Below are 230,183 nucleotides of genomic sequence, written 5' to 3' on the forward strand. Positions count from 1 at the left end.
TGGGCCTCCAGGCCTTTGCCTGAGCTGGGCTCTCTGCCTTCCTCCTCTCAACCTTCTTCCCTTTAACTACCCCAGACCAGCTCAAACATCTCTACCCCAGTGTTCCCTGGCTTCTCGCCAGGCCTCCACAATGCCTGCCCCTTCCCTGCCCCAGCTTCTCCCTGCCCCTCAGCTCAGCATCCCCCGGGGCTGATGTGTGTCAATGACAGCGGACAAGAGGGCTGTTGAGTGGCTGTGTGAAGTCTGGGCAGGTATCCCCTGCAGGGCCGACCTACCTCCCTTAGAGTCTCAGAAAACGGGTTAGGCCACCTCCCTCCATGCCAAGTGTGTTCACCTGCGATGTCCTGGGTTACTTCTGACTGCCTGCAGCAGGGGGATGGGGGGCAGACAGGTGCCATGCAGTCCTTGGCTCCTGCCTGAGGTTCTAGCCCCGCCCCCATCACTCCCGGGCTGAAGGTGGTATTTGGGTGGCACCTTAGAGGGGAAGATTCCTTCAAGCTGAGGACATTCTAAGCAGAGGGAGCAAACAGGGCAAAGGTGGCCCGTGTGGGAGAACAGAGAGACCCTGTGAGGAAAGGGGGACTCGGCCGTCTGCCTCCATCCCCACTGCTGAAGGAACGCCACCATTTTTGCTGTGTCAGGGCCTGGGCCCCCACAGGCCTCGCTGGAAGCTGGCACATTCTGGGGCCCCGCTGGCCCTGCCCCTCCGCCCCTGGCACCCAGGCACTGGGAAAGGAAAGCTTTTCTAGGCCCAGGATGAGGACGATCTTGGGTGGGGTGGGAGCGGGGGTGGCTTTGGCCAGTCGTGTGCTTCCGGGGGCCCCGGTGTCTCTTCTATAAAATGGGGATGGGGCAGTCTCCCAAAAAGGCCCTCCGGGCTCCAAGTTGGCCAGTTCCTCCCACAGCGGCTGCCAAGGGGGGTGGCGAGGGCCTTCGGGGCGCCACCGCAGGCAGCCCCGCCTCCCCCCTGCCCTGGCGCACACTCTCCCAGGCCCCGGGGGCCCTGCGCGGCGGGCCGCCCCCACCTCGGCGTCGCCCCCGGGGAGCCCGCGGGGAGCAGCCCGCCAGCGTGGAGCCGGGAGGAGGGGGGAGAGGCCGACCAGCCTGGAGGCCGGGCGGCGGGAGACAGCGCGGAGACTGGGCGCGATAAGGCGGCGGCCCGCGGGCTGCCCCTCCCCGGCCGGCGGGATGACAAAAGCCGCCCTCAAACATCCGGCGGCGCGGGGAGGGCGGCGGGCGGGGGTACGGGGCTCCCTCCTGCCCCGGGGCTGGGGCTGGGGCCGCGCTGCTGCCCCCCTGCTCGGGCAGGGCTGGACGAGGGTTCCCCGTGCCCCCCACCCCCGCCCGGGTCTCACGCTTGGGGGCCGTGGGGCCCGGGAACTGGGGCGCTCAGAGCTCCTAGGCCCCACTGCCCGCAGGCTCTCCTCAGCTGGGGGTGCTGGGTCCCAGGGAGCAGTCCCACGGTGGAGGGGGTGGGGGGGGGGCTCCTCCTGTCCTGGGGGATTGTCATCCCCAGGTGACAGTGCCCGCCTCGTTACCCACCGCATACTGTGTGTGCCCAACAGCTAGGATCATTACTGCCCTTTAAAAATGGAAAGACCGAGAGACTGCCCCGGCTTGGCCCAGGCCCCCCCTCCTCCCCCCCCCCCCCCCCGCCGCCCCTCCAAGGATCTCAGTCCCTCCTACAACTTCTCCAACTGAAGTTGTTCAATCTACTTCCTTTTATCCTTTTGTACTTGTGTTTTCCTTTAATCCTTCTGTATCCGTGTTTTCATTCATTAATACTCATTCATTCAAATCTACCAGGCACTTAACTGCCGGCCAGGCACCCAGCCCGCTGTTGCAATGTGTGGAGGGCACAGCAGAACCGGCCCCTGCCCCTCACAGCACCTCACATTCTAAAGAGAAAGACGGCAAGCAGCACAGTTAAAAACTTAATTACAGCCTGAGGAGTATTTCACAAGGGGTACAGTGTGTACAAAACAGAAGGCCTTACTTTGGAGTGGTGGTGGGGGGCGGGGGGTGGCGGTTCAGCGATGCTTCCTTTAGAAGGAAGGCAGAGATCTGACTGCTGGGTAGACCCAGGGGAAGGGGAGCAAGGGTGTGGGCCTTGGGGGTCCCCTGTGTGGAGGTGCTGACGCCGGTGGGGAGTCCTGCAGGGTGAAGCTGGAAGCAGGCCCCTTGTTCAGAGAGGAACTCCAAAAGACAAATGGGGAAGAGGCAGAGGCAGAAAGCTTCCAGACTGGTCAGGGCGGTCCACGGTAAGAATGGTGGTGGGAAGGCAGAGAGCATTAGGAACTCGGGAGCACCTTGACCTGGGGATAACTTTAGGAGTCCTCTGGCCACTGTGTGGTGAATGGACTCCAGGGGTGAGGACAGAGCAGAGAGACAGGCAGGAGGCTGTGGCGGGTGCCCAAGAAAGAGATAGCAGGGGCTTAGCCTCAGTCGGACCATCTGGCTTCTGCCTCACCCCTCCACCGGACAGCTTTTGACAGGTGCACTGGTGACTTCTGCGTGCAGCCACATCCACGTGACCCCTCTGTGCTTTGGGGACCTGCTGGCTGCGCTCTCCCAGAACCGCCCCTGTCTGTGGCATTCTAGGGCCGGTGCCCTCCACTCCCCTGCCCCCTCCCCTTCTAACTGCTTCTGCTCAGGCTCCTGAAGGGGATCCTGTCCCTCCACCCCACCCCTAATGTTGGGACACGCCAGCTTCAGGCTCACCTCCCCTCTCCCTACTCTCTCAAGAGAGCCTCACCCATGCTTACAGATTCAACTACCACCTGGACACAGATGACTCTCAAACACCTGCTCCGCCCCCGACTCAAGATGCCTTTGTCCAACCGGACACCCCACCTGGCTTTCCTGGGGATCCCTCAAAGCATCCTGCTCCAAAGGACATTTAGGTTCCTTTGCATTTCCCCAGCCAGAAACCTTGAGTCCTCCTTGACCCCTCCCACTCTCTCTCTCACCCACATCTGACTCTCCCTGACCCCCCCACACCACCCCCTTCCCCCGTTTTCCCTCATATCTCAGACTCCTCAGCTGCTCTCCCTCCCCTCAGAAACCGCTCTTCTAAAACATAGATCCGTCCCCAGTGCCCCTCTCCATGCTGGTTCTCTGGTTCCACATCAGCCTCAGAACCGAAGCCCAGGTTCCATGGCACAGCGTCCGTGGCCTCCCACAGTCCAAGATTTCCACTCTCATCACCTGCCATTCTCTGGACACAATTTCCCACCAGCTATTTCTCCTGCCTGGTGATCTGCAGACTCTGCCCAGAGACACCTTGCTTGCTCCAGGAAGCCTCCCCAGACTCCTGGCTCTGCCTGCTCCCTGTATTTCTCTGAAGGTGCTGGTAACGGATGGGGAAGTCAGGACTACCACGGGGATGGGGTCTGGCCAAACGGACCCGGCTCCAGGGAGTCATGGCCACAGACAGATGGGGCATCAGGGATGGACAGAGAGTAAGTAGCAAGGCTCCAGGTTGGACCAGAAGGATGATTGCAGCGGGAGCCTGTTTAAAAACGGGGACATCCCCGCTGGCCCAGAGCCATTCATGCCAGCTGGACCGGCTTACATGGAGGTGCTGCCGGAGGCCTCCGGAAGACCTCTCACACTGCCCATCTCCCATCCCAAAAATCTTAGATGCCTACTCCTTTCTGATAAGCACTGTCTCCCCATCTTCCCTGATCAGTTGCAAACTCTCCAAGAAAGGATATAGATGTTGAACAGCCACTTCGTGCTAGACTCCCCCTTAGGCATCAACCCCCAACACGTAGCACCCAAGCCCGATAAGCCGACCGGCAGTCTAGGGCTGTATTGCAGGGGGCTATTTACATTTCAATATTCTGCGTACACAGAGCAGGAACCCATGAACTCTGTGTTCACAAACACACATTGGAGGGATTACCCAGAGGGCTGTTAACCAGAGAGGGTGGCCTGCTTTGCCCTGCTGATAGCTTGGTGGGTAAAGTTATTTGCAATTCAGACTATCATAGAGACCTGAGATAATCCGAGGCACCTTCACGCTACCACAGCCCTGCAGTTGACAGAATACTCCACAAGCAGGGCCATGAGGGCAGGACAGCTCCTCAGAACTCACCCAGTGCAACCTTCATTGGCAGATGGGGAAACTGAGGCCTAGATTTGGGGCAGGGGTGTGCACCGGGCTAGAGAGCAGGGCACCAGGCCAGAACTCAGGCTCCCAGATTCCCAGGCCAGTGTGGTCTCCCTGTTGCCTTGGCATCTGGGCATGGAAATATTGCAAATTAAGTGGGGGGCTGTGTTTTCAAAAGCCACCAGTGACTTTGCAGCTGGTTAAGTTGTGGGGAGGTTAGATTGAGGGGCCTCTCTTTAATAATTTGGTTGGGGGGGAGGCTGCTGTTTAAAGAATGACATGGCTGGGGCACCTGGGTGGCTCAGTCGGGTAAGCATCCAACTTTGGCTCAGGTCATGATCTCACTGTTTGTGAATTCGAGCCCCGCCTCCGGCTCTGTGCTGACAGCTCAGAGCCTGGAGCCTGCTTGGGATTCTGTGTGTCCCTCTCTCTCTGCCCCTCCCCTGCTCACGCTCTGCCTGTCTGTCTGTCTCTCTTGTTCTCTCAAAAATAAATAAACATTAAAAAATAATTAAAAAAAAAAAAAAAAAAGAATGACACAGCTCAGAGGTGGGAGTACAGAGATGCCTAGAGACACTTAGAGCTTCAGAGATTCCCCCCATCCTAGTTTAAAATCACTAAAACAGACACTTACACACACAGACTCATATACAACGGCTGTTTCCATTTAGCTGATTTTATAATACAAGTAAGTATTCCATGGTCATTGGCGAAAAATGAGAGAATACAGATAAACAAAAACCAAGCAATCTGATCCATCTGCAGTCCCCCACAACTGACAAAGGGGCATTACTACCAGGGGGTCAGGAGTGCAAGCCCAAGTATCTGCTGAGACCTGAGCTCAGTCTTGCCTGTATCACTTAGCAGCTGTGTGACCTTCAGCAGCTTGCTTAACTTCTCTGAGCCAGTTCTCTCCTTTATAAATGGACACTATTCTAGAAGTGGAGCACGTAGCTTCATGTCTGACATGCAACAGCCACAAGACAAAAGGCAGTTCTGGTGACATTTACCAAATGGGGTGTGGCCTTTCAGACACCATCCCCCATTTTTCAAGAAAAATGTAGAGAAGAAGAATTCATAGAATTGGACCAAGTAACCGTTAGTTTCCACCCCACTCAGTTTCTATGATTCTAGCACATTGATGATATAGCACATTGATGATGGGTTCTGGAGCAGCAAACTTCTTGCCTGCAGGCCTCAGTTTCCCTGACTATTCCTGGCCCAGACTTGCAGCAGTTGCTCTCAGGAGTCATTTCTGGCTGTTGACCAGGCCTGGTGGGCTCCAGAACCAGCCAAACCATTTCTGCACCCTGACCCCTGGAGATGTGCCAGATGGCCAGGAGGCTGGCCCGAGGGCCTGGTGACCTGGGCAGCTGGGTGCCGACAGAATCTCTAGACCATCGCAAGCCTTTCCCCTCCACTTCCCCAGGGCCCCTGTGAGCCCCTCCAGACTAAGGTGGCCTTGTCCACCATGGCAGGCCGGCCAAGACAAATAAACGGGTACATGCACCTTACCCAGCTTTCCCAGCTGAGCCACATGAAATACCAACTGTAGGCCAATGACACCAAAATGCTGAGACATAGGCCATAAGGAGGTTTTCCAGGCCACTGACCCTTAGGGGCTGGGACAGGAGGTGCATAGAGATTCATCCCCTCGTTGACGCACTCACTCAACCCATTCATTGGTTCATTCATTCAATAAACTCATCGAGCATTGTCTACACGTCAGGCATTGTGCTCTGGTGCTGGGGAATCAGACTGAACAAAACAGCCTCAGCTTTCAGGTTGTTCCCGGGCTGGCAATGACATAATTCCCAGAGGTCCCGTCAAGCTACAAGCACTGTGAGGTGAGATCCAGAATAAAGCAAGAGCCACTTCCTGTTTGCAAAATTAGGGAAGACTTCCCAGAGGCAGTGGCCTTTGAAGAGGCGTTGAAGAGTGGGTAGGAGCAGGTCAGACAGAAAAGAGAGGTAAGACATCCCTGGCAGAGAGTACAGCACGAACAAAGGCTGTGACTGGTGACCGATCATTGAAATCACGGAGTGAGTACTGGAAAAGCCAGTAGATCAAGCTGTCCCCCCTCCTCGTGTTACAGATGGGGAGATGGGGGCCTGGGCAGAACCCACGTGCAGTTGGCAGACGGACCTGAAAACTTTGCTACAGACAACGTGAGTCACCAGGCTCAGCCGTCTAAAGGAGTCAGGTGGGGGGTGTTGCAGATGTGGGTGTGTATTTATTGCCCACCTTTATTTGGTTATTTATCTTTACTAGTATAAGCACGCAGGAACTTGGGGCTTTTTCTACTCCCTGGAGGTATTCCTACTTTTAGGTAGCACAAACGGCAGGATTAAGTCTGCTTTAGCTTCTAGGGTAGAGCACTAGGGTAGATGTGAGGAAGAACTTTCTGAGGGTGGACCAAGCCAGGCATAGGAACTAAGGCCAAAAAAGAGACCCCACAGGACCTAGTTCTCTCTCTGCTCTGAGTTCTGTCTCCCATCCCACAGTGGTTCCCACCCAGTAACCCCAAAGGACTTGTGTGTCTTTGATTCTCGTGAGAAGGGCCCTAAGCTCTGGGGGCGAAACCCACAGCGGTTCTGGTCTGGGACAGGGAGCCATCTGGGAGTCTCATAAAGACTTGAACCTGCCCCCAGAAGAACTCTCCACCTGTCTAGATTCCATGCACAGCTTCGGCGGTTCCTGGAGCCCCCGAGGCCGTCTATGGACCCTGGTGTGGTGATGAGAGGCTCAGAGGACTGCCAGGCCTAAGTTCTGATGCAGGTCCTACCATTCACCAGCTGCGTGACCTCGAGTTGCTCTGGGCCCCAGTTTCCCCAGTGTGGAAAGGAGGGAAAGGCCACTCTTCCCACAGGGTGCGGCAGGAAATTGATTAATGCATGTAAAGCACCAGTGCTGGGCAGAGAGAGGCAGAGGATATGTGTGTGTATCCTTCCCTCCCCCTAAAAAGCAGGTTCATCAGAGATAGTGAAAAGACACATAGAAAAAAGACAGAAACTCCTGGGGCAACTGGGTGGCTCAGTCGCTTAAGTGTCCCACTCTTGACTTCGACTCAGGTCATGATGTCATGCTTTGTGAGTTCGAGCCCCACATTGGGCTCCGTGCTGTCAGCACAGAGCCTGCTCGGGATTCTGTCTCCCACTTTCTCTGTTCCTCCCCCGCTTGCTCTCTATCTCTCTCTCAAAAATAAATAAAAATAAACTTAAAAAAATAAAATTAAAAAGAAAAAAGACAGAAACTCCTACAAAACTTGCCTCCAAAAGATTGGAGCTTCCGCTCATCCCTCAAGGCTTTCCAACATTTCTACAAAGGACACACATTTGCTGTATATAAAAAGGATGTGAAATAATATGGGAGAAAGAGGACGAAAGAGGATTTATGAACAAGGCTGCCCCCTGGAGTCTAACTAGGTGCAGTGGTTCCCCACGCCCACCCCCACCTCCTGTCCCACTCATGACCCCCAAGCATGCCTTTGTATCTTTCCTCGGGTTCTTTCCCCTGCCCGGCACTTCCTTCTGCTCTTTTCCACCTGAGAAACTCCTACCCCTCCATCAAAGCCCATCCCAAATGTCCCCTCTTCTCTGAGCTGGACAAACTTGCCAGCACACCAAGCCTGCCCACAGGGCTTTGGTCTCATCCCCGGTACAGACTTATCACCTTTCTCCACCATCTGTCCTGGCTATTTATGAGAGAGCTGGGACCAGGGCTGTCTTTGCCCACCTTGCACAGTAGGTTTGTGACCTTGGGCAAATGTCAAATGGAAGAATGAACAAATGGGTGAGTTTTTCAATGTCCCCCTGCCCATTCTCATGAGTTTTAAAAATTTTTTTTTAATGTTTTTATTTATTTTTGAAGGAGAGAGAGACAGAGCATGAGTGGGGGAGGAGCAGAGAGAGAGGGAGACATAGAATTTGAAGCAGGCTCCAGGCTCTGAGCCGCCAGCACAGAGCCCGACGCGGGGCTCAAACTCACAAACTGTGAGGTCATGACCTGAACTGAAGTTGGACATTTAACCGACGGAGCCAATCAGGTGTCCCCATGAGTTTTTGAAAAGATGAGCGTAACCTGGTTCCTGATCTTACTGTAAAGGCTGTGCTGGGTGGGACCAGCCAGAGCAGAGAGAAGGCTGTGCAGACAGAAGAACTGAGCTCTGACTCAACAGCAGTGATTTTCAACCCTTCTCTCATCCCCTCTGCCAAAGAGACTTTAGAGACACTTTTTTTTAATCGTTCCTCACTACGACATTCTAATACCCCAGCTATACTGTATACCTGTTTAAGCACCATATGTTTATCCATGATTGAAGACCTTCTAGATTTTCTCCTACCTCCTCTCAGAACCAATTTCTGCCTCCTGTGGAGGAGGGGGGAGGCAATATTGCCCCCCACCCTGAGAATGCTTGCTCCAGCGTGGACAGCCATGCACATCATCTCCTCTAGCCTTCCACCCAGCTTGTGAGGCAGGCACCAATGTCCCCATCGTTCAGACTTGGATACTGAGGCACGGGGTTAACTTGCCCAGCTGGTGGGTGACGGGGCTAGGGTGCATAGGAGGGACTTTCAGAACACAGATCCCTTGACTTGCCAGTCACCTTGAGGGAGACAACAGGCAGCTGCATGCTGTTAGGGCAGGAGCCCTAAGCTGAGAGTCCAACCCTTCCAGGCAATTCCCGCTTCTGGGCCTCAGTTTCTCTTCTCCCAAAGTGAGGAAAAGGGCCTCGGTGAATCGTAAGCATCCCCTAGGCTTTGAGGCTCTGAAAGGAGGCTTTGGGTCCCAGGGACACTGGGTGGCCTCCCCCATGCTGGGAGAGAACCCTGTCGCCAGGCTGGAGCTGCCGGGGTCAGGTGGAGGGAGGGGATGCTAAGCCTCTGGCCCCAGAGATGCAGACGTCTGCTCCCGGCTGGCGGCCTCCCAGGGGTGCTCGGCTGGGAGTCTGGCTGGCCCTCTCGCTTTCCCCAGGGCCTGATAAACCAGAAAAAAGAAAGCACGCTGAGAAGGGAAGGAAGCACCAGCAGACAAAGGAGGGAAGGGCACGCTGATTCCATCGGCTCCAAGCCCTCAGCCACCCTGGCGGGCTGGGCAGGGCAGGACGTGCAGACGGCGGCCTGGGGAGCTGGCGGCAGGAGGCTGGGAGCCGGCTGCCCGTGATCACGGTGCCTGCCTGTCCTAATGCCCAAGCTGGCTGGGGTGGGGACTGGGACCAGGCCAGCCGGGACAGGCCCCAGCACACCAGCGCTCCGTCTCAGTGGAGCCTCCTCGCGATTACCCTCATTGTACAAGCGGTGTCTTGGACCCTCTGGGCCAAAGGCTCCCAGCAAGTCACTGGCACAGCCAGGCTAGGACCTCGTTCTCCGGCCCCAAATTCCAGCTCTCGCCCACCCCATACCTCACCACGTCTGCAAAGCCTGAGGAGCCTGATGGAAGTTGGGGGAGGTGGGGGGGGGGGGCCTCTGGGGCCCCTGTCCCTGAACTATGGGGCCTTCCCTGAGGGCTCAAAGGGGAAGGGCCAAAGGATGGGGAAAAACAGTTAGACTATTTTTCTAATATCAGTAACCAGCAGAGACATTCTAAAACCTACGGGGGCGGGGGAGAGGGGGGAGAGTGAAGCCTGGTTGGGGTCTGGCCCTTCCCTGGGGTCCCCGTGGGACAAATGGCACCTGTGTGGACTGGGAATCGGCAGGTGACCGTTCAGTGCCCAGGTCTACCACTTCTGTCCAGGTGTTCCATCCACAAGACAGGGCAAAGCATCCCCAACTCACCGGGCCTGAGAGAGGAGCAGGGAGGATCTAGGCAGAGGCTGTCCACAGGGTTGGGCTCCATCTTGAGCCTCCAGCCTCTCCATGGGCTCAGCCTGGAGGGGTTCAGGCACAAGGATGCAGCTCACACACTGACCTCAATCCCTGGGGACCCTCCACTTCGGATGCCCCCCAAAGTCAGAAGTGAGGGGCTGGGATGAGTGAAATAGGGGAGGAAGGAGAGCCAGTCTGAGGGGTGTGAGTGGGCTGGTCACCGCTGTGGGCAACTGGGAGTGCATCCCGCTGGGACCCTCGGAGGAACTGCATAGAATGGGCTCAGAGTCAGTGCCCTGCAGGTTGGAAGGGGACATAACCCACTGGTTCTGATCGCCTGGGGCAGGAAGTAAGCATGAGCCGGGTCGTGAGGCAAGGGGCCATCACTCTACACCCGTGCAGAGCTAGCTGCCTTGACAAGAGCTGGGGTACAAAGGTGAGCCATGAGGGTATGAGGTGGGGGTCCAGAGGTGCCCGACACTGTGTCCCACTGAGGCGTCCGCCCCTTCTCAATCAACGTTCCCTGGGCCAGCGGTGCCCAAAGATGGGCCAGACCCAACACCTGCCCTTTAGCAAGTGAGGAGCCCTCACAGAAGTTCTCCCACCAGGAGATAATGACAACCAGAACCACATGCGCTCAGCACCTCCTGTCGTGAGGTGCCGTCAGCAGCCCTGTAAGATGGATGTTACCTCCATCTGATGGTGGAGCACACTGAGGCTCAGAAAAGCTTAAGAACTTTGCCAAAGTCTCCCTTCAAGCCTGTGGCCTTCCCGGTGTTCGTTATGGGGGCGGGAAGCATGGAGGGCCAGAGAGAAGGGAGGCTAGGTCTGCCTCTCAGAGGCCACGTGCAACTCCCCCCCTCGCCCCTGCCTGCTCTGTGCCCTGTGTCTTCCCACAGTCACCCTACCTGGAGTCCCCAAGAGCATCTCGTGAAAGACCTTTAGGTCATTTTAAACGACAGCTCCTCAGGCTAGAAGGCCCTCAGGAGGCGGCTGGTTCAACTCCTCAGCCACCTTCCGGTGACAGAGCGGAGGCCTAGAGACGGGTGTGATGTGCCCAAGCTCACACAGCACAGGGTGGAAAGTCAAGCTGGGAGCCCAGGTCTCCTGGCTTCGGGTCTAGTGCTCTCCCATGCAGGGAGCCCTAGCTAGGTTCTCTAGGGCCCCGTCTCCACTCTCAAGAGTAGAGCTCACCAGAGGACTCATCCCAAACCATTTTTTCTTGCTCTATGGCTGAATCTCCTTCCTGGAGTGTTCTGGGCTCAAAGCAGAGTGCTCCCGGGAGCCTAGAGACCCTCAGCTTGGGCTGGGGGAGGGGAGGGGCCGGGGGTGACAAGGAGGCAGCAGGGCAGGGCTAACAGAGCCTGGACATTACACCAGGGACGAAGCGACGGACTCGTCCCTGCTCTCCCGCTACCAAAGTGCCCCCAGGCAGGGATGGGGCAGCGGGCCCCTCACTCACGGGGGCACTGAGGTACTAAACACAGGGTTAGTGCTGAGCCTGAGGGGCCTAAATGCCAGAGACAGGGGCTGTGGTGGGGGCCTTGGGGGTGGAGGATCCAAAACACAAAACAAACACATAACTGCCTCCAAAGGAAAAGTCTAGAGTCTGAATTTTAAACAGGAAGAACTAGGCGTCAGACTCAGCGGAAGATAACAGGGCCCGGCTGAGCAAAGAAACAACAGAAAAAGAGCTGAAGAAGCCTGGGGGAGGGCGCTCCTGCCCAGAGCCTCGGATTCCCCTTAGCCCCAGGATGCTGGAGTGCCACGGCTCCCTCTGCTACACGGCAACAGGGCCCAGGCCCACTGGGGCACTCTGGGAGGCCTTCTTCTTGGAGGGCACCAGGGTATGAAGGAAAGGGCACAGGTGAGGGCCAGGCAGACCAAGGCTTGATGGAATCCTTGGCCAGGTGACTTTCTGAGCCTTGTTTCTGCCTTTGAAAAACATGACTAAGAATCCCTACCTCAACCTGTATCGATGACTAAGGGGGACAGGAATGGCTGGGGCCGGGTATGTTGTAGGGCTAATTTTTATCATCCTAGAGACCCCAGGGTCCACAAGCCCAATGATGAAGGACTCTTTCCTCTTCTGGAAGCATCAGGCCACACCGGTTCTTTGTCCTCAACGGGTTCTGGCAGCCTGGTAAACCAAACACAGTCCTTATGGGACAAGACAACCTCTGACCTGTTCGTTTACGAGGCTCCCATAACAAAGAACCACAGACTAAGTGACTTAAAGAACAGAAATATATGTTCTCACAATTCTGGAGTCTAGGAGTCCAGAACCAAGGGGCCAGTAGGGTTGGTTGCTTCTGAGGCTTCTCTCCTTGGCCTGCAGATGGCCCTTTCCTCTGTCTTCACCTAGTTTTCCCTCCATGTGAGTCTGTCCTGATGTCCTCTCCTCATAAGGACACCAGTCATACTGGATTAGGGCCCACCCTAATGCCCTCATTTTAACCTAAGTACCTCTTTATTTTTTAAAAAGGTCTATTTATTCTTGAGAGAGAGAGAGAGAGAGAGAGAGAGAGAGAGAGAGACAGAGAGACAGAGAGACAGAATCCAAAGCAGGTTCCAGGCTCCGAACTGTCAGCATAGAGTCCTATGTGCGGCTTGAACTCACAAACTGTGACATCATGACCTGAGCCGAAGTCGGATGCTTAACCGACTGAGCCCCCCAGGTGTCCCCCTAAGGACCCCTTTAAAGACCTTATCTCCAAATCCAGTCACATCCTGAGGTACTGAGGGTTAGGGCTTCAACCTATACATTCTGGAGGGACACAATTAAGCCCATGGCACCCACCAAGTCCCCATCTGCCAAGCAGCCCCGTTTGGGGCTCCAACCCAGAATCCTCCTCTTTGGCACTGGAAGGAGCTAGAACCATCCTGAAGTCCAATTCCTGGTTTTCAAGAGAGGGCGGGTGATTATCCCAGATGACACAACAAAGAAAAAGATCCATTGACTCCAGGCTCCCGGAATCCAGAGTGCAGACGGTACAAAGAGGACCATCTTGAGCCCCTCAGCTGAGGCCTCATGTCTGTGTTCTGCCAGCTCAGAAAACTTTGGGATTGAAGACCCCAGTGAGGGCAGCGAGGGGGACTCAAGTCAGCTTACACTGTTTTCTGAGCGCCAGCCAGAAAACAGCTAGCGTTACTGAGCACTTACCACGTGGGGGCCCTGTTCAAAAACACTGTGCCTGTATTAACCTACTTAAGCCTCACAGCAATCCTATGATGTATGTGACAATTCTTGTTTTAAGTTTTCTCTATTTGTTTTGTGAGAAGCAGAGACGGTGCAAGCAAGGGAGGGGCAGAGAGAGGGGGAGAGAGAGAATCCCAAGCAGGCTCCCCACTGTCAGCACAGAGCCTGACGCGGGGCTCGAACCCATGAGTTGTGACATCATGACCCAAACCGAAACCGAGCGTCGGACACTTAACCGACTGAGCCACCCGGTGCCCCTGTGACAATTCTTACAACCACTTTAGGAAAGGGGAAACGGGCACAGAGGAGTTAAGTGACTTGCCCGTTGTCACTCATCTGACGACAGGAGTGTGCGTGGAGGTGCCAGGATTCAATCCCAGAGACACTGGCTCCAAGGACCGTGATCTCGTCAGCAATGCTTTACTGCACATGAGCTGCCATGGACCAAGCCCAGACTGGCCAGGCTTTGTCCATCACTTGCTGTGGGGGCCTTGGACCTCAGTGTCTCCACCTGCCATAGGACAGGTGAGATCAGATGACCTTCGAGTCCAGTCCGAGCTCCCCCTGTCCCTTGCCTTTGCAAAGCCTTCCACGGGTCCAAAAGAACAGTCTCTGGCCTCAGTGCCATGGAACAGAGTCGCCTCCCGGGGAGCCAGGGTCTGGAGGGCGGAGCAGGGAAGGAAGCAAGCCCTGGGCCACATGTGCCTCCGTGCCCCGCTGCTGCCCTGCCCACACTGGGGTGGCGCTGGCTGGAGGGGCCGCACTTGCTAGCTAAGCAAAAGTAGTAAAGTCTATTTTGGGGAAGCCATCCCAGCTCTATAGGAGGCCCCACAAGCAGGCAGAGGCGGGCATGGGTGCGGGCAGATCTGTGCCTGTCTCCTGGGAACGTGACCCTTCTCCCTCCCAAGCCACTGCCCTAGTCCCCTCCCTGCCAGAGCCCCCAGGGGACAGACCTCCCCTCTGGAAGGCCTCCTCCACCTCCTCCACTCCCAGCCTCACCCCCCACCCCCACCCCAGGGCAGAGGCCTGGAGGGAGGAAGCTCGGGATGTTACAGGGTCTGTCACTTAAACCACTTGGACCCGTAGTGGCTGGCTCACCAAACCGCAGTTACCCAGCCACGAATGTCCACAGCTGTAGGGTGCTGTAGCTAGGCATTTGCTGACAAGGTGAAATGTTACTGAAATATTGGTAAGTGAAAAAATGTAACAGTATGTAGAATATTATTCTATAGTCTTCAATGTACATATACATAAAGATATTTTAATACACAGGCATAAAAAAAAAAAAAAGGAGCTCAGCCAAAATATTAACAGTGGCTTCCCTGGAAGTTGACACCGTGGAGTCCCTTCCTTCCTTCCTTCCTTCCTTGCTTCCTTCCTTCCTTCCTCCTTTCTTCCTTCTTTCTCTCCTTCCTTCCTTCTCTCTTCCTTCCTTCCTCCCTCCCTTCCTTCCTTCCATCTTTCCTTCCTTCTTTCCTTCCTTCCTTCCTTCCTTCCTTCCTTCCTTCCTTCCTTCCTTCCTCCCTTCCTTCCTTCTTTCCTTTTTTTTCTGCTTCTGTTTCCTTACACTTGAGGTATAGTCTGTTTTGAGAGCCATAAAAAGACTAATCATAAGCAAATATGAAAAATGGAGTCATGTTAAACACATACAGAGTTTGGATACCTCCCCTAATAGCCTCTCTCCTGGGGCGACTGTAACATGCCCCCCAAGTCTAGCCTTCTACCGTTTCTGACTTCTCTTCATAAACCTCACACATGCCCTTCGCTCTGTAATTTTCCAAGAAACATCGGATCCATTATATCAGTCCTCAGGGGATGAGGGAGGCCAGTGGCTGCCTTTAATGCCTTGTGCAGGAGGAAATGAGGCCCAGAGAAGGGCTACGACCTGTTTGGGTCATCTTGCAAGTGCGAGGCAGGGTGGGCTTCTCCTCTGCCTCTAGATCTCTTGGGTCTGGGGGTGCCCTCACGGACTTAGGGTACCTGCACCAGAGCTTTGGAAGTCAAGGGCTGAGAGCAGAAGCCTTTGGTTTGGACTCTTCTGGACCCAAATGAATCACTATCTTGCCCTGAAGCTCTCTGCCTCAGTTTCCCCAACTGCACAAGAACAAGCAGTTCCTCAAATGCAGGAGGAACAAGGCTGGCCTTTACCCCTCCACCCCTCCATCCCCAGGTGAACGGACAGATGGAGGGACTCCCTCCTGGAAAGCGGTCTGGGCCTGAGCCACATCCTATTCTGTGCCCTATGCCTCAGGCCTGGCCCTGCGTGCCATCCTCCCTTGCCCTCTTTTGGTCCCACACACTCCCCTCTGGCTCCTGGCTGCTTCGTGGAGGCCTCAGCAAGGGCACTGACTGGGAGGACTGGTGGAAGAGGAGTGGGCACAGCGTGGGCCCAGGCACCAGGAGGCTTGGGCTCCGGGCCCCACGTCCTGGCGCCCCGTGTGGCCCAGAGCACCCCAGGAAGCTCTCCGGGCCTCAGCTTCCTCCTCTGCATAACAAGAGGGTAGAGGATGTGTCCCTATGGTCCTTGAAGAACAAGCATGAAGTGAGCACAGAACTATGCTAAGAGACACCCAGGAGAGTCCCAGCAGCAGTGAGGCTGTCCTGTAGACACGGGCGCCGGTCTCGGGCTGATCGCTGCCCAGTGTCCGGAAAAGATCTCGTGGTCTGCACTTGGAGGCACAGCTTGCTACTTAACAGGAGGGGATGGTATTTACTTCTCTGGGCCTTGGGTTTCCTCCGTGTACGATGGCAGGGCAGCTGAGAGGACTCCACACAGCCTGTTTTTATAAAAACATCCACTATAAGCACAACAGTTCCTCGGGCTCTACTTCTGGCCTGGGGGATGGGTGGGTGGAAAGCCAGCAGCAGCCAAGGACAACAGCGGGCTGATATGGGCCCAAGACTTGACAGACGATACCGTATTCCCAAATACCCAATGTGATCACCGCTTCTCAAGATCTTGCTCAAGAGTAGGTGCTTCCGGTGAACCGGATCCAAAGAGGGCAAGTTTCAAGGACGGAGGGCCAGGCCGGTTCGGCTCCCGTGGAGCTGACCTGTGGCTCCACAGACTGAGCATTGTGGCCGCTGAAAAATAACGATGGCATCAGTAACAACCAGCATTTACGAAGGACTCACCTCGTGCCGGGATCGGTCAGTGCTTTATTTGAATTAACTCATTTAAACTTCAGGCAAGTCTGGGAGGGAGGTTCTATTACTATCCCCTGGCTTGCAGATGAGGGAACCGAGGCACAGGGAGATCAAGTAACACACCCAAGGCGAGGGAGCTAGCAAGTGGCAGAGTGGGGACTTGACCCCAGGCAGCCTGGCACCAGCATTGACTCTCCTTAACCACCACTGGGTTGCACTGCCTCCCAGAAGCGTCCACAATACGTGAGACCTGCCATCCCTGTCTCAGCTGCGAGGCTTCCTGCCGCTCCTTCCCTCCCTGCACACGTTGACGGGAACACAACAGACGGGGTAGCGGGATGGGGAGGAGTCGTGTTAGGAACACGAGAGCAGCACCCCACTGTTGACCCCCGCAATGGTCCCCTGATGCAGCGATGCTGTCTCCACTTGACCGTTCTACAGGTGGCTTTGCAAGGCTGAATTAGGCCAGTGACACACGGTTCACACGACATCCATCATTTGGATGCCCACATCTGTCCACCCAGAGACACGATGGAAGGATGCTCCCTAGAGTTAACCACGGCCGCCTCTGGGTAGTTTCATCCTTATACTTTCCTTTATATTTTTTAAATGTTTTAAAAAAATCTATTTATTGATTTTGGAGAGAGAGCCCAGGAGGGGCAGAGAGAGAGGGAGAGAGAATCCCAAGGGGGCTCTACACTGTCAGTACAGAGCCCAATATGAGGCTCGATCTCATGAACTGTGAGAGCATGACTTGAGCCGAAATCAAGAATCAGACACACACAAAAAAGTCAGACGCTTTTTTTGTGCCACCCAGGAGCCTCCTTTCCTACCAAACCAAGGGTCAGTCACCCCCCAAGGCTGCCCTCCTTTGGGCATTCAGCCTAAGCAGAATAATTTGAGACACTCTGAATATTAGGCCATCAGCCCACCTCCTATGCCCTAAATCCCACCATTGACACTTAATAATTAATAATAAATAAAATAACACATGATAATTGGTGAAGATATTACCAATGGCTTTCTTTTCCTTACCTCTAACAGATCTTCCTCATTTGTGATGGAGTTTATTTTATATATATATACATATATATATATATATGTATATATATATAATATAATTATAAATCAATATATATAAATCAATATATAATAATCAATCAATATATATAATCAATCAATATATAAATCAATCAATCAATATATATAAATCAATATATAATTATATATATTATATATATTATATTTACATATTATATATATATATATATATATATATATATATATATATATATATATATAATAAACGCCTGATAAACTCATCATGAGGTAAAAAATATCCCAAGTCGAGGAGCACCTGGGTGGCTCAGTTGGTTAACCAGCCGATTCTTGGTTTTGGCTCAGGTCATGTTCTCGCAGTTTGTGGGTTCGAGCCCCACATGGGGCTCTGTGCTGGCGTTGCAGAGCATGCTTGGGATTCTCACTCTCTCCCTCTCTCTGCTCCTCTCCTGTTTGCGCTCTCTCTCAAAATAAATAAATAAACATTTTAAAAACGTTTTGAAAAGAGTCGTACTTTTATATATATATACACACATATACATATACATATATGTATATATATACATATATGTATATACATATACACATTTTCAACTTATTATATATATGTGTATATGTATATATACATACATATACATATGTATATATATGTATATATGTATGTATATACATATATGTATATATACATATACGTATATACATATGTATATATGTGTGTGTATATGTGTATATATATATATGTGTGTGTATATATATATATATATATATATGTATATAATAAGTTGAAAATGCATTCAATATACCTAACCTATCGGACATCAGAGCTCAGCCTAGCCTGCCTTACACTTGCTCAGAACACTTACATTAGCCTATATACTTAGGCGGAATCCTCTAACACAAAGCCTATTTTACAAGAAAGTGCTGAGTACCTCATGTAACTTGTTGAATCCTGTCCTGAAAGTGAAAGGTCTAGAATGGATGTCCGAGTATGGGATGGTTGTAAATGCACTGGTGGTTTACCCTCATGATGGCGTGGCTGCCTGGGAGCTGCGGGCCCTGCCCCTGCCCGGTGTCACCAGAAAGGATCGCACCACACATCGCTACCCCAGGAAAAGATCCAAATTCATAATTCGAAGTACAGTTTCTATTGACCGTGTACCCCTCTCATGCCATTATAAAGTCGAAAAACCCTAAGTCCAACCATGGTAAGTCGGGGACCATCTACATACTAATAATTTGACAATGATCATATATATTTCTTCACGGCACGAAAAATAATTTTCAAAATTATAAACTTCACAGAAGTCCAAGCTTTGATTCTTACCCCCAAGGCACAAAGGTTTTCTTTCATTACACCCCCCGTGTAAAGGCTCTATGCCAAACACTTTTACGCACATCATCTATGGCCTTCACAATATCCCTGCAAGAAAGAGACCATCATCTTAGTTCTGAAGATGAGGCTGAGAAGCTGCAAGGCTAAGGGACCTGCCCAAGTTCATGCAGCTGAGAAGTCACCTGCCTCCCACAGCAGGGCTCTCCCCGAGGTGGCTCCCTCCCCTCCTGTCCTCCACATCACATCACCCCACATCACATCACCACCTTGTGTCTCTCACCATCCTCTCCCGGACTGATCTCCCAGTGTGGCCCTGACCAACCCCCACGGGAGAAACTGGTTAGTGTTCTTTGCACTACGACCCTGTAAAATGCTTGGGTCCAGCCGGCCACATGCACACTGTAATTAGAAGCACATTTCCATGGCTCGGGGGTGCCCACACCAGACCTAGGGCTAGACTCACGCTCCCATGTGCCTGCCAGGAATACCCACTGTGTAATTTCTGCCCTATTGACAAAAGGCGTTCTTTGTCCTTCCCAAACCACACAGAAAAATCCCTCCAGAGGGCAGAGCCCAAGCCCCAGTGTTCAAGACCAGCCTCCTACAAGTGGGAGGGATGGGCCCATTCAAAGGGCTGGGCTCAGAACCTGGAACACAGTATGTGGGAGCAGAACCACAACCCAGACCCTTCCTCACCTGGAAGCCAGAGAAAAGAGAGGTCAAGGCCACGTACTCTTTAGGGCTAGATGGGGGGCCCGGTTCTCCTGACTCGCAGGATAGGCCCTCTCCCCACCCCACTCTGGGGGAAGAACAGACCCTCTTTCCCTTCTTTTCAGTCTTTAAAAAGGTCCCTCAGCAAATAGAACCCCCTCCCCCACCTCTATGGATTGAGCCCCTTTTCTGTGCAGAGCTGTGTGTGGAGTGCCATTGGGAGTTCAGGGGTATCTCACATTTGGGGAACAAACTCTTCCATCAGTCTGACCTTCCCCCGCCCACTGGTATTCACACGGGCCTGTGGAGGGGGCAGGACAGACAGGGCGATGCCGGTTTTCAGAGGACCGGGTGGAGCTCCCCAAACTGCCACAGCTGGGCAGTGGCCCCAGAGCTGGAACCTGAAGTCAGTTGACTTAGACCCTAAGTCCAGTGCCCTTTCTGCTGTGCCCACCTGCCTAGAAGGACTTTGCAGTCAAGACTTACCATCCTAGGGGCACGCCTGGGTGGCTCAGTCAAGCGTTTGACTCTTGATTTCAGCTCAGGTCATGATCTCATGGTTTGTGAGTTCGAGCCCCAAGCTAGGCTCTGTGCTGACAGTGTGGAGGCTTCTCGGGATTCTCTCTCTCCCTCTCTCTCTCTGTCCCTCCCCTGCTCACACGTTCTCTCTAAATAAATAAATAAATAAATAAATAAATAAATAAATAAACAAACAAACAAACAAACAAACTAAAAAAAAAAAAAAAGACTTACTGTCCCAGGAAGAGGTAGAACAGAGGAGAGACGGCCAAGGACAAGGGCTCTAAAGCCAGTGGCCTGGACTGGGGCTCCCACTGCCAGCTATCGGTTCCCTTGGGGAATTCACTTCATGTCTCAAAGTCTCAGGCTCCTTTTCTGTAAAATGGGATAATGGGCTTATTCTGTGGTTTTTAGGATTGTACCTAGCACACAGAAAATGTTCACTCTCTTAGTTCCTATCAGCAAGCTATGGGAGGGGGAGAAGGCTTCCTGGGTAGGAATCAGGGAGGCTCCCTAGAGGAGGCAGAAGGTTTGATGGATGGGGCAGAACCAGACCCACAGAGGGCAAGCAGGGGACGGTCACAAATGGTGGTCACAGAGAAAGGCACCAGAATGAGAGTCAGAAGATTTGAGCTCTTGACCCGGCTGTGTCACCAAGTTGCCACGTGTTCTTGGGCAAGAAAATTCCCCGCAAAAAAAACAGGGTCAGCTCGGATGATCGCCCGGCCTGATCCTTTGACTCATTTCCTCAGCAAAGTTTTGGGTGCTGGACTAAGTCAGGCGATTCAGGCAAAAGGGGAGGCTGGCCAGGGAGGGCGGAGCAGACCGGGATGCGGGGTCAAGGGTATCCTGGAGGACAGGGGGAGGACAGGCCAAGGGATACAGTTTGCTAGAATTCAGCTTTGCCGTCCCAGCACAGAGAGCTTCGTCAGAGCAGTAGAGGTTCATGGGGCGCCTTGGTGGCTCAGTTGATTGAGCGTCCCTCTCTTGATATCGGGTCAGGTCATGATCCTAGGGTCGTGGGATCGAGCCCCGCGTGAGTCTCCAGACTGGGCATGGAGCCTGCTTGGGTTTTCTCTCTCTTTCCCTCTTTGCTGCTCGCACAAACACTCTATAAATGAATGAATGAATGAATGAATGAATGAATGAATGAATGAATAAATGTATAGGCTCAGTCCTTTGGCTGTAAGGAAACCCCAGTAAAATGTTCATGGTGGCTTGGTAGCTGTGGAGGACAGCCAGTGTTGGGTGTGGTGGGTTTTTTGTTTCGCTTCTCTACATGCTACCATTGTGACGACGACTTGGCTGTATATTGCTGTGTGGCAAAAAATAATACTACTGAGTTTTCAAAGGTCTAAAATCAATGGAAGTGCTCACTAGCTTTGATTCTTACTCCAGGGCACAGAGTTCTCTCTCACCGTGAATGGCCCCACTGCGACATGGCCAGGTCTCTCCTGGGCCAGTGCGGACGTCACGTCCTCAGTGAGGCCCCCCTGATGACCCACAGAGCTGAGAGCTCACAGAGAAAGGAGACAGGGGGCCGTGCCACCAGCAGCCGCGGAGCAAGTCTGAGCCAGGGTGCGCCCTCTGAACAGGGTAGGGAGTTCAGCCAGAGAGCTCCAAAGGCAGGGGCCGCCCCGCTCCTCCCTGTGCCTCATCCAAAGGCAGCCACGCTCCCCACCCCCGACTCCTGTTCAGTCTTTTCTGTCTTCAGTGATAGTAACTAGCTTTACCTGCACATGTGGTCTTCCCGGAAGCAGGCAGGAACCATTTCCTTTGGCCCCTCCAACTCTCTTCCAGGTGTCCAGGCCCCCCTAACACTTGCAGCGCCCCAGGCTCACTCACCCTATGTCTAAATATTTAAGTTATAAGTCAAATCAATAATCAGTTAAATGTCCCATCCACCAGGCTTGACACGTTAGCAAAGCTACCTTCAGAATCCCTGGGAAGGACAGGCTCATGTTCAGATTTTTTTTTTTTTAAGTTTACTTATTTATTTTGAGAGAGTGCATGGAAGGGGCAGAGAGAGGGAGGGAGGGAGGGAGGGAGGGAGGGAGAGAGAGAGAGAGAGAGAGAGAGAGAGAGAGAGAGAGAGAGAATCACAAGCAGGTTCCACACTGTCAGCACAGAGCCTGATACGGGGCTTGAACTCATGAACCGTGAGATCATGACCTGAGCCGAAATCAAGAGTCAGCCACTTAACCAACTGAGCCACCCAGGCGCCCCACACACTTAGATTTCTCCATGCCTCAGAGTCCCTCCCTGGAACTGGGGGCCCCCACCCCAGCCTTCCCCATAGTCGAGAAGAAAGGGGGTGTGTAGGCTCCAGGTGGACACTTCCTTCTGGCCTTTTGGGCTACTCACTCAAGAGGGACTTGTCCAGAGCAAGTGCCAGATCCAAGGAACTACCGTAGTTGGATTCAGCCATTATCTCCAGAAGGGGGAATCAAAGCTCAGAGAGTCCAAGGTGGTTGTCCAAGGCCTAACAGCCAGGAGGGAGTGGGTCACATTCAGACTCAGCGCTGACCAACTCTGAGCCTGGGAGGGGACGACGGGCTTCTGCAGCAGTGATGGGGATACCACCTGGGTAGAGTGGGGCTATGTCCCCAGTCTACAGAAAAAGCAGAGAAAGTTCAGGTGCCAAGATTGGGGTCAAGGAGTTTCTTCCAGGCTCACGGAGACATGAGACCAGAAAAAATAACTCCAATATCAGACAGAGGAAGATAAGAGCTGTGGTCAGCAAGCAAAGGGGTCCGGGAAGTGGCCCTGAGGAGGTTACATTTGGGACCTGTATGGGGGCAAGGCTTGGAAGGTGAAGGAGGAGGAGGAGTGGGGAGAAACCTCAGGCAGAGCTTATAGGACAAACCAAGGCTGGGAAGAAGCAGGGTGCTCCCGGAGAGCAGCTAAGTCCTTTTCTGTGGGTTGGTGGTCGGAGTCCGGGCTGTGAGCCGAGGAGTAGAGGAAGCCAGGGCTGAGACAGGGGCTTGGGAGGCCTGGGGGGCTGGCCACAGCGAGCGACCTCCTGCTGTAGACTGCAAAATGCCGGGGAGGGACAAGCCAGGGGGGCACCCCGTGGGAGTAACTGGGAACAGCTTCAGGAAGGTGATGCCACCCAGGGACAGGCGATAGAGGCCAGGATTGCTGCCTGGTAGAGAAGGTCCTGGCTGGGCCCGTCCTGAGAGGTGTTCTGGGCTGGGGTTTGCCGAGGCCTCTCTAGGAACATATTCCTGCCTTCTCTACCAGAACAGATGCTCCCGGACCCAGACCACTGGGAGCTCCCTGAAGAGAGGACCCCCGTGCCCCCACCTTCCCTGTCCTCAGCACCTGGCTCTGTCTGTCCATCCTCGCTCTTGTCCACCCATTCCACAGACATTTACTGAGCTCCTGGCTCTTGCCCAAGCATGAGCTGGATGCTGGGAATAGAAGGCGAGAGACCTGGGCCTGCCCTCAAGGAACACCCAGCCCCGTGGTGGAGACAGACATTTTCGTTTCGGTCAGAGCCCTCCTCGATGCCTGGTGACATAAGCGTGTGTCAGAGCCACAGGGGAGCAACCAATGCCTGGGAGGGAGACAAGGGGGGGAAAGGAGGGGCCCCAGGGGAGGGGACGGCAGGGGCAAAGGCGAGGGCTCTGAGGGGGCACCCTGAGGTCAGAGAGCAGGGCTGGGAGCGGGGTGGACAGGGGCATCTCAAAGCCATGCTAAAACATTTAGACCATCTCTCCAGGCACTGGGGAGCCATTAAAGGGTTATAAGCAGGATTGTAAAGGGGTCAGATTTGCATTTTGGAGCTGGAACTTGGGGAGTTCTGGAGAGAAGTAGACTGTGTGTCTAAGTGAGAGAGACTCTGTATGTAGGGATGGTGGACATGGGCAACGCTGAGGCACAGGAGGTCTATTGGGGAACCAGAGTCAAGGTCCTGATAGGAGGAAAAGAGGCCTGAGCCCCACAGGGGTGGGATGAGCGGGCCCAGGCTAGGGAGATACTGAGGAAGCCAGTGCCCTAGAACTCGGTAACTGGCAGTCCCTGGGGAGTTAAGGAGCCAGCAGGACACCCAGATTCTAGCCTGAGTCCCGGTAGATGGTACACCCTCCAGTCCCCACAAGCTGGGGCAGGTTGGGGGAGCGGTGGTGAGTCAGGTGTGTGACCCCCTGCAGTATTGGGGCCCAGCCCCAGCGCTCGCCCCTGCCCCGTCTCTATCCCCCACCTCCTACCTCCAGCCCCCATCAGTCTGTCCAAACTGTCCCACAGCCACAGGGGCTTTGAAGCTCCCTCCTCCCTCTCTCCTTCCTTCCCCCTCCCAGCTCTGCTCCTTACCCCCAGAGATGCAGGTTTGGCCCAGGCAGGCTAGACGGCCATAGTCAGGTCTCCCTGAGCAAGAAGGCAGGGAGCAGTCAGGGGACGCCAGGTGTGTTGTGTCTGGGGACCAGACTCGGGGGGGTCGACAGGCCTTGTGTGACAAAGGCAGTGGTTGGAAGCAACGCCCCCATCACCCCCGGCTAGGACCCCTGGGATACAGAGAACAGAGGTGGACCTGGGAGGAACTCCTTGCCCCTTTATCCCTGAGCACGCAGGCACACACAGTGCCTGGCCCACCCTCACGCCCACCCTGAAAGCAGGGCTGAAATCTCTGATCCATCGCTGAGATGAGAACACTGAGGCCCAGAGAGGCCAGATGACGCTTTTCTGATCATGCTCCCCTCTGACATCACTGTTGCCACCTCTCAGGGAGGAGCAGCTGAGGGGCTCCTGGAAGAAAGGAGGAAGGTGTCTCAGAGACACCTCTGCTGCCCCCCCTGCCCTGGGGTCTAGGACAACCTCCACCCCAGTCGGGCTCGGTGTCTGCCTCCCCGTGGGCTGCGAGGACTGAACGAGAGCGAGTATGTCACCAAGTACAGCACCCAACAGGCCTGTTTCCAGAGAGAGGGAATTGATTCACATGCCGAAGGATCACCTATTTTATAAGGAGGATACGTTCGGGGATCACTTGTAGAATTTTCAAATAATATCCCAGAGCCATTCTTTAAACCCCCACGAGCCAATCTGCCGCAGACCAACTCCCAGGCTCCAGGCCTGGCTCATACACACTCACCAGACACCCCTTCCCCAGACTGACCCCTGGGACAACAGCCCCACTGGTCCCCCACCCTGGGCCAGTGCTGTCCCTGGCAAAAGGCTGGGGGCTGCTTTCCCAGCAGCGAGCCCAGCTCAGCTGGGTGGGACACACAGTGGCAACAGCTGATAAGCCGGCCTGTTTAGTTCTGTCTGCTTCAGGCCTGGGGGGAGGCCCCGGAGGCAGACAGTATGGCTGCGGCCTCTTCCCCTTCCTGGGCCAGCTTGGTCCCTCAAGGCTGAGAAGGCCCTTGCCAGGGAGGTCTTGCAGCTACTGCCTCCAGGCCCCTGGCTGGAATGAGCTGGGCGTAGGTGAGCAGCCGCACGTTTGCACGGCTGTTGGTTTAAATTATTTTATCTTTGGTGTAGGTATTATATTCTCTCAGTTCAAAAGCTCCATAGGGTTTCTATCCTTATCTACAGCATCTGCTCCCCCAGGACTGTCCCCAGAGGCAGCCACTATTGTAAGATGTGCGGGCTTACAAACTGCCCTGGGCGCCCTTCCCCCAGCACCCGGGTGCGGGGGGTGCGGGGGTTTCCTGGGTGCGTGTGCCTGCATTTCTGGGCACACCTTCGTCTGCATGTGCCACATTCCCACCAGGCCCCCCAGCTGTGCCCACAGGCCATTCCCTTCGCCCCCCCTCCCCCCCACACACACACCCTCCTTTCCTTGTTTGCGCATTCTTCTTCATTCTCCAGGCCTCAGTTTAAGCGCCCTCCCTCTGGAAGCCCTCCCTGATCTCCAGGCTTCAGCCCTCCCCTGCCCAGTGTCCAAACTTCTTTACCAGGACTATCTGGGATGACCTGTGTCATGATCTGTGCACCCACTAGACTGTCCGGTGACCAACCGGTCCCAGTTTGCCACAGATGTTCCCAGTTTGGGCACTGATAAGCCCAGGTCCCGGGAAAGCCCTCACCCCAGGCAAATCAGAACAGCTGGTCACCCTAGCAGACACTGAGCCCTGTGAGGGCCTGGAGGGTTCTGCCCCATCCATCCCAGTCTCTGAGCCCAGTGCCTGGCCCTCAGTGGCTCCCTAATTGCTGAATCATGAAAATAAAAGCACCACTTACGTAGTTATCGCTCTGTGCCAGGCGGTATTCTGGGCCTCCCACACGCAGAAACTCCTCTGAGTTTCACAGCAACCCACTGAAAGCCCCAGGATGTTAAGACACTTGCCCAAGGTCACACAGAGAAGGTGGGTGGAGCCAGGATTCAAGGGTCTTTATCCAGGACATTCTGGGTGCATGGCTGTTCCTGGGTCTCCAGAGGCAGAGCGGGGCAGGAAGAAGCCCCCGGGCCCCCACAGCCCTGCAGGACAGCCAGGGACACAGGGCTGGCGGGGGCCCGAGGAGAGACCCGCTTTAGCCCCAGCACTGCTGGAGGGGGAGCCCTTTTGGGAACAGGGCCCCGGGGCCCCAGAGTTTTGCTGCAAAGTTGAGAATTCTCTCTCCTGTTGGCAGAGCGGGCTTGGAAAGGGAAATGCGAGGAGTGATAATCCTGGTCCCATTACACAGGGGCGCTTACAGAAGATTAATGACCTAGCTTCTGTAGGCCTAAGCACTCTACGTAGCTGTCCCTTCAACAGAGGAGAGCCCCCTCCCACCCCCACCCAGCTTTGGCTTTGAAAATTAAAAAAAGCCTTTCCTAAACACACAGCTTCCCTCCAACATGCCATCTTGGGACCTCAGCCCTGGCTCAGCCCCTCCTCACTCTAGCTGTGTGTCCCGAGGCTCTCTGAGCCTCTTTCCTCGTCTGTGAGTGGACATAATAGTACCCACCTCAAAGTCTATTTGTGCATTCAGTGAATTAACAGAAGAGTCGCGATGCAGAGCAATCGTTAGGCAAGGGTTGGCTGATGTTGTTCCATCTTCCTACAGTGCCCTTCCCCACAAATCTGACACCCATCAAGGCTTTCCTGCCCCTGGGACTCACACCTGTCTGAGATCAGGGGACACTCTGAACCTTGGAAGCTATCGCCTCCATCTATCATTTGTAAGAGGATGACAAGTAACACTATCAAAACGTAACCTGATCAGTTACAATAAAAAGGCCATTGGGAGACCGGAGTGGTTTCTGACCGGAGGTTTGTTGGGGACGGGGCTGACCAGGGCCGGGGGCAGTGTGTGGCGATTAGGGGCAGAAGCTCCAAGCCTGATGGTCTGGGTTTGGACCCCAGCTCCTTTATTAGCTAACTGTGTGACCCAGGGCTCGGAGCCTCCCGTTCCTTATCTGGAAAATGGGGGAACAGTCACTGTCCTCAGAGTGCTGCTGGGAAGAGACATTTAGAGAATCCATGTGAGACACTTCCCTAGGACTTTGCAGCAGGTGTAATCTCAGCCCTCGACCTAGCTGCTAAGCATCAGTTTCCTCATCTGTAGACCTATAGATAAGGAAGTGGAGGCAGAAAACCTAAATTTAGAGCAACGTCCTTAGCCTGGAGCCTGGACAATGGCGGGCAAGAGACATGTCACTTCCCTATGTCCCTTCCTCTCTTCCCTGAGGAGAGGGACGAAGGTCTGGAGGACTGGGCCTTGCATCACTCCTAGGTTGCTTCAGGCAGGTCACCCAGTGCAGCTAGGCTAGAAGGGGAAAGGGAGGAGAGAGGGAAAGAAAGAAGGAAGGAAGAAGAAAGAGAGAAGGAAGGATGGGAGTGGGGAGCGGGGAGGGAGACGGGAAGAAAAGGAGGAAGCGAAAGAAGAAACAGAGAAAGTAACATCACCACCGCCAGCCAGCCAACGTGGGACTGTTGCAGGCTGAGCAGACCAAGAGAGAGAATGGCGGAGGGCTGGGTGGGCACCCAAAGTCATGCGCTAACAGCCGGCACAAACAGTAGCTTCCCCAGGTGGGAATCCAATTCTCTGGATCTTCTTAGCCTTCTCAGGGATAACAGTTCAAAATTTACTTGATCAAACAAACATCAGCCACACTAAAATATAGGGGAGAAGGTTGAACAAATTTGGAAGCCTCACACTTCCTGATCTTAAAACATATTACAAAGCTATGATACTCAAACAATATGGCACTGGCATAAAAAACAGACATACAGACCAATGGAGCCAAATAGAGAGCCCAGAAACAAACCCTCCTGTATATGGTCAAATGATCTCCAACAAGAATGTCAAGGCTATATAATGGGGAAAGGCTAATCTCTTCAACAAATGGTCCTGGGAAAGCTGGACATCCACGTGCAAAAAAAAAAAAAAAAAAAAAAAACTAAGTTAGATCCTTATCTTACTCTATATATAAAAATCAACTCAGGGCGCCTGGGTGGCTCAGTCTGTTGAGCTTCCAACTTCGGCTCAGGTCATGATCTCACAGTCATGGGTCTGAGGCATCTGTTGGGCTCTGTGCTGACAGCTCAGAGCCTGGAGCCTGCTTCAGATTCTGTGTCTCCCTCTCTCTCTGCTCCCACCGCCAGCTTATGCTCGCTCACTCACTCTCTCTCTCTCAAAAATTAATTTTTACTTTTTTTTTTTTACATTTATTTATTTTTGAGAGACAGAGAGAGACAGAGTGAGCAGGGGAGGGGCAGAGAGAGAGAGAGAGAGAGAGAGACAGAATCAGAAGCAGGCTCCAGGCTCTGAGCTGTCAGCACAGAGCCCGACGCGGGGCTCGAACCCACAACCTGTGAGATCATGACCTGAGCCGAAGTCGGACACCCAACCACCTGAGCCACCCAGGTGCCCCACCTCAAAAATTAATTAAAAAAAAATTTTTTTAAATCAACTCAAAGTGGATCAAAGACCTAAATGTAAGACCTGAAACTACAAAATTGCCAGGAGAAAACATGGGGCAGGAGCTTTATAACACTGGAGTTGGCAGTGTTTCTTAGGGCACAAAAGCACAGGCCACAAAACAAAAACAGACCCATGGGAATACACCAAACTAGAGTGGAAACAATCGACACAGCAAAAAGGCCACCTATCGAAGGCAAGAAAATATTTGCAAATCATATACATGATAAGAGGTTAATATCCAGAATATATAAATAACTCCTGTAACTCCATAGCAAAACAAACAAACAAACAAACAAACAAAAAACAACCCAAATAACCCAATTTAAAAATGGGCAAAGGAGGGGCACCTGGGTGGCTCAGGTCATGATCTCACGGTCCGTGAGTTCGAGCCCCGCGTCAGGCTCTGTGCTGACAGCTCAGAGCCTGGAGCCTGCTTCGGATTCTGTGTCTCCCTCTCTCTCTGCCCCTCCCCTGCTTGTGCTCTGTCTCTGTCTCTCTCAAAAATGAATAAACATACAAATTCAAAAATAAATACATAAATAAATAAAAATAAAAATGGGCAAAGCGTTTGAATAGACATTTCTCAAAAAAAAAAAAAAAAGACATACAAATGGCCAGCAAGCACATGAAAAGATGCTCAACATCATTCATCATCAGAGAAACGCAAAGCAAGTATCACTTCACACTCATTAGGATGGTCACTATCCTACACACACACACACACACACACACACACACACACCAAAATAACCCCAGCAAATAACAAGAGCTGGCAAGGATGTGGAGAAGTTGGAACTTTGTTGGCAGAACTATAAAATGATACACCACTTGGAAAACAATATGGCAATTCCTCAAAAATGTAAAAATTGATTTACTATAATGTTCCAGCAACTCTTGGTATATATCTTAGTCCATTTGGGCTGCTATAACAAAATACCATAGATTACGTGTCTTATAAACAACAGAGATTTATTCCTCACAATTCTGGAGTCTGGGGTTCAAGATTAGGGTGCCAGTCTGTTGGTCGGAACGCAACTGGTGCAGTTGCTCTGGAAAACAGGGTGGAGGTTCCTCAAAAAGTTAAAAATGGATCTACCCTATGACCCAGCAACAGCACTGCTAGGAATTTACCCAAGGGATACAGGAGTACTGATGCATAGGGGCACTTGTACCCCAATGTTTATAGCAGCACTCTCAACAATAGCCAAATTGTGGAAAGAGGCTACATGTCCATCAACTGACGAATGGTTAAAGAAATTGTGGTTTATATACACAACGGAATACTACGTGGCAATGAGAAAGAATGCAATCTGGCCATTCGCAGCAACATGGATGGAACTGGAGGGTATGATGCTACGTGAAATAAGTCAGGCAGAGAAAGACACATATCATATGTTTTCACTCCTATGCGGAACTTGAGAAACGTAACAGAAGACCATGGGGGAGGGGAAGAGGGAAAAAACAGTTACAAACAGAGAGGAGGGAAGCAAACCTAAGAGACTCTGAAATACAGAGAACAGACTGAGGGATGGATGATGAGGGGAGAAGGGAAAATGGGTGATGGGCATCGAGGAGGGCACTTGTTGGGATGAGCACTGGGTGTTGTACATAAGCAGTGAATCCCTGGAATCCACCTCCAAAACCAAGAGCACACTGTATATGCTGTATGTGAGCCAAGTTGACAATAAATTATAAATAAATAAATAAATAAATAAATAAATAAATAAATAAGGGGGGGAAAAAAGATCAGGGTGCCAGCACGGTCAGGTTCTGTTGAGGCCCCTCTTCTGGGTTACACACTGCCAACTTCTCATATGGTCACACAGCAAAGAGGGGAGAGTTAGCTAGGGTTCTGCCCTCTTCTTATAAGGACAGGAATCCCAATCCACTGTCATGGCCTAATCACCACCCGAAGGCCCCATCTCCAAATACCATCACGTTAGGATTAGGGTTTCAACATATGAATTTGGGAGAGCACGAACCTTCAGCCCGTAGCAGTATATATCCAAAAGAATTGAAAATAGTATCTCAAAGAAACATTTGCATATTCATGTTCTTTTTTAATTTAAATATTTTCTTAAATTTATGATGAGAGAGAGAGAGAGAGCAAGTGGGGGCGTGGCAGAGAGAGAGAGAGGGAGAAAGAGAATCGTAAGCAGGCTCGATGCTGTGAGCGCAAAGGCCGATCTGGGGCTTGAACTCACAGACTGTGAGATCATGACTGAGCGGAAGTCAAGAGTCAGACGCTTAACCGACTGGGCTACCCAGGCGCCCCGCGTATTGATGTTTACTGCAGCATTATTCACAGTAGTCAAAAAATGGAAGCAGCCTAGGTGTCTATAGAAGGACAAAACAAAATGCAGTCTGTACATACAACAGAATGTTATTCAGCCTCAGAAAACAGAAGGCAATCTTGTCATACATTACACCATGGATAAACCCTTAGGACATTATGCAAAGTGAAGTAAGTCCCTAGCAAAAAGACAAATCCTGCATTATTCTACCTTTTTAAAATTTTTAATTTTCTTATTTATTTTGAGAGAGAGAGAGAGAGAGAATGAGTGGGGGAGGTATAGAGAGAGAGGAAGACACAGAATCCGAAGCAGGCTCCAGCCTCTAAGCTGTCAGCACAGAGCCCAATGCGGGGCTCCAACTCAGACCGCGAGATCATGACCTGAGCCAAAGTCAGACACTCAACCGACTGAGCCACCCAGGTGCCCCCCAATTTCTGGTTCTTGTTCACATTTCCTACTTGCCATCACAATACACAAATACCACTCGATACTTCAGGGGGGGAAACACACTATTGTTTTATTACTGCAAAAGTAACAACACTCATGGCATAGATGTGCAAAACTAAAAAAAACCCTTCTGTACACCCCACTGCTCAGAAGTGATCTTCAACAGTCAGCCATGTCACTTTCCAGCCCTTCTGCTACATAGTTACAAGCACAGGCTGGTCCTTTTCACAAAAACTGAACCACAGGGTACACGCTGCCTTGCCACCTCTTTAGTTGTATGTGATCAAATGTGTTTAACTGCAAATTTTCCAAACTACGATAGCACATGCTGCTGCCACAAGCCTAAAGTCGCAGACAGAGACCAAGGAAATGCCACATCTTTACAGAACAATCCAGAATAGGCTAGCAGGAATCTTTCCTCAGACTCATATACAGGAGAGGAAGGGTTCATATCCCTCATATGCAGAATTCCTACAAATGAAATGGAAATGGCAAACCATAGAAAAACGGGCAAACAGACCGGTAGTTACCAGAGGCAGGTGGGGGAGAAGAGTGATGGGGGTCAAAAGGCACAAACTTCCAGCTATAAGATAAGTCCTGGGGATCCAATGTACAGCATGGTGACTCTATGCTGTGACTCTAAGCATGGTGACTCTAAGCAACACTGTATTGTATACTTCAAAGTTGCTACGAGAGTAGATCTTAAAAGTTCTGGCAAGAAAAAAAAATTGTAACTATGTGAAGTGACAGCTGTTCAACTGTCTGTTAACTTATTGTGGTTAAAGTTATAGTGGTGATCATATATACGTGTGTGTATACATATATGTATATGTATATGTATATATACATACACACACACACACACACACACACCAATTCACTATGTTGTACACCTGAAACATACAATATGTCAATTATATCTCAACAAAACTGGGGAAAAAAAGAAAAATGGGCAAAACCACTTACTGCTTTCTTTCACATTTTTCCTTAGGCTCAAACATAACCAAATATTTACCCTGGTCAAGGCTTGGAAGCTTGCTCCTATCTCACACATGCACACACACACACTTTTTTTTTTAAGTTTATTTATTTTTGAGAGAGACAGAGCACAAGCAGCGGAGGGGCAGAGAGAGAGGCAGACACAGAATCCTAAACAGGCTTCAAGCTGTGAGCTGTCAGATAGAGCCCAACACGGGGCTCGAACTCGCAAACTGTGAGATCATGACCTGAAGTTGGACGCTTCACCGACTGAGCCACCCAGGCGCCCCCCCCACACACTTTTTTTTAAAACACAAAATGGGATCATACTTTACATACTACTGCACAATTGCCCTTTCTTGCCTAACAGTATCACAGACAACCCCGCAAGTCACTGCCTATGGATTCAACAAACGTATTCCTTTTTTAAAAATTCCAGTATATTTCACATGGTGTTCTATTAGCTTCAGGTGTACAATATTGTGATTCACCAGTTCTCTACATGACTCACTGCTCATCATGTTAAGTGTCCTCTTAATCCCCTTCACCTTTTTCACCCATCCCTCCACCTGCCTCCTCTCTGGTAACCATCAGTGTGTTCTCTAGAGTTAAGAGTCTGTTTTGGGGCTTGTCTCTTTTTTCCTTTGTTCATTTGTTTTGTTTCTTAGATTCCACATGAGTGAAATCACATGGTAATTGTCTTCCTCTGACTAATTTCACTTAGCATCACACTCTCTAGATCTTTCCATGTTGTTGCAAATGGCTAGATTACATTTTTTATGGCTGTGTACTAGTCCACTGTGTGTGTGTGTGTGTGTGTGTGTGTGTGTGTGTGTGTGTATACCGCATCTTCTTTATCCATTCATCTATCAGTGGACACTTGGGTTGTCGCCATATTTTAGCTATTGTAAATAATGCTGCCATAAACATAGGGGTGCATTTATCTTTTTGGATTAGAGTTTTTGTATTCTTTTTTTTACAAAAACTTTACAAATATTTATTTATTTTTTTACAAAATATGTTTTACAAAAATATTTACAAATATTTATTTATTTTGAGTGAGAGAGAGAGAGAGCATGAGCGGGGGAAAGAGAGAGGGAGGGAGAGAGAGAGAGAAGGAGAGAGAGGGAATCCCAAGCAGGCTCCGCACTGTCAGCACAGAGCCCGATGTGGGGTTCAAACCCACGAACAGTGAGATCATGACCTACACGGATATCAAGAATCAGATGCTTGGGGTGCCCAGGTGGCTCAGTCAGTTAAGCGTCCAACTTTGGCCCCAACTCATGATCTCACGGCTCATGAGTTGGAGCCCTGCATCGGGCTCTGTACTGACAGCTCAGAGCTCGGATCCTGCTTCAGATTCCATGTCTCCCTCTCTCTCTCTGCCCCTCCTCTCTCTCTCTTTCTCTCTCTCAAAAATAAATAAACATTTAAAAAAGAGAGAGACAGAGATGCTTAACCAATTGAGGTGCCCCAGGGTTGTTGTGTTTGGGGGTAAATACCCAGTAGCGGAATTACTGGATCATATGGTAATTCTATTTTTAATTGTTTGAAGAACCTCCATACTGTCTCCCACAGTGGCTGCACCAGTTTGCATTCCCATCAACCGTGCACGAGAGCGCCTTTTCCTCCACATCCTCGACAACACTTGTTTCTTCAACGAGCTGGTTCCCAGTCCACAGTGTTCCCCCATTTGGATATAACCAAATTCATCCCCCGATGCCCTAGAGGCAGACACTGAGACTATCGCTATAAACAACACTATAGTAAAAATATTTTATTTATGGATAGATAACATGGGTAACGTTCTGAAAGTGGGATTGGTGGGGCAAAAGGCATGCCCACTTGTACTTCAACAGTTAGTGCTTGGTGAAAAGTGGTATTTAGTTTATATTTTTATTTGCATTTCCCCGGCAACTGGGAGGGTTGTCTGCCTTTCTCATGTTTGCGTTTCCTCTTCTGGGAAGTGATGTTGTACACTTTTCTATTGTTTGACTTCTTCCAATTAATTTGTAGGGATTCCATATGAGGAATCAAAAGGGATACGAAGGACACGAACCCTTTATCCATTTTATACACACCAAATATTTCTCCACATCTACTACTGTCTCTAGACTTGTTTGTGGAGTCTCTTACCATGTAGACATTTAAACATCTTGGGGCGCCTGGGTGGCTCAGTCGGTTAAGCGGCCGACTTCGGCTCAGGTCATGATCTCGCGGTCCATGAGTTCGAGCCCCGCGTCGGCCTCTGTGCTGACAGCTCATAGCCTGGAGCCTGTTTCAGATTCTGTGTCTCCCTCTCTCTGACCCTCCCCTGTTCATGCTCTGTCTCTCTCTGTCTCAAAAATAAAAAATAAACGTTAAAAAAAAATTTTTTTTTAAATAAACATCTTATCTGGTCTAATCTGTCTTTTCCTACATGCTCATGGGCTGCCGGCTTCTTGAGAAGATTCTCCCTACCCCCCAGATTATACAAGACTTTTCCTAGAACATTCATCTCATAGTTTTACTTCTGATTTTTCATATTTAGGTCATTTATCCATAAGGATGCAAAGTTCTTTCTGCATTTTCCTGTGCATCCTTCCTCATTAGTTTATACTGATTATTTTACTCTTTTTATTATTGTTTAATTTTTTTAATGTTTATTTATTCTGAGGGACAGAGAGACAGAGTGCGAGCAGGGGAGGGGCAGAGAGAGAGAGAGAAAGAGAGAGACAGAATCGGAAGCAGGCTCCAGGCTCTGGGCTGTCAGCACAGAGCCCGACGTGGGGCTTGAACTCACGAACCGTGAGATCATGACCTGAGCCAAAGTCGGACGCTTAACCAACTGAGCCACCCAGGCACCCCTATCTTACTCTTTTTAAATAAACTGCATCATATTCCACTGAATGATTCACTGGCTTATTTAACTTGTGGTATTTAGGGTATTGAAGTTATTTCCAGTTTTAAAGACTATTTAATAATAATAATAATAATAGCAGCTATCAGTTATTGAGTGCTTATTACATGCCAGGCTCAGACATAAACAAGTTGATATATTACGTCCTTTAACTCTCACAACAGTTATGGGGTAGGACTGTTTTGTTGTATCTTTCATTCTCTTATCAAGATCACACAGCTAGGAAATAAGTGGGGAAGCTAGGATTCTGATCTAATCCAATACCAAAGGACTCAAAAATCCCAAACTCTTAACCACCAGATGCCTGTTCTTCAGTATTTACAAATGTGACTTGAAATATCCCCGACCTTCACTTCTGTTAAGGATGGAGAAAGGAGGAAAATAAACATGTTTTCTTTTCTTCCTCTACCCAGACCCTGAACTAGATGTTTCACAGGTTGTCTCCTGGAATTCTTACAAAAGTCCTCTGAGTGGTGGGATTATCCACTTTCTGGGCACAAAAACGGAACTGCAGTGAGGTTAGGACATTCGCTTAAGGTTTGTGGGTGACCATGGTGGGTTCCAACCCAGTTCCAAGCGACTTGTATTTTCACTTAGGAAGATATGCTTACCAGCTTTACAAATAACACATTGATGAACCCATAGCTTTTTTTTTTCTTTTGCTGCTGCTGAACTGTTTCCTTGGGATACGTTCCCAGAAAGAGATTACTGAGTCAAAGGGTATGAATACTTTTATGGCTTTCCATCTCTACTGCCAAATTGTTATTACAAAGGTCTGCACCCACATTCTCTGCACCGGCACCATGGGGAGCTTCATGTGCTACAGTATCAAACATTCCGGTGGGCAAACTAAGCTTCCAAGGGGTGCCCCGTTTAACACAATGAGCCCTGAGCGAAAGCATTTTAGAAAGATCTGGTAGATAAGCACTCCCCTTTCCCAGGACAGCCCTCGTGTCTAGTGGGTTTAGAAGTTGGGTGCTTCTGTGTTTTTTGCTCTGCATAACTTTGTCTCTTTTGTGAAATCCTTTAAAACGTGACTAACATGGGATTAAGCACAGTTAGGCTTGACTTTTAAGGGAAGGCCACATTTGACAAAAATCAAAAAACAAAAAACCAGAAACCTTTTCTGATGCAGCGCCCCTTGGGGAAAGGACTCCCAGCAGCTTGGCCTAGAGGAGGCACCTTGGGAAGAGAGGCTTGTTAGAGAGGGGGCAAAGCAGGCAGGGAAGAGGCATGTCTGGGAGGGGGTACCTCGCCGCCGAGTAGGATTGTTGGGAAGGGGGCATGTCTGGAAGAGGACAACTTGGGGAGGAGGCGAGGCAAGTCAAGTCGGGGAGGGGAAATCTTGGGGAGGAGGCTGGTCGGGGAGGGGGCCTGGGAAGCGAATGTCTGGGAGGGGGCATTCCGCCAGAGGCCCAGAGGACGAGTCGCAGAAGGAGCACCTTGGGGAGCGCGCATATCGGGGAGGGCACTTGTCAAGGAGGGGGCGTCCCGGGGAGGGGGCGCGTCGGGCAGGGGCGGCCTGGGGAGGGGCGGGCTGGGTGAGGGCGGGGGGAGCCCCCACCCTCCTACCCCCGGCTCTGCGCATCCCCGGCGCCCGCGGGCCCCTGCTCGCTCGCGGGGGCGGCCGATAAGGCGGGAGCGGCGCGGCGGGAAGGCGGGAAGGGGCCCGGCCGGGCGAGAGCAGATAACGCCCGGCGCTCGGGCGGCCGAGACTCGGAGACGCCGCGGCCGCGGGAGATAGAGGCGCCCCGGCCGGGCGCGGCTCCCGGCTCCCGGCTCTGGCGCCCGCAGCGGATCGGCCCGGGGGCGGCGGGGCGGCGGGGCGGCCCCGAGGGGCCCGGGGCGGCGCGGGGTTCGGGGCCGCCCCCCACCCCCAGCCGCGCTGGGCTCCTGGCCCCGGCCCAGGTCTGCCCCCGTGGCCCCAGACAGAACTCTTCCCTTGGACTTCGTTCCCTCCCCGGTGAGCCGAGGGCACCGAGGAATCCTTAGCAACCTGCCATGCGGGGCGTGTGACAGGCTCTTAGGGCGCAAGGCCGGCTCTCCGTTCCGAGCCTGGCTCTCCGACAGCTCGAGAGCGGTGGTGACGCGGCCCCCCTTTCGCAGATGGGGGCCTGCGGAACTTGCCCCGGCCACCTGCGCTTGGGGCACGCAGGGCCCGGGACCCAGAGCTGCGCACTTGTCTTCCACTGCCCCCCCCCCAACAGGGGCTTTTCCCCCTTGGAGGCTGACGAGGAAATCCCCACCAGTGGCATTTGCATTCTGCCTTTTCAAATTCCACAAATTCCCCACAGAAAATTCAGCTGGCTGCCAGACAGCCAGGGAGGAGGAGGCTGGGGGAGGCCGCACACGGGGCAGCCAGGAGCCATAACCGGGCGGCTCTCCGACAGAGAAACAACTTTGGGAGTGGATGGAAATTCACTCACGCACACACGCACACCCTCCCTTTAATCACCCCGTTGGCCCAAATCAAACATCTCCAGACCACAGCAAGCCGCCCGACTTCTTCACCGGGCGTTCAAGGCCATGCCCATCCTGACACTACCCTCCTGGACCCCCCAGGCCTCCAGAACACCCCTTCCACTGGATACATTTCGCCTGCCACAATGCCTCCCTCACCCTCCCGGCTCCTGGGCAACCCTAAAGCCTTCCTCTTTCTCCCCTACCTAACCCTCCAAAAGAATTTAAGTCTTCATGGTACCTTTGCAAAGGATTTTCAAGGAGATTGATTGATTGATTGATTGATGCATTAAGCTGCCCTAAAAACTGTTCATTGCAGCCTGCTGTGTGCTAGGCCCTTTCATACCGTATCAAATCCCGTCAACAACAGCGGGAGATAGGAGATAACACTCCCATTTTATGGATGTGGAAAACTGAGCTTGGAGAGGTTCATTAACTTGTCCAGGATCACAGAGCCAGAAATCGGTTCGGCCTAACTCCATATTCAGGCCGAATGTGAGTAAAAAGCAACTGAGTAGGACACCTTGATTTTCTTCTAAGGCGTGCTGACACTAACTCGATGTCACCACTATTGGGCAAATCCCTCTCTTTCTCTGGGCCTCCGCCTACTGGGAGAGAAGTGGAGATGACAGTTCCTGCTTCCCAGGCCAGTTGGGGGGTGTGGGGGGGTGGAGTGTTCTGCAGAGAGATGGATAAGGTCGCATCTATTGGCCAATCCCTCCTGACCGGGAAATTCTAGGTCACAGGTTTTCTCCCCCAGGTTACAAACTCTGACTCCTAAATTATCTGTGCCTTCTGCAACCCAGGCAAGCCTCCCCTGAAAACAGATCTCCCATTTCCTTCTGATATGTGGGTAGTACTGGCAATGTCTGGGGCCCTCTGCTTCTGTTCTCTGCCCATACCCCCAACCCTCTGGCCTGCTCCTCCCCGTCCCACTCCTGGGCTCTCAGGGTCCTGCTCTCTCTCTCCTCCCCCATCCAAACTTGTTCAAGGAAAAGCTGCTCCATCAGTCAGTTACAATTAAGTATGAATGAGTTCAAGTTACTAGCATGTTCTTCCCCAAATAGGCATGTTATCGGCCTGGGGTTCTGGACAGTTACTAATTTGGGGTAATGTGCCCCTCCCTCTCCCCAGGCAGGAAGGCTGGTCCCGCCCAGTGCATCTGGAATTCCATATTTTTATATTTTTATTGGTTTTCCCCCTGTGCCCCACATCCTGAGCTAGAGGAGAGGGTCTGCATGAGCCCGCTAATTAACAGAGAACAGAAGCCTTATTTCATAAATAAAATCATAGATACACTGTATGAACAGAAATGTAGCATGTTCCTGGAGAGTGTTTAAACTTTAAAAACTCTCCCCACCCCCACCCCCCGGGGTCTGGACAGGTGAGCCCCAAGGGGGTTTTCCATGGAAGACTTTGGGGTAAGGGAGGGCTCTGAGCTGAGCCCTTTTGCAGCCTGGCCTCCGGGTGGCCCCCTAAATGCCCATTCCTGCCCCAGCTGTACCAGCCCTCCCCGACATGGACTTCTTTGCTGGGTCTCTCTCTAGGCAGAGAGAAGAGTTAATAACAGCTGTCCCCAGGGTTAGTGGATCTGCGTTGTGGCGTGGTCAGGAGGGCCTATGAGACCTTGAGCAAATCACTGGCCCCCTCTGGACGTTCCTCAAACTGCGGGATGGAAGGTACCCACAACACGAGCCCCAGGGCGCCCTCACACTCTAAAGTCCTGTACTGCCGTTTATAAATGAGGTTGCTCTGGGAGCGAGCTGAAGGCAGGTGCAGATCTCACCTGTAGGTGGCTAGACTCTGGCCTGCAGGCTTAAAGCCTCAGAGCACTTCAGATGTGGGCAGCTATTCAGACCCACTGCGACCCCTAACAGCCTCTACCATTATACCAGTTTCACAGACAAGGAAACTGAGGCTCGGTGTTTGACCTGACATCCAGGACCCTTGAAGAAAGCCAGGCAGAAATGACTCCTACTTGTCTGCACATGTGGAAACTGAGGTCCAGAGAAATCCAGCAGCTCTGTCAGAGTCCCTGGGGCCTTGCTCAACCAAGGTGACGACCCCTGGGAAGCACAACGTGTGAGCCAAGTAAGCCAGGTCACTGCCCCTTGTGGCCTCAGTTTCCTTGGCTGCACCAGGGGCTAACAGGATGGCAGTGTGAACATACCTGGAGGAGAGCGGCCGCTCTAAGACACTGGAAGAGGACAGTCTCCTCTTCCTCAAGAGCTCTGTGGCCTGTGTAGGGCCATCTGGTGGCCAGCCGTCATCACTGCAGGACCTCTGCAGAGGCCGGAAGGCTCAGGGTCTTCTGGTCAGATTTCCCAGAGTTTCCAGAGACAATCTGCAAGAGAGTTTTGAGCCCCGATCACAAGGAGGCCAGAAGAATCCAGAGGAAGCTTCCACTCTGGCCCCGACACAGGAAGGGCTCCTTCCTACCTGGTCTCCAGGGGCCGGGAGTGCTAGGTTGCTGCAGAAGCATCTCACATCCTACCCCAGAGATCCCTGTGTCCATAGCACAACAGGGAGACTGAGGCACTAGAAACCCAGGCCTTGGTTGCAATAAATCGCGTATAGATAGATAGATAGGCCCAGGATTCAGTGTTCATGGCAGAAAAGCCTAGCTGGCTGTGTGACAAATTATACACCATCTCTGAGGCTCTTTCTTCATTAGAAAAGGAGGGATATTGTGTGGGCCGAATGACATAATATGTGCAAGTTGCTTTGCACATGATAATGAGCTGTGCTTATTATTATTATTTCAGCAGATGTTTCCAGTGACTTCTCATGCTCTCCACAGTGAGGGGCCCTCATAGCACCACTTCACAGAGGGGGATGTGGGACTTGAACAGCTTGCCCTGGACTATACTTACTAAGTGGTCAGCCAGGAATTCGAGCCCTGGCTGTTTCAAGAAAAGCACACTGAAGGCATAGGGGCCATAGAGGCGCGATGCTGGAAGCCTACTTCCAGGTGGTTCTGGAGAGAAAGAAGATGAAGGAGGAACATAGGACAGACTGTAAACAATTGATGCATCTGGTTACAGGCTATGCAGGGGTTCTCTGTTCTATGTTTTTTGCAACTTTTTCCATCAATTTGAAATTATATCCAAAATACATCTAAAATCTGGCTATTTCAAAACTCTACCTGGTTTCATCCACCACATTCCAGGGAAGCAGATGAAAACCCAGGCCTTGCAGAGTTCCTTGCCCCAGACCAGCGGCCTAATTTCCAAGTCCTCTAGTGGAAAACGGGACGGCTGGCTAACGGCCCTACAACGCCTGAGCCGAGCCAGAGGGGCCCCTGCCCCAGCAGCCAACCACCCCCAGGTGCCCCAAGCCTTCTCAGGGCCTCTCCTCAGCCTCCCTGTTTCCCAGGCCCCCCCCCCCCCCCCGCCCCAGGCCCAGGCCAGGCTGTGGTGTGAGGCCGAGGTGGGGTTTATTTATAAGTTCCTGCTGATTATGAATCATTGGAGGAACTGCCCGCAGACTGGAGACAAAAGTCTGGGGCTGCCTGGCCGGGAGGAAACACTCTTTACATTTGACTTTCCCCTTGGCACAGGCCTCCCGCGCCGGGCCTGGCCGGGCTCTGTCAGCCTCTTCTGTTCTCAGAGGCAGAAGCACTTTTGCCGCCAAGTCCTGTCGGCCCGTCCGCCTTGCGGTGTAAACAGGACCCGGGGCTGGCGGTCCGGCCCCGCACTGGAAATGAGCCTGCCTTCCTCAGCCTGGCCACTTCCTCCTCACATCCGGAGACTCCTCAGAGTTCAGATGAGGGCTGGGGGCAGGAGTGCGGAGAAGCTGGGGTTTTGCCCTACTACGGTCTTCGTCAGTCTGGACGAAGAATCCGCGGACAAATGGAAGAGCAGAGGGCTCGTAAGCAGCCGTCAAAGCCCTCTATAAATGACCCACCCCGGGTCTGCCTGTTATTCCTGTTCGTAGGTGACGTTCAGTCAAAATATACTGAGCACCTATTATGTACCGGGTTCTGTGCTAAGTGCCTTTGAGGCAGGGGTGCATAGGGAGATCCTATTCATGTTATCATTAATTCTTTTCACTCAACTCTAAGCTTCTTAAGGGCAGAGTTAATGTCTGATCCACAATTCACCTGATCCTACAAAGCGCCTGGCATGGTACCCGCACATAGTAAAAGCTCGAAAAGTGTCTGTTGCATTAGCCTGGATTCAACTGCAGCAGGCCAACAGAAGGAGCCCGGGGTCCGGCCTACTCCCACTCAGGGCCTCTGTCTCCATCCTGGGTATTCTGTCTCCCAGGAGCTATGTCCCTTCCTGGATCAACTTGGTTTGCCTTTAGGAGTAACTGAGCCAGGTTTTTATCTGAGTAACTAATAATGTAGGTGATTTGATTTTTAGGAGGTGCTGGAAACCCTCCCCACAACTTCGCCCTGAAGCCTTCTCCCCACTGCCCTGAGATGTCACCAACGTTAAGGCATTCCTCTGGGTTGAACATTACCCTCTCCATACTGACCGTGAATCTCCCCTCTGGGGGGGGGGGTGGGTAGCTAGCGTCTGAAGCTGAATGGAGGCAGTCCATTCTGGGGGTGGGCATTCGTTTTATAAATGAGAAAAACGCAGGTCAGGGAAGTGACAGATTTGATCAAGGCTGGTACGAGAGAGAGTTGGATTTTGAGCTCAGCTCTCTGCAGCCCATGCCCAAAATTCTTCACACAGAGTTGAATGGCCTCCCCTTTCTCTGGTACCGTCTGCAAACAGGCAGGGGGAGAGCTTGGAAGAGGGAAGAGTAGAAGTCAGCTTGAAAACTTGCTGGGCCAACCGTTCCAGGCTGTGCCCCATACAAGCTTCTCGTCACTCCGTTTACCAATATCCCCACTGAACAGATGGCAAAACTGAAGCTTGAAGACGTTGCCATGGCAGCCAGAACCCCTACCAGGTCCCCAGCACCATCTAGACAGCCTGAGGTTGGTGTAGTCCCATGGGAAAGGCAGCCTGTCAGCCCAGGCAAGCCTGTGGAAACTGCAGCCATAGGGTTTTAGGGTAAACGTGATACAGAACTTTCTTATAATGGAGGGCGCAGGAGAGAGGAAACTTCTGAAGAGTGTTTTATTGCAATGACTTCCATTTCACCCGCCTTCAAGCTTTTGCAAGACTTCTGCACAGCTGTCAAAAGCGAGGCCTTTTCTCCTTTTCTCTAGTGGGAACCTGCCCCCTCCACTGCCTGGTTCTGGAAGCCTCCCCGGGGGAGCCAAAGACTTAAATCCCACACGCTCATTAGCTCAGGGGCCTCAGGTAGATCTGTCCAAGGGTTATTTTCCTCATCTGCTCATCTGCAAAATAAGGATAATGTTAGCAATTCACAGAGCTGTCTTTGGGATGAAATGAGCTAAGGCAGATAGTATCTTTGTGAAGCAAAGTGTGAATCAAAGAGGTGGTCATTATGGCGGTCTGCCTTGGTCTTCTTATTTCGCATGGGATGGGCCTTACTCACGCCAAACATTGTCCAGTACCTGAAGGAGGAGCGGAAGGGTGACAGGGTACGGAGTCTTGCTCTTAAGGTGTACCTTCCTCTCCCCTCATTTCTTCATCTGGCCCTGCCCAGATGCCTAGCAAGATGGCGTATACTCTGCCAAATCTTGCCAATAACCTGGTTAGACCCAGAGGTGGAGAGACAGGCTCAGGACTTCTCCAGGTCCCGTGTGGCCAGAGAATTCTGGGAGGTGGAAACCTCTGAACGAGGTCTCCTGAGGCCTCTTGCCTCAGCCAGTGGCCAGGCGGTTTTTTTAATCCATTTTACACCCACTCAACCTTCACAGCAATCCTATGGATGAGAAACCACGAGCCCCAGTTGACAGATGAGAAAACTGAGTCTAGTAGGTGGGGGGGCCAGGGGCTCGGTTGTACTGGTTTCAGTATCTGAGGTCTTCGTGGTCGGGAAAGACCCAGGTCCGTGTCCCGGCACAGACTCGCACAAACCGTGTGACCCGGAGCAAGGTCGCTCACCTGAGACTGTGTCTGTATAAATGAGGATGATGATGCCCTATTGGTTGTTGGGGACTTAAATGAGCCAAGAGATGCAGACCCCCAACGCAGCACTTGGCACGAATGGGGCCAAATCCATGTTCGCTGGCCATCCCTAAACCCGCCTCTCTGGGCTTACCCGTTCTAGGGAATCTTCCCCAACAGTGATGACCTCACTGTCCCAACCACAAGAGCACACAGGAGATTCTCGCCAGTTCCAGGTGCAGGGGACTGGCTGGAAGAAGGTAGATCCATCAGCCCCCGAGCTCCAAAGTTTCCTTCTGCGAGCTGGTGCCTGGCATGGTGCCCGCGCAAAGTGGGTGCTGGGTAAACAGTGCTGGATGAATGGGTGTTGTTTAAATGCTGAAAGGTCCGCACTGCCACCCCTTTGTGGTCCCAGGGGACAACGGGACAGCCTATTTGGAATGGGGGGCTGTCCCGGAATGTCTGAGGGGTGAGGTCACCGGGCTCGCGTGCCCTGCTTACAGGAAGCATGCGAGCTCACGAATGCCTGACGCCAGCCAGCAGACATTTCCTGGCTGGCAACAGTCTCCTGCCTCCTCCTCTTCGTCCTCCCCTCTGGCCCCAGGCCTGGCCCCCCAGGCCGACTTCTGTCCTAGAGTCAGGTCCCACCCTGCGATTGGAACGCCGGTGGGTCCCCTGGCATCCTCACCTCCCTCCTCGCCTCCTCAGGACTCAGGACCACCTTGTGCACCGCAGAATCAGAGGAGACAAAGCCATTATCCTCTCCAAGGCCATCTTCTCCCTTACAAGTTCCTAGGACCCCACCAGGAGGGGCTCCCCAACTTGACCCCTTCTTTGGTGGTCTGATTCAGTCTAAGCCTGGTTCTGGGGGGCCACCTTGATGGACCCTTGGGTCATTCATTCCGGGAGATGTACTCGTGCCTCAGAAACACGTCTGGCAGGTCCCTGTGTGACCGACAGAAGGAGAAACTGAGGCTCAGAGAGGTTAAAGCAGCTTCCCAGATTGTACAGGAGTCCTGCAGAGAGCCAGGGAGGTTCCTGCTTCTCCACTCTTTGGGCAGAACCCCGCTCTGGTCTTCTTTATCCTCCTCTGAAAAATCAGCAGGAGAGGCAAGACAACCAGCCTTCTGACTAGAAGTACATCCTCCCTGTCCCATCCCATGTTGGCTCCTGTGTGAGTCGCCAAAGCCCCTCTCGAACTCTCTCCTGTGCTTTTAATGCTTCAGTGACAGAGACTTGGATTTTAGCTGGGAGTGTTAATAATGCCTCACTGGCATAAGCCAAGTGCAATTTTAAAAATCACTTTCACGCACAATACTTTATTTAACTTTCCCTACATCCCGTTTGACAGATGGGGAAACTGAGGTCCAGAGGAACTGTCCCTGTAGCCAGCCAGAGGCAGAGCTGGGATTTGAACCCATGCCCGTGCAGAGGCTATGTCTGATTCATCCTCCCTGCTCCCTTGGCATGGGTGCAGGGCCAGATGCCGGGGACACCTGTGCGGGCATGTGTTAGCCCTTCTGGGGTCTGATGTGCCCATTTAAATCACGGGCTTCCGGAGACAAAGTGCCTTCCAGAGAATGCTTTGGACTTTCAGACTCACGGCAAATCAGGAGGCACTTTTGCCTTCCTGTGTGCCTTGGTGGTCCCCAGAGCGGGGGAGCAATCCTCCCAGTTTCCTCGTCTATAAAATGGGAATAACAACCATGCCCATGTCTTAGGGATGGTATGAGGAACTGCTGTGCCAAGTCACCTCCCTCCACCGGCCCAAGGCAGCGGGGCCGTGCCAGGCTCTGGGGGTTAAGAGCAGGAGCTGGCCCTGAGCTACCGAGGCAGGCCGGGAGCCCCGCACCTCCACCTCCCAGCTTCAACACGGCTCACATCAAAGCCGAGCCACTCGCCCTGCCCGCCAACCCAAACCTGGCTGGCCGGAGGGGCTGCAGCCAAGGAAAAGGTGGGGCGAGGATATTTGCTCTCCAGCGCTCGGTGATTGTGCAGGAATGACCGCGGTGGCCAGCAGAGTCAAAGGGGACTCTGTTCTCTGAAGCCAGGCCTCCCCCCAGGGTAGACAGAGCTGCTGGCTCTGGGCCTGGCGCTGGCCTCCACACTTCACACACGTGGCCCCATTTAATCCTTATGATAACGCTGCCAAAGTGGTTGGACTCTCCGCGTTGAACACACAAGCCGGCTGAGGTGCACGGGGATGAAATGATCGCTGGCGAGGGGAAGCCAGGTCTGTCTGACCTCACCAGGCACAACGCGTGTCCCCAGCACCAAGATCCGGCCATAACCTGTTTCACGGTAAGCCCCCACCGAAGGCTGGACTGGACTGATTTGAGCACCTACGATGTGCTAGGTTAGCTGCTTTGCTTGAATGTTATTCAACCCAAAACTGAATAGCTTAGAGGAGGAGGCATCACTAGCCCCACTGTACAGATGAGGAAACTGAGGCTCACCCAAGATCCATTTCAAATATGCATAAGCCCAGGGAACTCTTTGGTAGCTGAGCTGGATCCCTTCACTCCCTTCTCCCTTCTGTGTTAGAGATAGAACAAAAAAGCACGCACCGTCATCATCCCCCAGACTCCCAAACACCGCCCCTGTGTGCCTGGCCTGTACCACAAAGTGCACTTGAATCAGGACTCCCCATCCTTTCTGGGGTCTAGGGTAACCTGACCCTTTCTCCCTGGCAAGATCATCAGTGCACGACTTGACGGATTGTCAGAAAGCAAATACAACAGTGTAATTTCCAAAGCCCTGCATCTGAAGGTAAGTATGTTTACCCAAGCAGCACAGAAGCACGGTGGAAGCCAGACTGGGGGGTCGACGTGAGACGACGTTTCTCAGGAGCTGCCCAGGGATGCTGGTGTTGCCAACCTCCTACTGTAAGTGCGGTCCTGAACCTGCAGCATCGGCATCAGGGTCTCCTGGAGCTTGCTGGTCAGGCTCACCCCAGACACGGGGAGCATCAGTGAGCTGAGAGCATTAAGGCCTACTGACAGCCAACCTCCAGAGGCTCCAATCTAATTGTTCTGGAAGGGGGGGGGGGGCGGGGGGAGACCAGGTATTGGTATTCTTCACTGCTCCCCGGGCGCCTCTGAGACAGGAATGCTGGGAAACTCAGCTGTGGAGTCATATCAGAGCTGGAAAGGACCTGACCTTCACCCGGTTCTACGTCCACCTTTTATGGAGGACAAGAAATAATGCCCAAGATGGGAAGCAACCTGTGCGAGGGCACACCCTGTGTGAACAGACTCATTGAATGCTAACACAGGAAGTGAGCTTGGAGCTCAATCCTCTTATCCCCGTCACTTTGCATTTGGAAAAACTAGCACCAAAGGGGGACAGGGCAGTCGGGAGGAACACTAAGGTCTAGACTTTCCTCCACCACACCATGCGGTCTCTTGGCTGCCCCAGATACCTGCAGGCCCTCTGCACCGCTCGCTTTTCAGCTGCAAATGGCAAAACGCTTCCTCCCCTCAATCTCAGTGTGTGGATTGAGGACCATCCCAGTCACAGGGGGTGGTAGTATTAAAAATGCAACTCAGCGAAACCTGGCTTTACTATGGCGGTTGGAGGGACGGCAGTGGTCACACGTCGGCTGCTGGAAAGAACTGGATTCTCGTTTCAGGCCATCATCAGAAAAGCTAAGTTTGCTGTATAATAAGGATCAGAAGATCTGATCCTGGTTGCAGAATCATCCCTGATTACAGAATCTGGACTATCCCAGGAGATCTAGGAGGTTCCATCTAGGAAAACATTAGGAGTTCTTGGAAAGGAAAGAAGGAAGAGGATTATTGGTTGGAATAAAAACAGGGTTGAATGAGTTCCAGAAAGCAGGGTTCTCAAACTCGTGGACAACAATCTGCAGAAGACAACTTCAAAAAACCAAGTAGAAGCAATATGCAGAGAAGTAAGATGAGAGGGGCCTCTTCAGGAAAGAAGACTGCTGGTTCACAGCAGAAGAATGTGGAACCAGCTCTCCCAGGCAGATGGGGGGGTCGCTCTGCAGAGAACCCCCCTTCAGGATCAGTGAGGAAGACAAGAAAGAACAAACAGAAGATTCCTGGAAATGGAGATGGTGGCAGTACCAGCGAAGCACCTCAGCCACCTCGGAAGAAAAGGGCCCGGGCAGACCCCACTGTCGAAAGTGAGGAGGCATTTAAGAATAGAATGGAAGTTAAAGTGAAGATTCCTGAAGAATTAAAACCATGGCTTGTTGAGGACTGGGACTTAGTTACCAGGCAGAAGCAGCTGTTTCAACTCCCTGCTAAGAAAAATGTAGATGCTATTCTGGAGGAGTACGCAAATTGTAAGAAGTCGCAGGGAAATGTTGATAATAAGGAATATGCAGTTAATGAAGTTGTGGCAGGAATAAAAGAATATTTCAATGTGATGTTGGGCACTCAGCTGCTCTACAAATTTGAGAGGCCCCAGTATGCCGAAATCCTCTTGGCTCACCCTGATGCGCCAATGTCCCAGGTTTATGGAGCCCCACATCTACTGAGATTATTTGTAAGAATCGGAGCAATGTTGGCGTATACGCCCCTTGATGAGAAGAGCCTTGCATTATTGTTGGGCTATTTGCATGATTTCCTAAAATATCTGGCAAAGAATGCTGCGTCTCTGTTTACTGCCAGTGATTACAAAGTGGCTTCGGCTGAGTACCACCGCAAAGCCCTGTGAGGGTCTAGTGACCACTCACTGTTATGTCTGGTATCTGTAAACACTCTTTGTTCTTAGTCTTTTTCTTGTATAATTGATGTTCTTTAAAATTGTTAATGTATAACAGGGCTATGTTTCAGTTTTGTTTTCTGTTTTGTTTTAAACAGAAAATAAAAGGAGTGCAAACTCCTTTTCTCATTTCAAAGTTGCTACCAGTGTACGCAGTAATTAGACAAAGAAGAAACATTCAATAGAATATTTTATTGCCTAGTTGACAACATTGCTTGAATGCTGGTGGTTCTATCCCTTTGACACTACACAATTTTCTAATATGCGTTAATGCTCCATGACAAAATGCCCTGATTCCTAGTGCCAAAGGTTCAACTTAATGTATATACCCGAAAACCCATGCATTTGTGCTCTTTTTTTTTTTTTTTATGGTGCTTGAAGTAAAACAGCCCATCCTCTGCAAGTCCATCTATGTTGTTCCTTAGGCATTCTCTCTCTGCTCAAATTGTTGAAGGATGGTGGTTTGTTTCATGGTTTTTGTATTTGAGTCTAATGCACGTTCTAACATGATAGAGGCAATGCATTATTGTGTAGCCACGGTTTTCTGGAGAAGTTGATATTTTAGGAATTGTATTTCAGATCTTAAATAAAATTTGTTTCTAAATTTCAAAAAAAAAAAAAAATGCAACTCAGCAAAGAAGCCAGGACTTCGTAAAGAAAATTCTGATAGCCGTTACTACATAGATTTGGGGAATGAAACATAAATCAATAAAACAAATTCAGAAAAAATATTTGCCGGTAATTATGACAAGCCAAAGATTAATTTGACAATGTCCTTCATATGTAATGTGCTTTTATAATCAATAAGAAACAGACCACTTGAAAGTGGGGCAACAGATATCAGGAAAATTATAAATATAAGAAGTGTTCCATTTTACTTTCAGTTAAAGACATGCAAATTAAAACACTGGGATACAACCTTCACCCATCAGATGAAGATCGGAAAGATGGCCTGGTCATGATGTGGTGAATTGGACAACGGCACGCTATCCACATATAAATAAACAAAACTTTGATTTTGGCAGTTTGGTGAGAGCTATGAATTTTTTTTTTTTTTAAGATTTTATTTTTAAGTAATCTCCACACTCAGCGTGGGCCTCAAACTCACAACCCTGAGATCAAGAGTCATACGGTCCACTGACTGAGCCAGCTAGGCGCCCCTCTATGAAGATTTGAAATTGATACATTCTTGGACTCAGTAATTCCTCTTCTAGAAAGTTGTCTCGCAGATAAATTCATACAAGTGCCCGAAGGTTAGGTACAAAGGGTCATGTCAGCACCTTTTGCAATAACGGAAAGCTGGAAACAACCCAAATGTCCATTAATGAGGTCATGCAAACAACAGGGGAGATTCGCATGTTCAGACTTGAACGGTATATACACCGTAGAAGAATACGTAACTTGCGATTTTGTTTGTACAAAATTACGTAAGTGTGTGCATAGTTCATGTGTGCGTGGAAACTTCTGGCATGATGCACTAAACTGTTCATATTAGATGGAGGGGAAGGGAGAGTTTTCATTTTTCTAAAAATCTCGTCTAATTCTGCCACGTTCACCCCAAAGCACCTACTACTTTTGCTATAAGTAATTTTGAATGCAATTGGCTTGTATTTACCACTATTTCAGTGGTTTGTAGAGACAGTGCTGGTTGGGGTGGGGAGTGGGTCACATGCTAGAACTTTCTCAGAAGGACTGATGGAAATCTCATTTTAATAGCCGTGGGTCACTGGTAACTATGAAATACATGCTCTATTGCTGATGAAATCTATTGTTTAAATTAAACAGCAAAACAGGTCTAATTATATTCCCAGATAGGCTTTTAAAAAAATGTTTTATGTTTATTTATATTCGAGAGAGAGAGAGAGAGAGAGAGAGAGAGAGAGAGAGAGAAGAGAATCTGAAGCAGTCTCCAGGCTCCGAACTGTCAGCACAGAGCCCACACAGGGCTCAAACTCACGAACCACGAGATCATGACCTGAGCCAAAATCGAATGCTTAACACACTGAGCCACCCAAGCTCCCCTCCCAGATGGGCTTTTATAGCAGCTTGTAGGATGCAAGTGTTTGTCTGCTCAGTCCCAGAAGTAACTCAGAAGAGGACAGAGAAAGGAGAGCAGCGGGGCTTAAAAAATAGCACAAAGTGAACGGAAGCTTCTACCACGTTAACGCCGTCTCCCCGGGGTCCGGGGAGCTGTGAAGGCCATTTCAACCCAGGTCCGAGGGTGGAGCAGGGTCCCAGGTAGAGACAGGACCTCCTTTCCTCGGGGCTTCCAGCGGGACAGATGTTGGCATTTGCTTGATTTGCAAAGTGCAAATGCAGGAGCTTGGACCTGGTAGCGCCCTCTGCTGAGCAGGTGAAGGGCAGGGGGCCAGGGAGGGAACACTTCTGTGGGTGGCAGCAGAAAGCTGCCGCAGTCCCTGGCTGCCAAGGTCGGGGTCTGGGTCTCACCACAGTGTTCCCACCTGCCCTGTCCCCTCAGACCACCTGGACCTCTCATGCCCTCCCCTCTTCCCTCTATCAAATCATGCTCTCAAGACAGTGTGGCTGTGTTTCCCACCAACGCTCAGGGCCTGGATAGAGCCTGGAGACCCTCTGGGACAATCCCTTCATTTTATAGACCGGAAAACAGGCCCGGAGAGGAGAAGGATGCCCACGGTCACCCAGAAACCTAGGCCTTTGGACACAAAAATGTCACAGCCCCTCCCCGCCCCCCCCCCTACTTTTCTGGCTAGGTCTGGCTACCCCTCCCCCATGGCCCCATCCGTTACTCAACAAATACTTGTTGAGCACCCCTCTCTGTGTTGGGTAATGTTCTAGGCCCAGAGGACAGAGCAGAGAACAAAACAGACTGACTGCTACCTAGGGGGAGCTTACATTCTAGCTTAAAGACACCATCTGCCTGTTAAGAGGGGTGCATGCTACGCGTGTTTCCTGTTGCCACCGAGAAGGCCTGGCCAGCAAAAAATCGCTCTGCTCATGTCTCTGCTCTTCAGGACAGAGGGCCTGGACTCTGGAAAAGGAGCATCAGCCAAGAATGGTCTAGAAGTTCCCCAATACCCAGCTCTGCAGGGGTAACGGACCCCAGCCCGTGAGAATTAGCTTTGACTCTGAGAACACCCTACGAAGCAGGTATTCATTTCCCCATTTTACACGGGTGGAAACTAAGGCCCAGACGGTGAACCCACGAGGCTTCCTCCTGCCCTCAGGCGCGCGGCTCAAGCTGGGGCAGGATGGGTAGGGAGTTTTCTGCAAGGGTCCCCCTTTTGGAGAGGACAGTTGGTGGGGGGGGCCTCTGTCGGTTTTTTCTCTGGGTGCTTAGAGAAGTTAACACTGCCTGCCCTGCCGGGGTGATGCCAAAGTGACCAGCCATGGTTAGCACCCCTGTCCTGGGCTGCTGGGACACAGAGCAGAGTTCCCCACCATGGGTATATCAGCCTTTCGTGAAATGAAAACCTCAGATTCCCTCCCGAGAAAGACCCCATGGGTCCCCTTCACATCATTTTGCCCACAGATTCCCTGAAGCCCATCATTGCCCCTCTCTGGGGGAGCCCCTCCTAATGAGGAGAGGAGCCATACCATGGAGCTGAAAGTTTGCTGCCCTACTTCTGCAGAGAATCTCCTGACCCTCCGGAGAATCTCTACTCGAGGAGGCTGCACGCGTCGGGAGGATCTCCGGCCAGACCGGCCGCCCAGACGGGGCGTGAGTGCCCCCTGGAGGCAGCCCAGCCAAGTGTTCCAGGAACGTGGGGTCCTGCCAGAGCTGAGGGTCTGAGTGCCTCAGGTTTAGGAGACTGAGGCATGGGTGTGCCTGCAGGAGGGGACGCTCCGTGGGGGGCATGCTTCTTAATATTAGCGGTCCTGAGAAGGGGCCAAGGCAGCCCTGGGGAGGAGCCAGGAGACCGGGCATCTAGCGCCTACTTGATGACCCGCTTGCTGTGTTTCTTTGGGCAATTCGGTTTCCCTCTCTGGACCTCAGTTTGCTTCCAGCAGGGAGGAGGGCTGGGCTCACTGGATGAGTCAAAGTCCTAGGGGGCCCTAGCTCTAACCACTGGCCTCTTGGCGCAGGACTAATTTACTTCCTTTGTCCAGACCCCCAGGACTTCGTCCTTGGCCTGGTCTTCCCAAAGCCTAACAGCACAAGCTGTTGGCCTCCTGCTAGATTTTTCCAGGGCTAAATAGGGGGAGCAGAGTCAGGGTTCTCCTCTGTGTGGCCTCAAAACAACACTACAGGGGGCTCAACAGACCTTCTAAATCCAACCCTCCATTTCACAGCTAGGGAGACCTGCCCAAGGTCACAGAGTGAGGCAGGATGGGCCCAGGGGCTCTGCTTCCCGGCCCTATGGATCCATAAGTCCCTAGGACCACCTTCAACAGGAGGACAGAGAGCACCAGAAACAAACCTTACTCCTTTATTGGGACTGGGGCCAGTGGGGAGGGCTGGGGCCAGACTCAACAAGGAGTCCTATTCCCCGCCCCCCCCCCCCACCCGTCTGCCTGGAAACCTGTCCCAAGCATAGAATACAGAAATGAAGGTCCCTGGACCCTGCCCAGTCCAGTCCACCCCTCCCCAGTCCAGCCACACTTGGCTGAAGGAGGGAGAACAAGAGAGGGAGGGAAAAAGGCAGGGTGTCGGCTCATCTTGGTTTGCCTGGGACTAGCCTACTTTTAGAACTGAAAGTCTTGGGGCGCCTGGGTGGCGCAGTCGGTTAAGTGTCCGACTTCAGCCAGGTCACAATCTCGCGGTCCGTGAGTTCGAGCCCCGCGTCAGGCTCTGGGCTGATGGCTCGGAGCCTGGAGTCTGTTTCCGATTCTGTGTCTCCCTCTCTCTGCCCCTCCCCCATTCATGCTCTGTCTCTCTCTGTCCCAAAAACTAAATAAAAAACGTTGAAAAAAAAATTTAAAAAAAAAAAGAACTGAAAGTCTTTCGTCCTGGGGACACCCCCTCCCCAATTCTTGGCAAACCAAGACCACCCCTCTCCTTCGGGGAAGCTAGCCTGCCCCTGGTCCTTGGGCTTGATCAAGGAAACCAAAACCCAGCTGGGCCATGATAGCCCCCACCGCCCCGGGGACTCACGGTTGAATAATGATGTGACACGCTCCGGAGAAAGAGAGTGGAAGGCCACCTCCACCCTAAGGGATCTTCAGAACACATTACCTGGCTGCCATCAGCCAAGCAGCACGCCCTAGTGGTCAGTCCCCAGGAGTGCAGAGGACAACATCTCCACATCCCTCACTGCCCACCAAGCCCCTGGGCTGCAGGGAAGAGAGATGATGGAACCCATTGATGAAATCTGAGCTATCCCAGGAAGCCCTGGGCCACATCTGAGGTCCCTGGCATGAAGGGGAGCCCCCCCCTTAGAAGAGGAATTCCTGGGGGCGCCTGGGTGGCTCTGTTGGTTAAGCATCCAACTCTTGATTTTGGCTCTCTCGGTTCATGAGCTCAAGCCCCATGTCAGGCTCTGCACTGATAGAGCAGAGCCTGCTTGGGATTCTCTCTCTCCCCCCTCTCTGTACCCCCCGCCCCCCCTGGCACATGCTTGCTCTCTCTCTCTGTCTCCCTCAAAATAAATAAATAAACTAAAAAACAATTTTTTTTAAAGAAGGGGAATTTCTAGGGGAGCATGTCTAGACAGAAAGTTCTGTCAGCACCTCTCAGAGGCTTCTGGGTCCCAGCAAGGCCTCAGAACCACAGAATGATTCTCAGGCCCCCGACGGTGGCCCTGAAGTCAGACGCAAGCTGCCTGCTGGTCAAGTTGAAACCACCCCTTGGGGAAGAACCCACACTGCCTGAGGTTACGTTTACACCACGACCCCCTTCTGCTCTCCCACTCCCCAAAGGGGGCTTGAAATGGACAGTGAAGAGAACAGAAAAACAAATGTTTATTTCTTGCTCATCTCAATTGCTGGTCTGAGACACACCTGCTACACTGCTCAGTTCGCTCCCTGAAATCCCCCTCCCTGTCCCAAAACTCAGGCAAAGCCCCCAACGGAAGGCTAGAGAAGCCGAGGGAAAGAGAATCCCCGACAAAAGGCGCAGTTGTGTCACTGTGCTGGGGTTGGAACGCGTGCTCTGCCACTTACCTGCCATGAGCCTCTTCCAGGCTCATAGAGCTTCCGAACCTTGATTTTTCCATCTGTAAAATAGGGATATAAGCCCCATGGGCGTGCATCGGTATTCATTCCTTCGTTGCACCTGGGACCTCAGTTTGTCCATCTGTACCATGAGCAGGCTGCACCAGCTGGTCACCCAGGTGACCCGGCTCTTCGGTCAGTTGGCTCAGGCGGGCTTTCCGCTCCCCACATAGGGTTCCGGCATGAAACAATGACCTTCTGCCAGAGCCTGACTCCAGGTCTCAGGAAGGAGGGGCTCATCTCAGCCCTGATTACATCCTGCTGAAAGCTCCGGGTGGCCCTGGCCAGGCCTAGGCCCAGCACACACCTGTCAGGAATGAATGTCCCTTTATACCAGACCAGTGCCTGAAACCCCGGCCGCCCACCCTGCGCCCGGACAGCCCTACCCCTTCCTCAGCCCCGAGTCTCCTTCGGATACTCACACGTAACTTATGAGGGAGTCTGAGCGGAAGGGGCTAGTGTTTGAAGCCACAGACAGCTGGGCCGGGCGTAGGTGGGGGAGGGGCCGCCTGCTGGTGTGATCAGGCCTCCAGGTGGCCAGGATCCGGCATCTGCTGGCCACCTCTCCCAGAATGCTCCCCTGGAGTCGACTGGAGCCTGGGCGTTCAAGGGAGAAACCGGTAGATTTCTGTTCAGTGGGGGCCTGTTCAGTGGGGGCGCTCAGCTCATTAGCTCTAGGGCAGGGAGAGGAAGGGGGCATGAGAGAGAAAGATGGACCGAGATACCAAAAGAAGAGGGGCTCAGACACAGCCCTCCTCTGGCAACATTCCCTGCTGCCCGTAACAGGAAGTGGCTGCCCCCAGCCGGGACTCCGCGCGCGGTTGCAGACCTTGGTTCAAAGCTTGCCTCGGACCAGAGCCCACTGCCCTGTCCTCCTGAGGATCGACGCCCACGGCAACCGCCCCGCACCCTCAGGGCACCCACCCGCTTTCCTCCAGGCACCCGCATCACAGCGTCTCCTTTTTGTTTTGTTTTTTTGTTTTTTAATTTTTTTTTAAATGTTTATTTTTGAGACAGAGAGAGACAGAGCATGAACGGGGGAAGGTCAGAGAGAGGGAGACACAGAATCGGAAACAGGCTCCAGGCTCCGAGCTGTCAGCACAGAGCCCGACGCGGGGCTCGAACTCACGGACCGCGAGATCATGCCCTGAGCCGAAGTCAGCTGCCCAACCCACTGAGCCACCCAGGCGCCCCCAGCGTCTCCTTTTTGACTCACACAAAAGGGGCAGCCCATTTCCTGCTTCCTGGGCCAGACTCCGACGTCCCCTATGGAGTTTCCAACAGGTGTGATGTCCCTTGGCCAAGGCCCCACTTACCTTTTCCTGAGAAGTCAAAACAAAAAGAAAACTCCAAGTGTAATCTCCAGCGGGGCCTTGTACTTACGTGGTAGTTACTCATGCAGTTTTTAGGGGGTGAGGCTAGGTTAGACCTGAGCTGTCCAATCTGGGAACCACCTGCCGCATGTGGCCACAGAGAACCTGAAATGTGACCAGTCTGAGCTGGGAGGCACTGTTAGCATAAAGTGCGCACGAACACTCAAAGATTCGGTAGACAAAAAAGAATATGAAGTATCTTGGGGCACCTGGGTAGTTCAGTCGATTAAGCATCCAACTCTTGATTTTAGCTCAGGTCATGATCTCACAGTTCGCGGGTTCAAGCCCCGCACCAGGATCTGCACAGAGCATGCTTGGGATTCTCTCTCCCCCCTGCTCTCTGCCCCTCTCCTGCTCACATACTCTCTCTCTCTCTCTCCCAAATAAACATTTAAAACAATAGAGCATCTCAATACTTATTATATTGATTACATGTTGAAATGATAACATTTTATTTTTTTTAATTTTTTTTTTGATGTTTATTTATTTTTTGACAGAGAGAGAGACAGAGCATGAGCAGGGGAAGGGCAGAGAGAGAGGGAGACACAGAATCTGAAACAGGCTCCAGGCTCTGAGCTGTCAGCACAGAGCCCGACTCGGGGCTCGAACTCACAGACCTCGAGATCATGACCTGAGCCGAAGTCGGATGCTCAACCAACTGAGCCGCCCAGGCGCCCCGAAATGATAACGTTTTAGATGTGATGGGTTAAATAAAACATATTATTAATTACACCCGTTTCTTTTTACTTTTTTTTTAATGTTTATTTATTTTTGAGAGAGAGACAACAGACAGAATGAAAGCAGGGGATGAGCAGAGAGAGGGGGAGACACAGAATCCAAAGCAGGCTCCAGGCTCTAAGCTGTCAGCACAGAGCCCGATGCAGGACTCGAACCCACGAACAGTGAGATCGTGACCTGAGCCGAAGTCGGACTGAGCCACCCAGGCACCCCTCTTTTTACTCTTTTTTTTTTTTTTTTAATTTTTTTTTCAACGTTTTTTATTTATTTTTGGGACAGAGAGAGACAGAGCATGAACGGGGGAGGGGCAGAGAGAGAGGGAGACACAGAATCGGAAACAGGCTCCAGGCTCCGAGCCATCAGCCCAGAGCCCGACGTGGGGCTCAAACTCACGGACCGCGAGATCATGACCTGGCTGAAGTCGGACGCTTAGCCGACTGAGCCACCCAGGCGCCCCTCTTTTTACTCTTTTAATGTGACTACTAAAACAATTAAAATTACACTTGTGGCTCACATTGTATTTCTATTGCACGGCAATGGGTTAGTATATTCCCTCTTCTATCAGGCTGTAAGGGCAGTGGGGGTGGGAGCAAAGCCTGAGACAAACCATGAAAGGCCTCGCACGTCAAGCGGGGGTGTCTGGAGTTGCCCTCTGAACACTGGGAGCATTGAACCTGGGCTGTGGCTCCCGGATGGCCAACCGTCACCCAGGATGATATGTTCCCAGCCGCACAGCTGACATCTATCTGAAAGGAAAGTACCTCCCGGTGGGAGAGGGGGACTCCCAGGAGGAAGGAGCTGTCTGGCCACAGGCTCAGCAGCAGTCCTCAGGCCACGTTGGGAGGGGCCAGGGCGAAGGAAACAAAGAGGGGTCAAGAGTGAAGAGGAAGAAGAGGGCTGGGAAGAGGGGACCAGGCAAAATTTGGGAACAGAGAGGAGAAAAGAGTAGCTATCATTGAAGGAAGTTCCTTTGATTTTTTTTTTTTAACATTTATTTATTTTTGAGACAGAGAGAGACAGAGCATGAATGGGGGAGGGGCAGAGAGAGAGGGAGACACAGAATCGGAAGCAGGCTCCAGGCTCTGAGCCATCAGCCCAGAGCCTGACGCGGGGCTCGAACTCACGGACCGAGAGATCGTGACCTGAGCTGAAGTCGGACGCTCAACCGACTGACTTGGAAAGGTCAGGCCCTTCAGAAGGCCTGTTTCTCATTCAAAAACAAACCAGGTCTTCAGAGGGCCAGGACTGATCAGAGAAGGGCCCAGGCCCTGCCTCTTCCTCCTCTATTCTGGAGACAAGCATCCAGACAGTGAAGGGCAGATATTTGGGCTCTACACAGACAGTGCGGAGCCTGCTTGGGATTCTGTCTCCCTCTCTCTCTGCCCCTCCCCTGCTGGTGTGCCCGCTCTCGCTCTCTCTCTCTCTCAAAATAAATAAATAAACTTAAAAAAAAATCTGCCAACCCCAAAGTTACTGATTTCGAGGACCTGCTATAGATCTGGGTCCCAGGTTTTGATCCGACCTGGGTTGGAATCCAGCCCCCCATTTCATAACTGCGTTACTTTGGAGAGAACAACAGCATTCACCTTGAAGCATCACTAAGAGATTTAAGTGAGCTGGTGCTCATACGTGTCCGATACATGTTAGCAATTATTGTTCTTATAATTATTATTCCCTTTAAGTGGAAGGGTTTGAAGACACTCAAATCCCTATTGCCAGCCCAGATGTCGAGCTCTACCAGAATATGCCGCCCTCGGCCTGACCAGAACTGGACTCACGCTTTGCACCCCCAAACCTGCTCCTTCTCCTGAGCCCCCCATCTTGGTTGATTGGGGATTCAAAGGAAGAGTTGCCAACCATAGCTCACCCTGATTCCCAAACACTGCTAGGCCTGGGGTGGCTCATACCTGGCAGTAGGTTGAGCCAACAAGGCTTAGCAACTGGATGGTGAAGGGTGAAGGATGAAGGAGGGAGGGGTGTGTGTGGCATTGCCCTTTTGCCAGGCGACCCTGATGATCCTTACAAGGCCGATGGTGTTATCAACATTTTACAGAAGAGAAAACCAGGGCTCAGAGAAGCCAGGCGACTTGCCTAAAGTCACACAGCGATCAAACGGCAGGGCTGGGATATATATAACACATTCACATAATTTGAAATTCCAAACATGCAAAAGAGTGCAGTAAAAAGTCTGCCTGCTAACCGCGCCTCCCAGCCACTTAGTTCTCTGTCCTGAAAGCAACTGACTTTGTGTGCCCCTTCCAAAGATATGCCATGTATATACAAGCAAATAATTAAAAAAATACACGGACATCCCTCCCCACTTTTTTCTTTACCCAGATGGTAGTGAACTATACACACTAATCTGTGCCTTGCTTTTTTAAACGTGTTTATTTATTTTGAGAGACAGAGAGCACACAAACAGGGGAGGGGCAGAAAGAGGGAGATAGAGAATCCCAAGCAGGCTCTGCCCTGTCAGCTCGGAGCCCAATGTGAGGCTCGATTTCATGAACTGTGAGATCATGACCTGAGCCAAAATCAAGAGCCAGATGTTCAACCCACTGAGCCACCCAGGTGCCCCTGTCCCTTGTTTTTATCACTCGCGATGTACCTTAGAGAACTTTCCCTATTAGTGCATAGAGAGTAACTTCAGTCTTTTTCACAGAATATTCCAGGGCATAAATAGATAATTTATGTACCCAATCCTATATTGATGGGCATTTGGGTTATTTCTAATCTTATTGCAATCACAAAAATAATGCTACAATAAATAGCTTTGTATATATGTGTTGCTTCACACACGCTTGGGTTTTAGCTGGAGGATAAATTCCTGGGGGGCTAGATTCCAACCCAGGTCTGACCCAGATCTACAGCAGGTCCTCACAATCAGTAACTTTGGGGTTGGCAGATGGTTTTTTAAGTTTATTTCTTTATTTTGAGAGAGAGGGAGAGGTAGATTGCTAGGCTGAGAGATATGTGTGTTCGCAGTTTCTGTAGATAATGGCAAACAGTCTACAATAGGGATCAATCCAGTTTATCATTCCACCAGCAACACGTGAGCACAGAGGCAGGATTTGAATTCGCGTCCATTATGGTTCCAAAACCAGGGCTCAATTCTGCACCATGGTGATTGCTACCATCACTAGAAAGTTCTTTTCTGATCATCTGGGCTACTTCCAAGTCTTGGGTCCTCCTACTTACTCTGGAATGCCTGCCTCTTCTCTAGGAGAGCTCAGTCCCACCGAATACCCCTAACGCCTTCAGGTAAATTCTGCTTCCCCTGAAATCCTGTTCACCCCCTGTCCATCCTGACTGGTTTCCAAGCATCTGACAGCTTCCCCCACTGTTTCCAGGGGGTTATTCTCTCTCCTCCAACGCCCCATGAGGACAGACATAATGCCACTCATCTCCAAGCATGGTATCTGCCATGTGGGATTGAGTCCATAAGTGTTTGCTGAATACATGTGCTCAAGTTTCATGCCAGACACACAGAAATTGTCCCTGACCCCTGCTACTCCTTCACCCTCAATGTTTAATTAATACCAAATGCTGTTGCTTCTGCCTCCTAACTATTTCTCGAATCCTTCCACGTGTCTTACCCCAGCTGCCACCTGCCAGTCCAGGCCACCATAACTTCTCAGATTACTACGATAGCCTCTGACCTGGTCTCCCTGCCTCCACACTCTCCATATCTCTTGCTTTGGGGACAAAATGCTAACTGTTCTCCAATACCTGTCCCTGTCTTCTTCCTTTAATAGCACAACCCCTTCCTTTAATAGCATTGTAGCCGGACACCGTCGCCAGCCTGCTTGTGGCTAGGTGGGGGCCTGTGACTGCGCTCTGGCTTCCTGGGCACGAGCCCTGGTGACAGGCCCAGTTTCTGTCTGCCCTTGAATCAGAGCACACCTTCCACCCCCCGTCTACCCTTCCGACCGCTGGGACACGGCAAACACTCAGTGTAGACCTCGGGATGGAGCTGGGCATTGAAGATGGCAGAACCACAGAGCAGTAGGAGCCTCGGGAGGCCTCTGGGCAGAGAACGGGACACCTGGCAGGGACACCTCAAACAGGAGCCCTGGCTGGGCACACCAGCAGCACTGCCCGCCTAGCGTCGGCCCCTGAGAGCCAGCCAGCCATTCCTGAGGGCACTGGGCACACAGCAGGAAGCAAGACCAAGAAGTGTCTTTTAATTTGAAATTTTCCTGGGAGCTGGCTTGGAGCTCAGCCGTTGAAATGGCATTCTCCGGGGTTCCTGTTACACACACACACACACACACACACACACACACACACACACGTGTGCTCACGCCTGGCAGATCTCTGCTAGGAAAGAATGCAGACTTCTCCCTTCTGTCCATCATCACCATGCTTCAGACAGCCTGCATTCCTCCCCCCTGAGGTCAGCAGCCTCTCGCTCTGGGCCATCACAGGGAACCCGCACCTTCTCAATGGTCCATTCCACTGAGCCCAGCTCTCTGCTACCTGGACTGAAGGAAAAGCAGCAGAGAGTCTCCAGAAAGACGACTAGCACTCACCTGCCGTACATCATGTACATCTATGTATCTATGACCGTGTGTGTCCTCTACGGGCTAGACGCAGCCCCCGCTCTCGGGAAAGGAGGCCTGCGCCATGTCATTCAGAGCTCGGATCTGTGCACAACCAGCCCAGCCGTGTTTCCCAGGCTGTGGTCCCCACCTGCCAAGACCACCTGTAAAATCCCCTGCCAAGTTCTCCTACGTTTTAAAGCTCCCAAAGCATAGCTCATGATCTCACAGGAAAGAATAGGTAATAAGCAGGAGTTTTCCGCCCTTCTAAAAAATGTTCTTCCTCCATGGCCCCTCTTGGTCAGAACCAAGAAATCCCCTTCCCCAGGGACAACCCAACACAACCCCGTTGTGCCTAGGTGACCCCCCACCCCCTGAGAGCCAAGTTTGTCCTAGGCCACGTCCCTCAGCCTGACTGCTGTCCAGGAGCCTTCTCTGTTCTCTGACGCCTACGCCAGTAACCCCCGGTGCCCCCCACCCAGCTCTCCACTCCAGAGTGTCTGAGCCACAATACAGCACCAGATCACTCGGGGGGCACCCACCATGATGAACAGAGCCTTCCCCAACAAATCCCTGAGGAAGAGCCAAGATTGAAGGCGGCCCTCTTCCCACTCTGCTCATCAGCCACCATCAATTATTCACTCATCAAACATCTGTAGGCAGGGTGGAGGGAGGACTTTTTAGGACCGGGGAAATGGTGAGTGTCTTCGAGTTTGGGTGACAGCCGGCAGTGAGACAGGATTGGAATTGAAGATTCAGGCAAGAAGGAGACCTGAGGGAAGGGAGGCAGATGTACAGGAAGGAGTCCTTTAACTGGGACTTGTAAGGAGAGGAAGGTAAGAGCTTAGGCCTTTAGAGCCGCCACTCAAAAGCAAGAGCCTCTATTTGGGCCTCTGTTTTCTCTAGAGCTGGGGGTACAGAAGCCCAGGCTGGAATTTACAGGACTTCAGTCAGTTGCCTCCTCAGACAACTTTCTTTGGCAGCCCTCCAGCCAGAGACCAGGAATGGAGGTAAGATATGGACCCCCAGTGGAGTGGGACAATGGCTCACAGTACCGCAGGAGAGGAGCAGGCTGGACTACGGTCGCCCAAGAGGGAACATGCCCTGCTATGGGGAGTCCAGGAGGGCAGCCTGGAGGAAGCAGTCATTAGGTATTTGTCTTAATCGTTTTATTTTTTTTTTAATGTGTATTTATTTATTTTGAGACAGAGAGAGAGCATACGAGTGGGGGAGGGACAGAGAGGGAGAATCCCAAGTAGGCTCTGCACTGTCAGCACAGAGCCCAATGTGGGGCTCGAACCCAAGAACCGCGAGATCATGACCTGAGCCAAAATCAAGAGTCAGACACTCAACGGACTGAGCCACCCAGGCGCCCTATCTTAGTCACCTCAAATGTCCCAGGAGACGTTTGGACAAATTCTCTGGATACTTGGGTGGAGCTGATGGACAGAGATGTTGCCGAGGCCACCGCTCTACATGCCTGAGCTCAGGGGAGGTGGTTTGTCCTCCCAGAGACAGGGACATGTCTGTTCCTGGGCCTGGGGAGGGCACAAGGAGTTCCAGGCTGCAGGGGGAGAGGGATGGGGGAGGCCAGGAGACCAAGGGAGACGAAGGCCTGAAATGTCAGCCCACAGCCAGCGACTCTGGGACCGCCACCCAAGCACAGGCTGAGTGGCAGTGGTCCTGCTGACCCTCCATGCACCTCACCTTGGCCTATCACATTTGCAGCTGTAGCCCTGGTGCCCGGAGCTGCCCCCAGCACAGAGAAGGTGCTTGGCAAACGTTTGCTAATGTATATGGATTAATAACTTTAATTCCCACGTGATGAAATGATCTGTACTTTGTAGAGGAGGGAACTAGGATCAAAGTCACCCAGCCCCAGCCCTTGTGGGAGGCAGAATTCTAAGAATGATCCCCACTGACCCTTGGCCTTGTAGGATCCCCTCCCCTCGAGTGTGCGTGGTACTTACAAACCCGGTGAAATCTCACTCCTGTGGTTGTGGTATGAGACAAAGGGGAGATTATCTGGGTGGGCTTAGTCTACTCACATGAGCCCTTTAAAAGCCGAGTTTTCTTCAGCTGGTGGCAAAAGGGGACATCAGAGAGCTCTGATTCGACACATCGCTGCAGGCTTTGCAAGTGGAGGGGCCACACGCATGGACCAGGAAGTGGTTTCTAGAGCTGAGAGCAACCCCCAGCCGACGGCCAGCAAGGAAACAGGCACTCAGTCCTACAATTGCAAGGAACTGAATTCTGCCAACAACTTCAGTGAGCACACCCTCCGTGGAGCCTCCAGATACGAGCCCAGCCCAGCCACACCTCAATTTGGGCCTTGAGGCCTCTAAGGAAAGAACCCAACCATCCCCACCTGGACTTGTAGTTAATCAACGCACGTTGCTCTAAGCTGCTAAATGCGTGATCGTTTGTTGCGCAGCAACAGAAAACTAAAATACAGTAAAACCTCGGTCTGCGAGCATAATTCATTCTGGAAACATGCTTCTAATCCAAAGCACTGTGTATCAAAGCGAATTTCCCCATCAAAAATAATGGAAACTCAGATGATTTGTTCCCCAACCCAAAAATAATCATATAAAAATGACTATGATATTGTAATATAATAAAAATAATAAAGAAAATACAAAATACAAAAAAAAAAAAACAAATTGATCTGCACTTGCCTTTGAAAACCTTCGTGGGTGGTGTGAGGGAGACGAGAGGAGGGTTATTGTGTAGGACGACTTTCACTATCCCTAATGGAATCACTGCTCTCTATTGGCTCGACGGAATCTTCTTCTGCACGGGGGCCATTGTATACGCTCTCATGGATGTTGACTATGGTACAGGGCACACTAAGGCCCTCATAGAGCCACAAGGTAGAGAGCCTTGGTCACCATGAAGAAGAGTCACCTGTCAACCAGGAACACCTGCATTAGGGTGTTATGAGGGTGAACACAGTATTGGGTAAAGACACTGAAACATGTGTGCGTGTGTTGGGAGTACAGGTGTTCTATGTTCCATTAGCTAGTGTTACCATAATATACCAGCCCCTGTTCTCCTGGCCCTCCCCCTCAGGCCAACCCATCACGTCTGATGGGTCCCCAGCAGACCCCAGACAGGGGAGATCTCACCTCTTCCCCAGACTGAGGAAAGCTATAGAGTCCCCTGCAGCCACCCACATCTGCCCAGTGACCATCCTTCACATGCTCAGCTCTGGGCTGGGGCCGGCCTGGTGGCCATCCTTCACCCCTCACTCAGCCACCTCCTACGTGCATCCCCACGGCCACTGCTCTGGGCAGGACCCGCGGGATCTCACTCAGACCTCAGCAAAAGCCTCAAACTCTCCATGCAACGTGCGTTTGTACCACAGAGACCTTTCTGAAAATGCCGATCCTCCAGCGACCCTCCCTGTTCTGAAGCTACCCTTTGCCTTCCAGATAAAGCCTACGTTCCCATTCAATCCAGCCTTCTCTCCCATCAGAGCCCCTCAGAGCCTCAGAGGTGCCCCATGCCTCACCATTCCTCCCCACAGGCCTCCCTGTTTCTGTGGAATGTGTTCCCACCACAAGGGCCACATCATCAGCTATGATGTTGAGAGTGATCCACTGAAATGCCCTTCTTGTCTTCCAATCTCAGATTCTTTTTTTTTTTTTAAGTTTATTTATTTTGAGAGAGAGGACGTGTAAGTGAGGGGCAAGGCAGAGAGAGAGAGAGAAAGAGAGAATCTCAAACAGGCCCCACACTGTCGGTACAGAGCCCGAGGTGGGGCTCAAACTCATGACCCGTGAGATCATGACCTGAGCCAAAGTCAGACACTTAACCGACTGAGCCAGCCGGGTGCCCCCCAATCTCAGATTCTTAGAGTCCTACCTGTCCTTCAAAATGGCTCAAATCCCACCTCCTCCAGGAGGGGTGAGATGGTTAATTTTATGCATGGACTTGATTGAGCTAAAAGGTGTCCAGATAGCTGGGGAAACAGTATTTCAGGGTGTGATTATGAGGGCGTTTCCAGAAGAGATTGGCATTTGAATCCGTAGGTGGAGTGAAGAAGATCGCCCTCACCACTGTGGGTGGGCGTCCTCCAGTCCGAGGGTCTGAATAGAACAAAATGGCAGAGGGAAGGCGAATGTGCTCTCTGCTCGAGCTGGGACATCCATCTGCTCCTGTCCTTGGACGTCAGCACGCCTGGCTCTTGGGCCTTCAGACTCAAGCCAGCGCTGATGCTACTGCGCTCCTGCTTCTCGGACCCTTGGCTGCAGACTGGAGCTCTGCCACCGGCTTTCCTGGGCCTGCAGCTTGCCGACAGCAGACCATGGGACTGTATGGTCTCCACAAGCGCATGAACCAGGCCCTCATACTGAATCTCTCTCTTTTTGTTTAATGTTTTATTTTTTGAGAGAGAGACAGAGCACGAGCGGGGGAGGGGCAGAGAGAAAGGGAAACAGAATCCGAAGCAGGCTCCAGGCTCCGAGCTGTCAGCACAGAGCCCGACACGGGGCTCAAACTCACGGACCGAGAGATCGTGACCTGAGCTGAAGTCAGACATTCAACCGACTGAGCCACCCAGGCGCCCCAGAACATGCAATTCTTGATCTCGGGGTTGTGAGTTTGAGCTCTATGTTGGGTGTAGAGATTACTTAAAAATAAATAAATAGGGGCACCAGGGTGGCTCAGTCGGTTGAGCATCCTACTTGTTTTCAGTTCAGGTCATGATCCCGGGATCGTGGGCTCAAGCCCCAAGTTGGGCTCAGCACTGAGCATGGAGCCTGCTTGGGATTCTCTCTCTTTCTTTCTGCCCCTCTCCCTGGCGCGTGCACGCTCTCTCTCTCTCTCTCTCAAATAAAAAAATTAATTAAATACATAAACTTTTTTAAAAAAAAGAAATATTCCCTTTTCAGAAAATCACGGCAGGTATTTGACCCACCAGAACAACTGCCCTGTAAGTACCTACATTTTACTGTCACATTCAGGGCTTCTGTTTACAGCTAAAAGCCAGAGGTAATTAAACATTGAAGTCCTCCCTAGTGTAGTGATGCTTAAACATTTACAGACCGAAATACATTTTATTTGATTCTCAATTGCTTTCTATTTCTCCTTTCTATTACAATCAAAGCTGTACATTTGGGGGCGCCTGGGTGGCGCAGTCAGTTAAGCGTCCGACTTCAGCCAGGTCACGATCTCGCGGTCTGTGAGTTCAAGCCCCGCGTCAGGCTCTGGGCTGATGGCTCGGAGCCTGGAGCCTGTTTCCGATTCTGTGTCTCCCTCTCTCTCTGCCCCTCCCCGTTCATGCTCTGTCTCTCTCTGTCCCAAAAATAAATTTAAAAAATTGGAAAAAAAAAATTAAAAAAAAAAAAAAGCTGTACATTTGTTGTTCATTTGTGTCTCTGGATTGGCTATAATATCTGTGAATTTCATTGCAGGATGGTGAAAATGGCGTCCTCAATATTTTATATAGGAAGTGGGGGCTCTGACAGATTAGGAACCTCTGACCTGGGTGAGTTCCCTCCTCATCGGTCTGACCTGTCTCCCAAACTCCTCTCGTCACTCTCCACCACCGCCAGCACCAAGGGGAAGATGGGGACCTGTGGGACCTGTGGGGGAAGGCGCCCTCTGTAAGCCATCAGCCCCTCTCCCCAGGAAACAGGCCCAAAGGAAGCCCCGAATTAGATGATCCAGTCAAAGACAGAGCCATCTGGAGGGATCCTTATCTTGCCACGTCTGTTTCCAGAACTCCATCTAGATTCATCGCCACTCATTCTGAGCCCTCCCACCATCCTGGGCACCTGGGTAGAGGGGTAGGGAAGTGGCGGGGGGGGGGGCAGGGGTGGAACGTACCCTCTCCCCCTTCCTTGGGCGCCTAAAGGGAGTCAGAGCCTAGAAGCAAACCTCTCACAGCCTGGTCCCCTTTATGGGGACACCTTCCAGGCTTCATTTGACCAGTTGATCCTCAAGGCAGTCACCTCTTGCAAGACTTCCCTGATTACTTCAGCCAGCGATGCCGGGCCCAGGTGGGAAATCTCCTGGGCAGAGGCGGAGAAGCCCAATTCAAAGAGCTTACAGCATCAGCGTATCCACCGGGGGCATGAGTATGTCTGAACAACTAGGAAGATGCCTCAGGCCTAGACGGCAGGGTTATCAGGTGACCTATAGGATGCCTGGGTCATTTAGACTTCAGAATAACGACAAGTAATGTGTTTAGTATAAGTATGTCCCATGCACATCTTTGAACATACTTTTACCAAAAAAAAGTATAAGTTGCTCGTCTGGAATTAAAATTTAACTGGGCATTCTGCACAAACCCCAAAGACACCGTGGGAAGGTGGACCTAGGGAATGTCACTATAATATAAGCATGCCAGGCCTGAGGCGTGAGCCTGTCAGTGAAAGGGGGTGGGTCAGGGGCAGTCCGTGTAGACCCAGACTTTAGTCCTGAGCCTGGACCCAGCAGTTCTAAATTCAAGTGACACTCCAGGGTCCCCCGGTGATCAGATTCCCAGAACTGCAACCCCCACCCCCTCTAGATTCTGGTGCATTTGGTGTAGTCTGGAGTCTCACACACCCCTTACTGGGTCTGTTGCCAATTTTATCATCGGTGCAAGTGAAGGCCTGGGCATGGGCTTGGCGGAGCGGGGAGCAGGCAAGGGATTCCTTCCAAGGTGGGTGGGCTCAGATTCCCAGTGGCTGCACCGGCTGGAGCCAGACTTATCTTCTTGGATGGAAGCTTCCTGGACTTATCTTCCTGCCTGCCCTCCTAGTGGCCTCCTGCCTCCCTGTGGAGAGGAAGGTTCTAGCATGAATAACACTGTTCAGATGAAGAAACTGAGGGACAAGACAGGGCTGGGACTAAAACCAAGCTGACGGAAGGACTAGGCTCCAGAGGGATCCCTCCCAGCTCCAGCCTGGGTCTCCTCACTTCCCCACCAAGGGCCCCCAGGCATGGCAACCCTTCGTTCATATTTCCCATCCTGGCTGGGTGCAGTTTCAGTCTGTGTGCTGCCCCTTCTCGGCCCATGTGTCCCAGATCGCCCTGACCGCCCCCTCCCGCTCTCTCTCCCTCCTCTATGATGGAAAGATGTTCTACACAGCTGGCTGTCCCTGTACTTACCACACCACATCATGATTGCTCTCTGTGGCTGCCACTACCAGTGTTCTGGGGACCTGTCTCCTAAAGTTGCTGATAGAACTGACTTCTACAACTGCCCTCGGGTGCCTGAAAAGCATGAGAAACTCAGTAGCTGAGGAAACCACATTCCAAGAACGGAGGACGGTCCGCTGTAGAATGTGAACCCTGTCTGATCAGAAACAAACCCAAACAATCACATTCAGTAAGGGTGGGTTCTAAGGAGGAGCAGAACTTCACCTCTTCAGTGGGGTATGCTGGGCAAACACAATTGTGTAAAAAAAAAAAATAACTTGAGCTTCCATTTTTTTAGTAATTTTATTGCTGCGATCATTTAAAAGTCCTTAAAATTCAATAGAACGTATATTTATGTATCTTAGGGTCATACTGAATTCAGACATCTTGGGGTTACATGAAAAATTATACTTATATAGTGTATTACTTTCCTATTGCTGCTGTAACAAATTACCATAAACTTGGTTTAAAACAAGGGGCACCTGGGTGGCTCAGTCAGTTAAGCGTCTGACTCTTGATTTCAGCTCAGGTCATGACCTCATGGTTCATGGGACTGAGCCCCATGTCGGGCTCTGCACGGATGGCATGGAGCCTGCTTGGGACTCTCTCTCTCTCTCTCTCTCTCTCTCTCTCTGGCCCTGCCCCGCTTGCACACGTGCACTCTCTCTGTCTCTCTCTCAAAAGAAATAAATCATTTATTTATTATCTATTTATAATAAATATTAATTATTATAAATTTTAATATATTTTATTATTATAAAATACTATATTTTATTATATAATACTATATTTTATTATAATATAGTATATAATACATTATATAATAATATAATATAATATATATTATATATATAATATTTTATTATATTTTATTATAATATATTATATAATAATATAATATATAATATAGATTATATTATATAGATATTTTATTATAATATATATACTATTTTATATATTTTATATTATAATATTTTATATAATAATATAATGTATTTAATTTATAAATAAATAAATAAATAAATAAATAATTTCTTTCTTTTGAGAGAGAGACAGAGAGAATATATATATATTCTCTTACAGCTCTGGACATCGGAAGTCTCCCTGGGCTAAAGTCAGGTGTTGGCAGCACTGTATTCCTGCCAGAGGCTCTAGAAGAGAATCTGCTCCCTCACCTTTATTCAGCTTCTCGAATTGGCTCTCATTTCTTGGCTTCTGGCTCCCTTTCAGCCGGAAATCGCCTCACTCCAACCTCTCCTTTGGTTATCACCTGTCTGTCTGATTCTCCTGCCTCCTCTTCCCTTATAAGGACCCTTGTGATTACATTGGGCCTGCCTGGATAATGTAGGCTAATCTCCCATCTCAGGATCCTTAACACAATCACATCTGCGAAGTCCTTTGGGCCGTGTAAGGTACCATATTCGCAGGTTTGGGGGATAAGGCTGTGGCTACCTTGGGGAGGAGGGATCTTATTCTGCCTATCACACCTAGTTTAAGGGTCAAATGCAAAATCCAATCGGTCTGGGAGGAAATTACACCAGAAGATCTGGGAAGTCTGTAGAACGTTTGACTCTACGGATGTGAGCTACTTGACCATGACATTGATATTTTTGTGTTGAGGTCAACAGTGTGTATTTGTTACTCTAATGTTTGTAATGTGTAAGGTAATGTGGTCTTTTAGAGAAACAGCCTTATAACTATTAATTGAATGTATATAACTGAATAATTTTTTAAATTTATTCTCTTGTTTCTCTCATGCGTTTGTCTTGTTTTTTTTTTTATTTTTTAATGTTTATTTATTTTTGAGAGAGAGAAAGACAGAGTGTGAGCAGGGAAGGAGCAGAGAGAGAGGGAGACACAGAATCTGAAGCAGGCTCCAGGCTGCGAGCTGTCAACACGGAGCCCATTGCGGGGCTCGAACCCATGAACCGTGACATCATAACCTGAACCGAAGTCGGACATTTAACTGACTGAGACCCAGGTGCCCCAGATATTTGATTAACTAAGTTTATAAACTGGGCCAAACATTATTCAAAGACTTCTCAAAGGAGATTGTTAAAAGTTGATTTTCATAAATAGAATAATAGGATTTGCAAGCTGAATTTAAAGTCCAGAAGGGTATCCCCAGTTTTATTTCTCCTGGAAGCAATAGCCTAGATAGGGAGAATGTAGCCTAGGGCAGCCCCAGCAGCCTGAGGAACAGCTGGAGTAAGATCCCAAAGAACTGCATAGACTGGAGACAAATCTCTCACTGCATGTTTTTATTCGTATTGGTATTATTACCTTGAACATGTTTTCATATTGTCAGAAATAGCAAATAAGTATATTTAATTGGCTATCAATCTTCTCGATTTAAAAGACAAAGAGGTACAATTATAGGATTAAAAAATTAAGTAGGAACCCTCTCACTGTAGAATCACATTGGAGAGGACCATTATTTTCAGCAAAGGCAGATTTAGATGTCTGGACCAACCTTGCTACTAAAGACAACTTAGAAAAACTGGCTGCAATAGTTGAAATAATCTTTTTTATTTTTATTTTTTTAACATTTCTTTGTTTTTGAGAGAGCGTGCGTATGCATGAACTGGAGAGAGGCGGAGAGAGAGGGAGACAGAGGATCTGAAGCGGGCTCTGCACTGACAGCAGAGAGCCCGATGCAGCGCTCAAACTCACAGACCGTGAGATCATGACCTGGGCTGAAGTCAGACACTCAACTGATTAAGCCACTCAGGTGACCCTAAGTTTCAATAATCTTAAAAGCATCAAAGAGCTAGCAAGGTATCAGAAATCGCCTGGCCAGCGAGCCCAGCATCGGGAGACATTTCTGCCACAGTGGAGTCTGCCGATCTGGAAGAGGCAGCCAGGAAGTGGGGTAAAGCCCCTGAGAGCCAGGAGGGGGTCAAGGAACAGAACTTAGGGCAGAGAACTGGGAACTAGACCCCATGTAGGACTGGGAAATCCAAAGGATTGCACTCTTAAAGGCGACCCAGAAGGAAACTGGCCCTTGCAAGTTCTATACGCTGGCTTTGAATTCCCCCGGGGGAACCCGCAAAGTCTTAAGCCTGAACACCCAACTACCATGATCTAAGATTGCTAGTGCCCCAGATGCCTGAAGGAATCCCAGCTGAAGGCAGATGACATCACTTTAGGCTTCAAGTAATTTCCAAAGGTAATGTTCTAAAGAAATGTTCAACCTATAATCAAAGATAACCAGGCACAAAAACTTGGGGAAATTTATAAATAAACGATAGATAGATAACAGATAGATAGATAGATAGATAGGTAACCAGGCACACAGGTGACAACATAGTCACAGACCAGCTGAAACAAAAGACATCAAAAACAAATCCTTGAAATATGGAGTGATGAGATCCCAGTGTAAAACAAATGTGCATGTTTTGTTCATACATGGAGTCCCACAGTATATACTTGTATGTTCCCAAGGGGGAAGAGCTGGCCTCCTGCCTGTCCTGTCCCCTCCATGCTCACTCTGACCCCCAGGCGGCCATGGGAAGTCTTGAATGCACTTTCCCTCCTACCTTTCTGCCTTTGTTCCTGCTTTTCAGGAACTCAGTCTGGAGTTCCCAGACCCTACTGGAGCCCCCTGGGGTAGATGGCATCTCCTACAGGAAGCCTTCCTTACTCCCTCCAGTGAGAACACATCTCATTCTCCGCTTTTACCTTCCTCTCTTGGAACCCTTTTATCCCTCTGCCTTGTATTTTGGGCCATTGCATTCCTGCTTTTCTCCTCCACTGGACCAAGAACTCATTAGGGCCCGGGCCAGGAGAGATACCTGCTGTTTTCCCCTTAAATTTCCTCCGCTCAGGTGATTGGCACTTGGGAGCACGATCACAGAGGGACAGGAGACAGGGTTGCTTATGTTCTTTAGCACACTTGTCAATGTCCTGACGCTGTCATCTCGACCTGGGTTCTAAAGGCCAAGGGAACCCTCGGGGTACCCCACCTCTGCCTAAGCCCTCCCACAGGCAGACACATGAAGACTTATCACACCAGTGTTTACATTTTCCATGTGCCCGAACGCACCCGGGAGATCTTGCTCCTCGGCAGCTGTGGAAAGTCGGCATCATTAGCCCTGATGGGCGAGAAACTGAGGCTTAGGGAGCGGTTCCCAAGCCTGGCTGCACTTTGGAATCATCGGGGGAGCTTTTAAAAATTAAACCCGAATCTCTGGGGGTGGAACCCAGGGGACGGTAGTTTTTAAAGCACTCCAGGTGATTTTAATAAATAATCAAGACTGAGAACCACTGGACAAGCCCAAGGGCCCAGGGCCAGTGGGGAGCAGAGCCAACTCTAAAATTCCAGATCTTGAGGTAATGCTCTTTCTTTATCCCAAGAGAACTGGGGAGGATCCAGGCACACTTGCTATTTAGGGTCCCCCAAGCTGGAAGGCAGTGCTGGAAACGTGGGCTCTACAAGACAGCAGGCTTCCGTGAAGCCAGCTTCTTCCCTCCTTGTCCTTCCCTGACTCCAGAACTCGGGCCCAGATAACCAAAGCCCAGGGGACAACGGGTGACTCAGACGCTTCCTGTTTTCTTGGCCACAACGAGAGGGGGATGGAAACAACCGGGCTGGGGTTCATGGCCTAAGAGAGGGGCCTGGAGAGAGGAGGAGGCTAGAGCTGAGGGGCCAGTCTGCCTTGAGAGGCAGGAGAAGTGAGCCGGGCAGAGCCACAAGGGGCAGTTACTGGACTCAGTGGGTGCAAATGAGGGTGGTTTGTTCGATAACCAGGTCAGTAAAGGGAGGAAGGATTTGGGGCCAGCTTTTCTCGAAATGTATGGATTTTCGGGGTCCTGAGGGGCTGCAGGAGAGACCTATGGTTCCATGTGCATGTTTGGTTCCGTGTGCATGTTGGACAGTAACCCTGAGAGGTAGGCAGGGAAGGTACCATCGTTATCTGATTGCTGTTGGAAACATTGATCAACAGGAAGACTAAGAAAGGTGCTGGCCAGGGCCATGTGGAAATGGCGACGTGGACGCTCCTGATGACCCAACTTGGTCCCCCTTTCCTTGGAGGACAGCAATTTGGGGATGTTGATGAAAATTTTTACATGTCTTAATCTGGACCTTCATCATCTCCCTGATGGAGTCGCCCTCTGGAAATAATCTTACATTCAGAACAGGCTTGTTGGACGGGAAAATATTCACTAAAGTGAATTTTATATTAATAAATTTCATATTAATGAGAAGTTAAACAGTCCAGACATCCAGCAATAGGAAAATGTAGACCGTAGAATGGGTACTAGTTACCTATTTCTGAGTAACAAATTACCCTCAAACTTAGTGGCTTAACTAACAGACATTTATTATCTCTGAGTTTCTTTGGCTCAAGAATCCAGGCATGGCTTGGCTGGGAGCCTCTGGGTCAAGGTGTCTCAGGAGGAGGTAGTCATCTCAAAGCTTGACTAGAAGAGGATCCACTTCCAAGTTCACTCACATGGCTGTTGGCACTCAGGTCCTTGTTGGCTCTTAAGACATCAGCCCCTCCATAGGACAGCTCACAATATGGCGGCTGGCTTCCCTTAGAGCAAGTGAGCGACCCAGAAGGCAAGGTCCTCTGTAACGTGATCTTGGAAGTGAACTCCTGTCATTTTTGCTGTATTCTATTTATTAGAAATGAGTCTCAGGGCACCTGGGTGGCTCAGTCGGTTAAGTGTCCAACTCTTGGTTTCAGCTCAGGTCACGATCTCACAGTTCATGGGTTCAAGTCCTGCTTCAGGCTCTGTGCTGACAGTGTGGAGTCTGCTTGGGATTCTCCCTCTCCCCACCCCTCCCATGTCTCTAAACAAACAAACAAACAAACAAACAAACTTAAAAAAAAAAGAATGAATCTCTAGGTCTAGTCCAATTTCAAGGAGAGAAGGTTACACTGGCATGTGAATTCCGGGAGATAGGGACTGTAGGGAAGGGAAAAGTTTCCTCGACCCTCAGGGTCCTTGACTGGGTCTGAATATTAAACCGACAAAGATTAACAGAAGAAAAGCATATAAATTTATTTAATATAAGTTTTGCGTGACACGGGAGCCTTCCCAAGAAAATAAAAACCAGGAAAAACAGACCTGAGTATTTCTATGCTAAGTTTGATGAAGAGTGGGCAATCGTGTGAAAATACGACAGGTCCGAGAATGTGAGGTAGGTGTAGGAAACGGGGGGAAACATAGCAAGGCCTGTTTGTTCAGATTCTTCTTGGTGTCCCTCTTCAGGGATAGTTGGTAGTCCTTTCTGCCAGGACAGGAAAAGTACCTCTCTCATGAGGGTTTATGACTTGTTTCAGGAGAGAAAGGCAGAGGAAAGGTCAGAGTGACCTTCCTGCTTCTCCTATTTCCTCAGACTCTTTCAGCTTAAAATATTCAATATGCCAAGGTGCCATATTTTGGGCCATCATGTTCAGAACCCCATCAAGATCACTGGGTGCCATCTTGGAAGCTGCCTACCACAGAGCCTACGTGACATGTTTATGATCTTAAGTGAAATGAAGACAACAGAATTCGAAACCGGATACATGACGCCAACACATCTGAGTGGGAATACAACAGGGAAAAAGGATGGGAAGAAATTTGTTAAAAACACATTTATAGCTGACCCTTGAACAACATGGGTTTGAACTGCGTGGGTGCACTTTTACACAGCTTTTTTTTCAATTAAATATGTTGGCAAGTTTTTGGATGTTTGTGGCAATTTGAGAAAAACCCAGATGAACCGGGTAGCCTAGAAATAACAAAAAAATTAAGAAAAATTAGGTATGTCCTGCATGCATAAAGCAGATGTGGGTGCTAGTCCACGATGTTATGAAGTTATGATTTATTAAAACTTACACACAAACATAGAGCATACATTATCTTTGCATTTTTTCTTAATTAAAAAAAAATTTTTTAACGTTTATTTGTTTTTGAGAGAAAGAGACAGAGCATGAACAGGAGAAAGGCAGAGAGAGAGGGAGACACAGAATCTGAAGCAGGCTCCAGGCATTGAGCGGTCAGCACAGAGCCCAACGTGGGGTTTGAACTCACAAAAGTTGAGATTGTGACCTGAGCTAAAGTCGGACGCTTCACCAACTAAGCCACTCAGCCCCTATCTTTTCACTTTTAATGCCTAGTGTTATTAACACGTGGAACATCTACAGTGCTTTGTATCATGTAAGACAGTGTTGATGTGGCTACTGATTCATCTTGTAAACAAATGACATTAATTTACAGTATCAGTAAGTACAGTACAGCACTGAAATGTATTTTCTCTTCCGTATGATTTTCCTAATAACTTTTTTCCCTCTAGCTTATTTTATTGTAAGCATGGAGTATATATAATACATGTAACATACAAGATACGGGTTGATTGACTATTTATGTTATTGGTAAGGCTTCCAGTCAACAGTAGGCTATTAAGTTTTGGTTGAGTCAAAAGTTATACATGGATATTCAACTGTTGGGGAGGGAGGGTCAGTGTCCCTAACCCTCACGCTGTTCATGGGTCAGCTGTATGCACCAAAAAAACAAATGGGGTCTGCTTGATAAAGTACCTTTAGAAGTTAGGTCTCTTATGAAGAACCTGGGTGGCTCAGTTGGTTTATTGTCGGACTTTGGCTAAGGTCATGATCTCACAGATCATGGGTTCGAGTCCCACATTGGGCTCTGTGCTGACAGCTCAGAGGCTGGAGCCTGCTTTGGATTCTGTCTCTCCCTCTATCTTTGCCCCTCCCCCACTCACGCTGTCTCTTTCTCACAAGTAAATAAACATTTAAAATTTTTTTTAAATGAACAAATTAGGTCTTTTGCTTGAGGCGCCTGTTGGCTCAGTCTATTAAGCATCCGACTCTTGGTTTTGGCTCAGGTCACGATCTCATAGTTTTGTGAGTTCGAGCCCCACATCAGGCTCTGCACTGACCATACAGAGCCTGCTTAGGATTCCCTCTCTCTCTCTCTCTCTCTCTGCCCCTCCTCTGCTTGAGCTCTCTCAGTCTCTCTCAAAATTAAGAAATAAACTTAGAAAAATTATTTAAAAAATAAATTGGGTTTTTTGCTTTTCTACACATGTGTTAATTTATGCACCTCCCCCCCCCCACCCCAATTATTTATTCTTCAAACTTAAGTAACAACATTTCTGGCACTGGGGGTGAAGGGGCTGGGTAGAAGGAGTCTTGTTTCTACCATCTGTCCTTGAGCCTGTCCCAGCAATAAGAATCTATAAATTCCCACACTGGGACAGCCTCAGGGCGGGGGGTATTTCAGGCAAATCCTGACCACCTCTAATCTCATGACATATTCCTGGGTTTACTGCGGCCTGAGGAGCTGGCTTGGGGGGTCATCCTAAGAGCAGATTATTTAGGGAGGATTTGGTGTGGAGGGGGTGGGGAGGAGTGGAGAGACACAGAAAGTGACCCAGAGAGAAAGGGGAGAGTAGCTGGACACAGTGGGAAAATATCCGCAAGTTGGAGTCTCAGGCCCTGAGCATGTTGGTCATTTGAGTGCGATTCTTTCAAGCCTCAGTTTCCTCATCCACAGAGTGGTATGAATATAGGTAATACTGCCCTTCCTCACTCCATAGGCTTACGAGAGACTGATCACACACAGAAATACACTCTATAAACCGTAAAGCCCTGGAGCAGTGATGGTTTCTTCAAGGATGAGAGCAAATACACCTCTGTCTTGCCTCTGAGCTCCCCACAGGGGCCAAGCCCTTCCCCAGCCTCCAGCCTCAGGCCTCGTTGGCTCCCTCTTTCTTATCTCTCTCCAGTTGCAATGGTTAAATGTTGACACCGAATGTGCTTTGGTTAAAAAGAATGAGGTTACCTCTCACGAAGGATGATTTGGTAACATCCATCAAAATCACAACGGACTCAGCAACTCCACTTTTAGGAACAGATGTGCACACACAGGGATGAAGTTACACGTACGGGCATCTTCGCTGCGGCGTTCTGCATGAGAGCAAAGCACTGTGGGAAAAAACGCCCAACCACAGCGGACTGGTTAGATCAGTTATGGAACATCCATCCAATGGAACGCTGTGAAGGCATTAAAACAAATGAGGTGGCTTTGGGTGCATTGATCTCCAACATATGCTAGAAAAAGAAAAAAAGCAAGTTGCCTAACAATATTACCTATCTACCTCCACTGACATAAAAAATCAAAACTACTTATATGTACCTAATTTTTATGAAAACACAGAGGAAATGCAGGGAGGGATGTGGGTCGTTGTCCAAAGTGGTCACCTCAGGGAGGGAAGGTGGGAGAAGGGGACAAAGAGAAGGGAACTTACCCCTTTTTGTTTCATTTACTTCAGGGATGGTTACCGTTGCTTTATATACCGTTGTATATTATTATACATGGAATATATCCATGTATTTTCTGTGTAATTTTTTTAAGTTTATTTGTTTTGAGAAAGAGAGAGCATGCGCAGGGGCAGAGAGAGAGGGAGAGAGAGACTCCCAAGCAGGCTCCACACTGTCAGCACAGAGTTCAATGCGGGGCTTGAACCCAGGAACTGTGAGATCATGACATGAGCCGAGATCAAGAGTCGGACGCTAAACTGAGCCATTCAGGTGCCCCTGTGTAATTTTTTAAACTTAAAATTTACATATATATATTTTTTTACATACAATTTTTATACTATATATACACCTATAAACACACACACATATGACTTAGAATCTTTCACTATCTTTAAAATTTTGGATCCCTGGCTATCGTTTCCGAGACTTTCTGAGATCATCATTGGGCCTCATGGCCCCTTAGGAGGGAGTCATCAGCATGGTTCCTTGAAATCCTCTCTGCAGAAGGACCCAGGCTCCCTCTTCCAAGGTGGCACCTCTTCCCAGTAATGAGACACTCTATGCAGCCCTGAGGTCGGTCTGACGAGGACACCAGCCCCCACCCCGGGCCTAGCCCCAGCCCAGGGTTGATCCCTTGAGCTTGTTCTCACACCCTCTGTGCAGGGAGGAAGGCAAAAACCAAACGAAACCTTCTTGCATTTACTCCTTAAACAAACAGTATTCAGTCATAATAAAAAAAGATGAGATTGGAGTCCAGTGAAGAGAGACTCTAATCAAATAGCCTCCTAAGTAAACATGAGATGGGACCTGTCACGGATGCTCTGGAAGACAGACCCAGACAACGTTCAGAAGAAAGAAAAGTTAGGGAGGCTTTTCTCCCATTTTCGCCGAGAGCCTTCGCCTCTCCCCACCCCAGTCCTCGCCTTTTCCACCCTCCATGGACTGGAACCTGCTTGGCTGGGGTCTTCAGCGGCTGACCTGGGAGTGCTTCTCACCAGCGGAGATGAAGGAGAAAATGCAAGGCAGGACCCTGGAAGTGACCAGCAGATGAGCTCGGACCAAAGAGCTCCAGTGGGGAAGCGCTGGCCACTGGGGCAGGCTGATTCCAGGACAGTCGCCATCATCGGTGCTGGTCGCGGGTGCTGGCCACCAGCTATCCAAGGCCATCCCCTCCCCAACTTCTGTCCGGCAAGGGGCCTGGGCTGCAAGGTCGCTGCTGAGTGGGCTCTTTGGGTTTAGCATTGATGGGTTCACAGCTCGTGCCAGTGTCTGGACCAAGAAAAGCATTCTTGTGTATGTGTGTGTGTGTGTGTGTGTACAGATGCACACCATACACATAGGTCTGTGCTCTGTGGATAAGGTGTCAACTCATTCCAGATGTACTGGAACAGCCCCAATTTCACATATTTGGACACCACAAACCATTGAAATATCCTGAAGACTCCAACATGATTATTTATGCAGCACTCCTTTGGTCTTGTTCCAAAAAAAGGATTTGAGAACCAGCTTGTAGAGCTGTATATACTTCAGGATCGAAAAATAACAGGCAGGTCGGGACGCCTGGGTGACTCTGTTGGTTAAGCATCCGACTCTTGATTTCAGCTCAGGTCACGATCTCACGGTTTGTGAGACTGATCCCCGTTTGTGAGACTGATCAGCTGGAACCTGCTGGAACCAGCTGGAACCTGACAGCTCAGAACCTGCTTGGGATTCTCTCTCTCCCTCTCCCTCTGCCCCTCCCTGTGCTCGCTCTCTCTCTCTCTCTCAAAAGTAAAAAAAAAAAAAAAAAAAAAAAATGAAAAAGTAAAAGAAAGAAAACAAGAGGCAGGGCAATCAGGGGGGACGGAAAGTGAGAAGTCAAGTCCTGGCCACACGCTGGAGAGGGGCCACAGATGGAGCCACCATTTCCAAGCGGTTAGAGCCCCCCCCAGAAACGAGACATGGATTCCTGCTCTTCAGACCTGCAGGAATTTGCCCCCAAAGCTCTCAGAAGGATGCAGTGTGACCCAGAGTCAGGAAAGAACAAGCTCATATTCTATATCTATGTGCTGGTTTGCTTCTACGTGACTTCTTTTGTCAAATCTCGCAGAAGAGGGCACTTGAGATGTGTGCATTTCGCTGTCAGCCAATCTCACCTCGAAAAGAAAAGAACCGTCAACAGATCTAGTTACTGATACGCCTGCGAAGTGTTTAGGGGTGCAGGGGACCGCCACTGGCATGAAACGCATGGAAAAAGATGAACAGCTGGCTGGCGAGAGGAGGGTCATTGATGCGTAATAAAGCAGGTCCAGGAAAATACAGTCTCAGCGGACATACGGTGGACGCATGGTCCGGACTATGCGACTCTTTCAACTTTCCTGTGTGTTTGACCATTCTTTTTATTTTCTTGTTTCATTTTTTTAAGTTTATTTATTTGTTTATTTGGAGAGAGATACAGAAAAGGCGATTGGGGGAGGGGCAGGGAGAGAGGGAGACAGAGAATCCCAGGCAGGCTCCGCACCGTCAGCACAGAGCCCAGTGCAGGGCTCAAAGTCACCAACCGCAAGATCATGACCTGAGCCCAAACCAAAAGCCAGACACTTAACCGACTGAGCCACCCAGGTGCCCTATTTTTATAAGAAGAGGTGGGGCACTCTGAGAAACCAAGCGGACTATGGAAGTTACCATCCACACCCGGAAGGCTAAGACCCTACGTTTGTGCACACGGCCAGAGCCGGCAGCACCCCTCCAAATCCACTGAACCCCTGGGCGCCTTGCCCACAGGCAGTGACAGGGGGTCTAGGACGCAGAGCTCCGCTTCAGCAGGGACAGAGAGGCCTGGCTCCTGGGGGCAGAGCCCACAGCGTGGCGGGATTTGGGCATCCCCCAAACAAATCTCTCAGATCATGGAAACCCCTCATCAGACCATGAGGGAGCACCTACCCTCGCAGGCCCTGTGCCTCACCCAGAGCACCCTGAGAAGTGGGTTTCAGCCGTGACAATATGATGGCATTGATGACAGGGATCATTTACTGGGGACTTTCTCTCTGCCGGGCACTGCAGTAAGCGTTTATACCTATCGTGTCATTTAATGTTTACATGACCCCAGGGAGTGGGTATATGATTGTCAGCCCCATTTATTAAAAAACCTTTAATGTTTATTTATTTTTGAGAGAGAGAGAGAGAGAGAGCACAAGCAGGAGAGGGGCAGAGAGAGAGGGAGACACAGAATCTGAAGCAGGTTTCAGGCTCTGAGCTGTCAGCACAGAGCCCGACACGGGGCTCGAACTCACGAACCTCGAGATCATGACCTGAGCCAAAGTCGGATGCTGAACCGACCGAGCCACTCAGGTGCCTCTTGTCAGCCCCATCTATGCATGAGAAACGGTTCAGAGAAGTTCAGGAACTTGGATGTAACACTCAGCTGGCAGATGCTGAGCTGGGATGCAAAGTTATATTTGACTCCAGACCCTTCGATCCTAACCACTGTCCCTTCCTGCTCCACCTGCCACCCACCCCATCCCTTCCACCCCACCCCCACCCCCTCTGCCAAAGGCCTGTCACAGACAACTTGTCTCTGCTCCATCCTCAGAAGAAAGTCTGACTCAGGGGGCGCCTGGGTGGCTCAATCGGTTGAGCGCCCGACTCTTGATTTCGGCTCAGGTCATGATCTCATGGTTTGTGAGATCGAGCCCCACGTTGGGCTCTGTGATGACAGTGCAGAGCCTGCTTGGGATTCTTTCTCTCCCTCTCTCTCTGCCCCTCCCTTGCCCGCTTGCTTGCTCCCTCTCTTTCAAATTAAATAAATTAACTGAAAGGAAGGAAGGAAGGAAGGAAGGAAGGAAGGAAGGAAGGAAGGAAGGAAGGAAGGAAGGAAGTCTAACTTGGGCCCAGAGTGCTCCTTATAAACCAAGCACCCCACTCCTGTCCTTGTGTTCCTGCTCCCCAGGACGACTCTGCACCCCGGAATGGGCTCCTTTCCCCAACACTCCCTGGAGACACACACACACACACACACACACACACACACACCACAACCTCCTGACCAGCTCCTGTGATGCAGCCCCACTGTCACCCCAGCAAACCCCCTACCTTCCCCCCAGCATCTTCAGTGCTGCTCAAAACCACAACAACCTGAAAACAGCCTATTGCCTCTTTCATGGAACCCCAGAGCTCAGGAAGACCAGACAGCTGGTAGCCAGCCTCCTATTTTTTTTACAGAGGAGGAAACAAAGGCCCAGAGGGGGGCAATGGGTAGCCCAATGTCACACAGCATGCCAAGATTAAACTTTGTCTCCTGGGACTTGTCCCCTTAGCTCAGGTCTGGACAAGGCCGAGTTGGGTTGCAGGGCTGGGGATAGCGGTGGATGGAGCCTAGAGAACCCTCTGGAGCAAAAGAGACTAGCGCCTAGGGCTAGAGAATCACTGGGCCCCGGGACCCAGAGAGAGCCGCTTTCATTTTACAGATAGGGAGTCTCAGTCCCACAGAGAGAAAGCCACCGTCACTGGATCCCACAGCTACCTGGCTACATGGAGGCAGGAATCTGTTTTCCTGAATCCTAAGTGGCTTTCCCACTCCAGCCCTTCAGGTGGTTCTGAAGGGTCCTGAGCCACAGAGCAGGCAGAGCTCAGCCCCTCCCATATCCATACCCAAATACCTGGCACCCACCAGCGCTCCCCGGACTTCTGCCTTTACCAAGTCACTTCCTAAAAGTCACAGGGCTTGGGTTATGTGCTGGGTCCAGCAGGGGCTACTGGAAGAGGGGTCCCCAACTCTGAGGCCCCTTGCAGGGAGGGGAGAGGAGGAGCTACAAGGGCCCAAAACTCCGGTCCCTCAACACACCTGCTCTTCAGCCAGGCCTGGCCCCCCAGGGACTTCAGAGCCACCCCCTCCTCAAAGGAAGGGTCTGTCCTCGTTGCGGCAGGCCTCAGGCTGGACCCAAGCAGCCCCTGGACTGAGGGGGAGAAGTAGTAGAAGGGTCAGTCACCCTGCCATGAGACCCAGGTCCTTCCAGCCAGAGCCAGGCTTGGAGCTCGTGGAAAGGAGAACAGGAATGGGACAGTGGAGACAGACGGCCCCAAGCAGCTCCGGCCATGCCAAGTTGACCATCCCCTCCAACACAAACACTGGGCCCCTGGCTCTGCAGGAAGGGGGCATTTTTCAGAGATGACATCAGCTCTTAACGTTTCACGTTTCTTACCTACCTCAGCCCAGAGAGCAGAGTCCCCAGAGCCCCCAGCTTGCTGAGGCAGGCACCAGCCCTGGTGCAAACAGCAGAGCACTGACCTCAGACACCACAGCAGTCCACGCCCAGCAGAGATGGCCGCTCCGGTGGCTGTCCACGCGGCCTGCTCACCCTGAGGACATGGCCCTACCTGGGCACTGCACGACAGATGCAAGAGAAGATATCAAACTCCCAGTTCCCCAAACACACCTCGGGGCCTTCGCTCAGGCTGTTCTCTCTGTCCGTTCCCGTGCCTACCCTGTTCCATGCCACCTAGCCAACACCTCTGCAGCCTTCAAGTGTCATGTCCAATGTCCCCTCTCCTGTGAAGCCAGCCCCACCTCCGTGAGCCTCCACAGTGTCCTATCCTTCCATCAGAGCCCTGAGCCCTCAGTACAGTATTTAGAACCACCTCAGTTTCCCTCTCCTTCTCGGCCTTTCTCCCCAGACATGGAGCCCGTGGAGGGCACAGGCCAAGTCCTGTGCCACTCAGCCAGAAAGAGGTTCATCAACCACAGAGGGCTACGAGGCAGCCAGCTGAGAGAGCCCCACAGAGGCTCAGTTAAAGTCGGGGGAGCTGGAAGTGAATGAGATGAAGGAAATCACACTGGGGGACCTGGGCAGCCGGGATGGGAAGCCACAGGGGCTGGGCCTCCAGGGTTTTCCAGCAACAGTTCTGGTTGAGTGAGCGAGGGAGTGAAGGTTCCAGACAGAGGAGGCGAGGTAGAAAAACCAACTTCACCTTCTGCCATGAATTCTCTCTGGCAGCAGGGAGAGGTGGACACAGATGCCTGCAAATGCTGATTCCCACCACGCCACCCCCACTGGGAGCTTCGCAGGCGAAAGGTGTGTGGAACGTGGCGCATCAGGCCCAGAAGGGGCCAGAGGGCACAGGTCTCTGCCTCTCTGCCCTGAGAGGGGGCTGACTCACTGCCCCAGGGCCAAGCTGCCCCTGCTGCTGACTCAGGCCCCACTGGCCAGCTCAGCATTCCTGCCCTCCCCACTGAATGGGGCTATTGAAGCTCTTTGTAGAGGGAGGTGAGGCCACAGACCACACCCCCAACCAGAGCCTTCGCTATGCTCTGGGCTCTGCTCTCAGGGGCAACACAGGCCCTGGGTTCAGTCCGAGAGCACTCTGGCTGCCGCTGCTACTCTGGGGGTGTCTGGCACCCACGACGATCCCAGGTAACCTGGCCGGGCTGCACCAGAGCGGGGATCCCAGTGGGAGGGCATCGTCCTGATCCTCAGGACTGGAGGCCCTGGGACGGCAACCCTGCTCATGATCCCCAGCTTGGGGTGAGGTCTGTGCCTCTGCACACGCCACGGTATATAGGTGGGGGTGCTGCAGGGGCTCTGGGGCTGTCTCGCCTCCCCCACCGAGTGGAGCTTCCCTAAGGCAGCAGTGGTCTTCCCATGCAATCAGGGCCTCTCACAGGGTATGGGCTGGGTATCCCCCGTCAGACAGGGAGCAGGGGTGGTTTGGAGCCTTGCGCATCACACCCGGAGCCCCCCAAGCCCAGTGTCCATCTCCTCCTTTATCAGACCTGGTGTTCAGCCTCAGCCTCTGCTGGTGGCCCAGCAGGGCAAGGGCCCAGCTCTCTAGAGAGAGCCAACGCCTCTCTAGATAGAGCAGCCCTGCCTCGTCCCATCTTCCTCCCCTCCTGACCTTTGCCCCCCCAAGCTGGGACCTGCCCCCCCCCCAGCCCTGGCTGCTTTTTCAGGAATGGGGGAGGGCCGGGTGCCATGAAGCCAGTGCGGGCTGTCCCACTTTGGTGGGTGCTACTGCTGGTGTCCAGGCTGGGGGCCACCAGGAAGGGATCCCCAGAAGAGGCCTCCTTCTACTATGGAACCTTCCCACTTGGTATGTCCAATCCTCTGTTGGTCTGTCCGTCTGTCTGTCAGCTTGCCCACCTTGGGCTGGCTTGCCAGAGAGTTTGGTGTTTTCGTTTCCCGACAGGTAGGATGGGAAAAGTAACTCCGTATTGTTGTTCTAAAATAAATGAATCTCCGAACAGAATTCTTTAAGCTTACTATACAGGCAGTTAACGTTAATCACAGCTAAAACTGTGCAAATTAAGTGTTTTAAATGTATTATGTCTGCCCTCGCCCGGACCCATAGGTTCCCACTTGTAGGGAGCCGGGGGCAGGCGGCTGGGGAGGGGGCCTGCCCCGTGGCTGAGGACAAACAGCCCAGAGTCCAGGTGCTGGGTGGGGAGTGGGAAGGGGCCCAGGGCCCAGTGTGAGGTCTCTACTTGCAGGCTTCTCGTGGGGTGCGGGCAGTTCTGCCTTCCAGACAGAGGGAGCCTGGGACCAGGATGGGAAAGGGCCCAGCATTTGGGATGCCTTCACTCACAGTGGGAAGGGAAAGGTGCTTGGGGATGAGACAGCAGATGTGGCTTGTGATGGTTACTACAAAGCGCAGGTGAGTGATGAGTGTGTGTGCAGGTGAGTACGCACCTGAGAGGTGGACAGTGACACATTGGGGAGCCCGGAGGACAATGTCAATCTAGTGTTCTGCTAAACACCCCCTAGTCCACTGCAGGAAAAAGAGGTGGGGCTGTTGGTGGCTGGGGATTGGGGGGCAGGGGATGTGCAAGAGGTGGGAGGGTAGACGTTGGAGGAAAGGATAGCAGGGCCCCACCTGAGCCAGGGCCTTAGTCCAAGTGATGGACAGCTGAAAGGCTGGTGCCATGACCCTGGGGTCTACAGGCCACAGTAGCCTGAGCCCTTGGTCTCTGCTTGTGAAGTGGCCCCGTGGAGGGGGTCCCTCTGCTCAGGACCCACTTTTCCTCTCTGGGCCGACTTCTTGGGGGGGCTCATCACCCAAGTTTATTAGGAACACCCCAATTGACATCTCACAGCATCCCCATATCCTGCATTTAGTTGACTCTTGGCATATCCCCAGGAGAAAGGGGGCAGGTGCTTTCACACCCATTGTATGAATGAGGAGGAGTGAGCATGGGGGGAGGGGGGCAGCGTGAGCCCCGCCCCAGAGTCCTAGGTGACCACTCCCCACCTGGCACCCCTGTCTGCACAGGAGGACGTCGTTCTGCTGAGGGAGCTGCATGTGAACCACTATCGATTCTCCCTGTCTTGGCCTCGGCTCCTGCCCACAGGCAACCGAGGTGAGACAGGGCAGCCCCTCCCAAGCCCAAGTGCGGGTCCTTTTGGCCATGTCGGCTTTGAGGGGATGCTATAGAGTGCTGGGGAGGGAGAGCAGCCTGGAACATGGCTTCTCTGGCAGCAGCCAATACAGGTTCTGCAGGCAGCTGGGCCCCCGTGTCGTATCAGACCCGGAATCGGGCCGGCTGGGGGTGATTTTGGGCCCAAGAAAGGCCACAGGGCCCAGGAGCACTGTGCTTCAGAAGCCCAACGCCCCCTTATTTCACCTTCAGCTGACAAGGTGAACAAGAGGGGAATCAAGTTTTACAGCGACTTCATCGACGCCCTCCTCAAGAGCAACATCACCCCCGTCGTGACCTTGCACCACTGGGATCTCCCGCAGGTGAGGCTAAAGCAGCCCAGACGGAGGCCCGGGGGGCTCCGCTCAGCACGGGGAGCCTGATTCGGGGACTGGGGTTGGCAAGGCGGGGGCAGAGGCTGGGGTCTGGACTGGGAGATGGGAAGGTGTGAAGAAGTCTGACCCGCCCATGGAGGACGTCGGGCTGGTTTAACTGATGTTTGTAACAGGCGATGAGGGCAGATTTCGATGTTTTCCAAAAACATTTGGCCTAGAAACAACAAACCAAACTAAAAAGAAACCTCTTTTGAGTAAGATTTGATGATGTGGCATAATTAATGTACTTGTCTGAGCTGGTATCATAGGAGTACAGCCCCCCAAGCCATTTCTGTTAAGTCTCAACCTCACTGCCAGACCTCACTCTTCAAGCAATTCTTTCCTTCATTCCACAAGGCCCCCTGGGAGAGGAGCCATGTGTGTCACTCTCTGTGACACAGGTCATAGGAGGTCAGAGAACAGAGATGTGGCCTCAGGGTCACATCTTGGATGTTGGAAAGAGGCGGGGGTCCCATCACTGCTTCAAAGTGCTGGGTGTGGGGTGGAAGGGGTGCTCTGGTTTGAGGGGGCTTGGCAAGTGATGGGGTTAAGAGTTTGGGGAGCAAGCAGGAGGAGGAGGGATGGAGGTTTGGAGGCGTAGCTTGGGACCAGGCCCCAGAGGCCTTGACTGCCAAGCTAAGGCGACTGGGATCATTCTGCAGGAAGGGGAGCCACCGGAGACCTCTATGCTGGGACTGGGGCCATGGAGCAGACTTCAGGGAGACAAACCGGAAGCCTCATGCCAGCTTCTTCCCCCGCTTTCACTAACCTAGCCCTTTAGCATCCCCTCAAACCCACCAGGCAATCTCAGTGGAATGATGCATCTTGGGAAAATCCCACCTTCACAAGCAGATGCCTTTGGTTGGAAGAGAGTCCTCCACTGAAGAAGGCAGAGCCCCCCCCCCCCCCAATAGAGCTTCTGAGGTTCCTGACGTCCGCACGGCCCTCAAAATCCTAATCAGAGGTTCCGTGTCCTGCATCATCTCTTATTTCTTCTGAATTTGTATTCGAGGTTCTTTTCCCAGGATCAGACCTCTCCCCCTCGGCCAGTTTCCTTAAATATTCAATCTATCACGTTCCTTCCAAGCGGGAGAGTCTCACAGCTTCTCTGTCCCTTCCCTCTTGTTTGTATAAGGTGTGACATGTCCCCACACTGATGTTGCCTCATGGTTCATTGCTGGCCACCATCGTCAAGTTGTCACATCCAAGGCTCCCCATCTTTGCTCTCCGTTGCTCTAAATAGCCTCTGTGGTTGTCATCACCCTTGTTTCTCCCACGAGCGTGGCCTATCGACTCCCAAAGTCTTTTCTGGAGACAGATCCTTGGGGCACCTGCTTCTCTCTCCACCAGCTGCTCCAGGTCAAGTACGGCGGGTGGCAGAATGTGAGCATGGCCAACTACTTCCGTGATTATGCCGATCTGTGCTTTGAGGCCTTTGGGGACCGGGTGAAGCACTGGATCACTTTCAGTGACCCTCGGGTAAGCAGGACCCTTCTCCAGGGGGGAAGCCCCCCTTCCTGGACCACGGCGCTCCTGCTCCTTCTCACAGGCCCTGTGGGCCCCGCTTGCCGCCCCTGTAGACGATGGCAGAAAAAGGCTATGAGACAGGCCACCACGCTCCCGGCTTGCAACTCCACGGCACGGGCCTGTACAAGGCGGCACACCATATCATTAAGGTGAGGTGGGTCCTTGTGGGAGAGAAGGTGGGGTTCAAGGCAGAGGAACAACCCTCAGTGTCGGCTCAGCCTGCCCCAGGGGTCTGAGCCTGAGCTCCGTCATCTGCGGTTCCAGCATATTCCACCACACCTTTGCACCACTCACTTGCATCCCACGAGGATTTATGGAGGGAGTGCCCGGTCATCCAGTGCTGGGCACTTGCCGAGACAATAGAGTGGCTGCTCCCTAGAGCTTACAATCCAGTCAAGGGGATGGAGCGCATGCATGTGAAAACTTGTCACCTGCATGTCTAAACAGCCTTGTGAGGACTGGTGACAGGAAGAAGGGGCGGGACGCCAGTGAACCAGGGGCTAAAGTCTTCAATGAATGAGCGGCAGTAACTGGAGGTTGGAGAAGGACAACGGTAAGGAGTTAGGAGTGTTTGTCTCAGAGCATGGACTTCAAAGGACCTGGGATTTTGGAAGGAGAAATAGTTTGGAAGCAGCAGGAAGGAGCAAGGCAGACACTACCCTAAGGTATGCGAGGTGTGAGGGGAAAGCTGGCGTCTTCTTGGAAGAGCTGCGTTGGGGATGTTCTTTGGGGCAGCCAAGCTCAGTAAGGGCACGGGAGTGAAGGAGACAGAGGAGACGCTGGGGTGACTCAGGTATTACAAGGCTGCTGGAGAGGCTTTAGAAGGGGGAGGGACTGGGTCACACTGCAGGACACATAGGAGGGTACAGGCGATGTCGCCTAGGAAACAGGGATGTGAGGCATGACAGGATGGTCCCAGTGGACTCTCAGTGGAAGGGGACAATCTGATCAAGCAGGAAGCCAAGGGGCCCCTCAGTGACATACTAGACTCTCAAATTCCTGTCAGGGAGAGAACTTTCTCATTCCTTCTACGCTTGGCATATGAGTCCTTAAACTGTGGATACTCGAAGGGCAGAGCTCTGAAGGCATCAGTGGGTCACCGGCAAGAGAGTATGGAGAGAAGGCATGTCAGCACATTTTCAATTCTAGTCTTAAGACTGTTCCAGATGCTTGGTATTTTCCTAACTTCCTGAGCAACTCTGGGAAAGGTATTGCCGAGTTAACCACCTAGAGAACGAGTAGGAACAACACAAGGAGCCTTAGCAAAAATCTTAGAAACAAGAAATATCACAAAGAGGTGGTTTGTGTGTTTGTGCCAGAGTGAGACCGAGTTTCTCTACAGAACACAGGAAACACGTGTGTCTGGAGGTCGGAAGAAGGGAGACAAGGGATTGGGATAATCAAGGCTGGACCCAGGGAAAACCTGGGACTCTCAGTCAAATCAGATCCCTGGTCAGGACAGAGGGAGACGTGCGCCAGCCAGGCACCTCTGATGCACCCCTCTGTTTTCAGGCCCATGCCCAAGCCTGGCATTCCTACAACAGCACGTGGCGTGGCAAGCAGCAAGGTGAGCCTCACCACCCACATGCTAGGAACATACCCCCCGCGGGGCGATACCCTTCACCCCTGCCACCACCTGCCCTTTTTTTTTTTTGAGAGAGCGAGAGAGTGAGGGAGAGGGGCATAGGGAGAGAGAGAGAGAGAGAGAAAGAGAGAGAGAGAGAGTGTCTTAAACAGGCTCCATGTTCCCAGTGCGGAACCCAACATGAGGCTCGATCCCACAACCCTGGGACAATGACCTGAGCCAAAATCGAAGGGTCGGAAGCTCAACAAACTGAGCCGCCCAGGCGCCCCTCCCCTGTCTTTTCTTTTAAGGTCTAGTGGGGATCTCATTAAACTGCGATTGGGGGGAGCCCATGGACATCAGTAGCCCCAAGGACATAGAAGCTGCCGAGAGATACCTACAGTTCTGCCTGGGCTGGTTTGCCAACCCCATCTATGCCGGCGACTACCCCCAAGTCATGAAGGACCGGATCGGTGAGCCACGTCACACTTTAGTTCCAGGCACCACAGCAACAGTACTGAGCCCAGGTGAAGGGGTGGAGAGGCGGGAGACAGGGGTGGAGGAACACGCTGGGCTTGGGTGAGGCACTCAAGGGATAGCCCAGCCCCCAAGGAACTGAGAACTGGTTTTTTGAGTTGGGGCGAAGGGAGGAAGGACACATCCCCAGACGTGGAGATTGGGAGTTTCAGAACCCAGGGGGAAACACAGCAATTTTCTGGACTGCTTTCTTTTGCATTCTGCCGTCCTGCCTCTTTCTCCCCACTCCACTCCATCTCATTTTAAGTGAAGTAAGAGAGAGAGGTCAAAGATGCAGTCATGGGCGTGTCAGTTCTATCGTTGGTTCTATTACTTGAGGGATGCTTTCCAAGCTCTGGTTTCCAGTGTCCGAGAAGAGAATAAAGACACATAGAGCTCCCAAGGCTGAATCAAGTTGGTTGCTTTTAAGTGCCATATAACAGAAAATGCCAACTAAAATGGCTTGAAAAGTAGGGGATTTATCATCCCAGGTACTGAGTCCAGAAGAGGTGATCCAGGGCCGGGTAATCCAGCCTTCAGGGATGTCTTTGTGGACCAAGGCTCATTCCATCTTTGACTCTGGCACCTTAGCCAGCCCATCAACGCTCCTATCAGCCACAAAATGGCTGCAGAAGCTCCAGGCATCATGTCTTCCCACATCACATCTTTCCAGAAAAACAGAAAGAGCTCCAGCATACCCATTTTTTAAGAACAAGGAAAATCTCCCCAGAAAACAACCTGCACTCACAACCAACTTCCCTACAAGGGATGTCCTCAAGGGATGGAACTGTCACATGCCCCAGAAAATGCCTTAGACCACCAGGACCTCAGAGGCTGGGGAAGCCAGGACTCTCATCAAGGATATGGCCCCTTGGAAGAGGATGTGGAAGAGGATAAGAAAGAAGACAGGCCTGGCGCTATTGACTTGGGGGGCAGCCAATCGTGTCTGGCCACACGAATCTAAAAGTATTATCTCTGTTTATTTAGAGGTATCGGTCTGCGTGCCCCTAAAAAAAGAGACAAGGTTAAGATTGTAAATAGGTTACAATCTCACACGGCAAGGCTATTTTGGATGTTTGACTAAGAGAGAACTGTCGACATTTCAAAATTGTCTCTTTCTAAGGCACCACTTATCAGACTTACCTGGAATCTTCTGACTCTGCCGCTAACCAGTGAGCGGTTCTGGGCACGGTGTCTCACCTCTTCGGCTGTCATTTTTATCATCTGAAAAGGAAGGATTACACAAATAATCTCTAAAAATCCCTTGGCAATAACTAGGTCCGTGACACATCTATCTATGCACATGTGTTCAAAATCCCGAGAAAGATTTCCTCAAGGTGCACAAGGAAAAGCCCTCAGGACGGGGCCGGCACCCCGCTCTGCAGGCACAGCCCATCATTCACACGGCACATTCACTCTCGGGACCCTCGGAGGCCGTAGCAGGAGCCACAGCAGGATGGCACTAAAGGAGCTGAATTATTGCTCATAGGACAGTTCTTGGGCTTAAGGCCAGTAATTCCAGACTCCGTCCGCTCCAATTTTGTGGCAACTCTAATGGAAACCGGGCTGAGTTTTTCCTTGTATGATGTGTACGGAAGGATTCTCTGAGCAGTTCGTGTTTTCTTTAGTGAAAGCATTCTGCCAGAAATCTTGTACACAAATTACTTCCAGGCATCTCATAAGCGCAATAAATATGTGAACAAAAGTACTTCTAGGCCCGTGCTGTCCAACAGAACTTCCAGTGATGATGGAGACAAGTTCTGTATCTGTGACTTCTGATATGAGAGTCTGGAGTCATTTGTGTCTATTTAAATTTAAATTTTTTAAAAATTAAAAACGTGGTCCTTCAGTGTGACTGACCCAGAGATACAGTCACACTGGCCATAGTCCAATGGCCACATGTAGCCGGTGGCTACTGTATTAGATGGTCCAGAGACAATGCCTGGTGGTTTTTCTCAAGTTACTGAATGTAACTGAAAAAAACACGCTAAGATCATAAAGGTATTTGATAATACAAGCTTTTCACCCATTTAAAAACCAATAGCCTCTTTGGAAACATTTTTATGGTTCTATTTTACAACTCATACCAATGTTAGTCTTCTTTATTCATTTAAAACCCCCCCCTTTTTTTTTTTTGCATACGTTCTACAAAGACACGCAGGTTTCAAATTTTTTTAAGTACAAGAGAGTACAGGCAGACAGCCTCTCCTCTGCTGTCCTGCCCGCCACTCCCTTCCAGTGTATTCGATAAACTTCTATCACCTAAAAAAAAAAAGAGAGAGAGACAGAGAGTAAAAAGTGAGAAGTCAAGCTGCCCTCCCTCCCTCTCCTCATTGCTTCCAGCCCCCGGGAGGAAGCATACTTCCAGAGATGGATTGTGCCCATGTGGGCAAAAACACTGCTGCTGCTTGTGTGTAGTTGTTAAACGCAATTCTTTGCATCTTCCACTTAAAACATGTGTCCTGGCATTCTTTCCATGTTGGCAATAGTGCCGGTATATAGTCATCATTCTGATGACTTCACAGAGCTGTATGGACATACAGATTTATTTAAACAGTCTCTTGAGAGACATTTGTTTGCAATCTCTTGCTACTCAATCTACAATGAAGATCCCTGTATACATCCTTTTACACGTGCAAGTAAAAGGTAGGCTGAACAGATATGGAAATGATCAGGGAAAGGACCTATCTTTCTCCAATTAAAAAAAAATTTTTTTTTTTAACACTTATTCATTTTTTGAGAGGTGGAGAGACAGGGAGACAGAGAATCCGAAGCAGGCTCCAGGCTCTGAGCTGTCAGCACAAGGCCCAATGCAGGGCTTGAACTCATGAACTGCGAGATCATGACCTGAACCAAAGTCAGACGCTTAACCGACTGAGCCACCCAGGCGCCCCTCCTTTTACAGTTTTAAATGCTAGGACAAAATTTCCCGACACAGAGGTCGTACCAGCCTACACTACAACAGTACGTGAATGTGACCGTATGTCCCCACCCATGGCCCGCACCACCAATGACCTTCCACATCTCTTCCCAGAGGCAAGCAAAATTACCAATTTTGTATTTAAGAATATAGGCATCTAAGGCCACATTTTTCCATATAGCCACAATGTTGTCTGCATACCACTTACTGAGTAATCTATGGAACATATCACTTTAAATTTTTTTAAATTTATTTCGAGAGAGAGAGAAAGAGAAACCATGAATGAGGGAGGGGCAGAGGGAGAGAATTCCAAGCGAGCTCTGTGCTGACACAGTGCAGACGCGGGGCTCTAACCCACAAACTGAGATCATGAGCCAAAATCAAGAGTCAGACGCTTAACCAACTGAGCCACCCAGGCGCCCCTGAAAATATAGCTTTTGCGCAATATAACCTTTAAAATTTTTGAATAGTATTCAAATGTTAAAATTCCAGCTTAAAAGGCTAAGGTTATATTTTCCATACAAACGCATCCCAAAGGCCGGGATCTGGACGGCAGCTTTTATGTCAACGTGCCACTATGATCGCGGTAGGAACAGCAAAAGAATCGTAAGAAAGTAAAACTTGGTGAAATTCTATTTTTCTCTCTCAATAGGGAAAAAGAGTGCAGAGCAAGGCCTGGACATGTCAAGGCTACCGGTGTTCTCGCTCCAGGAGAAGAGCTACATCAAAGGCACATCTGATTTCTTGGGATTAGGTCACTTTACCACTCGGTACATCACAGAAAGGAACTACCCCTCCCGCCAGGGGCCCAGCTACCACAATGACCGTGACTTAGTAGAGCTGGTTGACCTGAACTGGCCTGACTTGGGGTCGACGTGGCCACAGTCTGTGCCATGGGGGTTTAGGAGGCTTCTCCACTTCGCTCAGGTGATTATCACATTCGGCTATTTCACAGGCACTTTTTACCCCAATTCATGATCTTACAGTTTAGGCCCAGGGGCCTACATTTCAGTTTAAGTTTTTATTTTAATTCCAATTAGTCAGAGTGCCTACGTCTTCAAGTTAATAAAACAAGCTCAGTTAGTTGTTCTTCAGAGGCCACCAGTTACTGGGCTTTACAGGCCAACGCTGACTATGAGGAACCGCTTCAACGTATGTACCTGTGTCTACAAATTCTCATCCCACGTTTATTTTGCTGCCCCTTCTCACTTGAAATATGTGAGAAAGAACACAGCCTGAGGTAGATTTTCTCTACAATGATGCTGATTGAGAAATGTAGTCTTTCATATGAACTTTGTCCTGTCTACACTCACCTCCAAGTAAATGTGTAAACTGGCATCCACTAAATGCTAAACACACTCGATTAAAATAGAGCAGGCTTGACTAAGTGCTCGCATGTGCCTCAGACTCGGAAACCCAATTGGAGGTCGGAATTTTTAAGATATTCCTTACTATGACTCACTTTCAGACTCAATACGGCAACCCTCCCATCTATGTGACAGAAAATGGAGCATCTCAAAAACTACACTGTACTCAATTATGTGACGAGTGGAGAATTCAGTACCTTAAAGGCTACATAAACGAAATGCTAAAAGGTGAGCTATAGACCAACACTGTCTTCACAAATTTTGTTTAACTTGGACAGAATTTGATAACACACGTGACCGGCTGAAGCTTGTTTCTGAATCTCATAAATGAATGCATTTAAAATTATCTTCACAGTATTATGTTTCCAAGTAAATGAAACATATTAAAAATGGAACAAAATGTCTTTGCAGCTATAAAAGATGGTGTTAATATCAAAGGGTATACTTCCTGGTCTTTGTTGGATAAGTTTGAATGGGAGAAAGGATATTCAGACAGATACGGATTCTACTATGTCGAATTTAACAACAGAAATAAGCCACGCTATCCAAAGGCGTCAGTTCAATATTACAAGAAGATTATCACCGCCAATGGGTTTCCCAATCGAAGAGAGGTAGGACAAATTATTGAGGTTGCTTGTTCTAGACTGCATTTTTAAATAATCTCTACACCCAGGGTGGGGTTCAAACTCACAACCCCAAGATCATGAGTCGGAGGCTCTTCCGACTGAGCCAGCCAGGTGCCCCTCACTTGTTGTAGATTTTGAAAGAGCTAAGCAGCTTGGGTGAGGAGGGTGGTGAGACTCCCTCCTCCCTTCTCCATGGAGAACAGGGTTTTGTGGGCCTTTGTCTCTTCCCCTAACCTGTGCCACCTCTTTGCTCATTTGCTTAGAATGGAGTAAACCTGCCTTAAAATTAAATCCTAACTTTAAAATTTGTTTTTGTAACATTTATTCATTTTTGTGAGAGAGACAGAGCATGAGCGGGGAAGGGGCAGAGACAGAGAGGGAGACAACGGAATCCGCAGCAGGCTCCAGGCTCTGAGCCCCATGCGGGGCTTGAACTCACAGAGTACGAGATCATGACCTGAGCTGAAGTCGGACACCCAACTGACTGAGCCACCCGGACACCCCAAATCCTAACTTTTAAAATTCAGTCCTAACTCGCAGAGCGTGAAGGGCAAACTAGTTATGTACGAATCCTGAATGTTTTAGGTTATGACAGTCAGTAGAGACTTCTAGTTAAATGTTCTAAATGTTATATTTTAATGCAAATAAATACTACCTATTTACTCTTCAACATATGTGAAAACAGTTACAGTAAATAACAGTAAAATAAATGTATAATGACCACACAACTTTCAATTCTTTTCCCACTAGTTCCAAAGTGAGATTAAAAATAATTCATCTTAATATTAATAATCCTTTAAAACCTACCAAACATTTTCAGTAACCTACAAATGTTTCTACCAGCTAAGTTGCTATCGATGACAGGCAATTAAAATTGTAATTTAGAGTGTCTTCATAAAGAAAATTTCTAAAAAGAAATGTCACTTGTTTACCAACATTCTTTTAGGGTGAGCCCCCTGGCACCATAAAGAAGCAGTGACTGATAGGCATTCACTAGTCTGGCGTTTCTAGAAAAGCGCTAGATTGTAAGCTCCTCAAGAATAAAGACTTCTTTTTTTTTTTTTTTTTAAACTCCCTCACAAAGATGCACATAGGTATTCAATAAATATTAACTAAACTTCAGGCAGATTTAAATTTGTCTTAATCCTACATTATTTTAAAACTGATTTCAGGGGCATACGGGTAGCCCAGTCAGTTAAGTGTCTGACTCTTAATTTCAGCTCAGGTCAAGATCTCATGGTCTTGAGATGGAGCCCACGTTGGGATCTTCGGCTGGGCACGAAGCCTGCTTAAGATTCTCTCCCTCTCCCTCTGCTCCTCCCTCATTCATGGGCTCTCTCTCAAAAACAAAACAAAAACAAAAACAAGATTTCAAACTGCAAAAAATTAGTCTAAGATGACATTACTTATCTAGTGGATTTTTATTAGGTGGAAAGTTGGTATCTCAAAGCCTTGGAAACTTGTGCAATCAACAATCAGATGCTTGCTGCAGGTGAGTATATTTTAATTCTTCCCTTTGACAACTAAGGCACATAATTATACATATAATGATGTTACCAAAACCTCAAAATGTGGATCTACGTGAAGTCAATCTTTCCAAAACACACAATTAAAAATGAATTTTTTCCTTCACTTTGAAGCAATGTCAAATTTCTATTTTATAAGAATTTCAAATATTTTAAAAATCTACCAGAAAAGAGAAATATTGTATCCACTCTAGTTTTATTTTTCTGAATCATACTGTCAACTTATAAACTTATTTTTGTTATAGTGGGCTTTGTGGAAGGAGAGAAAAATGGAACCATATTCAAATAGAATAAACATCGAAAAGTCAAAGAACACTCCAGATTTTATATTCACTCATTCAGCAAGTAATTAGTAAGCACTCACTATTAGCTAGGGGGTGCTGTAACTAGAATACAGCAATAAATAAAACAAGGTCCCTGACTTCATGGAAGGCACGGTTCCCAAGGTTCAGAGATGTGGAATAACAAAGACGCATCTACACATCAACAAGGCCAGCACAGATCATTTGTTTCTTTGAATTCGGTCTTTCTCTATGAGGGCAATCAGAGAAATATACTTCCTGTTTTAACAAACCCATCTTTAATGTGGTATCGGAGGTGGAAAGTGCTAGACCAAACAAATCCTACCAATTCAGCTATTTTCATAGCTGTTTTATACCACTGTGCCCTGCTCCTATCTGAATAACCAGGTAATATTAAGGATGTATATTCCTTTATACCAAAATAAACTTATTTAATCACCTAGACATATGATGTAGAATTTACTGCTGAGCCTATGAAATCTGTGGGAGCAGGGTCTGTGCCTTATTTATCTCTGTAGCCAGGGTGCCTGGCACAAAACCTGCAGTAGGAATTACATACATGTTCATTAATATAATCACGTATGTGAAATACACTTACTATTCAACTCTTCAAGATACTTACGTAACAGTGCAAGAATTCCCACAAAAATATGGCAACTCCTCCACCTCTTAAGATACATCTTTGAATAACATCTTTGAAAGGTTGGGAGACGTTTGCCAAGGATTTTCCTTTCATAAATCCCCCCCGTGAAAATTACAGAAACCAGGGAACATGGCTGTCAATATGCTCACAATAATTTATGGTAAGTGCAAGTATAACACGCATTTAGACTTTATTCCAGTACCTATGGAAGAACCAAATGTAGGCAATCTTTATTCCATATTTTCTGAAGGATATTACAAAGCCCTCACGTCATTGTTTTTAAATAACATTTTATAATGTTAAGAGAACCATGTTCTCTTTTATAGCACGTGAGATTAATTACAAAGCTGGATGATGCCATTTTCCAAGTTTTCCCCAATGCAGGGGAATCTTTCCAGATGAAGCTATATTCGCTAAAATGACGACACTCTCATTTGTGGTGTTCTCTCTCCCGTTTCAGAGCCGTTGCTAAGTCACATGCAGATGGTGACAGAGATCGTGGTACCTACGGTCTGCGCGCTTTGCATACTAATCTCCGCGGTTCTCCTGATGCTCCTCCTTCAGAGCCAGAGCTGAGACAGGGTTACCCATTTTATAGATCCATCTTTCGTAAAGAATCCTCTGGACATTCCTCCTTTTTCTGCCTTGAAGGTTTATATACATTTCTGGTTTCAGGCTCTGTGATAATGGGGTTTTTTGGTTGTTGTTTTGTTTGTTTTGGCTTGTGCTAGGATTTAAAAATTAGAAAATAAAAATAAGCATGAATGAAGTAAAAATCACCTGTCAGAGTCAATGTTAATATTTTGCTGTCTATTATGCATCTACTTTCACTTTACAAAAAAGGAATCACGGTGCACAAATTATTTTGTTACTTTCTTTCCTTTTAAAAATCTGTCCAGTAATATTACTTTCGTGTGGAAATAACCGCCATCTTAGCACTGTCCTACACAGGATGGACAGTCAATCATCTGCACATAATAACAATCCCTTCAGGTTCTAAATTCTATCAAGCAGCCAGGGAAACGCATTAGGTGGGTACCAAGTAAATGAGCACGTACACTTCTCTGAGATAAACTTTCTTCCACTAAACGTAATTAACTTCATTGAAGTACCTTAAAGAAGTATGTCTAATATCTTCTCTGTGCCTATTCTGTTTTGTTTTGTTTTTTTAATAAAGGTCCATTTTACTCTTAACTATGCTAAATTGATAGAATTAAGCAAGATCTATTTATTTGGAGACAAAACATGACTTAAGAAAGAATAAGAGACATTTTATTCATTACCTGATTCTATTGTTTCTAAAACACAAAAACAGTAAGACAGCAGAAACTGCTATTGCATTAATTTTCTTGGTTAATATTATCTTAAACATTTTAAAAGGGTGTTTACATCTGGGGCTTAGTCCTACAACTGGGCTGGGGTAGATTTGTTTTTAATAGAACTCTGCTTTCAACATCAATCGATAGGCTCCTTCGGGGTTTTTCTCTCACATCAATGTTTTTGAAATCAAACTCTCTACTATACATAGAGATTTAAAATGCAAAGACATTACCACTCAAAAATATGTTTTCGTTTCTCTGGCTTCAAGATTAATCTGGCTTACTGACTACAGAAGGTAAAAAGGAAATTAAAGACGTGCATTGCTCAATGACATCTGATAAGGCTTTTACATGATTACTGAAAAATTATCCATATTCCAAATGTATTAAATCAATACTTCTGTTGTAGAAAACACTAGAACATAAGATACTTAATACACTACAAAGTATCTGGAGAACAAAAAGCGGACATACTACCTTACAGAGGACTCCATCGGCACACTTCACTTGAAATGCACCTGGCTGCAGGTGACCATGTTAGTATAGAACATCCTTTCTTCCAGGCTACCGTTTAACGTTAATTCAGAAACATCTGTAACCAGATAGAGATCAGAATTGCTTACCAGCCTGCTGGCTTTTCTACCACATACACTGCTGACTTTTATAATAGTCAAGAGGTAATATGAATGGCATGTGTCTTCTATTTTGAATTTAGGGGACAAAAACCAGCGTGGACAATTCTTTTAAATGGTAAACTCTGATGCATTGAAAACATGACTAAAGAAAATACAAAGCAGATTTGTTTTAATTCTATATTTTTCAATTAGCAATAATAGTGCCTCAGATAAATCTCACTGGCTACGATACTGCCACTTCACAAAGCTTAATTCTCTTTTTAATTGGGGAACATACTGCTCTATTTTTGTGCCTCATCCACTATAGTTCAACTCTTTTTTCCAATCTTAACATATATTTTGGAAAACAATTTCTACTTGAGATTTCTAGTCTTAGGGCTAGGCAAATAAACACTTTTTTTCTCTGCTGAAGACTGCTGTATTTCAAAAACAAATGCAATTAACATTTAGATGAGCTTATGTTCACTTTCTTGTGGGTCAACATTTTGGTTTCCATATTCCCACCATGATCAACAATCACCTGCAGAGTACCCACAGGGCGAGCAGCACTCTCCCAGACGCTGTTGTTCGCTCCCGTTCACCCCAAATCATTATTTTCTTCCCGACATTTCTTCTCTCTTAGGTCTTCCTGATTTTGATCTCAATGTTTTACAACAGTATCACAATATTAGATATCTTGAAAAGCTAGTATTGGACCTAAGTGCTCAGTTCAGTCCAATGAAGCAGAAAGCGTAACCTCTCAAATGCATATAATCTTTGGCAAAAAATAAATCATGACTGAGCTTTAACATTTACAACTGGGGCTTGTTAGGAATAGCCCATGACTTACAAATGAGGGCGTCCTTCACCAGTGGGTCTTGCTTTGGGCTGGAGGTGACAGAATAATTTCTAGACAAACACATCAGGAATATACGATGGGTAGAAGAGGTTATAAAATTCTAGCCAAAATGGAGTATGTGAGTGGTTTTCCAAGCATGCAAATATAGGATTTCATAAGAATTCTTTATTTTCATAGGAGTCACCGGACCAAGTATTTATTCATAAATTGTTTTAACTCAAACATTCAAAATAACTTTCACTCCTTTTTGAAGTAATCTGCATCAAAAAGACTCTAGAAGATACGTTCACTCTACTGCACTTATCCAGCATCATTGAACAAAGGTGTTTAATCTTGCATGAATTTCCTCATAAAACACGTTTAATCTTTATGTAATAAAATTTATTTAAAACAGCATTTTCCAAAACGTATCACATATGTTCACAGCTTTAAAACTTTCTTTTTAATCATAAAATATAGATCTTTTTAAACAACATTTGCAGTTAAAACAAAATGCTTCCATTGGTGGTTCTCAAACTAGTTGCACAATGGAATCACCCGGAGAATTTTTTAACAAGTCACTGCTGTCCAGGCGGTAGCTCCAAAGATTCTGACTTACTTGGTCTTGTTATTAAGACTTTAAAAGCTCCTTAAGTGATTTTAATGTTCACCTAAAGCTGGGAACCACCCCTGCCCTCACCATGCCACACCTCAGGGTTAAAATTTTATTGTATCCTTCCAGACCTTTTCTTATGCCTCTGTCTCCATATTTTTTCCAGGCTTTTAATACTGTAAACAATACCACACTTAATAAGCTTGTGCCTAGGTCTTCTTGCACATGTCTGGTTTTATGTATGGAATAAATCCCTACTAAAAAAACTGCTGGGCCAAAAATTGTATTTTAAAATATCGGTGGATATCACCCTCCACAGAAGCTATGCAAACTTATACTTCAATCGGTAACGTGTGAGGTTGACCGCCTGCCTGTTCACATCCTCGCCAGTACCGTGATAACAAATTTTTTGATCTTTGCTTATCTGACAAGCAAAAGATGGTATCTCTATAAAATAAATATGCATTTCTCTTATCATAAGTGGGCCTGGGCAGCTTTCATTCTCAAGATGACATCGGAATTTCCTCTTTGGCAAACTGTTCATCTTACTTGCATTTTTCTATTGAGTTATTAACGTATTTTTCTTACTGATTTGCAAGTTCTTTATGTAGTAGGCAATGTAGCCTCTTTTCCGAACATGAGCTGCAAATTACTCTTCCTTGTTTATCATTTGTTTTGCCTCTGGTATTTTTTTGTCATGCTGCAACTTTTCTAATTTTATATGGTTGATTTTTCAAGCTTTATACCCTCCAGGTTTCATATCACACTTAGAAAAGACAGGATGGTTTTAACTGATGGTTCTCAGGAAAATTTTTCCATTTCTTTAGGGCTTTTACTATTCAGCCATATGAATAGAGAAGTTTCCATCATGCTTGAATCAAAAAATATTTGGGGGAGAATAAACTCCCATGGAGTTTCATGGAATTGTTTCATGGAAACAATTTTGCAAGGTATCAATCTAGAACTATTTGTAGAGTTCTGTAGTTCAATAACCAGCACTGGTTGACTACAGGCTTCTGAAATCTTTTCAGATGGTCTTAAAACTATGAGATATGAGGGGCGCCTGGGTGGCTCAGTCGGTTAAGCGTCCGACTTCAGCTCAGGTCATGATCTCACAGTCTGTGAGTTCGAGCCCCGCGTCGGGCTCTGTGCTGACAGCTCAGAGCCTGGAGCCTATTTCAGATTCTGTGTCTCCCTCTCTCTCTGCCCCTCCCCTGCTCATTCTCTCTCTGTCTCAAAAATAAATAAACATTTAAAAAATTTAAAAAAAAACAACGATTAGATATGATTTTAGATAATCACTGCAATATCTGAATGAAGCCTTTTAAATCTACACAAAGAGAGGACAGAATCTTGCAATCCACTTTGCAAAATACTTGAAAATAAAAGTTTTATAGGTGCTTACTAAAGGAGGAATACTTGGAGCTGGCTTATTACACCAAGGGCTCAAACGCATTCTCTGACTGATGTGGACCATCTATGACAGAACATTAGAAAGCTCGGGGCGCCTAGGAACCTAGGTGGCTCAGTCAGTTAAGTATCCGACTCTGGATTTCGGCACAGGTCATGATCTCACAGCTCATGAGATGGAGCCCTGCATCTGGCTCTGCGCTGACCTCACGGAGCCTGCTTGAGATTCTCTCTCTCTCTCTCTCTCTCTCTCTCTCTGTCTCTGCCCCTCCCATGCTCACACGTGCTCGCCCCCTCTCAAAAATAAATACACATTAAAAAAAAAAAAAATCTCAGGGCACCTGGGTAGCTCAGTCAGTTAAACGTTCAACTCTTGGTTTTGACTGAGATCTGATCTCATGGTTTCACGAGTTCGAGCCTCGCGCTGGGGCTCTGTCTGCACTGGCAGCACAGAGCCTGCTTGGGATTCTCTCTCTCTGCCCCTCCCCTGCTTGTGCTCTCTCTCAAAAATAAATAAATAAACAAAAAAATCTCAACCTTTTCCCAGCACTCCCGGAAAAGACATCAGGGTAGAAATATCATCACTGAAAGAGTGCACAGAAGTGTGAAGTATGAGCTAGCATTTCAACCTTCTAATCTATTTTTGCTCCTTGTATCCCTATTGCTTGACCTCTTTTAATAAAAGTTCCTCTATCCAGGATGAGAAAAAGCACTCTCCCGTGATTTTTTCCCCCAGAAAAAATACGTTTTACACCTAGAGTTCAGGAAAATTATTTAAAACTGGGCACAAGAGCTACCATAATGTGCCAGTAAAAATTCAGTTTATTTTCTACTGGAATTTATCTGAATAGATTACAAACCATCTTTACCAGGTTTGTGGAAACTCAGATGGTCTACAGGTGCACTGTCACTCAGCTGCCAAACCGTTTTCACCTTCTTCTGACCACCACTGATTTCCACTTTCCATTTCTGTGGCTTCTCACTAAGGAAAGAAGAAACATCAAAGGGAAAAAAAAAGCCCCAGTTATTTCCTTCCTTCCTTTTATACTCATAATTAGCGAAGTCCTCACGTGAGAGGCACGGAGAAAGAAGAGATGAACAGGTCGCAACTCTAAATTTCGGGGTGTGAGTCTGAACTACCTACAGGACACTGAAGTTGGGGATTTACACCTAATTTAGAAACATGAATCTGAAGCTCAGGAGAAGCTAGCGATGGGAGTTATGAATTCTCATTAGCCCAGAGGAATTGAGGCTTTGAGTGTGAGTCCAATCACCCAGGGAAGACGAAAAGCAAAGAAGAAAAGAAGGCAGAAGGTGGAGTTCTGGTGAAAAGCCACACAAGAAGCAGGCAGAGGAAGACCCTGAAGAGAGAACTCCTCTCGGTCTTGGAGGGGGACCAGAGAGGCGGAATTAACATGAACACAGAACGCTGTGTCACAGAAATGAAGAAAAGGGACAGAGATCCAAGAAAGGAATAGTGTTAAATGCCAAAGAGCCTTCTAAGTGCCTACTCATCAGGAGAAAGAATTGGGGGGCCAGCTGATTACACCAGGGGCTAAAGCACACTCTTTTACTGGCAAGTTGTCCACTGGATTTGGTAATTAGAAGGCCACCAGTGATCTCGGCCGGAGCAATTTCAAGGAATGACAGGGTTTGGCTACGAGGGAACAAAATAGAGGGAGGGTAAAAACAGAGTGGCTTCGGTATGAGAGAAATTTCAAGCACATTACCTGTTGAGGGAAGAGCCGAGGAACCTATCATTTGACACAGCCTGAGTCCATGTGGATGGCCAATCTGTCACCTTAGCCTCATAGTCCCATACCTCCCCAATCCCAAACCCTCTCATTCCCCACAGGCATATCCTCGACTTGTCGTCATTACCCCGATCACTTTCTTCCCAATCTGTCATTTCCCTTCTGCCTACACTTTCTGCCCTATACTGTGAAGGAATTACAAGTTGAGAGAACAATGAAAGACTAGAGGCCCAATAGAAAAAGAGAAGACAAAAGGTCTGGGAGAGGAGAGAGGGTGAACTCTACCAGATGGCAGTCAAAGAGCAGGACAGAGATGATTAAGGTTTCAGAGGTGGAGCACAGCTCTTGGTCACGAGACCCCCAGGGAAAGGACAGAGGAGTTGCCCAGGAATTATGGCCAGACTTAAAGTATAATTTAATTATTAAGTTGCCGACCTTTGATATAAGCTTTTTACAGCAGTTGGTCTGACTGGCAGCTGAAAAATGTGTTGCTCATCAAGAGGATTTTGTTTGTAGTATTTTATGCAGGATCTAAAACAAACAGAAAACAACAAAAAAAGAACTTCTTCTGGAAAAAAAAAATGTCCCTTGGAGATAAAGGCTTTCTGGTAATCTAAAGCTCATAAGAGAAACATTTCACCCAGTACCACTAACCAAAACAACAGCAGAAGAATAATTTCAGGGCCACAACAGTAAACAAAAAAACAATGCCTCCTCCCCCCACAACAAAAAAGTTAGGTTGTTTTTTATTTTGAAAGGATATCTCAATTTTTTTTTCAATTTGTAAAAATTAATAGAAGGTCTATTAAGTTAAGCCAAAGTAAAGGCCTAACTAAGTGGGGGAGGAAGTGATATCAGAAAAAGAAAACCAGTAAGAATCAAAAGAGAGACAAAGATACAGCCTCCATGGTTTTCAGATTCTGGGGAATTAAAGAGTTAACTCATTTATACTATTCATCTTTAATGAAAATAAATGTTAGATTCTGTAAACAATAATAATTTCAAATATTTCCCTTTACAACTGAGGCAAATTCTAAATTCGGGAAAGGCAATGGTACATTTCCTTCCGCAGGGAAAAAGAAACCCAGTCCTTCCACTGGATGGCTCGCTCATTTCGACCGTGAGGCTTCAAATACACATCAGACACCGGCAACCCATGTAGGAGGCTCATTCCAAACTGTTTCTAGCCAAACTGATGGGCAGAATCTCTAAAATTACAGCAGTGCTATTGGCAGAAGTCGGATAATAATATTTGGTTTCGTTCAATTACCACTGGAGGTCTAGCAATGATTACTTTGGCCCAAATGTATAAGGCTATAAAGAAAAGAAGAAGGAAATATTCATGAAGCACCCGTTAGGTGTCAGGTACTTTAGACACATTACATCATTTCATCCTGACGACAAACACTTCAAGTTATTAGTTCCTGTTTACAGATAAGAAAATAAGATGCAGCGAAAGGAAACTTCCTCAGAAAGTCCCAAAATGCTAGAGCCAAGTGTCAAACCTGAGTCCTTCTGAATCCAAAGCCTTTCCTTCCTCTGACAGGGGCTCAGAACCATTCTGCTACTGTGAAGACAGATTCTACCCAAACTGATAATAAAAACTGCACACATTTTGGCCCCGCCTATTTCATAAGAGACTACATTTCTATGTGGAAGGAACAAGAGCAATACTTACTGTGTTAAAGCAAAGAGGAGCTCATGTTGGGGTTTAATGAAAAGCATGCAACTGACTAATATTTCTAGAATATGATGGAGTTTTTGAACACGACACACCTGTTCTTGTATATCTACTGATGGAGTTATAAAATATTCCTGGAACAGAAAACGGCAAAATAAGGAGTTAAAGAGCACGAGCAATCTTGGGGCGCTTGGGTGGCTCAGTCAGTTAAGTGTCCAACTCTTGGTTTCTCCTGTCATTGTCTCACGACTCCTGGGTTCTAGCCCCGCAGTGACAGTACGGAGCCTGCTTGGGATTCTGTCTCCCTCCCTCTCTGCCCCTCCCCTGCTCACACTCTCTGTCTTAAAAATAAATAAACATTAAAAAAAAAAAGAAGAAGAAGAAAAGCAATCTTTAGGAAGAATATGGCTATGCTTGCTAAGCCTAAACTATGCTTAATTAATAGGGGGGTAAAAAATGGAGGCAGCCAGACAGAATTTACCACCTTTCAATACTACTCTCCAAACTAAACTATAAGCAAAATTGTCACTGAGAACATGCTCAGCAAACTGTTACATTATCTGGTTAACACAAATTCGAGAACTGCCTCACCAAGGAGGCCCAAGTGGGTAACTAATACTACCCACCAAGCTCTCCAGATGGAATGACTGGCAAATCCACAAGATAATTCTTAACTTCAATACCCTTGCCAGGTTGATGGGAGTGTCCACCTCTAAAAACAGGTAACAAGTACCAAGAAATTAATCAAGTGTATTGATAAGCTTCCAGTCACATGTGAAACTGGTAAATAGGTACCACCCTTTGAAAAAAGAAATTTGGCAATGTATGTCAAGCATCATAAAATACTCAGACCTCATCCTATTTCTGAGAAAACATCCTAAGGAAATAATCCACGGTAAATAACGGTAGGCAGAATTCTATGATGGCCCCCAAGATTCCCACCACCTGAAATACACATCTTGTAATAATCCCTTCTCCTTCATAGGCCAGAACTTGACAGATGGTGCTTCCATGATTAGGTTACTAAGTGACTGACTTTGAATTGATCAAAAGGGAGACTGTCACTATGACCTACCTAATCAGGTGAGCCTTTTAAAAGAAGGTGAAGCATTAGAGATGCTCTCCTGCTGACTCTGAAAAAACAAACTGCCCGCGCTGTGGAGAAGGCCACATGGCAAGGACCCAAAAACAATCCCTAAGATCTGAGACCGGCCCTGGACCAAAAAACTAGCAAGGAAATGGGAACGTTGGTCATAAGGCCACAAGGAAATGAATTCTGCCAACAACAAATGGGGGAATTTAGAAGTAGTCTTTCCCTAGTCAAGCAGATGGCAGACACCTTGATTTCAGCCTTGTGAAACTCTTAGCAGACTACCCAGCTAAAATGTGCCCAACTCCCAACCCCAGGAAACTGTGACGCAGTAAGTCTGTGTTCATTTAAGCTTTTAAGTTTGTAGTACGGTGGTCCCCCCTTTATCCAAGGTTTCACCTTCCATGGTTTCAGACCTCTTGGAAGGTCAACAGTAGCCAAACGCTAGGTCACAACACTTACATCTTTCACCTCACTTGATCTCACTGGCATTTTATCATCTTGTAATATCACAAGGGTGAGTACGTATACAGTAAGATTTTAAGACAGAGACCACATCCACATAACTTTTATTATAGTTTATTACAATTGTTCTATTTTTAGTTACTGCTGTTAATCTCTGTGCCTAACTTATAATCTCTGTGCATAACTTTATGATAGGTAAGTGTGTATAGGGAAAGACATAGTATACACAGGATTCAGTACTAAAATACTTTCAAGCGTCTACTGGGGGTCTTGGAATATACCCCCCCGAGATGGGAACTACTATAATTTGTTATGTTGTAACAGGAAACTAACACTAAGGGAAAAGCATTTGAATTATTTGAAGTAGGAGATGACTTGTTTTAAAAGACATCTTCCTGTGCCTTAGGCCTACAGAGTCACTGGGGCCCAGGAATTAGCAATTCAACTAGCCTTCTAGGAGGTTCTCCAAATTTAAGGACTATTGTGTCAAAAGCCTGGAGTCAAACCATATTAAAAGAAAAAAACAGGCATATGAAATGACTGGGGCGGGGGTGGGGGGGTGGAGGGGGGTGGGGAATGCATGAAAATAAAGAATACCCTTTCTCTGTTATATATTTGTCTGTCTGTCTGTCTATCTATGTTTCCTAGGTCCTAAGACAAGGGCTGGCACAGAACAGGTATTTAGTATCTGCAGGTAGGATGACTGAATTAAAAGAAAAGCCAACTTGACAATAAAAGAACAGGGGCATTCAACAGTCAGTCAGTCAAGTGTCCAACTTCGGCTCAGGTCATGATATAGTGGTTCGTGGGTTGGAGACTCACATCAGGTTCGCTGCTGTCAGCACAGAGCTGGCTTCGGATCCCTGTCCCCCTCTGTATGCCCCTCCCCTGCTTGCACACACTCTCTCTCTCTCAAAACTAAATACGCATTTAAAAAAAAAAACAATAAAACAAAACAGGGGCACCTGGGTGGATCAGTTGGTTGAGTTACCTCCACCTTACTCAGCTTCAACCTAAGACTTTGGCTCAGGTCATGATCTTGCCATTCCCGAGTTCGAGCCCCTCATCAGGCTCTGTGCTGACAGCTCAGAGCCTGGAGCCTGTTTTAGATTCTGTGTCTCCCTCTCTCTCTATGCCTCTTCCCCACTTGCGCTCGGTCTCTCTCTCTCTCTCAAAAATAAACATTAAAAAAAAAAAAAAAGAATAAAAGGACAAACTCACCAAATGATTCAAAGATGCAAGTTCCTGACCTAGTAAGAAAACACACAGATATACAAATAAGCTTTAGGTATCGCCTATTACTTGTTAAGGAACCTTAGTAAAATTTTGCAGAGCTCCTATATAAAAGAGATGCTCCAGCCAAATAGTTCCCCAGAAATAGCCAAATTTTCTGGCACATTACACCATGAATATATATTAATACTATTCTAAAAGTGATCACAGCTTGCCTCTAATAAAAACAACCAAGTGTTGGGTATTAAAACAGCATCTCACAGAAAGGTTTCTTTTTATTTAATACACTAACCTCACAGAATCTCAAAATGTTTGAACTAAAAACACAAACCAAAACTAGAGTTAAATTTAATCTCTTTATCAAGGAGGAAAGTAAGTCCCAGCGAAGAGAAGTGCTGGTCTCACAGAGAACCAGGGGTGAAGCCAGGGCTATAAATGACTAGGGCCAAGTAGAAAGATAAAATCTGAGAATACTTATGGCTGATGATTGTGACACGCTTTTTCATTTTTTGAGCAGGGAAAGGGACTCACCTATGAAAAAACTGATATAATCTTTTTTTAGTTTGTCCAGACCAATTTCCAAAAGCATCTTAACTGGAACAGTCCCACTGAGAGAAATTGTATCCATGGTTCCGTGATAAGACTGATGAATAAGCTTACTTAGTAAACTGTTACTCCCACTATGGAGCTAGAAATCAAAACAAATTTATAAAACCATAAATAAAAATATAAACATATCAATAAACAAAAGAAAAACAAACTGCACGAGCTACGAGCTAAAAATATATAAGCTTGTATTTTTAGTCTCCTGATACTATAAATAGTGTGAATAAAAAACCCTGATTTACAAACGTGTCAGCTCCTGAAGGGTCATTCCTATACAATTCGCTTGAGTCCAAAGCAACTATGAAGAGTTTCAACTTATCACCCCCAGATACGGTTCCACCAAAGAGAAGACAGAGTTGGTTCTCTGAAGCTCTGCAACCAGCAATTCTTTTCTCCTAGATGATTAAGTGCTCCTGGGTGTCTTTCCTAAACTGAACATCTTCATCTGCATGGAAAACCTGCTGCGGTGGGAAAACTCCCTCCCTCGGTGGTCTATTCACTGGTCAGGAGGAACTCCCTGGCTACAGATTCTGACATCCTAACTAGATCATTTGCAAATTAAGATGTGTGAACTTACAGACCTAACAGATGTTCCAAATGTTAAGCACTTTGTTTTAGAGATACCTGAAATATTGGCCATTTTGTCACTAATATCTATTATCTCTAATCTTCATCATCACCTTTTGCATTTCCCTTTGTTTAATAAAAACGATTTTCGTGTTGTTTGCACTCACTGCACAGGGCAGGGATATACCTGCAAACGCCTCACACACAGACTCAGATGAGAGAAACTCTATGGCCATGGTTAAAACACCTACAGCCACCACTGCCCAGTTAGGGGCAGAGCTCACATGCCTTTGCTTTGCAGTTGATCTTTGTTCCCACCCATGGAAGTTTCTAAGTTTTAGAGTCGTGAACTGGCAGATACACTATTTCAAAGAATTCCTACAAAATGAGGAATGTTTCTAGTTTTTTTCTTAGCTTTCTCTTGATTGTAAAAGCACGAGTTCATTGTGGAAAATCCATAAAGTATAGAAATGTATAATGCAGTTGGAAAACCTCATTTGTAACCCTAGCACCAGAGGTGACTGCTGTTAACATTTTGATTTATTTGTATCCAGGTTTTTCCCTTCAAAATTTACTTTTTTAATGCAATAGTGTATAATCCTTTCTTTTTACTGCAGATTGTAAGCGTTTCTCAACCGATCATCTGTCAGCACCATTTTTAGCAAAGATGTGGCTGTATCATTCTTTACTTATGGTCCATTAATGAGAAGTTTATGTCATTTATAATTTTTTGCTACCAGAAATGAGGTTGTGATAACTATTCTAATACATAAAATCTTAATACATATTCCTGTGTAGAGCTCAGGGTGGATCCGAAGAAAAAAATTAATGATTTAAAGGGTGTGCATGATACATTTGGAGAATATTTAACCCTAAAACAACACCACGAGGTAGATACTCTTCCTCCTCCTACTTTACAGATGAGGAAACTGGGGCACAGAGACCTAAAGACACCTGCCCAAGTTTACACAGCTAAGAAAGCAGCAGGGCTAGAATTAAACTCAGGCAGTCTGTTCCCAAGCCTATGCCTTAACCTTCATGCTCAGCTGCCGAAAAAGGGTTCTAACGCACACTACTAAACCTACCCATGGTTGTATATCACCACGTTGTAGACTCTGGATGATCAGCGTGAAACATTTCACCAAGTCTTGATAAGAAATCACACCTTGGAAAACAAGTCAGTCCAACGTTACTTTCATGGTATTTCTGCAGATCAAATATATCATTAATCTTAAGGATACGCAAGTAAGTAGAGGACAAGTATCTGTACTTTATGGATGGGGGAAAGGGAAAGAAAATAAAGACGAACAGAAAGATTTAACACATTTCTAAAGTAAACTCAGTGTCACAAAATAACACAGTGAAACATTAAGGAACATCTTTTCCTTTTTCTAATAATTATAATTCCACTAAGGTGTATGTTTTGGTTCATATAAACATAACATTAAAACCACCTACGTCTTATGCTCAAGGCAGGAGAAAAATGGACTCTATAAATTGCCTTGTCTTAGTACAATTCTTGAGTAGAATGTGCCAATACATTATTAGAAATGAATCTGATAAAATAAGAACCAGACTTCCACACAAGACTAATAGTACACATTGTATGATTTTCAAAGACTTAAAAAGTAAGCCTAACAAATAACAGGAAACATTTTATTTTACAATCATGGTAGACACGTACTACTGCTCATTTTGAACCACAGCTGCTCAGCAAAATCGAGATCGCCCCGCACTGTGAAAAGACACTCGATGGTACGGTCAACTGCAGCACTGTCATGCTTCACTGTCTGAGAAAGAAGCGTTAGAGAAGAACTCAGTTTATTAAAAAAGAAAAGAGGGGCGCCTGGGTGGTTCAGTTGGTTAAGCGTCCAAGTCTTGATGTCAGCTCAGGTCATGATCTCATGGTCTGTGGGATCAAAGCCCGAGTCGGGACCTGTGCTGACAGCACGGAGCCTGCTTGAAATTCTCTCTATCCCCCAACTCAAAATAAATAAATACACTTAAAAAAAAAAAAAGAAACAAAAAGAAAAATAGTTTAAGGACAGCGAGCTTTTAAATCATGCTCTGAGAAAATGTGGATCCACAGATGTGAGTGAATTTTCTAGAACTTCATTCACTAATGAGGAGATACAAATCAACTGACCGTGAAAAACTGGACCCTTAAATTGTTTTAAAAGTGTGATGCCTAAAGCAAGCATTCAACTTTCCTTCTATGCAAAAATACTTAATTAAATGAATTTGTCTCCATTTTCCTGTTCATCAAATGACAACCTATTTAACTTAACTTAATGATACCAAGAAAGGCATTACCATCTTATAGCATATTAACATAGTCATTTCTGCTTCTCTGCAGTTGATCAACTAATAAGATGTACTTATTAGTTCTCATCAAAAGCACTTATTAGTTCTTAAGGAAAACAATCACCAGTGCTGACTTTAAAGACCAAGAAAAAAACTGTCAAAACACTGCCTTTGCTGTACCAGATCCATGTGAAATGGTAGGACATGAAGGGTAACAGTACAGCCAAATCGTAAAGGCTGTTTCAGTGTATGTTGCTAACTGATAAGGATTGCTTACCTCTGTGTCTTTTTTTGTAGAATCACCAAATCCATCCAGCTTATTTAAGTCTAGAAAAGTGGCAAAAGCTTATTAACTCTAGATTTTATCTTTCTGCTTTCTGAATTATTTCCATCCTAATCCTACTTTCAAATGGTAAATGAGGACAGCAGAAATACAACCAGGGATTTTAGCAAATTACTTAACTCTCTAATGGAGGTTATGATAGATACCCAACTGGTAGGGGTGTGGGGATGTTCTGAGATACAGTGAAAGCCCCTGACACACATTGCTGGGCACATGGTAGGTGCTCAAAGGTTTCTCTTCCATCCCTCTTTTCCTACAATCTCGAATACAGCTGCGATATATAAAATTTCAATTCAATATTACTTCTTAAAATTACTTAGACCTCTATTACTAGTAATTCAGAACAAATCTGTCCATCTGACCATGACAGACCTCACAGCTTACATATATATCCCAACCAAAAGGAATACCATGCCTAAAAAGACAACTTATTTTTGAATTTAGAAAGTATAAATTCGTAACTAAGAAAAATAAACAGTATAAAGAGAGCATGAGTTAGGAAAACAAAGACCATTCAGAAATTCCTGCACAAGATCAACAGCAGACTTTACTTCCACAGGCTCAGGCCATTCGCTTACACCCGTCCTCAAACCATCAGCCAAGACCTACAGGAGATTAAAAAAAAAAAAAGAAACCCAAAATTTTTTAGCAAAAAACATAATTTAATCAGTATGAATATATTTCATAATATTGGTCATCATAAAATTTTTTGAATGACTAACCACAAGCCAGGAATAGTTCTAAGTGTTTTATATGTAGTATGGTACGTAATCCTCACAAAAACCCCATCAGGCAGATATTACCATCATCCCTTTTCCTGAGACCAGAGGTGAAGTAACTTGCTCAAGGTCACACATTACTGACAGTGCAAGGACATACACCCAGTAATCCGATACCAAACACGATGTTCTAACAATGATGCCATGTGCATAGGTGCTGAGGATTCCAGAGTAATGAGCCTACCCTGAAGATGCTTTTAACTTTGGTTAAAAAGGACCAATAGGGCGCCTGGGTGGCTCAGTCGGTTAAGCGTCCGACTTCGGCTCAGGTCGTGATTTCACAGTTGGTGAATTCGAGCCCCGCGTCAGGCTCTGTGCTGACAGCTCAGGGGCTGGAGCCTGCCTCGGATTCTGGGTCTTCCTCTCTCTCTGCCCCTCCCTCGCTTGCTCTCTGTCTCAAAAATAAACATTAAAAAAAAAAAAAAAAAAAAGGACCAATAATCCCGGTGCAATAATCAGGGAACAACAAATGTGAAACTAAATGGAAGTTTATATAAAAATAATATAAATGTATATGCCTATACATACATTATCTAAACCAAAGGAAAGGGGGTCAACATAGGCTGGAATCACCACGGGAACAATGTGAAACATCAGCTGAACTCAAATGTGGGAACTGTGAGCTGTAGAGAAGGGAAGGAGCACGGAAGAAGATGAAGAGGGTGGGGTGGAGTCCGGTTGGGGTGGAGAAAACATGCAGGGAACGGTGGGAAATGAGATCAGAAGGAACAGGGGCTACACAGAAATACAGATCTTAAAACCTGGAAAGATTTTGGGGGGCACCTGTCTGGCTCAGTCAGAAGAACATGTGACCCTTGATCTCAGGGTCTTGAGTTCAAGCCCCACATTGGTTACAGAGATTACTTAAAAATAAAATCTTTAAAAAAAGGAAACAAAAACATGAAAAGATTTATTTCATATGAAAGACAACAGCCATTGGTGATTGTTTGGTAGGAAAATGACATGACCAAGTAGTTAAGAATTCATGTCAGAAATACCCAAGATGGATTCTAAAGAAAAAAGGAAGTACAAGGTTTCTCAATAGAAGTGATATCATTTTCCACCCCCAGGGGATCTTTGGAAAATTTTGCAGATAATTTTTGGTGTCACAGTGACTGGAGGTACCGGGGCACTTTGAGCATTTAGTCTGGTAGGGGCCAAGGTTGTTAGCATCCTTGTGTTCCCAAACCACGAAGAATGATTCGGCCTAAAACACCACCAGTGTCCCTGTTGAGAAACAATGAATGACCTTTAGACTGGTCCAGGAAGGAGGTGATAAGGGCCTTAACTAAGATGGGCAGTGACAAAAAGCTTAAAGGCGAAAAAAGAACAGTTTATTAGAGAGGGAGGGAGGGAGAGAGGGAAGAAGATGAGGAAAAAATAAAAGAAAAAATCCTATCTATTTACAAAAATACAAGGCATTGAACTTGGAGAGACTGCGGTCATGTGCACATCTAAGATCCTGCGAAGTTATAAGGGAGGTTATAACAAAACATGGACTTGCAAGTCAGACAGACAGACAGACAGACATGTCTTTGAATCAGGTCTTCCACAAACCAACTACTGATGTCTCAAGCAAAGTAACTGAACCCTCTAGCACCACCTGGATGGCACACAGTGGCAGCTTCTAGTTGTGGTAGTTAAGCGGTAGCGGTAAAAATAGCTCTCACTAAACTAAAATATAAGGTTTCTAGCCTGGAAAATTGAAGGAATGGTAGAACCACAGCCAGAAATGGGGGGTTCTCTGAGGGAGATCTAATCTGGAGAAGATCTCAAGTTTCCTTTTGGAAATACTGAGTTTGAGAGCAACAGCAGCAGACCAGTATCAGCTTAAAGAAAAGAAGAGAGTCTAGGGGCATCTGGGTGGCTCAGTCAGTTAAGCGTCCGACTTCAGCTCAGGTCATGATCTCACGGCTTATGGGTTCGAGCCCTGCGTCGGGCTCTGTGCTGACAGCCTGCTTCGAATTCTCGGGCTCCCTCTCCCTCTGCTCCTCCCCCGCTTGTGCTCTCTTTGCCTCTCAAAAATAAATAAACGTTAAAAAAAATAATTGAAAAAGAAAAAGAGAGTCTGGAGTTCCCTCATAAAGGTATTATCAAACCAGTGAATGGATGAGCTCTCTGCCAGTGTGTGGGGAGAGGAGGGCAGAGACATGTGGAGAGAAATATGATGGAAGGTCACAGGAAGGATCCTGAGAAAGGATTCTTTCCAGAAAGAAAGGTACCAAGTTTTGTACAAAAAGGGAAATAATAATCAGAGGTAAAGGTATTAGAAATGCTTGGTACCACGCCAGATGTCGAGGACACAGAGTACCTGGCACTCAAGTGTAGGAGGGGAGACAGAGAAGTAAACAGACTACCGGGGTTGATAAACACCCGACAAGCGGTGTGTGTGAAGTGCTCTGGCAGCACAAAGCAGAGGCAACACACACCATTCTGAGGGAGCAGTGCGATCATCCTGGTGACGATGTCACAGACAGCTCGCCCGGCACACGGGTGGGAGAAGGGCACACTACACAGGTCAAGACACGCTCACCTCAAAGTGACAGAGTGACAGGACCAAGGTACTGTAAACGGGCCAGGGTTGGGGGTGGGGGGGGGGGGTGGTCAGTGGGAAAAGTAGAGTGTGAGGTTAAACTTAAACTAAAAAAGAGCCAAAAAGAACAGGAAAAGATTCTTCAAAGCCAGTAGCCATCAGGGAAATGCAAATCAAAACCATAATGAGATACCATTTCATCCCCACTAGGATGGCTCTGATAATGATAAGACCACACGAAGCATTGGCAAGGATACGGAAAAACTGGAACGGACGCTGCCGATAAGAATGTAACACTGTACAGCCACTTTGGAAAACGGTTATGGTTTAACAGCTCCTCCAAAGCTTAAACATAGTTACCACAATGACCCGGCAACTCCATTCAGAAGATATGAAAACATATGTCCCATAAAACTTGCTCTAGACTGCTCATGGCAGTATCCGTAATAGTCAAAAAGTAACGACAATCGAAATGCCTATCAGCTGATGAATGGATTAACAAAATGTGGTATATCTATATAATAGAATGCTATTTGGCAATGAAAAGAACAGAGTACTACAAAGGAGTTGATTACTGGCTGCTAGGGGCTGGTGAGGGTGGGAGGTGACTGCTAATCAGCAAAGGGTTTCTTTTTAGGGTAATAAAAATGCTCTAAAATTATAAATGGCCACGGTTGTACAACTCTGTAAGTACACTAAAAACCACTGAATTGTATACTTAAAACAAGTGGATTTTATGGGATATAACTTATATCTCAATAAAGCTTAAAAAGAAAAGAAGTAGGCAGGACACCTTCTTGAGATTCAATTTGTAGAATGGAGTAAAACTCAACAAAACATCAAGTTCTTGAAACACAATGCTCGTTAATCTTTAGCATGAATCAAAATCCCAGTTATTAACAAGCAGATTATACGTGCATTTGGCATAAATTGGCAGCTGATCCACCTAAAAGAGGGGAATCCATTGTAAGAATAGAAACCAAATACTCTCGTAAAAAGGTGGAAGAAGAGCAGCTATAAACTAACAAAGGATACCGGTAAAGGACAACTACCACACAGTAAAATCAGACAGCCCAAATTGCCGAGCATATCTAATGAATACATAACAACTGCAACAAATTTTGAACACAAACTAAATAATAATGATACTAGCAAACACTTTTATGAAAATGTAAAATTTAATGCAAGTCACGAATTCCAGTAGGATACTCACAAGGAGAAATTTCACTTCTCTCTGGAGATGATTCAAAGGACCTCTGGGCTCTCCCGATTCCACTTTAATATTCTAAAAAGTTCCCAAAGTCAGTTTTCACTGGAAATCCCATCTTTTCTATATAAGGGTCACAGTTACTTGCGTTTCAAATTCCCCACACATTAAAACATGTATTTCCTAAAGCACTAATGAACGTAAGTAGGGTAATACTGCACTTAGAGCATCATACCCAGAGACACCATAGATCCTGTCCATCCCGATACAGTAACCTAAACTCGTGCCACCACCCACTCTCGACTCCGCCATCCTACCTATGTGGAACATCTGCTCTCCTGCCCTTTCCCACTGAATTTCCAAAAGACACGTGGGAGAAATGTAAACAAATACATCTTAAGACCCAATGACAAACTTAGCATTCATTTCCACGTACCAAAAGTAACGGCCCCCTAATAAATATGTTCAGTAGACTCCTAACTAAACCAACAGTGTGCCGTCTTAGCCAGAAGAGAAAAGCATTAAGAACATAATTATCCATAATCCCGCCACCCTGGGGGAATAACAATTAACCCCATCCAGGCTTCCGTGTACACAGTTTTTTAAAACATAGTCGAGATCCTACTGTATACACTGTTTTGTACATCTTCCTTTTTTCTGCTTAATAAGAATTTCCTGTTATTATTAAAGACATTTTACATCATGGTTTTTAAAGAATATACAATATTTCATTAGGGAAATCTACTTTAATCATTTCCCTATTGAACATTCAGGTTTGTTTTTAATATTTTAGAAACACGGTTATTATCACGATATGAAACTATCTTTGTACATAAATTTTTTGCCAGCAATTCCGATTCACTTCTTAAGTCAGATGCCTGGAAATATAAATACAAAGCGAAAAGGCCTAACAGCCCAAATTGCTAAGCGTATCTAACGGATACATAACAACTGGAACAAATTTTGAACACAAACTACATAATAATGATACTAGCAAACACTTTTATGAAAATACAAAATTTAATGCAAGTTACTGTATTGCCAGTATCTGCAATCTTTTAAGAACAGGAGAGATAAGTCATTTTGATCATTTCACTTGGGTCCCAACTCAAGAGACTTTATTAATCACTAGAAAATTCTTAAGTTACATAACTGCAGCACTGTGGGCAACTGACAGATCAGATCGCCCGGCAAAACCTCCACCCACTGCCCTGGTGAGACCTCAGGGGTGAGCTGGGCCTCAGAGCTGTCCGGCGAGGGCTAGGGCTGGCGCTGGCAGCATGCAGCACCAGCAACAAGCAAGCGAAGAGTAAATCCACACTGAATAAACTCAACATAAAATAAAGTTTGCTCCTACCAGGGTTGAGGTTGAGGAAAGCGGAGGGGTTTGAAGAATCTCATCCACGGGACTCCAGGAAATATCCAAAGTGATCGTAGTCTGTGATGCGGCAAGTGTGTCGTCCAAGGCCGTGGACTTAAACAGCTCATACTGGGCAAAGCCCCTGGCTGTTACCTGAAAAAAGCATATCCAGCCAACCCAACCCACTGTTAGCCACGCTTTCACATGGCCAGAGGCCCATTATCAAAACTACCTTGGTTCTTTTCCCAGCAAAAGAAAAAGCACTACAATTTTATCCCAAATGGAAAAATAAAACCATTCTTTTTCATCACAGAGACTGGCTAAAAAGCAAGAAGGCATCTACTTTTAGTCACTAGCCAATATGAAAATAAACACAGACATTTTGATACTATGAAAAAAAACACATCTAGTCCTATTTGGAGTGAAAAAAGCATTAAACAAGGGAGGCACATCCATAACAGTTTGAAGAAAATAACGTGAGCAGAAGAGAAATACTTACAGTAGACAAGTGATGTCTTTTCTTATGTGAACTTTTTAGGTCTTCAAGATTTACAGAATAATTTTTATCAGCTATAAGACATAAAAGGAAACATCATTTTATTTTTTTTTAAATTTTTTTTTTTTTTTTTTAACGTTTATTTATTTTTGAGACAGAGAGAGACAGAGCATGAACAGGGGAGGGGCAGAGAGAGAGGGAGACACAGAATCTGAAACAGGCTCCAGGTTCTGAGCTGTCAGCACAGAGCCTGACGCGGGGCTCGAACTCACAGACCGTGAGATCATGACCTGAGCCGAAGTCGGACGCTTAACCGACTGAGCCACCCAGGCGCCCCGAAACATCATTTTAAAGGTACAATTCAAAATTCTATGGTTAGAGCTAAAAAAAACTAGGATCCCTCAAATTCTAAGGGCACCACAACCTAACACTAGTAATTGTTAAAATTAAATAAATCCTCAGATGAAATGTTGACAGAAGGAGGAAAGTTGCCAGCGAGGAGGGGGGGGGGTGCCTGCGTGGCTCAGTCGGTTAAGCATCCAACTCGATTTTGGCTCAGGTCATGATCTCATGGTCCAGTTCGTGAAATGGAGCCCCGAGTCAAGTTGGGCTCTATGCTGACAGCAGGAAGCCTGCTTGGGATTCTCTCTCCCTCTCTCTCTGCCCACCTGTCCCCCACTTGTGCGCACATTTTTCTCTCTCTAAATAAATAAATAAATATTTAAAAAAAGGGAGGGGGGAAGAAAAGTGGAGCAAAGGCCAATACTGAAACCATGCCCCATACAGTAAATGAAGTTGAAACAGCAGAAAATTTAAAGCTTGTTTTTCAGAGACCTGTTTCTCTCTAATCAGCTATTGTGTCTTTTCAGATCCCACTAATAAATCTACTAGATGTCTCTTTAGAAACCTGGACTCGGGGTCAACAGAAACGGCTCCAGCCAATGAAAAAGCAAGGCTCTGCACCCCTTACCCAAGGTAACGAGCCCCAGACGCCATTATCCAATTTGTACAGGCTCTTGAAGCATACCCATAGCTTCTTCTCCTTGTCCTAAGATAACCTCCTGGCATCAGTGACTGAATCATGCCTTGTTCTGGGGTTAATCTCCACTCCAAAGGGAACGTGGGATAGACATTACATACGTTTGCTCAATGCGCACGCTCCATCTTTCCCCAAGCATAGTCACAAGCTTCCCCCATCCTTTTCCTCAATAAGTATGCGATCTCAACTCCTATGATTATAAAAAACTTGCTCTAATCTCAGTCAGGAAAGCAGTTTGGGGATTACTCCCCAGCCCTCTCAATGGGCTGTCCTTCTGAGAATAAAACTTTCTCAGCCTCAAACCCAGTGACTCAGGGATTAGGTTTACTACAGAGTGAACACACCAACCTGATTTTAGGGTTCAGTAACAATGCTTCTACCAAAAGTATAATTAAACATCTACTATGAGATCGGAATTATATTGTCATTACATTCAATTTTTTTTATCTTCCAATGAAAATTCCCAAAAATACACACATATAAATCAAATGAAACCCAAATAAAACTAGTAAACAAAACCATAAACTTCTGTTCAGAGTTTTGGAGATCTGTTTCTGGAGTATCTCCTGTATGCCCCAAGTTACACACCAGAGTAGGTCCATTGGTGGTTGACAAGTTCCATCGTGTGCACTTCCCCTCTTAACAATTTCAGTTTTCAGTACAAATCACAGCACAATAAGGACACAAATAAATACTCACACCCCCACAAAAGTAAGAAGAGTGAGCTCTCACCTTTACAACTGACCGTATATAAGACAATTCCTGTAATGTTGTCATTTGTGGTGACAAGCTCAGCTCCCAGCCAACAGGTCCCTTCAGGATCTGAACTGTCACACCTCACCCACAGGGCAGGAAGGGCAGTAACTGGATGATTAGTCTTCAAGTGGGTCATATTAGGATTGTGAGCCATAGTGTAAAGTCCAATTAACTGCCTTGAAAACAAGAGTACAAAGAATAAATTATAAATAGTGACTGCCAACCAGTCAACTTTTCTTTTTCAAAGATACTACGAAGGGTATCTACAATTGTGACACTGATCCTACTTCTGATCACCAGGATACTGCACCAACTGTATTATGTGGGAGTTTTCCTCATACCAAGTAATTCTAACACCAGCCAGGTAGGTATCCTACAATTCAACTCAATTCTGACACTATCTACCCAGAGACAGCATCAGATCCCACAGATTAAGGCTCAGTCCTACAAGACTGGCTCCACCCCCTACTTTTAGATGCCAAATGCAAGTCCAGGTTGACACCTGTGCTTCTGAAGGGCCAGCTGTGAACCAGACGTTCTAACAACCTCCTCTTTGGGCTCGATTAATTTGCTAGAGCAGCTCACAAAACTCAGAAAAACATTTTACTTGCTAGATCACTGGTTTATTATAAAAGGATAGAGCTCAGGAGCAGACAGATGGGAGAGGCACAGGGCAAGGTATGCGGAAAGGTGTGGAGAGCCCATGCCCTCTCTCAGTGAGCCACTCTCCCCAAATCTCTACCTGTTCACCAACCCAGAGGCTCACCACACACTCTCCTTTTGGGTTTTTATGGAGCCTTCATCATACAGACATGAACTAATCAATCACCAGCCACTGGTGACTGAACTCAACCTCCAGCCTTTCTCCCTTCCCTGAAGGTAGGGGTGGGGCTAAATGTTCTAACCCTCAAAATCACTGGGTTGGTTCCCCTAGCAACCCCCAAACCAGTTACTTAGGGACTTTCCAAAAGCCATCTCATTAATATCACAGAAGACACCTCTCTTCCTCCCCACTTAAGAAATTACAAGGGCTTTAGGGACTCCTTGCCAGGAACCGTGGACAAAGACCAGGTATGTTTCTGATTATAAATTCCAATACCCCAGTATCCCAGAAACAAAAACCCGGAAATTAAGTGGCAAAATACATAAACAATTCACCCAGTGAAGAAGTGGGAGAAGGGCACACCAGGCAGATCAAGATGCACACAGCAGGAAGTGACAAGAATGTGACAGGATCATAACTTCTACCAATGGGGAATCCAATTCGGTAAGGGTAAAGGTTCAGTAGGAGTGAAAGCAGGCTGTGAGATTAAACGAAAGAAATAGAAGAAATAGGTAGGCTATGTTAATTACACCTCAATAAAGCTGGGGCTTTAGGAGTCAATCAGCACATGAAAAGATGCTTGAAGTCATTGGTCACTGAACACTTAAGGAAAATTGAATAGACTGTGAATTAGGTAACAGCACCCTAACAGTGTTAAACTTCCAGATTTTGATCATTGTTCTGTGGTTACATAAGAGAATATAATTGTTGTTAGCAAATACCTAATGAAGTATTTATTTATTTAAATGTTTATTTTGAGAGGGGCGCCTGGGTGGCGCAGTCGGTTAAGCGTCCGACTTCAGCCAGGTCACGATCTCGCGGTCCGTGAGTTCGAGCCCCGCGTCAGGCTCTGGGCTGATGGCTCGGAGCCTGGAGCCTGTTTCCAATTCTGTGTCTCCCTCTCTCTGCCCCTCCCCCGTTCATGCTCTGTCTCTCTCTGTCCCAAAAATAAATAAAAAACGTTGAAAAAAATAAAAATAAAAAAAAAAAAATAAATGTTTATTTTGAGAGAAAGAGAAAGAGAAAGAAGAAACACATGATGGGGCGCCTGGGTGGCGCAGTCGGTTGGGCGTCCGACTTCAGCCAGGTCACGATCTCGCAGTCCGTGAGTTCGAGCCCCGCGTCAGGCTCTGGGCTGATGGCTCGGAGCCTGGAGCCTGTTTCCGATTCTGTGTCTCCCTCTCTCTCTGCCCCTCCCCCGTTCATGCTCTGTCTCTCTCTGTCCCAAAAATAAATAAATGTTGAAAAAAAAAAATTTAAAAAAAAAAAAAAAAAAAAGAAGAAACACATGAACAAGCAGGGGAGGGGCAGAGAGAGGGAGAGAGAATCCCACAGAACCTGACTCGGGACTCAATCTCACCAACCCATGAGATCATGATCTGAGCCAAAATCAAGAGACAGACACTTAACTGACTGAGCCACCCAGGCGCCCCCACACACATTTTTTAATGAAATATCGACAGTATGTTGGAGACAGTGTTCCTTTACCTCTAAATACTTCACTATAGATAGGGGTGCCTGGGTGGCTCAGTCAGTCAAGCGTCTGACTTTTGATTCTGGCTCAGGTCATGAGCTCACAGTTTCGTGAGATCGAGTCCAAGTCTGGCTCTGTGCTGACAGTGCGGGATTCTCTCTCCCCTTCTCTCTGCTCCTCCCCCGCTGATGCAGGCACACGCTCTCTCTCTCTCAAAATAAATGTTTTTAAAAATGTGTGTGGGTGATATGAGTACCTTGTAAAGGTGGCAGAGTGGGGGAAGAACAGGAGGTGGAATAAGAGAGAGAAAGACAAAGCGGATGCAGCAAAGTGTAAATAACTGGTGAATCGGAGTTAAGGGTATAGAGAAGCTCCTGCGCTACTCTTTCAACATTTCTCTAAATTTGAAAGTGTATCAAAATTAAAAGGTACCAAAAAACATGGCTTAAAATTTTCAAAGAGATGAAAGCTTAATTTATTACCAACAGATGTTCAACAATGGAATTTCTAAGGGACTGTACTTCAAAAAGCAAATACAGTAATTCCAAAAGGAAGGTCTGTAATGCAAAGCAAAGCAATGATAAGCATATGGATAAATCCAAACAAACACCGGATAAACAAAAACAATACAAATAAATAATGTTTAAGTTGTAGGGGGAGAAGAGAAAAAAGGCCAAATATGACTTAAAATCCAGAAGTCATTAAAGGACTGATCGATTTAACCACATAAAAATGTTAAAAGCTTCAACATAGCAAAACAAAAAACCACCATGAAAAAGAGTCACTTTGTGAATATTGTTATAGTCCTTACTGTCTAATGTTATTATTTATATGACTCTATCCTCCAGAACTCCTTCCTGGCAAACACTTTGGTTCTGGAGGTGAGAGAGGCCAGCCAGGGAGAGCTGCACAGTGGGGAGGCAGAAAGTGAGGCTGGCAAGGCAGACAGGGGCAGCAGGGGTACTACTGGCATCTGGGTGGGAGGATTCCTCCTTGTGCAGGAGAACCCCATGCACTGCAGGATGTTTACTGAACACTGCCCAGGCCAATTGCTCGCCTTAGTCACTGTAACAACCAAAAAGTGCCCCTGAATATTTCCAAATGCCCACTGAATATGGCAGCCGGGAAGAGGGCCACCGGACTAGACAATGAAGGCTTCTATTCATAAGAAATCTGGATCTCATCATGAGGCAAGGAGAACCACTGAAGGATTTTTAAGCTAGGAAACAACATGATCAGGCCTTCAGGGATTTATAGAGATCACTCTGGGGGCGCCTGGGTGGCTCAGTCAATTAAGCGTCCAGCTTCGGCTCAGGTCATGATCTCACGGTCCGTGGGTTCAGGACCCATGTCTGACAGCTCAGAGCCTGGAGCCTGTTTCAAATTCCGTGTCTCCCTCTCTTTCTCTGCCCACCACCCCCCGCCCCGCTCACACTCTGCCTCTCTCAAAAAAAAATAAACATCAAAAAGAATTTAAAAAAAAAATCACTCTGGCAGCAGCAAGGAAAAAAGACTGTAGGGGTACCAAATACAAAGAAATTGAGAAACAACAACAATAAACGGTATATGGGAGTGAAGAAGTGGATGACAACACAGTCTTCTTGGTCACGCTTGGGATACCTATGAGATACTCAACTAAAGCTATCCATGCAGAGTTGGGTATACACGGCTAGAAGGAGAGGGTGGGGGAGGGGGAGAGGGAGAGGGAGAGGGAGACGGAGACGGAGACGGAGACGGAGACGGAGACGGAGACGGAGACGGAGACGGAGAGGGAGGAGGAGGGATCTGGATTAGATATAGACTTTTTTTTTCTGCAATGTTTGTAAGAACACTTTAAATCCCAGCCTCCAGCCCTCCTCCCAGCTGACACTAAGAAAAACTTACCTTGCTCTCCCAACTGGTAAAGCAAGTGGTCCAACATTCTCCCCAGTAGAGAAATCAGAAATAGCAGTTTCTTCAGACTGTAGTTCTTCAACATGACTTGTTTCTTCCTTCTCTAAAGGCTTTAGAAATATTTTTTTAATTATTTAGCCAGGTAAAAGAACACTCACCAGTCAGTTCTTTACTATGCTAGAACACAACGTACTGGTTTCTAAACCCTTAAGCACAAATGATTGGGTTATGCCAAGAAGCATAGCTACAAAGCAGTCTGGTACCAATAAATTTTGCCATTACAAGCATTTCCGCTGCCCTATAAACAAATAATGATGTAAGTTGCTACTGACAGCAGAAGCATCTGATGTCATTAGAAAAGGAAGTGCTCGGACACATATAAAAAGATGAATGAAAGACAAAGCACCCCATGGGGAAACCCATGGGAGACTCAATTTCACACTCCCCAAACTCAAAGGTCCACAGCCCTTACTCCTCAAATCTGCTCCTCTTAGGATTAGCAGCTCTCATTTGTGTTACAGGGTTCTGAGATAAATCTATGTTTCTAATATCTACACATTTAAGTAAACAGCTCAGCCTTGCCAATAAAAACAATAAGCACAAGAGTTAACATTTCCTGAGCATTACAATATACCAACTACTGTTCTCAGTTTTCTCTTACTTTTCATAAAAACCCTGAAATAGATACTATTAACAACCCTGTTTTTAGATGGGAAAACTGAGGTAGCAAATGGCTAAATAACTCACCTAAAATAACAGCCAGTGAGTGGCAAAGGCAACCTTTGAATCTAGGCAGTCTGACTTCAAAACTCAGGTTCTTATCCCTGAAGCTCTTTGGGCAGTAAATCCTCTGCCCACTTAACAGGTATCAGATCTGAATATTTCCTCGACTTTGAACTTCTTTTGCCAGACTGCAGACCTCTTTCCCTTCCAGGCCCAGCTCTCCAAATAGTTCCTAGAACTGGTGGTACCCAAAATATTATTTTTTTTTCTAATACTCATCTACTTAAAACTTGTGCCTTAAGCACTACCGATCTTTGCAGAGACAATAGTCTTTTTAATTGTTCCTCATCCAAAAATGCCAGGGTCCCAATGAATTCCAGGAACCTTCTCCCAACTGCAAGCTGCATCCCCACTAGTCTCCTAACCCAGATCTCCACATCCCCCTTGGCTCATCCTTATCTTTTCCTAGGTAACTCACCTTCATCTGACCGTCTTTGTTTATTCCACTTTTGCTCTATATACATTTTCCCTTCTCCCCAGAGCAAAAGCCTAAACTCAACCATTTAATTCACCTATAATTATTTTCCAAACATCTGTCTACCATAGATAAGCAGTAATGACACCATTTTATTAATATAACAGACAAATAAGTTACCCCCTTCTTCAAAAGGAGTTTTTTTGTATGCATTAAAATAAAAAGCTCCCCGTTCATTTGCCATAATGCCCATCCAGACAACATGAGGGTCCTAGAGCAGAGGTGTTCCTTCTAAAAGTACATCCACTTTTTGGGGCAGCTGGGTGGCTCAGTCAGTTAAGTGTCTGACTCATGGTTTCGGCTCAAGTCATGATCTCACGGTTTGTGGGTTTGAGCCCCACGTCAGGCTCTGCACTGACAATGTGGAGCCTGCTTGGGATTCCCTCTCTCCCTCTCTTTCTGCCCCTGCCCCGCTTGTGCACACTTTTCTCAAAACCTAAAAAAAAATTAAAAAAAAAAAAAAAAAAAAAGTACTTCCGCCTTCCCCCATTAGAGTCTGTTCCAATACGCTTCAGAAAACCATGTAGTCAAAGGAATGGGTTCTGGTCCCAAAGCAAGTGTGTAGCATGACAACATTATCACCACTTAATAAAAATTACTACAACTGCTCTGCCAAAATAATTACTGTAACTAAAACACAAAGGTTTAAGGTTGGAATTATAAAGTGATGCAAAAGATAAGAAGTTTTCTCTGTTACATTTAATAAACAAAAATTAAAGTAGAACTTCGTAATACCTACATACACGTGCTGTTCAGTACAACAGCCACTAGCCACATGTGGCTATTGAGTAATGGCAACACGGCCAGACCAAATGAAGATATAAGTGTAAAATACACACCAGGTTTTGAAGATGCAGTATGGAAAAAACAAACAAACAAACAAACAACTCAGGAAGCCTGGGTGGCTCAGTCGGTTAAGCGTCCAACTTCAGCTCAGGTCATAATCTCACAGTTCATGGGTTCGAGCCCCAAGTCAGGCTCTGTGCTGACAGCTCAGAGCATGAAGCCTGCTTCAGATTCTGTGTCTCCACCTCTCTCTACCCCTCCCCTGTTTGTGCTCTGTCTCTCTCTCTCTCTCTCTCTCTCTCTGCCCCTCCCCTGCTCATGCTCCGACTCTCTCAAAAATCAATAAACATTAAAAAAAAAAAACTCAAAATATCTCAAAGATTTTTATCTTAACTAGGCATTGAAATATTATTAAATATACAGGAGTAAATAAAAAGCATTATTAAACTTAATTTCAGACAATTCCACACTTCAGTATTTAGCATCAAGAAAAAACTTATGCTCACACAAAAAGCTGTACAAAAATGATTATAGCAGCTCTATCCATGATCACTGAGGACTGAAAACAGCCCAAACGTCCTTCAAAGGTCACTCGGTAAATAAACAGGGGTACAGCCACGGAATATACTCAGCAATTACAAGAAATGAACCACTGATATATTTACAACTTGGATTAATCTCAAAGGCATACAGAGTGAAAGAAGCCAAACTCAAAAGGTTACAAACTGTATGATTCCATTCATGACAGAAGACAAAACTACACCAAGGGAAAAGAGATCAGCAGTTGCCAGGGGGTAGAGGTTAGAAAAAAGTAGGATTTTAAAGGGTTAGTGCGAGAGTTGTTTAGGGTGATGGAACTATTTTGTGCCCCGATTGTGGTGGTAATTACCAGAATCTATCTGTACATGTGCTAAAACTTACAGAAGTGGACAAAAGAGAAAAAAGATCAATTTTACAATATATGATAATTTCACTTTTTTTTGGTTTATTTATTTTGAGACAGAACCAGCAGGGAAGGAGCAGAGCGAGAGGGGAACAGAGGCTCTGAGGTCGTCTCTGTGCTAGCAGCACACTGATGCGGGGCTCCAACCACAAACTGTGAGATCATGACGTGAGCCAAAGTCAGACACTTAAGCAACTGAGCCCCTTAGGTGGCCCTATTTCACTGTTTAAAAATCAGGCTACTACAAAATTTTTAATTACCTATGCAATTCTCATTGTATTTCTAAAAGAGAAATTTAGAAATTCTATTCCTAAAAGAATTAGAATCTGCTTTCACTAATATGCTGATAAAAAAACGGGCACATCTGAGATTATTCCCAATAAACTGAATTTGGCTGTTAGTTATCAACAAGCACAGGGGCTCCTGGCTGGCTCAGTTGATGGAGCATGTGACTCTTGATCTCAGGGTTGTAAGTTTGAGCCCCCCTCGAATTTTTAATCTTATTAAAAATAAATTTATTAAATAAATTTATTAAAAATAAAATAAAATAAAGAATTAAACAAGCACAAAGCCTAAACACTACTTACCAATTTCTCTACAATGAATATCATATCATTTTCATTTAGAATATTTTTCAAAGGGTTTGGTTGGCCTTTGCCGATCAACTGCCCTTGAACGTCAGTCTGTTAAAAAAAGTTGTCAGGCAATGTTATATATACACACATATATTAGTACAAATAATTTAAACACATAAAGACCAGTTGTAGACAAGTGACTGAAAAAGAAAATTTGAACAAAACATAACGTTCTAAAGATAAGATTTCATTTATTCTTTGCCAGGTTGTTTTTTCATGCTTAGATAAATCTAGCTCTTATGTTCACATCTACAAATGCTTGAAGTCTCACCTAAAGTGCACCCTGCCTTGTCGAGCCTTCTTTTGATTAGGATCACGTGGACATTCTTTCCCTCCACTCATAATATATTTACAATCATGTCCCATATAATTAGCACTTTACTAAATATGCTCTTTTCTTCTGATTGTACTATGGGGTTTAGAACTTTTTTTTTTTAACGTTTTATTTATTTTTGAGACAGGGAGAGACAGAGCATGAACAGGGGAGGGTCAGAGAAAGGGAGATACAGAATCCCAAGTAGGCTCCAGGCTCCGAGCTGTCAGTACAGAGCCCAACACGGGGCTCGAACTCACGGACCGCGAGATCATGACCTGAGCTGAAGTTGGCCGCTTAACCGACTGAGCCACCCAGGCGCCCCTGGAGTTTAGAACTTTTATCAATTTATAGGAACTGCTTATTTTTCCATTCCTACTGCAAACATGTTTATTGCAGAAAAATCTGAAAAAAGCTAACAGATTTTTTAAAACTCACATATAATTCTACTAGCTAGGATGATCATCACTGTAATTAGCCTGGTTGGCCTATATCTTGCCAGAACTTTTTGCAGACACATAAATTAATCTACTTAAGTAGAAATGTATTCAGTATTTAAATATCTATATAGGCTTTTGCTTAAAAAAATACAACAGACTAAATCATAAGCTTCTTGTCGTGCCACTAAACGTTCTTTGGCTCTACCATCATATAACTAATTCCATTTTCTTCAATATTTGGATAGTTTTAAGTTATGTGCTATAATAAACAGCTAATAATCAACATCCTTGAATTCCTCTCTTAGGATAAGTATCCAGAATCACACCGATATTTTCAAATTGCCTTGCAAATATGCCATGCCCACATATTCGCATTCCAATCGCTTACCACAACAGAGTATTTTCACTGTTTACTTTTATCATCTCACAGCAAAAACTTTCATATGCTTATTATTGACAAATATGTCTCATTATTTGAATCTGTTTAATTTCTCAGTTTGGATACTGAAAGCATTTAGATACCAAGTTCAAAGAGCAAAGGATGATGTGTTTATTCTAATCTACTAGGTTCTTGAGGTTCAAGTGGATTGAATTCCATTGTGGATTGAATATACCCCAAATGACATGGGGAAGTCCTAACCCTTGGTTCCTCTGAATGTGACCTTCTTTAGAAAGAGGGTCTTTAATGAGGCACCTGGGTGGCTCAGTTGGTTATGCATGCAACTTTGGCTCAGGTCATGATCTCGCAGTTCATGGGTTCCAGCCCCATGTAGAGCTCTGTGCTGACAGTCAGAGCCTGCAGCGTGCTTCGGATTCTGTGTCTCCCTCTCTTCTGTCCCTCCCCAACTCACGCTGCACGCGCGCGTGTGTGTGTCTCAAAAATAAATAAACATTTAAAAAAAAGTTTCTGCAAATGTAATCAAGTTGAGGATTAATTTGGATTAGGGGGGCCCTAAATCCAATGACTGATGTACTTGTAAGGCGTGAAAGATTTAGACACATAGACACACACAGGAATACTATGTATCAACAGAGGCAGAAATTAGAGTAATGTGTCTAGAAGCCAAGAAACTCCAAGGACTGTTGGAAACCACCAGAAACCAGAAGAAGCCAAGAAAGGATCCTTTCCTGGAGCGTTCAGTAGGAGCATGGCCCTTCTGACACCTCCACTTCAGAGTCCTAGTCTCCAGAACTGCGATAGAATAAATTTCTGTTTTAAGCAAACCAATTTGTGGTTACAGCAGCCCTAGGAAACTACCACACACAAGCAAGAACTCAGATAAGGTGGGATTAATACATTTACCCAGATATACTTAGTTCCTGGGTTTGGTTAATGAAAATTCAAACAGTAAGAAACAACGCTATTTGTATTTTTCTTTCTGGAATTACTTATTTTTGTTCTTTGCCTATTCTTCTGTCATGATTGTCATTTTTCTTGTTGATTTTTATGAGTTTTTTATGTATTTCATATATATGAGTAATTAACCTTTATCTTATAGGACTATCTCCAGCTTATTTGTCTTTTAGCATACAATTAATTTTAGTTCACTAATTATTTTATGGATCAAACTTCATGGGGACTTTACCTATGGAACACTTGGCATATATTAGATGCTTAATAAATCCATGAATATTTATAGCAGCTTTATTTATAACTATCAAAAACTGGAAACAATCCAAGTGTCTATCAACTGGTAAGTGGGTAACTGTCACACACTCAGTGAGGTGGTATTTAACAATAAAAAGGAATGAACTACTGATACACACAAAACAAAGATGAATCTCAAATGCATCCACTCACTGACAGAAACCAGACCCAGAAGACTACACAGTGTATAGGCCTTACAGAGGCTGCCACCCCGGGGCTGACCACACTGCCCAGCCACGGTCAACTCCACCGTGTTCTTCGACACCACCATGGACAACGAGTCCTTGGACCGCATCTCCTTCCAGCTGTTTGCAAAGTTTCAAAAATGGCAGAGAACTTTCATGCTCTGAGCACTGGGGAGAAAGGATTTGGTTATAAAGGTTCCTGCTTTCACAGAATTATTCCAGGATTTACGTGCCAGGGTGGTGACTTCACATGCCATGAGGGCACTAGTGGCAAGTCCATCTATGGGGAGAAATTGATGATGAGAATTTCATCCTGAAACTCACAGGTCCTGGCATCTTGTCCATGGCAAATGTTGGACCAACACAAATGGTTTCCAACTTTTCATCTGCGCTGGCAAGATGGAGTGGCTGGATGGCAAGCACATGGTCTTTGGCAAAGCGAAGGAGGGAATGAATATTGTGGAAGCCACAGAGCGCTTTGGGTCCAGGAATGGCAAGACCAGCAAGAAGACCACCACTGCTGACCGTGGACGAATCTAATGAATCTCACTTGTGTTTTATGTTAACTACCAGACCATTGTTTTTGTAGCTTGGGAGAGGACCCCCTCACCTCCATCTGCTCGAAATCTCCTATAATCTTTGTGCTCTCCTTGCAGTTCTACGGGCTCCACGTTTTCCTTACTCCCCTCCAAGTCTAGCTGGATTGCAGAGTAAAGTTTATGATCATGAAATAAAAACTAAACAACGCTAAAAAAAAAAAAAAAGGCTACATAGTGTATGATCTTTTTTTTTTTAAATTTTTTTTTTTTAACCTTTATTTATTTTTGAGACAGAGAGAGATATAGCGTGAACAAGGGAGGGGCAGAGAGAGAGGGAGACACAGAATCTGAAACAGGCTCCAGGTTCTGAGCTGTCAGCACAGAGCCCGACGCGGGGCTCAAACCCACGGACCGTGAGATCGTGACCTGAGCCGAAGTCGGACGCTTAACCGACCAAGCCACCCAGGCGCGCCCCGTATGATCTTATTTGTATGACACTCTGGAAAAGGCCAGAGACAAAGGGCTGACAACAAGGGGACATGAGATTTTTGGAGGTGACAGAAATATTCTAGATATTGATTATGTCAGTAGCCGTATGACTGAATGCATTTGTAAAAACTCATAGAACTGTACTCTAAAAGGATGGAATTTACTCTAAACTCCCTTCAATGAACCCAACTTTTTTTTTTTTAAGTTTTTTTTTTTTAACGTTTATTTATTTTTGGGACAGAGAGAGAGCATGAACGGGGGAGGGGCAGAAAGAGAGGGAGACACAGAATCGGAAGCAGGCTCCAGGCTCTGAGCTGTCAGCACAGAGCCCGACGCGGGGCTCGAACTCACGGACCGCGAGATCGTGACCTGAGCTGAAGTCGGACACTTAACCAACCGAGCCACCCAGGCGCCCCGAACCCAACTTTTGAAAACAGAATGTTAGGATTAATGAATTGTGTTTAAAAACCAAATAAACTGTTCATACCTCATAGATAAATGGGTCTTTATGGATTCCTTTCTTTTCTTCATCAAACTCCCTGAAATGCAGAACCACATGTGAAAAAGAGAGCTACAGTATTCTGACATTTAAATTCAGAAGTTTGTCATCACTTTATCTCTGCATGACACCAGTGAGAAAAGTAAACACAAACCAGCCTTAATGCATGATTGGGAAGATGGAAAAAAGCAGAGAAAGAGTATAAATTAGGAACAGAAAAAGGAAATGTGGTAGAGATTAATAGACTACTATTCACAACTCCTTCTCAGAGGCAGCAGGATCAGGTTACCCAGCTCTACTCTCCTATCTTCTGAAACACATATTCAGTTACTATTAAAATGTAATTTACAGCCTGACTTAAGTAAAAAAAAAATCACTGGATTCTGATCTGCCACTGAATCAGTGGGTAACCACAGAAAAGTTACTTAAGGTTCCCAGCCCTAGATTTCTATGGCTAAAACAGAAACATCTATTCTCCCTCTCTTTATGAGCTGTCACTAAAAACTTAGTAAATTTCATGTTAAACAATTCCCTATAAAAATGTAAACACAAAACTCTCAGATATCATTTAATAATTATGGTTTCGTTCAAGAAAGTTTTAAAATAGTCATCCCGAAGCATGTTAACCATAAACCATTAAATATACCAAAACGTCTATCAGTCTGATCTATACTCTGAAAGAGAATAAATCTTTGGAGTCCTAAAAGAACCCATCGGAATTGTTTCAGGATACCATTTATTATTTGATCTACTCTTACTGAAATAAAAACAGGAGAACTAGCCCTGTGAATGATTGGTTTTTGCCATTTTTTTTTTTTAACGTTTATTTATTTTTGAGACAGAGAGAGACAAAGCATGAACGGGGGAGGGTCAGAGAGAGGGAGATACAGAATCTGAAACAGACTCCAGGCTCTGAGCTGTCAGCACAGAGCCCGACGTGGGGCTCGAACTCACGGACCGCGAGATCATGACCTGAGCCGAAGTCCGCCGCTTAACCGACTGAGCCACCCAGGTGCCCCGGTTTTTGCCATTTTGGACGAGATTTTGATTTATTCTTAAAGATATTTTGTCTTTTATGTATCACTGAGAGATGTTATTTGATTATTCAACAATCATGTATATCTTGGCAAGAACTCTTCTTAGATGTCCAGGATAGAAAAAAAACAAAAAACAAAAAACAAAAACATAGTCCCTGGTTCATACTCTCGACTGAAGTCTAGAGTAAAGCAATAGTTACAACACAGGGTGCTGGGTGCTCCGACAGAGGTGAATGCAGGGTGCTGTGGTAGCACAATGGAAGACATTTTGCTAACACTAGAACTTTATCTTGAAAGCCAAGAGGAACTCACTACAAGATTTTAAATGGGAAACACCTTTCTGACCATGAGATGGAGGATATAAACTTGGAGGCCAGGAAAACAGCTGCGAATAAGAAGTGACGATGGCCTGAACAGAAGCAATAGAGACAGAGGGCAAAGTGCTCCAAGTGACTGACTAGACAGGACGGGGGTGGAGGGTGGTGGAAAAGAGAAGTGACAATCTTGGATCTGAGGAGCTCTTAATTCGTAGGCTTAATTCAAGAATTAATTAATTCAAGAATTCAAGAATTCAGGAGCAAAAAAGTCAGGTTGTGGGGAAAAGATGAATTCAGTTTTGCAAATATGGAGTTTGAGGTTCTCATGGAAATTTCCAGTAGGCAACTGGATACAGAGGCATATTGTGCTTTCAAGTAGAAAAAAAGACTAACATCCATGAAATAATTGGGAACTATAAAGGGTCTAAATAAAACAGTATCAATGGGGGACTGGTTAAATAAGCATTACACAGGCACAGAATGAAATATTATACAGCAGTTAAAAACAATGAGCTAGATCTATAGGGTGTCATACTGGAAGCCATTCAAGACATTATTAGTTAAAAAAAAAAAAAAAAGCCTAGAGCTCTTTCTATAATGTTCAAAAAATTGGCAAGCATTACTACTTTTGCAAGAAGAAGAAAAGCGATAAAGATAAATAATGAGGAGCGCCTGGGTGTCCAACTCTTGGTTTCAGCTCAAGTCATGTCAAGTTCGTATCTCAAGGTTTGTGAGATACAGCCCAGCAACAGGCTCTGTGCTGATGGTGCAGAGTCTGCTTGGGATTCTCTCTCCTCCTCTCTCTGCCCTTCACTCGCTCTCTCTCACTCTCAAAATAAATAAATACATAAATAAACTTTTTTTTAAAAAGCCAAATTTTTTTTTTACAGAATAATGAAAAAGTATGGCATTTAGAAAATAGGAGGTTAGATTACATCTGTGTTTTGACAAATCTCCAGGTGATTCTGAAGCAAGTTCAAGTTTGAGAACTACGGATTCGACTTTAAAGTTGGATGCAGAACTAGATGGACTCTCCTTTTGTACTACCAATTCACTATAATAAAGTCTCAGAGCACAGTGAAATAACGGTATGTAACAAAAACACACTATTACGTTATTATAACTGTAGCTTATGTAACGAACCGAAACAAATACATTTCACACCAGAAAGGCTTTAAACCGATGAAGGATACCAACATCTAGTTTTCCGTATTCTGAGAAGTGCCTCTAACATATCCTAAGTTCTGTGCATTATTAGAACGAATAAAGGGCCTCTTGAAAAACTTGTCACCTTCCACCTCCATTGATAACGTACACTTGTTTTCGCCAAACGAGACTACAAGCAAGCCCCCACAGGGTCAACCCCACACTCGAACAGATAACCAACCGGCCATTCCCCAACTCCAAGACCCCAGGAAAGCTGCCTTAGTCTGTAACGTAGGCGCCACTGAGAAGCGACAGAGCGCTTATCCCTAAAGCAGGGGCAAGAGGATTGGGGCGGAGTCGAAAATGACGCCCAGAGACAAGTGCTGTCCTCGCACCCAAGGCAACAGCAAAGGCTACAACTCACTGCAGGAGACGAGAGTAAAACTCCTCAGCGGCTCGGTTCATTCGGGGCCACATCACGCCCCAATTCGACTGCTGATCCGAAACCGCCAAACTGAACTGCGCGCCGGACGCTGACGTCCTGGGTCATGACCCCATCGCCGGGACTACTTTTACACCCCACCCACTCCCGACAGGCCCCGTTTGTCCACCAAGTTAATCTTTTGTTTTAGAGCACACCGCAGTTTTTCCTCTGCCAACAATTTTCCATTCCTGTAAGAAAAAGTTAAAATAAGTTGCAGCGGCTGAGAGGGGGGAAAAAAAAAAAAAAAAAAAAAAAAAAGACACTTCGTCTCGCGAGAGTTGCCACGCCTCTTTATGGATTATTCCGCGGAAAGGAGTCCCTTATTTCTAAGCGATATTGTTGGCTTTGAAGGTGGGTAGATACCATAATTTGATGCATGTGAAAAAATAATACGCTATTTGTTATTTTTATAGAGTGGTAGAGAAATATTTTATGTTTCTGGATTGGTTCTGAGGCGGGGAAGGTTGGCGGACGAGTTGAACGCTACAAATAGAGCGGAAGTGCTAAGCATTTCCTTTTCCTATAGGAGCCGCCGGGTTGAGAGGAGCGTGGCCCTCTCCTCTCCCCGCGATGGTGAGTGGAGGTCTTTTCTGGCGAAGGCTTTCTTGCGCTCGGGTCCCGGCAGAAATGTATTAGGGGTTTAGGACCCAAGAGCTGTAGGGGAGAAAGCGAGGATAAAGGGGATGAGATCAGAGGCATCATGTGTTTGGGGGTTGGAGCTGGGTAGTGCGGCTAATTTACGGCAGCCATTTTAGAGGCAACGTGGGCGTCCCAGCAATGGGCGACACGGTCGCTTTCAGGTGCGGAGGAATCTTTGGGATTCTAGTTTCCTTGCATCGTAGAAGGCGTGAGTTCTACCGAAAATAGGGAAGCTCTTGGGGCCTGAGACTCAATCGGGGCCTGAGACTCAATTGGGGCCATAATCAGTTTTGGGCTTTGTATTTTCAGGTGTTGTTCAGGAAGGAACATTTTCATTTTTGCCGAGGCAGATTTTATTAAAGTCCCGCATATCCACATTTTTCTGAATACTCCTATGTGTTCATCTTAACACGTGCCTCTACAAAAACTTCGTCATCTCCTTAACTTAAAAGTTGCTCTATTTGGTGTTGCCTAAATCTGTGAATTTTTTAGCCAGGTGTAGTTAAGTGGGAAAAAAAAGACCCTATACTTGTGATGCTTGGATGATAATTTGGACAAAATAGCACTAGAATGTTCGATGGTAGTGTTGTGGACATGGGGAATGGAAGACGAGGCAGTAGTTGGGCTTTAAAGTAATAAGAGAAATTTCAGAGAAGGTGACTGAAGGAGGGTGAGGAAGCATGCAGATTGTTTTTAAGATGAAGACTTACCTCTGAGGGAGAAGGGGTATGCCCCTGGGTGTAGGTACAGACAGTAGCATCTGGAAAAGTGTGGGAGATGAAATCCAACAGATTCTGTAGGCTATCCTCAGAAATTTAGTTTTGCTTTCAGGTGTAAGCCTTTGGAGAAGGTTGAGCAAAAAGAAACATGGCCAGTATTTGTACTGGTAAGTTGTGTGATATGTGTTTGAGATGAAGGGGGCCAAGGGCAGAAATTGGAAGGAGAACTGTAGGAGACAAGATACGCTGACATTTGGGGTTGCAGAGTTTATCTAGATGGTAGTATTAAATAGCATTTTCGAATCTCACAGTATGCCTTGAATCGTTTTTGCCGGGTAAGGCCTGGTTTGAAAAGTTAATGATCAATTTTGTGCTTGAACTTGAGATTCTAAATGTTACAGTGTAAGAATGTTTTGAAATTAATAAACGTAATGTGTTGGTAATAGCCTCTGTTTCAGCTCTGAGTGTTGTCTACCTCCCCAAACTCCAGTCTCCTGTAATTGAGGTTTTAATGGTATTGTTGATGTGTGACCATAGTGCCTTTGGCTTTGTCAATATGAGTATCTTTTCCTTTTTCCCAGGCGTGTGCTCGTCCATTGATATCCGTGTACTCCGAAAAGGGGGAGTCATCTGGCAAAAATGTTACCCTGCCTGCTGTATTCAAGGCTCCCATTCGACCAGATATCGTGAACTTTGTTCACACCAACTTGCGCAAAAACAATAGACAGCCATATGCTGTCAGTGAATTAGCAGGTATGGATTTTTCGAGGATTGTTGTTTTAAGACATGCTTAACAGCAGTGATGAAATAACACTCCATTGGTCCGTGTTTCTGAAGCACATGATTTTCCTGGATGTTCTGATGCTGTTGTTACCATGCATAATAGTCCTATATTAGTATGATTGGGTAGCTAAAACTTGTATTTCTTCCTAATTTCAGGTCATCAAACCAGTGCTGAGTCTTGGGGTACTGGCAGAGCCGTGGCTCGAATTCCCAGAGTTCGAGGTGGTGGAACTCACCGTTCTGGCCAGGGTGCTTTTGGAAATGTATCCTTTGTTCCACTATGTAGATGGGTCAGCTCTTCGGGAATTTATCAAATTGAACCTGGCTTGTACATAGTTGAAAATATTTCAAACATACTGATAGCGTCCAGGTTAAATATTGTTCTAGGCAGACAGGGGCTTGGCATTAGGAAATTTTGCTTGCAATGATGTCGTAATTTGCGTCTTACTCTGTTCTCGGCGACAGTTGCCTGCTGTCAGTAAGCTGGTTCAGAAGGGTGACGAAAATTCTTACTGAGCAAGACATGATCTTTTTTTTTTAATTGCCAAAATTTTGAGAAATGAGATTCTTAACTGGGAAAATAGATGTGTCGTGGGGGCCGCATGTTCGCACCAACCAAAACCTGGCGCCGTTGGCACCGCAGAGTGAACACAACACAGAAGCGATATGCCATCTGCTCTGCCCTGGCTGCCTCAGCCTTACCAGCACTGGTCATGTCTAAAGGTTTGTAGATTTTGTTTTACAGGACTGGTACAAAGTACCCTCCTCCCCCCCCCCCACCATTTCAATCATGCTAATGATCTGTGTCAATTCTGTTCATCCCAGAGAGCCTGACTAGATTTCCCTCTTCTAAATAATAGTTCTGACCACTTAGGTCGATAGTAAGTCATCTGTGAAGACTGTGTAACTGGGAAACTAATAGAAATACAGGGATTTCATATATTGGCAAACTTTTCCACTCAGTTCATCACGTTCCCTACTCTGTAACTGTCAAAATGATGAGATTCCACTTAATTGGTCCGTGTTTCTGAAACACATGATATTTGTGGATATTCTGACTTGGCACATTGTGTTCCATTTTGCTTTTGTGGATTATATGAAATGTTTCTCAATTTTTCAAAAGGTTCGGGGTAACTAGGCTTTTGTTAATTGGCTCTGTCAGGTCATCGTATTGAGGAAGTTCCGGAACTTCCTTTGGTGGTTGAAGATAAAGTTGAAGGCTACAAGAAGACCAAGGAGGCTGTTTTGCTTCTTAAGAAACTTAAAGCCTGGAATGATATCAAAAAGGTAGGTTTAATGAACAAATTTCCCGTTTGGTGGTCCTTAACTTCATCAGATTTTAAATTTCAAAAGATGACTGGAGGACAGTGTAACTTGAGGGGCTATGAGAATGAGGACTCTAAAACCTTATAAAACTTAGGTTTGAATCTTGCCTGGCATTTACGGTTGCGTGTGAATGTTGGGCAGTTCATCGTGGCTCCTTTCTTTACAGTGGAGACTAATTACTTGAAATCACGTTTGAAGATGAATTACTAAGGCCATATTTTAATGAGAGTAATAAATGTTCTCGCTTTTTAGGTCTATGCCTCTCAACGAATGAGAGCTGGCAAGGGGAAAATGAGAAACCGTCGTCGTATCCAGCGCAGGGGACCCTGCATCATCTATAATGAGGACAATGGTATCATCAAGGCCTTCAGAAACATCCCCGGTAATTGTACTGCTTACGCATGTTTTGCTTGTCCGTACTATGCAAGTTTACTCAGCTTTTACTATGATGAGATTCTACTGTATGGTCCGTGTTTCTGAATCACATGATCTGGTGGAACTTCTGATTCTCAGCTGAATGAGTACGCCAGTGAAAGTTGGAACTGCCTGATTAGTAACATAGATCTCAGGTACCTTACATAGCACAAAAGTAGTACAGGAGATTTGTGTTTTTGTGTTGAGATACAGGCTCCCTAATTTTTTTTTCCTTTAAAAGGAATTACTTTGCTTAATGTAAGCAAACTGAACATTTTGAAACTTGCTCCTGGTGGGCATGTGGGACGTTTCTGCATCTGGACTGAAAGTGCTTTCCGCAAGTTGGATGATCTGTATGGCACTTGGCGTAAGGCTGCCTCCCTCAAGAGTAACTACAAGTGAGTATTGTTGGCCTTCATGTATCAAACACAGGTGTTGATGCTGCACATACTTATATTTCCTATTGGTTTGCATGTTTTGTGAATAATGAATGTGGTTTTGCCATGTGCCCTCATGTACAGATAGGATATGCCAAAATGGTGAGATACTCTGAGAAGTTGATAGTGTAGTTGAAATTAACTCAGGAGAGCTTCGACTGTCAGTGAGAATTGGGAATTGAGCATCTTATTGTCAGCATTTTTTTTTTCTCAGCCTTCCCATGCATAAGATGCTTAATACAGACCTTAGCAGAATCTTGAAGAGCCCTGAGATCCAGAGAGCCCTCCGAGCACCACGGTAAACTTGTGATACTTCGTCTCATTCCAATCTCTTACCATTCGTTATTTGAGAAACATGAGTAATGTGAATGAAGTTCTTAATATTGTAACGTCTACTTTTCTACAGCAAGAAGATTCATCGCAGAGTCCTCAAGAAGAATCCACTGAAAAACCTGAGAATCATGTTGAAGCTGAACCCGTATGCAAAGACAATGCGCCGGAACACCATTCTTCGCCAGGCCAAGAATGTAAGTGATAATTTGGTTTTTGCTGATATGTTAAGTTTTTAGAAAGGTTTGATTCTTAGGTTTTCTTCTTAATTTGTTGCAGCACAAACTCCGGATGGATAAGGCTGCAGCAGCCTTAGAAGCCAAATCCGAGGAGAAGGGTGTTCCAGGCAAGAAGCCTGTGGTAGGGAAGAAAGGAAAGAAGGCTGTCGGTGTTAAGAAGCAGAAAAAACCCTTGGCAGGAAAAAAGCCTGCAGCGACCAAGAAACCAGTAGCTGAGAAGAAGCCTGCAGAGAAGAAACCCACCACGGAAGAAAAGAAACCTGCATAAAACTTAGATTTGTTTATTCCATAAAAGTTAAATCATTTTGGACAGCTAATTATGAATAAAGGCCTAATCAAAGACCGTGGGAAACCTGACTTGTTGGATGTGTTTGTGAATCTTGGTTAGAATTTTATTTTGTTGCCCATAATTCCTGTCTTTTGCTTCCTTTTTTTGGGGGGGGGGGTCTGGTATAAAACTGGACTTTGCATTGTAAATCCATGCAGGTGAATGGAAACAACGCTGCATAAATCCAGTTTGTAGATAACAAGCAGATAGCTAAAAGACTGGTCTCAGATATGAAGCTATTAGGATTTAGCAATCCTTCCTCAAAAAAAAAACTACACCTTCAAAAATAGGTAAAATTCCATAAAGGTTTGGCTTTTACAGTACCACAAGAGGGCAGAATATATATACATTTAGGGGTACTGCGTTAAGAAATTGATGGTTCTTCCAGAGGTTCCTGTTAGAACCTGCTGCGTTAGAGTATAGTTATCGCAGGAGATGCTACCCCCAATAAATTGACCTATGTTATGAAGGTGTCCAAAGCGTTTCTCAGAACTACTTGATACTTGCAGTTTCACTAAGGGATGAACAGAGGAGCACCTGGGTGGCTTAGTTGAAACTGACTTTAATAGAGGGGCACCTGGGTGGCTCAGTTGGTTAAGCGTCTGACTTGCACTCAGGTTATGGTTTTGCGGTTTGTGGGTTCACCCCCTACATCGGCCTCTGTGCTGACAGCTCGGAACCTGGAGCCTGCTTCGGATTCTGTGTCTCTGCCCCTCCGCACTTGTGCTCGGTCTCCATCAAAAATAAGTAAAAAAAACAAACACGCAGGTTCTGCACTGTCAATGCAGAACCTTGTGTGGTGCTCCCAACTACTGAAGCATAAATTCATGGCCAGAGCCAAAGTCCCATCCTTTTTTTTTAATTTTTTTTTTTTTAACGTTTATTTTTGAGACAGACAGAGCATGAATGGGGGAGGGTCAGAGAGAGGGAGACAAAGAATCCGAAACAGGCTCCGGGCTCTGAGCTGTCAGCACAGGGGCCCGATGCGGGGCTGGAACTCACTGACCGCAAGATCGTGACCTGAGCTGAAGTCGGCGCTCAACTGACTGAGCCACCCAGGCGCCCCCAAAGTCCCATCCTTAAACCCAGAGCATCTGGCTTGTTTCAAGCTGCGGTCATGATCCCAGGGTCGCGGAATGAAGCCCTGTGTGTTGTGTTCCACGCCGAGCTTGCACCCTGCTTAGCGTTTTAACTCTGCCCCTTTCCTGCTCACATGCTCTGCTCTAAAAAAAAAAAAAAAAAAAAAAAAAACGCAGAGAAGTCTGCGCCAAAGAACGTTGATTGTTTTCCTACCCTGTTCAGTCCCAGCATGACTTCCCACCTTAAGAGTTAAATTGTCCTATTTTTGTCTCCTGTCGGGATCTTGTTTGCAACAGGTTTGTTTCCATTGGCAACCTACTTAAAAATCCACATCAAGGTGATGGATCTTCCACTTGGCAGATTCAGGGCAACCTAGCCCTTAGCATACAAAGGCACCACGTCCCAACAGAATGATAGCCCTGCTCTATCTTCCTGTTCCAATTTGCACACCCTCCTAGGAACCACTTTCACATGAGGAGGAATCCTTGCCTGCAAAAATAACAGGGCTTGTGCACCTGTGTGCTAGATACTGTGGTTTTGGTCTCTGCCCTCAAATGTGTCTGCAGGTCTTGTGGCGCTAAAATAGCCACTTGCTGCAGCACATTGAAAGTGCGATGCAGGGGGACGCCTGGGTGGCTCAAGTCGGTTGAGCGTCTCTTGGTTTCAACTCCGGTCGTCAACTCATAGTTTGTGGGTTCCAGCCCCACACGGAGCCTGCCTGGGGTTCTTTTCTCTCTCTGCTTCTACCTTGCTTGCTCGCTGTCGCTATCCCAGAATAAATAAATATTAATATATATATAATAAAAGGAAAGACAAAAGGGGTCTCTCCTAGGAAAAGCACGCTCCCGCCGCGGAGCCAGCAAGAGTTCAGAGACGGGCCGGAAGCGTCGCTGCCCGCGTGCTGCCAGCCCCGCCCAGCCTGCTGTTTGGTTTCCCGGAACTAGGGCGCCGACGTCATTACCGGGCGCCGGGCCTGTCGGCCGGCGGGAGGAGGCGCCATGCTGAGCCGGCTCCAGGAGCTGCGCAAGGAGGAGGAGACGCTGCTCCGGTTGAAGGCGGCCCTGCACGACCAGCTGAACCGGCTCAAGGTGACCCCGCGACGCCCCTCGAGCCGGGCCGCCCCGCAAACCCCAGGCGTAGGCGGCGCCCACTTTGGTTGACAAGTACCTGGGGGGCGGGACTGAGGTTGCAGGCCCACTCCTCTTAGAATCTAGGTCCTGCGGGTCTACGCTGAGGCCCAGAGATCTGTACGTGCGGCAAGACCACCGCCACACCCGTAAACGCAGGTGGACCGCACACCACGCGCTGAGGAAGTGAGACCTCCCTAAGGCTCGCCTAGGTTCTCTCTGCCCCCGGACCCCTTCCCCCCGACCCCCTACAGCATGTGCTAGCCACCATTTACTAGTTTCTGTTGACGCTCGAAACAGCGCTGGTATCGTTAAGCTAGAAGAGATGGGTGGATCCGTTGTGCAAAGAAAGCGAGCGAGGCCCGGAGAGAAGAGACTTGTCCCAGAGTTCCCAGTAGCTTTTCTTCTGGCAGCTCTTAGTGACTCCACAGCCTGGACGAGATTTAGGCGCACCAGGGCCATTTCCCACATTTCCCACCAATCCATCCTCGTTAGCCCCAGTGAGATTGATCCTGATAAGCGCTGCTTTGCACCCTTCTTCAGGATCTTTACGTCCAGACGAGATGCGGGTTATGAAAGCCTTTTGTGAACTGAAAAGCATTGTACACCTGTGACATTACAGTAATACGCTTTTCCTCGGGACGGTTGCTGGCCAGTGCTCATTTATGTTCTCCTATCACTAGTACCTATACAAGTATCCAGTAGGTGGGTGTTGTGTATGAGGATGATGACCTCTAAGCCTAGGTTCCTTTATGCTCCAGGAAACACTTCCACTTCCCATCCTTCCTGCCTTCCCTTTCTCAATCCTGGGTAGAAAGCTACAGGCTAGCGAATCGGCCCCCTGTGGAATCAGAAGACATCTGGCTTTTTTTTTAAATAGCACACTTGTGTTTTCTACCCAGATCTGCTGTACCTAGGGGAATGAAAGTCTTGGCTCAACTGAAAACACCTGTACACCCCAGGGGGCAAGGGGCTGGAGGGTTTTGGGCTCCTTTGCTAAAATATGGGGAAATATTAAGGGCCCCATCTTTTGCTCTAGAGCTGCACAGAGCTGCACTGTTTTCACTTCTCAGTACGCCAGCCTTTGAGCCTTTGACAGCGTGATCCGTAAATTTTACCCAGGTCAGTAGCCCGGTGAAATAGTAAGCAGAGTGTCCTCGACTCCTCTTTTCTAGGTTGAAGAACTAGCCCTCCAATCAATGATTAGTTCTAGAAGAGGGGATGAAGTGCTCCCTTCTCAGCCTGCATCTGAACAGCCACATGATGTAAGTTTAATCAAGTGTGGGCCTGGGGAAAGAATGCAAAGTCCATCCTGCTCTCAGGCTGCTTGGAGGCCAAAAGTTTTTGTAAATTACATGATCAAGCCCAAAGAACTCAGGGAATTAAGTTATTCTGATTTAATACGCTGGCTACTACATAAGACTCTGTTAGGCAAGGAACAGCCTGCCTCTCTAGCAGCTAGGTACTCTTTATTATTCATGTGTCGTTATATTGCCTGCAGCATCCTAGTTATCCGTCCCCTCTAGTTACTCCAGTGAGCCGAGGGAGAATTGGAGATCTTTGCAGGCAAATGTCAAAACTTCCGCTGCTTTATAAGTAAGCCTGGGATGTGAGAACAAGAGTGTAGCTTTGACTACAAAACATAGTGCTAGGGGCGCCTGGGTGGCTCAGTCGGTTGAGCGTCCGACTTCAGCCCAGGTCACGATCTCGCGGTCCGTGAGTTCGAGCCCCGCGTCGGGCTCTGGGCTGATGGCTCAGAGCCTGGAGCCTGCTTCTGATTTTGTCTCCCTCTCTCTCTGCCCCTCCCCCGTTCATGCTCTGTCTCTCTCTGTCTCAAAAATAAACGTTAAAAAAAAACAAAAACCTAGTGCTAAAAAGTGGGTTCCAGTCCTCATCGTATCCTTCTCTTACCAATGCCCTTAGGTAAAACAGTGCAATGTTCTTCTTTCTAAATACACCATATTTGAGCATTTCTTTCTCCCAGATGCGTGTCAAACCATGTAAAACCATATGAGAGCAGCACATCTAGGCCAGCATAATTTTTAGGCATGAACCATGTTTGTAAATCAGGTAACATTCTATCAAATACTAGGGGGTTTACTCCCTCCCATTGTGGCAATAGAGGGTAGGAGGATCGGGATAGGAAGTGGCCTTACCTCCTGGTGATTAAATATTGGGGATGAATGTGCGGTTGCAATTTTAAAAAAATGTAATGTTTAAATTAAACATTAGAGAAAGAGCACAAGTGGGGGAGGGGCAGAGAGAGAGGGAGACACAGCATCCAAAGCAGGCTCCAGGCTCTGAGCTGTCAGCACAGAGCCTGACGCGGGGCTCGAACTCCGGAACGATGAGATCATGACCTAGGCTGAAGTCGGACACTTACCAGACTGAGCCACCCAGGCGCCCCGAGATTTGATTTTAAAACACATTTCAGAATTTGCTGGTTTGGTGACCATGTCTTTCCTACTAATCCATAATGTCCCTGCCTAAAGCAGATGTTGGTACACGTAGACAATGAAGCATCAATCAACCAAACTGCACTGGAGTTGAGCACAAGGAGCCATGTGCCGGAGGAGGAGGAGGAGGAGGAGGAGGAATCAGATTCTTGAAGGCGGGAAAGAGCCAAGGTTTGTCCTATGAATTAAGTTCCTACATCTCAGGAACTTTGTCTCCTCAAACAAATATTCTTTCAAAGTGGGCCCTCTGGCCCGCTTTAAAAGGAAGCAAGAACTTTAGGATGATGTGTAGTTCTAAACACAGTTCCATCCATAACTGACGTTTCAGTGACCTGGAAAAGCACAGATGTGGTATCTTAGCCTTGAGCATTGTGGGCGGTGCTGCGTCTGTATTCTGGTCAGATTCAGTAATTATGCTCGAAACAGAACGCTTCCTCTCCAGTGCTATTGAGAAAGTCTGGCATTTGCCAAAAGGGCAGAGTTTAAATACAAGCCAGCCTTTCCAGTCAACAATGCCTCTTTTAAGAAAGCCAATTAAAGGCCATCTGCATGCCACTGAACCATTGTGAGCAGCAAGGCCACAGTCTAGGGGAGAAAGATGACAAGTGAGTACAGAGAGCCACTTGGGAACACAGGCTGCTGCCACCTCTCGGGTGACATCACAGCACGCTGCCGACAACATGCTTGGGAGATTAGGCTTTTGTAATAATGACTGTTACAAAAGAACAGTTGCTAAAATTTGTATACTGCCCCTTTTTCAGTGAAATACAGTTAAGTCCTGAATTTTATTAAAGTAACTTACCCTGCCCAAGCAATAGAAAAGCCAAACAAAACATACAGAACCTCCTCAAGCAGAACTTCTGCTGTAACTGCTCCAGCAAAGAACATGGATGGGTGTATGTATTAATCAACATTTCATTCCAGTGGTTTTCAGCTACTCTTACAGGAAATAGCCAAAAGTTTAAATGAGCGTATTTCTTGGAAAACACAGTGTGAAAATTGTTTTGCAACAAAAGCAACCAAACTTTACGTTTGGAGAATCTAATTTATGAGTGTGGGTTTTCGAGAGCTAGAAAAGTTGGCTCTGAATTCTAGCTCTACCACTAACTGGGCACTTGCCTTATTTAACTCTTTGCAGCTCTCAGTTTCCCGCGTGTAAAATGACAGGGTGCGCACCTGCTCCAGCACTCTGGCATGTGGTTATGGGGTGCTCGTGAGGCATCATGTAAAACTCTAGCTACTGTTGGTGTCTCAGCGAGAGGGAGTCTAAGGAAGGAATTGGACATGGGGAACTCAAAACAGCAAGAGCGATGCAGGGAACATTATTCTTGAAAACAAGATCATTCCTGGTAAAAACTACTAGGGAAAAACCCTTGGAGTCCCAAAAATGTAACACTTTTGTATAGAATAGAGAATTTAGGACACTCAGAACAGATGTTAGCCTTACAGCGAGAAAAAATGCTGGACCGGCCTAGGCAGTATACGTAACACGAAGCAGTTTTTTAAACCCTGGCTGTATTCTAAGCTCCTGTCCATCTAGAGTGGAACTACCTACTCGGGAGATTGAACCACGTTGTTTTTAGTTTGAAAACAAAATAGGCCTTGTGTTTTTAAATACGTATTTATTGGTTTTCTGTAACCTGCCCTCTGGAAGAAAACGGGGGAAGAGGTGCTGACCAGGCGTCACCACACGAACCTCAAGTTCTGAAAGTCACTGGTCAAAAAAAGGCATCAGTGGTCAGTTTGTTTTCTGTGACTTCACTGCTACCTCACAGGCAGGACGAAGGCAGCGCAGGCCCATTCCCCTCCAGGAAAGTGGAATGAAGAGAGGAAACCATTGCTCAGTGGAGCCAAACAGCACGGGGCCGGGTGTCCTGGGTAGAGGCTCCCACACCAGGTGGGCACTGCCAAGAGCAGCGTGCTCCCGTGAGCAGGCCGGTTACCCCCTGACCCCACCCTGCCTGCTTTTCCCTGGGTAGAAACGGCAGGAAGAGAGGGGATCTGTTGCTCCCAGGTGCACGGAAGGGTAGTTGGAAGGCTCACACCTAAGTGTTTGATGGCTGAGAAGACTTGGACAAAGTCCAACTTGGAATTACAGGAAGGCCCATTGGTCCAGAGCACTGGACTCGTCCCCAGTGTGGCATTTCTGCCTTGCAGCCTCCTCCTTGTCTTTACCCTTTGCCCTCACAGGAAGGCTTGATGACACCATTTGATTTCTCAAATCCTACCACAAAAGTAGACCTGTTTTTTCATCCTTTTAACTTGATAGTATATTTATTAGAATAAGAGATTAGATTTGTTAAACATCTGGGTTGAAATGGTTAAAAGGATTTTCATACAATTCTTAGGCACTATACACACTGTTGTTTACAATAGCATCGGTACTTGGATTTGGGGAAAGATAAATCTCATACATTTTAATGCCTTGATCCATTTGTAACATTCAAAGTAACCATCATTTTAGAAACACTAATTCAAACTTAAAGAGACACATACCACTAAATATCCCACATAATATATCTTAAAATAAATATAGAAATACAACCAGAAGTCTACAAATCATCACAGTAGACAGACTGGTGAAGCCCCAGCTATCGTGGCAGTGAAGGGCTCTGGCTAGATTTTGACAGAAATTGCTTCATTCTACACCAAAAGCAAAAATATAATAAAATAACAAGATCTATACTTTCTGATGTTCTTTTTCATAGCAGCAAAGCATGCTTCACATGCAGTGCCTGTGAAGGATCTTACAAGGCTCCTACCCCAACAGAAGGAAGGTGCGCCCGGCAAGAATGCAGTACCACCAAGTGTCAAAAGAATCCCAAAACTACAGGCAGCTAGCCAGTCACGGTGGGGGAAGAGCAGTGCAATTTTCAGTAAGAATGACTACCCACAGTCACCAAGGTTTCACTGTAACTGAACGCTGCGCATGTTTGGATCAACATACACAAAAATAGCCCCAAGCACAAAGCCAATCCACTTAGGGAAATAACAGAATAAATGACAGTAATATTAAAAAAGACACAAATAGAAGTTTGGCACATGCTGTGTTCTTCATCCTTTGTCGTAGGCGAAACGCACGTCTGAACGGAGACAGGCATGGCAAAGAGGCCTGAAAGCGACAATGGCACACCACTGGGCAGGGGACTCGCTCTTTGCTGCTTCCCAGATACTTAGACGCCGGCCGCGTGGGTCGGTGTACTGGGCTGGTTAAGGCCGATGGTGGAGCAGAGCCAACCTGCAAAATCCACTTCCTCACCATCAGATCTCTTGATAAAGGCATGAACCTGTGTGCGAGGAAACAGAGAGTAAAAGGAAAGTTCAAGAGTCCCGAGTCTATGGGGCGCCTGGGTGGCGCAGTCGGTTAAGCGTCCGACTTCAGCCAGGTCACGATCTCGCAGTCCGTGAGTTCGAGCCCCGCGTCGGGCTCTGGGCTGATGGCTCGGAGCCTGGAGCCTGTTTCCGATTCTGTGTCTCCCTCTCTCTGCACCTCCCCCGTTCATGCTCTGTCTGTCTCTGTCCCAAAAATAAATAAAAAACGTTGGAAAAAAAAAAAAAAATTTAAAAAAGAGTCCCGAGTCTAGACTTGGGACCAGTCTTGCAATCCCGGAGCCTGCCTGCCATTGGGCGGCAGTAGGGGGCCAGGAAGGGGGCCGGCTGCCGCCCCGCCCCGAGAGCCCACTCTCTGCCAGGAGGCCTCAGCTGCTCACTTCCCTGGGCCTGCGCTCTCCCACTGCGAACTGGGGGTAGTAGCTCTGCCCTCAGCACCCCACAGGGTGAAGGAACAAAATAATGAACGGGTGGACTTCGGAGTGTGTGTGATACTGCACGGGCTCTGCAAGCTCAGATATTCGCCGGTATCACTGCCCCACTCTTCCGAGGGGCTGCGGAGGATACTGAACACAAGGTGAGCCCGTCAGTGGTGGAAAAGGCCCCGTCCCCACGAAGGAGTGGGCTGGCCCGCTCCTTCCCTCGGCTCGTCCTTTACGCTCACGGGTGGACACGGGAGCCTTTTGTTTAGGATCCTGCAGCCCCAGGGTCAATGGGACCATACTGGTCAAGGCAGCGGGGAATGGGCTGTAGGAGGACTGGACCGATGACCGACCGAGAACAAATGAATAAGCGGGTCGTGTATAAACTGGAAATAAATGGACTTACCATGAGTTGTTTCAGATCTGCTCTCTCTGCTGGGTTTTTTATGAGGCTTAAAGAAAGAAAGATAATGTCGGAGAGATTTCCTGGCACTGGCTCCAACTCCAGTTACTTCACGTTACATGCCCATCCTCCCCACACCCTGTATTCACCTTCCCGTTCTAGCACTGTGGCATGCCTGCAGGTTCATAAGTGCTGAATTAACCTGAGATCAGAAGGCAATGTGCCAATCCCTGTAGGGCAGGTGAGGGGCAGCTTTTACCCAGTGCTGTGGTCAGCCCAGTGATGAAGTCCTAGCATTCTGGAGGCGTGGGGGAAAGGGCAAAGTTCCGTTTCCCAAGACCAGGTGGGGAGGCCGACAAAACCAGCGTATCTCCAGAGAGTGAGGAGCTGACTTACCATTTATTCACAAAATCTTGAAATTCCAGACTGAATACTCCACTGGGCAGCTTTGGAGGAGGCTGTAAATACAGGTTAAGACCTAAGAAATGCCTGGCTTCCTTCTCCAGCCATATTCCCCACAAACCCCCTCTCTCCCAGGCCTCAGGACAGTGCTGCCCTTAACCAACCAAGGGAAGACCAGGGTTAGAAGCCAGTGGCTGCTTCCTGGGCCACCCAGGTGGAACCACTGTCTCAAGCCACAGCTGGAATTGGGGCCAGTGACAAATCAGTTTCTCTCTCTTAGTTTATCCTTCTGTGACGTGAGGAGGACCTCGTTCTCTCTGGGACCCTTCTAGCTGATCCGACTGTAAACCCTGGAGTGTGTCCTGGAACTAGGAGCTAGGGGGTGTGTGCTAACCACCAGGCATAACCCAGCCAAGACAGCACCCGTGGAAGACACAGAAGGCTGAATCGTAAAATGTATATCCCTTTTCCGCTATACCCCGAAGAAGCAGCGGATAAAGATTAATATAACATCAGCTGAGAGGGCTGGGTCTGGAAGAATGTTCCCTGCACACTTCAGGAAGGAGGCTGTTTGCGGGCATCGATGCTAGGATACTGGCAACAGCTCTCGTGTTCCCAGGGCACGCAGTGGAGGTCACGCAGGGCGACACAGGACAGGGCTCCTGGAGCACCTGGCTCGTGTGTTCCACGCAGACCCAGGAAATGGGACCCACCCTCCTGTGACCTGTGCCGGGGCGGAGTGTTAGCCTCCCTGTGAGTGGACTCCCACAGTGCCCGGATGTCACTGCCTTGATGTGTAGCCCCGACCAACAGGTGATCAGAGACTGACAATTAAACACACTACCAACAAAGCCTTGCCTCACCCTCTTGCCCTGAAGGACTTACCACGACACCAGGCAAATGAGACTGATCTGGGGGCCAGGGACTAAAAACCCAGCTCTCAGGCCCACCCTGCAGATGGTCGCTGCTGCTGAGGGGGATGAAGGGAACATTCAAAGAAGGGGCTGACTGCCTGGCCTCCAGAGTCCCAAGTAGGATGGGGGCCGGGCAAAAGAGGGGCTGTGAGGTGCCCACACCTGACCTAGCGGCCCAGCCTCCTGGGAGGGTAGGGAGGGGAGCTGGGAGGAGTGGGTGGTAAGGAAGTACACTAGGGGGGAAGGAACTTAGCTACTTTTCATCTCGGAGCCTGAGTTTCCTTACCTGTATGAAGAGGAGGATGAAACCAGCCGGGCCGCCAGAGGCTGGCGGCGGGCACACTAGGAGACCAGACCGGCGGCTGCTGATTTACTCAGGTTCTCTCTTCCCTGCGGTTCCCACCCAGCACCACCCAGCTCAGGTCCCAGCAACAGAGGATGGCTCTCCGCACTACCACAAATGCAAGGCGCTGTGCCTTCCTTGAGTCCGTAAGCAGCCAAGATCACATGCTGCACTTCGTCCCATGTCTCACTGCTTAGCATAAAGCTGTGCAGACAGCAAGGACAGGCAAGTGAACCTCCCTAGGGATTTCGTAACTAATGGGGTGAAGCAGGATTTTCCCTGTTTGGCTCGTAATGGACACAGGGACCATTTTGAGCCTTTTGGGGTCTGGTTTTAGAGAGCAGTAAGGAAGTATGAAAAGTTACCCCGCTAGTCTCTTGAAGAGAACAGAGCCATGCCTCTTACCGTGTTCCCCAGCTGAGTGGGGCCTCCAGCTGCCTCCCCAAGCTAACAGACCTCGCCCCTCCTCCACTCCCCACGCCACACCTGAGGCCGGGGATGCTGGCCTTACCTCTGGAAATCCTGCCGCAGCAAAGCCCCGCTCCTCTGGGAGCCCTGCCCCAGCCCCTCTGTGCCACCGCTCCCCGCCCCCTCAAGCCAGGATTTGATGAATGCTGGGCAGTCTCCCCCTTCCTTGATCCTTTTTTCATTTAAACATACTGGTATAGGTGCGTTACACAAATAATGTGTGTTCTCTGCATTAAAGCCAGCCAGCAGCAATAAGCCAAAAGAAATTTCCACCATCCAGAGAGAACCACCATTTCCTACTGCTTTTCAGATTTTGTATGTACGTATATGCATACAGATTTGTTAAAGAACTGATCACAGTACACATACTACTTTGTAATGTTTTCCACACAATTTACAGGGAATATTTTCCATACCTGTTTCTACATTGTCATTTTTTTACATCTATTGCTTTTAATGGCACTTACAATCGGAAACCCTAATTTGCAGGTATGTGTGGACTTGCCTTGCCTCCCATATTAATAACCTAATGGTCTTCACGACGAGGGACTTTTGTCTTCCCGTCTGTGGCCCCCCCACCTCATGCGTAGCACCACCCCACAGTGCACACGTAGCCCACAGTAAGTGCACAAGAAATACGTGGTGAATGAAGGAGTGTAATGGCCACACTGGAGGCTCCTGAATCTGAGAAAGGACGAGAAACTCAGAGCTACCCAAATATGCTCCCTGGGGAAGGGGCACCCGCAGCCTCTAAACCAGCCGCTCAGTTCCAAGAGCGTGATGCCCTACAAGCAGCCCCACTGTGGGAACAACGCACAGGCTTCCCAAATCAACGGAGTCTTTTCTTAATAGAAGCAGATACGAGGTCAAGGAAGCTGCGCGGTACTTACCTCGTTGACTATGTAATCCAACAACTCAAAAATTGCCATGGGAGGTCGGCTGTCCATTCCATATGCTACAGATTTTATAACGAGAAAAAAGAAAACGCTTCTCAGAAAAACAGACAGGAGGTTATTTGCCAGTCTGAGGCTAGGGACCAGGGGCATGGGTCCTGGGGACCAGAACAGGGTGGTGGACAACAAGCAGAGACACGAGCCTCAGATAAGGCCGAGGACAGAGGGGACAGCAAAGGCCACAGAGTCGGCCAGCCGGGTAGGAGTCTGGGCTCTGCCACCTGCAAGGTTTGCGACCTCAGGCAAATCCATGGGCTGCTGAGCTTAGTTTGGAGTTTGGTGAAGGGGAGATGGGTCACTATGTTCGCCCTTCTTCCCTTCCTTGTACTGAGAGAGGAGCAAATGAGGCGATAACTCAGGAGCTTGAGGACTTAACTGTTCATTCTCCCTGAACTTGGGTTTCTTCCTTTTACTAAACTCCAGAGTCCCCAGCCAGCCTCAGGGGCCACAGCCACGAGCCCCTCCCGGGACCCACCATCAGCGACCCCTGCCCTCTGCTTCTCCCTTCACATACACCCTCTTCCATGAGGGCCTCAGGGACAGGCCTTCCTGGTCACAAAGCAATGTCCCGGCAGGAATTACATCAGAAGATGGTGGCTCGGCCAGCACCTTCCCGCCACCAGGTTTACTTCCCAGTATTCGTGATCAGAGAGGCAAGCGGTGCGGCACAGCACTCGGCACCTAGGACTCAGGCGTGGACAATGACATATGTAGTCTCGACAAGTCAGGCACTTGGTGCCTCAGTTTCCTCACATTTAAGAGAGTATAACAGTGCTCACACATGATTGCTATTAAAATTAGACAATACTGGACAAATCCATGGAGACAGAAAGTAGATGAGTGGTTGCCAGGGGGTGGGGGTGGGAGGAGTTGGGAGTGACTGCTCACGGAGGTGAGGTTTCTTTTTGGGGTGACAGAAATATTCTGCAATTACACAGTGGTGATGATTACACAACATGGGAGAATATACTAAAAGCCACTGAACCGTCCACTTTAAAATGTGCATTTTACGTTATGTGAACTTTATCTCAAAGAAAATCTACCTAAAAACCAGTCAGGATTTTTAAAAATTAGGTAACGCATATAAAAGTACTAAATGCAGTGCCAGGAACACAGTAGGCACTCAACAAAGCGTGGCAAGCTGTCCACGGAAACAATTTAACACCCACCTGGAGACCCCTGCTCTGCTTCTCCCCCCTTCCCCCAGCCTGGCATCCAGAGACAGGCAATGAGTCTTGGGAGAATGTTCGGAGAATCAGCCCCCCAGAAACCACAGCAGCAAGGGCAGTCCGAGCTGGGGCCACTCACAGCTGAGGGGCCTTCCAGGGGTCCTCGGCCTGGGTGGCGTCTCAGCCGCATCTCCCTCCACTTGGCACCCAAACATCAGCTCCAGCTCCTTGGCATCGGGAGGAGGGATGGGATACCTCCCGACTGCCATCTCAACCAGAGATAGCCCCATGCTCCAGATGTCCGACTGCACGGAGTAATGAGTCCCCTGGAGTCTTTCTGGCTGCAGGAGAAGTGGACACAGTTATGATCACCTGTGAGCTCATCCAGGCCCACACAGAAGAGGGACAGGCGAGTCTCCATGGAGGCTCCAGGGAGATCTCAGGACTCCCTGCCCCTCTGAGGCTTGCCTGCACCACAGGGAGTGGCCTGTCCTGCTCGGTCCGGGTCCTGGTCCTGGCCCCGGCCCTAAATCTGCTGATGCGTTTTGTCTTCTTTGGAACTTCCACTAACTGCTTTCACTTGGTTTCTGACCTGCCCCCAGCTACTGCGTTCAAACCCTCGGTGGTTCCTGTGGCTCTGACCCACGCCTCCTCACTGCCATCTCCCCGTAACCTGCCCTCAGCTAACAGCCCCTGGCCTGGCTGGACCCTGGCTGCCACTTCAGCTGGGGCTCCAGCTTTGCCCAGTCTGGTCACTGTCTTGCATGTGCAGCACAGCTTGTCCAAAGCCCAGCTGCGAGGTTCATCTTGTCACCTTCATCTGAAACATGAGGCTTCTGGAACATGGGTCACAAATGAAGTGTGCACAGGGTAGAAAGAACACCGGCCTTGAGGAGCGCCTGGGTGGCTCAGTCAGTTAAGCATCCAGCTTCAGCTGAGGTCACGATCTTGCGGCTCATGGGTTCGAGCCCTGCATCAGGCCCTGTGCCAAGAGCTCAGAGCCTGGAGCCTGCTTGGGCTTCTGTGTCTCCCTCTAGCTCTCTGCCCCTCCCCCACTCACATCCTGTCTTTCCCTCAAAATAATAAACATTAAAAAAACAAAAACAAAACACCAGCCTTGAGAGTCAGGAGAGCTGAGCTCTAAGACCAGCTCCACCACTGACTCACTGACTGTTCCTGAACAACATGGAGCGGGAGAAAAGGCAAAGGATCTGGGGTCAGGAGACTCGAGTTCACGCTCCAACTCGGCAACTTGTAAACTGTGTGATCCTGAGCCTCAGTTCCCTCATCTATAAAGTGGAGCTGATGAACCCAGTGTTAACATCCATAACGACATAACAAAATACCTGCTCTCCTTACTAGGGTTACCAAGAAGGTCAAACCAAACGAAAATGTATGTTCGATGCTGCAAAATGCTACCCAAGTATGGGTTGAGTCGGAAGAGTCAGGAAAAAAATATACGGTGCTATACAAAGCATTATTTTTATTCAGTGTTAATTGAAATAGCACATATATTTCAAGAACTCTACAAAAAATCTTTATTCTGACAATTATACTTTTTTTTAGACATCATTAATGTCTCCCAAGGGATTTTTTCACTAACTCGAATACTGGACTATTTTGGAACTGACCATGTAACCACAAAGACCCAAACCACTAACCCTGGATCAATAGGTCCCGCAGTGTGTTGACTGATTTCGAACTTTGCGGTTGGCAGTTGAGTGGTCCAGAATGCTAGCTGCTCAGTTCTTAGACTGAGTGAGGACTAACTGGCGAGGAGACCTGGCTTTCAGTCCAGGCTCTGCATCTGGATCTCCTCATCTCTAAAATGGGAGCGATATCTTCACTTTCACAGGGCCACCACACAGACGAGAACACAGAAAACACGATGTGCCGGGATGCCCCAGCCTCTGTGCCTGCCCCTCCAATTAACCCATGCCTACACTCACTGCCCGCTCCGTGCAGATCCCCACTCACCCTAACACTCCTCTATCTGCCCCACGCCAGCACTCACCCAGTGTCACACTCCCCCCTTTCTGAATCGTTCTCTGGAGCACACTAGCCATTTACTCACCAAGCGCTCCCTGGGCACCTACCACATGCCAGGCCCCAAGCCAGACTCTAGGGACAACTGAGACACCTATGGCCCTATTCTTGTCCTCCCGGAGCTCATGGCATCGGGGAGAGAAGAGAACATGGCTGCCACCTCCTTGGGGAGGGACCATGATGCCTCATCCTTCATTCTTTCTCCCCCACCTCTACCACCGAGGACAGGTTCTGGCTCTACAGGGGAAGCCACCCACTTGGCTCCTATCCCTAACCATGCAAGACGTGTGAGAAATGGAACCCACTGCTCATACCGACATGTAGGACCTTGTGCCCACGAAGGAGTTGGCCATGGAGTCGATGAGCTGCCCGCTGACCCCAAAGTCACAGAGCTTGATCTCCCCACGGGAGTTCACTAGGATGTTGGAAGGCTTGACATCTGCAGGGCAGGGAACAAAGAAAAGGAGGGAGTTGACACAGGTAGATCAGGGAGAGGGAGGAGGATCAGCACTCTATAGACAGACCAGCCCCAACTGTGAGTCCAACGACGGCTGCCACCACTAAACCAGCCCTTGGCTCGCAAACACTGGACACCAAGGTCCCTCATTCCCCCTAGTTCAGGGTTCGAGAAAAGACTGTCAGGAGAGGAAATAACAACCTGTTGTACAAGTAGGACAGAAAGTCAGTGGATTTTCACTCTTTGAGAATCCAGACCTAAACACATGACCCACAGGAAAGACTCCATTATCAGGAATAATCAAGATTTCCAAGTTTGTTGTTTCAATCACCCTTCCTGGCAAGATACAGTATCTGTGGTTGGATCATAAGGCAGGAAGAAAAAAAACAAATAATAAGACCTATTTGCCTGCTGAGGCTCAGACCAAAGACTAGAGATGGGATGGGGACAGGAATTCCTATGTTTGACCTAGATACCAAGCACACAGCTGTGGCAGGGGTTGGAAGCTGACTTAATCATTTTCAGTGATGTCATTTCCCAAACAGCCTCCACAGCTGCAGCCAGCTGTCAGTCAAGGACAGTCCCTCGCTGCCCTGTGGGGTCCAGTCAGGGCAGTGCCACGGAACCAGCCCCAACCCCTTCCCCGCACTCGGGCCCTACCCACTTCCCACCCAGCTGCCACATCACTACTAGTCCACTGACCCTTCCCTTTGCAGAGGGAGGTAAACTTCCCAATGTTCTTCTTCCGCCACCTTCCCTGATTCAAACAACTTCCCTACAGAGTGGGCAGAGCGGGGTCAAGTGTTCTCACTTACAGGTGGGAAAACGACGCTGGAACTTGGTAAAAGTCCCCAGGCCAGGGTTTTGTGGGCACAACATCAGCAATGAGACCCATCAAGAGCAGTCCATACCCCGGGGCAAAAACATAAACCGGGACAGGCAATCGATCTCTGACGAAGTAACAGAGACACCATATAGAGCACCTGGAGAATTAGAGGAACAAACCAAGTCCCCATAATTCAAACCTATTAGAACTACTATTCCCACTTTATTATTTTTTCCCTCAGTACCCTCAGCTGAATGCATTTACGTGCACACCTCGGAGATGTGGCAGCTTTGGCTCTCTGCCTCTGCAATAAAGTGAATATCGCAATGAAGAGAGTCGAATGAATGTTTTGCTTTCCAGGTACATACAAAAGTTATGTTTACATTAGGCTATAGTCTGTTAAATATACAGCATCATGTCTAAAAAAATGATGTACACACCTGAATTTAAAAATACTTTATTGCTAAAAAATGCTAACTGTGGGCGCCTGGGTGGCTCAGTCGGTTATTAAGTGTCCAACTCTTGATTGTGGCTCAGGTCACGATCTCGTGGCTTGTGAGTTCGAGCCCCACATCAGGCTCTGCAGTGCAGAACCTGCTTGGGAGTCCCTCTCTTTCTCTGTCTTTCCCCTGCTCATGCCCTCTCTCTCAAAATAAAATAAACATCTTTTTTTTTTTTTTTTAAACTGCTAACCATTTTAGCTGGTCATAATCACAGATCACCATAACAAATAATGAAAATTTGAGCAATTTAAGAACTACCAAACATGACCCAGAGATATAAAGTGCACAAATGCTGTTGGAAAATGGCATAGTCTTGCTTGACGCAGGACTGACACAAACTGTCAATATGTAAACAATGCAGCACCTGCAAAGCATAATAAGATGATATATGCCTGTATTTATCCTTAAACAGACTCGAACAGTCTATGTAAGTATCTTTCCAAGGGTAAAGTGAAAAAAAAACTCACCCTCTCGCATCCCAGTAAGTCCTTCCCTTGCCCCCCACCCCCCCGCATTTCCAAGGCTGGGTCAGGTCATAAACTGTGTTCAGCCAGCTCAAGCTTCTCTGTACCCATCACCAGCTCCACCAGGGGAGGGCTGCTGGCTGCCTGCCCCACCACTGTAACCCCCAAGCCAGGACAGTAACTGGCACACAGTAGGTGCTCCTAAATACTCGTGAATGACCGGCTCTGAACTCACCGGGTACATACGCAAACACTCCGAGCCACTGGTGTGTCTTCTCAAGACCTAGCCTTCATCATGGCACAGGACACGAGATCTTTCCAAACTCCTTGTCATGCTCCTTGTGTCTCCTACATACAGACCTCTAGAATGCAGGCATCAGAAGTAGCCTTAGAGGGAGTCTGGTTCCTCCCCTTCAGCTGAAGGCCCAAAACGGTCTAGGAACTTGTCCAAGGTCACACTGCAAAAACTGGGTGAAGCTGGACCCAGAACTCGGACCTTCTCTGACACCTAGCTTGTCCTCTTCCCACCCAGCCCACCGCCATATGACGCAACTCTGTTCCACCCATCCACTTATGTTCGCCGAGCCCTACGCTGTGCCAGGGCCCATGCAGACACCGGGAGACAACGGCAAGAGAACCGATCGAGCTCCTGCTGTCATGAAGTTTACACTATAGTGTGAGCACAGACAAAACCCGACAAATGCACAACGTCAGGTGGTCTCAAGTGCCATGAAGAGAATAAAAATGATAAAACCAGGTAAGAACACACACCTTGGCGGGGAGGTGGGGGGTTGGGCACCTCTGTGCAGGAATGACCCTTGAGCAATGACCCGGGTGGAGTCACACATCCTCCTGGGGAACGACTTCAAGCACAGGGACTAACTTTTCTTCTGTTTCTTGCCCACACCTAGTATTAGGGCAGGCTCCGACAAACACTGCCAGCCAAGGAGCCTCTGGTCCTCACTTATACAGGATTGTGGCCCTCCTCGAACAGAGGACAGATGCCTGACCCCAGAGGTTAGTGTGGGGGTACGGCAGGGACGCTGAGCGGCCAGCCAGAGCTGGGGAGGGCCGCGAGGAAATAGCACTCCTGGGGGTGCCATGGGGAGAACGCGCAAGAGGCCCTCCAACACGAGCCTCTTCTTACACTTGCCACTAAATGCCCCAGCCCTTCACCCCAGTACCTGGGCCACCAAGCCAGGGCTCCCTCACCTCCCAAATGTGCCCAAGGCAGGTTAGGCCCCATTTTCAAGCAAAAGGGCGGCCATGACTCAAGAGACCTGTGTTCAAATCCCCGCCCTGCCGCCCACTCCAAAAGGAGCCTTGAGCCAGTCCCCCTGCTTCTCTAGCACCGGCCACCTGTCAGCGATGCAGTGATGACAATCAGAGCTCTTGTGACCCTGCCAGGTGACGACCAGGACCAACCTAATGCAGTGTGGGCATTTACGTGGCACGCCACACCACAGGGACAGAGGATTCTTCCACAGGCCGCCCTGCAAGATGAGCAGCCTACGGCACCAGAGCTCTGCTTCCGCCCTCCCCAACAGAGAGCGCCCCCGCCCCCCCCCCCCCCACCACCCCGGCCACCCGGGTTTTCCTTCCTCTGCTGGCTTCCTCCCTCGCTCTGCTTCTCTCCAGGCTGCTGAGGAGTGGCTGCACGGCCTCTGTAACCACTTGGATCTGATTTCCATTCACATGGCAAGCAAGCCTCTTTTCCTCCGAACTTATATAACACCACTCTCCCCAATCCCTGGCTGTCAGCTCTGGCTTCCCCCACGCCAGGGAACAACACCGGCTGGGAGGCTGCAGAGACCATGGGGGATGGAGTCAGAGGAGCGGAGGGAAACCCTGAGGGGCCACACGCACCGCACACAGCCCCTCCCGGAGACCCGGGAGGTGGGACACGAAGCAGCTTGCAGACCTGCAAATCACTCTCCATCACTCAAGTCCAAAACACGTGGCTGAGCCACCACGCCGGGACGTGCCTCTCCTTGGCAGCCCCGGCCAAATGGGGCTCTCCTCTGGGGGCGAAAGAGGCACACGTCAGACAAGGCCAGAGAGATGGTTTCCTCCAACTGGCAGCACCCCCTCTTTGGTCTCCACGATTGCTGCCCTCCCTCCTCTGCCCCTGCCCCCAGCATCTGCGTCCTCACTTGGTCCTGCAGAGCAAGCGGTGCTCCTCCGGTGGGACAGCCCCTGCACCGAGCCTCGCAGTCAGGTGCAGGCCTCTCAGCCTGGCTTTCCAAGCCCGCCACTGCTCCCGCCTCACCTCTACCCAGCTTTGTGCTGTGACACAGCCCCATGTCCTCCTGCCCAGGCTCAGGCCTGCCACTCTGTGCTGGCCCCTGCACGTAAAACCTGCTTCTTTCCCACTCACCCTCACGGCGATTTTGAGGCGCAAGTTCTTCTGGGTCCCCTCCGCCACCTGGGAAACTGCCCTGCTCCTGGGAGGGCTGAAACTGGGGAGATCTCATTGGGCTTCTTCTCACATCCTTCCTAGCAGCAACCTCGACTGCTGTTCAAATCAGGGGCCCGGGCCCTCTCTACTCATGGCCTTCTCTAGGCCTTGGGTTCCCTTTCTCACCCTCCAATATCAAGAAGGCAAGGCTGCGGGGAGACCCAGGACCTGGTGGGCCAGGCTGCCTTCTTGAGGAAGCATCCAGCACCCATGAGGCCCCCAGGTTGACAACCTTCTTCAGGAAACAGATGAGAGGCTAAGGTTTGTTACCCCCACACTGCTCAGCAACAGTGAGGGTGGGTAAGCCCTCTTTCTTCAAAAACAAATAAGGGGATTTTATGCAAAAACTAAGTGGAAGAAATATTTTCTTCTCTCATATTTTCTGCCCCAGAAATAACCAGTGTTCAAAGCCTTTTGATTTTTTTCCCCCAAGAGCGCATGATTTCAACTTAATTTCTCAGTGTTTCCTACCACTCTAAAACAAGAGGTTTGGATTAAATAATTCAGTGGGTCATTTGTTTATTCTATGAACAGTTACAACTGAGCTATGAGTAAAAAGAACACAGTTCCTCTCCCTGTCCTGAAGGCCATCACCACTAGGGGAGACAGAACATAAAATACAAGAACATGTGTGCATGTGTATGATGCTAACGGCAAAGACAGAGAGATGGTCAGGGCACTGTGCACAGATATTCTGAATTCTTCCAATCGGCCAGGCTCCGTGCTAGGCTGACGAGTGGGGCAAGGTCCCTCTCAGGCAGATGAAGCGAGGTGTCGGCCTCCCAAAGGGTACTATAACCTCATTTTGTTTGGCAGAACATCTTACAGGAAGTTGCATTCACTATGGGGCGGGGCAGGAGGGGGACAAGATGGAAGAAAATGGGCATGAAGGAACAGAAGGGCAGGGGAGCAGGGGAGGGAAGCAGAGGCACAAGAGAAACAAGAAGAAAAGAAATGAGGGCCCCAGAGCAGCAAGCAAACCAGACTCTGGCTCATCTGTGACAAAGGCTAAACCCAAAGTGGGATGACTTTGGATAGTGAGTTAAAGGTTAAAGAGACAAAGACAAGTGAGATTTTTAAATGGTGACTTCAGGCCTCAAAGGACCTCTTCTTAGCAACCCCAATAGATCCTTAATAACCCTTCTTAAAGGTGAAGAGTCAGAAGGGAAAGGTGGCTGACCCTGGTAGGTCAAATAACAGTCTCCACAGAGCCACCTCCAGGTTGACTCATCCATGACCTCAGGGAGCTAATTAAATAGCAAAGATATTAACATTCAGAGAAAATGCCAAACACTTCAATTAGCCATGAACCCTAAGCTCTTTTTCCCACCCAACCTTCCCCAGAAGCACAGCTTTCTCCCCTAGCTGCCTAGCCCCCACCTGTGGAGAACGGACACAGCTGAAAGACAAGGTTGGGGTGGAGGGGCAGGGGAGCCCAGCCGACCTGGGAAGACACCACACGAGCTCGGGGTCACCGAGGCCTTACTATGCCAGGCCTTTTAACTACCGAGTCTTCTCGAACACTCAGAACACCAATGAGAAGCAAGCTATACGCTCCTGTGTACAGATGGGAGACACGGAGGCTGAGAGTCAGGGAGACGTCTGGCAAGACTGCATAGGGAGCTAATGGCTACCTGATGCTACAACAGATTACCCAGAGCCTAGATAATTGGGCTCTAGATGACACGGCAAATGCTGAGCTGTACTCCGAAGTTTCAGAAAAGCCGTCATTCAGTTGCGGGCGACGGCGGGTCAAAAGGTACAAACTTCCAGTTTTAAGATTCCCGGTATGTAACATACATTCCCGGTATGTGACATACAATGTGGTGACTACAGTTAACAATACTGAATCATACATTTGAAAGTTGCTAGAAGAGTGTGTGTGTGTGTGTGTGTGTGTGTGTATACACACACATATATACTTACATATATATATGTATATATATGTATATATGTATATACAGACAGAGATTACTTTAAATATATATACACATATATATATATATATATATATATATATGTGTGTATATATATTTCTTTTTTTTTTTTTTTTTTTAAGTAATCTCTATACCCAACATGGTGCTTGAACTCACGACCCGGAGATCAAGAGCCGTCTGCTCTACCAACCAAGCTAGCCAGGCGCCCCTAGGAGTACATCTTAAAAATTCTCATCCCAAGAAAAAAAATGTTGTGTGGATGGATGTTAACGAAACTTACTGTGGTGATCATTTCCCAATAGCTACATCTGGCAAATCAGCACGTTGTACACCTGCAACTAACACAATGTGATGTGTCAATCTTATCTCAGTTTTTTTTTAAAGTTATGCTGGGGGGGCTCCTCATTTCGGCTCGGGTCATGATCCCAGGGTTGTGGGATTGAGCCCTGTGTTGGACTCTGTGCTGAGTGTGGAGCGTGCTTGGGAGTTTTCTCTCTCCCTCTCTCTCTGTGCCCCCACCCCCAGCACACGCTCTCTCTCAAACTAAATATTTTTTTAAATAATAAAAAATAAAAATATAAGTTGTGGTTAGGGAAGAGGGCCGCCCACGTTACAGACATAACAAGCTTCATCTGGGAACAGGATCTGACTTGGGTCTGCTTGTGAGAGAAAAACTTTCTCTGCTGGGAGTGAATGCATGCTTCCCTCTCAACTGCAGCCAGCCCCCTGTCCCGCTTGCAGGACAAGCTGACAGAGGGAAGGACAGGCTGCTTCCCACTTCCTTCCTGACCCAAAAGGCACACAAAGGCTGACAATTAAGCTAGGTAATACTGGAGGCGTTCAGAATCCATTTTTCTTTTCTTTTTCAGAATTTGGTTTTCATTAGTACACTCCATTCCAAGAAATGGTCAACATTTTTAAAACAGGATGTTAACAAAAGCCACGGCAAAAGGTATAGAGGTTATACCAAAAAGAGAGGGGAAAGGGAGAGAGAGGGAGGGAGGGAGGGAGGGAAAGAAAGAGAAAGGAAAAGGGGTATTCAAGGGAAACACGGGTCCTGGAGTCTTGGTCTCTCATTTTCAATGACCCCCTAATATTTGGCAGAGCAGCCCCATTTTACAGACGTGGAAATCAAGGCTTAAGGAGATAGATGCCACTTGCCAAAGATCACAAAGTAGCTTTTCCATTAAAAGAAACTGCCTTAAAGCACACACTTCCCCCTGCAGGCTCCCGGCTAATTCAGAGGACAGCAGATCTGCAATCTATCTCAAAGCCAATCACCCACCCGCAGGCAGGAAGACAATGCTGGCTAACTTGGATACTTCTCAGCCACAATTCAAGAAAGGGCAATTAACTAAAAACAAAAACAAAAACAAAAACAAAAACTCTTTTGGCCCACTGAAGGCTAATTTTGCTCCACAAGAGACTGGGGAAAAAAGACGATGGAAAAAAGACACGTAGTGATAGCCAGAGATCTGCTCATTTTTAAACATAAAGTGAGAATTTCTAATAACACCACTGAATTTATGGTGGTCCAAGCTCCACCAAAGCAAGTAAGGCATGACCGCTTGTGCCTGGGTCACAGTCCGCATCACGCAGCAGAGAAGTTTGGAAAAGGAGGTCAAGAGGCCACTCATCAGTCATTTCTAGCTTAGCTTGGGACAGGCCTCCAAACAAAAGCACTTAGCCGAGTGTGTTTACCGATCTAAGGACAAATGTGAGCCAGATGGACCGGACGGTCCTCACGGAGTGTACTGAGCAGGGCCCTCCCCATACCACACACTCCTCTTTGGGAGAAGTGCTCCCCCCTCTGAGCTATCACCGCTCTGGGTGAACACCGCAGAGAACGATGACCCCGGCCCCTAACACGCCAGGCCACTCACTGCCCCCTATCCCCATCACGTTGATCCCAGCAGGTCTGGGCACATGATCCATATCAGTCCAATCAGTCCTTCCCCAGGATTTTATAACAGAAGGTGGAGGGCTCTTCCCTCCCTAATCAGACTAAAGCCAGAGACGATGCTTCTCACAAGGTAGAGTTGGCCAGCCAGACAGGATAAAGCCACGATCAAAGAGAAACAAATGAGGGGTGCACCTGGGTGGCTCAGCTGGTTAAGCATTCGACTTCAGCTCAGGTCATGATTTCATGGTGTGTGGGTTCGAGCCCTACATTGGGGTCTGTGCTGACAGCTCAGAGCCTGGAGCCTGCTTCAGATTCTGTGTCTCCCTCTCTCTTCTCTCTGCCCCTGCCCCGCTTGTGCTCTCTCTCTCAAAAATAAACATTAAAAAAAAAAGAAAGAAAAAGAAAAATTTACAAAGAGCAACAAATGAGAGCACTCTAAGAGAATCTTTTTATACGTACATCTTAAGTGAAGTCTAACACCTAATGGCGTTTGAGGCCCTGGACACCGTTATGCTCAGGACGGCTGCATTCTTAGCTTCCTGGGGTTTGGTCCCTTTATTGTTTGAGCTAATTAGTGTGCACAAACAGCCAGGAATCCTAATATCCATTGGTTTTTATTAAGCGACATCGAAAATTACATTTTAAGTACACATATAGTGTTGTATGGAAATGGTGTCCCCAACTTTGCAGTCAGGCAGATCTGGGTTTGAATTCTAGCTCTACTACTCACTAGCTAGCTCCAAGCAGGCCTAGAAGCTTCTTAGGAGTTTCTAGTTTATTGAACATTATATGTTCAGTGGGCTTTTAAATGCCACAACATTAGGGCACCTGGGTGGCTCAGTCAGTTAAGTGTCTGACTCTTGATTTCAGCTCAGGCCATGATCTCCCGGTTCGTGAAATTGAGACCCTCTCTCTCTCTCCTTCTCTCTCTGTCCCTCTCCAGTGCTTGTGCTCTCTCTCCCTCTTGCTGTCTCTCTCAAAATAAACTTAAAAAAAAAACTTTAAATGCCACGACCTTGAGGCTGTTATACACACGTGCCCCTACAGTTTCATCCGAACCTGTGGACAGTTCCAGAAGATGGAGAAGAGATTACCCCTAAAGGAAGGAGGAAGATGAGGCTCAGAGACGATGACTCTGATAGGATCGGTCAGGGAGCTGATCAATCAGGGAGCCAATGGCTGAGTTGGACAGAACTTTCTATAAGGTTCTGCGGGCAGCCAGGATGACATAGGGAGGCAGGGGGCTCTGAGGCCACCCGTTGGGTGGCAGCTTTCTGGGGACTGAGCGCCTGGCACTGCCACCCAATGACAGCACTGCACACACTTCACAGGCAGGAGACACTTACTTCTAACTATCAACTTTGAAATGTGTGGTTTCCACGTGGAAACAGAAAACCCCACCACATCAGTTTCTCATGAATCTGATGCTACCAAGCTGAACACTGTTTCCCATCCTCACACTGAGATGCACCCACTAGATTACACTGTCACTCTGTGGCGATGCGCATCCAAAGCTGGGCTGTCTCAGGTGATGGTTAATGACATCTTCTCTTTGCTCGCTCACCAGACATGCTCTCCTGGGTCCGTGGTCCTCCTCGGGAAGTTACCAGTAACTGAGGACAGTGGCAGTCCCAGCCCCATGTTTCCCTTAGAAATGAGGCTGTGCGGGCTCCTGGGTGGCTCAGTCGTTTAAGTGTCTGACTTCAGCTCAGGTCATGATCTCATGGTTCGTGCGTGAGTATAAGCCCTGCATCAGGCTCTCTGCTGTCAGCAGCAGAGCCAGATACGGAAATTCTGTCCCCTCTCTCTCTGCCCCTCCCCTGCTCATGCTGTCTGTCTCTCTCTCAAAAATAAACTTAGAAAGAAAGAGAGAGAGAGAGAGAGAGAGAGAGAGAAAGAAAGAGAGAGAGAGAGAGAAAGAAGAGAGAGAGAGAGAGAGAGAGAGAGAAAGAAAGAAAGAAAGAAAGAAAGAAAGAAAGAAAGAAAGAAAGAAAGAAAGAAAAAGAAAGAGAGAGAGAGGAAAGGAAGGAAGGAAGGAAGGAAGGAAGGAAGGAAGGAAGGAAGGAAGGAAGGAAGGAAGGAAGGAAGAAAGAAAGAAAGAAAGAAAGAAAGAAAGAAAGAAAGAAAGAAAGAAAGAAAGAGAAAGAAAGAAAGAAAGAAAGAAAGAAAGAAAGAAAGAAAGAAAGAAAGAAAGAAAGAAAGAAAGAAAGAAAGAAAGAAAGAAAGAAAGAAAAAGAAGCAAGCAGGCTGTGTGATGTGAGAGGGAACAGGATACACATCTCCCAGGATCACCTCTCAGCCTGGGCTAACAGGCCTTTCCTAAAGGGAGCCGGTACGGCCTGGAGGCACAAGCTTGGGCCTCACACTCCCTTGTACCACTTGTACCACAGCCGCCTTGGGAAGGGTCACAGCGCAAGCCTTCCGACTCCCTTCCCCTCCCCATCTGGCCGGCACCTGCCCTTTGCTCTCCAGGGGCTGACCAGAATAAACCCTGACCACCTCTCTCCCACCTGCCTCCCCTCCCCCAACTCAGCTACTATCCTGACTCGGACCCCCGTCAGCTCTTACTGGACCAGGGCAACAGCCTCCTAACCGACCTCTCCCCCGTTCCAGCTCCTCTTACCACAGCAGCCAGAGCCCTCGTCCTCAAAGGACAGCTCACCTTACTTCCATGTACAGGAGCCCTCCTTTGCTCCCCGCTGCCTGTGATAATGTCCAGCCCCTGAGCAGGACAGTGAAGAGCCCCCCCTCCAGGGCCTCAAGCAGCCCTTACCGAACTCCACCACTCGCCATCGGGAACCCAGACCGCCCACCCAAACGACTTGTTCTTTCCTGGAAGGACGTACCTGTGTCTTCCGACTCTGTGCCACGATTCAGGTGTTCGCCTCTACCTGAGACGCCTTTCGTGGTGCTGCCACCTGTGTAACTTCTGCCTGTGCTGCACAGCTCGGCGCAAACACCACCTCCTCCACGATGCTTCCCTGATGGGATTGAGGAAGCACTCTCCCTCCTCCAGTGGCCCATCTGCCTCGCCTGAAGAGCTAAGAGGCACACTCATCTGGAGCCATAATCCATCGCCGTGGGTCTAGCAGCTGAGGTAATTCTAGAGAGAACGTGACTCACAGTTCTCACCAAGAGATCAGCATACTGGATTCTAGCTACTAATTAGCCACTCTCTGTTTCTCTCCATCTGTAAGGTGGAACAGTCTGGACACAGTTCAAAGGAATTGGTTTTTCCCTGTAAATTCACTGCCCCCTTGAGATGATCACCATTGGTTGGCAGCTGAGACCGGTGGGCAAAGGAAGCAGGGGTGCAGCTGGGCCACCTCCTGGACACCGTGGGCAGCCCACAGATGGAAGCACAGGGGACACTCCCTTGCCACCCAGACAGGGACTGTAGTCAGGACAGAACCCTGCGTGCAGCCTCAGAGGCCACCCTGACTTTCTGCTCAAGGAAGCCTGGCAGGACACCAGAAAAGGCATGGCAGGTAGGCCAGTGCACAGAAGAAGCCACTCAGAAACTCATCAGTTGGGGTGCCTGGGTGGCTCAGTCTGTTAAGCGTCCAACTTCGGCTCAGGTCATGATCTCACAGTTCGTGGGTTCAAGCCCCACGTCGGGCTCTGTGCTGACAGCTCAGAGCCTGGAGCCCGGAGCCTGTTTCAGATTCTGTTTCCCTCTCTCTCTCCATCCCGGCTCACACTCTGTCTCTTTCAAAAATGAATAGACGTTTTAAAAAATAATAATTAAAAAAAAAACTCATCATATCTGAGTCTGCCACAAACAGCTTATAAAACAACAACACAAAAACACACTTGGGCCACTTCCAATCTTGTCTATCGGTGCCAACAGTAAGTCAGACTGAAGAGAGGAAGCCCTCAGGAGCCTAGACCCTGACCGTGGCTGAGGACCCAATTCCTGTGGTGGCTGTTGCCAGCACACCCCAGAGGTGCTATGGAGACCCCCAGATGTCCCCCAGGACCGAGATCCCAGAACACTTCCAGAATCTAGGCAGAAGCCCTAACTCTCATTCCAACCAACGGCTCCGTGGGCAATAAGGCCGCCCTGGAGCAGACTCCTAGCAGGATGGCCCGCGTACAAGCTACTTGAGCTCCGAAGAGAGCCATCGGCCGCGCGGCCCCTCAGAAATCTAGGCCAGCTTTCTGGTGCACTGCAGGCCTGGACTACCAGTCCAACACCACACATAAACATCAGGCAGGTTACACACCGCCCCAGCTGACGGAAGAGAAAAACGACCCGAGGCATAACTTAAAACTACTCTTGGCATTTATTGATTTCATCGGCCAGCAACGCCAAGGCAGAAATAATTGATGGGCCAAGTCGTACGAACTCCCTATGAATTTAACTTATATAATGTTTCTTCAGGGTCTGGATCAAAATCAGCCCTTGATAACTACAGTGGGTGAAGAAGGATGAGCTGGCAGAGTGCAAATCCCGGCTATAAGCATGTAGCACAGCCGCGTGCTAGGACCCCCCTCCCACCCCGTAACTCAGAGCCGAACCACTTGGTCAGCTCTGGACGCACCACACCTAGGACCTCCTGCCACAGATCGCCTCAAAACCTTTGTGGTTAATTCCTTTCAGAGCTTCAGGATCAGGGAAAAAAAACCCTCCCCTACCTGTGCCACCCACCATGTTTTCATCAACATCTGAAAGCTGAAAACGTCAGAGCTGGGCCTTGTGCTTAAATTCTAAAGTTCCCTCGGAGGAGGGGCACCTGGCTCGCTCAGTCAGTTGAGCATCAGACTCTTGATTTCAGCTCAGGTCGTGATCCCAGGGTCGTGGGACTGAGCCCTGCCGACTCTTGATTTCAGCTCAGGTCGTGATCCCAGGGTCGTGGGACTGAGCCCTGCCGGGGCTCCTCGCTCGGCACGGAACCTGCATAAGGCTTTCTCTTTCCCTCTCTCCCTCTGCCCCTCTCCCCTGCTTGCACTCTCTAAACAAAAACAAAAACAAAAACAAACAAAACAAACAACAACAACAACAACAAAAACTCAGTAGTCAGGAAGCTTTTTCTGCAAAGGGACTACAGAACAAATGTTTTAGGCTTTGAAAGCCATACGGTCTCTTTCACAAGCAACTACTCACCTTTGCCATTATAGCACAAAAGCAGTCACAGAAAACACTTAAATAAGCAAGCCGTGTTCCAACAAAACTTCATTATAGACAGTGAAATCTGAATTTCACACAATTATCACATGTCACAAAATTCTGAAAAACGATTCTTAGCTTGCAAGCCCTACAAAAATAGGCAGGAGACCATATGTAGCCTGTGGGCCACCAGTATGTCCACCCCTGCTTTAATGTTTAATTATGGTTTTGATCTGCTAGCAGTCTTTTGTCTTGCTGACCCAGGGCTTACTCCTGTTTGTAGTGACAAGTAATTTTTTTCCTAACTTGCAGCTTTCAGCATGTGTTCCGCCTCCCCCCCTTCTAGTAAGAAAACCCCTCTTTTCATCTGGGATATGCTCCTCCCAACAGCAAGTGTTTCTGAGACAGTGTCAACCAGAAAGCCCCATCTATCCTGCTCCGGGGGTGGGCTTATCACCAGGGAGGGTCGATCAGACCATCCTGGAACCGATGATTGGCCCAGAAGTGGGCAGACACTCCAATCAGTGATTCTAGCCTAGAGGAGAATGGGCCGAGTTCTTTCTCCGGAAGATAGCACTAAGGACTGGGGCTAGTGAGGTCCATGCTGCCCCCAGTGAGAAGACTCAGACTGGAAAGGAAGCCCACACCAGGACGAGAAAAACTGAGAGGGAGCAGGCTCCTGACACTGTCATTTCAACCCCGTATTCATCCGAGCTTTCCAACAGGTAACCCACGGCAATACAGTCCCTCTTTTGATTAAGTAATCTCGCACTGGATTTCTGACACAACCAAAGAATCTGGACGAATGAGATCACATCAAATTCTATTTGCAAGCTGGCAGGACAGCGATTTGTGCATAAAAAAAAAAAAAAATGACACTGGCTGTGTCCTGCCATGTCACTTTTCCCCTGTTGGACTCTAAGCTCCCAGAGAACACAATTCATTTCCGAGCCATCTTTATGCCTGTAGTGATTTACTCAGTACCCTGCACTTGGTAGGTATTCTATGAATATTAATACACTTATTACTTTACTCCGATGGGGGGAGCTACTGCGAGAAGGGCAAATAAACATGGAGGAACATGTGCACGTACCCACCCATGACCATCCACCAGAATGTTACCCAGAGATTCTAGAGAAGACTTCCACCCCCAGGGGGCTCACTGACCTAACACCCACTCCCTGGTCGTTCTTTTTTTTCTTCTTCTCTCTTGTGACGGCACAGTGATTCAGTCTGGTCTCTCTAATTAAGTTGTTTCTTTCCAGCGCATCTTCTAACTCAGGCAAAAGGCCTGGAGGGCAAAGCATCCTGTGATGGGAACCGAAACCACCCCCTCAAGCAATAGGGACTGCCCCGAGGCCAGCGTGACAGACCCCAGGACAATGACGGACCTGACCTGTACTGCCCACCTGCCCGTACCCAGCGGCCTTTGTCCCCCGGTTTCCTTATATAAACCTGCAAGTATTTTCAGCACCTTAGGGACGCTAGTCTGCGGTCTTTCTGGTGTTGGCCTCACTGAAATTCCTCTCGGCTGGCCACATGCCCACACAAGGCAGGGTATCTCACTAGGACCAAAGGTCCTTCAACTCACCAGTCGACTCGAAATAAATGAAACACTTTCAAGGGACTACTAAGTGGCTGAAAAAACAGTACCTAAATGGCACCTGAAAACAGCCCGTCTCTCCCCAACTACCATTACTTCACTTCCTCGCACGGAAAAATGTCTAAGCACAGGTGTGCCTGGCTCTAGATCACCGACACATTCCCACACGTGAGGCTAAAAAGGCCTAACTGGCCCGGCAGACGCAACCCCGCGGCTGCTCGCTGTGGACTCTGGGCAGCTGCTTTTCTGCTTCCACCACCCAGGCTCCCAAGCAGAGGAGCCCTGGTCTCTGCCCGACTCAAGTGTGTGGGTTCCACTTTTCAAAAAGTTCTCTGACCTTTCCCAGGATCCTTCTAATGAGGAAGTTTCGAGATGCTTAAACCAAAGCAGATTGGTTTTTCCGTTGCTGGCCATCATAAAAAACTTCTCATCCAGCTGGCTAAGCAGCGTGCACACATGGCCCACCATGTTGGTCAGCACGATTTTAAAGGCTTTGTAGGGGGCGCCTGGGTGGCTCAGTCGGTTGGGCGGCCGACTTCGGCTCAGGTCACGATCTCGCGGTCCGTGAGTTCGAGCCCCGCGTCGGGCTCTGGGCTGACGGCTCGGAGCCTGGAGCCTGCTTCCGATTCTGTGTCTCCCTCTCTCTCTGACCCTCCCCCATTCATGCTCTGTCTCTCCCTGTCTCAAAAATAAATAAAACGTTAAAAAAAAAAAAATGTTAAAGGCTTTGTAGGCATTATCTCAGTCCTCACAAGCTTGCAGGTAGACTATTTTCTCCATTTCCCTGAGGTTTGGAGAAGTTAAATGACGTGCCCAAGGTTACATATTTTAAGTAGCCCCATCAGAATGCAAACCCTGCGTTTTGTCACGGTGATCGAGTGGAAAAACTGGCCGTAATCCTTTGTAGCTCCTTCCAACGAGGTAAGAGTCCATCCCTCTACTTTCTTAGTCCTGACTTGATCACATGACTCGCTTTCACCAACAGGACATGAACACACCTGATGTACTCACAGGTTTCAATGGTGTTGAGCATTGTGGGTTACCCCACTCTTATCACTGAAACCCCAAGACCATCATAGGAAGAAGCCAGGGCGTTAGCCTCTCGGAGGATGAGCGAAAACACGAGGAGAGGTCCAACCAACCAGCTCACAAACTCAGAGGAAGTAATAAACTGTTGTTTTTAAACTACTAAGTGTTGGGCTGGTTTATTACCCAGCGAAAGCTACCTGAAATAATCTCGAAGTTATCACCAGTAAATCACTATCAACAAGTAGGAACAAATAAAAATGCGAAGCAGAGAAAAAGCCTCTTCATTCTTCCCCGTTTTCCCTCAAGGACATAATGAGAAGTAACTGACTTTAAATTTCATCAGGAAAGAATATATTTAGACCAGAGGAAGAACTTCCTGGCAGCAAGGAAGCCTAAAGACAGAGGCAGGGAGATTCACTGTCTCAGTGTCACCCTCACTCAGGTTTCCAGGAATCCTCCACTCACTGTTCTCGCCCAGCAATCATGTTGTGTAAGAATACCATTCCACAGCCCAGGCCTTACAGGGAATTCTTACAGGACTTCTGGAGAAGACGCCAACAGCAGGAGTCTGAAGAGTAGAGCAGTCAGGCCAGGCTGTCTGTACACACTGCTCATTGGAGCAGAAGTCCTAGTGACTTCCCCTCCTTAGCTGGGCAAGTAATGAACTCTCCAGCACAGATATCTGTCCAGAGAGTCGTCTGGCTCACAAAGCCACTCTTCATGCCAAAGAACAGTAATTGGTGGAGCCGGAAAAGAAATTCCTGAGAAAGTGGGGGCAGTACTGGGCAGAAGGGGAAAAGCAAGTCGGTTATTCCAGGAATGAGCTGAAACTTTCCTGTCTTCGGAACAGACATCAAGTTAGAACTCTCCATCAAGGACCCAGAGCATGGTACATGGAAGGCAGTGGGAAGAGAGAAACACAGGACTAGATTAAGGACTGCGTTAAAAGTAGAAGACACGAGTTCTTGGCCCAGTTTCCCTGTTGATTCCTGTGTGTTCTGGCACAAGTTAATCACACATCCACCCATTTAACAACCCTTCAAGGGCAAGCTATCCTCTGCTGTTACATTAGAGACTGGGGATACGGAGATGAGGGAGACATGTCCCCTGACTTGAGGAAACTCAGACTAGACAGAGAAAAACAAACTCTGAGCTGCGGTTTCCACAACTGAAAAATGGGCAAGAGACAAGGCTGTTGTCAACAGTAAATGAGAAAAGTCACTAAGGCACATAATACAGCACCTGGTACATAACAGATCCTCAATAAACTCATTATTTATTATAGTGAGAAAGGGATGGACACCGCACCAAAGGAATACAGAGAAGGAGCACTTAATCCACTTTGGGAAGAGGCTGGTTCCCGGAACGCTTCTTGAAAGACATGTCTGAGCTAAACGGTAACACTATTACCATGGTAACAATATAACTAAGCTAAACAGTAACGTTATTTATTAATAGCTTACTGACGAAGCCCTTTTAATTCTCACAAGCATATGAAATAAGTGTGTAATTTGCAATTACTGCTCTTTGGCATGAAGGATCCTCATTTTACAGATGAATAAATAACTCAAGAGTTTACATATCCTGTATGTAAAAGACTTAAGATTTGAACTTGAACTGGCAGATCCCCAAGCCTTGATGCTATACTTAAAAAGTTGAGCAGACTTAGTCTAGAAAAGATAGGAGTGTGAGGGACGGGGCGGGCTAGGGAAGTAAGGTTCCCAGGAAAGGCAAGTAATAATATGAGCAACGGTGAGAACACACAAGGTACAGCTCGAAAAAGGAATGAAATGTCACTGGCTCTCAAGTTCTTCACAAACTACACGAAGGCATAAGGGAAGCAATTAGCCTTTGTCAGGCCCTTCTTTACGCAAACCCTGTTGCAAGTTGCTTTCCGTATGTCATTTCCTTAATCCTCACGATAACCTAGGAGTGGGCAGGAGGATTCAATTTTATAGATGATACGATGGCTTTACGCCACCAGAGCTCTTTACAACACAAATGGCCCCTCCGAGTGAGATTGAGAGGTCATTCACAGCCCTCGAACCCAGCCCCATGCTCAAAACATGTTCGTTTCTCCTCTCCTTTCAGTTACTCCTATTTCCTAGAAATTATTATACAAACAAAAATATTCTATCCTGGAACTCAGAGGTCTTAAAAAAAAAAGAATAAGGTCCACATACCGCCGGAAAAGCGTTCCCCACACAAGTCATACCACACCTCCTTATTGATATGTTTCTTAATGGCCATTAGAAAAAGGACATGGTAGCTAGTGCAGTTAGAAAGTAGGCTTTCTACAGTTTTCCATTTGAAGATTAGAGTTTGACGCATATACACCTGTGAACCCACCACCAAAATCAAGATTTACTATTGTGATTACTCCAGAAAGTTCCCTCGTATTCCTTTGAAGGCAATCCCCACTCCAGCCCCCATAACCCTCAGGCAACCACTAACCTAATTAAAACGTTACTGTGGACTAATTAGGTCTGTTGTAGATACTCATATAAATGGAATCATACAGTATATATTCTATTGTGTAGAGCTTATTTTTACTCAGCATGGTGTTTTTGAGATTCATCCAAACTGTTATCAACCGTTTGTTCGTTTTTATTGTTGAGCTGCATTCCGTTGTTTGAATATATCAAAATTTGTTTATTTCAATCGTCTGGTGAGGAATATTTTGGCTGTTTCTAGTATGGGACTATTGTAAATGAAGATGACATGAACATTTGTTCACAAGTCTTTGTGTGGACAAACGTATTCATTTCTCTTAATATGGAGAAGTAGGGTTGACGGATTGATTGTATGGTTTAATTTTAAAAGAAACCACCAAACTCTCTTTCCAAGTGGTTGTCCCTTTTCCTGGCTGCTTTTAAGAAACTTGCTTTATCACTAGTTTTCAGCAACATCACTGTTTTTGTTTGCTTTGTTTTTTTTTTTTACAGCGTTATTGGTATATAATTTTCATACAATAAACCCCAACACTTAAAGTGAATCATTTGATGAATCTATATATGTGACCGTCACCACAATTAAGATTATAAATATATCACCCCCACAAGTCTCCTTGTGCTCCTTTGTAATTCTCCCCTTCCTCCCCTTCCCTCACTCCCCAGGCAACCACAGATTTGCATTTCATCACTGCAGATCAGTTTGCAATTTCTAGAATTATATAAATGGAATCACACAGTATGTGCTCTTTTTTTGTCTGTTTTACTTTTTCATGTATCAGTGGTTTCTTCTTTTTATTGCTGAGTAATATCCTAGCGTATGGATGTACCACAATTTGTTTATCCATTCAACTAATGATGGACGTTTGGGTTATTTCTAGTTTGGGGCTTATACAAATAAAACTGCTCTGAACATTCATGGGCTTGAACGGACATATGCCTTCATTTCTTCAGGGAAAATCCTAAGAGTGAAATGGCTGCATGTAGAGTAGGCACATGCTTAATATTTTAGGAAACGGATAAGCTGCTTTTCAACATGCTTTGCACCATTTCACATTTCGGCCTGCAATGTCTGCGAGTTCCAGTTGCTGTGCATCCACAGTAACACATGGGCAGACTCTGCAGACGTTCCAGACATTCCAGTGGGTGTGGAAGCAGAGCTCACTGTGATCTGAATTTACATCTCCCTCATGACTAATGATATTCAATTATCTTTTCATGTGCTTATAAGCCACTCATCTATCTTCATTAGTAAAGTGTCTGTTCAAATGTTTACCCGTTTTTTCCAACCGGGTGATGTTTTTATTATCACACTGTGAGAGGTCTTTATGTATTTTAGACAATGTCACTTGACAAAGGTTTTGTCAATATCTTCTCTTCATGTGGCTTGACTTTTCATTTTTGTATCTTTTGAACAGCAAATGTTTTCATTTAGATGAACTTCAATTTCTTGACTTTCCCTTTACAGTTTGTGCCTTTTGTGACCTATTTAAAAACTCATGCTCAAACAGAGGTCACTAAGATAGTTTGTTTTCTTTCGAAAGTCTTATAGTTTTAACTCATACAGTTAGATCTAAGATCCACTGAGAGTTCATCTTTGTTTACAGTGTGAGGTAATAGAGGGGGTTCATTTTTGTGCAAACGGATATACAGCTGTTCCAGAGTCATTTGTCGACAAGATTATCCTTCCACTACTGAACTACCTTGGAATCTTTGTCAAAACCCAACTGACTACATGTACGTGTCTATTTCTGAATTCTTCCTTCTGTTCTATTTGATCTGCTTAGCTTCACACCAATAGAACACTATTGATTATCATAGCTTTATAATAAATCTGGAAATCAGGTAGTCTAAGTGCCCCAACTTTGTTGTTGTTCTTCAGAGCTGTTTTGGCTATTCTAGGTCCTTTGCATTTCCACACACATTTCAGACACAATTGGTCAATTCTACAAATAGGTTCTGAGATTTTCAATGGGATGGCCTTCTATCTACACATCAGTTAAAGCAAAACTGATGCCTTACCAATCCTGACAGTGGGGGTGGTTGCGTAACAATATGAACGTATTTACTGCCGGAAGTGTATGCTTAAAAATCATTAAGACAGTAAATTTTATGCTACATATATTTTACAGTTTTTTAAAAAGCAATTCCAATCTCAGGATTTTTCACCTAATCTACCATTGCTCCTAAGCCGGCGGGCTGATTCCACCAGCCCACCCGGCTCCTCCTCAGCCCTCCCCCTCCTTGAACTTGACACCCTTAGCACACTGCAACGCGATCCACAGCACTGTGTCTTCCATTCTTCTGTCCTCTGGCTTCTTCATCTTTTTCTTTTTCCTAACAAGCTTTATTGAGGTATAATTTATATGTAATTTATATGCGAAGTGGTGCAAGTGGTCACAGCCACTGTAGCCGAAGGTTTGACGTTGGATAAATCCAGCCATCTACCACCTCAAGATAGAACGTTTCCAACCACCCCCCAAAAGTACCCTCATGCTTTTGATGTTCATTTCTCCCTGGACTTTCTGTCACTACAGATCCGTTGTTGTTTTCTCCATAATTTTATATAAACGGAAACAGTTTGTACTGTTGTGTATCAGGATTCTTTCATGCAGCATAAATGCTATTTTGAGATTTAGCATCAGTAGCCTGTTCCTTTTCACCGGTGAATAGTACACTGTTACAGGAATATACTGTAATTTCTCTCTTTGCTGATTGAAGAACATTTTGGTTTTTTCTACCATGTATACAGCTGCTTTCAACACGTGTATAGGAATCTGTATGGACATACGTGTTTCATTTATATTGGATACATATCTAAGAGTGTATTATCATACAGTAAGTGTGTATGTACCTTTCTTTAAAAAAAAAAAGTCAGTTTCTTTTATAGTCAAGCTCACATCCAGTCAGTCATGGCTCTGGGTCTATGCACTGTCTAGTCCAGTGGGAGGATGGTGACACTGGCGATTGGGTAACTAAGCTCCCATTGGGGCTCCGGCCTGGGCTTACTGGGTGACCATGGCTGTCACAGCCTCAGCTAACAGGTGTAACCTGTAACAGGCCAGACCAAAACAAGAGGGGGAACTTGCTGCCCTAGCCAGCAAACTCACTAGTCAAAGACCTGGTGCACCTGACTGGCTCAGTTAGTACAGTATGGGACTCTTGATCTCAGGGTCACGAGTTCAAGCCCCACCTTAGATGTAAAGATTACTTCAAAAATAACTAATAGTCGGGGCGCCTGGGTGGCTCAGTCGGTTGGGCGACCGACTTGGGCTCAGGTCATGATCTCGCAGTCCGTGAGTTCGAGCCCCGCGTCGGGCTCTGTGCTGACAGCTCAGAGCCTGGAGCCTGTTTCGGATTCTGTGTCTCCCTCTCTCTCTGCCCCTCCCCCGTTCATGCTCTGTCTCTGTCTCAAAAATAAATAAACGTTAAAAAAAAAAAAAAAATTAAAAAAATAAATAAATAAATAATAGTCAAAGACTTGTTAATAAAAATTAAAAATACTATTCAATGGCTTTTACACCAAAACAAAACACAAAAGAGGATGCAACAACTTTTGATTTCAGCTCAAATTCAAAGCATACTAACTAGCAAGTAATTTCTTACCTCTGTGCATAATCTTGTGCTTCTCCCTCAGGTATGTCAGACCTTTTATTACCTGGAGGAAAGACAATGTAACAAGATGGGAAACTGAAGTGGGGGTGGTTAAAATACAGTCGGCCTCTCTATTTTAAAATGATATAGAAAATATTTCAACTAACATCGCAAAATTGCCCTCTTCCCTTATTTTTTATTTGATTTCCAACCTGTCATATCAAGAAAGCATCTTTTTAGATGATATATAGTTATTTTTAAGCAATGTTGATTATTGCAAGTTTATACAACTTTACAAACCCCTGTGCTTGGGGCTCCTGGATGGTTCAGTCGGCTGAGCATCTGACTCTTGATTTTGGCTCAGGTCATGATCTCACGGTTCATGAGATTGAGCCCGTGTCAGACTCTGTGCTGACAGTGCACACAGACTGCTTGGGATTCTCTCTGTCTCTCTCTCTCTCTCTCTCTCTCTCTGCCCCTGTCCCTCTCGCTCACGTGCATGCTCTCAAAGTAAATAAACTTATATAGGAAGGAAGGAAGGAAGGAAGGGAGGGAGAGAAAGAAACAAAGAAAGAAGAAAAAGGAAAAGAAAAAGAGGAAAGAAAAAGAGAAAAGAAAAAGAAAAAAGAAAACTTGTGCTTGGATTCGTTTTTTTTTCTAAAGCTACAAATATAAAAAGAGGCCTTCTCCTGCCACAAATGGGAATTCTTTTGGATATCCCATCTATTTCTCCAGATACAGATTTTAAGATAAAGGAAGTCGCTTTTCTAGTTCTGGAGACAGAGACAGACAGAGAGAGAGAGTATGTTGTATCTAGGATTTAGACAGAGAAAATTCTAGTGAGAAAACCCCACTTTCCTTACAAACTTCCCTTAGCTAACTTACTATCTTCCTCCCTTGTCCATTTCCTGCCAACTCATTAACTTATCAATGAGGGAATTTGGAAGAAAAATTATACAATATACTCACAGCAATGCTAACTTTTCCTAAAATTTGTTCAGGAATTCTTCCAGCTTTCTTCAGGACTTGATCCAAGGAACCCCCATCCTAAGAACAAGAACACCAACCCATTTAGTAACCGTGTTTTTAACTATTCTTTCAAGTGTTAAACTTCGGCAGGAAAGTGAATGCCACATGTGGCAAATCCTCCTGGAAGGGTACCCTTTGGTTTGTTCCAGACCTCAAAGACAGAAATGTACAGCATTGTGGGAGCTATCAAATAACTAGAAACTCAAATCGTGAATAATCATCAAACAAAGGACTAATTCAGGGATCAAAAAAAAAAAAAAAAAAAAAAAAAAAAGACTTGCACTGGGGCACTTGGCTGGCTCAGTCAGTGGAATATGTGATTCCTGATCTCAGGGTTGTGAGTTCAAGCCCCATACTGGGTGTAGAGATTACTTAAAAATAAAATCTTAAAAAGGTTTGCACTGAACTGACAGAACAATGTATGGTTGGGACCAGAGGCTCTAGAGGCAAACTGTCTAAATTCACCAACTCTGTTGCTTCCTATCAGGAGAACTCTGACCAGGTTACTCACAACTTGTAAAACGGGGATGATATCTTAAAGCTATTAAAATAATTATAGGGCTATTAGAAGTATTAAACAAGCTGGTACATATAAAGGTCTCAGAACAACATCTAGCCCACAGTAAGTGCTCCATAAATGTTAGCCATTTGATCATCAGGGTATGTCACAACTTGTATTGGAGATTATCCTAAAAACTCACAGCTAATCGAAAGAAAAACCTCATAGAAAGCAACAATTCCTTCCACAAATCCTATACCAAGTGCCGTGAACAGTGTTAGGTTCTATGGAAGATAAAGATACAAACAAAGAACTACTTCTTGTCCTTGTTAAATGTACAAACTAGTAGGGTAAATATACAGACTCTGAATATAACGAAACAGGATACAGGTTTAAGAAAACGTTACACATGCAGGAGAGAAGAAATTCTGACTTCACTTAAAAGATGGCATTTGAGTTTATGTCTTACTCAAAGACGGAGTATGACTTCTATACCTGGAAAGGGGGAGGTACACGGCAGAAAGGGAGAATGCAACACACGACACAGGTGGGATATGAAGCCAGCCTCTGTGGGGCTCACACACCACGGCCTTCTCATTCGTGGATTCTACACTGTAACCTGAGATCGTGAAGAAAAGCTTCACTCAAGGAACCCTGATGTAGGGAGGCACGGCTACATTCATAGGCCATGGCTTCCAGCTGCCAATTATCAGTCGCAATTTAAAATCATCCTCAGAAGTAGAGACAATTCGTGCAAATTCAGACTGATTTTTAGAGTATCTCATCTACACTGAGCAGTTACCAGTATCATCTATCATTTATTAACCACCTCTGTGAAAGGTTTAGGGATATGTGAGAAACTAGGGATAGAAAAAACTAGACACAGGAAGAAACACATACACACACACACACACACACACACACACACACACACACTCTGCCTGGGGAGACAAAACACTCAACAGGGCAAGGCACCTTATATTCTCCTCTGAAACAAGGCAGGAACCGAACAGTTGAATGAGGAGAAGAGACATCACTACAGGTGCTCGGAGGAGGAAGCAATTCCTAGACAAAGTGGCAAAGGAAGGACTGGAAACAGGAGGGACACGGAAACCACCCCTCAGAAGCGGACGAGACATGGCCAAGCAGAAAGACATCCCTGTAAGCTTCCTGCCTCCAAAGTCACCCAGCTGCGATGACATATCCGGGAGCATAAGGTCACAGAACAAGGCACAACACGATTAAAAAGAAGGACAGAACATAATCCCACTCTTATAGACATAAAAAAATGTTTGTGTAACTCACACAAAACCAGAACATCCAAAGTGTCATCAATAGCTATTTCTAGTCTATGTAGGAAGACAATCAGGGATTTTGGTTGCATGATAGTTTCTTTTCCGGGCTTTTCTAGGGTTTATAAATTTTCTACAATGAACAAATGTTTTGCCCTTTTAAATTACTGAATTCCTTTAAGAAAGTGGAGAATTAAATCTACAATCGATTCAGAGCACTTACTGAGCATCCATTTTGTGCAAAGGCACTGTAAGATAGATACAACACTGCTTTCTTTTGAGACAGTGAGAAACTAAGATTCATTCAGGGGTACAGACTCCTCAGGAAATGTCTACTAAAATAATGCTAAAAAAAAAAATAGATTATCCACTGAAAGGTTCTAAGCTTACGCAAAGGAGCGTTTGACTAATCACTTTCTGTCACAGTCAACTCTGGATCACAGATGCTGAGGGAAAAGAAAGCAGGTCAGGTGTGAATTCTCAGGTACACCTGAATACCCCCAAACATGTTTGTCTTCTATTAATGGTGGGCGGGTCAGTTGACCCAGGAGCACGATGGAAGATCCTAAATTTCAACCTAAAATTTCCTATGTGCCATACTTTCCACCCAGACAGGAGGAATCACTGACCTAGAACCCAACAGAACTCCCCTGGGAACACATTTATTTTTTTCCAAGAGTCCTTGGAAGAGCCCTGCCCAAGCTGTGACCCAGGCTGAGGTGTGAGTCACCCTGTGAGCCTGGCTGCCTTCACGATGCTGCAGATCCCTGGTGGCCGAGTCAGGACATCAGAGCCCAGGTAACCACACCCAAGTCTCCCAGAAACATAATAGCACCTCTCAGTTTCCTTTGCCAATGGGAAGAGGAACTCCAGCGCACAAAGTTTCCAAGCCATTTCTCTTTTGCTTCCAGTTGAATGTGGTTTCAGATCCTTTGTTTGATGGGCTGCCTGATTATCAGGGAGGAGGACTATGCACTGAAAACTAGGTAACAAAGCAACTCTGTCAAAATCTGATTCAAATGAGGTAGAAATGCTAACCCCGTGGTTCTCAGGTTCCACAGCCTAGGACAGCGGGCAGCCCAGCTCACACTTTTCCCTGGGGTTGTGGTACATATTCCTGTTAAAAAGGAAAAAAACTCGGCTCTCTTTCCTTTCACCTCCTTCAGAGCTATAAGCAGAGTTACAGTGTGAACAATGGGATTAGCAAGATTCAAGAAGCATGAACCACAGTCAGAATTACCCAGGGCTGCCTCCAACTCACCTTACAACCTTTTAATTCCACTTCACTGTTGCCAAGAACTTGCCTTCCCTGACTAAAGCTGCTGAAACTGTGCTTATTTTTAGAAGGCAATTATTAACTAAGTCAATGGCGCTTTTGTGAAGGTTTTCTATAGAAGAGACAAATGCTTTGGGCGGGGGGGGGGGGGGGGGGGGGGGGGAATCAAAAGCTTTTCCTCCTGCATGAGAACCACCAGCCCTGAGTCCTCAGTTCTCTGGGTGCTCAGCTACCACCTGAGCAGGAATCTACCTCCCCAAAGGCAAGAGCATTCCTGTTCTGACCGGGGGGCTTCCATTTACTCCTTGAGCCTCAAAAATTCAGACTGGGCAGCACAAGCACAGTTTACTTCTACAAAAGTCAGCCCCTGGCTGAGTGCTTTAGAAGATGGGGCCCAATGGATGCCAGTGACACAAATTCACTTTAAAATGCGACTAAGAGGGGCGCCTGGGTGGCGCAGTCGGTTAAGCGTCCGACTTCAGCCAGGTCACGATCTCGCGGTCCGTGAGTTCGAGCCCCGCGTCAGGCTCTGGGCTGACGGCTCGGAGCCTGGAGCCTGTTTCCGATTCTGTGTCTCCCTCTCTCTCTGCCCCTCCCCCGTTCATGCTCTGTCTCTCTCTGTCCCAAAAATAAATAAAAAACGTTGAAAAAAAAATTAAAAAAAAAAAATAAAATGCTACTAAGAAATGATGTGAGCGACGGACAGATAGATGGGCAACATGTGGTAAAGCAAACATAGCAGAACAGTAATTGCAGAATCTAGGTGGGGGTTTTACAGTGTACATTATACAGTTCCTTCACCTTGCTTTGTGTTTGAAACTGTCATGATAAAAAGCTGGGGGAAATGTTAATGACCTAGAACACACAAGGACTGTGACATACACAGAAACAAAGAACCTCTGAAGTTGGGATGTGGTTAATGAACAGAGCTCTACGTGACACCTTTGAGAGGTGGAAGCTGAGACAAAGCAGAAATACCCAAAGAGAAGTAGCCACCAGCAGTCAGAATTTTCCTGTCAGAGGCGGCCAGGATGGGAGCTCTCCTGCAGAAAGGCCTACTCCGGGACCAAGAAGGGGTGAGAGGGTCCAGGGTTAGACCAGAGAGCTACTCTGGAGCATGGCTGCCTGGATTTCAGGCCACAACAGCTTCACTACAGGGTTCGACCTCTGGTAGCTCTGAGCCTCTCCACTAAAATTAACAGACTGTTCCAGCTGCTCTCTGGGCCTATGGATATCTAGCAACAGAAGACTCTATTGTGGACTCCAAGGCCTAACTCTCTCCCACTGGGTCCCAGGCCTGTCCATGCCATCTTGGCCTCCTTCATTCGACCGCTCAACACCTATCACCTAATAGATGCCAAACACTGTGCTTGGCCTTCAAAAGGTTTTGACCCTCCCACCTTCTGAAAGCCAGTTTTCTAGGCTCAGGCCCCTCCCTGGGTAACTCCAGAGATATCTTCTGCTTCAGAGACTTATGAGGGAGGATCCTACCCGACCCACAGAGCCAAATCCACTGGAGGAACGCTGATCTGCAGATACTGAAACTGGGCCAAGAGAACGGGAAGCCAACCCTTGTCATGTCCTGAGTCATCTTGTCCTCTTGGAGGGAAGGGTTGGGTGGCAAGGACAGACCAAGAGGTACAAAGGTTGTGATCAGTATCTATGAATCCAAAGTGGATGAAGGATTTCACAATGAGCAAGCCTCACCACAGATCAATTTAAGACAAATTAAAAAAAAAAAAAAAAACTGAACTGCACATAGCAAGAGGTGAAATAAGGCTAATAAAACAGGTTCCAGCAAGTTGTGAATAAATGAAAAGGCCACTGCCTATCCATGTTTGGGGCCTAATCCTAACGTCTGAAGCAAGCACCATGGAGTTCAATCATGCTCAACCTACAGACAGCGCCCTGGTTCCTCTAACAAAGGGAGAATTCCGAGTTGCACGAAACTTGGAGGTAACTCAGGAAAGAATCTGATTGTGCCGAAGACCGCGGGCGTGAGACGACACACACTTGGTGCTCAGAAGCCCTTCCATCCACACTGACAACTCACGAAGGCCCAAGAACACAGCCATCCAGCCTATAAACAGCTCTGGGGAACAGAGAGACTACTTTCAATGTCTCCGTTCCCCCAGCCGCTCATGTGGCACCCTGCACGTAACAGGCACAAAAGTAAGAGTTGGTGAAGCTGGACCCATGTTGATGAACTAATGTAAACCCTGACTGGCTACAAGTGCCAAAAACCACAGAAACACAGGATGTTAGGGTAGGGAGGGGTCCCCAGAGAAGATCTGGTCCAAACACTGCTCTGCAGAGAAAACCCTGAGAGAGTATCAAATTTAAAGACAACAGACCTAGTTAGAGACACTAGTTAGAATTTAGCTTTGTGGGAATGCAAGCTGGTGCAGCCACTCCGGAAAACAGTATGGAGGTTCCTCAAAAAACTAAAAATAGAACTACCCTACGACCCAGCAATGGCACTCCTAGGCATTTCTCCACGGGATACAGGCGTGCTGTTTCAAAGGGACACGTGCACCCCCATGTTTATAGCAGTACTATCGACAATAGCCAAAGTATGGAAAGAGCCCAAATGTCCATTGATGGATGAATGGATAAAGAAGATGTGGGGTGTATATATATATATATATATATATATATATATATACACACACACACACACACACACACACACACACACACACACGATGGAGTATTACTCAGCAATCAAAAAGAATGAAATCTTACCATTTGCAACTACGCGGATGGAACTGGAGGGTATTATGCTAAGTGAAATTAGTCTGTCAGAGAAAGACAAAAATCATATGGCTTCACTCCTATGAGGACTTTAAGAGACAAAACAGATGAACATAAGGGAAGGGAAACAAAAATAGTATAAAAACAGGGAGGGGGACAAAACGTAAGAGACTCGTTAATATGGAGAACAAACTGAGGGTTGCTGGAGGGGTTGTCGGGGGGTGGGGGGGGAGATGGTCAGAATTTAGCTCTGACACTTACTGGTTATATAACCTAAGCTAATTACTAAGCCTCTAGAGGCCTTGTTCCCTCGCCCACCTCGGGGAGGGTGGTCAACATTGCATCACATGACAGGGCTGATGTGATTAATAACTTACATAACATGGCAAGGACTCACCAAGCGGTAGAAAATGGGAAAGCTAGTTACTACCATGTCTACTCATGTTGCACTCACCTCCCATTACTTTGGCAACACCTAAGAGAAAAAAGGCCTTTCCGGTCACTGGTTTATCACCATTGCCTCCACCCTCCACCCTCTTCTGGTTTTCAAGGAACCTCCATTGCCAATTACACATCTTCATCCAAAACTCTGGGCTAGAGCTAGAAAACCAACCATCATCAGCACAAAAAGCCCAAGAAACCCAAAGCTTAAGGAACACCCTCCCCTCCCCTGGCCTGCACCCCACCAAAGGGAGGCTAAGACCCAAAGGGAAAATATCAGTACCCCAGGTCTGGGTGAGGACCAAACCAGAAATGTTCATGTGCTTCGCACAGAGGCTGCTTCCCTCCCATTCAAGCAAGAGGAACGAGAGCTTTCTTGGGAACCTTCAGGAGCACAGGAGACGTTCCAGGTTCTATGTTCCATATGGCACCACAAAAGTTGGGCAGACACCGGCCACCATACGTATGGCACTTCCTGACGATTAACATGAACAGATGTTCAACATAATGGGGCGCCAGCAACGGACAAACCTCCCGGGGAGGGTTCTCCTGGAGTTCATGAAGACCACGCCTGGGGGCTCTTTCCAGAGGTCAGAGCAGAGCCAGGGTCTGGAAGGAAGTGGAGAAGCTGAGGGACACTCTGCCAGACCGAGGGCTCAAAGTTCAGCAGCCCTAAGCTCGCCGACTCAGTCATGTCAGCCCTCATCCCTGAGGTGTCAGCAACAGTGAGAATAAGGCAACGTCTACCATTCGCACGAGACAAGCTTGGGGTCGGTGTGCCGGAAGGCTTACTCTGCTATTTTCACCAATCCTCACCGCAACGAGGGTCCGAGGTCCGTATGGTAATGGCCATTTTGCAAATGAGGAAAGGGAGAATGAGAAAGATAAAGAAACCTGCCCAAGGTCCTGACGAGAAGGTGACATCTGTAAACAAATCATTATTGAGCGCCTGCTGGGTGCCAGGGCTATTCTGGGCTTTGGAGACACAGTGGCAAACAAGACAGTGTCTACTCGGATTTTTGTGGAGAAGGGAGATATGAATAAACATCTCAGATTCCAAAGTCCCCTGGTGCCTAATGGGGACAGGAAAAAATAGCCATCACGAAGCCAGCCTGTCTCTCTGAAATTCTGGGCATCAAGAATGGAAACAGAGCCCCAGTCACTATCCAGGGGATTCAACAAAGTACAGGCACTGGGGCCCAACAGCCTTGGTTTAAATTCTGCCAATTCCACTTACTAGCTGCATGACCTTGGTCAAGTTATTAACTTCTCTGAGCCTCAGTTTCCTCATTTGTAAAATGCAGATGATCTACCCATCCAATAAGGCTGTTGCAAAAATGCAATAAAATATTAATATGCGTAGGGTAGTCCAGGCTATAAAACCCGGTAAATATTAGTTTACTAGTATGAGTATTGCTAGATTATTGTTGTAGATGCTGTTACTACTGTCAGTCACCAGAAAGAGAAGGGACTCCAGGCAGCTAATGGTACCAAGATTGGCAGCTCACATCCACACAATTAGCCCCTAAATTCCCTCTCACTTGCCTTCTCTGATGTGCATCAAGTGACATTACTTCTCTGCACACCCAAAGAACCCCTCCAGACTGTCCTTAAAGCAGATTATAGACTCTGAGGACAGGGATGTTTCAGCTTCAAAGCCCAGATGCCCAGGACGGTGATGTGGATCCAGGGAGGAAAAGGGAGGCAGCTGGTCCCAAACCAAAGACAAGACCAGAGCCATCCAGCCATCCAGCTCCTAGGCTGTTGCTGCAGAGGCTGATGGGTTACCACATACCATGTGCTCCATACAGATACTGATCTCGCCGTCGCTGTAGAACGCGCCATAGAAGCCCACGATGTATGGGGAGTTGCACTCATGTAGAACCTGCAGCTCCCTTATGATCTGGTTCCGGATTGCAGGTTTGATCTCCAGGTGAATTAGCTGGGGAAAGAAAAGTGGGAGGAAGAGATGTTTTAAAAACATACGGATGGATGAATGAAAGCCTTCTTAAATGCTTAAGCTCTTACAGGTGGGAAGAGAGGACACAGGCACGTTTTCACAAGTCTCTGCCCGACCAAAGCACTCAGTGCCAACCTGCCATGGCAGGTAATGGTACGGGAGGAGCCATAATGAGGGGAGGACGGCTGTGCCTCTGCTCCTAGGAGCCAAGAGTGAGGAAGGGGGGGCTCACCCCTCCCAAGCACAAAGCTGAAAGGAGCATTTCCTCTAAAAGGAGCCGGGAAGCCGAGAGAGGAAGACAAAGCAGCCTGAGGAGCCGGCTGGCACTTGGAGGCTGTAGAAGTGGAGGGGTAGGAAGGACTGAGAGTGCGGACCCAAGCTGCCCGGGGAGCTTCCCTTGACTTCAGGAGCCTGATGTGGTTGAGATTTGGCCAGGGCCTCAGGTGCCACCCATGTCCCTCTCATGTTGCCCCTTGTTTCCTCCAGGCAGACAGGGGACAGACACAACAAACATAGGAAATGGTTGCTGAATGAGATGAAGCTTCTAGAAAGGGCCGCCGACAAGGAGTGAGTGTCAGAGGACATGGAAACCAGGGGTTATCAGCATGGGCTGGAGTGACCGGTGAAAGCTAGACAAGAGGCGGGCCGTGAAGACGGGCGCTGTTTGAAAAGGTGGAAGGAGCAGCCTGAGCAAAAATACGTGGACGGAAGTAAGCATGGTGTGCCGGAGAACACAGAAGGGCCGGGCCTCGCTGGAGCAGGGGCTGTGTGCAGAAAGGGGAGTCCAGCTCGGACACTGCCTGCCACGGAGGGGAGCGGAGATGCTCCCTGCAGGACGGTGAGGGGGAAGCAGCGGCAGGGCCGGGGCCAGGCAAACAACTTGAAAGCAGGGTCTGGTGCATCGCCGGGGCTGCCTAAATGCAAGCAGCTTCTGCTGCACCAGATAATGGCAAACAGGCACCCTTGCATTCTTTCCAAAGCACGCAGAAAGCTCGCAAAGGTCACTTGCTGTTATTTTCCAGTCTGGGGATGGGGATAAATACCCTAACACACCATCAGTGTGTTTATCCTATAATCTGATAGATGACAGGAGCTCAAAATTCAAACAGCACAAGGTACTGAGTGAAAAATCCATCTTCCTTCCACCCTTGTCCCCAGACCCCCGATCTTCCAAGAGAGAATGCAATCACCTATTCACCAAGTGAATTCACCTAATCACCAACCTGATTCAGTACTTTTTTCTTTCTTTTTATTTTTTGAGTGGCCTCACCTTTCTGGCCATGACCAGGCCAGACGGCTTATGGGAGACCTTGAACACCACACCACCGTTGCCGGCGCCCAGCTCGCTGATCTTCTCGAAGTCGTCATCCTTCAATTCCCCGACCTTCTGCTTCTGGGTAAGAAAGGCCTCCAGGCGCTTCCGTTGCTGCTCATCGAGCTCCAGCTCCTCCAGCTTCTTCTGCAAGGCCTCCAGGTTGGTCCTGTCCCAAAGAGGGAACATGAGTCAGAACCAGCATCAGAGAGGCCCCCCAGAGGAGCACCTGTGCTATGGCGAGCACTAGCTCTGGGGCCGGACTGGAGAACGAATGGAGGGACTCCACGGGAGGGTTCCAGGTGCTGCGGCCCTGCTCCCTTCACTATGCCACCAGCCACCACTCCCCGTCACTACTCCTCACCGACACCTTTCACCTCTCAAGGCCTCTGTTTCCTCATTTGTAAAACGAGGCCTCGCTCACTATGCTGCAAGTCTACAGAAGGAACCAAAGAATCTGCTAATATCCAAAACGAGCCACCTTCATTTGCTTTAAAATCCCAGTTCCGGGACGCCTGGGTGGCTCAGCTGATTGAGCGTCTGACTTTGGCTCAGGTCATGATCTCACATTTGGTGGGTTCGAGCCCTGCCTCGGGTTCTGTGCCGACAGCTGAGAGCCCGGAGCCTGCTTTGGATTCTGTCTCCCTCTCTCTCTGCCCATCCCCTGCTCGTGCTCGGTCTCTCAAAAATAAATAAATATTAAAAAAAAAAAAAAAAAAAATGAAAACCCCAATTCCCAAAGCCCCGCTAGGGTTGGATTATTAAGTTGGCACCACACACAAAATAAAATCTATTCCCTAAAAGCACTAAACTGAAATCAAACCAAACTATCACAACAGACTCTATGGTAACAGCAAAAACCCTCCTCTCTAATGTGATCAGGTCCGGAACCAGGTTAATCAAAATAAAGCAAAGAAATCATAAAAATACCTACCTAAAATTTTTATTTTTGCATATAATATACATATAAAGGTGCATTTATTCCCCCATCTTCTAATGTAGGCGGGGCAAGGCCCTCTCTTTGAGTAAGAGTCCGCTAGTAAGAGCCCGGTGCCATCTTCCTCACATGAACCAGCAAACGACACATCGTCTATCACTTCCAATTCCTGAGTCCTCAGAGTAAAAATGTAGCCACTTACTGAGTAATATCAAAATAAAATTGGGGCGCCTGGGTGGCGCAGTCGGTTAAGCGTCCGACTTCAGCCAGGTCACGATCTCACGGTCCGTGAGTTCGAGCCCCGCGTCAGGCTCTGGGCTGATGGCTCAGAGCCTGGAGCCTGTTTCCGATTCTGTGTCTCCCTCTCTCTCTGTCCCTCCCCCGTTCATGCTCTGTCTCTCTCTGTCCCAAAAATAAATAAACGTTGAAAAAAAAAAAAAAATTAAAAAAAAATAAATAAATAAATAAAATTGTAAGAGTTTTATGATTTCCCTCAATTTTAATGCTCATCTAATTTGACAGTAATGTGTTTTAGTGAGTTGGACTTATTGAGTCTTTCCATGGCTTGTAATTAGTGTTCAAAGCGGGGGGGGGGGGGGGGGGGATTCCACTTCATTTGCAGTCATATTTCACCAGTTTATCTGATACTGAAGTATGTTACTTAATTGCAATGCCAGCCACAACCGAACAAACGATGCTGGGCACAGATGCTGGGAACACTCTGGTCCTGGGTAAGCACATAATTCAGCCAGTGGGTGCCGAGGCGAGTGGGCAAGGCAGAGAGCAGGCTGCTTAGCTGTGCATTCAGCAGGCTGGTGAGCAGTATGGGTTGTTTTACAGAGAACGAAAAAACATTCATTATTCCTGGGGGGTTTATAAGAACAGGGTGGTAAAGAGAGCGTCCACGGTGGTTCATTTGATTAGTCCCAGTCTAAACAAACAACATGGCGACAAGACAGGGCATCATTACACATCAGAAGGTTGGTGCCCAACCCCCAACATACACACTGTTTCTGAGCTTCAAGGGCAGGAGTAAGCATCATCTTCTACTCTTCGCTCACCCTCTGTTCCAACTCTCAAGAAGGCAGGGAGGTTGAGACCTACTGCCTCCCCAGTCTATGGAAAGATCCAATACTGCCTTACAAGTAACTGTACATGGGGCCACAGAGCACACAAGGCTGATTTCACCAAGTTTCCTCCCTGGGCAGCTCTCAGGGAAGAATGGATGGTGCCATGGACTGAACTGCATCTCCCTAAAATTCCTGCTGAAGCACTAACCCCCAATGTAATCATGTTTAGAGACAGGACATTTAGGAGGTAGTTAAGGTTAAGTAAGGTCATATGGGTGGAGTCCTAATCAGATAGGACTGGTGACCAGGAAGAAGAGAGGTGACCTCCTTGCCTCCGTGGACACGCCAAGGAAAGGCCGTGTGAGGACACCAAGAGAAGATGGCTGTCCGCAAGTCCGGAAGAGGGACCTCGCCAGAGCCCGACCGTGCTGGCACCCTCACCTTGGTCTTCCAGCCTCCAGAACCATGAAAAAATAAATTTCTGTTGTTTAAGCCAACCAGTCTATGACATTTTGTTATGCAGCCCAAACAGACTAAAACAGCTGGCAATTTTCTCATCCTGCTTAAAGGCTCAACTAAGCTGCCCCGTCTGTCGGGGTAGGGACCGAGAACAAGCATGGCTGCAAGGGCACGGTGCCACCTTCAGGTTTCCTTTCTCTGAGGTCTGTCCACAGAGGAACCCATCAAAGACAACATTTAGAGACACATGTCAAACACAGACAGACCGTCACAGCTAAAACTTCGATGAGGTTACAGCTGCCTGTAGGGCTCAGGAGTCAGGCTGGAAATGCAGCCTCCAAAGGCTTCTGTGAGGCAGGAACGCTGAGCAGGATGAGGAAGAGGGAAGGACCGAATGGAAGGAAACCACTCTCGTCACAACACTGCCCGTACTCTGTTTTGCACTTGCTAATACATTTCAGCCACAACCCTACAATTACAACAGATTGCAAACTCAAGCACAGGCAGGTGAAGTGATTTGTCCAATGTCACACAGCTAGTGAGCAAGGACTGAAACCTGGGCAGAGAGAATCTCTAATCTTATGCTGCACTACCTCTTCAAAAAGTTCAACACCTGCAAGGGAGGGCACTTACAGACGTGGGTAGGGTCCCAGTGTGGGACATGTGCCATACCAGCGCTCGCTCATACATGAAGACAGTATACCTATGCAAAGAGTCCTTCACGCCAGATGCAATCCTCCCCGCACATCAAGCTGAACACTGCCTTGCAAGTAACAGTGGCCACAAGAAACCCCATCCATCTGGCAAAGAAAAAGAGGAAATGTTGACTCTGCTCATTTTCCTGACTCTCTGTAGAATTAAGTAATTCTCCCACCTTCAGGAAGAAAAACTAAATCTTGGCTTCCTCCTTCTTCGACCTTCTATGCTCTCCTGCCTAACCACCTACCCTACCAGCTAAGGAACTGGCTCCTGATTCATGCTTTCAGAAGGCTATGCCACACCAAAGGCTGTGCGCTGTGGTGGCAAGACTTTCCTGATGACTTGGGGGGGTGGGGGGGTGGGGTAGGGAATGGTGTTGCCAAGCTACCAAGCCATTAGTAATCAGCAATCCTGGACTCTTATCCCCTAGTAGTCAACAACTAGCTGTGTGACCATGGACCCGTCATTTAACTTTGACACATCTCAAGTTTTCTCGTCTGTAAAATGGAGTAACAACTCCATGCTTCCTTAATCAGGGGAGAATCGAAACAGAAAACGAATGGGAAGGAATAATGGAATTTTCACACACCTGTAAACTAATGTTAGGCAAGTGCCGGTAGGCTGGAAGACGAGGAGCCACCGCCAAGGCAGCCACCGTGGAATCCAGAAATGACTGCCTTTCCTTTAACAACTCTTAAAGCCCTTGAAAAGTTTTTTTTAAAGAACTGTTGCCGAGGGGCGCCTGGGTGGCTCAGTCGGTTAAGCGGCCGACTTCGGCTCAGGTCATGATCTCACGGTCCGTGAGTTCGAGCCCTGCGTCGGCTCTGTGCTGACAGCTCAGAGCCTGGAGCCTGTTTCAGATTCTGTGTCTCCCTCTCTCTCTGCCCCTGCCGCATTCATGCTCTGTCTCTCTGTCTCAAAAATAAATAAACGTTAAAAAAAAAAAAAAAAAATTATGGGGCGCCTGGGTGGCTCAATCGGTTGAGCCTCTGACTTCAGCTTAGGGCACTATCTCGCGGTCCGTGAGTTCGAGCCCCGCGTCGGGCTCTGGGCTGATGGCTCAGAGCCTGGAGCCTGCTTCCAATTCTGTGTCTCCCTCTCTCTCTGCCCCTGCCCCGTTCATGCTCTGTCTCTCTCTGTCTCAAAAATATATAAAACGTTAAAAAAAATTTTTTTTAAAAATTAAAAAAAAAAAAAAAAAAAAAAAGAACTGTTGCCGAGAATGAAAGACCAAGGATTTTATCTGAAGGTGAAAGGAAAATCCTGGCATCAAAATGGCTTTCAGTACTCATTAAAAAGAAATCCATCAATAATGTAACATTCTTTAGTATTGCTTCCTCCTGCACAGGGACTCAATGGTGTTCAACAAGGCTCATTTCTGCCCCGCCCCACCCCAAGGCAAAATGCTTCAAGCAAAGGAAATAGGAAGAGAGGGGCCACAAATCTCCAAATCTCAGAGGGCAAGACCTGTCTCCTTCACAATCTTTGGTTTTAACTGAAATCAGCAAATTGAGAAAGGAACCTGGAGGCCAGAACAAGAACTATCTGACACACACGGGACCAGCAGTGACATCTGACCCCCATCACCCTGTTGACCACAGCAGAGAGAAAATGACACACGGTCACGTGCATTCCACACCACGGCTGTCTTACAGTAAACACAAGTCTGTCGAGATACAAGATTATAGGTTTGAAATGGGAATGCAGAGAAGAGCAAGGAATGTGGAAAAAAACAAGGGCTGTCATTTGTGCTCTGAAAACTCCAGGGAGGCACAATGCAGTGGGTGGAGAGGGATGATCCTATGGGCCGGAACATCTCCTTCTCTCTCATCCCACCCATCTGCTGCGCCTAACTGCACCGCCACAACTGGAATCTTGCATTTGTGGCTCAGTGGTTTAAATCAGGAAGCAGGACAATGTAGCACAAGGAGGGAAAGTTAAAGACCCCCTGATCCAACCCATTTCAAAGGTGAGTAAACGGAGGCCCAGGTCTCTCAGCTCCTAGAACAGAGAGCTTCGTTCAAGGCCTCACACTGCCTTCCCCGACCCTGATGGTCACTGAAATGGGAAGGGGGAAGGAGGTGACGTCTAGACAAAGGAATGGGATCTTCAAATGGCCACACACCAAACAGAAATGAACCAAGTAGCACACAAATGCTGGCCTGTCACCAACCTGAGCCTTGCTCTAGCCCTGGGTGGCAGGCCCTGCCTTGGCCAGGAAGGAGCACGGAGAGAAGAGCAGAGGGTGACCATCAATCACTGAGCTGGAGGAAAGAAAGGGTCCCAGTACCAGCAGGCGGGTGTCCTCAGAGAGCCCAGGGCATTGGGAAGTTCTCTGTCCCCTGTGGCATCTGGCAGATAGGAACACCACCGGGGCAGGGAAAGAATAGGGAAGACAGGAGACCTAAGCTGAGGGGGAACAGCACCAAGAGACAAACACTGCAATCCCTCAATTCTCACCCTATATCACTCCCATCTATGAGGTCTTGGGCAAGCTACCACCCTTCTGGTCCTCAGTTTCCACACCCATTAAAAAAAAAGGGGGGGGGCAGTGTGGTTGTCCGGTTATCTCTGAGATCCAAGCCTGGGCACGTGACACCCAGCTGAGGAAGTACAAAGACTGAGGGTGCGTTCAGGTTGAAAAGCTGAGGATCTTCAAAAGAAGGGAGATGGGAGGGGAAAAAAGAGAACTGGTCTTAGGTTCTCTATACAGTCAAACCCTGGACAGCGGGGATGTGGGGGTTACAAAGAGCGGAAGAGAGGAAGAAAGAAGAATGGGCCTGACAGAGGAAGGCAGAGGGGCCAAAGGCACAGCTAACCACTTTCCAGACTCCAGCCTCGGCCAGCCCATCTGTGGTAGGGAGTGCAGTTTAGGCCAGCCCCAAACAACAAGGTGGAGAAGAGGCTCTATACCCTTACACCTCAACCCTGCAGGCCATGCTGGGAAGGGCTGCTCAACTAACTAGGCAATAAAACTCTAGGTCATAAAAAAAAATGTGTTCTTCTGCATCTAGGTAAAACAAAAACAAAAACAAAAAAACGGGGCAAAACTCATCTGTGCAGTTATAAAGGAGAAAAGTGAACACCCTTTGGAGTGGGGAGCAGTAACTAAGAGACACATGATGACTAATTTTAGGTGGCAGGGTAACAGGATGGCAGGGCCACAGTGCTAAGGTATGTGGTCAAACTTGATTTGGAATGTTTCTACTAAAGTGGGGTTTTGGGGGCGGGGGGAGTTGGAAATTGGTGAACTTTGAGTAAACTGGTGAACTTTGAGTAAAGCAGCAGATTACTCTCCATAATGTGAATGGGCCTCACTCAGTTTAAGGCCTTAAGAACAAAGACTGACCTCCCCAGAGAAGGAATTCTGTCAGCAGCCTGCCTCTGGACTCCCAACTTCAAGTCTTCCACGGACCTCCAGCCTAGGCTTCCACAATCACATAAGCCAATCCCTTTACAAGTTCCGGTCAGGTCAGTGTCTGTCTGTCTCGTCTCTCTCTCAATGCCCATCTCTTCCTCTGTCTATATACGTGTATCTTAGATACTGTGATCAGATTTCTTTTTATCCTTTTCCTCCTTGCGTCTCAGTTTAAATTTCTTTCTTTCTTTTTTTTTTTTTCCAGTGTGGATAATTTCTTTCAACCTATCTTCAGGGTCACTGATTCTTTCCTCAGTTCCCTCTGGTCTGCTGATACACCTGTTGACCTTTGATATCGTGTTTTTTCTAGCATTTTTCTAGCATTTCCACTCGATTCCATTTTTAGTTTCCATCTCTTCTGAAACTCCTCATTTGTTCTTGCAGGTCGTCCATAAATGATGGTTATTTTAAAGCTCCGATTCACCGGAGTCTAGTTCTGTTATTGGCCTTATCTCTTGCAGGTTGTTTTTTCTCTCGTGATTCTTTGTGCATTTTAATATTGCATTGAGTGGTGCATCGTAATAGAAGACTAAGGACTGAGGGAAATTGTCTTTATGCTTAGAAATGGGTGCATTCTTCGGTCATGCTGTATTAGTCAGGAATGGAGCTAGGTTTGGGTTTTCTTGTGAATGCTGGTAATTTCAGTGCACCACAGGCTGCAAGTTTCTCGAGCAACGGGTTTTGTCTTGTGCTGAGAGTGGAGCCTAAGCTGCAGAGGGTTTTTTTTTCCCCTTCAGTGTTCCCATGCCTCCCTCAGCTTTGAACCGTCCCATGATGCCTGGCCACAGAGTGGGGTCCTTCTCCATGCCCTTGCTCCTCCCCCAGGGGTGGACTGCTATCACTCGTGCATAATAGTCCCACGGGATCTCTATGACCACCTTTGATTTACCATCACATCACTGGCTGAAGGTACCCTTAACTGTGTATTCCTCCTGCTGCTTTCCTAAGGGCCTTCTAGGTGTCAAAATGCATGCATCCCCAGAGAAAGCCTGGGAAGATAAAACAGTCAGTATAGTCTTAAAGGAAAAAGCAGTCCACACGTACTGCTGGACACAAAGTAACGACGCGAAGTAACGACCAGGGCCTCAAACTGTACATGGCACAAGCCAGACACTGTGCCTGTGGTAGCCATAGGGAGGTTCTCTCTTGTCCTGGTCTTGAACAGGCCCTGTAAACTCAGACTTCCCCTGCTCTCCATGGCAACCAAAACTCTGCCTTGCATCTGTGGCAGTTCTTGGGCAGGGGAAAGTTTCCTATTCCTCCTCCGGCTTAGACCTCTGCTTCATGTTGGTGTTGAACCCAGCTTTGGGCTTAGATTCTCAGGCAGCTGTGGGAAGACACGCTTCAGTACAGCCATTCTCTCGCCCAGTTCGTAATGTGCTTCACTGAATGTAGCACAAGTATTTTTTTCCCTTTTCCTTGAGGCTGGCTGCTAATGTAAATCAATTCTTGGCCACCTACTCTTCTCTGCTTGCTGACAGATGTATAGGTGAGCAAAGCCTCACAGTCGTTGCTCTTGAAAGCAGCCCCCAGACCCAGGGCGAGTGACACAGGCAGGAAATCAGCGGCTTCTGGGTCAGCACAAGGCTGGTCTTTCATAAAGGGACATAAAACTACCAGAAAGAAAAACAAACAGACAAACAAACCACGCATGTGGCTGCCATATAATATACTCCATGCTTAATAAGCGCGAGGGCTTTGCGAGTCAGACATGGGTTCAACTCTGAAAGTTACTTGGTCTGTGAACTATTCACTCACTTCCCCTCAATTTTTCTCATAGGTAAAATAGGCAAGTTAAACTACGTGGTCTTTAAAGTCCTTTTCAATGCTAGAAGTCTCTAATCCTAACATCAGATTCGTCCTGTAGTATTCCAAGGACTGAACTCTGCAGCTAAGTCCCAGGGCCAGGCATCTCCACAAACACTGGCCATTTTCCCATTCTGCTTTTTAAAATTTTTTTTAACGTTTCTTTATTTTTGAGAGAGAGAGAGAGAGAGAGAGAGAGAGAGAGTGAGTGAGTTGAGTCGGTGGGGAGGGGGGTTACAGAGAGAGGGAGACAGATAATCTGAAGCAGGCCCCAGCCTGTGAGCTGTCAGCACAGAGCCTGATGTGGGACTCAAACTCATGAACCGTGAGATCATGACCTGAGCCGAAGTTGAAGGCTTAACCAACTGAGCCACCCAGGTGCCCCTCACTGCCTTTTTTTTAAGTTTATTTATTTATTTTGAGAAAGAGAAAGAGAAAGAGAGCGCATGCCAGAGGGGGAGAGACAGAATCCCAAGCAGGCTCTGTGCCATAGGCGCTGAATCCACATGGGGCTCGATCTCATGAACCATGAGATCATGACCTGAGCTGAAATCAAGAGTCGGACACTTAACCAACTGAGCCACCCAGTCGTCCCATCACTGCTTTCTCCTTTGAGACTATACTGCTCTATCTTCCCAGGCATTTTCTGAGAATACATGCATTTTGACACCAGAAGGCCCTAAGTGTGGCAGCAAGAGGCATACAGACAGCTAAGGGCTCTTTAAGCCAATTATGTGATGCTAAATAAAAGGCTGTTGTGGATGGGGTGCCTAACTGGTTCAGTCAATAGAGCAGGCAACGCCTGATCTCAGGGTTGTGAGTTCAAGCACCACAGTGAGTGTAGAGCTTACTTACAAAAAAATAAAAATAAAAAATGGGGTTTCTGGGTGGCTCAGCCGGTTAACCGTCCGACTTCAGCTCAGGTCACAATCTCACGATTCATGGGTTGGAGCCCCACGTCGGGCTCTGTGCTGACAGCTCAGAGCCTGAAGGCTGCTTCGGATTCTGTGTCTCCCTCTCTCTCTGCCCCTCCCTCACTCCCCCCTCCCTCCCTCTCTCTCAAAAATAAACATTAAAAAAATTATAAAAAAAAAAAAAGGTTGTAGTGGAGATTACATAAGCGTGTAATGCAAAAAAATGTTGGAATCATCTGAAGGGCTTAACAAGTAGTTAATACTGTTATGCTGTCGGCAGCTAATTACTGGTTAGCAAGGGTAACATTTGATTTGATAGTGCTCACTACTGATTTACTAAGGACCCGTAGTATGACAGGCATTCTGAGCAATGTAGAGGAGCCCCTTTGGTCTCCTAACAACACCATGATGTGATCACCACTGCCAGCCCCATTCTGATGAAACTCCTGTATCCGTATGTTTTCATGCAATAAATCAATAGCCTGGCAAAAATGTACAATGTAGTTAAATACCGCCTTTGTGGCCTTTCACTGGTTTCGCGGCCACTCCCAACAAAGACTGTGGGGCAAAAACTGTCTTGCAGTTCCCCTGATTTTCTCGAGGCCTCAGACACTGACAGCTCCGTAGTTCAGGAGATGCCGGCCTAACCACACTGAGTTTTGTAGGGGCGGGAGACCAGAGATGGGCTAGAATGATACGTAAGATTTAGATAGCAAAAAAAGGAGAAAGGGCATTCTAACATGGTCTACTCTGTAGAAAATGATATAGAATAGGGATTAAAAATATTATAAGCAAACAGTGTTAGAGGAATAGAACTTAAAACGAGAGTCAGGACAAGTGTTTCTCTTCAACGTCACTTTAAATCAAGTGGCTTCCAGGCCAATCAACAAATGTTTCTCAAAGTCAAGAAAACAGGTTTAAATAATTTTTAAAAAAAGATAAATACGGGAGCCTGGCTGGCTCAGTCAATAGATCATGTGACTCTTGATCGTGGCATAAGTTCGGGCCCCAAAACGGATAGGAAGCCTACTTAAAAAAAAAAAAATCACATATTCCTATCCTTAAAAAACAAAAACATAAGCAAAATAATAACAACAACAACAGGCAATACCCCCCTGCCCCTGGAATCAAACAGGCTTCCGAAATTATACAAACTGCCTTCCCCTGGCATGTTTCTGTAGAGAGTCACGCTGAAAAACACACGCAGGCACACACCCACACAGAGGAACCTCTGGAGTGGCAGGACCACCCACTCAGGCAGACTCTTCTTAAATATTGAACAACATCCTGGATCGGAGAGGGGGTGTCATACTGTTGCTTGAAACAACTGACAGACAATGCTTTCCTCTGCTCCAGTGGACAAAATTTGTTTCATATTAGCCATATATGAATTAATTCCTAAAGGATCAGTCTTCCAGAGAAGTACCAAAAAAATAATAAAAAAAAAAAAAGAGAGAGAGAGAAAGTGATGAAATCTGGAGGCAGATGGGAAAGAAAAAAGAGAAAATGAAGGACAGAAAGGAGTATCACCTTTACCTGAGGGGGAAAGAGGTACGTAAGAACTGTCTGATAAAGAATGAAATGTAAATGTAGTTGAGATGAGCTTCTTAAATGCTGGCCATGTTATACCCACTAACTTAGTCCTCACAACAGCATTAAAAACTAGGTATTTTGTTCCCATGTTACAGAAATGGAGATGGAGGCCAGGAGCAATTAAGACCAGGGCTGGAACTCCAAAACTTACCTTCTCTCCATACCACAAGCCAAAGATCTCATGTCCTTCCAACAAATCGCCCACCTGATCAACCCTAACACAGGTGTGTACCCTTTAGTGACCGATTCCTTTGAAGCAAAGAACTGTGCTGTGCTAAAAGGTCCCGGGAAAGACAACAAATCTACCCAACGAGGAATTCCTTTCAGAGGGAACATCCAAGGCCGATATATTTTGAATGGGACAGGAAGGGAAGAGAAAGGACACGGCCCAGGTGAAGCACACTAGTAGAAGCAGTAAGAATTTGGGTGGCCATAAGAGACCCAGGGGCCTACTGAGGGAGGCAGGGTGGAGAGGAGGCAGCAGAGAGTACTGAAAGGGAGAAAATACCATAGACAACCCAAGTGGAACATCCAGTAAGTGTGTGGTCACCCTCAGAAAAATCAAAGGGAGCCCTGGGCCTGGTGGTGGCCACACAATGGGTGTGTTCCTGAAAGGACAAGTTGGTTGATCGTGACCTTGTAAAGATGATGTATCTGACCCCAGATTTTGAGACGCTGATATAGAGAAAGACCTTTTAGAAACTGCCTGTGTAGTAATGGCCAATGCTGCTCTGGGAATCAGCAGTGCGAGTTGTTCTTGAACGAGAGAAAAAGGTACAGGACCCGATGCGGCCATCATCCTAGACCTCATAACCCAGAGCCATGAGGAAACTCGAGTCCCCAAGGCAAAAGAGGAAGAGAGCCAATGCTCAGAAGCACAGCTAAGGCAGGAAGATAAATTCAGAAGAAACAGCATTCAAAATGCATCTCCAATTCTAGTCCACATGGAGAAATCATCAATTCTCCAAACCTGTTCTTTCCTTAAGCACATGAACAACATGTCTATTACAGCTTGGCCCCTCTCTTTGATCCAAGTACACACCAGAGGGGTCAGCAAACCTCACCTCTTGGCATACATCATCTCCGAGAAAAATCATACTCCCCACATCACCATCTGGCAATGCTCAGGGAATCCTGCAGGACCATGACTAGAAGTCCATACAAGTGCTCACCTTGTAGAAAACTACTAGTTAGGTCCTCAAATTAATAGCAGTTGGCCTGGTAGGGTCAAAATGTACCTGGCAGAAGTAAAATCACAGACCAGAGGGAAAACTTAATTAAAACCAAAACCCACAGTGCTTGTTTCTGTCTTCTGAAAGGAGGGACGGGGGCAGCGGGTTGGTTAAGTGTTTGTGTTAACAAACCCCCCTCACAGCAAGGGCTACCAGAGGACCAGAAGGCTTGCCGACAGTTTAAAAGGGCCTGATCCTCAGCCATGGCATAGGCAGGAGCAGATCTGAACAGCACATAGTGGTGGAGCTGGAGAAATGATTTAGGCGGCAGAATAAGCTGGGAGAAGCCTGTTTGAAGAGTGTCTGTAAAGTAGCAAAGGAGGAAAGAAGGCACCGGGGCAAAGATCATTTAAAACCAAAGATATCTAACGCCGTAAGATTTTAAGCTGTCTTTATTGCTATAATGTAACACACCCTCCCTACCCCAGACCTTCAGTCCAATCTGCATTGCACGAAAATAGCTTTTTGTATGTTTCATTCTTGTTGTTTGGTGAAAATCAGGAAAAAAGGGGCCGAATTCCAAGCTGATTCAACACAGAGCAAGAAAAAGAGAAAAAAAAAAAAAAAAACAACACAGAAAGGGAAACATGGGTCCTACAGAAGCACAAGTGACCAGGAGAATGGAAACCTGCAGGACCACTTCAATCTAGAGGAGGGCAGGGGACGGGGAAGTTGGGTAGACATCTGGCTGATACCCATTTACGCCCACAGCTGTGAAAATGCAATGCAGATTATTCACAGAGCACCCACTGTGTGACAGGCACAATCTGTGCTAAAGGCTAAGAAGGTGCAGATGAGGAAGACTGGTCCCTGCCCTCACCAGGCTGTGTGTGTGTGTGTGTGTGTAAGAAAGAGACAAGGAGACAAAAATGTAGAGATGAAAGAATGAAAGAGACAGGTATCACAGTGCAAGCCAAACAAAGGGAAGGATACTAACAAGCAGAGCAGTGAGTAAGGTAAGGGAGATGGTAAACACTGAGGTGGGCACAGGGGGCTATGAGAACAGAGATAAGACTTCCAATTCCAAGATTAGGAAAGGAAAGAAAACATAATGCCCAGGTTCAGTCCTGAAGGATAACTCAATTTGCAGCAGGGGAAAGAGCACCCCAGGCTTGGGCATCAGCATGAATAAAAAGGCACTGAAAGTTACAAGCAGTTCCAAGTGGCCAGAAGGTAGGTGCATCCAGGAGAGCGCACAGAGGCCGGAAGGTAAGCTGGAGCTAGACCATGAAGGACACAGCACACCATGCTAAAGAATTAGGTTTGAGGAAGGGGTATTAGGGAAATGTTGGTCACAGGGTACAAACTTGCAGAAGATGAATAGCCTGGAGACCTAATACACAGTACGGAGATTAGAGTCAACAATACTGTATCATATACGACAAAGCTGCTAAGAGATTAGATCTTAAATGTTCCCACCACAAAAAAGAAATGATAATTAGGTGACACCCTAGAGATGTTAGCTAAAGCTATGGTGGTAATCATAGTGCAATACATAAACGTATCAAATCAGCACACTTATACATCAATTATACCTCAAGAGAAAAATTTTAAATCTTAAGTTAAAAAAAAAAAAAAAAAAAGATGGTCCCAGCACACCAGTCTGGAACGCCTCAGGACGTTTAGGGTTCAGCAAAGAGCCATCTGACATCTTAGTTTCCAAAAAATGTCACAAGAATTTTTTAATTTAAAAAATAAATTAAAAATGCCATAAGAATGCTTTCTTATATTTAAATATCTAAAATACATGCAAAATAATCACAATTTAAGTATGTGGTTCTGGGATCAAATCACCCAAAATGTGCATATGCAAAAGAGATATATGAATAAGTGCAAAAATGCTAGTTTGGAACCTTCACAGAAATGGAATCACGAGCTACACACCTCAGGAGATATACTAGCTTCCTTGAGACAAAGAAGATATAAAAATCTGAAGTCTAAAAGCTGCTGAGCTCAGCTTTCCAAATCCTTGGAAGCCCACAGGGGACTTCTCTTCCAGATAATTAAACTCTCGTTACCCTGGTCCAAAGACTGGCTCAAAAAGGGCTTTGACAGTATTTCTCACACACCAACCCACAGTCCTGGATTCAATTCCCAAGCCCAACACTCATTTGCATTATTGCTATCTATTTACATACAGAAGTGATGGCTGCTTTTCCAGCGATGCTTGAGGCTCACCTATTTCAATTACCAAATCCCAGAGGGCTCTTTTTATTTGCAAAATTGCATCATCAATAATTTGCCTCCAATGTATAAACCATGCTTCTAACAGAAGGCACCAAGAGTATGGAAACAACCCTGAACTTGGAAGTCAGAAAATTTGGAGCCCTCTGTCAACCCTGCCGGTAACTGGCCATGTAACTTTGAACCTCGAAATGGAAGCACACTCTTGTCCTGTATCACAAGAAGCTGTTATGAGCACCTGGACAAACAACGGGTAAGAATGTGTTCTGAAACAGATAAATAAGTAAACACATCAAAGAGGCTTTTCTAAAACAAAAAACTTTTTTCTAAATTATTCTTGGTTAGGGGCACCTGGCTGTCTCAGATGGTGGAACATATGACTCTTGATCACAGGGTTGTAAGTTTGACCCCCACAGTGAGTGTAGCTTATTTAAAAGTAAAAACAAAAACAAAGAATTAACTACTTAGTTAATTCTTGGTCAGAAGAGTGTGATTGTGGTTGACACTTTACACTAATTGTGAATCCTCAAAGAGCATTCAATAATACACCAAAGATCAATATTAGAAAATAAAACCTACTAGGACAACACTCCAGTGCATACTAAATTTGAGATACTGTGGGGCAAAAAAAAAAAAAAAAAAAAAACAAGAAAACTGCAAAACCAGTATCGTTAAGCATTCTTTGGACCCTGGTCACTTTGGGTTAAAAACTCTGCAGGCTCTGTCTGGCATTCAAAGAGAAGCATGTTCTTACAGCAGAAGATAAAAAGATACGTCCACCAAGCTCTTCCTCTTCACTTCTCCCCACCCACTTCCTTTTCTTCCAAAGGAGAACGCGCTCATTTACCCACCGGCTTGCCACATCCTGCTTCGGAAGCTACTTCCTAGGAGCTGCTCTGCCTATTCTGAGAGGAGCTTTAACTCCTTCAGGCCCCCAAACCACTAGTATATTTATGACCTCCCCACCCACCACAGTCATTTCCAGTCTAGTAACTAGAATCCATTTGATCATATAATACACCGGCATCCTTCGTGCCATGCACTGCATTAAGTTAGCATTTGACCTATAACGGAGTCCAGTAAGAGCCACATCTCTTGGTCCCACTTGGGGGCTCCAACTAGTCCAGCTTTGCTTCATCACCCAAAAAGGACAAAAAGAAGAAATGATTCAAGAAGAGCGATCAAGAAACTCCGTGCACATAATATTGCCCTTGATATCAGTGAAAACCCAATGAAGCAAATCTCCTGTCTCACACGGGCTCTGTAAGCTAACACCAACATTCATTCATTCCACGTTTACAGACCGCTGACTGCATGCCAGGCCTGGCTAGAAATGGAGCATGGAGACAGAACTATTAAATCTCCAGAAGCTCATAGTATAGATCATGAAACCACAGAAAATATATGAAGATCACACGCACGCACACACACACACAAAGTGCTTTGCCTCCCAAACAGTTCATGGACAGCCTTGCCAGAACTTTCCTGAGGGAGACCAGGCAAAATTTCAAGGACAAGACAATATCGGACTTCAGCCTTAAAGGAGAGGGTGAACTCCCAAATGCTGGCAATAAACTTGACAGAGAAACCCCAAAGGAAATGTACAAAGCCATGCGTAACATTTTACTGACTGCCTACTGAGTTAGGTGTTATCCTACCACCTTACATTTAACTCTCACAACAACCCTACAAGTTAGGTAGTATTATCACCCCCATACTTAACTTACTAATGAGGAAGCCAGGGATAACAGACGTTACGAATCCCAACTGATGTAAGTGTTTAGGGGTGGAGGACTCCAACCTCAGCTGTCTGCCTCTAGGGATCACTCCTCCAACACAGAGGAAGACTGCCCAGTAAGGGCCAGAACAGAATTCGTAACTGTGGGGAAGCTGGTCATAGAAGAAGAGAACAGGGCATAATGAGCTCCTCTTTTCCCCTTGCCCTTTACAGTCAAGAAAGAAGAGGAAGATACACAGTTTTTTAAGCCAAGAAATCAACGCTAATGACCTACTACATGAAGACCCTGTACAGACAAAAATTATCTCCTGCTGTGCTACAACTGGCTTCCTGCTACATACATCACCCTAGTACAGGCTGAACGGACCCCGCTGGCTGGCCAGCCTATGTGTCTCTCCTAAAAGTGCCCCTATAGACAAGAGTATGCACACCCCAGACAGGGGGGGACCACAGAACAGTCCATGGCACACCAGTTGCTGAGCTCCCGAGACTCCCCAAGTCCATCAGCAGAAGAACGTAGAACACTGAAGCTTCCATGACAAATGACAAGTGTTTTTTCAAGCTCCAGGCTTGCATCTTTAATACATTTTAATAACCTTCAGCAGTTTTGGGATTCTATGTCTTATCTGCCATTTTGGAAACCAAAATATGGTGATTTTTGGAGCCAAAGGGGCAAAAGGTATACTGTTAAGAGAGAATTTAACAATATTGTTTTTCCTCTCTCTCTTTACATACTCTTATCACCCGTGCTTTTCATTTTCTTCCTAAAAGTTAAATCCTATCAGTCAAACCCACACAGGGTTACCCCTAGGCTGCAGTTAACTATACAGAAATCTGCCAAGACTTTAATGGCCCTTGCCAAAGATATGGCAAGAGAGGCTGTGAGGGTTAACAGGAAATGAATTCACTCTATGCTGAGGGCATTTAACAGTAAAGTGGTCACCTGTATTCAATTTAAACTGAACATATAGACTCTCCCCTGGCTATAAAACAGAATCAAAGGTTGTGCACTGGGGTGGGGCAGAAAACAAGAGCCCTGCACTAGAGACAAATCGAGGGTCCTGGATCTGGATTCAGGCTGTCACTCACTAGCCATAAGCCACCTGGCCTCTCTGGACCCCAATCCCTCCTTCTCCTTCTCCTTCTCCTTCTTCTTCTTCTTCTTCTTCTTCTTCTTCTTCTTCATCATCATCATCATCATCATCATCCGTGAGGCTGAACTATAAAGGTCTTTTCCATCTCTAACATTTAAGGATAGACAAGTGGGTGTCTATCCTCAGGGGACAAAGAATGCAAGGTGTTGGGGATGAAAAGGACGATTAATATAGAGTAAGGCTATCCGGGTTCAGAAATAGCCTGGCTTAGTGCTGCATTCACCTTATCAGCCTAGATTTATTAGGGGGGTGGGAGGGCCTGGTGGGTTGGAATCACAGCCACCTACAGTGAAATTAAACTCTGTTTCTGTTCCCAAATGAGTTCTGCTGAAGTGTGATTTATCCAGGGAGTGTTAAACAACTCACCGGCAGTATGAAACTGTGTTACCGAAATTGTATTACTGCACAAACTTAACTTTTCCCCAAATGTGATTTGCAGAGAGGATGCAGAGCTGAGAAGCCTGTGTCTACGACCATCTGTCCTATCCCAGTCCCTGGAGAGGCGTGGGGGGAGAGTGTGAAAAGCCACAGGTGCATGTATATTCAGCCACCAATGTCATGTGTCCATCAAGGAGCCCAACGTTTGTTGGGGATAAGTGTTCAGCTCCGCCAGCAAGGGAGGCTCACGGATCCATCCAGCCCCAAACATTCCCTGAGCCCTTCGCTACACCAGGCATGGGGCTGAAGGAACATCACAGAACAGGGTAGACGTTGGGGTGTCTGGGTGGCTCAGTCAGTTAAGCCTCTGATTCTTGATTTTGGCTCAGGTCATAATCTCACGGTTTGAGTTCGAGCCCCACCATCAGGCTCTGTGCTGAAAGTGTGGAACCTACTTGGGATTCTCTGTCTTCCTCCCTCTCTCTCTCTCTCAAAAATAATAAACTTAAAAAAATAATAAAGCATTAGGAAAGATGTCACCAGCAGCATATGCTTCCCAAATGTTTCTCCTCTGAGCAAGGAAGCGGACATTGGCTAAAAAGGCAGTACAGAGGACTATAAGCACTCTTAGGTGCTGGTGTGACATAGACAAGACCCTTAACCAAGATCAGTTTCCTATCTCTTGAGTAAAGATAACACACAACCCACATGCCTCATGTGGTTGAATAAGGAAACAAACAGATCTAAAAACAATGAGGAGTAGGGGCACCTGGCTGGCTCAGTAGAGCATACGACTCTTGATCCTGGAGTCATGAATTAAGCCCCACGCTGGACACAGAGATTACTTTAAAAAAACAAAACAAAAAACAACCAATGAAGAGTATACAAAGCCTCACAGAACAAATGCTATGATTACCACCAACACTGTGACCCTCTTGTGTCAAAATATTAAACTGAAAATAATCAAAATAAGTCAAAGTCGGACTCTGCAGGGATTAGCGGAGCCTTGACCTTTGGAGAGGTGTATCTTCTGCCCTCTTCCTTTACTGCCATGTCAGGGCTTAGTCATCAGCAAAATTTCACCAAACCAAATGCTAAGGAATACGCTATGCGCTGGAGATAAAGATGAAAAGACCCAGTCCCAGGTTTCCCCAATTTCAGTCCAACTGGACAGGAGTTACACAAACAACCAAAGCATGATGGGCCAGGCAGAGTGCCCTGGAAGGTGGAAAGACGACCACTGCCTAGAGTGGGGTGGAGGCCAGGTCTGTGACAGATTTACACAAAAGGCAACCTACAAATTGAGCTTTAACACAAGATTAGGATTCCAACATGGATTGAAAGGTAGAGAAGGGAATCCCCAGAAGACAGTCTGAGCAAAGGCCAGGACCCACTGGGGAAGACATCTGGATGAACCATGAAAAAGTGAAACCCAAACGTCACCTAGAGCAGAACCCCCCCTGCAAACATCTGGCTTGAAGAACAAAGTGTTACCTTCCCTTTATGTATGTCAGGGCCTACCCCTCCCTATTACTACACACACACACACACACACACACACACACACACACACACGAGCACATTCGGCCCAGGAAATCCTCTTTAAACTCTTGGGAGAAGAAAGCCAACTTCCAGGGTGGTACCTGTCATATAGATGGTGGTCCTTGGAGAAGCTGGGAGGAGTCTGTACTGGGATGTACTGAGTGGCAGTTGCTTCCTACGCACCTTTTGCAGCTTCCTGTTTCACTGAAAATACTTCCTGCACATCCCCCACATTGCAAATATGCCAGCATTGTCTCTATTCTATCTGCCTAGATAAAGAATAGCTGAAGAGTCCCATTATGGGAAGTGTTTCGGAAGGTGAGAACTTTCTCTCCTTCTCACCTGATAGAGAATAAGGCACCCTGGCAGGGAATCTAGCCCTAGCCCTTATCAGGAGTCTTGTTAATCATAAAAAGCAGTTTACACACAGAGTGTCTATGAATCCTTTCTGCTGGGTAGGTGTTACTATGCCCATTTTACAGATGTGCAAACAGACTCAAGAATGTGAAAGAAGTTGCACAAGATCATTCAAAGGAATAACAGGCGGGGTCAGGATTCAAATCCACATATGTCGGCTCCAACAAAACCTTTCCCCCGTATCACATGTTCTCCAGGCCATGCTTACTCAAAAGTCACATTTGGGGCTCATGGGTGACTCAGTCGATTAAGTGTCCAACTTCGGCCCAGGTCATGAACTCGCAGTTCGTGAGTTCGAGCCCTGTGTCGGGCTCGGTGCTGATAGCTCCGAGCCTGGAGCCTATTTGGGATTCTGTGTCTCCCTCTGTCTCTGCCCCTCCCCCACTCACACACTGTCTCTGTCTCTCTCTTTCTCTCTAAAATAAACATGAGGGGCGCCTGGGTGGCTCAGTCGGTTAAGCGTCCGACTTCGGCTCAGGTCATGATCTCATGGTCCGTGAGTTCGAGCCCCACGTCGGGCTCTGTGCTGACCGCTCAGAGCCTGGAGCCTGTTTCGGATTCTGTGTCTCCCTCTCTCTCTGACCCTCCCCCGTTCATGCTCTGTCTCTCTCTGTCTCAAAAATAAATAAACGTTAAAAAAAAAAAAATTATAAAATAAACATGAAAAAAAAATTTTTTTTAAGTCACATTCACAGCAGAACCTACTGTGTGACAACCTTTTAACCCTTCTTTGCAGTCCTGGATTCTTTATCTGCCAAAAGGGAGATTGCAACAGATTCCTTTCAATAATAAAATGGCATCTACTTAATACCTACCGTGAGTTTGCAAGTGTGCCCAAGGGGTAACCTATACGATTATACGGAGCTCATTATATAAACCCTGAAAGGTAGGAAGGCAATACCATCACCCCGCTTTGCAGAGAAGCAGGCACAGGGTGGTCACATGGTGAGTTAACAGCTGTACCAGGGAAGGAGCTGAGATCTCACACTTTCCCTCTACACAAGGCAGTTATTCAAAAGCACTGCAGCCTGAGGATTCTGAAGCCTGCAGCCTTTCAGACCCCTCTGGAAGAAGGGTTAATTTCTGGATTCAAATGAGACACCTGTAGAGGCAGAAACAATTACAACCTGATTGGGAAGCTGGGCTCTTCGCTGTGCTGTTAGAATCCAAAACTCCCAGAGTGAAACAGTAGGTCCTCCTCAGACCACCCTGCCTCTGGGCCTGTTGACTCCAAAACCCTCATATAAACCCATCCCCAACCTTTTGGAAATTAGACCCAACTCAATAAAACAATACAAGGAGTCGACTGGGTGCTCTGCCCACACCCTCCCCCAACACCACCACCACCACACCACCTCAGGCACTTAAAGAAAGACCAGAGATCAGGGCTCCCGGGTACCCCTTCCAGCTGTCTCCACCATCTTCAACGTCCTGTCCACCTTTGCCTTTGCCCTCTCAGAAGACAGGCACTTTTCTGGGTACGCTGCCATCATTTCAACTTCTGTTTTTAATCTCTGACCATACTCATGCATGTGACTTTTCCATTTCTTTAGGGGAAAAAAAAACCAAACTTATTTGTTTCCAAAAGATAACTTTCTAAACCAATGACTATGTCATTGAAATCACTGAAATCAAATATCGCATTTAGGCTTCCTAAAAATATTACCCTGGTACAATGCCTCCTTTTTGCTCCCACGTGCCCGCCCTCCAAACACACACACATGCACTTTAGACTGTCATTTAGACACTGGAGTGTATAATTTAAATGTCTTTAATAACATCCACTAAAAGGACATTTGCACATGATTCTTCACTTTACTTCAAAGCAATGATCCAAACTGGAGCTTTTAGTGAAGTGCAGGACCAAATAGGTTAATACATGGGCGGCAAGCGCCAATAATAAAATTCAGACAAGAATTTAAAATGTATTAGATTCACCCATAACGTTGGCATCTTTGTCAATTTTTAGCACAAGTCCATTTCATCCATCCCTCAGCTCAGTGCTGCTATATATTAGGTATATAATATGTATCAGTTAAATGAACGTTAACACATTTGAATCTTAACACCCAAGTTTGAAACCTATTGTAATTTGAGTCATAATCTAAACTATCTGACCCTAACACAAAAGCCATTCGAATCAACAGCAAATAACAAGCAGCTGCTTCTATTCAAAGTATACATACCTCTGTCATTTGAACTATTTTGAAGTTGGCCTTGATTGGAAGACAAATGGCTAGCAGCTGCAAGTTCAATTACAAAGTGGTAGGAAGGCAGACAACCCACCAGGGGGGGAATCAAAGTGCTGTTTCATACATCAAGCATGGAATTCCTTTCCAACAAAGGTCTCTCGTTTTCCTAGGGGCAACCAATCCGAACATGCCCTTTGAACTTGGGACGACACAGAGCTGCACTCTGGGAGAAGAATCTAGTTTACAAGGCCAGGCAAGGCTAGGAGAGTAGAACAGGCACTCATTTTCAGTCTGTTAATTGTTCGGTTTTTTTTTCATGTTCGTTTATTTTTGAGAAAGAGAACATGAGCAGGAGAGAGGAAGGGAGGGGGACAGAGGATCTGAAGCCAGCTCCACGCTGACAGCGGCGGGCCAGAGGCAGGGCTCGAGCTCATGAACCCCGAGACTACGACCTGAGCCAAAGTCTGATGCTCAACCCACTGAGCCAGCCAGGCACCCCTGTTAATCGTTTTCAAAGAAGAGTGTGGACCAGGGGAAAGCCACCAGGCAACCAGTCCAAAGGACTGGATTAACCAGACCTAGGACACTGAACAGGTTACTTCCTTCCTTTGTCCCTCATTTTCTCCTTCACAAAGTAAGGGGCAAAAATAAATTAATACAAGGGTAAAATTGGATGGCCTCTAGGCACTAAGAGAATTTTCTGCAATGATGGAAATGTTTTCATCTGTGCTCTCCGATACAGCAGCCATTAGTCACATGCAGCCTCAGGCCCTTGAAGTGTGGCTTGTGCAGCTTAGGAGCTAATTTTTATTTTTTTAAACTTTACTGAATTTTGGTAAATTGAAATTTAAATAGTTATATGTGGCTAGTGGCTACAGTTCTGCAGAGTGAAACTCTAAAAAGGCCCCTAGATGAGCACCTGGCTGGCTCAGTCAGTAGAGCATGCAACTCGATCTCAGAGTTTTGAGTTCAAGCCCCACGTTGGGCAGAGAACTTACTTTAGAAAAATTTTTTTCATAGACCTCTAGCATTTTACATAATCTTTGAACAGCTGTGTGGGGAAAAACATGGATGTCAGAGGAGGCCAGACCTGGGTTCTAAACTTAATCCCACCACTTTCTAGCTGTGCAACCTTCTGCAAATTACTTCATTTCCCTGAACTTCATTCTCCTTATTTGGACAACAGAATATTAGGACCTTTCTTGCAGAATTTTAGTGCAAATTCAAGATAATGCACGTAAATAGAACAGAGAGGCTCTCAACAAACGGTAGTTATTTTTCCAGTTATCATGTCCTTCAGGGATACAATTTCACAGGTCTTCTGACTTCACCTGTCCCGTCCTGATCAAGGGCCGGGACTTAATTATTACCCCACGCATCAACAGCCGTGCTCCTACAGATGCAGCCCCTGTCTGTGGAGAATGCAACCTGCTCCGGAATTGATTCGGGTCCTCAGCTGTGGGTGAGCCAGGAAGCCAAGTCCTCTGTGCCTCCGGAACTGCTGACTTCCTCTTACCCTGTGTCCCCTCCACCTCACACGAGCATTCAGGAATTCACAAAACTCGTCCCCATGATCGCATACCAAGCTGACATTCTGTCCAGTGCCACCCGAACACCTGTTGGTGGTTTCTGGTACTTCCCTCCTGAACTCTCCCCTTGACTTCCCCTAATATTTTATGGCTTCTTTATTTGGAAATGCTTGCAGATAACCTTTCATTTTGTAATTGCTCAGTGATTCAGAATATGCAGAAATAGAAATGCAACAAGCTACACTTATGGCTAACCCAGCATTAGTTTAGTTACCAAAATAAAACAAGGCAAAAGAGACTATGTTTTAGGAGGAATGTTCCAATAAAACAATAAAAACTGTTGCAGTCCCTATCTAGATTTAAGATTTTAAGTAATTTCTACACCCAAAGTGGGACTCGAGCCTACAACCTCAAGATCGAGAGTCACATGCTCTACCGACTGAGCCAGCCAGGCACCCAGTCTCTAAAAATTAATACAATGTGTTAAAAGCCTGTTCCAAGTGTTCCACTGGTCCATCCTCTGGTAAATGGAACCTGTCCACAGCTCCAGTGACCAAGTCTTACAGTGGACATAAATGAATGGCTAAGAGAAGTAGGATAACTTTTCTTCTTCTTCTTTTAACTTTATTTATTTTGAGAGAGAGTGAGCGAGCACAAGCGGAAGATGCACAGAGGGAGAGGGTGAGAGAGAATCCCAAGCAGGCTCCGCACTCAGCACAGAGCCCAACACAGGGTTAGAACTCTTAAATTGCGAGATCATGACCTGAGCCAAAATCGAGAATCAGGTGCTTAATCAACTGAGCCACCCAGGGGGCCCTAAATTTTCTATTAATAATAATTACTGGAATGTTAAGCTGCTGTCTTCTTCCTGTCGGGGGCTGGGGGGGGGGGGGCCGGGGAAGAAGCTGAAATACAGACTGACATTCTGGTAGGATTTCACTCTGGATTTGAGTAACCCATTAGACAAAAGGTTTCCAGTTAGCTTGGAATTCCTGCTAACTTCTGAGCGCCTCCCCCCAACCCCACCCCTGCCCCGACAGGCCCAACAGTCTTGAAGGACTGTTTACTCAAGGACAGTCTGAAATCAAATGGGGCAAATAACTGTGGACTCTCAAATGTGGTGAAGGTCTAGTTTTTTAAAACTAACCTGGAAATGTAAGTTAAAACTCAATGAAGGAATACAATTAACCTGGATCCAGACAAACCTATAAGTACATTATAACCAGCTAGTCCAGTCTTCTTCCACCTTCCCATACTTTTTTTTTTTCAACGTTTTTTTTATTTTTTTATTTTTGGGACAGAGAGAGACAGAGCATGAACGGGGGAGGGGCAGAGAGAGAGGGAGACACAGAATCGGAAACAGGCTCCAGGCTCCGAGCCATCAGCCCAGAGCCTGACGCGGGGCTCGAACTCACATACCGGACCGCGAGATCGTGACCTGGCTGAAGTCGGACGCTTAACCGACTGCGCCACCCAGGCGCCCCACCTTCCCATACTTCTATACTTAACCTGAATCTGGAACCCATGTAGATCGTTCACTCAACTCACTGTTCGACTTTGTCTGAAAAGTAAATGCATTTAAGAGCATTCAAGACACTGAACCTTTCGTGGTAACAGTTAAACTCAAAATAGGTCAATTCCAGAAAGGCATTCATTTCAAGGGGACTTTTGTCTGTGGTTATTTTGAAAACCACTGCTTTTAAAACTGACATTATGAAGCTTAAAAATAGGCCCTCCTACTAAGGATCCTGGACTAAAATACCCTTTCCTCTCCTCATTTCCTTATTCCCTTTTCACTCAAACACCTAAGAGAGTGGTGATATAGAGGGCCGCCTGTTCAAGAACTTCAGATTACTTGAAAAAAATGCAGATTATTAGTTTAAAAAAATTTATTTAGGATACTGGATAAAGTTACCAAAATTTGGTGCTGGATAAACCTAGAAAATTTTCCAACCAAGTATCCCAAATGAAAATATGTAATATATACACCATAAGAAAATCTAAGCCTGAAAACCACCTCCTCCACTCCAGCTGTGTAAACTCCCAGCAAGTTCCTTCTCCCCTCTGGGTCTGGTTTCATCTCCCAAATGCAGGGAGGAGGCTAGAGGATATGCAAGGTCCCATCCACCCCGAACAGGCTCTGCTTCTATAAAGCTAGGCAGCTGCTTCCTATTTTCATGGCTCCTTGGAAAGAGCAGAAATGTTCCTTGCCCAGAAGGTCCTTGGGAAGCGTCATTATAGTTAATGGTATTCCCCTGGGACATAAGAACTGCTTTTGAGAGCGATGAAAGATGGATATAAAATACAGAGGTGTTCAGAGGAAAAAATAAGTTATGTTTTGAAGATGACACTAGTAAATCCAGAAATGCATTTATATTCAATCCAAAAGTCACTAGATATAGGGGGCACCTAGGTGGCTCAGTCGCTTAAGCAGCCGACTTCAGCTCAGGTCATGATTTCACAGTCTGTGAGTTCAAGTCCCGCGTTGGGCTCTGTGCTGACAGCTCAGAGCCTGAAGCCCGTCTCAGATTCTGTGTCTCCCGCTCTCTCTGCCCCTCCTCTGCTTGCTTGCGCACACTCTCTCAAAAAATGAACGAACAGTAAAAAAAAAATTTTTAAGTTACTAGATATAATTGAATTTAACAAAGCCGCAGGATATAAACAATTCATACAACTCAAACCATGGTCAAGATGGCAAATACAAATTTAAAAACGTTCAACCATAACGGCAACAAAATGTTAACTCTTTGAAATATTAACTCAGGACACAACAGAATTATTCAGAAGGAACTAACAGCACAATAGAAGAAAGAGGAGACATTAATAAATGGAGAGGTACACCATGAAAGTTTCTCAAGTTTTCATTAAGGATGCCTGGCTAGCTCAGTCAGTAGAGCATGTGCCTCTTGATCTCAAGGTTGTGAGTTCAAGCCACACACTGGGCATAGACATTACTTAAAAATCTTTAAAAAAAATCTTAAGTTTCCATTAACCCTACCAAATTAAAAAAAAAAAAAAAAAGACTATCAAAACTACATAAGAGTTACCAGGAAATTTTAGAAATACACCGAAATACCATAAAGACCAAATAAAAGTAAACCGGAAAATACAACAGATAGGTAGATAAACTTAACAAACTCTAGTAAGATACTGGAACTCAACAATTAGGCCCATTCCTCCCATCAAACACATTAATAAATCCCAGATGGGACGGAATTAGCCATATAAAAGAGAAAAAAGGCTGTAAGCAAAAGAAGCCACACGTTCCTGCGAAGTTGTGACGAGATATGTCCAAATACTAAAAGAAAGTAGGCTATCCCACACAAAAGACATGTTTCCAAAGACAAAAAAAAACCAAAAATGTTTTCTGAACGCAACATAAAAGGAAAACATCCCAGTGGGACAATGTAGTAGCCACATAACTGATAAAACTTTAAAATACAAAAAGCACACTGACCCCAACAAACCACAAGACAAGTAACTGTGCAGAGGTTAATGGAAGACATGAATGAACAAATAAAATACAAAGCAACATAATAACTATTTAGATGAATCTATCAAGAAATCACCAGAGAAGAAAAGTTTGCACGCAGCCTTTCAAAATGTCTAGCTGGTGCCACCAAAGCGGCCCCCCTACCTCTCCAGCTTCATCTCCCACGACCCGCGCCTATGCACCCAGCACGCTCAACTCCTTGCCGGCTCCTCCAGGCATCCCAGGCTTTCCCACTTATGTGGAGCGGCTCTTCCTGCCATGCCCTGCCCCCCCCCCCCCCACCATTCCCATGGAAATCCTAGCCATCCTTCAAGACCCGGCTCAAATGTCATCTCTTCCGTGAAGGCTCGATGTGCCATCTTCCTCTTCTCAGCGAGCTCTGACAGTACTTTCTTTGTACATCAGGGCACTTTTCTTACTCTGCAGCCATTTGTGTCCTTCCTCTTGGGCCCCTGCTACCTCTCCCTCTACCTCTCCCTCTCCTCCTAGGAGATTTTCAAATCCCTGGAGGCAAAGGCAATCTTACTCAACTACCTACAGCTTCGAGAGGACAGTGGGTTACATTAAGCATTCAATAAATATAGCTTAAATGGAATTGATGAAATACAGAAAATAATCCCATTTCAAAAATATGGCCCACTAGCACCTAAAATAAAGCAGACTGACCTTCAAAGGAGCCCTTTAGTGCCTATTAAACTATCAAAAATCACTAAATTTAACAAAACAACAACAGCAACAAAAAAACCTTCCTGAGGTTTAAGAAAACAGTTGAAATATAATTGGTTGCATCTTTTTTTGGAACATATTCTCTAAACACCTAACAGCAGTAACATGGTTCGTCGCCTCTGATTTGGTGTGTAAATTAATCTAAAAGCAGAATAAATTGGTTCAAAACACAAGACCATCAGTACCTAATAAAAATCTGGAAGCCACCTAAATAATCAATGAAAGTATCATTTATAGGGGCGCCTGGGTGGCTCGGTCGGTTAAGCGTCCGACTTCGGCTCAGGTCATGATCTCATGGTCCGTGAGTTCGAGCCCCACGTCGGGCTCTGTGCTGACCGCTCAGAGCCTGGAGCCTGTTTCAGATTCTGTTTCTCCCTCTCTCTCTGCCCCTCCCCTGTTCATGCTCTGTCTCTCTCTGTCTCAAAAATAAATAAACGTTAGGGGCGCCTGGGTGGCGCCGTCGGTTAAGCGACCGACTTCAGCCAGGTCACGATCTCGCGGTCCGTGAGTTCGAGCCCCGCATCGGGCTCTGGGCTGATGGCTCGGAGCCTGGAGCCTGTTTCCGATTCTGTGTCTCCCTCTCTCTCTGCCCCTCCCCCGTTCATGCTCTGTCTCTCTCTGTCCCAAAAATAAATAAAAAAAAAAAACGTTGAAAAAAAATAATAAACGTTAAAAAAAAATTAAAAAAAAAAAAGAAAGTATCATTTATAAAGCCAGACCCAATCAAATTCTACCCTTCGGGCAAAAAATGACAAGCAGGAGAATTATGTCTATGTGTAAAACCGAGGGGGGTGGAGAGGACACATCCACTGATCACAACCATGTAAATAATCGAATCACCAAAAAGTTACACTAGAAAACTTAATGTCTGTAGTTTCCTTTTTCAAAAGGTGTTTTTACATTCAAAAAATTTTTTAAAGTTCTACTAAAACAGGCAAATATTCAAAAAAAGAGGAGGGTTGGGGGCGAAGAGGCCACACCACCCTTGTCCACTTTTTCTTAACCCCTGTGTAACCTCTTCTTAACCTGACTCCCCTGCTGACATCAAAGCAGGATGCCCCTGGGAGCTACAATGAGAAATTCGAGGCAGGATCAACATTTTCCACAGTCTGCCCTGCACCAGGATCCAGAGAACGAACACCTGCTATTTCAAAACAAAACACCATTCATCCTCGGAGGAGTTAACTTAGCAAACAGGTACAGGAGCCTCCAAACGAATGGCTCGCATGGGATTTCAGGTAACAGAACGAGGGCACAGGACATGAAGTGAAGACACAAGAGGCAGTAAGACAATAACATGATGTTCCAAAACTAGCAGCTTCTGGAAGGAAACAACATAGACAAAATTGGGACCTTCAGCTTTCTTTTCAGGCTCAACCTTCCTTTCTGCCCAGCCTGTGGGTTCTCTGGGTTTGTTTTCTCAACATGTCAAAAACATTCACCACGGCTTAACCTGTGCTTCCTGGGGAGGCTGTGGAAATACTACCAACTCATACATACAAAGGAAAGCTAGCAAGATGGTTTTTTGTTGTTGTTGATTTCTTTGTTTAAACATTATTTTGGTTTTGTCCAATCTACCAATGATTTGCTGTATCAACAGTGTTACAGACCCAGGGGTCTAAAAAGGTATGGTCCCTAATCAAGTTGAGGGAAAAGAGACATAGAAAAAACACTTAATTAGTGAATAAAAAAACATTATGGTTTTAAAATGATATTGCATTTAACGCGATGTTTATTACACAATATAGACCAGAAGTACAAAAGAGGAAAGAGAAAATGTGAATTAACATTAAAAAGGGCATTAAGACTCAGGATGAATTTTGTTCTTTGGGTACTTTTAAATTATGTATTAGGAACTTTTTGAAACATACAGAAAGATGGAAAGAATAAAAGGGAAACTCATAAACTAACCAACTAACCAACTGAGAACATTTTGCCTCATTTGCCTCATCTACTATGTGTGCATGCATATTTTTTTTCCTGAACCCTTTTTTTTTTTTAATGTTTATGTATTTATTTTTGAGAGAGACAGAGAGCACAAGTGAGGGAGGGGCAGAAAAAGAGAGAGAGAGAAAGAGATACAGAATCCAAAGCAGGCTCCAGGCTCTGAGCTGTCAACCCAGAGCCCTACGCAAGGCTCAAACCCACGAATCGTGAGATCATGACCTGAGCTGACATCAGACGCTTAACCGACTGATCCACTCAGGCACCCCTTTCCTGAATCATTTCAAGTAAGTTTCATGCATCACCTATGAATAACAACTTTCTCCTACATAATCATAATACATCTAAAAAATTAATAATTCTCTATTCAAATTTCCCAAATTGTCCCAAGAATACATTTTATAGCTATTTCATTTTTGAAGCAGTATCCACCCAAGGTTCATGCATTACATTTGGTTAGCATGTCCCCTTAAGTCCGTTATTCTAAAACCACACCACTCCCCCCCTCCCTGACTTTTGCCTGTGACACTGACTTTCTAAAGAAACTGGGTCAGTTGTCATAGAGAATGTTCCACATCCTGGATTTGTCTGATTGTTTCCTCCTGGTGTCATTTAACTTGTTCCTCTGTCCCTGCATTTACTGTAAACAGGAAGTTGGGTCTCAGGCTTGATTAGATACAGGTTTGACTCAGATTTAAAAAAAAATTTTTTTAATGTTTATTTTTGAGAGACAGAGACAGAGCACAAATGGGGGAGGGGCAGCGAGAGAGGGAGACACAGAATCCGGAGCAGGCTCTAGGCTCTGAGCCATCAGCACAGGGCCCGATGCAGGACTAGAACCCACAAATTGCGAGATCATGACCTGAGCCAACGTTGGACGTTCAACCGACTGGGCCACCCAGGCGCCCTGTGGTTTGGTTTAGATTTTAAGACAGGCAGCATATAAAATGTCCAAATCAACATGATTTATCAACATTTGTAATCTGGTATTAAGAGCAAAAGAGAACAGCTTTTTGAGAAGGAAGAAATCAAAGTGGCATCATTAACAACACTTCCCCTTTGAACAGCATGCGAAGTGCTTTCACATGCGTTATTTCAACGTTTTTTATTTATTTTTGGGACAGAGAGAGACAGAGCATGAACGGGGGAGGGGCAGAGAGAGAGGGAGACACAGAATCAGAAACAGGCTCCAGGCTCCAAGCCATCAGCCCAGAGCCTGACGTGGGGCTCGAACTCACGGACCGTGAGATCGTGACCTGGCTGAAGTCGGACGCTTAACTGACTGCGCCACCCAGGCGCCCCTCACATGCGTTATTTCAAATGATGCTCACCTGCTCTCCTTCCCTCACAGGTTTGTTATATTATCATCCTCGCTTTACTCACAAGGAAAACGGAAGCTCAGGGAAGTTAAATGACATGGCCGAGATCAACAATTAAGAAGTGATATAACTAAGTCTCGAAGCCAAGTCCTAAAGTAGCATGGAGTTACTCAGAAAACACTACGTGGGAGATGAGATTTATGCCAGGTCTTGAAAGATGGGCAGGATTCATTCATTCCAGACAGTCTGCTCTATGCCAGGGAAACAGCGGTACACAAGAAAGTCACGGTCCCTGCCCTCACAGAAGCTAAAGCGTGGTGACACAGAGAAAATAAAATAAAATAAGATCATGTAGGAAAGCGGAGGAAGGCATTCCAGACAAAGGAAACCATGCAAGGAAGAACAGACAGAGGTAGGAAGCAGTATGCTGGAGCAAAGGGAGGCCAGTAAAGGGGTCAGTGTGGATCACAACAGGTGAAACTGGGAAAGAGAAAAATCAAACCAGATGGGTAAGGCAAGGCCAACAGCTACTCTACTAAAGTATCCTCTGCCTTTCTTGCAAAGATGCAGAAGTGAAAGTAAGAATATTCTTTTTTTTAATAGATTTTTTTAATGTTTACTTATTTTTGAGAGAGAGAGTACAAGCAGGGGCGGGATAGAGAGAGAGGGAGACATGAATCTGAAGCAGCAGGCTCCAAGCTCCGAGCTGTCGGCACAGAAACTGACGCGGAGCTTGAACCCACAGACCATGAGATCACGACCTGAGCCGAAGTCAGACGTCTAACTGACTGAGCCACCCAGGTGCCCCGAAAGGAGAATATTCTAAATGTTCATGACCAAACAAGGGCCCCACATATCTCCTGGCCATGGGTGAAGTCATCTTTATGAACCTTTTTGCCCTTTCTGTATCTGCTGCAACAACAGCAGAGAGCGTTCTTCCCAAGAACACAGGCTTTGGCTGGCCTTACCCTTCACCTGAAGTTCTCAAACGACAGCACCAGTTATCAGTTATTGCGGCCTAAGAGCGGTAGACACATCCAGGTTCACAACTACAAAATGAGTCCCAGAAAAGGCCCTAAGAGACCCCCGAAAAGCACATCAGCCTGTCTTGGCCCCACCCTGAAGGGCCTTCACATTCTAACGGACGTGTGTCCCTTACAAACCTGGCAGAAGTGCTGATGCCATGAGTTATGCCCTGAATGCAACAATAAGTAATAATTAAGTACGTCTGAGTGTTTTAGAGTTACGGTGAAAGAGTTCAAAGGCCAAAATCTGTGGATGCCACCAAGGCCAAGCAATGCAGCCTCCTGTTTGCTCAGCACCTCATGGCCTTCAGAGCACTATTACACGTGCGACCTTGTGTAATCTTCACGACACTCCCTCAAGGGAGGTAGGCATGCTCTGTGTCATCACCAGGTCGCTACTGAACACCGGATGACGTTCTCCTCACTGGGCAAGGAACACAGCCAAGCCCCCACCTTCGTGAAGCTTACGTATTAGCGAGGCAGGGGAGCGCAAAAACACTTGACACACAGTGTGATGTTAGTCGGAAGTGCTCTGAAGAAAAACCAGGCAACATAACGGGGTAGAGAAGGAAAGGGAGTGCTGTATTACAGACAGAGCGATCACGGATGACCTCTGTGAAGAGACATTTGTACAGAGATCTGAAGGAAATGAGAAGAAGCGTCCAGTGCACATTTTGGGGAGAAGAGCATCCCAGGTTAGACGGAATGGCAAATGCAAAAGCTCTGACCTGAGACTATGCCCAAGCCGCTGTGGGACAGCACAGAGAACAGTGGGCTGGAGCGCACGAGTAGAGGGGGCACTGGAAGAAAACCAAGGACCTGACTGGGTGGGGCCTTTGTAGGCCATTAAGGTAAAGATTCTGTAAGCCATTATCATCTCCACTGGACAGGTAAGGAAACTAAAAGTCAGGCAGTACAGGAGCACCGGGGTGACTTGGTCAGTTAAGAGTCATCTCTTGATTTCGGCTCAGGTCATGATCCCACAGTTCGGTTCGTGAGTTTGAGTCCCTCATCTGGCTCTGTGCTAAGCCTGCTTGGGATTCTCTCCTCTCTCTGCCCCTCCCCTACACGTGCTCGCACGCGCTCTCTCTCTCTCAAAATAAATAGACTTAAAAAAAAAAGTCACTGGGAATGCAAGCTGGTGCAGCCACTCTGGAAAACACTATGGAGGTTCCTCAAAAAATTAAAACAGAACTACCCTATAACCCAAGAATTGCACTATTATTTATCCAAGGAATACAGGTGTGCTGTTTCGAAGGGACACATGCACCCCCATGTTTATAGCAGCACTATCCACAATAGCCAAAGTATGGAAAGAGCCCAAATGTCCATCGATGGATGAATGGATAAAGAAGATGTGGTATATATACACAACGGAGTATTACTCGGCAATCAAAAAGAATGAAATCTTGCCATTTGCAACTACGTGGATGGAACTGGAGGGTATTATGCTAAATGAAGTTAGTCAGAGAGGGACAAAAATCGTATGACTTGACTCATATGAGGACTTTGAGAGACAAAACAGATGAACATAAGGGAAGGCAAACAATAATATAAAAACAGGGAGGGGGACAAAACAGAAGAGACTCATAAATATGGAGAATAAACCAAGGGTTACGGGAAGGGTTGTGGGAGGGGGGATGGGATAAATGAGGGGCACTAAGGAATCTACTCCTGAAATCACTGTTGCACTATATTCTAACTAATTTGTATGTAAACTTAAAAAAATTAAAAAATAAAAAATAAAAAAAAGTCGGGAAGTACAAAGGACTCGTGTGAAATCAAGGTTTGCGTGAAAATGTGAGGTTTGGGGGAAATGCCCTGTGCCGCGATTTCTTCTCGGGGCTCAGTGTTCTCGTCATGAATGAAAAGTGTTCTTTAAGAAACAAAGAAAGAGATTAAGGATGTGCCTCATCATGGAAGGAGACCCAACGTACCCCGAGCAATGCCATTTCTGAGTACATTCCACAGGAAACTCTCACGAGAGTCCAAAAGGAGACGTGCACAAGGATGGTCGTGACCGCGCTGTTTGATGCAGCCGGAGGTTGAAAACAAAGTTGTCTAAATCTAGAGGAATCAACAGAGGAGGGGAAGTAAAATGTGGTATGTGCACAGGAATGGTCAATAGTATCACGTAGCATCATGAATAGAGGTCAGAAACACGGTATCTGGTTAAAAAAAAGTAAAGACAAACCGGAACAAAAGTTGGGGGTGGTCACTCTGTTCAAATATTCCTGGTTCTCCTCCTTCCCAGAAGCCCCCCTTCCTTTGAAGGCCAGCGTGGCCATGTGACTTGCTTTGGCCAAGGAAATGGAAGAAGTGACACGTGTCACTTCTGGACAAAAACTTTAGGAGACAACGCGGTTTACAAAATGCCCTTCTCATGTGAACGTATTTCAGAGACGGTGCCTCCATAAGCCTGGATCCCTAACGGAAGCCAGTGAACAGAGACTCCCACTGACCTGCAAGTGTGTTAAACTGTAAGATTTTTTGGTTGTATGTTAGCTCGGCGTAACCTAATCTATCCCAACTGAGGCACATTTACAGCACAATAGTAATTTTTATAAAATCTGAATATACTTAGAGTAAACAACATGATGATTTGATACACATAGACAAATGATGATTACAGCCAAGCTAATTAACAAATATATTCCTTATACAGTTACCATTTTTTGTGCGCAGGACAGCACTTGAAATCTACTATCCTAGCAAATTTCCGGTATTCAATACAGTATTATTAACTATAGTCACCATGCTGTACACTAGATCTTTAGACTTATTCATACTACGTTAACTGCAACTTTTTCCCCCTTTTTTTTTTTTTTTTTTGAGAGAGAGAGAGAAAGAGTGTGAGTACACGAGCCAAGGAAAGACAGAGACAATCTCTAACGTGAGGCTCCATCCCAAGACCCTGGGCTCATGACCCCAGCCCAAATCAAGAGTCAAGTCGGATGCTCAACTGACAGCCACCCAGGCGCCCCTTAACTGCAACGTCGTACCCTCTGACCAACACCCCCACCTCCCCATCCCTGATCTCTCTGCTCTGCTTCTATTTTTTTTTTTTAGATCCCACACGTAAGTGAGATCATGCAGTAATTTTTTTTTCTGTGTCCAGCTTATTTCATTTAAATTTTTTTTTTTTTTACATTTATTTATTTTTTGAGAGACACAGAGAGACAGAGCACAAGTTGGGGAGGGGCAGAGAGAGAGGGAGACACAGAATCCGAAGCAGGCTCCAGGCTCCGAACTGTCAGTACAGAGCCAGACGCGGGGCTCGAACTCACAAACCATGAGATCGTGACCTGAGCCGAAGTCGGATGCCCAGCCGACTGAGCCACCCAGGTGCCCCGGCTTACTTCATTTAATATAACATCTTCCAGGTACATCCACGTTGTCACAAATTGTAGGATCTCCTTTTTTTAAGGCTGAATAACAACACAGTCACATTCAGCACTCTACGCACAGAAACACACAAAACAACGCCATCTACCTCCCAAAGGTAAACATACCCAACAAAACATGGAACTATAAGACCATGCATTCAATACCGTAGAGTGGGTGAGTGGGTGCCTGTGAAAGAAAAGGAAATGGAGAGGGGGAAATGACTGCAAAGGGGAAGACAAAAGAAAAAACGGAAAAGTATAAAAAGGTTTGCTAAATACATTGTACAAATATTAGAAATTTAAGTCACCCACTGATTTACTCAAACATTTTGGCACTTCATATGTGCCAGCTACCGTATTCCATGTACTACTTACAGAGCAATGAATCAGGAAAAGGCTGCCCTAACCTTATAGTTTATGGTGTACAGAAGAGAGGGATCTTTCAAACATCCTAGTAAAAAAAAGTTAGAGACAGTGAACAAATGTCATTTAAAGAAAAAAAAAAAAAAATCAGGTGATGGGCACTAGCGGGCTCAGTCAGTGGAGTATGCAACTCTTATTCTCGAGGTCTGGCGTGAGTTCGAGGCCCACACTGGGCATGGAGGCTACTTAAAAAAAAAAAGAAGAAGGAGAAGGAGAAGGAGAAGGAGGAGGAGGAGGAGGAGGAGGAGGAGGAGAAGGAGGAGGAGAAAAGAAAAGAAAAGAAAAAAAAGACAGGCACTCTTTTAAGTGCCCTGTCTTAAAAAAAAAAATCTGGCGAACATGGGAAAGTGACCTCCTTTAGAGATTAGGTGGTCTGTGAACACCTCTGAGGAAATGACACTGAGGCAGAGATGATGATTGCTTCCTTCCTAGCATGGGCAGAGGAAGCGATGATTCATTCTAGGCAAAGGGAGCAGCATGTGCAAGGGCCTGGAGGGAACACAGACCATCCCAAGGAGGAAGTGAAAGAAGACTAGCAGAATGGAAGAAAGGAGTGGCAGGAAATGTGGTCGAAGAGATGGGGGTGGGGGGCCCCAGTGGGCAAATCACTTGGTCTCACAGCCCGACAGGAGTCTGGATTTCATTCTAACTGCAATGGAACCAGGAAACCATTTTAAACGGGAATAATATCTTATTTCCAATTCATTTCATGCTAACACTTAGCTCCCTTGCAATATGCTCAGACATTTCTGCAAAACTCGCAAAAGAGGTATTTGTGCCCTCTTTTTCTTCAAGGACCCCCACAACTTGCATAAACTTCAGGTCCCATGTAACCCAGCTCTGTCTGAATGCTTTAAGTGCTAAGTTAGAGGTAAAGCCCAAAGTGCCAAGCAACCACAGAGGAGAAGCAACCTTGCCAGTTACCAAGAGATCCTTAATGTCACTGGACAGGACCGCGTTCCAAACTGTGCCCCGGTCTAATCACAGAAATCACGAGAACAGCAGCCTTGCTTGAGAAATACTCTTAAAGGTGAAAGCTGAAGGTGCGTACAGTTTTCCTCCCATTCGTGCCAGGAAGTGTAGGGCAACAGTCCCTGTTTGTCTCAGGCAGCCTACACAGAGATGCCTCCTATTGTAACACAGCAATGAGTCATGGAGGTACATGCAGATGATACAAAAACCTAAGCGATCGCTGGGAGAGTCCTTTATCCAGAAGCAAAGGCACCTTAACATACATACCCACCACCACAAACAGAAATTACCTTCTAGTTTCCTTCAGCTTTCTCAACATTACCCAGTAAGGAAGACACCAGCAGCAGCTAACATTTATGGAAGGTTTACTATGTATTATTAGCTCCCTGGATCTTCACAAAGACCATAGGTGGGTTCTATCAATTAGCTCCATTTTCTGCAGGTGAGAAAACTAAAACTAAGCCTTCGGGAGACTGAGAGACCAGCCCCAGGTCACAAAACCACAGAATAACAGGGCCAAGGCTTCAACCTTAGCCTGACCCCAGAGTCCAACCTCTTAACCGCTGCTGAGAATCTCCCAGTCCCACCAAATTTTTCTGCCACCAACTCCAGGGTAGTTTATTCTTTTCCTCCTTGTATTTTCTTTTAATGAGATTCCTCCGCTTGGCAAAAATACAGTTGTGGTGTCACAATTAACAACAGAATGACAACAGGTACTTCCACTCAGTACCCACCTCCAAATCAAATAGGAGCAGGATGGTCAGGCCACAACATTCAACCAGCCACTGTGGTCAAAACTTGCCCTGCCCTGTGCTGGGGCACTTTTAGTTTGTTTTAAGGGGATAAAATCCTGTGCAGGAAGTCTGAATAAATGCCTACAAAGAATCTGACCTCTACAAGTCAATATTATGCAAAAGAGACACTTCAGGTTTTTTTGTTTTTTTTTTTTTTTTTTTTGAGAAAGCACCAGTGGGGGAGGGGCATACGTGGAGGCGAGGGGGGGGGGGGGCGGGGGCAGGGAGAGAGAGGGAGACAGAATATCTTAAGCAGGCTCCATGCTCAGTGCGGAGCCCAGGGCGGGGCTCCATCCCATGACCCTGGGATCATGACCTGAACTAAAATCAAGAGTAGGATGCTTAACCCGACTAAGCCACCCAGGCGCCCCAACATTACAGTAATGTACTGAAGGGGGTCTGCTGGGAGCAGGTCTGAGGAACCTGGCTCAGTTCACATGACAGGTCCACCACTGGCCTTGTGATCATGAAAGAGATGGACAGAGCCACGAACCCAGAAGGTCCCCAGGCTATTAAAATCTAAAGAGAGAAAGGAAGGTTATAGAAATCACCAAAGGGCAGAAGGCTCAGGCCTACTCCACCATTTCATCAGCTAGCTTCCATGCATCTCCAGTGTGCAAATAAAAGATTAAGAACCAAATATTTTCCGGTTAATTCTCCAGCTAGTCCGATCTCTCTCCCTCAGTCTTGTCCCTCACTCAGGACTCAACACGAGTTGTGGCAATTCAGAAACACCCAATGGCACAACCTCATCATTGTTTAATGAGATAAAGCGCTGGTTTGCGAGCATACTGGAAGCCGCAGGATGGAGCACCTTGAGTATGGTTTTCCTGGCTTTGAGTTCCTGTCTCAGGTCAGGAGTTTAGGGCTCATGGTAAAGTACGGAAAGCTAGAAGAGACACTAGTGGGGAGCATTTCTGAATGAATGAATGAATGAATGAATGAATGAATGAATGAATGAATGAATGAAGGAAGCAGTTGAAGAAGAAGAAAACAGCACCCTTGGAGACAAATAGTTTCCAGGAAGAAGGCCAAGGACCCTCAGCCCCTGAAGTCGGCCAGGGGAAAGCCACAGGGATATTGGTGTACCCACGCCCCTGCTAGCCAGCGAGCAGCCGCAACGAGGCACTCCAGGCCCACAGGTGTCACGCACAAAGGTGAGGACACTGCTCACCAGTCCCAACTCCACACTTCATACCCTAAGCCGGCCTCAAAGACACAGAAGCGATCTTAATTCTTTCCAGGACATCTACTCCCTTCTCCCCTGTACAGACTAGGATCTGGGGAAAACAGCCGGGGAGGGGTGGGAGAGCAGACAGTTTTCATCTTGTGGGGGGCGGGGGGGGGGGGGGGGGAGAAAGTGAATGGCCAGGGATCAAGGATGACTGCAAGGGTCGACAGAGGAGGAAAATCGGGACACCCTGGGTCCACCGACTGGTCTGAGTCAGGAGCACAATCTCTGCTTAGTCACCGATACCTCGGCAGCCAGGAGTTCCGCGCCCCTGCCAGCCCGAGACGTACGTGACGAACCCGAGCTGAGCCCCGCGCGCCGCGCACACCCGACTCGGCTCCTATACCCCAGCAGGGGCCTCCGCAGCCAGGCCCGGCGCTGGCCGCCCACCCAGACTTACTCCGCCGAGCTGGTCCCGTTAACCGCGGAGCCGTCGGGGGCCGGGTTCAGCTGGATGGGCGTCGGCTTCTTCTTGGGCATTCTGGACCCGGGAAGGCGCTTCTAACTCCGAGGGGAGGGCGGCCCCTCTCTTGCTTCCTCCCTCTGAGCTGCCCCACGCCCGCCGCGCAGGGCCAAGTAGGGGCCACGGGCCCGGGGGCAGCCTTCGGGGGGCGCGCCCCGCGTGGTCCCTTCAGCGCCGAGGGGCCGCTGGCGGTCTCGGGGGACCCCCGCCCCACTCGCCCGGGGCTCGGCTTGGCGCGCAAGGAATCGAAGGACTTTCCAGGCGGCGCAGCTCGGCAGTGCGGGATTCCCTCCCTCTTTTCCTCAGTCAACCGGTCCCTAGGGTTCGATAGACACCGCCACAGCCCTGCTCCAGCTTCAGCCTGGAAAGTACAGCCGCCGCCGGCGCCCTCCCCGCCGCTCCGCGCAGCCGTCCCAGGGAGGGAATGGAGGGCGGAGGAGGGGCGGGGAAGGGGGAAGCCTCGCCCCTCCACCCGGACTGCTGCGTTTCCCACACACCCACTCGGCTCCGCCCCTATTGCCGCGCCGACAGCCAATGGAAGCACGCCTCGGCGGCAGATGACGCGGAAATACGTCACGGGGGCGCGGCACGCTGCCCTGGGGGCGGAGTCCGGCTCTGGCTCCACAGCGCCCTCTGCTGCCCCGCGGCACTTAGGTAGAACCACCGGGAAAGGAGGTCGTGGGTCCCGGCTCCTGCAGCGAACAGCCAGGTGGGCTTCACCAGGCCCTGTTCGAGGCGGTCTCCTCGACTGGAGCGCCCCCCTGGGGCCGGGTCACATTGAAGGAGGTGAAATAATAACGTGAATATGGAAAAAGATATCTTCTCGTTTCTACAGGAGAGAAAGCGTGGGGGAATAGAAAACTTGCCAGGAGACTCCTTGCGTCAAACAAACTGACAGATACATAGATTTATATAAAATTGTAATACGCACTACTCAACTACTTATGAGGGTGCAGAGAGGTGGGTACTCAATACTGATGAGATTGTAATAGGGGCAACTGTTTTTGGAGCAGATTGGTAGTTTTTTGAAGTCTTGAACGCCCCTCCCTTTAAAAAAATCCTTGGGGCGCCTGGGTGGCTCGGTTGGTTAAGCGTCTGACTTCAGCTCAGGTCATGATCTCACAGACCGTCAGTTCGAGCCCCGCTTCAGGCTCTGGGCTGATGGCTCAGAGCCTGGAGCCTGCTTCCGATTCTGTGTCTCCCTCTCTCTCTGCCCTTCCCCCGTTCATGCTCTGTCTCTCTCTGTCTCAAAAATAAACGTAAAAAAAAAAAAAATCCTTTAGGGGCACCTGGGTGGCTCAGTCGGTTAAGCATCTGATTTCAGCCCAGGTCATGATCTCCCCGTCTGTCAGTTCCAGTCCTGCCTAGGACTCTGTGCTGGCAGCTCAGAGCCTGGAGCCTGCTTCATACTCTCTCTCTCTCTCTCTCTCTCTCTCTCTCTCTCTCTCTCTCCCTCCATCGCTTGCACACTCTCCCTCTCTCTTTCTCTCTCTCTCTCAAAAATAAACATTAAAAAAAATTTTAATCCTTTAAATCAATTAAATCCTGTAAACCAGTTCTATGAAACTTCATAAAGGAGGCACAATACCTTTTTTTTTTTTTTTTAGGAGGCAAAATACCTATTCTTAAAAATGTGGATTCAGGGAGGCAGAGAGTGGGGAAAAAATAAAAATAAATAAATAATCAAAATGTAAATTCAGTCCTTCTCTTCCCCCTTCACCCTTCCTATTCCACCCTAAAGGAATTTGGTGTGCAGAACAAAGTAAACGTTCGCACCCAGTGCTCCAAGAGAAGCCTGTCAGCCACCCAGCTGTCTGCAGTAAGGTTTCCTTTCATTTTGTAGCCCTTGATAGTGTTTGAGTTTTTATTATGGCTATAACTTAATTAAGAATATTTAATTTTTTTTTATTTTTTAATGTTTTTATTTTTGAGAGAGAGACAGAGACAGTGAGCAGAGGAGAGAGAGAGAGAGAGACACACAGAATCCGAAGCAGGCTCCAGGCTCTGAGCTGTCAGCACAGAGCCCAACGCGGGGCTCGAACCCATGAACTGTGAGACCATGACCTGAGCCAAAATCCAACGCTCAACTGACTGAGCCACCCAGGCGCCCCGAACATTTAAAATTTTTTAACATTAAAATGAGAACGTAAACTAGTGCAGACACTTTGAGAAATAGTCTGGCAGTTCCCTCAAACACTTAAATACAATTACCATATGACCCAGAAATTCCACCCCTAACTATATACTCAAGAGAAATGAAAAATGTATATCCATGCAAAAACATACACACAGATGCTTATGGAAGCATTATTCATAACAGCCGAAGAGCGGAAGCAACCCAGATGTCCATGAACTCATGAATGGATAAACAAAATGTGACATACCCATACAATGGAATAGTACTCAGCCATGAAGAAGAATGAAGTGCTGATCCATGCTACAGCATGAATGACTTCGAAAACATTATGCTAAGTGAAAGAAGTCAGTCATGAAAGACTACATATTGTATGATCCCATTTATATGAAATGTCCAG

The 230,183-nt window shown here is 47.3% G+C and overlaps 6 protein-coding genes, 1 long non-coding RNA gene, 4 other non-coding genes and 2 pseudogenes across 21 annotated transcripts; 10 read left to right on the top strand and 3 right to left on the bottom strand.

Annotated features, from left to right (window-relative positions):
• The first annotated feature begins 23,714 nt into the window (after positions 1–23,714).
• Positions 23,715–27,062, top strand: LOC131518148 (uncharacterized). The gene is made up of 3 exons (XR_009264946.1): positions 23,715–24,022; positions 24,612–24,763; positions 26,874–27,062. It is a non-coding gene; the product is annotated as an uncharacterized LOC131518148 (long non-coding RNA).
• Positions 27,063–47,341: 20,279 nt separating this feature from the next.
• On the top strand, positions 47,342–48,911 carry LOC131516383 (mortality factor 4-like protein 2). Its single transcript, XM_058737287.1, has one exon. It carries the CDS (start codon positions 47,609–47,611, stop codon positions 48,470–48,472), a length of 864 nt encoding a protein of 287 aa, XP_058593270.1. The 5' UTR covers positions 47,342–47,608; the 3' UTR covers positions 48,473–48,911.
• A 35,087-nt stretch (positions 48,912–83,998) lies between these two features.
• LCTL (lactase like) lies at positions 83,999–98,222 on the top strand. Of its 3 annotated transcripts, none has more exons than XM_058737296.1 (14): positions 83,999–84,108; positions 84,627–84,784; positions 85,182–85,345; positions 85,961–86,048; positions 86,319–86,428; positions 87,830–87,958; positions 88,060–88,155; positions 89,519–89,573; positions 89,882–90,043; positions 93,659–93,933; positions 94,475–94,601; positions 94,785–94,984; positions 96,428–96,491; positions 97,931–98,170. In XM_058737296.1, the coding sequence occupies exons 2-14, from the start codon at positions 84,667–84,669 to the stop codon at positions 98,044–98,046; spliced, it is 1,704 nt and encodes a 567-aa protein (XP_058593279.1). In that variant the 5' UTR covers positions 83,999–84,108; positions 84,627–84,666; the 3' UTR covers positions 98,047–98,170. The 3 variants fall into 3 exon arrangements, with proteins under 3 accessions (XP_058593279.1, XP_058593278.1, XP_058593280.1); XM_058737295.1 differs by having other exon boundaries at positions 84,645–84,784; XM_058737297.1 differs by lacking the exon at positions 94,785–94,984 and having other exon boundaries at positions 84,645–84,784; positions 97,931–98,222.
• On the bottom strand, positions 98,060–135,598 carry ZWILCH (zwilch kinetochore protein). 6 transcript variants are annotated; one of them, XM_058737289.1, is made up of 20 exons: positions 135,327–135,596; positions 132,391–132,442; positions 128,242–128,337; positions 124,659–124,777; positions 121,623–121,778; positions 120,454–120,653; positions 118,686–118,756; positions 118,184–118,339; positions 116,833–116,904; positions 112,819–112,912; positions 112,242–112,291; positions 111,345–111,450; positions 110,746–110,825; positions 109,019–109,175; positions 108,476–108,504; positions 105,697–105,833; positions 104,454–104,549; positions 103,134–103,246; positions 99,267–99,381; positions 98,060–98,197 (listed from the first exon to the last, which is right to left on the bottom strand). In XM_058737289.1, the coding sequence occupies exons 1-19, from the start codon at positions 135,377–135,379 to the stop codon at positions 99,293–99,295; spliced, it is 1,926 nt and encodes a 641-aa protein (XP_058593272.1). In that variant the 5' UTR covers positions 135,380–135,596; the 3' UTR covers positions 98,060–98,197; positions 99,267–99,292. The 6 variants fall into 6 exon arrangements, with proteins under 6 accessions (XP_058593272.1, XP_058593274.1, XP_058593275.1 ...); XM_058737290.1 differs by lacking the exon at positions 98,060–98,197 and adding an exon at positions 100,254–100,312 and having other exon boundaries at positions 135,327–135,598; XM_058737291.1 differs by lacking the exon at positions 128,242–128,337.
• On the bottom strand, positions 99,553–99,673 carry LOC131518301 (U4 spliceosomal RNA; annotated as a pseudogene).
• Positions 130,718–131,639, top strand: LOC131516387 (peptidyl-prolyl cis-trans isomerase A-like; annotated as a pseudogene).
• A 218-nt stretch (positions 135,599–135,816) lies between the features above and the next one.
• Positions 135,817–140,630, top strand: RPL4 (ribosomal protein L4). Its single transcript, XM_058737298.1, has 10 exons — positions 135,817–135,959; positions 137,326–137,497; positions 137,684–137,790; positions 138,112–138,250; positions 138,690–138,814; positions 139,106–139,235; positions 139,509–139,665; positions 139,919–140,002; positions 140,111–140,231; positions 140,314–140,630. The coding sequence occupies exons 1-10, from the start codon at positions 135,957–135,959 to the stop codon at positions 140,539–140,541; spliced, it is 1,266 nt and encodes a 421-aa protein (XP_058593281.1). The 5' UTR covers positions 135,817–135,956; the 3' UTR covers positions 140,542–140,630.
• LOC131518392 (small nucleolar RNA SNORD18) lies at positions 137,540–137,610 on the top strand. Its single transcript, XR_009265071.1, has one exon. It is a non-coding gene; the product is annotated as a small nucleolar RNA SNORD18 (small nucleolar RNA).
• Positions 137,948–138,046, top strand: LOC131518441 (small nucleolar RNA SNORD16). Its single transcript, XR_009265117.1, has one exon. It is a non-coding gene; the product is annotated as a small nucleolar RNA SNORD16 (small nucleolar RNA).
• LOC131518390 (small nucleolar RNA SNORD18) lies at positions 138,518–138,589 on the top strand. The gene has a single exon (XR_009265069.1). It is a non-coding gene; the product is annotated as a small nucleolar RNA SNORD18 (small nucleolar RNA).
• LOC131518391 (small nucleolar RNA SNORD18) lies at positions 139,294–139,363 on the top strand. Its single transcript, XR_009265070.1, has one exon. It is a non-coding gene; the product is annotated as a small nucleolar RNA SNORD18 (small nucleolar RNA).
• Positions 140,631–142,612: 1,982 nt separating the features above from the next.
• SNAPC5 (small nuclear RNA activating complex polypeptide 5) lies at positions 142,613–148,571 on the top strand. 3 transcript variants are annotated; one of them, XM_058737301.1, is made up of 4 exons: positions 142,613–142,769; positions 143,984–144,073; positions 145,301–145,435; positions 148,335–148,571. In XM_058737301.1, the coding sequence occupies exons 1-3, from the start codon at positions 142,680–142,682 to the stop codon at positions 145,415–145,417; spliced, it is 297 nt and encodes a 98-aa protein (XP_058593284.1). In that variant the 5' UTR covers positions 142,613–142,679; the 3' UTR covers positions 145,418–145,435; positions 148,335–148,571. The 3 variants fall into 3 exon arrangements, with proteins under 3 accessions (XP_058593284.1, XP_058593285.1, XP_058593286.1); XM_058737302.1 differs by having other exon boundaries at positions 145,304–145,435; XM_058737303.1 differs by lacking the exon at positions 142,613–142,769 and adding an exon at positions 142,825–142,994 and having other exon boundaries at positions 145,304–145,435.
• On the bottom strand, positions 147,520–228,126 carry MAP2K1 (mitogen-activated protein kinase kinase 1). 2 transcript variants are annotated; one of them, XM_058737299.1, is made up of 11 exons: positions 227,587–228,126; positions 188,570–188,780; positions 187,135–187,281; positions 179,018–179,095; positions 178,061–178,112; positions 156,029–156,153; positions 153,808–154,009; positions 152,437–152,501; positions 149,816–149,877; positions 149,423–149,468; positions 147,520–148,551 (listed from the first exon to the last, which is right to left on the bottom strand). In XM_058737299.1, the coding sequence occupies exons 1-11, from the start codon at positions 227,664–227,666 to the stop codon at positions 148,438–148,440; spliced, it is 1,182 nt and encodes a 393-aa protein (XP_058593282.1). In that variant the 5' UTR covers positions 227,667–228,126; the 3' UTR covers positions 147,520–148,437. The 2 variants fall into 2 exon arrangements, with proteins under 2 accessions (XP_058593282.1, XP_058593283.1); XM_058737300.1 differs by lacking the exon at positions 227,587–228,126 and adding an exon at positions 215,511–215,539.
• Between the last annotated feature and the right edge of the window lie 2,057 nt (positions 228,127–230,183).

This window comes from Neofelis nebulosa, chromosome 7 (assembly GCF_028018385.1).
Source record: "Neofelis nebulosa isolate mNeoNeb1 chromosome 7, mNeoNeb1.pri, whole genome shotgun sequence".
Classification (NCBI taxonomy): Eukaryota; Metazoa; Chordata; class Mammalia; order Carnivora; family Felidae; genus Neofelis; species Neofelis nebulosa.

Excerpts from the sequence above, each read along its gene's own strand:
- LOC131516383 (XM_058737287.1), top strand. The coding sequence starts at position 47,609 with ATGAGTTCCAGAAAGCAGGGTTCTCAAACTCGTGGACAACAATCTGCA.
- LCTL (XM_058737296.1), top strand. The coding sequence starts at position 84,667 with ATGAAGCCAGTGCGGGCTGTCCCACTTTGGTGGGTGCTACTGCTGGTG. Across the intron at positions 86,049-86,318 it reads CCTGCCCACAGGCAACCGAG|CTGACAAGGTGAACAAGAGG; the intron begins GTGAGACAGGGC and ends TTTCACCTTCAG. Across the intron at positions 94,985-96,427 it reads GGTTTCCCAATCGAAGAGAG|GTGGAAAGTTGGTATCTCAA; the intron begins GTAGGACAAATT and ends GATTTTTATTAG.
- ZWILCH (XM_058737289.1), bottom strand. The coding sequence starts at position 135,379 with ATGTGGCCCCGAATGAACCGAGCCGCTGAGGAGTTTTACTCTCGTCTC. Across the intron at positions 118,340-118,685 it reads AAAGACATCACTTGTCTACT|GTAACAGCCAGGGGCTTTGC; the intron begins GTAAGTATTTCT and ends TGCTTTTTTCAG. Across the intron at positions 112,292-112,818 it reads TGTGCAGGAATTTCTGAATG|ACTTAAATAAGCTGGATGGA; the intron begins GTCTTTGTTTTC and ends CCACTTTTCTAG.
- RPL4 (XM_058737298.1), top strand. Across the intron at positions 139,666-139,918 it reads TCCCTCAAGAGTAACTACAA|CCTTCCCATGCATAAGATGC; the intron begins GTGAGTATTGTT and ends TTTTTTTCTCAG. Across the intron at positions 140,232-140,313 it reads TTCTTCGCCAGGCCAAGAAT|CACAAACTCCGGATGGATAA; the intron begins GTAAGTGATAAT and ends AATTTGTTGCAG.
- SNAPC5 (XM_058737301.1), top strand. The coding sequence starts at position 142,680 with ATGCTGAGCCGGCTCCAGGAGCTGCGCAAGGAGGAGGAGACGCTGCTC. Across the intron at positions 142,770-143,983 it reads ACCAGCTGAACCGGCTCAAG|GTTGAAGAACTAGCCCTCCA; the intron begins GTGACCCCGCGA and ends CCTCTTTTCTAG. Across the intron at positions 144,074-145,300 it reads CATCTGAACAGCCACATGAT|CAGATGTTGGTACACGTAGA; the intron begins GTAAGTTTAATC and ends CCCTGCCTAAAG.
- MAP2K1 (XM_058737299.1), bottom strand. The coding sequence starts at position 227,666 with ATGCCCAAGAAGAAGCCGACGCCCATCCAGCTGAACCCGGCCCCCGAC. Across the intron at positions 178,113-179,017 it reads TAGGAAAAGTTAGCATTGCT|GTAATAAAAGGTCTGACATA; the intron begins GTGAGTATATTG and ends TCTTTCCTCCAG. Across the intron at positions 149,878-152,436 it reads TGGATTACATAGTCAACGAG|CCTCCTCCAAAGCTGCCCAG; the intron begins GTAAGTACCGCG and ends CTGTATTTACAG.